Raw genomic sequence first — 288,358 nt, 5'->3', positions numbered from 1 at the left:
GACAACACAAATGTAAGGGGTTTGGCAAACAGTGAGGAGGATGGTAAAACACTTCAGGAAGATGTAGACAGATTAGCAGAAGGAGCAGACAGGTGAAACTTGCAATTTAATGTGGACAAGTGTGAGGTAATACACTCAGGAAGAAAAGCACAAGGGGGTCGATTTTGAGTGCCCTCGCCTGGCGGCAACAGAGAGGGGATGGCCTCAAACTGGAGTTAGTAGCCTTACTGCCCCCTTAACTCCAGCTATGCAGCTGGCACCATTTTAAAAGGTGGCCAAAGCGTCCACCTGATTCAGGCAATAGGCCCCTTTTAATATGGAAATCGGGATCCTATGACATAAATAGGACCCCGATTGCCATTTTAAGTAGGAACTGGTCAGAATCTGTGCTAGAGGAGAGGAGGCCCTTTAAAGGTAAGTGTTCAAATATTTTTGTCGGCCCTGGAGGAACAGGATTACACCTCCCCGGCCCACAAAAATAATGTGGCCCTGTGCGTCCCGGAATCCCCGCCCTCTGCAATCACGACCACCTTCCCACCACCACCACCCACCCTCCCCATTCGCAACTTACCTTGCAGGCGGCAGCTCCAGCCCGATTTTCCAGCTTCAATCTGGTGAGCTGTGTCGGGAGTTGGGATGCCTGCTTGGTGCCCTACCAAATTTAAATGAGGCCTGAGCCTCGAAAAGACAGGGAACCCCTTCGCCGCCGGAATGACCGGCCGACCAGCGCGCTCAGTGGAAAGATCTGTGCAGGGCAGTGCCCGCATGCCTCCAGACTCTCCGTCTCCAACTCCAACAACAAAATCTGGTCTGAAGATGCCCAGGGCCATTTGCTCGAATCTAGACAAACTTCTCACAATGTGTGCAAAGGTGCGCAGACTATTTTGACACAAACTGTCATCCTTATTTGTTCCCGGTCCTGTGGAACTGATGGACTCATTCACTCGCTCTCCCCCATCTCCATCTAAGCAGCTTTGACTTCTGCTTCCCTCGGAGGAGAGATACAGGGTACAGTAGTGTGGTGGTTATGTTACTTAACTAGTTATCCAGAGGTCTGGACTAATAATCCAGAGAACGTGAGTTCAAACCCTACCATGACAGTTTGAGAGTTTGAATTCAATTTAAAATAAAATCTGCAATAAAAATGACCATGAAGCAGTCGGATTGTCATAAAAACCCAACTGATCCATTAATGTCCAATGTCCTTTAGAGAAGGAAACCTGCTATCCTTATCTGGTCTGGCCTATAGGTGACTGCTTAACTGCTCTGTGAAGTGGCCTAGCAAGTCATTCAGTTGTAGCAAGAGGAAGGCCTACCACCACCTTCTCAGGGCAACTAGAGATGGGCAACAAATGCCGCCTTGACAGCAACACCTACCTCCCAAAAATGAATTTTTAAAAAGTTGGACAGCCTCCTTTGTTGGAATTCCTACCGTACGGCCTCCAGGGGATCCTCAGTAAGTAAACGGTTTTCCCCACATTCCTGCTCCCAAACATGTTTTTCTTTACACGCACTGCCAACTTTTTCTGCAACTGGTGACTGTTCTCTGAGAAGCAGAACTTTAGCCACAATAAAAACTACCTCTCCTTTAATGGTGAGCACACACCATCCAGACTTGGAAATATATCGCCATTCCTTCTTCGTCGCTGGGTCAAAATCCTGGATCTCCCTACCTAATAGCACTGTGGTAGAACCTTCCCCACACGGACTGCAGCGGTTCAAGAAGACGGCTCACCACCACCTTCTCAAGGGCAATTAGGGATGGGCATAAATGCTGGCCTTGCCAGCGACGCCCACATCCCATGAGTTAATATGAAAAAAAATTGAAAAGCTGCTGCCTTGTCTGACTTCCTGCCTATAGCTAGTCATGCTTCCAGCCAGGCTCCTTGCATCCATTTTTCATGCACAGGGATCTGATTAAAATGAGGAAGAGGGGCAGACTGGCAAAATTTGGTGAGGCCAGCAGTCCTTGCTACCGGTACAGACTCACCCATGGCACTGGTGGGCACAGACCTAGTTTTGCCAACTGTAAATTAGGTACGTGGGGAGTGTGTCTAATTGAAAACTCATTATAGGTATCTGCAGTACCTGCTACTCCTGAAGGTAACACTGTGATAGGGATTTTCAATGTTAAAGTGGTCAAGGTTGCCTGTCATGGTACCTAATTTTCCAGGATGCACTCGCACCCTTCATTAAGCTACACTGATGGAATATCCTACCTGTTGCTGCTCAAAAAATTTTCAAAATTATTTGAAGAAAAGCTGGGGGACAAAATTTTAAAATCTTCACTCAAATAAAATTAATGTTGAATTTTTTTTTAATCAGTGTATGTGTATGTGTGAGTGTGTGTGAGAGAGAGAGAGAGAGACAGAGATAAGACTACTCATTATACAACTGTTGTAGCTTTTGTTTTGTGTTCTTGCCATCGATACTACACCCTAATCCTTGTTCCTCTCACCCATTTTCTAGGTCCATCAGATGACCCAGACGCCAGTGCCAGACAGAGTGATGATGATACCCTGCCAAGCACCAGCACTGAAATCAGCATCCCAGTAACTTATATAATGAGTCTAAGGGGACTGGACTGATGAATTTGCTGAGCACATGTGAACAGGAACAAGTGGAGGTGACAAGGAATGCCAAGCGAAGAGCTAATGGGGGGTCGGAGGTTGGGGGGGGGCAGCCGTTGCAGCTCATGTCTTAGCTTTGCTGAAGAAAACAGAGATGCAGATTCAAGGGGCCAGCATTTAAAAATAAGGATGATTTCTGTACACCTGAAGGCATGGATTGTCTGGCAGGGAATTTACGCGATATGTCTGATGGGATAATAGACTCCACTTCCTATTTGTGTGAGGTTCTTACTCAAGGAATCCATACTCTGCTGTCATCCATTGTGGTCACTTCATTGGCCTCCCTGCTGCAGAAGTCTGTGACATCAGTAATTCCGTCTCTCTGGAATGCTTATATTGGAGATATACAGGCCCTGTGCTCAACGATCTCCTCTACCTTGGACAGGCTTGGAGATCAAATGGGTAACAGCCTCACTCGGCTCGGTGACTTCCTAGAGTCCACTCTCTCCCTTCGATCGATAGGAGTGCTGAGCTGCATTCCAGTAGCAGGGAATCTCATACTATGGGAATGGAATATGATGCCATCTCTCGTCATGACAACACCTCTGCACCCTAGCAACCCCCTTAACCAATGCCCACCTCAGCACCAGAAAGCCAGCAGGATCAAATGGGCCTGGCAGATGCTGAGTTGTTGCCGTCTGCAACTGGGCCCTCTTAAGCTCAAGATCCTAGGGTTTGCTGACCACAAGCATCTCATGAGCCCTTGAATGAGCTACAATAGCCCCTTTTCTCCTGTGTTACAGCCATTGGGGGAATACTTGATAGAAGCACATCAGGCACTAGAGGCTCACACAGTGCCCACAAATAGTGTGTAGGCCTTTCTGGAAGCCATTAAAACCACAATACTATTTGAAATATTCGTGTGCAAGGAGTGTTCCTGTAATAGTTGGTGATCTTACAATGTGAAGTGACATAATTTTGATATCTGGGCAGATGCTGTTGATTGTAGGGTGGAAGGACTGGGACAGATATTGGTCATGACGCACTGATTGTTCATCTGAAGTTCCCTTTAATTCGCAACCAGCAGTGCTGTGCTCGCTGTAGCAGTTGGCTGTGGCTCGTCTTGCAGGATGTGGCACAACGCTGTTACTGCCTCCCTGGAGAAATCAAGTGTGCTTATAAATTGTTCTTTAGAGAACTGCAGACATATTCTCCTGAGCCCATAAACTCTATTGGTAAGGTAAGGATTTCTCTGAGCATGCATCCTTCTGTTTGCTCTCCCTTCAGCTGCAGCTCTGTTTATTCCTTCTTTCTCCTCCTTTTTCTTCCAGAGTGGGATGATGTAGAAGTAGGAGGGATTTGCAGGGCTATGGGGAAAAAGCAGGGGAGTGGGAGTAAAGAGCTGGCACAGATAAGAGGGGCCGAATGGCCTCCATCTATGTTTCATGATTCTATGATTCTATGTCCCCTATTAAGATACAACTGCAATGTTAAAAGCCCCTTCACAGTCCAGAGTCTACAATAGTAATTTTTTTTTAAATTACTTTAAGGACAAATTACCCACAAGCTAGTGCAAGAAAAATATATCCAAAAGCTCCACCTAGCTTTACCTGAGAGCAGCTGAGGATCCCTTTAAATAGCATTTGAAATGGCCAACTTCTACCACCAATGGTTTGTGAGCAGGAGCAGGAAGTGGTGTTAGTCGGGTTGGGAAATCACATTGACGTCTCAATGAGGTCATGTGACTGATTTGTTCCTGCCTGTTACAGGTGGGACCTCTGATTGCCAGGAATTCTCCCCCACCACCGTTCAAAATCAGGTAAATTCTCCAACGGTGCAAACTGGGCAAAACAAACTGACAGACCGTTTTCTGCCCACTATCACCTCATTTTCAAGCACAAACACAGCAGTAAGGAGATCAAGATCACTTCCATTGTTGTTATGCAGGCAAACAAGACAGCCAAATTGCATACAGCTTGGTCCCACAAACAGCAAATGAGACAAATGACCAATTTGTTTTGATGATGTTGGCTGAAGGATGAATGTTGGCCAGGACACTGGGAGAACTCCCCTGCTCTTCTTCAAATAGTGACATGGGATCTTTTACATTCACCTGAACAGGCAGACGGAGCCTTAGTGGAAAGATGGCACCTCCAACAGTGCAGATCTCAGTACTGCAATAAAGTGTCAGCCTGGGTTACATGCATGAGTCATGGAGCTGAGCTTGAATCCACAACCTTCTGACTCAGAGGTACAAGTGCTACCACTGCGTCAATGCTAACATTTTTTACAGAAAAATGAACTAGGGTGGACGTATTCCTGGAGGTTTGATCATGTGACACTCAATCGCATGACACTCGACCACATGATGCTCAATTGCCGCAGTTTGCAAGTGTTATCACACCTGCCTTATAACGGTCAGGTCCCCTGTAGTTGTCCCACGGGTGCTGCATGGCACCATAACTTTGAGTTACATCGAGATGACCGGCCACGAGGAAATTCTAGCATGGAATGAATAGCTGATTTGCTGAAAGCAAAGATGGGCAGCGCTTTGAGGACTGGGAGACAACCAGGGTGGTGTGGGACAGGAATTGAGAGTCCGGGCGCAAAGGCACAAACCACACACACAAAAGTACTTTTCTCCCGGGCCGCCATTAATTCCTTTAACACATGTTTTTAAACAAATTGATATTGCTCCCCAAGTTAAAGATAGTCAGAGCAAAAATGTAAAAGCCAGAGGACAGGTAGATATTTACCCTCTGGACTGGTTACATGCAGCTACACGGAGACGATGAGTGATTAATAATATAATTCTGGCACTACCAACTTTTTGGTCAACTGGGTCTGTTTATTTTGTGGGGTGAGATCCTACTGGCAATGCCCATGAAAGCAAATAGAAATAAATAGTATTTAGAAATACAAATGTCATCATTGTGACACCAGATAGATAGTCCTTAAAACATACAGGAAGCATCCTCCTTCACACCCTCTTGGGAGAAGTCGTAGAAGCTGTCACAGCCGTTGATACAGCTTGGGGATGGGTACGTAGTCTACCAGTGTCAAATACGGACATAGGGCTCGATTTTACCAGCGGGTTCCGGGTGCGTTCCTGGCGGGGGGGCGTCGAAAATCACGATATCCAGGTGCGTCATCGGATCGCGCCTCGATCCCGGCCACTTCCGGGTTCCACGCTAACGTGCGGGGCTGCGTGCGCAGGCCCCGCTGGTGGGAATCCCGCAGGCAATTAAAGCCAGCGGGATGCCACTTGAGTGCATTTACCTTGCTTGTTGAGGTCATTAAATGACCTGATTCAGCTGTCGTAATAGGAAGTGTGGGATTTCACCTTCAACCGAGACTGTTTCACACACTGGGGGAAGCAGTCTCACTCCAACCGGACGTGTTGCAGCCAGCAGCCTGTGGCAGCTGCCAAGGTGCACTCCACGGGGGGGGGGGGAGACCCCCCACCCACGCAGGAGGCCACTCCGTCACATAGGGCAACGCCTGCCCTCCACCACCCCCCTCCAAGCCAGAGGGAACCCCGACGTGGAACCGCAGCCCCAGTGCGAGGAAACACCGACCTACCGTGCACAACCCCTCAGACCAACACCTGCCAGATGGGGGCCGCTTCGACATCCTCGGAGGACGAACAGCATCACCAGCCCCAGCAGCCTCGCAGTCCACGCCGTCCGCCTCGTCGACGTGGAGCCCCCCAACACGTTGCTGCGGCACACCCACCTGCACAGCAGGAGGGAGGGCAACTGCAGAGAGAGCTGCGTCGCAGGAGGCACTACCCTCCGCAGAGGGTCTACAGACCGAGGCTCAGCTTCATGGACCTCTCTGAGCAGCAGTGCACACGGAGGCTCAGAGTCACTCGCCAGGTAGTCGCCGACATCCGCAGCCTCCTTAATGACGAGCTGCTCCCGGATGGACCAAGCAGCATCTTCTTACCCGTTGCCGTCAAAGTCACCACTGCCCTCAACTTCTTCGCCTCCGGATCCTTCCAGGGTGCCACAGGGGACATCACCGGGGTCTCTCACTCGTCTGCACACAAGTGCATAAGGCAGGTCACCGATGGGCTGTTCCGCAGGGCCTCGACCTACATCAACTTCGCCATGGATGAGCGCAGCCAGATGGAGAGGGCGGTGGGATTCCATGATGTGGCTGGCTTCCCACGGGTGCAGGGTGTAATCGATTGCACCCACTTAGCAATACGGGCACCTCCACATGAGCCAGGGCTGTTCATCAACAGGAAAGGGTATCACTCCATGAACGCCCAGCGCATTTGTGACCACCGCCAGAGATTCCTACACATGTGCGCCAGATACCCTGGCAGCTGCCACGATGCCTTCGTCCTCAGGGAGTACACCGTCTCGCCCCTCTTCCACGCACCCAACACCGGCAACGGCTGGCTCCTCGGCGACAAGGGATATCCCCTGCACACGTGGCTTATGACACCTCTGAGGAACCCCATTACCGAGCCGCATCGTCGATATAATGACAGCCACATTGCTACCAGGTCTACAATTGAGCAGGCCATAGGGCTGCTCAAGATCCGCTTCAGGTGCTTGATCGTTCCGGGGGAGCGCACCAATACACGCCACTCCGAGTGGGACGAATTATAGTTGTCTGCTGTGCCCTGCACAACATGGCACTACAGAGAGGGATGCCACTGGAGGAGGCCCCATGCACACCCGCCACCCACATTGAGGACGAGAATGAGGAGGAGGAGGAGGGGGAGGAGGAAGAGGAGGAGTACGAGCGAGAGGAGGTGAACGACCCATGGCCCGAACACCGGCTCACCTGCGTGCTCGTCAGGCCAGGGAGGCACTCATATGCCAACGGTTCTCCTAACATCACACTGTGTGAGGCGTTCACATGTCATAACGTGCGCAGACGAGGGTCCATACAGGCTCCCTCCACAGAAGAGTGGTGCCTGTACACCTTCACCCACTGTATTATGCCCAATGGGTGGGACGGGGTGGTCGTCGTGATGATGAGGCGCACGGAAGGGACATATTGCACAAGCCGCAGAATTATGGACAAGAGGTGGCAGCATTGGTGAGAAAAAGTGACTTTATTTCGTGTTGCCATTCAAAGACTGGAAATAAAAAGATAACAAATAGACAAACACCCTGGTGCAATCCCTGTGTGCTCACGGAACTTTGGGTTCTCGTTTCCTGGTAGCCCTACGTGGTGCTACCCCTGTGGCTCCAGCAGAGGTGGTGGCAGGTTGCTCCTGTTCATGCCCTGACCTGGTAGATGCTTTGGGCCGACGCCCCCTGTGTTTCGGTGCCCATGAGGGCACCTCCACAGCCTTCCAGGCTGCAACCGGGGACATCCCCGGTGTCTCTCAGTCGTCTGCGCAGATGAGCCCTGCAAATACATCTACACCCACTCTGCAGTGACACACTGGGTGGCATCAGTGGTGGGTCCTCATAGGGATACCCAGGAGTGGGCATTATTGCACAAACCGGACAGGATTCGCGAAGACATGGCACTAGTGGAGCCAATATAATGTGTGATGTGAGTTGTTATTTAATTCAATAGAAGTACGAACCATGACAGACCCTCAAACACCCTTGTGCATCCCCTTCATGCTCACGGCACGTTTGCCTTACGCTGCCTACTGCACATCTGTGATGCATGCCCTGTGGCTGCAGCACAGGTGGTGGCAGGTTGAGTGAGGCTGACCGTGAGAGAGATGCACGAGAGGATGAGTATGGGATAGAGCCATGAGATTGTATGAGGATTGGGTTGCGTGGTAGTGGCGGGGTGAGTACTCGCGAGGTGAGTAGGTGCAGGTAAGATGAGGATGATGTTTGAGTGGGTATGAAGGGTGATGTGACAGAGTAGTGTTGGCAGTGCCGAAGGAGATGTGGGGTGGGGGCAGTGATGTGGCAGGCGGAGTGTAGGGGAAAGACTACGTGTTCTCACTGTGGCTGACCTACTGAGGTCATTGGTGCGCCACCTGCACTGTATGCAGGTGGACGATATGTTGGTTGTGCAGGTGACCCCCTCTGCCACCTCGAGCCAGGCCTTCTTGGTGGCAGAGGCAGGCCGCTTCCTCCTGGCCGCTGGGGGGAAGATCTCTGTCCTCCCCCTCCTCCGCACCCCATCTAATGATACCTGGGGTGAGGCATCATTAAACTGGGAGCAGCCTTCCCCCTGGGCTGCTCCATGCTGTAATTTTTACTTTTTGTGGCAGCATCTGTCAGTGGAGGACTGCCCCTTTAAATGGAGCGCCTCCAGCTGACAGATCTTACTGCGCATGCGCAGCCCGCCCGACGCGCAGATCAGCAGCGCGGAACCCGGAGGAGCAGGTAACTGGATCCAATTAGTGGATTGCCTGCTGCGATCGCGCGGGCAACCCATTGATTTCACCGGGCGCGTTTGGTACGTGCCCGCAGGCCTACCCGCCGGGAACCCGCACCCCTGGTAAAATCGGGCCCATAATCTTCAGTAAAGCAGATAGGTACACACTCCATCATCTAAGTCATAGATGCATGAACCTTATCTTAAAGCAGCTGTTCTAGACTCTGAATATTTAGATTCAACTTCTTTTGTTTTCCAAGTTTTTGTACACAATGTATCGCCACATGTGACTTTTTGCACTGAGTATGTATCTGCATTTATTTATTTACTTCAATCTTCACCAACTTTCTCCACTCCTCTCTTGAAGATGCTAACTGATGGTGGGGCGTGGTTCCATAGATTTTGTCAGCCTTCTGGTATCTCATCCAAGAAGCCATATGCCATGTTAAGGACTGTCGGAGGGCCATTCTACCATGCGCTCCTATTCTCACCCTGAGTCGATACACATGGCCTTCCTACAGGGTTCACTGGATAACATTCAGGAGCGGCTGATTTCTCCCCTCTTTAAAGTCTACCTCAGCTGAGATCAAGTCTATAAAATAATGAGGTAGATAGTCAAAATCTTTTCCCAAAGGTAGGGGAGTCTATAACGAGGGGGCATATATTTAAGGTGAGAGGGGAGAGATACAAAAGGGTCCAGAGGGGCAATTTTTTCACTCAAAGGGTGGTGAGTGTCTGGAACAAGCTGCCAGAGGCAGTAGTAGAGGCGGGTACAATTTTGTCTTTTAAAAAGCATTTGGACAGTTACATGGGTAAGATGGGTATAGAGGGATATGGGCCAAGTGCAGGCAATTGGGACTAGCTTAGTGGTATAAACTGGGCGACATGGACATGTTGGGCCGAAGGGCCTGTTTCCATGTTGTAAACTTCTATGATTCTATGATTCTAACCGATTTGATATTGAGCTTGTGATCTCCTGGTTTGCATGGCATAATGCTACACTAGGTTGTGCTTATACCCACTGGGCCATCACGGGTGGCTGGTCAAGTGTGGAATGTGGTTTCTATGGAGAGATGCAATATCTAGTGTTAGACCCTGGATTTGATCACTTTCCGCCTGAAATAAGAAGCCATTTTTCCAGCCATGTTAGAACACCCGTTTGAACGATCTTAACCCATCCCACGAAATGTTGTTGGCAAAGCTAATATAGGCCTAGAAGATTCAACAGGGAATGTTTATTATCATTTATCTTGTTCTATTAAATGTAGTCGACAATGTATTAAGTAAGTTACTTATGAAAAGAGTGGAGCTTTCCACGTGAAACTTGTGTTATAGGTGTCAGCTTTGGCTCAGTGGTAGCACTCTCACCTCTGAGTCATAAAGCCACGGATTCACATTCCACTCCAGAGATTGGAGCACATAATCTAGGTTGACCCTCCAGTGCAGTACTGAAGGAGTACCATCTTTAAGGTGAGAGGTTAAACCGAGGTCCTGTGTGCCCTCTCAGATGGACATGAAAGATCCCATGGCACCATTCGAAGAAGAGCAGGAGAGTTCTCCCCGGTGTCCTGGCCAACATTTATCCCTCAAGCCACATTGCTAAAACAGTTTAATTGGTCATTTATCTTTTTGCTGTTTGTGGGATCTTGCCTTGTGCGAATTGGCTGCCTCATTTCCCTTCATTACACCAGTGACTACACTTCAAAAGTACTTTGTTAGCTGTGAAGCCCTTTGGGACATCCTGAGGTTGTGAAAGGCATTATATAAATGCAAGTTTTTTCTTTTATTGTTCTGATAAATTATATTTTAACATCAGTCAGATGGTGGTAATGAAGCATGTACAGCTTTTGGTTTTTATACTGTGTTATGGGAGACAATCATCACCTTTTTATGCTACTCATTTCAGGTCTATCTCTTTTTCCATATGTTTCTCTTTTCATATGTTTCTGTTTAAATTTTCAATAAAACCAAAATGTTTGAGATTACACACAAGTGGAAAATATTATTTCGATAAAAGTGGCTACACAGGCCTATATATGTGTCTGTTTTATTTTTTCCAGTTCCTAATATTTGTGCTGGGCACAACAAGCTTAATTATGTTTGACTTGTCTTGCAAAGATGAGCGAGATGGAGTCAGTCTTATTGCATGAGAATTTACCCTGCAATCTGTCAAGAATCTAGGAACAGAATGTTTTAATGCTGATTCTTCAAGAGAAACACTTTGTAAACAGTCCTCTGAAACACAATTGAAATATTCCACTCCCCAGTTGCAAAAGGGTAACACACTGATGAGTGTAAATGTTCAGCTCCTGTGTTAAATCCAAACTCCTGAGAATTGAACTAACATCCATTAAGTAAAACTAATTCATTAGGAAGGTCCCCTCCCTGTAGAAGACAAGGGTACGGTAGCGTAGTGGTTATGTTACTGGGCTAGTAATCCAGAGGCCTGGACTAAAATCCAGAGTAACAAGTTCAAATCCCGCCACGGCGGCTGGCGAATTTAAATTCAATTAATTAAATAAAAATCTGGAATTAAAATCCGGTAGTTTCATGGCTATCATTACTGATAGCCATGAAACTACCGGATTGTCATAAAAACCCATCTGGTTCACTAATGTCCTTTAGGGAAGGAAACCTGCTGTCCTTACCCGGTCTGGCCTATATGTGACTCCAGACCCACAGCAATGTGGTTGATTCTTAATTGCCCTCTTAGGGATGGGCAATAAATGCCAGCCTTGCCAGCGACACCCACATCCCGTGAACGAATAAAAAAAAAGAGCTTAACCATGATTCTTGTAGAACAAACACAACTTTGGGCCAAAAACTGTATATAACTGCATGATATCAGCTGAAGCAAGTTCAAAGGGTCCCTCTATATCAATGGCAATGTTGTACCATGCTCCTTAGAGCAGAGGAATAGGCTGAAGTGACACAGTCTGCAAGTAATTCAGGGATAAATTTTCAAGCCAGTGCCCCCGGCAGAAATGGGCCGATAGTGCCCCAAAAATGATGGGCAATGACCTACCGCCCCGTTGCTGCCGTCGCCAATGAGGCCCAGCACTCAAAATGTACCGGGAAATTGGGCATTCTACTGGCCAGCTGCCTGAAGTCCAAACGGAAGAGGGGGCTTAATCCACCCAACATTCTTCAATGGTAGCTTCTACATGAGAATCATTTCTGGGCCACTCAACATCAGACTTGTAATATTTATCTTGCCCTTACAATATCCTCAAATGAGCGAGAACTATAATCTTCTGAAGAGATGCAGGCACTATTGACCAGTAAGTGCCAAGCCAATGGAATCACCCTGTCCTCCAAGCTCATCATAAACATAGCAATAATGATTCCAAATCCACTTGATTGTGACACTCAGGCCTCTTGTACAGCATCTGTGAATGTAACTCTGTGAGCACTGGACACAAACCACTAGCAGCTTGAATTCTTCCTCGGAATGGCATCAAAGCCACTAGTAATCATTCACATGTCTATGTGTCACCCTGTTGTGTATTCTATTATATATATTGTCCATCTTTCTGATGAGATGTTAAATCGAGGCCCCGTCTGCCCTCTCAGGTGGGCGTAAAAGATCCCATAGCACTATTTCGAAGAAGCGCAGGGGAGTTCTCCCTGTTGTCCTGGCCAATATTTATCCCTCAACCAATGTCTAAAAACAGATTATCTGGCCAATATCCGATTGCCGTTTGTGGGTCCTTGCTGTGCCAAATTGGCTGCCGCGTTTCCTACATTACAACAGTGCCCACACTTCAAAAGTACTTCATTGGCTGTAAAGCGCTTTGGGACATCCTGAGATCATGAAAGGTGCTATATAAATGCTAGTCTTTCGTTCTATTATTTTTGAAAGGAAGAGCCAATCTAGATAAATAATCACTTCTAGTTACATCCTTGATCTTGTTCAACATTGAACATTACAGTTGAATTCCAGTAAGTGACCAGTTCATCATGTGCTGCCCAATCATTTAGTAAGATACATTTTCTAACCTACAACAAAGTGCCCCACTTTTCTGCAGCCCACACACATACAAGAGTTTATTTTTCCATAAAGGAGTATTTCCTTCCTACATCAGTTAGCGTACAGGAACCAAATGCAACTGCATGCTCAGATCCAACTTCATGAATCTGAGTACTGTACAATATCGGGTCCACGGAGTGAGGATTTTTTTTAAATTCAGAAATCCCAGTTATGACCAAGGCCCACAGTGCAGGATGACACCAAGTTTGAAAAGATTAAGAAGACAGAAGTAGTGATTAAGTGCTGCCAAGCTCGACTTTTAAAAGCCTACAATTGTAAGAGGAAGAAAAGACTGAGGGAGGTAAGAAATTTCACAGATGGCCTGGGAAAGAATAAGTAATAATAGGACACAGTATGAATATTTTTGATTTCAACACAGTGAAGATGCAGGGGTACAATGGATCATTTCTTAGAAGGAATATGAGAGAAAGTTCAAAGGACCAATGGCTACAGTAGTATCAATAAAATAGAGAAGCAATGGGTAGTGCCGTGAACACAAAAGTGTGAAGCAGTTGATCAAAAAGAGTTAATCGGGACTCACTGGAATCATTTTCTTGACCATCAACATCCAGTCAAATGCTTTGTTTCTATAAGAGTTTCCAAAAGTTCAACAACAGAAGTGTATTTTGCTACAAGGTTATTATATCATGCAGCAAATCAGGGGAAAAGCTTAGTTTGGTGATATTTCTAGGCAGCGCTACATCAGCAACTTCTGCAATAATATGAGATGGATCAGGTTATAATCCCTCTGGCGAAACCAGAAAACCAAGGAAGCATAGCTTACTCACTCTAAACTGACATTTGCTAATATTGAGTCTAAGCCCAACATCGGTAATATGAAGCAATGTAACAAACAAGTTTTCCTCATCTTCAGATGATGATTGTCCATAGACAATTATGTTGTCCAGGTAACAGTGTGCGCCTTGTGAACCATATAATATTATTGTCATTTTTTTTATTTGAAAGGCTGCAGGTGCAGAACTAAGACCATAGTATGCACAATAGAATTGAAACAATCCTTCATGACTAATGAAAGCAATTAGCTCTCCATTCTCCTCATGGAGTACAACTTGATGCTACGCAATTTTCAAATTGTGTTGAGTACATTATAAAACCCCTTAAATTAGAAAGAATATCTTCAATAAGAGATAGTGGATGACTATCAACCACAATAGCCTTCGTGAAGGTCAACACATGCACGGATACCACCTGTTCTATTCTGCATCACAACTATAGGGGAAGCCCATTCGATGCCTCAATTCTCTCAATTATGCCATTATTTTCCAGAACCTTTGGCTCCTTGGAAACTGCATCCTTGACTGACAAAGGCAAGCTCTTCCGCCTCTATTTCATTGATTTTACGTCACTATGCATTTTAACTTTATGCATGAATGCCTAGGCTCAACCAAATTCAGTTTTATTGACCGTCTCATGCTGTTTTCTGTCTGAATGCATAATCAGAGGACAAAAACATCATGCAAGTTGGTGATGTAGGTGGAACCAACTTGTCTTCAAAAATTGAAAGAAAGAACTTGCCTTTATTTTGCACTTTTCATATCCTCAGGAAGTCCCAAAGCACTTCACAGCCAGTGAATTATTTTTCAAGTGTAGTTGCTGTTATTATGGAGGCAAATGCAGCGACCAATTTGCACACAGCAAGGTCTCACAAACAGCAAATGAAATGAATGACTAATCAATCTGTTCTGGTTGAGAGAGAAATATTGGCCAGCACACCAGTAGAACTCCCTACACCTCTTCAAATAGTACCATGGGATCTTTTACATCTACCTAACAGGTAGACAGGGCTTCAATTTTACATCTCATCTAAAAGCCAGCATCTCTCACAATACAGTCCTCCCTTGGTACTGCACAGAAGTGTCAGCCTAGATCATATAGTTAGATCTTGGAGCAGGGCTTGAAACCACAACCATCTGTTTCAGAGGGAATGAGTGCTACCAACTGAGCCAAGCTTACACTCAAAAAGCAAATGTAAGGTGATTCCTAAATTACATGTATCACAGTTCACAGTGCAAAAGTTAACTGGAACAGTTTTGTTGATTTAGATCACAGTAAGATAATCTAAGTGAATATGTAATAAGTTGACCTGAGACACATTTGAAATGAAATTCTTAAAATGACGTAAATAAAAATCCTCAGACAGGATAGATATGGCAGAAGCTGTGTCTACCAGTAAATCTATGAAACCTTTCCTTTGGCAACACCGAAATTGCATGATTGCAAAACAACAATTTTTCATTGGTTGCACATTTGTGAAGACTTTTGTGACTGTAAGTTTGGGTACAATCACTTCATTCACTGGGATGAAAATGAACAGCAGATTTTAGTAAAATGTTTCAATTTCTCACATAACTGGCATTTATCATTCTTAGCAGAACACAATGCCAGATGGTTTGTAGATCGACAATGGAAAAACTGACAGCTTGTCACTTCTTTTGTGTTAATGTTATAATTAGTACTGTTTCACAAATCTTTTACATAGTAAAAGTACACTACAAGTTTTTAGATGAATTACATCAGTCTGATTTGCATCTTCCTCAAAATTAGTTTTGGCCTCAGTAAAGATTTCTTTGATCTCTTGGGCAGTCATTAATGCGTGCTCACGGGGCAAGTTGACACTGAACGATTGTATAGACAAAGGGGATGCAGTAGATGCTGCGTATATGGATTTTCAGAAGGTAATCGATAAGATGTCTCACAGGAACCTTGTTACAAGAATTCAGGTACATGGTATGAGGGGAAATATAGCAACATGGATAGAAAGTCGATTGACAGACTATGGGGAGAGAGGAGGCCAATGGGAATGGTTCTGAATTGCTCTAACAAAGAGCCGGCACAGACACAATGCATCAAATCGCAAGATCCACAAGGGTCCCTGAAATTCTAATGCTCGCCATCTGCCACTAGAAATGCAGCGATGAAGGACATAAGTTTTCCCTTATGCGCGGACGCTGACCCTCTCAGAAATCCTGGGGTCAGCTGATCAGCATAATGTGACGTAGTCATGAATCCTGCCAGCAATAGGCCCTGAAAAGCCTTAATAGGCTCAGAAAACACATGGGGGGAGGAGAGGGCGGAGGAAGGTGAAGTATGTCGTCATTTAAAGGCAGCCTGCAATTAAAGGTCACTTTTTTTTTATGCGTTCATGGGATGTGGGTGTCGCTGGCAAGGCCAGCATTTATTGCCCAACCCTAATTGCCCTTGAGAAGGTGGTGGTGAGCCGCCTTCTTGAACCGCTGCAGTCCGTGTGGTGAAGGTTCTCCCACAGTGCTGTTAGGTAGGGAGTTCCAGGATTTTGACCCAGCGACGATGAAGGAATGGTGATATATTTCCAAATTGGGATGGTGTGTGACTATCAATAGGCGGCAAGTGGAAATGGCAGCTGCAAGCAGGAGGAAATTTAGAGCAGCCAATCTTAGTGATAGTGAGTTGGTGCATCTCTTAAGTGAGATAAGACAGAGGAGCGATGCACTTTTTGGGGTTAGAGACAAAAAGCCTGCCAAACTGTGCTGCAAGAACTATTTGGAAGGAAGTGACATTAGCAGTGAATGGAACATTTCTAACCAGCAGGGGACCCTGCAATGTCACAAAAAGATCAGTGATCTCACCAGGACAACAAAGGTATGTGTTATAGAAGCTATGTGTCAAAAGTAATCAATACCATAGAACTACTGAGACAAGTGTCCACTGCATCCCATAAGTAGGGTGTCACAGTGATCCAGGAATTAACAGCTGCAGTTTCTCTATCACTTGGATGCTTCCAAATTAGGTTAGGGTTAGGATCAGATCAGCCATGATCTTATTAAATGGCGGAGCAGGCTCGAAGGGCCGATTGGCCTACTCCTGCTCCTATTTCTTATGTTCTTATGTTCTTAAATTACTTCCCTCGCATGTTTCCATGCATGCCAAAGTTTTCATACAGCAGCCAATGTTCCATCTCATGAGGTAAAAGATGACCAAAATTGAAAAGGAAATGGTAGGAGAACATTAAACACTAATAAAACTATTCCCTCATGCAGAAGAAAATTGCCTATAGTGCATGGGAAGATCAAGGGACAGACGGAGGACCAGCGAATATCCGTGCACTGACCCATCATGAGGAAGAGGCAATGGAGATACTGGACACAAACTTCTCTGAAGCAGTAAGGGACAGAGAAGATGGAGACTTCTCAGCTGCTGTGGATTTGTTCAGATGAATGTGTTGCAAGTGAAACAAACTTCATGTGTATCATGTCCGTTGCTATTATTATGTGGAGACCACAAAAGGAGTGGAAAAGGAAATGGATGCAATAACCTTAATGTGATTCTTTTTATCTCCACAGAAGAGGTCAAACACAACAAGAAAGGATAGAGGATGAGCTACCTGGACCCTCAACATCAGGCACCATCACTCTGTCAGTCACCCCATTACCAGTGCACACCAGCCCAGAAAGAGACACTGGGGGTGCATCAGGTAGTCTAGATAAGGAATTGCCACTGGGTAAGTCACAGAACACAAGGAAGCCAGAAGATAAGGCAGTGGAAGAAGAACCTAAAGTTCTTGAGTAGAGGCACAGGAAGTCAACCAATGGCTCTGGAGCCAGACTATGATCTCAAGGGTCCTGCAATGAAGAGAAGGATACTAGTAGACTATCACATGCAAATAAAGGTGCAGCGTTCTATCTCACATGATGTGCAACACGTGGCTGTGGTTGTGACCAAGCCCAATTCCATCTTTTGTGGCACCATCAGTGAGGGATACTTATCAATGCAGTGGCAGCTGCATAAACATCTGTATCTGTGCCCCACTACAGGGTGGCCTTCAAGCCAACATGGAAGCATTTAAAGGGTTTGCAGGCCTTGGGAGACCAAATGAAGAAATCAATGAATGCCAGATTCCAATTCTCCAGAGCAGCATCGCAGAGGGCTTGAGGGATATCAGATACAGTCTCTCTCAGAGATTTAAGGATCTTTGTGATTCCAGTAGCTGTGTTTTCCCACAGATCAGTGGTCATTTTTATCCTGATCCCACTTCTGGTGGGATATCAGGAGAGCACTCCGAGGAGCATGATCTCCTTCATGACAGTAGCACAAGAGAGGTCTCTGGACTGTACCCTCCAATCCCTTCACAAGTTGGAATAATTATGCAGACAAAGACTGCTGAGGCACTTTGCCAAGTGACACAGCCTGCCACAGGTCCATCTCTGGACTCAGTGGCCCTGAAAGGAGGGCCGCCTCTGTCCAAAGAGCCTCATTGTAAATGTAGGCAACCATCCACATCACAGACCCCAGTCTCTGGTATTTAGAAGAAGTATGAGAATAAGGCAAAGGAGAGACTGTAACTCACAAGGCGTAAGCATGGGGATGATTCTTAATTTGTGTTTCACCAAGTTGTTCCAGAACCATAATGATGTGTTGCAACCTACTACTTCATCTGTATTTCAACATTGCAATGTAAACAGGAGCTGCAAGTGCTAATAATGTTTGTTTCATTCGATTCTTTCACACTGTCATAGATGGAAATAGGTCCTGAGGTTTGGAGAATGGCGTCCTTGATGCATGAGGTGCAAAAGCAAGAGATGACTCACACATGAATAAAGGTATCTTGAATAAGTCGGCTTTGCAGCTTTTGACTCACGCAGACTCTGATGCTCTGGCATCTTCTTCGTGTCCTGCCCCTTCTGTCTTGATGATTTCTGCCTCTCCTTCCTCCTCAGGGGTGTCTATCTGCAAACCTTTTTGCAGTGCAAATTTGTGGTGCACACAGCAGAATATTCTGGATGCTGTGTTAGTATACTGCAAAGAGCACCCTGACTTCTCAAGGCATCTCCTTTCAACATATCAACACCTCTTTCTATTCTGATTCTAGTTCAGATGTAAGATTCACGTAATGCTCCTTTGCTGCATTGGTGGTCCAACTCAGCGGGGTCATGAGCCAACACAGTACTAGTTAACACTTGTCACCAAGTAGCCATCCAGGAACTTGCTCATTGATCATGAATGAAAGCAAAGGTGTTAGACTGCCTCAGAATAAAGGAGTCATTGCTGCTCTCTAAAAGCTTGGCATTAACATGAAGGAAATTGTGTTGGTTGTCACACACCAGTTGCATATTCAAGAAATTAAATCTCTTACAGTAAATGTTGAGGGTTACACTGCGGCTCATACTGCCGTGTGCATGTATTTCAGTCCCCAACAACTTTGGGAAAATGCAATTCGATAAAAATTAAAAGCCCATTCACTCATCTGCCCAGTTCCAATGTTAAATGAGATGAGCTGAACTGCCCTAGCACACAAGGCATTTGTAACCTCCCTAATGCAGCAATGCAGTGCATATTGGCTAACTTGTTAGAACTCACTAGTAGCTCAATGAAATGACCCAGAGGCAAAAAAATTAAATGCAGTTGCCACTTTTTCCTCTACTGTGAGCGCCCGCCTTGTTCTTAATGTGCTTTGTAGCCCATCCTGAAGGAAAGTGCAAAGCTTTTCCGGGGCTTCAGAAATGAAACAAAGCCTCCAGAGACATAATTGTAATTATATATTGGAAAATAAGCATTGTGGTCTGTAGACTCTGTCCGCAGAATATTTCTGCGGGAGTCTGGCTCTTCTATGGTGCTGCCTGATTCTCTTAGCTTCCATGACAGTCTTTTGTTCATCTTCCACTTCTGCCTCCAATATTTAGAGCATCTACACATGAATGATCATTGAAAATTTCATTCTTGGATGATGTTCCCCCAAATTTCCTCAGTGGAAATGGAGTCTCCCAAAATGCTCCAATATAAAGCCTGAAGCTCTCAAGGCGCAGCCTCAAAAAAAATAATTCTGAGACACCAAGGTAAAGAGAAATTACAGTTACCAAGGGCTCGATTTTAGGGTCGGGTTACCTGCGGGTTTCCAGCGGGGGGGCCCCGAAAATCCCGATCTCCGATCACGTGACCGGATTCGGACGAAATCCCGGCCACTTCCGGGTACCGCGCTGACGTGCGGGGCTGCGCGCGCAAGCCCCGCTGGTGGGAATCCCGCAGGCAATTAAAGCCAGCGGGGTTCCACTTGAGAGCACTTAACTTGCTCGTTGTGGTCAGTTAATGAGCTGAAGCAGCTGTCAAAAGAGGAAGTGTGGGATTTTACGTTCAAAGCAGTCAGTTTCCCACACTGGGGGAAACAGGACCCTTCAAACCAGGCGTGTTTCAGCCAGCAGCCTGTGGCAGGTGCCAAGGTGCGCTCCACGGGGGAGAGCCCTCACCCACGCAGGAGGCCACCGCGTCACATAGGGCAACCCCTGCCCCCCACCACCCCCCGGCCAAGCCAGAGGACAGACCGACACGAAACCGCAGCCCCAGTCCGAGGACCCACACACCTACCCTGCACAACCCCTCAGACCAACACCTGCCAGTTGGGTGGTGTGTGGACACCCTCGGAGGACGAAGAGCATGACCACCACCAGCAGCCTCGCAGTCCACGCCGTCCGCCGCAGAGACGTGGATCCCCCCAACACGGTGTGGTTGCACGCCCACCTGCACAGCAGGAGGGAGGGCTACCGCAGAGAGAGACGCATCGCAGAGGGCACTACCCTCGCCACAGGGTCCACAGACCGAGGCGCAGCTCCCCGGACCTCTCCAAGCAGCAGTGCACAGGGAGGCGCAGATTCGCTCGACATGTAGTCGTGGAGATCTGCAGCCTCTTTCATGCTGAGCTGCTCCTGGCTGGCCCCAGCACCAACTGCTTACCTGTCGCTGGCAAAGTCACCACTGTCCTCCACACCTTCTCCTCCGCATCCTTCCAGGGTGCAGCCGGCAACACCGCCGATGTCTCTCAGTTGTCTGCGCGGACGAGCCCTGCAAATACACCTGCACCTACTCTGCAGTAACACGATGGGTGGCATCAGTGGTGGGTCCTCATAGTGATACCCAGGAGCGGGCATTATTGGACACAATGGACAGGATTCGCGGAGACATGGCAGTGGTGGTGTCAATATAATGTGTGCTGTTTGTGGCTCTGAAATTCAATATGGGTAACACCCATGACAAACCCTCAGACACCCTTGTGCACCCCCTTCATGCTGACGAGACGTTTGCCTTACCCTGCCTACTGCACATATGTGATGCATGCCCTGTGGCTGCAGCACAGGTGGTGGCAGGTTGAGTGAGGCTGGCCGTGAGGGAGATGCACGAGAGGGTGAGTATGGGATGGAGCCATGAGATTGTATGAGGATTGGGTCGCGTGTTAGTGGCAGGATGAGTACTGGCGAGGTGAGTAGGTGGAGGTAAGATGAGGATGGGGTGTGAGTGGGCATGAAGGGTGATGTGACAGAATAGTGTTGGCGGTGCCGAAGGAGATTTGGGGTGGGGGCAGTGTTGTGGCAGACGGAGTGTAGGGGAAAGACTTCGTGTTCTCACTGTGGCTGACCTACTGCGGTCATTGCAGCACCTCCTGCACTGTATGCAGGTGGGCGATATGTTGGTGGCGCAGGTGACCCCCTCTGCCACCTCGAGCCAGGCCTTCTTGGTGGCAGAGGCAGGCCGCTTCCTCCCGCCCGCCGGGGGGAAGATCTGTGTCCTCCCCCTCCTCCTCACCCCATCTGATGATACCTGGGGTGAGGCATCATTAAACTGGGAGCAGCCTTCCCCCTGGGCTGCTCCATGCTGCAATTTGTCCCATTGGTTGCAGCATCTGTCAGTGGAGGACTGCCCCTTTAACTAGAGAGCCTCCAGCTGACAGATCGTACTGCGCATGCGCAGCCCGCCCGACGCGCAGGCCAGCGCCGTGGACCCCGGAGGAGCAGGTAATTGGATCCTATTAGTGGATTGCCTGCTACGATCGCGTGGGCAACCCACTAATTTCGCCGTTCGCGTTTTCGACGCTCCCGGAGGACCACCCGCTGGGAACCCGCAGGCCTGCTAAATTCGAGCCCCAAATGTTTTGGATGACTTTAGTCTTTGTAGTTCACCTTTAAGAAACTGCTTCCAGAAGAGTTTCATCAGATCTTGGCAGAAATGTTTGCTTAATACTGGCATACATGGGTGGAGTCTAAGGCGAAATTGATAGGATTTAGGATGGGCGATGTTATCCTGTCCCAAACCTGTCATGTGCATGGCTGCACGCAGTAGAGGGCAGGTGTATTTGAATCCTGCCCCCGTTTCCATTGAAAAACTTAACAGACTGCAAGATGAGCAGATCCCCGGCCAATCTGGAGTCTTCCAACCAATCAATCCATCCTAAAACCCCCCTTTGCAGCATCTAATTGTTTATTAAAATAATTTCATGTTTTTTGTCTCCACTAAACCTGGGAGTTCATTCCGTGTATTGATCTTGTGTGAAGAAAACTTTCTGATATCATTCCTAAATGTGCCATTAACTAGTTTGAACCTGTGGCAATTGTTTTTCTCTCACGTTTTAATTTAAAGTAATATTCTAGATTTACTTTTCTCATATGGTTTATAATGATTGTCAAGGCCTCACAAATCTCCTCCCTCCCTAGTCTTTCTCAGCGCTGTCGGACAAATATCATCTATGCCTGGGGATTTATTGCTTTTGAGCCCATTTAACCTGTCTAGATTTCCAACTCATTTATATCCAAGGCATTAATTTTGCCTGGGAATAATGCTGTTTGAGAAAGGCATGTTTCTTATTTCTTCCTTGGTGAATACTTGGAGGAAGTAATTATTCAGAATGTTACTACCTTGTGCTCATTTTCTGCTTCAAACCCATTCATTTCTTTTATGATTCTCACCTCTTCTCTGACTGCCCTCATATGGATGAAATCCTAAACAAACTTTTTTCTAGGTCTTTCTTAACCCTTCAGATCATCCTGTTAACATGTAGCTTGTTTCTGAGGTGTAAACTTTTATGGTCTATGGGCTTTAAAAACCTAAATACTACTTCTTGATTTATCTTCCCTTCCCGCCTACTCTGTTTAATGTTGGCCGTGCCTTCCCTTATGGTCTTTGCCCTTTGACTAGGTTTTTTAAGTAAAAAGAGAACTTGAGATCTACCTTGGCAGAGCTCTCTATCTTTTCATGGCTGTGCATATTCCCCAGCTCAGTAAGTGCTGGACAGCAACTGCTACATATCCCAGCTCAGAGCTCCTCCCACATTGGTGGGAATTGTGAAGCCAGTATCACATGCAGACGTTTCAACTCCACCTAAAGAAAGAAAGAACTTGCATTTCTATAGCACTTTTCATGACCTCAGGACATTCCAATGTTCTTTACAGCCAATGAAATATTTTGAAGCATAGTTGCTGTTGTAATGTTGGGAAATGCAGCATCCAATTTGCACACAGCAAGGTCCCTCAAACAACAATGAGATAAATGACCAGATAATGATGTTGGTTGAGGGATAAATATTGGCCAGAACACTGCTCTTCTTCGAGTAGTGACATGGGATATTTTATGTCAACCTGAAAGAGCAGACGGGGCTTCAATTTAACATCTCCGACAGCGCAGCACTCCCACACTACTGCACTGAAATGATAGCCTAGGTTATGTGGTCAAGTCTCTCATCATGTCCCTCAGTCCTTTCTCTCTCCAGAAACACATCCCATTGCCTCTGAACCTATCGACACTGTTAACCTCAATGACTAGTAACCCTTTGATGAAACATTCTGCCGGCTTCCTACTTATTTCTAACTTTCTAATTTTTTTACTTGCTTTCTTTCATATTCGAACCCATCACCTGCGTGAACAATTTGACTAGATCAGTTTTGCCAATTCCTTTCCTAATCTTGAAAATGTCAGTTAGATCATGTTGAAGGCTTCCCCTTTCAGAAGAAATAAGCTCAACTTCCTTAATCTTTCCTCATAAATTAAATTCCTGATACCAAGAATCATCTTTTGTCCTCATCTTTATGCTGCCTAAAGGGCAATGATATCCTTCCCAATGGTTAGGTGACCAGAACATGGTCACCTAAGGGAGGCACCAATTGGAGTTTGAATGCTTTTCCACAAAGGGTAGGGAATATCAAAAGTAAAATAATCACCAGCCCAATCTTAAGCATCTCAATATGGTATTCACAAGGAACTGAGAACAGTCAGAGCAAGTCACCCATACCCTCTCAGCTAGATCTCTTACATCTTGTGACAGGAAATCAGTTTGACGGAAAGTGATCTGATAGTGAGCATCCTTCATAAAGTACTTTAGTGCTGTAGTTTTGCTAATTAAAGCTAAGTATACAGCCAGTCGAAATTACATCAAGTTACATTGAGTTACATCGAGTCTACAGCACAGAAACAGTCCATTCGGCCTAACTGGTCTATGCCGGCGTTAATGCTCCACTCTCCACTCTCCTTTTTCCTTCGTGTACTTATCTATCTTCCTTTTAAATGCATCTATGCTATTTGCCTTAACTACTCATTCCACACTCTTACCACTCTTTGGGTAAAGAAGTTTCTCCTGAATTCCCTCTTGGATTTATTAGTGACTATCTTATATTAATGACTATCTTATATTAGTGACTATCTTATATTTGTGACCTCTAGTTTTGGACTCCTTCGCAAGTGGAAACATTTTCTGTACGTCTACCCTATCAAACCCTTTCATTATCTTAAAAACCTCTACCAACTCACCCCTCAGCCTTCTCTTTTCTCGAGAAAAGAGCCCCAGCCTGTTCAGTCTTTCCTGATAAGTATATCCTTTCAGTTCTGATATCATCCTTGTGAATCTTTTTTGCACCTTCTCCAATACCCCTATATCTTTTTTATAATATGGGCACCACACCTCTTCATTCAGAGGGTAGTAAACCTGTGGAATTCTCTACCACAGAAGGCTGTGGAGGCCAAGTCACTGAATATATTTAAGAAGGAGATAGATAGATTCCTAGACACAGAAGGCATCAAGGGCTATGGGGAGAGAGCGGGAATATGGTATTGCGATAGATGATCAGCCATAATCATATTGAATGGCGGAGCAGGCTCAAAGGGCTGAATGGCCTACTCCTGCTTCTATTTTCTATGTTTCTAGAACTGTTCACAGTATTCCAAGTGTGGTCTAACCAAGGTTCTATACAAGTTTAACATAACTTCTTTGCTTTTCAATTCTATCCCTCGAGAAATGAACCCCATTGCTTTGTTTGCCTTTTTTATGGCCTTATTAAACTGCGTCCCTACTTTTAGTGATTTGTGTATCTGTATCCCCAGATTCCTTTAATCATCTACTCCATTTAAACTCTTATTGTTCAAGCAGTATGTGGCCTCATTATTCTCCCTACCAAAATGCACCATCTCACACTTATCTATATTGAAATTAATTTGCCAATTACACGCCCATTCTGCAGGTTTATTAATGTCTTCTTACATTTTGACGCATTCTTCCTTTGTATTAACTATACCCCCCAATTTGGTGTCGTCCACAAATTTTGAAATTATATTTCCCATTCTCAAGCCCAAATCGTTAATGTAAATTGTGAACAACAGTGGTCCCAACACCAATCCCTGTGGAACACCACTTCTCACCTGTTGCCAGTCTGAGTAGCTACCCTTAACCCCTACTCCCTGTTTTTTGTTTTGTAGCCAGCTTGCTATCCATTCTGCTACCTGCCCCTGACTCCACATGCTCTGACCTTTCGTCATGAGTCTACACTGCGGACCTTATTGAAGGCCTTTTGAAAATCCAAATATATTACATAAGAACATAGGCCCCTCAAGCCTGCTCCGCCATTCAATAAGATCATGGCTGATCTTTGACCTCAACTCCACTTTCCCCATATCACTTGATTCCCTTAGAATCCAAAAATCTATCTATCTCAGCCTTGAATATACTCAACAACTGAGCATCCACAGCCCTCTGGGGTGGAGAATTCTAAAAATTCACACCCTCTGAGTGAAGAAATTTCTCCTCATCTCTGTCCTAAGTGGCTGACCCCTTATCCTGAGAGTATGCCCCCTAGTTCAAGACTCTCCTGCCAGGGGAAACAGTCTCTCAGCATCTACCCTGTCAAGCCCTCTCAGAATCTTATATGTTTCAATGAGATCACCTCTCAGTCTTCTAAACTCCAGAGAGTATAGGCCCATTCTACTCAATCTCTCCTCATAGGACAACCCTCTCATCCCAGGAATCAATCTAGTGAACCTTTGTGGCACTGCCTCTATGGCACGTATATTTTCCCTTAGGTAAGGCAACCAAAACTGTACACAGTGCTCCAGGTGTGGTCTCACCAAAGCCCTGTACAATTGCAGCAAGAATTACTTACTCTTGTACTCCAAACCCCTTGTAATAAAGGCCAGCATATCATTTGCCTTCCTTATTGCTTGCTGTACCTGCATGTTAACTTCCTGTATTTCATGTACAAGGACACACAAATCCCTCTGAACACCAACATTTAATAGTTTCTCACTATTTAAAAAATATTCTGTTATTCTATTCTTCCTACCAAATTGAATAACTTCACATTTCCCCACATTATACTCCATCTGCCACTTTCTTTCCCACTCACTTAATCTGTCTATATCCCTTTGCAGATTCTTAGTGTCCTCCTCACAGCTTACTTTCCCACCTAGTTTTGCATCATCAGCAAACTTGGATACATTACACTCGGTCCTTTCATCTAAGTTATTAATGTAGATTGTAAATAGCTGAGGCCCAAGCACTGATCCTTGCGGCACCCCACTAGTTACAGCCTGCCAACCTGAAAGTGACCCTTTTATTCCTACTCTCTGTTTTCTGTCCGTTAACCAATCCTTTATCCATGCTAATACATTACCCCCAACCTCATGAGCCCTTATCTTGTGTAACAGCCTTTCGTGTGGCACCTTATCGAATGCCTTTTGAAAATCCAAATTTACTACATTCACTGGTTCCCCTTTATCTACCCTGCTAGTTACATCCTCAAAAAGCTCTAATAGATTTGTCAAACACAATTTTCCTTTCATAAAACCGTGTTGACTCTGTCTAATCATATTATGATTTTCTAAGTACCCTGTTACCACGTCCTTAATAATGGATTCCAGCATTTTCCCGATGACCGATGTCAGGCTAACTGGCCTGTAGCTCCCTGTTTTCTCTCTCCCTCCTTTCTTGAATAGCAGTGTTATATTTGCTCCCATCCAATCCACTGGGACTGTTCTAGAATCTAGGGAATTCTGGAAGATCCAATATCTCTGCAGCCACCTCATTAGAACCCTAGGATGTAGGCCATCAGGCCCAAGAATAGTTACCCTGGAATATTTAGTTCCAAACCTTGGTCACCTTGCGACCACGACTCAGTAATGGCTACTAGATCAAACCCATTTATCTCTATTTGTGCTATTAACTCATCTATCTTGTTACGAGTGCTTTGTACATTCAGATAAAGTGCCTTTAATTTTAACTTTTTACTATTTTTCCCTGATTTGACCTTATTCACTGATACACTATTACCGTTAAACTCTCTGTCCCTTCCTGTCACACTCTGCTTATCTTTACCCAAATCGCTACACTGCTCTATGGCCTTGACTTTTCTCTTTAGATTTATAAATTTCCCCTCACCTGAACCCTCTCCTCCACTTTTTAGTTTAAAGCCCTATCTACAGCCGTAGCTATTCGATTCGCCAGGACACTGGTCCCAGCCCGCTTTATGTGGAGCCCGTCTAATGGAACAGCTCCCTCTTTCTCCAGTACTGGTGCCAGTGTCCCATGAATCGAAACCCCTGTCTCCCACGCCAGTCTTTGAGCCACGCATTTAACTCTCTGATCTGTTTGACTCTATACCAATTTGCACGTGGCTCAGGTAGTAATCCAAAGATTATTATCTTTGTGGTTCTGCTTATTAATTTGGACTCTAGCTCCTCAAGCTCCCTCAGCAGAACCTCATTCCTAGTTCTACCTATGTCATTCATTCGTACGTGGACCACGACAACTGGATCCTCCCCCTCACGCTCAAAGTTCTTTTCTAGCCGCGAGGAGATATCCTTAACCCTGGCACCAGGCAGGCAACACAGCCTTCAGGACTCCCAGTCGCAGCTGCAAAGAACAGTATCTATCCCCCTGACTATACAAAACCCCTTACTACTACCACATTCCTTTTTACTCCCCCCACTTGAACGGCCTCCTGCACCACGGTGCCGTGGTCAATTTGCCCATCTTCCCTGCAGTCTTTGTTCTCATCCATACAGGTAGCAAGTACCTTGTACCTGTTGGACAAAGTCAAATGCTGAGGTTCCTCCATCACTTCATCTGGGTCCCCATACCTGCCTGACTCGCAGTCACATCCTCCTGTCCCTGACCAATGACCAAATCTAAACTGCTACCTAACCTAAGGGATGTGACTGCCTCCTGGATCAAAGTGTCCAAATAACTCTCCCCCTCTCTGATACATCTACTGCATTATCCTTGTCTATTCTTTCTGTTACTTCTTTAAAGAATTCAATAAGGTTGGTCATGACTTTCCCTTCTGAAATCCGTGCTGACTATTCTTTATTATATTTTCATTTTCTAGATGTTTTTCTATTACATCTTTGAGTAAGGATTCCATTATCTTTCCTACCCCCGACGTTAAGCTAACTGATCCATAGTTCCCTGGACTTGTTCTATGTCCCTTTTTAAATATAGGAATAACATTTGCTGTCCACTGGTCCTCTGGCACTATTCCCTTTTCTAATAAATTTTTATATATATGTAGTAGTGCCTCTGCTATCTCCTCCCTAACTTCTTTTAATATGTGCGGATGCAATCCATCCAGACCAAGGGTTTTATCCTCTCTAAGTTTGATTAGTTTATCAATTATCTCCCCCCTTTTTATTTTAAATTCTGAATCAATCAGTTATAAAATAAAGCCTATATTTTACAATAGTGTGAATATCATGCTAAGTTGTCAAAGCTCAATTCTTTGAATCTCTTAATTACTGAAACTCAGTGGGAGTTAAATTCGATAACCCCTGCATCGCGGTCCGCGATTAACCTGCGCCTGGTGCTACCGATGCAGGCAGCATGTGAGATTCATGCTGCCTGGTCATTAACATGATTTGTACGGCAGCCAGCGTTACCCATGCTGTTGAGGGGCTGCACGCACAAGCAGGAAGCCCCAAAATAGGGCGTGGCCAGCTCTAGTTAAAGGCAATCTGCACCTCTTAAAGGGGAGGTGCACTGTCAATGAGAGCAATGCAGGATAGCAAGCAGGATTGCTGGACCAGCAAGAGAGCGCGCACCAAGGTTCTCGGACGTCGCACTGGAGGCTCTGATGGAGGGAGTGGATGAAAGGAGGGACATCCCTGTACCCATAGGGTGATAGGAGACCCTCCAGACACCAGCTGCGCAGGCAGTGGGAGGGAGTAGCCCAGGAGGTGAATGCCAGGAGCACTGCACCACACACATGGGTGCAGTGCCGAAAAAAGTTCAATGATTTAACACGAGTGGTCAAGGTGAGTGAATGTAAGTGTCAAGTGGCACATCCAACCAACTGCACCAGTGCTCCATGCACAACACCCCCCGTCACCCACCCAGCAACAAACGCTGCCCATCCGTATGCAATGCTGCACTTCGCATGCTGCATCTCACTCTCACATAGTACCACACTTGCAGGCCACACAACTACCTCTCACAGGGCACACACACCAGCAGCAATTCAACCAAGACAGGCACATCACCCAGACACCTTACAGGATACCCACTGACACTCTTCCCTCTGCCTTGCAGGAGAAGGTGGCGCATAACAGCCAGCAGCAAGAGAGACCCAGGGGAGGACAGGCATGCCTACACGTCCTCACCCCACTGGCGGAGACCATGCTGCGGATCATTGGGCGGGCCGTCGCTGTGGCCATGGCCACTGGCGGCACTGGAGCCCGACGAAAGGTGTCTCTGCATACCTAATCCTTCTTCTCATTTCCCACATCTCCCTCATCCCACAATCTTTTCAGACTTACGTGCTGCAGATGGTGTGAGAACACTCGTCTTACTTGCTCCTCTCCCCGCTCCACAACTCAACCTGTTTCCCTTTGTCATTGCAGATACCCAAGAGCTGGAGCCGGCACCGTCTGAGGTGGAAGAGGAGGAAGACAGTGATAATGAAGCTGCACCATCACTTGACCTGACACTCGCATCCACCAGCTCAGATACTGACACAGCGCACCCTTTAGAGGCTAGTTTAGAGGAGTGATCTGCACGTGGTGAGACACCAGGCACAAGTGCACAGGAATCGTGGTGGGGGGAATGGATACCACAGGTGCCAGCTCGCCGGAAGGCGAGGTCGCACAATGGTTCTGCTGCCTAGGGGTCAGATGATGACTTCAATGGACCAGGCTACAGAAGACGGCTGATGGGCATACATCACCAAATGCTTGGTGCACTGGAAAGCCTGCGCACAATGCCAAGGGGCATGGAGGAGTCCACTTCGAACTTGACACAGGGCTTTGCACGGAGCTTGGAGCCCAACCTTTCTCACATGGAACAGGTGGTCACCTCCATCAGCACACCTGAGGAACCCACTGTGTTACAGCGTCTGATAATCGATGTCGCGGCTTCCATTGCAGCACAAACAGCTGCCATTGCAGCACAAACCGATATCATCAAAGGTCTGCAAGCTTCAGTTGAAGCTCAGACTGCCGCAATGGAAGCACAGAATGCTGCCATCATGGTTCTGGGTACCCTGTGGAACGGGGCTCCCAAGACTTCACATCACTCCAGCAATCCGTTCTCCAGCTGATCACCACGATTGCTGAGGCGCTGCCCCATGCGAGTGGCAGTGGCGCCATGGCAGGCGAACCTGCTGTCCTCTCTCAAGATGACAGCATTCCTGCTCCCACCCCTGCCACTCCTCCAGTGCCCTTGCTGTTGCTTAACAGCCAGCCAGGCCAGACTGCTGCAGCCCATGCCGAGATGATGCAGTCTGAAGCCAGGCCCTCCCAGCCCAGAGCTGCTCGAGGTCATTCTCCGAGGCCATCTGCATGCTCCTCCATTGAAGGTCAGCAGCCTTCCACCACCCATGCTCCAGCCAATGGAGATGCAACTCGTAGGAGCTCTAGGATAGGTAAAGGCACACGAACAACAGGCAGCGGAATGCACAAGGGTGAACAGTTTCATATTGTTTGCATCATTTCATGTGTTAATTTATAAATGTGACTTTGAATTTGCATTTGGCGGTGGTTTTTATTTCTGCGATGAGCTGAGGGAAGAACCAGTGTGTAATCATATGGAGGGCGATTTGATGGTCATGAGGGAGAGAACAGGTGGGGAGTGTAGGACTGTCGGTGACTTGGGAGATGTCGTTCATGTTATTGTTATCGCTCACTGATCAGGTGAGCATGCAGAGCCCTCGTAGACAGGGCCAGTGTTTCTTGTTGCCCCCTTGCTTCTTCCTCCACTTCTCCCTCCTTCTCCTCTCCCTCATCCTCAGCCGCTTCCTCCTCTTCTTCCTCAGCCCCTTCCTCCTCTTCCTCTGGCTCAGGGTCTTGCCAGATAATCAGAGGCAAGGGCTGTTCCCTTGCCACTGAGGTTGTGCAGCATGTAGCATACCATGATGATTCTTGACACCTCAGCTCAGCTGAGTACTGCAGGGCTCCAATAGAACGACCCAGACAGCGGAAGCGATGCTTTTGGACGCCTATGGTGTGCTCAATTGTGTGTGGCAGCATGGTTCTCGTTGTAGGCCCGCTCTGCACGTGTGCGTGCATTTCTGACCGGGGTCATGAGCCACCTCATGAGGGGATAGCCCTTGCCACCCAGTAACCAGCCTTTCACTTGCCGAGCTGGTTCAAAGATAGCTGGCACGTTGGACTGCTGCATAGTGAAGGCGTCATGACTGCTCCCAGGGTAGCGGGCATTTACCTCCATGATGCGCTGCGTGTGGTCGCACACCAGCTGAACATTCAGGGAATGGAACCCCTTTCGGTTCATGAAGGTGGCCAAGTTGACATGTGGAGCACGCATGGCAACATGTGTGCAGCCAATGGCACCCTGCACCATAGGGAAGCCTGCAATGCGAGCAAACCCTCGTGCTAACTCGTTCTACTTCTCTCAGTCAAGAGAGATGAACCTGTTGTGCATCTCGTATCATGCCCCCATGACCTCCCTTATGCAGCAGCGCACTGCACACTGTGAGATGTTGCACAGCTCGCCAGCAGAGCCATAGAATTTCAGCACCACAGTCACCTTCATAGCCACAGGCAATAATGTCCTTGCCCTGCCTTGAGGCTGTAGTTGTGGCTGCAGTAGGTGACAGATCTCCGTCATGACCTCTTTGGTGAACCTCAGCCATCGGATGCACTGATCCTCGCTCATGGTGAGGTCAGAGTATTGTTCCATGTAGGCCCTCATGAGATATGGCCTCCTGCTCATTGCCCTGCGCCTCGTCCTTCTCCTCCTCCCTCTCTTCACAGCTTGACCTACTCTGCGTGGCCTCTCTGCATGATCCCAGTCGTGTTCTATGCCCAGCGGGAGCCTTAGCAGACCACCCATGGTTGCCAGGAATCTTGTTCAAACATTGTTGTAAATTACACCAACCGTCAGGCAGTAAATGCCAAACCTTCTCAAATATATTATAGCAGCTCTCTGTAAGTATAGGAAGCTTCAACAAACACGTCCTGTTCTACCAGCAGCCAGAAGCAATAATCCAGCAACTAACCTGCAATACCTGCATGATAACTTTAGTGCTGGTGGAGAGTCCTCCAGGCACCCTGAGACATGTTCAGGTGTTCGTGGTTAAGAAAATGCATTGAGTGGAGCGTTGAGTGCCAAAATGGTATCCGTCCCTTTAAATCAGCATTGCACACTGATCTAATGCATATTCTCCCTACTTTACATGCTGCCGGCGTTCGTTATCTGCGTCTGCGCGAAACCCTTTACCAAGATGGCATCCAGCGCACATAATGCTAGAAGAGTGCGTGCGCATTCTGGAGCCATTTTGGAACTTTCGGAGGCCGCGTAGTGCTGAAACAACGGGCGCTACACAGCCCAATTCCTAGCCCAGTGTGTTTCATCTGGAAGGTCACTGCAGAAATGTTGAAAGACATTTTCTAGCTGTTTTGTTATACATACAATAAATGTACCAACAATTTAAGTATGTTTCTTTTATATATCAAGGGCATTTGTTGTTGAAGCTATTACATTACTGCCATTGTTACACCTTCAGTGTTTATTCTCAGATATTTTGTGGGCCTATGCAGCTCTAGAGATAGTCCTGGTAGAGAACTTTCATTTCAGTCAACAACAAAAAGAATACTAAATCCCGGAATGAATAGTGGCACTTAACACTAGAGGGCACTTCAGCTCGATCTCAAGGCTGTCCGAGAATAATAATACAACCAAACAGAATGCACAAAACTGGAACAAGATAAATTTGTTCATCTTACCTGAAGTCTTTCCAGTAATAGAATGACCTTATGCTCAATATATTTCGCATTTGATGAAGGGTCCATTACTATTTTTCAGAATTGTCTGCAAACTATAATGCAAAATTCCGAACCTACTCTTTATTAGAACGTTAAAACAAAGCTATGTTCTGGCCCTTGGCTTCCTGACTCAGAGGCAGGAATGCATCAAAATATTGCAGGTAAATTAAACTTGCAAAGGAAGAAAAGACATTTTAGCCACCCTTGTCTCAACTGCTGCAACAACAACTGGTATCTAAAAGTTTAATTATTTACATCTAGGGACAGAAATACTCAGTAACCTGATAAATAATGTTGCAGTCCACTTGTTCAAGGCTACCAGAAACTGTAGTGCAACTGTATGTTTCTTGTAAGGTGTCTCGTCCTTCTCCTCCTCCCTCTCTTCACAGCTTGACCTACTCTGGTGTTTTGGAAAATAATACATATTTAACATCCATGTTGTTGAGCCCTAAGACACTGCACTGCAGCAAATCGTCAAGGCTTCTTCAGCAGCACCTCCCAGACCCACGATCTCCACCCCCAGTGGGACAAGAGCAGCAAGTGCACGGGAATACCGTCACCTCCAAGTTCTCCTCCAATCCTGACTTGGGCATATATCACTATCCTTAATTCTGAGGGTCAAAATCCTGGAATTCCCCACGTAAGAGCACTGTGGGAGCACTTTCACCACAGGAACTTCAGCAGTTCAAGAAGAAGGCCCGCCACCACCTTCTCGAGGGCAGCTAGGGAATGGCAATAAATGTTGGAATTACCAGTGATGCCCATATACCGAGAATGATGTTTTTTAAATCAGCCTCAAAACTTCAGGACTGGGCCAACATTCTTAATCTTCCTCCTGGATAATGATAAGTTTGGAATAACTATTCATTTTTTCCTTCACCTCTTTCTATTTTTAATTAAACGACTCATGAATCTTTTCCAAGTTATGTTTGAGAGATTGACTCTGCAGGTTATTCCTGCCACCTCCCCTGCTCGACAAGATCCATTTACATCCTTTCATGCTTCTTGCTCCTCTGAATGCCTTTTAGAATGCTTTTCCTTCCATGATTACCTATTTTCAAGCTTTCCTGACTGTTTCTGGCAAATGCTCCTCCAGCCCCCACAAAGATAAGTTTAAAACTTACCTTTAGGGCACCCTGATATTTTCCGGACTAATCTTGAAATTAGAGCCAGGCCTTTCAGGGAGTGAAATCAGGAAACACTTTTTCACACAAAGGGTAGTGGAAATCTGGAAGGCTCTCTCCCAAAAGGCTACGGATGCTGGGGGTCAATTGAAGCTTTCAAGACTGAGATCGATAGATTTTTGTTCGGCAAGGGCAAAGAGGGATATGGAGCAAAGGCGGGTAAATGGAGTTAAGATACAGATCAGCCATGATCTAATTGAATGACAAAACAAGCTCGAGGGGCTGAATGGCCTACTCCTGTTCCTATGTTCCTATAAAGGCGGGTAAATGGAGTTGAGGTACAGATCAGCCATGATCTAATTGAACGGTGGAACAGGCTCGAGGGCCTAAATGGCCTACTCCTGTTCTTATTTTACTGAGCGGGACGCTGACCATTAAAATGGCAGTGGGGTCCTATGTACACCTTAGGCCTCGGACTAGCATATGTTCATGAGCCAGGCGGGCACCTCAGCCATCGGCAAAAACACCAGAGTTAAACCTACTGCAGGGGAGGGATGAAGCCACAAATAGAGTTCCTCCCTGCACAGCTCTGTGACACCCTGACATCGATGTTTTTGCTTCTCCACCAAATGCTGCAGTTTCCTTCCAACTTGTTCTTTACAGGTTGCCTGAGTCAAGGAGAGCTTCCCAGTCTGTACCTAATGACTCACCTCCACAACAAGAATAAGCTGCACCCCTAGAATGTTAAATCTGCCATCATGAAAACAACATCACTGGAATGTGCTGGCTCAGAAGATCAAGTGTTGTGAGCCCTGTAAATTACAACAGTGACTACACTTCAAAAGTACTTCATTGGCTTTGAAGCACTTTGGGACGTCCTGAGGTCATGAAAGGTGCTATATAAATGCAAGTTCTTTCTTACTTTCACTATCGGTTTACCCAACTACCAGTTACTGGAAAAAAATAAACTCAAACATAGATTATAATTATGGCAGGACAATGTTAACAAAATCAAATATAATCAAACAATAATACTATTCTGCATGGCCGTGCTCCAATGTGCCATCAACCATTAATGTTTCTGTGGATATACCCCAAGAACATGCTGCTATAGCAGTGTATAAACTCAGATAACTCATGGTTAGTAAATTCCTATTCATTTTGCTGGGGCTCTACCCACCAGCTCTCCCTCCACTGCTGGGATATGACGTTAAGCATTTCCTCCCACTCTTAGATTCATTATAGCTCAGACTGGAAGTTGTGCTGTGCTCTCTAAGACAGTGTGAACTGGCTCTCCAGAACAGCAGTGAACTGGAGGACAATTCACTCTCAGGTCACTTGTGTGTAATGTAACTGCATCCCAATGTTAAATTATTAAAATAACACTGTTTTTGGAGCATTAACTGAAGCACTTCTGGAGACTGAATGGAGCATAGGAAATGAGTCCCAGTCCTCACGGCTGAATAAATTATGGAAATGAGAGACGGCTGAACAACAAAAAAATTATTCATCAGTCTGTCCCCTCATACAAATGGTATAAATAGTGTTCTGTTTCTTTCATTCATGAGCTGTGTTGTTTAGTGTCCTGTCTTCTGCTACCGCTGCTGAGATTGTATTACCCTGGCCTATCTTCCGATATTACTGCCAGTGTTTGTGAGACAAATTTATGCCTTTTGTTTTTATCGCCAAGTTTGAGTTTATTTTTTTCCCTCTTCTGGCGTTTTTGTGCAGATATCTCCGGTGCGACATTCCTGTTTCTATGAAAACGTCAATTTGTGTAAAACAGTGGTAGAAAATGGCAATCATATTTGTGCTTTGACCATTTCTACCCCCCAAAAGAAGTATTAGAAAAATAAGTTAAAAAGGTCAATTGAACTCATTAAGACCTTGTTACAGGTCATGAATGAGCAACTACTGCAGGATTACGCAGCTGGAGAAGCACATTTAAAGGTCAATGTTTTACAGAAGCTCAGATTTGTCATAAGTAAGGCCTATGGAGTTGTGAGTATTACAACTACATAGAATTTACAGCACAGAAACAGCCCAACAGGTCGATGTCGGTGTTTATGCTCCACAAGATCCTCCTCCCACCCTACTTCATCTAACCTTATCAACATATCCTCCTATTCCTTTATCCCTCATATACTTATCTAGCTTCCTTTTAAATGCATCTATGCTATTCGCCTCAACTACTCCATGTGGTAGCAAGTTCCACATTCTAACCACTCTAATAGCAGGAAAACAGAGACTACATCCGAGTCTTGTGACCATGAGCCTGTGTGAGGCAGGAAATGTTGGGCATGGCATTTTCAGAGGAGGAAGAACATGCACACAGAGGGCATGGAAGGCTCACAAGTGGCAAGAGGTACTACTCCAGACATTGGGTCCGCCTCATGAGAACAGGCACGGGTGGAGGAACAGTGCCAGAGGAAGTTGTGAATGAGCTATGCCACTTGGTCTGTGAAGGCCTGCAGGGACAATCAACTATCTGTCTGGCATGGCCAGTGGCATTGAAGGTCACCACTGTCCTTAAATTTTATGCCACAGGGATCTTCCAGGGACACACAGAAGACATCTCTGGAGTCAGCCAGGTAACTGAAGGTCAGGATCACCATATAGACCACTCTGTACACCTCAGCATGAACCAGCAGCAGGCTAGGTACTGTGGGCAGGAAGACCAATGTGTTTCATTGCCCAGTTCATCCAGTGAGATGTCCAATTGGATACTATTTTCTTTGGCATGTGTTTGTAATCATGGTACTACTATCTATTTTTTTCTCTTTGTACAGCATATATTTTGTTTGTTTGGCTTTTTTATGTTTGGATAAGTGTGCTTATGTATTCATAGTATACCATCTACTCTTGGCACAGGTCTCTAAGCTCAGTGGTATCACTGTTGCTTTTGATTCAAAAGGTTATAGATTCAAACCCCATCTTAGACACTTCAGTACTAATCTAAGCTGGTGTTTCAATGCACTTCTGATGGATTGCTGGAGGTACCATCTTTGGTAACCCTAACCCTAACCCTAACCATGGATTGCTGGAAGTACCAAGCCCCCATCTGCCCCCACAGGTGAACATAAAAGTTCCTGTGGCACTTTTTGAAAAAGAGCAGGGAAGTTTCTCCCAGTGTCCTGGCCAATATTTCATCCCTCAACCAACACCACCAAAACCAGATTACATAGTAATTTATCTCATTGTTATTTGTGGGACCTCGCTGTGTGCAAGTTAGCTGCCATATTTCCATACATTACAACGATGACTACACTTCAAAAGTACTTCATTGGCTGTGAAGCACTTTGGGATGTCCTGAGCTCAAGAAATTTGCTATATAAATGAAATTTCTTTCTTTCTTTTGGACATTTTCTGAATGATAAACTTAGGAACATAAGAAGATAGGAACAGGAGTAGGCCATATAGCCCCTCCATCATGTTCCACCATTCAATGAGATCATGGCTGATCTGTGACCTAACTCCATATACCTGCCTTAGTCCCATATCCCTTAATACCTTTGGTTAACAAAAATTGAAATAAACTGAAAGACTAGTAACAGAAAATTAATTTTATTAGGTTGCGTAGATCTGTGGTGTAGGCATTTAATATCTTTTGCTGCAGCATTTGCTTCTTTCATGTCTTGAATTTCTCCGTACTGGCTGTGATGTGTCCCCTGTACAAAGCGATCCCCTAGCTGATGGACAAGCGCTGTTGGATGTCTGCGTAAGCAACTATGTGGATGGTTACAGGCCTGCATCCTATATCAGCAACTAACCATGAATGACCTGCATCACTGCCAGGGCTATCTGGTGTTGTAATTGCAGTGGGCTCAGTGCTTTCTGAGGTAGCAAGGCTATATGGTGGCACAGAACTGCCACAGACACCACTGCATTTGTGCTACCCCAGTGCTCGAGTACATCATCTCGCAATACCCTTTAATCTGTGGCGTTAATCTGTTAATCCATGAGATTTTCGAATCACTCTGTCATGGTTGCCCATAACCATTCTTCAAGTCAGCTGAAGTGAACCATAACAACACCCCAAAGCCTCCATTGCAGCAGTGGGAGAACTCATAATAGATTCTGCTACCGCATCTATGGACCGTGTAACTACAGTCTCCATGGTATTGCTACATGCTCAATGCAGTCCTTGTTTCATGGCATCACTCACGTAGGAGAGGGCAGTGCATACCAGAGTGCTGGCTTCTACAAACTATCCAAACAGCCTTCCAATACCATGTGCAGTGAGGCAGATGTCTCTTCAATATGATACTAATGTAACAGCCTTCATTTGAAAGCAGGTCCACTAAGGTCTGTATTTTACAATTCAGTCGGGGCACAGCAGTATAATGACAAAGAGTTTGCTGGAAAAATAAAAGCGAGTTCATGGCGCCCACTATTAATAGTGCATGAAAAGCCCAGCAATATGTTGCGAGGAAGAGATACACTGTGAGTTGCAAATCACCACAAATTTCTGGATTATTTGCTCCGCTCCACCGTTAGCCTCACAAAAACAGAAGCTTGCCATCAAACTCCCCATAAGCATCAAGAAATTGCCGGATTTGCGCCGTATATTAAAAGAAAAAGGTTAATCAAGGGTAATGTGGGCCCTTTAAAAACAGATGCAGGTAATATTGCAAATGAAAATAAGGAAACAGCAGACTTGTTGAATAATTACTTTATGTCAGTCTTCACAGTAGAGGAAGAGGATAATATACCTGACACTCCAGGAAAACTAATAATGGATCAAGGACTGGAACTCACTAACGTTAAAGTAAGCAAGAACACAGTATTAGAAAGAATAGTGACACTAAAGACTGACAAATCCCCAGGACCCAATGGTTTCCACCCCAGGGTTTTAAAGGAAGTAGGTGAAGAAATTGCAGATGCTTTAGCCATAATCTTCCAAAGCTCTCTCGATTCAGAAATTGACCTTTTAGATTGGAAAATTGCAAATGTAACTCGATTATTTAAGAAAGGTGAGAGAAAGAAACTAGGAAATTATAGACCCTGCTTGTCTAACATCTGATATGGGGAAGTTATTGGAATCTATAATTAAGGACAAAGTGATGGAGCACTTAGAGAAGTTTCAGCTGAATAGAGAGAGCCAACATGGATTTGTAAAGGGTAGGTCATGTATAACGAACCTAATCGAATTTTCTGAGGAAATAATTAAAGTAGTAGACAGGGTAATGTCTATGGATGTAGTTTATATGGACTTCCAGAAGGCATTTGACAAGGTTCCACATAAGAGACCGTTAGCTAAAACTAAAGCTCATGAAATTGAAGACAAATTATTGGCCTAGTTAAGAGATTGATTAGGCAGTAGAAGACAGAGAGAAGAGATAATGGGTATGTACTCGACTTGGAAGGAAGTGGCTAGTGGTATCTCACAAGGATCTGTGCTGGGGCCTCAACTATTTACTATATTTATTTATGACTTAGATAACACAATAGAGTGCCATATATCCAAGATTGCCAATGACACAAAGGTTGGTGGCATAGTAAGTAGTGTAGATGGGAGCATAAAATTACAAAGAGACATTGATAGATTAAGTGAGTGGGCAAAACTGTGGCAGATAAAGGATAGATCTGAGTATTTTTTAAATGGTGAAAAGCTAGGAACAGTGGAGGTCCAAAGAGATTTAGAGGTCCATGTAAACAGATCACTAAAATGTAGTAGTCAGAGACAAAAAATAATCATAAAGGCTAATAGAATGTTAGCCTTTATATTTAGAGGGCTACAATATAAAAGGGAGGAAGATTTGCTACAGCTATACAAAGCCCTGGCTAGACCAAGTCTGGAGTAATGTGTACAGTTCTGGGCACCGCACCCTGGAAAGGACATATTGGCCTTGGAAGGAGTGCAGCGCAGATTCACCAGAATGTTACCATGTCTCCATGGGTTAGATTGAGAGGAGAGATTACACAAACTAGGTTTGTATTCCCTGGAATATGAAAGGTTACGGGGTGATTTGATTGAGGTTTTTAGGATTTTGAAAGGAGTTGATAGAATAGATAGAGAGAAACTTTTTCCGCTGGTGGGAGAGTCTAGGACAAGGGGACATAACCTTAAAATCAGAGCCAGGCCATTCAGGAGAGAAGTTAGGAAACACTTCTTCAGGCAAAGGGTGGTAGAAGTGTGGATTCTCTCCCACAAAAAGCAGTAGATGCTACCTCAATTAATAATTTTAAATCTGAGATCGATAGATTTTTGTTAGCCAAGGATATGAAGGGAAATGCAGCCAAAGCGGGTGGATGGAGTTAGGATACAGGTCAGTTATGATTTCATTGAATGGCAGAACAGGCTTGAAGGGCTGAATGGCCTACTCCAGTTCCTATGATCCTATGTTCCTATGTAAATACAAATGCATCTTGCCACAGATATTTAGGGCTGGTATTTCATGTCGTAAGGATCCTGTTAATGACGGGATTTATGGTCCTGACATGAAACTCAACCTTGGAGGCCCAGAAAGGGAACAATTGAAACTGTGGAGTCTCACTCCCGCACGTAGTAAATTGCTCCTAGAGGTATTTTAAATTTTAAATTTTACATTTTTTCATTACTTTTCCTTTCTGTCTCTTTTTTCTCTCTTTCTTAATCCAATCTTTCTTTCCCCGTCTTTATTTCTCTTTCTGTATCTAATTCGACTCTAAATCACCCTATTTCCTTCTCCATCATTCCCTCTGTTTCTTTCTCTATCCTTAAATTTCATTGTTAAGGAGATAGACCATTGGACCCGACGTTTAGGAGGTCCCAAATGCCCCATTGACCTCGCTGCACCGTTATCAATTGGCATTTCCAGCAATTTGCAGCACAAATATAATACCGCCTGAAGGGTGAGGTTAAAAAATCCAATTCATGGCATTCGCTATGCGATGCCCCACTCCAGCTGCACGTTGAGTGAGTGGACACCCTTCCTGTTAGCCAATATTCCAAATTCTTCATATGGAGCACGCGAGTCTATATCAGTTCAATCAATGATGCTCTGCCTCCAGAGGGAGATTGATGAATTTAAAAACAGGTGGCATAGCCACTGTCACAGCCTCCCTGGTGAAGCAGAGCCACCGGGCACACTGCCCCCCAGTTAAGTGCAAGTAAGATGTTCTGTTCCTGTAGGCATGCATGGTGTAAGACCTCCTGTGCCCTCCCCTCCTTTGCCCTCTTCTTCCAGCAGTTGCAGGTCTTTGCACTCTAACTTAGGAACATAGGAACAGGAGTAGGCCATTCAGCTCCTTGAACCTTTTCTGTAATTCAATTCAATCATGATTGATCTGTATCTTAACTCCATCTTCCTGCCTTTGCTCCATATCCCTTGATACCCTTACCTAACAAAATTCTATCGATCTCAGTCTTGAAAGTTTCAATTGGCCCAGCATCCGCAGTCTTCTGGGGGAGAGAGACTTGCTCTTCTTCCTGCTCCTCATCCTCCAGCCCCAATGACAGACTGAGTAGCACACCCATAGTGACAGAGTATAAGAGTTTGCAGAATCCATTGCACAGATTGTCCTGCAGCTATAAAAATTCACTGTCCAAAACTTTTAAACTCAGAGTAGCCAATGCAACCAAAGAAAGGCCAAAAGTTGACTAGTAGTCTAGAAAGACTAATCAAAGACTTACCCGAATGCAGCTGAGGTTCCCTTTAAATAGCCCACTGCAGCCTCCTCTCCGGCCATTGATGCCAAGGATTAGTGAATGGGTTTAAGAATTAACGTATCCAGCACTTCAACTTGGCAAAAGGGTCCTTAACCAGGCACAGGATCCTAATTTTAATATATTCATGAGGCGCCTGCTGCTTTGCTGTCATTTACTCCTGGACCATACTGCGTCCAGCAGTGACCATGGCAACCAAAAGAGTTATTTCTTGTCTGTACCCAATAACATTCATTAAAATACTTTTAACTACTTTCCAGCATTGTTATATACATTGTTAAAGTCCAATTTACTACTTATAACTCATACTCTCATACCCCACAATTAACTTTGTTGTAAGTCATAAGAGTTGATGTTATCAGAATTCATGTTAGCAGCAATATCGCCATGCACTTCATCCATTTGAAAAGAAATAATAGTTAATGACTGTATGCATACATTAATGGTACGCTCATGGGCAAAGTAGAGGCAAGGGCCGCATGCGACTGTAATAGAAGCTCTCAGTGAACTAAAACTGTGAATAAGAGAGTATTATTATAATCACAGCCTCCTCCAGAGACATTTGATGGAGGAGAAACTGCAGGCAAAAGAGTCAGAGAGGCATCATTGTCTATGTGATTCAACAGCAACTACTGCAATTACACAGAGAAGGACACCAGCAGATTATGCGAGGTTGAAGGTGACAAGTAATAGCTACCCGCTAAACCTACACTTACTACAAGTATATCCCCCCTCCCCACCTCATAAAGTGACCATTATGTTGCTATTCCTCTCCTTCTCCTCACTCAATACACATGTTACAGCCAGTTCTGTTGCTTTGATCTGTTGATGATATTTCGAGGGAATTGAACAGGGTACAGTTCAACACACATATCATCTGACTGCAGAAAGGCCAGGCACAAAGTGAAATATCTCAGGACCATCATTGCCTGAGCCTGTAGCTGAGGTTTCCAAGGTAGCAATAATCGAAGCAAATTCGCACTCCCCCACTCCCCACCACCCCATACAAAAAATATCAACAACTTCTGAAATAGCAAAAATAAAATTCTTCTCAATTTCTCATGGACTCAGTCGTGCAGGATATGTGAACGTGGATTTTGCTGGAGTTTACTGCAATGTATTGTCACGAGAATAATTTGTTGTATTTATTGTAAGATTACTTCCAAATCATATTCATGACTTACTGTTTCAGATCACGAATCTTCTCCAGCATTGGCAGAGGGTCTATACAGGCCAGTATTGCAAAAACCACATTGGATAGCTGTACGGACAGACTGAGAGCCTGAAGTCAAGGCAGCCTCAGAGGGTGCACTTTAATATAATTGCAGAATAACTAAGTTCCATACACAAGTCTAGCTGATAGGATAACCTCATCCATCTGCCTATATATTTGTACAATTGACAGTAATAAAAATGATCCATTCTTAGTTTCAACAGCGAAATCTGTCAAGAGCACAAGAATGAAGTCAGGTTCGATTTTCAGGGGGAAAGTACAATGATAGAAATCTTATTGCTCATTTCTCCTTGGACTTCCTAACAACCATCACAATTACTCTACAGACAATGAATGTATAGTCTACAAATGCTGCAATGTGGTAGAGATGCTCCGCCCACTTGATTAAGCTCCATGTCCACAGCAGGGTAACTGTTAGGGCCACAATGACACCATACAGGCCTCATTATCAGCCTCCGCTAACACCAGCTCAGTTTGATTATTTTCATCATCCATATGCAGTAATCTGAGATGTCACACATAAAGAAGCTATTGCTGTATCAAATGTTTTATTAATTTGTACTGTGCAACAATGTTTCGTCACATTAGCACATCATTAAAGGAACAACTTTTAATGTCATCCTGATAAAATTATAAGACAAAACAATAATTCTTCTGACTGTGTTCATGAGGCAACTGAAGTAATATTAAGTGGAGGTAAAAAGATACAAAACAGGACTATACACATAAGGTAATATGGATATTAATCACAATGGGAATGTTTAACCAGTTTCAGACCATATTGTGTTGTTTATGTTACTTCCCTCTAACAGTGAATGAAGTAAAAGTCATTAGGTGGAATGAGAGTCACTTGGCACAATAACACGGCTATTATGAATCACATAGAGCAGTAGTATCAGTTTAAAATAAGTCACTGGTGCCTGCCTTCCAGGATTTTAATGCTCAATTCCACCACTCATTTTCTTAAAATGCTCTAACTTTTAATATGGATATTAAATGAAATAATAATGTATGGATGTAGTTCAGGTAACAGGGCAATCCTGTCTATGTTTTATCCTATATCTATTACCTGTTTCCTAACAGTCTTCATGAGCAGACAAGTGCCAGGAATGTATTGAGTCAACCAGACAACATTCTGTTTCCATGGCAAATCAACTTTGATTATGGACCAGGCGATTTGTTAAAACAAAATTTATTGCAGCACTCAAAGATACTTACCTCAACACTGAAAGTGATTTCTCTTGACTTTCCCCTCCGTGCCAGAGCTGCATGGTTATTGCTTGGTACTTCCAGAGCACAATAGGAAGCCTTGAGAAAGTAGTTTCTATGTACAGCATAAGTGCCTTTGAGTGTCAAAAGAAAATTATAGAATATATGTAGAGAAAGATACGTGATGTTTTGCTGGAAGGGAAAAAAAGTCACTTGTGAAAAAATGAGTCTGGTTTATGTGTAAAGCAAGGTGATAAACCAGTCTAATGATAGTTGAAAGTGAGACACAGTGCTAAACTAATGATGATATAATTCCTTGGTGGTAGGTCAATTATGTCACACAGCCTCCTAATTTGTATTTACTTTGATTGACACCTTTTTACTATCATATGGCATTTTTGTATTTTGCTGTTTTCAAAATAAAAAAGTCTAAAATTTAAGCATCAACTTTTATTTGGTTCAGTTTAAAATGAAGTCACTTCATTTAATCTATGCAGGCCAAATGTTATAACTACTTTCAGTATTGGTTTTATTCGTGGAGAGATATTGGGGTTAATTCTATCGCCTGGCGTGAACGGGACGGTGATGGCCTCAAAGTGGAGTCGGTAGTCTTAGCGCCCTGAAAACACCGACAAAGATGCCATTGAAGGGGCTTACCGCTGGGAGCCTGAAGTGCCTGCCCGCCTCAGTTGGCAGATCCCTTTTAATATGCAAAACAGGGTCCTAGGACCCCGATTGCCATTTTAGGTCGGAACTGGTCAGAGTGTGTGCCGTACACACTCCATCCAGTTCCACGGGCGATGACGCCGAAGAGCCCCAGCCTAGGCAAATTTGGAATTATTTTTGTGGAGCCTTTACCCTGCTGACAGTCGGGGTGGCCCGATATTGGGAGGCCTTAATCCAGCGAGCTGCATTGGCATGCCCGTTTGGTGCTCTGCAGCTCGCCGGCCTGATGTTAATGAAGCCAGCACCTCAAAATGACTGCAGCCTCTTCGCTGCAAGTATGGCCAATCACCAGCGTGCTCCGCTGATCGCTCGCTCAAAAGTCATAGACAGAGTATGGTCCTTCTGGTATCCAAGCAACAAGACTTTTTTTAAAATAAGAAAGACTTGCATTTATATAACGCCTTTCACAGCCTCAGGAAGTCCGAATGTACTTTACAGCCAATGAAATACTTTTGAAGTGTAGTCTCTCTTGTAATGTGAGAAACATGGCAGCCAATTTGCACACAGCAAGGTCCCACAAACAGTAATGAGATAATGACCAGATAATCTGTTTTAGTGATGTCGCTTGAGGGACAAATATTGGCCAGGACACCAGTAGAACTCCCCTGCTCTTCTTCAAATAGTGCCATTAGATCTTTTACGTCCACCTAAGAGGGCTTGGGCTTAATGTCTCATCCGAAAGACAGCATTTCTGGCAGTGCAGCACTCCCTCAGTACTGCACTGGAGTGTCAGTCTGGTTTATGTGCTGGAGTCTCTGGAGTGGGGCTTGAACCCACAACCTTCTGACTCAGAGGCGAGCATGCTACCAACTGAGTCACAACATGAAGATTGAGTGGGTAAGTTTAGAGTATCATCCGTTATGGGATTTACTCAGAAAGAATTTACATTTATAAAGTGTCTTATGGCATCCTTAGGATGCCCCAAAGCGCTTTTCAGCCAACGGATTATTTTTGACGGCCTATTAATTTGGCAAATGCAAAAGCCAATTATGCACTCAGTAAGGTCCCACAAACAGCAAACGAATGACCACATAATCTGTTTTTTGCTGGTGTTGGTTTAGGGAGTAATCTTGATCAGGACAGCTCGCTGCTCTTCTTTGAATAGTTTACCTGAGCAGGCAGAACAGGTATCACTTTAGCATCTCACCTGAAAGGTGGCATATCCAGCATTTCAGCTCTCTTTCACTGAAGTGTCAGTTGAGATTATGTGCTCACGCCTGTTGTGGAGCTTGAACCCATAACCTCAGACTCAGAATTGAGACTGTCACCAACTGAGCCATTTATGTGAGTTTGTATGAGTTTCCCAGATTACAAACAAGCAGAAACACAGTAGTTGCCTGTTGGAAGTGTGCACTTGACATTCAGAAACTTAAGCCACCCAACCAGAGCTCAGACACATAATCATAACTTAGTATCTTAACAAGCAGGAAATGAGCCTATTGACACCGACAAGAAGCAAGTTGTTCTTTTTAACCAGATGTGCTGATCAAAAGCTTCAGAGTTATGACTCACAAAACCAAACAAAAGGCCTGTTTCATGAGCATTAAAGTGTCCTTCATTGTGTGGGAGGTACGGGCCAGGGCAGTGGTGAATCTCTCCCAGATCACATGCTAGGAAGGAAGACTCAAAGGACATATCTAGCTGAATGCGTGCCATTCCCAACACTTCAGGGTTGTGTCCAGAGTTTTAAGAACACACCTACAAACTCCACTTCACAATACCATGCTGAGAAAACAAACTTCCAAAGATGCATAACAGAAAGAGATCTTTTTATTGTGCAAATCAATTGCTGACAATAAATGTAATTGAAAAATACACTGTCAATTGAAAACAGCTCTAAATGCAAGCTTGTTCAAATACTATAAATTGTAAACTCTATCAAAGACAAATACCTTTCCATATCCATCTGGTGTACCAACTTATTTTTAGTAGGCAACGCCACAATTGCTGATAATCACTTGTGGGTCATAGTTGAACACAAATATGTTTAACGAGCTTCACCTTACTGAAACTTCTCACTAATAGAAAGGGGTAGAATCAAAACAAACTGCGATTCTATCACAATATTTGGAAATACTTGCCTCTGGGGCCATTGACATAAGTGCTACAGAATTTGAACCTTTGAGAATTTTTTTTAAACTTTCGCTTAAATTAAATTTCAGTTGTTGGACAGAACATAGTATTCATTTAAGGAGTTTGTTAATAGATGATGGAATTCAGAGAGACTGGTGGACCCCATAACAGTGTAATTGCACCCATATTCTACATTGTGCTAACAATGCATCTCAGTTTCAGCACCAGACAAAGATAGTCTTCTACCGTAAGAAGATTTTTTTAATCTCCTACCCTATACACCATTGTAGACTTACTGAACAAGATGGTCACATCAGGACAATTTGATACTGTTGAGAGAGGTTTGCCCTTATCCACTGAAAATGCAGTGCTTGTGATCTTTCAGAGCTGCCAGCTGGAGTATACCTTTACCCTATCTGTGCCAGAGTGCTATTATAGTACTATAATTATTGCACGATTTTGAAAGATTTAGCAAGGATTGGATCAATGCCAAATTCAATCGGAATACAAGCTTCTAATTTGCTACTCACCCCATGACCTAAAATCAGCCTTGTTGCAGAAAATCAGACTAATCTTATCAAAATCCAAGACCACAAAATGTCAAAAATGTTCTTACAATTGGTGCATTTTAATCTGTTAGCTTTGACCTTATTAAAAACCTAATTTCCAGAAAGTTCAGAACTGAGGTGATATGCAGTACACGGTGAGTGAATCTCATTGAACTCTCTAAATGGAAATACTAGTGAAAGGTCAGTTATCCAGAACAGCATAATACAAGAGTGGATCATTCTAACCGCGCAGCAAAACGGCAACTGAGGAATTTTGTGTTTTATCAAGGAATTGGATGTTAATGATGGGGAAACAGACCTTTTGCTTCTGATATCAATACCAAGTGCTTCTGGGTCAGGTACAATAGGGGTTAGGTGAAAAGTAAGAATGGCAGTATACTCCCTAACAATGTGAAGAACATGACCTATGAATACCCCGCTCTGAGAAGTGCGCCTTGTATAATTACATGTGATATTTCTAATTTCTATAACAGACATCCTTGTAATGTTAAAAAAAATGCCATCCACCTTCTGAAACCAGTACTCACAAGATAAAGTGGCACTAAAAGTGGTGGAATATTGTAAAAGTTCTCGGGCGTTGATTCTGAGGATGGAACTTGCACGGTTCCAATCTTTATATGAAATCAGAATGGAGGACCTGTATGGCAGAAAAGAATAAGACAGTAGGCAACAAAATTATTTTTTAAAAGCTGTCTATTCAAATAATCAAATATGGTGTACAGCTAAAGAAATAATGGGCCAGATTTTGCTGTATCAGGGGATCTAATGGCGTCTGCTGTTGGTTAGATTTGCCCTTGCGCGTTTTTAAGTTTTTTCATTTTTTGCTTGCCAAATTGCTGAAAGTGTGAGCTGATAACGTCGCAGCAAGGGAAACAGGACATCTGGGACCTGAGTGAATAGAGCAAGCGACCGTGTATCTCCTTATCAGATCAGATTGAAAGATTGAGAACTAAACAGTGCAAGGACTGAGAAGGAAGTGTAAATTAGAGTGGGTGAATTCAATGTCAAATCAGGCACAGAAAGAGAAATAAAGAGAGGGGAAGAAAGAATGGATTAAGAGAGAAAAAAAGAGACAGAAAGGAAAAGTTAAAAAAAAATAATTTTAAATTTGACATTTTTAAAATCTTCAACAGCCTGTAGGAATGAGACTCCACACTTGTAATAGTCAATTTTCAGTGCCAGAGAGGTTGATGGGAGCAATTAACACTTATCACCTCGTTAAAGGGTAATTACACTTGAAATGACAAAACACAACTTTCTGAGGCGAGTTTGGTTCCTATCTACTGCACAAATACAGCAACTTCACGCCATTCAATGCATGTCACTGGTGAGGCAGACAGCGAGATGCCGTTTTCATGAAGCTAACGGCGGAGTGGCGCAACTCGGACTGCAACTTTTGGGTGTTGGCATTTCACCGGGCATCCCGCCCCTCGCCTGAAGTTGCTGTACCGTTTGCACATAAATACTGGAGAGTGCCATTAGCCTCACTGTTATTTTGACAGCCAATTCTGGCCCAATATATATGTTCCTTTCATACAAACACGGTGTGCAATTACCATCAAATGATATTATGTAGGTAATTTCCCACAAATATTTAATTCTTTTTGAATGCAAAGCTTTTAAATTAATTGCATTGAAGATATTATTAACGTGACAAAACTGGAAAAACTTTACCAATGATCTTTAAAAGGAGCGTCATTGTACTGGCGGGAAAGAACCATGCATTGTTTTGTCACAATGGTGCTTTTTTGATGATAATTACATCATATTATCATGCAACAGAAGACAGTGATGCCCCTTTAATATTTTTATATAAACAATGTCATTGACTGAAAAACAAGACATGGAAGCTTTTGATTAACTTGCAATTAGAAACATAGGAATGTTTAAGAACAGGAAATGGCCAATTGGCCTAAGAAGCCTCCCCCTTTTGGTTGATCTCAACCACCATATTTTCACTGCCTGATCATATCGTATTTTATCCAGGAAAATAACTAGTTGTCTCATAAACCCCTTTATACTATTTGCTTCAGTGATAATTTAATCCAAATCTATATTACCCATTGTGTAAAATAAGTCTGCATTAATTCCCTTTTCCTTCTAATTTCCTTTTATTTAAATTAAGCCCCTATGCTTTGAATTTGTGTTGGCAACTTTACCAATACCCTTCATAATTTTCATAATTTCTTTATGTCACCTAGAAGTCTCCTCTTTTCCAATGTAAACAAGTCAAACTTTGTTAACCTTTCTTCATATCCTAAATTAGACACCTGGTATAAATTACCACACCTGGTATCATCTTCCACACTGCACCCCCTGGCATGCAGTATTGCAAACAGGGCCTCTTCAGTTCCTTAAACAGTAAAGAACTGACTTCTTCAGATTTGCTTCAGCTAATGCTACTCATTACTTTTTTGCCTTTTTCACAACAGCTGATGTTTCTTTACAATTTTTCCGCAATAACGATCAAATCCCTTTCCTGCTCAAAATGCTTCATGGCTGTTCTGTTCAACACTGACTTCCTGCTTTGGTCCTTTGCCCCCATATTTGTTATTTCATGTCTGCTTGCATTGACTGAGATTGCTGACTACGGTCCCAGTTTCCTAAAGGGTTCAAACAGTTTTAATCTATTGTTATATATTGTTTGTCATTATTTACTCTGAATCTAGTTGTACTCTCATCTGTAAACTTTGAGATTTAGCTTTCGGTACTTTCATCCAAGTATTTGTTATTGTTGTTACATTTATTAAACAGGGACTCCAAGATTTATTCCTGGGTTACCCTTCCAACTTGTAAGTTTCCTTTTCTGGTTAGTTCCCCTCTATTTCACGCATTTGAACACATTAGCTACCTTATGCCCTGTTACATGACTCTTTCCCAATTTTCTCCCTTGATTGAAGGTGCTGACTCAGGCTGGTGTACAGTTCCTCGGGTAGCAGCAGACCTACAGTGCTTTGTCTGAGAGTCCATTCTTCCATTGTGAGCCTAGCCGGTAAATGTCCATAGTCTACTTTACCATGGGCGGCATCGCAGCCAAACTCAATCCTATCCTTTCCCAACATCCACAAATACACACGTTCCAACAGGAGTCACTGCATAGTGATCAGGAGCAGGAACTCTGGCTGAATTTCCCGCTCTATAAGCCGAGAGGCAGTAGTGCCTCCACTGTCACCCTAGCTGAGATCAATTAGCTTAAACGCAGTCCAGGGATTGAACCAGTACCTTCCTTTCCCTACAAAACAACAATGACTGCACTTCAAAATAATTCACATAAAGTGCTTTGAGATGTTTCTGAGAGATGTGATGACCTCCTCCAAATTAATATTTACAACAGAGATCACTCACAGGGATAAATATATTCCCTAATATTTCATGGTTTCTGGCTCCCAGTAGAAGAATTTACTGCTGCGCAATAAGGCATTAGTACAGTGTTTATTAAGGAGTGTCTCTGGTCAGCCCAGTGGTACTGCAGTGTGCTGCACCATAGAGTAGTTGGACAAGGTCATTTGCTATGATTCATCACACAGTGGGGGTCACCTTAACTTTCAGCAATGGTGTAAAACAGGCAATATCGGATGGGCCGCCTGTCATATATTCTGCCTGATTCTCCTTTCCATTGACTTCAGTGAAAAGGAGGATCAGGTGGGGTGTACAACTGATGGCCCATCCAATATTGCCTGTTTTACGCCATTGCCCAAAAGTGAGTCCCTAAACTCACTCCCCATCTCTGTAACCTCCTCCAACCCTACAACCCTCCGAGATCTCTGCACTCCTCCAACTCTGGCCTTTTGTGCATCCCCGATTTTCTTTACTCCACCATTGGCGGCCTTGCCTTCAGCTGCCTAGGCCCTAAGCTCTGGAATTCCCTCCAGAAACCTCTCTCCCCTCCTTTAAGACACTCCTTAAAACCTACCTCTTTGACCAAGCATTTAGTCACCTGTCCTAATATCTCCTTATGTGGCTCAGTGTCAAATTTTGTTTGATAATGCTCCTGTGAAGTGCATTGGGATGTTTTACTGCGTTAAAGGTGCTATATAAATGCAAGTTGTTGTTGTTGGCCTGCCTCCTGGACTGTGGAATGTTGCACAAGGCCTATAGTACCAGATGTCAATAAGTTGTTGTTGTTGTTGAGACCATCTCCAGGCAGTCCTGGTTGAAGGTAAAAAGGGACATTCCAAAGGCGATGCAATCTGCACTGCTCTCCTGTACCTCCTAGTAGTCGGTTGAAGAACGAAAAAGGCAGAGGGCTGGAAACAACCTGCTGGACTCAGTCATTGTGGAAAAGGTGACTGCTGAAGAGTGCAAAAATATCCTACAAAAAAGCGAAAAAAAATTAACAACATTTAATCAGGGCCTCTTATTTAAATTAGTTTATGTCATGCCCCCAACAAACCAACAAACATTTTAGGGTTTAGTGCAACTATTCTAATTTGAGTTCTCCACCAGAATATAATTGACATACAGGCAAAGCAATGGCCAGATAATCTAGCTAGCTAACCAGGTAATCTACACCAAGAATTCATTTAATACCTGTACAGGACTAGGAGAAAGAAAGTGGTGATAATGGACATCTTATCTTGTGCTTCTGCTTAGTAAAAGTAAGATAGATCCCAATCAGTTGATTGCAATGGATGGTTTGTGAATAAACTCTATTCCAGTGAAAATTAATCCCCAAACTTCAGTCAGTTTAAAGCAATTATTCCTACTCGACTTCATATAACACCTCTCTATCGATTGAGATAACTAAGGAAGAGGCCTTTCCGTCTCCTGCCACTTTTATGACATAGATAATTCTACAGAGGTTGCCAGCCTTGTATCAATATTTAGCAATCTCTGCCTGTAATCTAGGTCTATCATTATTATCAATGCATCTTCCAACTCCAATGCTAGGAATTTTGGGACAATATTAGTACTCAGACTAAAAAGGGTATAATGGGTCTACAGCCTCTCACTTCCAGGGATTCTGGTGAGATTTGGGAAGAATCAAAATGGTGGCTGGGTTTAGAGACAGCACTATATATCTCTGTTCAAAAATGAAATCTCTACAGGATTGCTGATGACACAAATAATTAATATTTGTTTAATTACAGCATTTTGGTTTCTGATTTCAAACCAAACAAGGTTAATTACTATTGTTCTTTGTAATGAATTCAACCACTACAAATGATCAAAAAATACTTGTAAATTGCTGAAATACTAAAACGGAAATCCTGAATTGTACTTACAAAAGAAATCCATAATGTGCTTATTGCAATAGGTCAGTGGCGTGAACCTGGAAGGGCAGAATTAAATAATTAAATTAATAATTAATAAATAAATGCATTAAATAAACCTGAATTGCGTTATTTGTCAATAAAGGCGCCCCTCGAATGTGCTCTTTCGAAGTTATATATGTACAGGAGCACATTTATAGGCAGACTTGCTCCGTTTTAATTACTAATGTGAAAAGCTCGTGATTATTATGGGTAAGAAAACAAAACGCAGTTGAAAAGCTGCAACGTAAACATGGCCGAAATACAAGAGAGCAATGCAGGTATGATTTGATTTAATAAATACATTGGCAGGTAATGGGGCGATGCACTGAACGTTGAACAATACGGAACAGAAGGTGCGGATATTACGAGTAAAGGAAGTACTTCATGGTTAGTTAAAGGTGCCTGACATTGTGTATTTCCCAATAAAAGGACTACTTTATTACTGGTTTACGAGACCCGGCGTTTATTCCCGAGCTTTCACCGATCGGTCCGATGGCAGTTATGGAAACTAATACTCGACAAGTGAAATATTATGGTATTGATGAAATGCTCTCTATAAAACGATAAAGCCCCAAGTGTTGATAAAGAGCGAGGAGGAGGGAGGAGTTGAGGGGGGGAGAAGCTCAGAGCAGTAAACCTTTTATGGATCCAACAGTTACTGTGTAGCTTGCGAGCGGAATTTTACAATGACAATCAAGACTTTTAAAGTTAACTATAAAAACAATAGAGGATACTGGCGGTTGAAGAGCTGTTTATTTATCTGGAGAAAGCACACACAGCGGGACAGAGGGAGCAGGTGGCTTATCATCGCACCTATCGGCCTACCTGTCTTCTCACAGATACAACTTTGGTCAATCATAAACTAGACTCCGAGTGACTGGGTGAAGGCAGTTGAAACTTTTGCTCAGAGTGAACCGAATCTGGATGGGGATGTTCGCCCCAGACCAACTCCAATCGAAAGTGCCGGATCCCTCTCCCCCGCTCCCCCCACCCCTCCCTCCTTTAACTGATGACCATGTCGCTGCCTCTATTTCCAGTTGGCACCCATTATAATGGTTCCTCTGTTTAACCACATGCACAGATTTTTACGTTTCGAGTGCACTGAATGTGCGCGATTATTATCCAAGCCAAGTCTGGAGCGAAGTGAAGCCATTTTTACAAGCACATTTCCATTCAGCGAGACAAGGATGTAAACGCGCAGTACCCTCGCCCTTACATTCACCAAAGGACTTGTAATACTGTCACTTTCCAACTTTCATGCGTTTTGTTATTTTTAGTTTTATTTACTAAAGACAAAGTGTTACCCTTCTCTCTCTCATCGTGATATTCATTTAGACAGAACGGGGTCGCACGCATTTGCGTACGAAAGAGCTTGTTTTGTGTTGTGCTCCATGGCAGGCTGCTTCCTAACATCACTCAGAGGCGTTAAAGTATATCGTTGCCTGCGGCGCAATAAATCAGTTTTTGGCTGCGGTCGTGTTAGGTCTTAAGACTGTTAGGGAGGTAAGGTAGAATAGAGAATATTGAAAACCAGTTCTTCCAGCTGGCTGAGAATCAGTCTGTACTGTAACTAATTATTAGCCATAACCAAGAAATCATCGCTGACAATTTAGGGACGGGTTATATTGCTCATGTGTGATCCGTACCTCTTTATCAAACTACACGCGATGAGATCCAATACAAAAATAGATGTAATAAATAATGGCCCAAATAATGCTGGGAATATATATAACATAACGCCCTCCCCCGCTCATCCCCCCACCCCCTCCCAACACACACACAATATAAAGAGTGCACTTTAAAGTAAAAACAAAGCAATCGGCATCACAAAGGCATCTTTAATCTCTCCAGGTCGCCGGTATCAGCGTATCTTGTGTACACGGGAGGGGTTTATACATAAATAACATACCACATATGGCCAGTTGGGTTTCTTAGCTTCTTAGATACCGAGCGATTTATTTGATTCGGGGGTTGTCAGAACTCGGATCCACAAGCAGTGATGGAAATTTAAGAAAACTCCTGAGCTTGATAGCGAAAGCGAAGTTTCCGCCTGTTCATTTGTTTTTATTTTGAAAAGTTAGACGTTGTCGATAAGACAGAGAAAGTGAGAGAGAAAAGAGACACCGAGAGGGAGTATCGATTCGAGACCTCGATTATTAACCAAAAAGAGGCAACTTCTGTTCCCAACAGCCTGTCCGGGAGATGAACCTAGCGTGTTCAATGTAAGTCAGTTGGCTTCGCGGGGGCGGGGGACTAAAAGCGCCATCAAGGAGTAAAGTGTGTTTGCATTTATAGCCAATTTATTGCCAATGAACATATGGTCTGTATTTTGTCTAACGTCATAATCGAGAAGAGCAAACAGCGAGCAATCTGAGAGTGTTGAGGGGCACGGCTACTAGCCGAGCTGTGCAAACGCACTTGGACAATATTAAGAGTGGATCATTTTTTTTGTGTGTGTCCCTGGGTATATAAAGCGCATCAGTCTTATCTTTGCACGCACTCCTGACTTTCCATTTGGAGATACTTCATTAAACCAACGACATCCGAGCTTTTTTTAAAAAAAAACTGGCTGCATCACTCAATCCTCTCCAGCTTTCGCCAGGTGAGCACTTTCAGTCAGCACTTTTATTTTCTAATGGATTTGCATTTCCTCGCACTCGCGGCACTCGGCGAATGGGAGCTGCTCTTGTTTGAATCAGTAAATATAAATGTTGACGGATGAGCTTTAAAGAATGAAAATGAACGTGGCACGGGTTCAAATAGAAAATATTGTGGTTCAAATGAATGTCCCAGGGTACTGTATTTGCAACTGGAATAAGCACACGTAGTGATTCGATTTAATTCAGCTGTTTTAAGGGGTATTTGTAAGGCCGTCTCTTTTTCTGCTCCCCTTCGATGTGTTTAGAATGGAAAAATATATACACTTGTATGACAATTGTTTCAGTCTATTTCAATCATAATCAAACATTGCGGCTGTCAGTCGCACTTTAACTGTTAACTTGCACTGCGCAGTTTTATAGCCTGGATATCCTAACTACACGCAACAGTGGTTAACGTTTTACCAGGTCGATCAAAGGTAAAGCTCTCGACCACGTCACCCCGTCACCCTGCTGGAAACTACAATAACACATTCCCAACTTCAGCCCTTCCAGTCGGTACAGTTTTAACCCTTTCAAAGTTACACCCCCTCCCCCCCTACTTCCGTCGCCTCTCTCCCCTCTCCTCCATTAACCCAGGCCCCAGTATCCACTGCATTTAATTGAAGTTCGGGCTACCGTGCTTGCATGTGTGAAGAAACAGATGGATGATTGAGTCATCCAGAGCAGCCATTAAATACAAAGCAAATAGAAGTCACCTATATAAGGTGTGTCGGCTAGTAATGCCCACACAAGAGTCGGGGTTGAAAATAGATCCATTTAAGATACAATTCCGCAGTGGGATTAACAGTGTGAGATTTTCAGACTCTTGAGTTGTGTCCATGTGTGAGCGAAAGAGCTCAAACGATACGTACAGTGTAATGGGTGTTCCTGTACACACACACACACACAAACTAATCATCCTTTGCACCTATAGACTGAGGAATGTAAAATATCTAAATACGCCAACGGTGTTCTACGTTCATGTCATATCCAGATTCGGGTTTTGTTTTGAAGGTGATGGGTGTCGCATTTTAAACAATATCTAAAGAAATTATACAATTAGAGCCAAGAGTCTTATTAAACATGCTTCACGGTCACTGGTTGAAATCTGAGAATATTTATAAATACATTCTTTATATAGGTGTGGCGACGCGCACTTCTTCACTTGCAGTATTAAACTCACTGAGGATATAATTTCATATTTTATGGGACACAGGGCTCTTTGATAGTGAACAGAGATCTGTTCCTATAAAGCAAACCTATACAGGAAGTCACGATCAGCCCCGTTACTAAATATCACTGTCTCCCTCTTGTCCTACTATAAAACCCCCTTTATTAAGGGTGATTCTAAACCGCTGTTGTGACAGTTCTCGTTTATGTCAGTAGAGTTCGCCAGTGCATCAGGAGTGAGCACAACTCCTGCCTCGGTAGTCGCCTGGTTTAACGGGCTGCAGTCAGCAGTCTATGATTGCTGATCGGATTCACGTATATACCCGCATTCTAACTGTAAACTTTGCAGTGTGTTTTTGTTCAGTCTGAATTTGCTGAAGGAAATAGGGTCATGATTCAGAACTTTCCCTAAGAAGAAGTAGGTTAAAGGCCAGTGTTTTTTTCTGGAGGGGGGGGGGGCACATAACTATCGAGACCCTACTACTTTGATGTTTCACTTGCCCAAGAGTCTTCACACGCCTCCCAGTATTCAAACACTGCAACGTTACCTGCAGAAAACACAGATTTTAAAAAATTTCATCGCAATTTTCTTCTTATAGCTTCGTATTGTTTAATAAAAGGGGACGTGCAGACCTTGTGTTGTGTTGTGTCATGCTGTGCACTTATTTATTTAAGCAGCATATGATGCAAATATTCCACAGCGCGTTTTATTTTGACACCTTTTCAACCAACCATTGGTACTTACTTGTCCCTAAGGAAAGGCCTTGGAAATAGTCAGTAAATCGCCCACATCGTCTCCAGCAACAAGATTTTTTTAAAGAATTAATTAAATATCGTCAAGCATGGATTTAATTTCTCGGTTTTCTTTTTCAGAAAAAAAATTGCAAATTAATCGTTTTAAGGTAAAACGTTACTGCTTTGATTTAACAAAATAAAAGTGGGAAATCTCCCCGTGGGGGAGAGGCAAATCCTGATATGACATGTTTAATCATTAGAGAAAGTGAAAGAGTAAAGCCAATAGCTTTTGCCTCTGAGGGAAAAAGGGTTTATTTTCAAATGAAACATTAGCAAATGAGCAAGTAAAATAAGACCGGAGGCGTTGCTTCAATCGGATTTTAGAATGGAGCTTTGTGAGTGCTGTAGGTGAAATCGAAATGGACTTCCCACAAAAACTCTGTCCCCAATAAAAGATAGCAGCGCGTTCCTCCTGAATAACCGAACGCTTGATTGTACCCTTTTTATTCATAAAGTGCAGTGATTTATTTCCCATCTTTTTCTAGCTGTTTACCTCAGGAAAAATTAACCATGCTACTTATTATTGGAGTCTTGGGTTCCAGCGTGCAAAAAGCCTTCAGGAATAACATGCAAATCCCAATTTCAGCAGCACAAATACCACCTTAGGACATATTTCATTGCATTATCACATTGGAAGCCCTTTGATAATGGGTTTCCAATCCTATTCTGCAGAACAAGCAATTAACTGTTTCTGAAGCATAGAACAATAAAACACAAATACTGATTATCACCCTTTAACACATTAGGATGGATGGTTATTACCTTTGCTATCATTGTTCTTTTGAAACACTCCTTAATTTTATTTACCTATATCAAAACGCAGATTAGCGGGCGATACAACAATCTGAGATTTGAATGTATTTTTTTACACGGTGCGCACAAACTAATATTTAGAAGTGAGAACGAGCATTTTGTCAGCAAAGGCAATTCTAGTTTTAGATTGTTTTTAAATTAGGGGGTGTATCTCATTTAAACAGAAATTAAATTAAGGAACTGTGTGCGAGTCATATTGTTGTTTATGAAGGTGCACATTATGTCGAGTTAAGAACCGAGTCGAAGCTGGAATCCACTATCAGTTGTATACACTTTCTGTGTACGAATAGATCCTCACAAGGTCGAGCAATATTATAAACTTTCCTTGCGAAAACTGAACACAAAAATATTCATTCGCGAAGTCGATGTTCTTGTATAATTGACTGAGAATCGTATCTATTCAATACTATTTTTTTAAAATCCATTACATTTTATAGTGTTACAGATGTCTATTAATGGCAACGGTATTTTAGTTTTAACTTTCTGCTATTAACCGCGCCAGTGAAGACAAAGGAAATTGGAACGGATAACTGATTGTTTTAACTGTGTCATTTAATAGTATGTCTTATCGTTTCAATTTTGTTCGGGAATCGGTTGTCGTCCTCAACGTCTGTGAAAACATTCGGTTCATATCCCTGTCCGGCACTTATTTTATGCACGGGACCTTAATTTCTTGCCATTCTAATATTAATTAATTTCAAAATATTGGTGTGATATGAAATGATGAGGAGGAATATTTAGGGTCACAAGAGTTTGCTTTTCCCGTCACTGAACCTCACTCACCTTTAAACGACAGTGCATGGACAAGAATCCATATATCACTGTTAATTACCTACAGTAATTGCCAATTGGAACTGACAGGTTAATATGAATCGGCGTTATTCGCACCCTCCAGTGGTTAACGCTGTGATCGCTGTCCCTTACCACGTTATTGCAATTGAGACGGTTTAAAAACCCACCTCTAGTTCATAATGCTGGTGTGTAAAAAAAAGATCTTGAGTTGATCCTATTATGCCGAAGCCAAATACCCCAAATTTAGTTGATAAAATATAGCCACTTGCCACAATGACCTGGACCATCTCTTGAAGACTATTATTTCTGTTGCTGTACTAAAGCCTAATCAAATGCGTAAAGGTACATTCCTTTGTTTGGCTCTCGTTGGAAGAAAACAATTGCTCGCCTCGTCTCTCCACACATCAACTCACCCACTTCAAAAGTTATTTGTGCCGCGCACTCGCCGAGACTGCAGCGGAGCCCCCGTTTGGTCCAGTGAAAAGGCAAATGATGGTGAGTAGGGTTTTTAAGCTACCTGTGAAAGTAAACAGGTAAACACAACTAGAGGGCACTTGAGCTGAAGTACAACCACTTATCCTGTGCACATTTACCTCTCCTTTTCAGACTCTTGTTAGATTGTTCAAATAACCCCTCGATCCTATCAGTCTCTTCAGCAGGGGATTAAGATTTTGTGTAAAGGTCACTTATCTCTTCTTGTTTCAGAACCCGCCCTAGAAAGAAAGACACAGCTCAAGTCCAACACACAATGTGAAGATTCCTATTTCTCCACTGCTCTTTCCTCCATCTCCGCATCCTCTGCCCGTGTTCTTTTCTCCACACCTCATCTTATCCTTCGTTCATTATTAACTGCGTCCTCACTATTTCTCACCGTGGAATTGCAAAATTTATTTGTGCTATTGCCGCCCTCGATATGATTTGCAAAATTTATCATATCAAGGGCGGCAATAGCACAAATTAAAAGAAATGCATAACCTGCCAGTTATCTCTGTTAAAAAAGGCAGAAGCCAATTCAAAAAATGACATCAATCACCAGCAATATGCAGCAGTTAAAGCTAATGCTTTTTTTTAAAAAAAATGCTTATGTTAAATATTGACCCTAAACTTTTCAGTAATCACCACGGAAAGTTTAGAGAAGCGGGTAAGCATTGGGCCCTGAGAAAGTATGTTGCATTCATAGAAAGGAATTGCAAAATTCAAGTAATCACGCCATAGAGGAGCAGAACCTGATCGATTGGACGCGGTGTTTAGGGAAGTGTGAGAAGTAGTTGAGTTATCAGCATTTCACACTGTAACAGAGCAGACCTAATCAGAGGCCAAATGTGTTCACTACGTGTGCTTTTGAATGGACTTTTTGTCATCTTGCGATGCACTCAGCCATGGTTAATCATTCAGGAACCACCAACTTCCCCCCCCTCCCAGGACATATTTACTTATCAGGTGGTCTAAGTTAGGCGCTGGAACAGGTTCAGCCACAGAATTGGTAGGGTTCTCTATGGATTTAACAGAGCAAATAAAACACAATTGTGGCTGTGTTTGACTTTACGATAACAGAAAGCACATGGTAATGGGGCTGCCGCAGCCTCTGCTTGTTGGGGACACTTAGACTTCTTCAACATTCAATAGCAAAAGATTCTCTCTGGTTTGTTTCTTTTTTGTTTAAAAAAAAACCTTGTTGCAATTCAAGATAAAGGGCTTTATTTGCCTTTTGTGTGGGTCGGCAAACAATTGGAGATCAGGCGGTGAAATATTGGAATCTTCACCAATTTGCAGTTGTTGTTGAACTGAGTGTTGCTACTTTAGACGCACTGGTATAAACGCAGGGGAGAAATATTTACTAATTATTGCAGCAACCTTTTGCTCAATGAATGAAATGCGTTTAAAAGGAAGGTGAAGGCAAACTTATGCCATACATTGACGTCTCAATGTTTTACTCAGCGTCTTAAATAAGTTGAATTGTCGCAATGACGAAAACGGGCATCATTCAATATCTCACTGTCAATATCTTCCGCGAGCTGGGCTGGAAGACTGAGACTCAACTTCCATTTTTGAAGTTTCAGTTACAAGTTGCTCTTAATGGTTTATCTGCAAATAGCACGACCTTATAGTGTGACAGTTCTGTAATATGATGTTGGTAACTCCAATCCTTACAATGGCAGCGAAAGAAAAAAAAACTCACTGCACATGAAACTTGCTATATTCAACTTTATAGCCTCCGGCCCCTCAGCACCTAGTTATTTGAATGGGTGACTATGAACCTGATCATTTCTGAACGGTGTTAATAATCCTGAACTGTAGCTTTCCCTTTTTTATTATTCTAAGCACTTAACATCGACATAAATTTTCATATTTTAGAGGGGTTGAGGCGTTGGAATGCCCCCTATTGTCACAGACAAAGGATAATGTGCCATCACAAATATCCCATCAAAATTGCTGTTAAACAGACAGCACCGGGTTCGAACTTGCACAGAACTCTCCACGTCGTTCTCAATGTTTTAAAGCTACACATACCCATCGTCTGTGATCGAAGATGTTCTGAATCGATTCCGGGCACAGAGGGAGGGAGAGAGAGAGCGTTAACATGAAGGAGTTGCCTTAATATTGTGGAAAGGTTCAGAAATGAATGAAGAGATAGTCCATTGAAAGCAGTTGAATGCCATGACAACTAGGAACAACCTCAGATTTATTCCAAACAGTTAGAACACATTGTACCAGGGCGTCAATCATCTATTATGTCGCGACTGAAATAAATGCAAAAACTGGCCTCGGACAAAGGGTTCCAACAGGAGCCGGACATTTGTCTACATTTCCCCCATTGTCCGCAGCTTAGCAATCGGTTTGTATTTGTGTTTGCCCGGGTCCGACCACCCAAGATGCGGTGAGGAGTTGGTAAAACCTGCGGTATTGTTACCCAAATCACATACTAGATGGGCGGCAGAGAGAGAGAGAGAGAGAAATCAACTGATCAACAATAATAAATTGCTCTGCTTGTATCACCGCAGCTCTGCACAGCTATTGAATCGGGATTTCTGAGGGAGAGAGGTTCTTTAAAGAAAAAGCCAAGCTCCCCCAGTCCACCTGAATAAAAAGTGTCTGAGAAAGTTGTAAGAAATTAAGACCTACTCAAATTCCCCACACAGGACTGTGTTAGTTTTTAAAACAGGATTCACATGTGGAGGGAAAAATAGAGTGGAACTCCATCTTTTTTAATGACCATTATATGCCATTAAACAAGTTCAACGGTAATCTAATCGAGACTTTGACAGAAACAAACGATTTTGTAGCGTGAATACCTCTGACATTAAAAGCGCGTATTAGTCCAATGGAAAATGATGAACTGCCAACAGAAAGTTCTCCTATCTTTGAATTCGAGCTGTGACCTATCGCTATTCTCAAATTCGCCCTCCCCCCCATTATCCAGATCACAATGCTGAGGCACTTTCAGAATATACCTACAATTTAAATCAAATTGCTGCGACCGGAGCCCAGAGAGCTGGAGTTCCCTGGCGCAAAGAAGAGAGCTATTTTCCGGTTTACTGCTTGCATTTTTTTTTTGCCGCGTGGAAAAGCGAGGGATAAATGCAAAACGCTTTCCAGAGCAATTTGTTAAATAGCATTTTCAAGTACGCGGAATATCAGGCTACTTGGAGGTCCTTTGTATGTAAATCGAGTCTAAAAAAAGGAGCCCTCCCCATCTTTGTAATTAATTGACACGTTACACCACTCATCGTCGGCTGAAGCACCAATAGTGGAGAGTCGAATATCTCTCCCACATTCCCCCCCCCCCCGCCAAAATACCCCACAATTTCGCATCGGCAAACATAGTCTTCATCCACTTGACTCCCAGGACCCGCCCACATGTGTTCAACCTTTGGCACTTTTTTTTAAATGCTTTTTCTCTCGCTCTCTCTCTCTCTCTCTGCAGGTTCATGTGTTGTGACCAACCTTATAGGTCTTGATCAGTATTAGAAATGGCTCATTCGTTCGACATCGCGTTGTGCAGCAACTAAGATTTGAACTAAGCAAAGCTTTGACAATTTTGCTGGACTTACAGAATTATTGTATCTTTTTTTTTGGGGGGGGGGGGAGAAGAGGGAGGTCACACGTTAGATATTTACACTAAATGGTGCGATTCAACAGGAACTTAGACCTACCAGCACTTAACCGATCCGCCTTCTCTACGCTTTTTTTGTGTGTGTGTGAGTGTGTCTCTTTTTCTCAACAGCGGATTGAAAGGGGGGGGGAAAACTGGTGCTGCAACTTTTCCTGCATAAATTTGGCCAGAATATGTCGATGACCAACACAAAGACGGGCTTTTCAGTGAAGGACATCTTAGACCTTCCTGACACCAACGATGAGGACGGCTCGGCGGCGGAGGCGACGGAGGAAGATGGGGAGGCTTCGGAGGCGGCCAAAACTTCAGGGTTTGCGAGGACAAGTCCACTGGAAACTGTGCAGAGGCTTCCTCTGAAGAACCCCTTTTACGACAGCACCGATAACCCGTACACCCGGTGGCTGGCTACAACAGAGAGCATCCAGTATTCGTGTAAGTGTTGGGAATTCTTCAAATGGAACGATTCAGTTTCTCGTATAATAATTCACTTTGCATGCTTAGCTTACACAGAAAATAATTTAAAATCATTAAAAATATATATATATATACAAATAAATCTTCAAATATAAACATTGTGTTTCCTATTGCTGAGTATATGACCGTGCACATGTGTCTGATTTTCTATATGTTATGCATGGGATATTACAAATAAATTTGCAAATATAAACGTAATGTTTCCTATTGCTGAGTATACGACCGTGTGATTTTCTATGTTAGGCACGGGGAATGGCAATAGATTTTTATACAGATTTCAATCAGTCTGAAAGTTCGAATATAACAAGAACTAATCTGAAATTAGAGGTTAGAGTATTGTGTGAAAGGTTTGGAGATCAAGAGGTTTTTTTGGATTGATTTCAAACACAGAACTCCAGCCGTTTGGAGAAATGCGATCGAAATCTCGCATTACTGTTTTTTTTAAAAAAAATGATAGTTAAAAAAAAAGTGTGAGTTTTACGAATTATTTCCTCTTGGTTTTTTTCTCTCTCTCTAGTGCACGGAATTTCAACCAGCAGCTCCCAACAACAGAACCCGTCCAGTAAATCTTCGGAGCCTTCAGCCGACGAATCGCAGGACAACGCCACCGAGACCTCGAGCAACGGCAGCGAGTCGGGAAAAAAGAGGAAACGGAGAGTTCTCTTCTCCAAAGCTCAGACTTACGAACTGGAGAGACGCTTCAGGCAGCAGAGGTACCTGTCGGCGCCCGAAAGGGAGCATCTCGCCAGCCTCATCAGGCTGACGCCCACCCAGGTCAAGATCTGGTTCCAGAACCACAGGTACAAGATGAAGAGGGCCAGGGCCGAGAAAGGTATGGACGTGAACCCCCTCCCCTCGCCGAGAAGGGTGGCCGTGCCCGTGCTGGTAAGGGACGGCAAACCCTGTCACGCCAGCATGGTGACGAACGCTCTCAAATCCCAGGACTTGGCTGCGGCCACTTTCCAGACTAGCATCGCTTTCCCAGCCTACTCCACACAGTCTCTCCAACACATGCAGTATAACTCCCATTTTAGCTCTGCCAGCAATCCCCAGTATCACACACACCCGCTGGTGCAGAGTCAGCAATGGACTTGGTGAATCGATGTATAAGGACTGCTTGAGAACTGGGGAATATAAATATATATATATATATATATGTATGTGTGTGCATGTGTGTGTATATATATAATACATATACACACGCACGAACATACATTTGGAACTGTGATTCAGCTGAGTTTTTTTGTTGCTGTCTGTTTACAAAATATATATTGGCTACGAAACCGGTCCTCTGCGTATTTAGAACCGAGAATTCAACGCTCTTGTGACTTGTAAAGTATGTCTGTGTATTGTAGGAATGTTTTCTCGTCACTTATATTCGTGTATAAAAGGCAAGTGAGTTACAAAAAAAATACACTTTTAAAATCGTGGAGAAAATTTTATTTCAGCATCCCATTTTTATATGAAACTTGAAATATTTATGGGCCTTTGTAATTAATACTCGCGACGTTTAGATGGGATTCTTGAGGGGAGGGGGGTTGGAGAGGGTGTGGGTGGGGTGGGTATTTCGGCCGTTTACTGTTTGCCAGAATTAGCCTTCAGGGCGTTTGTTCGATGCAAACATTTTCCGATGTAATGTAGACCATGTCAAAGGCTGGAGGAGTCGATGCTTCCGAGAATAATGGTGTGAATAACGACAAAAAAAAAGCGCCTTGATGAGAGATTTTCCGAGTTTTTTTACATTAAGAATTTTAATAAAATGTTGTGTCTCAAAAATGGTATGTTTCCCTTGATCGTGTTAAGAGTTATTTGGGGGAGACAAATGCTTTTGACATTTGCCAAGATTTGGGGTTTGAAGCTGATCCTGCGTGTTCTGTTATTATTAATAATTATTATTAATTATTATTGCACCGTCTACACTAAACGCCACCTCCTTTGCGTTATTGCATTTTGCAATGCAGTATATTTATTTTCCCTAAATAATGCCTAGCCGAGCTGAATGGAAATATATACCGCAATAATCTAAATTAGAAAAACGTTTACTCAAACCTAGGAGCGAACACAGAGAGAGAGGCGTTCAGTCCTTGCCGGCTTTAAAATTGTGAAATAGCTATTTTTAGAAAGCGAATTCCAACCGGTCGGATGGAAATGGTACCTTGATGACACAATCCGGCGGCTTTCTGCTTCTCAAGGGCCGTGCAGGGTAAATCACTGTTGAAATAAAATAAACGCACTCACTTAAAGTTAGAGTGCTTCTTCAGCTGAGGGGCCTTTGATGCCAACACAATCTCAATGGGCTGACTTTGATGTCGATGATTTGCACGGCCTAGTCCAAGAACTTACCCAGTAACTTCTTAAATATGGGTTTTAGTGGCAGGTAAATAGGCAACTGACTTTCAAAGCCTCTCGCTTGTTTGTTTCTTTTTTTGTAATTAGAAAGATCAATCCCAGCACACGCGTTCTAAAAACAATCCCTAACGAACGGGTTTCCCAGCTGTCGATAGGTTTTGAAAATGTGTCGGCGGATATTTTAATATCCATCCTTTAAATCATTTAGAAACAGAGCCGGCAAATCAGTAATGGACATGCGATTTGGTTGCATTAGGTTCTCTATTATATCTCGCTTTATTTTCCATTTTGTTATATTATCGGTGTTAAACGCCAGCCCATAGTATTGTAGATCTGGCGGTCTGCAAACGAATGTGAGAATGTTGTAGCGAATAAATATTACAGATCCAGTTGTATTAAAAGTTCGCTCTTCCTTCGAATTTGAAGCAAGCCACAGAATTGATAGACCGTAAACCTTGGGTCAATAAGAATGATGAGAAACTGCAACAATTTAATGCAAGTTTGCGAAGGGCTTTTGGGGGAACCCTTGGGGATGCAGTGGATCAAAGCACGTAAAACAAACTTGACAGTCCCAAATGAATTTCTTGCAAACCTATTGGCGATTATCAGATTTAATTCAATATCTACAGCAAACACGATTATCTGGGCGGAATCTCGGGCGCATCGCATTCGGCACAGCTAACAAATCCCCTTGAAACAGCCGGATCTCCCATTCACGCTATCTCCTTCTCACTGCCAAGTATTCCTGTGGAAAGAAACACAAACTATTACTTAACCGGTGTTGTAAACAATTTACTGGATCTGTTATCTCCTCCTCTGCTTCAGTCTCAACGTGTAATACAAATCCGCCATTACCTTTCCAACTTCTTTCATTTCAGTATAGGGAGAACGTGAGTTGGAGGTTTAAAATCAAACTTTGGCCTGCCGATTTGAAATAGTCGTTTTCCCCCCGTTGCAACTGGAATTACATTTGAAGGAAAGCGTTCGCTAAAATGTTCAGTTGGCTTCAATAATAATTTGGAACAAATAATGAACTCGGTCTTGCGATTTAATTATTTATGTCCTTAGAATAGTCGTTTGCGGAAGAAAACTACAAAATAGAACTGGTAGTCTCCAGGAGTTACATGGTACTGACTTTCAGAAGCAAGTTTACTATTAAAGAATTGTCCCTTTTATAAAACAAACTTGGATTAAAGGGGATTAAAAGCAGGAGAATGTTAAGTGCGTTTAGTACGGCAAGCTATTGTAAGAGTAAATAATGTGATTACTCGCACTTTTGCAACTCAAAGCCGGACAGGGAGTAGTGAGATCTCTTTTGGGAACCCATCAAGTTAATAAAATGCATTGGATCCTGTGAGGCCCCCAAGTCCCCAGGCCTTATATTTCACACATTGACATGGCAGGTTTGTGTAGTCTATCTTTGCACAATATACAGTAGGAAGACAAAACATCACAAAGGGTGCGAGCTGGTAGTTAAGGATGTTAGAGGCGTGCATATTAACGAGGCAGAAACTCGGTTTCGGTGCTATTCAGCTACTATCACAAACCAGTGCATCCCGAGATTGAGGGAGAGGGATGGAGACGTTTTGTTGTGGCTGTCAGTTGATGCCATTGTGACTCTTGTTGTACATGCTGTATTCCATATGTGCAGCTGGGCCCAGGGAGGGGAGAAAGGAAACCTCACAAAACCCAAATTGTGTCGAGCTTTCAAAAACCAGCATTGTTGTCTCTGAAAGGAAGACAAATTAAAAATTCGTGCTATATCTATTCTGGAACTCCTCTTTCACAGATAACAGCGATCCTTTTTTCTATATATCGACCAGAGTGTGTCGCATTAATTCAAGAGGAGAGAGCTGTCCAAACATGTTTAATTGTTTCTATCTATAAGTAATTCCAGAATGCCCCCATAACAGTTTCTTTATACTTTGCAAACAATTTTAACCCAATCATTCCCTTATCTAAATACCAGCGATTTTAATCAAATAAAGAGGCAAAACCGATGAAGTATTCTCGCTTTTAAAAACGGTCATATTTGTGTGAGTTTTTACTTGATGACAATTGAATCGATCGCTTCCCATTGGTTAGGCTATACTGGGATTTATAACTCTAGTGCACACACCGGCCAGAAATGTTACTTCAAGTACGTAATTCTAGAGTTTAAGAGGGGGAAACAAATATGTTGTTTGATGTCACAACGAATGTCGCCAATTGTGAAAGGCACGCTAGAATTCAGGGGGTCTGGGGCAAAGTATGTGCGCGGGAACGCCTGTTGTAATTTGTATGTGCATTTACAAATATTGTTGTTTAATTTGACGTTTGAAAATAGACAATTATAGCGTTATTTGGTTAATCTGAGACACACGTTACCTAGCTTGTGTAAAGATAAAGCTACTTTCAGAACAGGATGTAATTTTTTTAAAAGTTAAGCTTAGAAAACATTTTCCTAATTTATTTGAAACTAATTCCATTTAAAACGTTACCGGCAATTATTATATAGCAGTCACATCAGTGGGAATTCATTTTATGTTAAATATTAAATGCCCCTCTGACATAATCTTTCACAGATTCTTTAATCATTTCGTTGTGTTCGGTAACAGTGTTAATGTTTTATACATTGAACACCGAATCAAAAGAAAATACTGAGGATGCTGGAAATCTGAAATAAAAACAGAAAATGCTGGAAATACTCAGCAGGTCAGGCAGCATCTATGGAGAAAGAAACAGAGTTAACATTTCAGGTCGATGACCTTTCGGCAGAACTAACCTTGAACAGTCTGATTTCATATTATACTGAAGAATATTGCGATATTGCCAGGGCTGTGTTCTTTAGATGGGTACACATTTAAATAATAACAATTTCGAACTATTATTCTATAAAGGCAGAATAGAAGTGCAGACACATTTGCTGTATGTAATTTAGAGTATATGTTAGCGATAGATAGACAATTATATAAAATACACGCACACTGCGTATAAAGTTGAGGTCTTTCCTTCAGGAAAGTACATAGAATTTTATACACTGGTGCTAATTGTTACATGAAACATTTCATATAATTATATTCAACAATAGAGAGAGGAAGAGAAAGAGAAAGATTTTTTTTAAAAGCAAGGAGACAGAGGGTGCAGTATGTAACTTGGTTTTTCAAAGATGTTTCCAGTTTCACACTTTTCCAGAATTGGCTAGATAACGGGAATGGCCTGTTTAAACTCTTGCATTTAGAGATTAAACCTACTATAAATGAAACTGAGTAAAGGTTTTTGACAAGGAAATAAAAAGACGTGTGCCTTTGTATTTAATTACCAGGCGTGCTTACCGACATCATATTTGTCTCACTTGCAAGAGTCTGATTATTGAAAAACAAATAGAATATTTGCAGTGCATAATAACTGGAGCCTGCAGTTTATTTTGTTGTTCTATTTATTAAGCCGAATTATCACATAATTGCCTAAGTACCGAAGACAAACAAAAGAATGATTGCATTTGATTCATTTTACACAGGCAATCAATGCAAAGGCCAACATTTTAGAAGAAATCTTGCCCACTGAGAGTTTAAGAGTGGTCGCGATTGAATTATCAAAGCTTCCCACTGGAATAGCCTTATTCGACGTTGTACAGTAGGATATCACAGGAAGTGCAATGCTTGTCGATATGTGGGGCCGGTGTTAAGGTAACCTTGATGTCGGTGTAAATCTATTCATTCCTTGCATTCAATAGTATTTTGTGTAGTTAGAAGCTGGAGTCGTGAATAGAGCTCTCATATAACAAAGATCAATTTAAGGGGGGGGGGGAGCAATCTTCTTTTATTACCTGTCATAAGCTCCCAATTAGGTTCTGCTTTCGTTTTTCATTGGTGATTCTATTAATAAGTATGTTAAGCTTCATCATTGTTGTGCATTGAAGAACCTTTTAAATTTGTTTTAACAAGGGCAATACTGAAACTTTACCACGAGAGGCCGCTGACACCTTTCATTTACTCTAGTGGTTTGGTGATAAGTGGCATTACGAGTTGAAAACTGTCTACTTCAGGGTAGTTAATATTATTAATAATTCAAAAATAATATTTCGCTTTTAATGCTTTAAAGCAACCTCTGCGGAACAGATACAAAACATTGGAAAAAGTGAGGTTATTTTAGGTTTATTCTTTTGGCCGGGGACTACAGCTCTCGTCACCAGCTTTATTTTTACAGTATGTTCGAAAGTTCACTTTATTTATGTTCATTATTTACATATTTGGAACCATCGTTTTATTGAGTATTATTGTAGAAATGTTAAGATCCCAGATGTGAAAGCGAAGGTTCGGAGTCTGAAAAGTGTGGATTAAACCGTACTTAAAGAGTTAATGTTATAATTGGGAAAGTTGCGACCTGTTTGCACTTCCAAATATTCCCATTTTTTTCAGCAGGCTGCGTGAAATGCCGTTTTGTTGTTAGATTTTGGCAGGTCTGGGCTGGTTAAGCAGATGTCTGCTAAAACACAATCCCGTTTACTCAGCTGTTGAATGAAGCTATTCCACTACCATTACCTAATTATACACAATTATACAAATTAATATACAAAGTGCGCCTCTTATCAGTTATTTAGGCCTTTATCTAATAGTGTGCACGATAGTGTACCTCACCACTATTAATTAAAATTTTAGCATAGGAAAGATTGATACATACAATATATATTAAAGATAAATGGACAGATATAACAAAGATAGACAGGTGAATAGAAGGATAGATAGACAGATAGGCAGATACATGGATAGATAGATAAATACAGCCAGACAGACATCCGGATAGATAGATAGACAGACAAACATCCGGATAGCTAGATAGACAGACAGACAGTCAAACGAAGAGATAGATATTGTGCATTTTAATTCTACATTCTATAACTTCAAAATACGACGGAAACGGGTGCTCTATATAATATGTGCTCGAAGTTATAAGTTGTGTTTAAACGTGAAGGTTAATAGTCTGATCCGTTGTCCGTGCCGCTGCTAAAGTACCGCGCCGTATGTAATCGTTAAGGACTGACAATCTATGGTCCTTATTGCAAAACGGATAAATTGTCCAGTTGAATTCACGCAGCACATTTGAGATCCTGCGGTACGGGGTCTTAATGCCCAATATTGCAGTTAATTTGTTGTAATGCTTGAATTTGTTTTTAGCTCCAAGGCTTTCTGCAGATTTTACAGACACCCGTCAGTTTGCAGTTATAAATTTTTGGCCGAACTAATATGATTTCAGCGGCTGCAGCAGGTTCTTTAATGTCTCACTTGAATCAGGATTTAACATCAGCAGTCTTTACTCTCGAGTACTTCTCTAATTAGCCGCAGGGTGGCGCCCGTGTATCGCTTTACAGAGAGAGGTAACTGGCACATTTGTTGCCAACATCCATGGGTTTCACAGCCTTGAATGATTAGATTGAAATTAACCAATATATGACCATTAAAACCATTGAAATATCTGCCTCTCGACACTTTCAAGTATGTGTGAATTGCGGCTTTTCACAAGATCGCTGCTTTGCATTGCAGTATTTATAAAGAGTGCAAGTGAAAAGCGACCTGGTTTAAATACACTAATACTAATGTCGCATTGAGACCATTCTGCACATGCTTCTACTTCTAATTTCCATTATTATCATGAACCCATTTCAGCTGCTCAACATGGCTTAATGAAATCGTAGTAGCAATTTGAAGATTAGTGAAGATTAATTATGGTTTTAGTCAAATGAAATAATTTTTCTGCATTTTCTAACTGTGAACATGTAGACAGCCCATTATACACCTCTGATTAAATATCTAAAAACTGATGTGGCTTGTTCACAGTATATGGAATAAAAATGTATAGGATTTAACGGTTCTGGAATTAAAAACAGTGGCGGTTCATTCCAACCATAGGGGTCGCTCCTTCAATGCATTCCGGGGCAGTCAGTTCAAGGATTCCTTCCCCCAGACACACGTGGCTCTATCAGTTTCTATAAGGTGTCGAAACAGGTTAGTTTCAGACAGTCGTCGTTCTGAAACAGGAAACCCATACACTAATCGTCCGCGGCAAAATGTAACAGGCAAGTTACACTTTGCGAAGCTCATATCCGCTTTTACACCCCCTCCCGCCCCACCCAAGGCACGATATAAAATGTGACTAAAGTGTATCGCGGAAGACCATTTGGTTTTTAAATGCGCTGGAATATTCTGCGGAATGAAATAGACCACGACAGGTCCTTGAGTTAGTAATGGATTGGGTGAATTCGCCGCTCCCGTGGATCTGGTTGGCGGCGTGGTGTGGAGCGCCTTGGGGTGGTTGGAATATTTGCTTGTACTTATTTCGCGCTCCAATCGCTGTCACAAGCGAAATCCACACATGGGCAAGGCTAATGTCAGCACAATGTTCACGTACCAGAGTTTGAACCGAGTTGCAGTGGGTTGCTGAACTGGTGTTGCTGGAACACTGGGTAAAAAATCCCCTGGCCCCTTCGCTGGACATCTTAAATGAATTGGTTCGGTACTTCTAGTGAAAACCTGAATAATTGTTGAGAACATGTCACCATAAATATCAAACAGAGGGAATCTTCACATGTTGCTGGCTATACCCGCCAGAGGAAACCTTACCCCATTTTTTGTTTCAATCTCTTGTCTAAAATAATACTGCACCGATTTAGACATTTTTCATCAAGCGGTAAAATTGTCTCAATCTTACCTGCAAGTATATTCTTTAATGGTACCTATTTCGCAATATGGTAGGTACAGTATTATTGTATTGCATATTAGTTTATTTTTAAAAAGATTAAACTCATATTCCTTATGTTGGTATCCTGGCCAACATTTATCCTTCAACGAACACCACCTAAATGGGACTGACTGGTCATTTATCACATTGCTGTTTGTGGGGCCTTGCTGTGGGCAAATCGGCTGCTGCGATTCCCTAAATTACAACAGTGAGTACAGTTCAAAAGTAATCAATTGGCTGTAAAGCATATTGGGACCTCCTGTGGACATGAAAAGTGCTATATTACTGTAAATTCATTCCTCTTTATATGAAAATGTGAATAAAACCCCCTTAAAATTATTCTGGATATTTTTGTGTCTTTAAATAATAAATGAAAAAACAAATCTGTCAAATATAATATATTACTTAGTGAATAATCATACAAATTGTGCCCATTAAGCAGGATGCTTTCTTGATGCACTGAAAATGAAAAAGAGTTTCAAAATTATCCTTTTTACTTCAAGTTAACAAGGAATATGCCATTTCATTGTTACCAACATATTCACAGATCTTCTACAAATAAAGCTGTTAAGCTGCAATTAATGTTCTAACCTTGAAATTTAATCAGTGTGATGTACCTCCTGGATTTGCAGTCTCATAGATGAAAACCATAGTGTTCTCTTTTACCAGCCAGTTAAATAAACCCCAATATCATGACCAGCCTAATCAGATGGTACGATATCATTCTGCACACAAGTGCAACCTGGACATCTATCGCCTCGCATCATGTCAACTCTGACAACAAAAAAAATCCTACAAGGCCTCAGAGAGGGTGCAGAGGAGATTTACCAGAATGGTACCAGGTTATGAGGGACTTCAGTTATGTGGACAGACTGGAAAAGTTGAGAGCGTTCTCCTTAGAGCAAAGAAGCTTAAGGGGAGATTTAATAGAGGGGTTCAAAATTATGACAGGTTTATGATAGAGTAGATAGGGAGAAACTGGTTGCACTGGCAGGAGGGTCGGTAACCAGAGGACGCAGATATAAGATAATTGACAAAATTACCAGGGGGGAGATGCAAATTTTTTTATGCAACGAGCATATTCAAGACTGAGATCGATGGTTATTTGGACACTATGGGAATCAAGGGATGTAGGGATAGGGCGGGAAATTGGAACTGTTATGATCTGGAATGCACTACTTGAAAAAGTGGCAGATGCAGGTTCAATGGTAACTTTAAAAAGGGAATTGGATATATACATGAAAAGGAAAAATTTGCAGGGATATGGGGAAAGAGCAGGGGAGTGGGACTAATTGGATAGTTCTTTCAAAGAGCCGGCACAGGCACAATGGCCTGAATGGCCTCCTTCTGTGCTGTGTGATGCTATGATACTGAAACATGAAGCAAGATAATCAAGCACTGTGATAATTCACTATTTGAAAAGGACAGGAAAAGTAACAGTTTTTAAATCATATTTTACAAGCTGCTAATGAAATCAGGGAATATGGAGTATCAAAATGTGCAATTCCAGAAAATACAATCCTGTTAGCATAAAGGAGGAAGTGACAACCAGCCCTGAAGTGCCTATAATACCAATCCATTGAAGCTTCTCAAGCATCTAATGAGCCATCCAGCTAGTATTATTGCCAAACAGTTCATTAATCCAGCTGTGCACTGTACAATTTTTATGCAAAATGACTCAATGTCATGTTTTCAGCATCAAGTTTGAAAAGCCTGTTAAAGATCTATTCTGGAGAAAAATTAGTCTATTTGGATGGGAGGGGATGACCCACAAATATGCACAGGAGTCATCAAGGGTGGAAATGACATACCATCTCTATGGAGCTCACTGTCTCGGAAGACGCAGCAAGAGATGCAGAAGGAATTGAACAAGTTAAGACTACTAAGGTAGGGCAAGAATATTATTGTAAAGTAACTACACTGGACACATTTGGACATGAAGGAAAGATAGTAGTTGTTAAAGATATAAAACCTCGTAATGGCGCAGAATCATGTTAGCAAGGATGTGGGGTTATGCAAACTATTATGCATACAAGACGAGAACAAAATAACCCATAAGAAGGAATTTCCACTGGTCAAATTAGCATATATTAATCCCCACTGTTCTTATTGTTAGAGATGGGGTTCTTATTTATAATTTACTCCTCAAATCAATAAGATTTTTAAACAGTGAATATCAGGTATCACTGATTTATTAAGCATACAATACATGTAATAGTACACTTAAAAAAACACTTAAACATACACTTAAAAGACAGTACTTACAACTGAAGCTTGCTGGTTTAGTTGAGGGATTCAAACATGTTACAGTTCTGAGCCCAGTATCTTAGACTTTTACGAATCCATATACTCATTACAAATGGTCAGTTTTATATATTTCTCTCACTCCCTCAACGTGACAATCCACGTAATTCTGCATTACATGATTATATAATTGCTAAAATACAACTCCATATAAAGAGAATTTAATTGACTTATCCCTTATCAATAACTTTAGTTTTCCTTACTTAACAAGCTCTTTTCTCAGGAGTCCAGTACAACTCCTTTTCTTAGTTTCATTCTTGTTACATATAATTGCTATTTCACTAAGTGAAATTTTAATTATAAGTCTGTTTTTAATTCGGTTCCATTCCATACAGTTAATGTCCTGCTTCTACAGAAACCCCAATTTAAAAGGATGATATATACCCAGATGCTTTCCTCTGCAGAACTAACTGTTTTTCCACACTTTATCAATTGATTCAATGGCACGTCTTTAATTAAGCCTCTTATTACTTCATCCTGAAACTGACCATTGCTGCAGGGTTGACTCCAGTTCAATAGCCCATTGGTACTTTAAATTGACTTAAACTTCCCTGCTTAACAGGCATGGGCTAAAGGTTACTATTACTGCAATATAAAGATAAATTAATACTAGTATAACATTAGGATAGTCTGATTAACCATTTCCTTACATTATGTTTAAATGCAAAACTGGCATATAACAAAAGAACACAGTGTAAAATTTGTCAATTATGGCCCTGAAGGTGTTGGGATTGGAGAGATTAAAGGGGTGTGCAGAATTACTGACATGTGCTATATTAATCCTATATTCTATCACTTGCATCAGTGTGTCCATCTGCATTGATTATGCACAAATTCATAATAGTACAAGTAACGGCAATACAGTGCACAAGTGGCTAAGTATGCTTATGTCCTCCTGATGTCCCATCTGTTTTCTTTACAGAGCAAACACATCCCAGTGGTCTACAAGGAGCACCATCTTCACTTGATGTGCGCACCCAAACAGATATATGCACTATGGATGAAGATCCATGTTGAAGAGGAAGAACGGGGTGAGTCGACAAACACTGGTGAGGAAGGAGTAGCACTGGTTTGGGTAAATGAAGGGCCAACTGACACAGAGCAGAGGTCCAGTATGCTGAGGATCTGTCCTAAAATCCATTCATACCGTAGAGTGCCTGCTTTACCATAGAGATTGTTGGAACACAGATGCAAGTTCAATTGTCACAGCATTGAAAGGTGATATGGTAGGACGGACCAATGGTTGTGTGTGCTGCGGTCCATTATTGAGCATATAGTAACACCAGTGGTAATTGCAGTGGAGACCTCAATTTCACAGGCGATAAACACAGGAGGAGCAATTCTCATGAATTATCAAGTTCTGCAATGGAAGCATTGGGGTCAAAACTCCAAGGTGCAATTATAGCTGGCTTCAAATAGCTTGGTGAAAGGTAAAAGAAAGAAAGACTTGCATTTATATCGCACCTTTCATGACCTCAGGACATTCCAAAGCGCTTTACAGCCAATGAAATACTTTTGAAGGTTAGTCACTGTTGTAATGTAGGAAACACGGCAGCCAGTTTGCACACAGCAAGGTCCCACAAACAAAAATGAAATAAATGACCAGATCATCTGTTTTAGGTGTTGGTTGAGAGATAAATATATGACATTGGGAGAACACCCCTACTCTTCTTTGAAAAGTGCCATGGGATTTTTTTTAGTCCATCTGAGAGGGCAGATGGGACCTCGGTTTAACATTTCATCTGAAAGACGGCCCCTCGGACATTGCAGTGTTCCCTTAGCACTGCACTGACTTGTCAGGTCAAGTCTCTGGAGTGGGACTTGAATCCACAACCTTCTGACTCAGAGCCAGGATGCTACCACTGAGCCAAGGCTGACGCCAAGGTAACAGGTAATCATAAGGGAGAAATTCTGAGAACTCATAGATGCCCACTGCTGTATACTCACGCTGGGGTGTCTTGGTCACTCATCAAATATGCTGCAGCCCATAAGTCTCAGCAAGCTCAGTTGTATGCAAAATTCATTTAGCTTAGAAGACAGTGGCCTGGGGTACCACAGGAGCATCACAGTAAAGAAGGAAGGAAGTGAGAAAGAAAGATATAGCGCTTTATCACATCTTCAGGATGTCCCAAAGCATGTTACAACCAGTTGCATTACTTTTGAAGTGCAGTCACTACTGTTATCTAGGCCATTGTTCATGTATGGACTTAAGACAGTGAGTGTCAACAGACTGTTTGGCTGTGGGGGAAGGGGCATCCGAGCCAAACCTGATCTCTCCCTCACCTGAAATCTACATGTGTGTGCTTTCTAATTCGGAGCCAGCAGTCAGAAGTGGGATAGGTGGTTAATTCTTCAGCACTGAAGGCAAATGCGACACTCTTTCTGCCACCCAGTTAACTCATGACAGACTGAAGATCAAACCTGGGATGCTGCATATCTGTATGGCTCAGTTCCACATTGCACAAGGACTTTACCAGCTGAGCCATTAGAGAGTTTTGCAAGGTTTTATAAAAGCAACTCACCAACAATTTCTATAGAGATTAGGGGGGTAATTTTCAACCTCACTGCCTGGGTGATACCCTGGCAGAACGGATAGTCCGACCTTTGTAGAACCCATCCAATTTTCATCCTATTGAATTATTGTATTTGTCTCACAAGTGCAAAAGTTGTCCAAGTATGTGAGTCATTTGTTGTTTTAAAGTATGAATACAAAAATAGTATAACAATTATTAGATCAATTTAGGGTAAGATTGTACTCAGCATTGGTTAGTCCAGTATAGCTGGCACTCATCTAAGGAAATAATAGAAAATCAAATATGGTTTCTTCAACTTCACTCATTCATTGGATGCATAATGGCCCATAAATTGCTTTGAGTGATGAACTAACAGTGCTGGCCACTCGTTAGGTTTAAATTCACACACTAAGTTACCACATTCTTTTTGGCAGCAACTTTCTTGAAATGGGACTTGAAAAAAACAGCAGCGTTCATTCCCAAGCTGTGTGGCTGGGGAAAGGATCTCTATGTCCCCTCAATCAATCAGCTTGAAGCAAGCCACACTGTGAGAACCAGGAAGTGAAACTCATTGATCAACCCTGCAGACTAAAAACCAGGAAGTGCCCAATAAGGTTAGTAAATGTACTATAATGAGAGTTAGAGAAAGTGAAATAAAGATTATAAGACTGAGATTAAAAAATTTTAATTTTCAATTTTTTTAAAATGTCCATAAACTATTAAAATTAGGAGTAATGAGACTCCACATTTTTTAAAGTTAATTTTCAGTGCCAGACAGTTATTAATATTTACCATGCCATTAAAAGTTACTTTAGACCTAAAAAAATTCAGTGTACCTGCTTTGTGGCGAGATTGGTTAGTTTCCAGCTGAGCAGGAGAGCAAGTTGGTGCTGGACCATTGATTGCAGCCGGCGTGGTCCCTTTAACACAAAACTTTCATATCACCAGTGATTCAGGAAGAGCAAGTTCCAGATTTCTGCATTTCATTGCACAGGTGCACTCTCTGGAACTTGCTCTTCTATTTTCGTTGAAATAACAGTGAGCCCTGTTAGCTTCATCGTTATTTGAAGGGCGGTTTCCAGGATTGAAATGAAATGAGTCACATTTCAAAATTTAAATGGAGTGCTTCATTAAATCTGAAGTTCTTGAATTATTGGAATGCATTAAATTTCTCCTCCATTTCTAAATTAATATTTCTTAATCTGCTTATAGCCCCCACCTATAAACTCAGAGTGCGAAAGATGTGAGATGTCGCAAAATTTGTGGGAGATTCGAGGAGGGGAGGAGGGAGTGATGGGGAGAGTGTGGGAAATGGAGGAGAAGGAGTTGGGGAAGAGGGAGGAGATGGGGAGAATAGAAGGGAGAGGGAGATAAGGGGAGTGGGGAGGAACGGGATAGGGGAAGAAGGGGCTAAGGGGAGAGACGTGGAGGGGAGGAGTGAGGAGAGAGAAGGGGAATGGGGAGGGGGAAGAGGAGGAGGGACAAGAGGGAGGAGGAGTGGATGGGTTTAGGGGGTGGGAAGGGGTGGAGGGGGTGGAGTAGAGCGGGGGTGGAGGAGGGAGAAGGGGAGGAGGGAGAAGGTGGAGGGAGGAGGAGAGGGGAGGAGGTAGGGGGTAGAAGGAGGGGGAGAAGAGGGAGGAGGGAGAAGAGCAGGAGGAGGAAGAGGGAGAAGAAGGAGGGGAGGAGGGAGAAGAGGGAGGAGGTAAAAAGGGAGAGAGGGGAGGAGGGAGATTGGGAGGAGTAGGGAGAAGGGGGAGATTCACCTTGCCATCTTTCCTCTGAGTCCACTGCTGCCCTGTCCTCCCTTAACCTCTCCCTCTTTATAAACCCTCTTTATAAAGTCTCTTATTCATGGCCACCCTCTCGACCTCGCCATCTCAAGTAGCCTCTATTCCCGTCATCTCAATCACAGACAAAGCTCTCTTTGATCACATCATTATATCCCTCACCTCTCATATCCCCTTCCCCCTCCCAACCCCATTTCCTTCTGTGTTCACAGCTGGAAAAAACACTCCCCCAAGTCACTTACAACGGCACTTTCAAATTCCCAACTGTCTCGCTTTTAGCCCTCTATTCGCCAAGACATTTCTGCAGCTATCAATCTGCTCAATCACACCCTCGCCTCCACCTTTCATGGCCTTCTCCCCAGTAAAACACACTCTCTCCCACCCTGGTCATTCCCCTTGGAACGGCCCTTATCTTCGCTCCCTTAAGTCCAAGGGTTGCAAATTTGAACATTTATGGCACACAACTGGTTTAGCCATTCATCGCCAGATCTGGCTGGACCACATCAAGCACTATCGGGCCTCGCTCTCCTCTGCCAAAACTGTTCACTATTCCTGGATGATCCTGGAAAGCAAAGATAATTCCCAGTTTCTTTTCTCCACTATTAGCCATCTCCTTACATCCTTCCACACTGCCCACTCCACCCTCACCTCCAACAGCAAGTGCGAGGAGCTCATGGACTTCTTTATCACTAAGATTGAGACCATCTGTTCTGCTGCCTCTGCCACATCCCTCCCTTGCCCTTGCCCACCAAGCCAAAAGTCCCCCAAGGTCCCCCACTGCCCTATCACTGAACTCGCTCTTTTCTCCAATTTCTCTCCTATCTCACCTCATGCCCCCTCCGAGCTCATGTTCTCCATGAGAACTATCTCCTGTCCTCGTGACCCTATTCCCACTAAACTGCTGACCACCCAACTTCCCTTCCTGATCCCCATGCTGCCTGATATCGTAATCGGTTCCCTCTCCTCAGGTACTGCTTCCACCCTTTCAAATACGGCATCATCGCCCACCTCGTCAAAAAGCCCACCCTTGGACCCCCTCTGTCATTGCAAACTACCACCCCATCTCCAACCTCCCTTTCCTCTCCGAAGTCCTTGAACATTGCCTCCCAAATCCGTGCCCATCTTTACCGCAACTCCATGTTTGAACCTCTCTAATGAGGTTTCTGCCCCGCCACAGCAATGAAACAGCCCCAGTCATAGAATCATAGAATGGTTACAGCACAGAAGGAGGCCATTCGGCCCATCGAGCCCATGCCAGCTCTTTGTAAGAGCAATCCAGTTAGTCCCATTCCCCTGCTCTTTCCCTGTAGCCCTGCAAATTTTTTCCTTTCAAGTGTTTATCCTATTCCTTTTTGAAAGCCATGATTGAATCTGCTTCCACCACCCTTTCAGGCAGCGCATACCAGATCATAACTACTCACTGCGTAAAAAAGTTTTTCCTCATAATGCCTTTGTTTCTTTTGCCAATCATTTTAAATCTGTGTCCTTTGGTTCTTGACCCTTCTGCCAATGGGAACAGTTTCTCTTTATTTATTTTATCTTAACCCTTCATGATTTTGAATACTTCTATCAAATCTCCTCTTAACCTTCTCTGCTTTAAGGAGAACAATCCCAGCTTCTCCAGTCTATCTACGTAACTGAAGTCCGTAATCCCTGGGACCATTCTAGTAAATCTTTTCTGCACCTTCTCTAAGGCCTTCACATCCTTCCTAAAGTGCACACAATACTCCAGTTGTAGCCGAACCAGTGTTTTATAAAGGTTCAACATAACTTCCTTGCCTCTATGCCTCTATTTATAAAGCCCAGGATCCTGTATGCTTTTTTAACCGCTTTCTCAACCTGTCCTGCCACCTTTAAAGATTTGTACACATATACCCCCAGGTCCCTCTGTTCCTATACCCCCTTTAAAATTGTTCCATTTAGTTTATATTGCCTCTCCTCATTCTTCCTGCCAAAATGTATCACTTCGCTCATCTTGGCATTAAATTTCATCTGCCATGTGTTCGCCCATTCCACCAGCCTGACTAGATCCTCTTGAAGTCTATCACTATCCTTCTCACTGTTTACTACCATTCCAAGTTTTGTGTCCTCTGCAATTTTGAAATTATGCCCTGTACACCCAAGTCCAAGTCATTAATATATATCAAAAAAGCAGTGGTCCTAGTACCGGCCCCTGGGGACCACCACTGTACATCTCCCTCCAGTCCGAAAAACAACCGTTCACCACTACTCTCTGTTTCCTGTCACTTAGTCAATTTCGTATCCATGCTGCCACTGCTCCTTTTATTCCAAGCCTAATATGTGGCACTTTATCAAATGCCTTTTGAAAGTCCATATACACCACATCAACTGCATTGCCCTCATCAACCCTCCCTGTTACCTCATCGAAAAAGTCATAAATAACATCCAATGTGACTGTGACCGTGATGCATGGTCTCTCCACATCCTTCTCGACCTGTCTGCAGCTTTTGATACAGTTGACCACACCATCCTCCTCCAACGCCTCTCCTCCGTTCTCCAGCTGAGTGGGACTGCCCTCGCCTGGTTCCACTTTTACCTATCCAGTTGTAGCCAGAGAATCTCCTGTAATGGCTTCTCTTCCCGTCCCCATACCGTTACCTCTGGAGCGTCCCAAGGATCTATTCTTGGCCCCCTCCTATTTCTCATCCACAAGCTGCCCCTAAGCGACATCATCTGAAAACACAATGTCAGATTGCTTGTCTGACATCTAGTCCAGGAGGAGCTGAAATTTTGCCCAATTAAACATTGGGAAGACTGAAGCCATTGTCTTCGATCCTCACCACACACCCCAATCCCAGCCAAAGATTCCACGCCCTCCTTGGCCACAGTCTCAGGCTGACCCAGACTGTTCGCAGCCTCAGCATCCCATTTGACCCTGAACTGAGTTTCCGACCCCGTATCCGCTCTATCACAAAGACTGCCTACTTCAACCTCCGTAATATTGCGAGCCTCCACCTCTGCCTCAGCCAATCTGCTGCTGAAACCCGCACCCATGGTCTTGTTTCCTCCAGATTCAACTATTCTAATACTCTTCTGGCCGGCCTCCCACCTTCCACCCTCTATAAACTTAAGTTCATCCGAAACTCTGCTGCCTGTGTCCTAACTCGCACCAAGTCCCATTCACCCATCACCCTTATGCTTGCTGACCTACATTGGCTCCTGGTCTGGGAACGCCTCGATTTTAACATTTTCATCCTCATGTTAAAATCCTTCCATAGCATCGCCCCTCCCTATCTCTGTGACCTCTTCCACCCCTATAATCCTCCAAGAACTGTGCGTTCCTCCAACCCTGGCCTCTTGTGCATCACCAACTTCCTGCGCCCACCATTGGTGGCCGTGCCTTCACCTATCTAGGACCTAAGTTCTGGAATTCCTTCTCCACCTCTCCACTTCTCTCTCTTCCTTTAAGATGCTCCCTAAAACCTACCTCTTTGACCAAGCTTTTGGTCTGTTGACTGGAGGTCACCGGTTACGGTTACTAGCTTAGTACAAAGAGGAGAAGAGTCAATTCTCTCTTAACTCTCAATTCACTTTATTCATGCCGTTAGATCATATACATATAGCTTATATGTCTGGTTAGATATAGACATGCAGTTTGCACCAGGTTATACAATTTTATACCCAAACTAGGATCTAAACGCACACCCACTAGGTTTCTCTGACACTCCCTGAGTGGTCACAGAATATAAAGGATAATACCCGAAAAGGAGAGCTGACACTGGCCAGGCGTTCCGTTCTCTCTCTCTCTCGACGTCGTCTCTACGCCCTTACGTAGGTTCTTCCACTTCCGCGATGGTTGGTCTCCGGAGTCATCGCTCTCTCTCTTTCGAGGTTTCTCTGACACTCCCTGAGTGGTCACAGAATATATGTCGTCTCTACGTCCCTGACGCAGGTTCTTCCACTTCCGCGATGGTTGGTCTCCGGAGTCTTCACTTCCGGCCAACAGGTCACCTGTCTTAATGTCTCCTTCCTTGGCTCGGCATAAATTTTCATCTGATTGCACCCCTGTGAAGTGCCTTGGGACGTTTTACTATGTTAAAGGCGCTATATAAATGCAAGTAGTTGTTGTTGTTATTGTGGGAGGAGAGGGAGGGGGAGGGGAGAAGGGAGATGAGGAGGAGGGAGGAGGAGGAAGAGGAGGGAGAAAGGGAAGAAGATGCAATGGAGGAGGGGAGGAGGTAGAAGGGAGCCAGGAGGAGGAGAAGAGAGGGGGACAAGTGACTAGGAGAGGTGAGGGAAAGAGGGACGAGGGATGGTGAGGGGTGGGGAAGAGGAGAGGAGAGGGGAGGGGTGGGGGAGAGGGGAGGGGTGGGGGAGAGGGGCGGTAAACATTTTCAGCCGGGTTGGGAGAAGCTGTCAGGGCCAGTCAATGCCCTGCCGTTGGGGTTGGTTGGCAGTCGGGAACGAGTCTGCAGTCAATGACAGAGATCAAGGTTCTGCATCACTGTCCATCGGGAACCGGCAGCTTGTCGGAAATAACTGCAATGGGAGGGGGGAATGCAGCCTTGCAATCTCATTGATAGGCAGCGCCATTAAGATTGTCCAAACTGCCTTTCTAATGCTGGGAATCTGCACCCTGCTCTAGTGGAAGAGGAAGGTCCATTTACATTAGGGCTACCTAGAGTTTGAGAGCGGGCTGGATGGGGCATAGGGTTGATGCCGAAGGCCAGATTTCCACTACAGTCAAGAAGTGTTTTGGTCACAATCATCTCTTTAAAACTGGTTGGTTGGAAAAAAAATTGCAAGTGCAAAAAACTTACAAAAGTGACTCACATTCACAGATTCTGTTTAAACAAACCTATGGCTTCTTAGAATCATAGAATCTTACAGCACTGAAGAAGGCTTTTCGGCCCATCATGCCTGTGCTGCCTCTTTCCCATCGCCCTATTCTTTCCCCATAGCCCTGCAAATTTTTCCTTTTCAAGTAATTATCCAATTCCCTTATGAAAGTCACAATGGAATCTGCTTCCACTACACTTTCAGGCAGTGCATTCCAGGTACATCTCGCTGCATAAATTTCTCCTCATCTCCCCTCTGGCTCTCTTGTCAATTATCTTAAATCTGTGTTCTCTGGTTACAAACCCACCTCCCATTGGAAACAGTTTATTTTTTACTCTATCAAAACCCCTCATAATTTTGAACGCCTCTTTTAAATCTCCCCTTAACCTTCTCTGCTCTATGGAGAACAATCCCAGCTTCTCTAATCTCTCCACATAGTATCATAGTCGTAGTAGTATCATAGTGTGTTACAGCACAGAAGGAGGCCATTCGGCCCATCATGTCCATGCCGGCTCTTTGAAAGAGTTATCCAATTAGTCCCACTCCTCTGCTCTTTCCCCATAGCAATGTAATTATTTTCCTTCAAGTATTTAACTATTAAATGTTGGTGTCCAGACGGACTTGGCTGTCCTGGTACAAGAAACACAAAAAGTTAGTATGCAGGAACAACAGGCAATTAGGAAAGCAAATGGCATGTTGGCCTTTATTGCAAGGGGGTTGGAGTAAAAGAGTAATCGTACTACAAGCTTTGGTGAAACCTCACCTGGAGTACTGCGTACAGTTTTGATCTCCTTATCTAAGGAAGGATATACTTGCCTTAGTGGCAGTGCAATGAAGGTTCACTAGATTGATTCCTGGGATGAGAGGGTTGCCCTATGAGGAGAGGTTGAGTAGAATGGGCCTCTACTCTCTGGAGTTTAGAAGAATGAGAGGTGATCTCATTGAAATATATAAGACTCTGAGAGGGCTTGACAGGGTTGATGCTGAGAGGTGTTTCCCCTGGTTGGAGAGTCTAGAACTAGAGGGCATAAGCACAGGATAAAGGGTCGGCCATTTAAGACTGAGATGAGGAGAAATTTCTTCACTCAGGGTTGTGAATCTTTAGAATTTTCTACCCCAGAGGGCTGTGGCTGCAGAGTCGTTGAGAATATTCAAGGCTGAGATGGATAGATTTTTGGACTCTCGGGGAATCAAGGGATATGGGGATCGGGCAGGAAAGTGGAGTTGAGGTTGAAGATCAGCCATGATCTGATTGAATGGCGGAGCAGGCTCAAGGGACCATATGGCCTACTCCTGCTCCTATTTCTTATGTTCTTATTTATCCAATTCCCTTTTGAAAGTTATTGAATCTCTTTCACCACCCTTTCAGGCTGTACATTCCAGATCATAACAATTCGCTGCTTAAAAAAATGTTTCTTCACGTTGCCTCTGATTCTTCAGAAGAGAAAATGGGAGCTATAATTAAGGCCTGAAGTTATTAATATCAATATTAAAGCCTAATAAAAAGGTCAAGTGGTCAGGATCAGAGGTGCTCAGCAAAGCGATCCTCCATTCTGCATTTGGCCACCCCAATGTAGAGGAGACTGCGCCGTGAGCTGCAAATACAGTATAGTAGGTTGGAAAAAGTACATATTAATTACTGTCTCACCCAGGAGGAGCATTTGTGGCCCTGAGCATTGGTGTGGGATGAGGTGACGGTGCCAGGAGAACAAGAACAGATGATAGGGGTGGTGGCAGAGTGAACTGGGGTTCCTACAGAAAGTTGGACAGGGAGGGGGAGATGCGTTTGGTGGTGGGATCAGATGGAGGTGGTGGAAATGGTATTAGATGACCTGTGGAATAATTTATTTTTAAGCCACGTTACAACACCATCTACAGACATAACAAGTATTGCAAGTAATGGGGACACTTTTAAAATGGAAAAATGCCATAGGGGAGACTGACATAGGGGTATTCTATTTCTTTTGAAATGGAATGTTGCAACCCCCTCTGCAAAGTATACAATAAATGTATTTTTAGAGCTTTGCTCTAAAAGTAGATATTGTTGCCAAATTGCACTTGAGGTTTGAATGAAGCTTTGAAGTCCTGTTTTACTTCCATATATTATCCACCGTGATGAGTGTCAGCGCATTGTAGGTCACCAACTGCCCTCACTGCCCCTTCGCTAAAAGCACGGACCGGAGGGCAAGCACCAAAAATGTAGCCAATGCAGGTAGTCATAAGAGGGGAGACCAGGATACAGAGCCTGGGGAAAGGGGAGAAGCAGCGTGGGAAGCAGAGAAAGGTGGGAGCAGGGGGACAACAGAAGCAAGGAAGAAGGGAGCAGCAGAAGCAAGGTGGAGAGCAGAAGCAGCAGGGGAAGGAGGGAGCCCGGAGGGAGCAGAGCAGAGGCGGGGAGGCGAGAGATTGTGATCCAGGTCTAAGGTGGGGGGGGGGATAAGAGAGGGAGAACGTGGTCCAGATGGGGAGATGGATCACGCTGTCCACCTCCCCCCCGTTAAACCTGGATCGCGTTCCCCTCAAGCCCCGTTAGACCTGGATCGAGCTCTTCACCTCCCCCCATTAGACCTGGATCACGTTCTCCTCCTCCCCCCATTAGACCTGGATCGCGCTCTCCACCTCCCCCCATTAGACCTGGATCGCGCTCTCCACCTCCCCCCATTAGACCTGGATTGCGCTCTCCGTCTCCCTCCATTAGACCTGGATTGCGCTATCCACCTCCCCCCTTTAGACCTGGATCACACTCTTCACCTCCCCCCATTAGATCTGGATCGTGCTCTCCTCCTCCCCCCATTAGACCTGGATCGTGCTCTCCACCTCCCCCCATTAGACCTGGATCGTGCTCTCCACCTCCCCCTGTTAGACCTGGTTCATGCTCTCCACCTCCCCCCATTAGACCTGGATCGTGCTCTCCACCTCCCCCCATTAGACCTGGATCGTGCTCTCCACCTCCCCCTGTTAGACCTGGTTCATGCTCTCCACCTCCCCCCATTAGACCTGGATTGTGCTCTTGAGCATGGACGACAGTGAGTTGCTGTCTCGGAAAGCCCGGCACATGTGCGGCAAGTGATGTCATCGGACGCAGTGTCACTATTCACTTTGTAATGTTATAGGTGACCCGCCACTACTTTCTACCCAATAAACCTGAAAACAATCCATGGCCCACGCACTGCCCCATCAGTCACCGCAGCTCTCTCTCATAGTGTTTGGTTTGACGGGAGTGGTTAGTGACAGTGTGAGTATTTCTGGTGTTCGACTGACGTATGCACATGCGCCCAGGCCACCCGATGAGGTCACTCTCAGTGCATGCTAAAAAGCTATGGCTCCGCTAGTGACATCACTTCCAATGATGTCACCCTCACCTGTTCTCATTGAATGAAATGCGCCCTCACTAAACCAACCTTGCAGCTCAAATTATGTAAAATAGTCAATGCTGTGGATTTGTCAAATTCAGCCTCACGGAGAAATGGCTACAGCCCCCCTGCATGATCTTGCAGTGCCCGTTCTCGGGGCCATATGCTTGAAGGGGCCCACAAGGCAATTGCTGAGTTGGCCTGGCGTGGAGTGTTTTCAGAGTCAAAGTGAGTTGGGAGGCTGCTCAATGTGAAGGCCTCACTCCTTCAGAGGACAGGGGAGCTTGGTGGGAGTTTTTACAGATCATGCTGATAGCACTCGACAAGGTTCCACATAAGAGAATGTGAACAAAAATGAGAGCAAATGGAATTGGAGGCAATCTATTGGCTCGCCCGCCACACCTGTCTCTGAACCTGGACATCAGTTTGTCAATGCCCCAAGCTGACTCCACCCCATCAATGTCAACCTTATCCCACCACTGGACCTCTGACTTTAACTTTGGACTCCCTCCTATTGTCTCCTCTCTATTCCCTGTTCATTACCAGGACATATCTATCCCAATCTTGCTATGTGACCACGCCTATGTGGTTGAGTTTCCCTGTGTCGACTCGCGAGCACTTTTTGGCTGTCACTCCGGACCCGAGCCCACCACTTCTATTTCCTCTTTTTTCTTCTTTTCTCTTTGCCCCTCCTAGGCCCCTCTCTCCTGACGTTGTGCCTCCTTTCATTTTTCCCTTCTCAAGTCCTCTGCCACCCCAAATCCCTACCCCAACCCTTCAGCACTGCTTCACCTTCTCCTGCTGCCACCCCACGCTTGGCTGCCTCTTAGATAAGCCCACAGCTTCCCTCTGTGCCTCTCTTGGCATCCTCCAAAGGGCCCATGGAGGCACTCGTCGCGGCTTCCTTACGAGCAGCAACCCCAACTGCCCCATCCTACTCTCTCACCGACTTTCCCGCCCAGCACTCCCGATGGGGGACAGATCTTGCCAATCTTCTTCCCATCCCACTCCACCCCTCTCAGCACTGATCCTGTGGAAACTGCCAGCAGATCAGCTATCAAAGGCCTTCTCCGCATCTCCCTCCAGGAATGTCCGTTCACTTGTGAACAAGGCCATTGGCATCCATGAGCTTTTGTGAATGATTGCATCAACATTATAGCCTTGACAGAAACCCTGGCTGACAGGTGATGATACCTTAATGAAGCCTTCCCGCCTGGCTATATCTTCCACCACTTGCCCAGCCCAGACCGCCGCGGTGGCAGTGTGACCCTTATCACCAAATCATACCTTAGGGTCTGTCCCCCTACTCCTCTGGCACCTTCTCCTCCTTTGAGCAAATCATAGAATCATAGAATGGCTACAGCACAGAAGGAGGCCATTCGGCCCATTGAGACCGTGCCAGCTCTTTGTAAGAGCAATCCAATTAGTCCCATTCCTCCACTCTTTCCCCATAACTCTGCAATTTTTTTTCTTTTAAGTGTTTATCCTATTCATTTTTGAAAGCCATGATTGAATCTGCTTCCACCACCCTTTCAGGCAGCGCATTCCAGATCATAACTACTCGCTGCGTAAAAAAGTTTTTCCTCATGTCGTCTTTGGTTCTTTTGCCAATCACCTTAAATCTGTGTCCTCTGGTTCTCCCTTCCACCAATGGGAACAGTCTCTCTCTATTTACTTTATCTAAACCCTTCTTGATTTTGAACACTTCTATCAAATCTCCTCTCAACATTCTCTGCTCTAAGGAGAACAATCCCAGCTTCTCCAGTCTATCTACATAACTGAAGTCCCTCAACCCTGGATCCATTCTAGTAAATCTTTTCTGAACCCTCTCTAAGGCCTTCACATCCTTCCTAAAGTGCGGTGCCCAGAATCGGACACAATACTCCAGTTGTAGCCAAACCAGTGTCTTATAAAGGTTCAACATAACTTCCTTGCCTCTATGCCTCTATTTATAAAGCCCAGAATCCCGTATGCTTTTTAACTGCTTTCTCAACCCGTCCTGCCACCTTCAAAGATTTGCACACATATACCCCCAGACCTCTCTGTTCCTCCATCCCCTTTAGAATTGTACCATTTAGTTTATATTGCCTCTCCTCATTCTTCCTGCCAAAATGTATCACTTCACTCTTCTCTGCGTTAAATTTCATCTGCCATGTGTCCGCCCCTTCCACAGCCTGTCTATGTCCTCTTGAAGTCTATTACTATCCTTCTCACTGTTTACTACACTTCCAAGTTTTGTGTCATCTACAAATTTTGAAATTGTGCCCTGCACACTCAAGTCCAAGTCATTAATATATATCAAAAAAGCAGTGGTCCTAGTACCAACCCCTAGGGAACAGCACTGTACACCTTCCTCCAGTCCGAAAAACAACCATTCACCACCATTCTCTGTTTCCTGTTACTTGGCCAATTTCCTATCCATGCTGCCACTGCCCCATTATTCCATGGGCTTTAATTTTGCTGACAAGCCTGTTATGTGGCACTTTATCAAATGCCTTTTAAAAGTCCATATGCACAACATCAACCACATTGCCCTCATCAAAAAACTCAATCAAGTTATTTAAACACGATTTGCCTTTAACAAATCCATGCTGGCTTTCCTTTATTAATCCACACTTGTCCAAGTGACTATTAATATTGTCCTGGATTATCATTTCTAAAAGCTTCCCCACCACTGAGGTTAAACTGACTGGCCTGTAGTTGCTGGGTTTATCCTTACACCCTTTTTTCAACAAGGGTGTAACATTTGCAATTCTCCAATCCTCCGGCACCACCCCCATATCTAAGGAGGATTGGAAGGTTATGGCCAGCTCCTCTGCAATTTCCACCCTTACTTCCCTGAACAACCGAGGATGCATCCCATCCAGACCAGGTGACTTATCTACTTTAAGCACAGCCAGCCTTTCTAGTACCTCCTCTTTATCAATTTTTAGCCCATCTAGTATCTTAACTACCTCCTCTTTTACTGTGACTTTGGCAGCAAATTCTTCCTTGGTAAAGACAGATGCAAAGTATTAATTTAATACCTCAGTCTTGCCCTCAGCCTCCTCGCATAGATCTCCTCTTTGGTCCCTAATCAGCCCTACCCATCCTCTTATTACCCCTTTACTATTTATATGCTGAAAGAAGACTTTGGGATTCCCTTTTATGTTATCCACCAGTCTATTCTCATACTATCTCTTTGCCCCTCTTATTTCCTTTTTCACTTCTCCTCTGTACTTTCTATATCCAGCCTGGTTCTCACTTGTATTATCAACCTGACATCTGTCATACGTCCCCTTTTTCTGTTTCATCTTACTCTCTATCTCTTTCGTCATCCAGGGAGCTCTGGCTTTGGTTGCCCTACCTTTCTGCCTCATGGGAATGGACCTAGACTGTACCCAAACCATCTCATCTTTAAAGGCTGCCGATTGTTCGATTACAGTTTTGCCTGCCAATCTTTGATTCCAATTTACCCGGGCCGGATCTGTTGTCAACCCACTGAAATTGGCCATCCTCCAATTAAGTATTTTTACTCTACAATTCTCCTTGTCCTTTTCCATAACTAATTTAAACCTTATGATATTATGATCGCTGTTCCCTAAATGTTCCCCCACTGACACTTGCTCCACTTGACCCACTTCATTCCCCAGAACCAGATCCACCAATGCTTCCTTCCTTGTTGGGCTGGAAACATACTGATCAAGAAAGTTCTCCTGAACACACTTCAGAAATTCCTCCCTCTCTTTGCCCTTTACACTATTACTATCCTAGTCTATATTAGGATTGTTGAAGTCCCCCATTATCACTACTCTATGGCTTTTGCATCTCTCTGTTATTTCCCTGCAAATTTGCTCCTCTATCTCCTTCCCACTAGTTGGTGGCCTATAGAATACACCCAGTAGTGTAATGGAACCTCTATTGTTTCTTAACTCTAACCAAATAGATTCTGTCCTTGACCCCTCCAGGACATCCTCTCTCTCCAGCACTGCAATATTCTCCTTAATCAATACTACTGCCACCCACCCCCCACTCCGTTTTTTACTTCCCTATCTTTCCTGAACACCTTGGGCATAATTTTAGCCCAGAGGCGGGAAGGGAGCAGGGGGATTTCCCTGATGTCCTTATGATTTTGACGTAAGGACATCTTTTATATTTTTTTGTTGGTTTCTCATCCGACAGGCTGGCCTGATTGACAGGCTGGTCTCAGTCGGACGGGAGAAGAGCAAGGAAGAGGTAAGTGAACAGGTAAGTCTTAGATTGTATGGATGGGTTGGGGGGCATGGGTGGGCATGTGGGCATCTGTGGGCATGGGGGACATGTGGGCATCAGCGGGCATGGGGGTCACCGGGGGGGAGTTGGTCATCGGGGAGGGGTCAGTCATTGGTGGGTATGGGGTCAGTCATCGGGGGTCAGTCACTGACTGGGGGTGTCGGGATCAGGGTCATGATTGTTGGGGGGGGTCGCGATCATTGGTGGGGGGCGCAATAATTGGGGGGCTCGTGATCATGGGGGGGGGGCGTTGGCGTTCGTAGCTGGGGGGTGGGGGGGGTCGCTGCAGGTTGGCTTGTTGGGCCTAGGGGAAGCACTCCTGCTCCTCCGGGCCTACAACTGTGCTATAAATGCACTTCGGGCAGTTTCGGGCCTTCTCGCCTCCTCTCACGGCGTGAAGGAGAAGGCTCGGGAATCCCGGCCCCCAGGGTTTGAAATCGCAAAACCTTTCAAAATGAAGGCTCACAGCCTCCTTGAAAGGTTTTAGTGACGAACCCGCCCCCTGAGAGCGGATTGGTCGTCCGCCCCTCATCCCGCTCCGGTGAAAACCGGAAATGGGTGGGTTGGAGGCGGGTCTGAAATTGTTGCAATTTTCCATGCCCACCACCCCCCCGCCCCACCCACCCATTTTTCCCATTTAAAATCCTGCCCCTTGTATCCAGGAATATTTAGTACCCAATCCCGCCCTTTTTTGAGCCAGGTCTCCGTTATCACCATTATATCATATTCCCATGTGGCTATTTGCGCCTGCAGCTCACCAATCTTATTTACCATGCTTCGTGCAATCTAAACCAATCTGAGTTAGATCTTCTCATATTCTCCCTTAGCCTGATCCCACCTAATACTGTACTATTTCTTACCCTAGTGCTATCTGTCTCTCCCAATTCTTTGTACCTTGTTTCTTCTTTCCAGTGCTACATCCTGGTGCCCACCCCCCTGCCAAATTAGTTTAAACAGCACCCCCCCACAGCACTAGTGAACCTTCCCGCGAGGACTTTGGTCCCAGCTCTGTTGAGGTGCAACCTTTCCATCTTGAACAGGTCCCCCCTGCCCCAGAACTGGCCCCAATGCCCCAAGAATCTGAAGACGTCCCTCTTGCACCGTGTCCCTAGCCATGCATTAACCTGCCTTATCTTCCTATTTCTATACTCACTAGCATGTGGCACTGGGAGTAATCCAGAGATTATTACCTTTGAGGCCCTGCTTTTTAACTTCCTTCCTAGCTCCTGAAACTCTGACCGCAGGACCTCATCCCTTTTCTTTCCTATATTGTTGGTACCCACATGGACCACTACTTCTGGCTGTTCCCCTTCCCCCCACAGAATGTTCTGCACCCTCTCCGTGCTGTCTTTACCCTGACACCAGGGAGGCAACACAACACACGGGACTCACCTCGGCAGTAACAGAAACACTTGTCTGTCCATTGACGATCGAATCCCCTATGACTACTGCATTTCTACACTTCATTGTATCCCCTGTGCAGTCCTTTGCCCCATGGTGCCAAGCTCAGGACTGCATTCCTTTGAGGTGTCGTCACCCTCACTGGTATTCAGTGCTGAATACTGGTTTGAGAGTGCCCCACACCCAGAAGATTCCTGCACTACCTGTCTCTTCCTACCCTTTTGGATAGCCACCCACTTGCTATCCTGAACTCTCTGTGGCTGTAGGGTGACCACCTCCTGGAACGTATGATCCAGGAAACCTTCAGCGTCCCTCATGCTCTGCAGTGACTCCAGCTGCCCCTCAAGCTCAGAAACCCTCAGCTTGAGCTCAAGCAGCCGGAGGCATTTCCTGCACATGTGGCCCTTCAGGACACATGTCACGACCTGAAGTTCCCACATGGCGCAGGAAATGCAGGCAATGGGTCTCAGCTGCCCGTACATTATATCACCTTAGTGATCATTTCACCTTGGTTCACCCCTCTCACCTCTCCTTTAAAATCCTTGTTCTCTACCGCCTACCCAAGTACCAAGCCCAAGTTTCTCACCGAAATGTCTTCACTCCTTTCCTCCCTCAGCCTCTGCACCAAGCGACTTCTCATCCTCAGTGACTTGAACCTCCATCTCACCTCACCATGCCCTCTCTCTTCTGAGTTCATAGCCCTCCTATCCTCCCTTAATCTCTCCCTCCATATAAACTCCCCTACCCATATTCACGGCCACCCCCTCGACATTGCCCTCTCATGTGGCCTCTCTCCTCCCATCGTGTCAATTGCGAATAAGGCCATCTCTGATCACTTCCTGGTATCCTTCTCCACCCACATCCCCCTTTCCCTTCCCCTCTCCACCCCACTTCCTTCTGTGTCCACCCCTGGAAAAAAACTCTCCCCCAAGTCACTTACAACGGCACTTTCAAATTTCCAACTGTCTAGCCTTTGGCCCTCCATTCACCACGACATTTCTGCAGCTACTGATCTGCTCAGTCACCTCCATCTTTGATGCCCTTGTCCCCATTAAAACCATTACTCTTTCTCACCCTGGTCGTTCCCCCTGGTACGGCCCTCATCTCCGCTCCCTTAAGTCCAAGGGACGCAGACTGGAAAGTTTATGGCGGACAACTGGTTTAGCCATTCATCGCCAGATCTGGCTGAACCACATAAAGCACCATTGGGTCCTGCTCTCCTCTGCCAAAACTGCTCACCATTCCAGGATCATCCTGGAAAGGGGCAGAAAACACTGGTGGGGGTAGTTTATAGGCCCTCTAATAGTAGTTATAGTGTTGGACAGAGTATTAATCAAGAAATAAGAGGAGCTTGTATCAAAGTTAGTCCAATAATCGTGGGGGACTTTAATCTTCATATAGACTGGGCAAACCAAATTGGCAAAAGTAGTTTGGAGGACGAGTTCATGGAATGCATTCAAGACAGTTTCCTAGAACAATACGTTATGGAACCAACCAGGGAACAGGCTATTTTAGATCTTGTTTTGGATAATGAGACAGGGTTAATTAGTAATCTCATAGTAAGGGATTCTCTGGGGAAAAGTGATCATAATATGATAGAATTTTATACTGAGTTCGAGACTGACATACTTAGGTCCAAAACTAGAGTCTTAAAGCCAATTACATAGGTATGAGGGGCGAGTGGACTAAGGTTGATTGGGAAATTAGGTTAAAAGATATGATGGTAGATAAGCAATGGCAAACATTTAAAGAAATATTTCATAATTCTCAAAAAAATATACATTCCATTGAGGAATAAAAACTCCACAGGAAAAGCGATCCATCCTTGGCTTCTACAGGTATGCAAAAAGGAAGAGGGTATTTTGAATCTGTCTTCACAGTAGAAGATACAAAGAACATACCAGAAATAGTGGGGAACCAAGGATCTAATGAGAATAAGGAACTTGAAGTAATTAATATTAGTAAAGAAAAAGTACTGGAGAAATTAATGGGACTAAAAGCTGATGGCCTACATCCTAGGTTTCTAAAAGAGGTGGCTGCAGAGATAGTGGATGCATTGGTTGTGACCTTCCAAAATTCCCTAGATTCTAGAACGGTCCCAGTGGATTGGAAGGTAGCAAATACAACACTGCTATTCAAGAAAGGAGGGAGAGAGAAAACGGGGAACTACAGGCCAGTTAGCCTGACATCAGTTGTCGAGAAAATGCATTATTAAGGATTGGTAACAGGGCACATAGAAAATCATAATATGATCAGGCAGAGTCAACATGGTTTTATGAAAGGGAAACCATGTTTGAAACTCTGTTAGAGTTTTTTTGAAGATGTAACTAGCAGGGTAGATAGAGGGGAACCAGTGGATGTAGTATATTTGGATTTTCAAAAGGCATTCGATAAGGTGCCACACGAAAGGTTGTTACACAAGGTAAGGGCTCATGGGGTTGGGGGTAATATATTAGCATGGATAGAGGATTGGTTAACGGACAGAAAACAGAGAGTGGGAATAAATGGGTCATTTTCAGGTTGGCAGGCTGTAGCTAGTGGGGTGCCGCAAGGATCAGTGCTGGGGCCTCAGCTATTTACAATCTATATTAATGACTTAGATGAAGGGACCAAGTGTAATGTATCTAAGTTTGCTGATGACACAAAGCTAGGTGGGAAAGTAAGCTGTGAGGAGGACACAGTGAGTCTGCAAAGGGATATAGACAGGTTAAGTGAATGGGCAAGTAGGTGGCAGATGGACTATAATGTGGGGAAATGTGAGGTTATTCACTTTGGAGGGAAGAATAGAAAAACAGTATATTTTTTAAATGGTGAGGAACTATTAAATGTTGGTGTTCAAAGGGATTTGGGTGTCTTTACATACAAAACACAGAAAGTTAACATGCAGGTACAGTAAGCAATAAGGAGGGTAAATAGTATGTTGGCCTTTATTGCAAGGGGTTTGGAGTACAAAAGTAAGGAAATCTTGCTGCAATTGTACAGAGCTTTAGTGAGACCACACCTGGAGTACTGTGTACAGTTTTGTCTCCTGATCTAAGGAAGGATATACTTGCCTTAGAGGCGGTGCAACGAAGGTTCACTAGATTAATTCCTGGGATGAGAGGGTTGTCCTATGAGGAGAGGTTGAGTAGAATGGGCCTATACCCTGGAGTTTAGAAGGAGAGGTGATCTCATTAAAACATATAAGATTCTGAGGGGGCTTGACAGGGTAGATGCTGAGAGGCTGTTTCCCCTAGCTGGAGAGTCTAGAACTAGGGGGGCATCGTCTCAGGATAAGGGATCGGCCATTTAGGATTGCGATGACGAGAAATTTCTTCACTCAGTTGTGAATCTTTGGAATTCGCTACCACAGAGGGCTGTGGATGCTCAGTCGTTGAGTTTATTCAAGGCTGAGATAGATAGATTTTTGGACTCTAAGGGAATCAAGGGATATGGGGATCGGGCGGGAAAATGAAGTTGAGGTCAAAGATCAGCCATGATCTTATTGAATGGCAAAGCAGGAACAAGGGGCCATATGGCCTACTCCTGTTCTTATTTCTTATGTTCTTATTATGTTCTTATGAATGCAAAGATAACCTCAGCTTGTCTTCTCCACTACAAACTGTCTTATTAAACCCCTCTCCCCTGCCTCCTCCATCCTCAGCTCCAACAACAAGTGCAAGGAGCTCATGGACTACTTTGTCACTAAGATTGAGACCATCTGTTCAGCTGCCTCTGCTGTTTCCCTCCCTTCCCCCAGCCCACCAAGCCAAACTTCCCCTACGGTTCCCCCTGCCCTAGCCCTGAACTTGCCACTTTCTCTAGTTTCTTTCCGATCTCCCCTCACGCCCTCTCCAAGCTCATCTTGACCATGAGACCCACCTCCTGCTCCCTTGACCATAACATGGTCGAATTCCTTTTTTTTTTTATTCGTTCATGGGATGTGGGCGTCGCTGGCGAGGCCAGCATTTATTGCCCATCCCTAATTGCCCTCGAGAAGGTGGTGGTGAGCCGCCTTCTTGAACCGCTGCAGTCCGTGTGGTGACGGTTCTCCCACAGTGCTGTTAGGAAGGGAGTTCCAGGATTTTGACCCAGCGACGATGAAGGAACGGCGATATATTTCCAAGTCGGGATGGTGTGTGACTTGGAGGGGAACGTGCAGGTGGTGTTGTTCCCATGTGCCTTCTGCTCTTGTCCTTCTAGGTGGTAGAGGTCGCGGGTTTGGGAGGTGCTGTCGAAGAAGCCTTGGCGAGTTGCTGCAGTGCATCCTGTGGATGGTACACACTGCAGCCACAGTGCGCCGGTGGTGAAGGGAGTGAATGTTTAGGGTGATGGATGGGGTGCCAATCAAGCGGGCTGCTTTATCTTGGATGGTGTCGAGCTTCTTGAGTGTTGTTGGAGCTGCACTCATCCAGGCAAGTGGAGAGTATTCCATCACACTCCTGACTTGTGCCTTGTAGATGGTGGAAAGGCTTTGGGGAGTCAGGAGGTGAGTCACTCGCCGCAGAACACCCAGCCTCTGACCTGCTCTCGTAGCCACAGTATTTATATGGCTGGTCCAGTTCAGTTTCTGGTCAATGGTGACCCCCAGGATGTTGATGGTGGGGGATTTGGCGATGGTAATGCCGTTGAATGTCAAGGGGAGGTGGTTAGACTTTCTCTTGTTGGAGATGGTCATTGCCTGGCACTTATCTGGCGCGAATGTTACTTGCCACTTATGAGCCCAAGCCTGGATGTTGTCCAGGTCTTGCTGCATGCGGGCTCGGACTGCTTCATTATCTGAGGGGTTGCGAATGGAACTGAACACTGTGCAGTCATCAGCGAACATCCCCATTTCTGACCTTATGATGGAGGGAAGGTCATTGATGAAGCAGCTGAAGATGGTTGGGCCTAGGACACTGCCCTGAGGAACTCCTGCAGCAATGCCCTGGGGCTGAGATGATTGGCCTCCAACAACCACTACCATCTTCCTTTGTGCTAGGTATGACTCCAGCCACTGCAGAGTTTTCCCCCTGATTCCCATGGACTTCAATTTTACCAGGGCTCCTTGGTGCCACACTCGGTCAAATGCTGCCTTGATGTCAAGGGCAGTCACTCTCACCTCACCTCTGGAATTCAGCTCTTTTGTCCATGTTTGGACCAAGGCTGTAATGAGGTCTGGAGCCGAGTGGTCCTGGCGGAACCCAAACTGAGCATCGGTGAGCAGGTTATTGGTGAGTAAGTACCGCTTGATAGCACTGTCGACGACACCTTCCATCACTTTGCTGATGATTGAGAGTAGACTGATGGGGCGGTAATTGGCCGGATTGGATTTGTCCTGCTTTTTGTGGACAGGACATACCTGGGCAATTTTCCACATTGTCGGGTAGATGCCAGTGTTGTAGCTGTACTGGAACAGCTTGACTAGAGGCACAGCTAGTTCTGGAGCACAAGTCTTCAGCACTACAGCTGGGATGTTGTCGGGGCCCATAGCCTTTGCTGTATCCAGTGCACTCAGCCGTTTCTTGATATCACGTGGAGTGAATCGAATTGGCCGAAGACTGGCTTCAGTGATGGTGGGGATATCGGGAGGAGGCTGAGATGGATCATCCACTCGGCACTTCTGGCTGAAGATGGTTGCAAACGCTTCAGCCTTGTCTTTTGCACTCACGTGCTGGACTCCACCATCATTGAGAATGGGGATGTTTGCAGAGCCTCCTCCTCCCGTTAGTTGTTTAATTGTCCACCACCATTCACGACTGGATGTGGCAGGACTGCAGAGCTTTGATCAGATCCGTTGGTTGTGGAATCGCTTAGCTCTGTCTATAGCATGTTGCTTCCGCTGTTTAGCATGCATGTAGTCCTGAGTTGTAGCTTCACCAGGTTGGTACCTCATTTTTAGGTACGCCTGGTGCTGCTCCTGGCATGCTCTTCTACACTCCTCATTGAACCAGGGTTGATCCCCTGGCTTGTTGGTAATGGTAGAGTGAGGAATATGCCGGGCCATGAGGTTACAGATTGTGGTGGAATACAATTCTGCTGCTGCTGATGGCCCACAGCGCCTCATGGATGCCCAATTTTGAGCTGCTAGATCCGTTCTGAATCTATCCCATTTAGCACGGTCGTAGTGCCACACAACACGTTGGATGGTGTCCTCAGTGCGAAGACAGGACTTCATCTCCACGAGGACTGTGCGGTGGTCACTCCTACCAATACTGTCATGGACAGATGCATTTGCGACAGGGAGATTGGTGAGGACAAGGTCAAGTAAGTTTTTCCCTCGTGTTGGTTCGCTCACCACCTGCCGCAGGCCCAGTCTGGCAGCTATGTCCTTCAGGACTCGGCCAGTTCGGTCAGTAGTGGTGCTGCCGAGCCACTCTTGGTGATGGACATTGAAGTCCCCCACCCAGAGTACATTTTGTGCCCTTGCTACCCTCAGTGCTTCCTCCAAGTGGTGCTCAACATGGAGGAGGACTGATTCATCAGCTGAGGGAGGATGGTAGGTGGTAATCAGCAGGAGGTTTCCTTGCCCATGTTTGACCTGATTCCATGAGATTTCATGGGGTCCAGAGTCAATGTTGAGGACTCCCAGGGCCACTCCCTCCTGACTGTATATCACTGTACCGCCACCTCTGGTGGGTCTGTCCTGCCGGTGGGACAGGACATACCCAGGGATGGTGATGGAAGAGTCTGGGACGTTGGCTGAAAGATATGATTCTGTGAGTATGGCTATGTCAGGCTGTTGCTTGACTAGTCTGTGGGACAGCTCTCCCAATTTTGGCACAAGTCCCCAGATGTTAGTAAGGAGGACCTTGCAGGGTCGACTGGGCTTGGTGTTTTGCCGTTGTCGTGTCCGGTGCCTCGTGGTCCGATGCCGGGTGGCCCGTCCGGTTTTATTCTTATTATGACTTTTCGTAGCGAGATTTTAGAACTGAGTGGCTTGCTAGGCCATTTCAGAGGGCAATTAAGAATCAACCACATTGCTGTGGGTCTGGAGTCACATATAGGCCAGACCGGGTAAGGACGGCAGGTTTCCTTCCCTAAAGGACATTAGTGAACCAGATGGGTTTTTACGACAATCCGGTAGTTTCATGGCCATCATCACTGATACTGGTATTTTAATTCCAGATTTTTATTTTTAATTCATTGAATTTAATTCATTAATTGAATTTTTAAATTCGCCAGCTGCCGTGGCAAGATTTGAACTCATGACTCTGGATTTTAGTCCAGGCCTCTGGATTACTAGCCCAGTAACATAATCACTATGCTACCGTACCCTCATTAAGATGGAGAGTGAAGTAGTTGAATCCGAAACTAGGGTCCTGAATAAAGGAAATTACGAAAGTATGAGGTGCGAGTTGGCTATGATAGATTGGGGAACTTTACTAAAAGGGATGACGGTGGATAGGCAATGACTAATATTTAAAGAACGTGTGCTGGAATTACAACAATTATTCATTCCTGTCTGGCGCAAAAATAAAACTGGAAAGGTGACTCAACCGTGGCTTACAAAAGAAATTAGGGATAGTATTAGATCCAAAGAGGAGACATATAAAATTGCCAGAAAAAGCAGCAAGCCTGAGGATTGGGAACAGTTCAGAATTCAGCAAAGGAAGACAAAGAGATTGATTAAGAGGGGAAAAATAGAGTTTGAGAGTAAACTAGCAGGGAACATAAAAACTGACTGTAAAAGCTTCTATAAGTATGTCAAGAGAAAAAGATTAGTGAAGACAAATGTAGGTCCCTTACAGTCAGAAATGGGGGAAATTATAATGGGGAAAAAGAAATGGCAGAACAATTAAACACATACTTTGGTTCTGTCTTCACAAAGGAGGACACAAATAACCTGCCAGAAATGTTAGGGAACCAAGGGTCTAGTGAGAGGGAGAGACTGAAGGAAACCAGTATTAGTAAAAAAAAAATAGTGCTAGGAAAATTAATGGGGCTAAAGGCTGACATCCCAGAGTATGAAAGGAAGTGGCCCTGGAAATAGTGGATGCATTGGTGATCATCTTCCAAAATTCTATGGACTCTGGAACAGTTCCTACAGATTGGAGGGTGGCAAATGTAACACCACTATTTAAAAAAGGAGGGAGAGAAAAAACAGGGAACTACAGACCAGTTAGCCTGACATCAGTAGTGGGGAAAATGCTAGAGTCTATTATAAAAGATGTGATAACAGAACACTTGGAGGGCATTAACGGGATTGGGCAAAGTCAGCATGGGTTTATGAAAGGGAAATCATGCTTAACAAATCTACTGGAGGTTTTTGAGGAGGTAACTAGTAGAATAGACAGGGGAGAACCAGTGGATGTGGTGTATTTGGATTTTCAGAAGGCTTTTGATAAGGTCCCACATAAGAGATTAATGTGCAAAATTAAAGCACATGGGATTGGGGGGAATATACTGGCATGGATTGAGAATTGGTTGACAGACAGGAAACAGAGAGTAGGAATACCCGGTCTTTTTCCGGGTGGCAGGCAGTGACTAGTGGGGTACCGCAGGAATCAGTGCTTGGGCCCCAGCTAGTCACAATATATAACAATGATTTGGATGAGCGAGCTAAATGTAACATTTCCAAGTTTGCAAACGACCCAAAGCTGGGGTGGAATGTGAGGAGAATGCAAAGAGGCTCCAATGTGATTTAGAGAAGTTGGGTGAGTGGGCAAGAACATGGCAGATGCAGTATAACTTGGATAAATGTGAGGTTATCCACTTTGGTTGTAAAAACAGAAAGGCAGATTATTATCTGATTGGTGATAGATTGGGAAAAGGGGAGGTACAACGAGACCTGGGTGTCCTTGTACACCAGTCGCTGAAAGCGAGCATTCAGGTGCAGTTAGCAGTTAGGAAGGCGAATGGTATGTTGGCGTTCATTGCAAGAGGATTTGAGTACAGGAGCAGGGAAGTCTTACTGCAGTTATACAGGGCCTTGGTGAGACCACATCTGGAGTATTGTGTGCGGTTTTGGTCTCCTTATCTGAGGAAGGATATCCTTGCCATGGAGGGCATGCAACGAAGGTTTACCAGACTGTTTCCTGGGATGGCAGGACTGACGTATGAGGAGAGATTGGGTCGACTGGGCCTATATTCACTAGAGTTTAGAAGAATGAGAGGTGATCTCATTGAAACATATAAAATTCTAACAGGACTAGACGGACTAGATGCAGGGAGGATGTTCCCGATGGCTGGGGAGTCCAGAACGAGGGGTCACAGTCTCAGGATACGGAGTATGCCATTTAGAACTGAGATGAGGAGAAATTTCTTCACTCAGAGGGTGGTGAACCTGTGGAATTCTCTACCACAGAAGGCAGTGGAGGCCAAGTCATTAGATGTATTCAAGAAGGAGATAGATATATTTCTTAAAGCTAAAGGGATCAAGGGATATGGGGAAAAAGCGGGAACAGGGTACTGAGTTAGACGATCAGCCATGATCATTTTGAATGGTGGAACAGGCCCGAAGGGCTGAATGGCCTACTCCTGCTCCTATTTTCTATGTAACACAAGCAGGACTATTATTTTTAGGCTCTTATGCTGCAGGATATAGATGAGGAGCCTGCATACCCATACATAGTCCAGGATTCATCCCAAATTATATATGAATCCAACATACTTTCTATGAATTAAACCAGAGAGCAGAGTTTCCCATTGAATCTTCCTGAACCTGAGTTGCAACAATCAATCACAGGAAAGCAAAGTTAGGGGTAATTGTATGAAATCACACTCCTGCGGAGCCTCGACCACTAGGAGCACCAATTGGGAATTCAGGAGTCCAAGGATGACAAATTGTGAGCAGCGTGCTTTCAAATTCCCAATTGGCGCTCCTGGTGAATTAAGTACAATTTTGTAAAATGTTCCAGAATGTCAACAGTAACCAACAGATGGCACCACTATCCTCTTATCTACATTTACTTGTTGATCCTGGTACTTCCTCTCGCTATTCCTTTTCGCTTCTGTGAAACAATGTCACACCATGCGTAATTTCATACACATATATATATATATATATATATGAAAGGAAACAAAACATTACAAGCATCAACAAGTCTGATGCAACAACAGAAAATGTTGAAAATACATAGCAGGTCCATCGGACAAAAGACAGATAAAACATCTCAGGTGCAGGCCCTTCATCAGAACAGGATTAGCATCTCAGTGATACAGTAGATTGTAAAAGTGTGTGAACAAAGAAATATCCTGTAGAGCTAACACCTGGAAAATAACAGTAAAAAGCAAATTACCAATGCTAGAAATCTGAAATTTAAAAAATGGAAATGCACAGCAGGTTGAGCAGCATCTGAAAGAGAGACTAGGGTTAGTGTTTCATCAGAAAGGTTACACCTGAAATATTAGCCTGTCAGTGATGATGCAGGGTTACGTCTGAAATAGTAACTATCTTTTCCTTTCATGTTTCCTTTCCTGTGTGGTCCGTTATTGCACAATGCACTCCTCACACGAGGGAAAATATCTAGGGGTGAATGTTCAGATAAGGGAGCTAAAATGGTGGAGCAGCAAGCTTACTACTCACTTTATTGCAGCGGACTAACGTCGCCAAATTACCTGACATCAGCCCTAATTACTTATTCATGGCAAGCTCCCAGCCCATATTGGACCCAGTGCTAGGAGTTCACCAGGGAAGGTGGGATTGTGCACCTTAGCACCTCTTGAAACTCTGCAGTCAAAATGTAAAGGGATACCATCACTTAAAAATAAGTGGCTGCATATGAGTGACAATTGTGTTAGCCTTTCCAAAGGCTGCAAACATTTTTAATGTTTTTTTTCAAACTTTCCAAAAGTTGTATGGGGCAAAAGAACTGATTGGCAAAACACAAGGGAAGGCAGAATAACTGGAGGCAGGAGACAGAGTCTGTGGCCAAGTGGTCAAGTAGTGGATCACATGAACCCCTTGTTTGATCCCTGGCTACTGCGTGAGGTGGGTACAAGGAAGGTCACACTGTTTGACACTCCAGGGCACCCTCTCTAGAAGATAATAACGCAGCATACCTGAAAGGAAGAAGTGGCCAGGATCAACACTGAGTACAGTACCCACATGACCTGGGAACAGGTGTGGAAGAAGATGACACATTTTAAGGAAGCTGCCAAGGTAAGACTACCAAACATTGACATCTACCAGGTAGATGGCCCAACTCTGCATGCCATAAAATGTCACCTGTCAACCTATTGCACGTTTACTGTGGCCTTACACAACCTTACGGCGCTTTATTTATTTTGCATAGCTATTTTCCAACAAGGTACACATTCAAGCTGTAACTTACAACTGGCACCCTTGGCACACTTAGATATTCAAAGGGCATCACACATAAAATCATCATAAGACAACTTACCTGCACGATGTATGGTCCGTTATTGACACACAGTGCAGGCTGACGGATGGTCATACGCCTTATTGACCTTATTGACTCCTCTCCTTTGGAAAATGCAGCAGTGGGATAACATTGTGCGGCCACATAGTGATGCAATTGCTATTCAGTGGGAACAGAGATGAAAGCGCTGGCTATGCTGACCTATGCATCAGTCACCTGTTTGATACACCTGTGGGTAACACGTTGGTTGATACATAGGAACATGGAAAGATAGGAACAGGAGTAGGCCATTTAACCCCTCAAGCCTGTTCCGCCATTCAATGAGATCATAGCTGATCTGTGACCTAACTCCATATACGCGTCTTAGCCCCATATCCCTTAATATCTTTGGTTAACAAAAATCTATCCATCTCAGATTTAAAATTAACAATTGAGCTAGCATCAACTGCCGTTTGCGAAAGAGAGTTCCAAACTTCTACCATCCTTTGCGTGTAGAAGTGTTTCCTAACTTCACTCCTGAAAGTCCTGGCTCCAATTTTTAGGCTATGTCCCCTAGTCCTAGACTCCCCAACCAGCGGAAATAGTTTCTCTCTATCTATTCTATCAGTTCCCCTTAATGTCTTGAAAACTACAATCAAATCACCCCTTAATCTTCTAAATTCCAGGGAATACAACCCTAGTTTGTGTAATCTCACCTCGTAATTTAACCCTTGGTGTCCAGGTATCATTCTAGTAAATCTACGCTACACTCTCTCCAAGGCCAATATATCCTTCCTAAGGTGCGGTGCCCAGAACTGAACACAGTACCCCAGGTGTGGTCTAACCAGGGCTTTGTATAACTGTAGCAAAACTTCTACCCAATTGTATTCTAGTCCTCTAGACATAAAGGCCAGCATTCCATTAGCCTCTTTGATTATTTTCTGCACCTGTCTATGACATTTTAATGATCTATGTACATGGACCCCTAAGTCTCTTTGGACCTCCACTTTTTCGAGCTTTTCACCATTTCGAAAGTACTCTGATCTATCCCTTTTAGGTCCAAAATGGATGACCTCACACTTGCCTACATTGAAATCCATTTGCCACAGATTTGCCCATTCACTTAATCTATTAATATCTCTCTGTAATTTTATGCTTCCATCTACACTGCTTACAATGCTGCCAATCTTTGTGTCATCGGCAAACTTGGATATGTGGCTCTCTAACCTGTCATCTAAGTCGTTAACAAATACAGAGAATAGTTGAGGCCCCATATTGCAGATGATCTCTATCCCAGCCTGGATGGAAGTGGAAGCAAAAAAAAGTTGAGGGAGGAGAACCCTATGGTGCAGGTTGACTGCCGATGTCCTTGTAGCTAATGGCACAAATCTTCAACTGGCTCTGTGCTGACCTGGAGTCTGTGGAGCCAGTTCCCCATGGTCATTGCCAAATAGGTGTATCAGAGCCCACAGGTAGATTTGATGGCATGATGGTGGGTGCAAAGAACCTGGATCTGATGCCTGCTGATCTCCCTGGCATGCCTTCTTTCATCTTGTACCACTTCAATCATGACATTTATATTTGGGATGTTTGAACACCAACCCCCAACATTAATTTTAATTTGACTTGCTAACTGCTATACAACTCTTCAGTGAGATACCATGGCCCCGATACTTACTCGAGGCATGGTGAGAGCGGAGAGAGGATTTCCGGACGGGAAACCCGGAAGTATGAGTTTCCCGTATGTCCTTACAATTTTGACGTAAGGATGCCTTTAAAATTCTTCCTGCAGGTTTCCCGCACGACAGCCAGCCAGATTGACAGACTGGTGATCTGTTGGCCAGGAGAGCAGCTGGGGAGCGGATGCCAGCGGGTAAGTCTGACATCAGGGGCTTGGGGCCAGTCATCGGGGGAGGGGTGGTTGGTCATCGAGGTGGAGGGGTCGGACTTCAGGGGGGGTCAGACTTCAGGGGGGTCGGAGGCATCTTGAGGGGTTCAGACATCGGGGGCTCGGTTATTGGGGGTCGGTCATCGAGAAGGGGGTCAGGACATCGGGAGGGTCGAGCATCAGGGGAATCGATCATCAGAAGGTCGGTCATCGGGGGATCAGTCATTGGTGGTCGGTCATCAGGGGGGTGGGTCATCGGGGGGGTTGGTCATTGGGGATCAGTCATCGGGGGGGTCAGTCATCAGGTGGGTTGGACATTGCGGGGGTCGGTCATCGGCTGGGTCAGAGATCGGGGGGTTGGAGATCATGGGGGGGTCGGAAATCATGGCGGGGTCAGAGATCTTGGGGTGGGTCGGGGATCATGGGAGGGTCGGAGATTGTGGGGGTGTGGTGTCGGCCAAATGCATGTGTGGGATCGTGGCAGATAGGCTTGTTGGGCCTGGAGGAAACACTCCTGCTCCTCTTGGCTCACAACCAGTGTAATAAAGGCATTTACCTGCTGTTTCGGGCCTTCTCTCCTCCTCTTACATGACGTGAAGCAGAAGGCCTGGGAATCCTGGCCCCCAGGAGTTAAAAATAAAAAACCTATTAAAATGGAGGCACACCGCCTCCTTAAAAGATTTTACTGACCGATCCGCCTCCTGAGAGTGGGTTGGTCACCCGCCCCTTGACTGGCCTCCATTAAAACTGTAAGTGGGCGGATTGGAGGCGAGTTGGGGTCGGGTTTTACATCGTTACAATTTTTACCTTCCCACCCACCCCCAACCCACCCGTCCTTGAGGGTTATAATTACCCCCCCATGTTTCTCCTTGAAAGTTTGTATTGTAAGATCACTTTCTTCACATCCCCCAATTTTCAGCTTTTCTGGAACTACTTCAGTTACAGTTGGCTTACCAGTGACAAATTTTTGGTATATATTAATGATTTGAACTTGGGTGTACAGGGCACAATTTCAAAATTTGCAAATGACGCCAAACTTGAAAGTGTAGTAAACAGTGAGGAGGATAGTAATAGACTTCAAGAGGACATAGACAGGCTGGTGGAATGGGCGGACATGTGGCAGATGAAATTTAATGCAGAGAAGTGCAAAATGATATATTTTGGCAGGAAGAACGAGGAGAGGCAATATAAACTAAGTGGTACAATACTAAAGGGAGTGCAGGAACAGAGAGACCTGGGGGTATATGTGCACAAATATTTGAAGATGGCAGGACAGGTTGAGAAAGCGGTTAAAAAAGCATACAGGATCCTGGGCTTTATAAATAGAGGCATAGAGTACAAAAGCAAGGAAGTTATGTTGAACCTTTAATAAAACACTGGTTCGGTCACAACTGGAGTATTGTGTCCAATTCTGCGCGCCGAACTTTAGGAAAGATGTGAAGGCCTTAGAGAGGGTTGATGTCAAGAAGCACTTCTTCACACAAAGGGTAGTGTAAATTTGGAACTCTCTCTTCTAAAAAGCTGTCGAAAATTTCAAAACTGAGATTGATAGATTTTTGTTATGCAAGGGTGTTAAGGGTTAGGGAGCCAAGGCGAGTAAATGGTGTTGATCTACAGATCAGCCTTGATCTAAATGAATGACAGAACAGGCTCGAAGGGCTGAATGCTCCACTCCTGTTCCTATGTTCTTATGTTCCTAAATCATTGGGTGCCTCACTTTGAAAAGAATGTCAAGCCAATGGAGAGGGTACAGAAGGGATAACCAGAATGATACCAAGGATCCGGAGAGACTAGAGAAATTGGGCTCTTTTTACTAGAACAGAAAAAACTACGGCATTCAAAATTATGAGGGGTTTCGATAACTTAAATAGAGAAAAACTTTTTTCAGTGAGTTGGTAACTAGAGGGCATAAATTTAAAATCATTACCAAAAGAATGAAGGGTGAGGTTAGGAGAATTTTGTTTATGCAAAAGGTCTTTAGCATATGGAATGTCCTACCAGAAACAGTGATGGAGGCAGAATCCATAGTAACTTTTAAAATGGAAGTGGATAAATGTTTGAAAAAGAAAAATTTTAAAAGGTACAGGAAAAGAGCACAGGTATGAGATTAAATGGCTTCCTTCTGTGCTATAAAATCCAATGACTCTATGATTCACAGAGGTACAATCTCAAATTGGATGTTACTGATGACCACTGAAAATATGTCTAACCAGACAATATGGAAAGATACCATTGACTGTGAAGGAAGGTCATTTATGTGATCAAGTGTCTGTACATGTGTGGGCAGAACTGTTAACACAATTGTATAAAAATGGATATTAAGAGCAGTATAACATTTTGTGCGGAGGCAGGGTTTGAGAACAGATGACGTGGTGGCCTTTGAGTATGTAGTATTTTAATATAATCATGTTCCATCTTTTGTTGTATGCTATTTCTGAAAAGCAAGGCAACTAAAGCGATGAATATGCACAGCCCAGTTCAATAATTGATGCGGATTTCTCACTGCCACAGACTTCACTGACATCAGGGTTTCCCTTTATCCTCTCTCCTCTCACAATATTCATCAAAACTGGGCCTCTCTCATTCCTCTCATCTCCCACGGTTTTAAATGGTAACTATGCACCCAACAGCTCCCTAGTTCAATCTCTGCTGTATACTGAATTAATTTCAGCCAAAGAAGATAAAGAAAATTTAGGCATTTGATTTTTCATATTAGGAAAATTCCCTTAATATCTAATATTGGGAATGGGCACTTTTACTGTCGTGGCCAGGGGGTCTGGTTAGGGAATGAAACCTTTTAGGTAAAAACTGAGATAGGTTCAATAGCGGAGGTGGGGAGATGGATGAATACTCTGGATTTTGTGTGATAATTTCTGAGGTGCAGTGTGTGTGCAGAACTTTCCCTCGAAAATTAAATGGCTGGGGTCAAATCCGTAATAGGGTCTGTTATAGATGTTCTCTGGAAGGAACTGGCTTGATAGACCATGTCGGAATACTATATGCATTCTGGGTTACCCTCAACAACGGCAACAACAACAACTTGCCTTTATATAGCGCCTTTAATGTAGTAAAACATTCTAAGTCGCTTCATAGGAGCATAATCAAACAAAATTTGACACTAAGCCACATTAGGAGATATTAGGACAGATATTGGTCAAAGAGGTAGGTTTTAAGGAGCGTCTTAAAGGAGGAGAGAGAGGTGGAGAGGCGGAGGGGTTTAGGAAGGGAATTCCAAAGCTTTGGGCATAGGCAGTTGAAGGCACGGCCGCCAATGATGGAGCGATTAAAATCAGTTAAAAAAGGATTAAACTTTGCATGCTGAGGGACCCCATAACACAGGCAAAGACCTCACACATTCTGGTGTAGCCGGGTGCTTCTTATTAGCACACTGTGCCAACCTGAGCTGGGCCTGCTATAGTTGCAACACAACAAAGTGAGTAGTCTGCTATGGTCCTTGAGATGGATAGCCGAGCACACCTTGAAAATTACTGATATTAGAGAGAATGGGGGAAAATCGGGCAGGGTGCAGAACAGGCAACCAATCTATAACAGCAAGTTTTCCTTCGACGCCAAAAGTGAAAATTACTCTCGGTATCCCCTTATCATGAGTTAGGCTCTGGGAAAGGGAAAAGAGTGAAACATCTAATTGGAAATTTGTTCTTTACCAAAGTCACCAAAATCTGAATTTTATGGGGCAGTCATTGCTTGTGAAATAACGGTGAGCTCAACAGCGCTCTCCGTTGTTAGTGGTGAAATAGAGGAGCAAGTTCCGGCATTCACACACGTGCAGTGAAATGCAGAAATCTAGAACTTGCTCCGCCTGGTTCACCGGCGATATGACAGCTTCGAATTAAAGGGATATCGCCAGCTGCAATCAGTAAAATCATTGAAAAAGTGCAAACTTGCTTACCTGCCCAGCTGGAAAGTAACTAATATCGCCACAAAACAGGTATGCTTAAAAATGCCAGGTCTAAACTAAGTTTTAACAACATGGTAAATCTTAATAACTGCCAAACAACTAAAAATTAACTTTTAAAAATGTGAAGTCTCATTATTCGTTATTTTAATAGTTTTTGGTCATTAAAAATATTTTTTTAAATTAAAAAATTAAAACATTTTCATTTTACTTTTCCCTTCTGTCTCTTTTATTTAATTCAATTATTTCTTACCCTCTTTTTTTCGCTGTCTATAACTATTTTTACAAAGATTTTAATATTGTCCCTTTTACTTCCTGGTTTTAAGCCTGCAGAACTTTGCAGCTTATCAAAAATTCTGCGACCTGATTGATCGAGGGGAGAGTGTGCTCCTCTCGTTTCTCCCAGGGTCCTAGCTTCGCTTGAACTAACGCTGGGCTCTTGTCCGCTTCCAATTTGAGGATGTGCCCGAAGAAAAGTAAGATAGTGGGTTAGTATAAATCTATGGAGCGGTGAGCACTGTTGGTTCACCACTCCGAGCAATCTCTGCCCTATAGTTTCTGACCCGTGTATTTTTAGTTGAATGACATCTTTGAAAGCGATGTAAGTGGTTGAATTACTCATCTTGATTGGTCACAATTGGTCATTTCCCCAAAGTGAGATTTTTGTTGTTGTATTTTTAGGTTTGATTAGTTACCAATAGGACTGATGTTTCCATCCCTTACCCCTGGGACTGCTCCGACCTCTGGGCACAAAAGTTATGATAAAGTGATGAAGACTCTGTTCACTAGTTCATCTAATACCTTTCAACGAATATTACATAGAATTGTAATATGTAACATATTGAACTTTTCAACATAATATTATTTACAAATTCCACTGACCTGTCAATGTCACCCTGAAGTCACCTCGCTGTTTTGTTCTTGATATATTTGATTTGGACTTGGGCACAGGGAGCATAATATACAAATTTACTGATGACACAAAAATAAGGGTCTGTCAGACGGAGAGGTGACTTCAGGATGACATGGACAGGTTAGCAATTTAATGCAGAGAAGTAAAAGATAATGCACTTAGTGGGGAAACAAGGAATGTAAGTAAAATTCAATAGAAAGATGATGAAGGAGATTGAGAGACAGAAAGACCCATGGTATAAATATATAATTCCTTGAAAGAGTGAGTGCCATTAGACAAAGCCATAAAAAAGTCAATAGCATTTTGGGTTTTATAGAAAGAGGCATAGAATACAAGACCAAAGAGGTTAGGATAAATTTGTGCAAGGCTGGGATTAGGCCACAGTTAGAGTACTGTGTGCAGCTTATGGCGGTCTAGTGTAGAAAAGACATTAAAACCATAGAAAGCATAGAGCATAGATTCATCACAATGAGACTAGGGTTGAGGAGCTCTAGATCTAAGAATGATGTGGAGATGCCGGTGATGGACTGGGGTTGACAATTGTAAACAATTTTACAACACCAAGTTATAGTCCAGCAATTTTATTTTAAAATAAAATTGCTGGACTATAACTTGGTGTTGTAAAATTGTTTACAATAGATCTAAGAAGACATTTGTGATACTGGGATTATTTCTATTGAAGGAATGAAAGCTAAAAGGAGATTTTTTTTGTAAATTATGAAAGAACATAAGAACATAAGAAATAGGAGCAGGAGTACGCCATACCGCCCCTCGAGCCTGCTCCACCATTCAATCAGATCATGGCTGATCTTCGACCTCAACTCTACTTTCCCGCCCGATCCCCATATCCCTTGATTCCCAAAGGTTTTGGTATGGTGAATAGTGAAAGTAATTTTCTGCTGATTGGGCAGTCAGTGGCAACCCTGCTGCACTGGAACGCACAGTCCCTAAGTTGTGCAGGAGAGGCTGTGGGACCTATATGATGATCATGCCCACTTTCGGCTTTCTGAGATATACAGGTACTGGACCATAATCCACAGGAAATCAAATCTCTCCGGAATCAGACGACTTCTCACTCCACACACACACTTATTGATGTAGTGAAAGCATTAAAAACAAACATGGAAAAAGTGGAGGAAGCAAAGATTGAGCCCACTACTTTCAACAGACTGAATAAAATTAATACAATCACAGATCCGAGCCAACTTCTTCAATCTTCTGAGGGGATGAATAGCCACACACAAAACTCACAAAAAGATAAAGCTTTTGTAAAATTTCTCGCTGACTGATGAAAGTAATCTAGTGAAGCCCCATGATATCAATCTAATATTACATGGCTCAGTGACAGCACCCCTGCCTCTGAGTTAGAAGGTTGTGGGTTCAAGTCCCACTCTGGAGTCTTGAGCACAAACTCTAAACTGACACTCCAGTGCAGTACTGAGGGAGTGTCAGAGGTGCCATTTTTCAGATGAGATGTTAAATCAAGGCCCCGTCTACCCTCTCAAGTGGACGTAAACGATCCCAAGGCACTATTCGAAGAAAAGCAGGGGAGTTCTCCATGGTGTCCCTCAACCAACATCACTAAAACAGATTATCTGGTCATTATCACATTGCTGTTTGTGGGACCTTGCTGTGTGCAAAATGGCTGCCACTTTTCCTACATTACAACAGTGACCACACTTCAAAAGTGTTTCATTGGCTGTAAAGTGCTTAGGGACGTCCTGAGGTCATGAAAGGCATTACATAATTGCAAGTCTTTTTTTCTTTTACAACTTTCATTGATCAACCTTTGCCAGTTACATTCCAGAGGTGAGGGGGTAGATTTTCAACTTGTCGCCCAGGCATCAAACGGGCATTGCAATCAGCTGCCCCTTATAAAGATCACCCATCTTTCATTTCCATCGAAATGGAAATCGAGTGATTTCTATAAGGGATGGCTGATCGCAATGCCCGATTGTCACTCGGATGACAAGTTGAAAATCTACCCTGAGATTTCCAGGGTTTCAACAGGACACAAACCACTGAGCTGGATGCAGCATTTGATCATTTATAACTCTGCTTATACTTTAAATTTCAATGCCATTCTTAGCCAATGCCTATCACTTTGTAAAAATAACTAGCCAACACAGAATTAACAGTTTTGGATAGAAGTCCATTTCATTGTGTGCACAAAAAATGTATTCACTAGCCCTGCTTGAGCTTTATTATTTTTTTTTTTTTATTCGTTCACGGGATGTGGGCGTCGCTGGCAAGGCCGGCATTTATTGCCCATCCCTAATTGCCTTCTCAAGGGCAATTAGGGATGGGCAATAAATGCCGGCCTTGCCAGCGACGCCCACATCCCGTGAACGAATTTTTAAAAAATTCATGTCCTCAAATATTACAATCACGGTTTAAATTCGATACCTAAAAATGCACCAAGCTAAATGCAACAAATGCAAAGCTACAAAACCTGAATACCTCGCACTCAGCTGAACAGAGCTTTAAAAGAAACATCAGGAAATGAGTTACCATATGTGTCAATGCAGAATGGGCCTTCAACAACGATGTTATATTTCAGGAGAAAACCGTGGAAAATTCTGGTGAGGGAAGCCTTGCCTCAACTGCATGCTTCTCAAACCCTTGATGAGGCCCACATACAGCAGTAGCACGAACCTCTTGAGCACCCAGCACAACCCAGTTAGAAAATACCAGGTAATGTGCTCCTGGTATACTTTTGGGTAGTGACCCTCTCCTGAATTTTTCCACCCTATGACAGGCACATGCATTCATCATTGATGCATAGTAACAGAACTTCTTCCCTATTGCATAAACAATATGTGATGCTTGGTGAAAATAACCTATTTTGATAATCAAATGTACCCTTGAGATGCTTTTCAGTACTTGATTAACCTTGTTATCATCAGTTTCACATTGTCTAAACGTCTTCTGTGGCTCTTCAATAATCAAACCCAATTCATCTTTGATAATGGCCGCCCATTCATCGCATTGGTGGTTCGTGTACTATTGAGCAATATTTCACATTTATCCACCTTAAAATCTACATTCCATTCCTAACACACCCACTTAATTTGTCCAGATCCCTTGGAATATTTTTAAACTCCTTGATGCTAGTCACCTAGCCATAGAGCTTGCTCTTATCAGCAAATGTTATATTTTTACCAATAACTTATCTATATTATCAATGGTTTTCATCATACACTGACTTGGATAAAGACGGAGATTTCTTTCCCCTCTGGTTTTCCTCCTATTTTTCTCCCTTTACCTCTCTTAAAGGTGATGGTCATGTAAAGATCTATAGTCAGTGCCAGTCTTCATTTATCTCATTCAAGTGGCCATTCTTCACTTGGGCATTGAGTGTTATTTAGTCGTGATCACAACTGAGCACAATCCTGTCCTTCTTGCATCCAAGTGCATACATTTCCAGCAAAAGTAACTGGATAGCGATCAGAAGGGAGATCTCTGGCTCAATCCCCCCTCCCTCTAAAGGCCAAAATATTGGAGCCGCCCTTCCTCTGCTGAAATTAGTCAACTCAGTACACGCCAGGGATCAAACCTGGAACTTTTTGGTCTCTACGCCTCCATATAACACCAAGTGATGTGTTTGCCCATTCAGCCAGCAGGAGTGTCCTGGGCTAAAATTTAATTTGCAGGGGAAAAAGTCAATTAAAAAATTATGGGGTCGATTTTCAGATGGCCGAGCGGGTGCGTTCGTGGCGGGGGGGCTGCTAAAATTCGGGATTCCCGGGGTGGGTCCGGAGCCCGGCTCCAACACCCACTTCCGGGTTCACCAATGACGCGCTTAGATGCGCGCGCAGCCCCCGCATGCGGGACTCCCACCTGCAATTAAAGCCGGCGGGATCCCACTTAAACCAATTAATTAGATAGTTCAGGTCGTTTGCAGACCTGATTGGGAAGATAGTTTAGAAGGGGTCGGATTTTCATATCAACTGAGCGTGTTTCCCGTAGTAGGGGAAACACTCCCAGTTGAAACAGATGTGTTGCAGCCACCAGAGAGAGATGTGTCGCAGAAGGCACTACCCTCGCCACAGGGTCTACAGACTGAGGCTCAGCTTCCTGGACGTTTCTGAGGAGCAGTGCACACAGAGGCTCAGAGTCACTCAACTTGTAGTCGTGGACATCTGCAGCCTCCTTGATGCCGAGCTGCTCCCGGCTAGCCCGAGCACCATCTTCTTACCTGTCGCTGTCAAAGTCACCACTGCCCTCAACAACTTCTCCTCCGGATCCTTCCAAGGTGCCACCTGGATATCGCCGGTGTGTCTCAGTCATCTGCACAAAAGAGCCCTGCAAATACACCTACACCCACTCTGCAGTGACACAATGGGTGGCATCAGGTGTGGGTCTTCATGGTGATCCTCAGGAAAGGGAATTATTGCACAAACCAGACAAGATTTGCAAAGACGTGGCAGTAGTGGTGATAACAAATTTTAATGTGCTTGGCAAAACAAACAAAACTAAATGAAAAACATGACCTTCTGTCATACACCCTTGTGCAGCCCCTTTGTGCTCACAAAACCTTAGCCTTATGTTTACGGGAACCCCTACATGGTGCTACCCCTGTGGCTTCAGCAGAGGTAGTGGCAGGTTGCTCTTGTCCATGCCCTGACCGATGAGATGCTTTGCACGGGTGCCCTCTGTGTTTCAGTGCCCGTGAGGGCCCCTCCAAAGACTGCTCCACCTGCACCTGTGCAGGGGCAGACTCGACCACCTGGAGAGGAGGCAGCAATGCGGGTATTGGTTGAGAGGGGGGCAACGGGTGAGATGTGGAAGCGCTTTGAGTGGCGTCCCCACTTCCATGTCCCCTTTCACCATCATCCCTCTCCTTGGCCAGGCCCACATCACTCCTTCCACCCTCCTGGACAACAATTTGGAGGACTTGTGTGAAGCCTTGGAAGGCCAGTTGTAATCTATCAGTCAGCCTGTTTAAGGCGGCAGAATGTTGCTCACCCTGAATCCAATCGGCTGTTGTCAGGGCCTGAATGGACTCATTGTTGATCCGTGCTTGAAGCTCGATGGAGGCTATCCTTCCCTCCGTCGCACACATTCCCGCACCTACCCACGACTCTATCTCAGAGATGCCTTCACATCCCTGTGACAGTATTCCACTCATGCAGGAGTTGGACTCCTCCATCCTCTGCGCGAGTGTGGAGAGTGCACGTGGCAACTGTTCCAGTATCTCGGCAATGTGCTGCTGGCCCTCGATGACCCTTTTTTTCATGGCTGGCCCCCAGGGTTCAGCATCTGGGTCCAGCTGAGAAGAGCCTGGAGAAGAGTGCTCCCACCGATGCGGACTCTCCATGGCTGCCCCTGCCACCAGGGTCTGCTCATGCTCACGTGCATGGTGACTCACCATGTGCAACCCCAACGAACTGAGGACGGGGACCCACCGAGGTGTGTGTATCTGCGCGGGTGGGTGGCTGGCTCAGATGTGACGATGCCCCCTCAGAGGCCGGCAGGTCCTCTGAGGAATCGCCCTCTGCAGTCACGGCGGTCACAGATGGCCCTGCAAGAGAACAGAAAGCAATATTAAGCGTGTGGACAAATGTTGAGATGCTACAGATACCAAGCGATGTTACGATCATTCGCTAGCATGAGCGCTGAGTGTTAGATTTCTGTCACCAGCCGCTTGTGCGCTCCCAGTCTCGACGTCCGCCACGGACAGGAACTCCAGCCTCGGCTTATTTCCATTGCATGCTGCTCCGCGTCCGTTAGGACCACCTGGTGTGGCGGGCCCCCTCCGGTCCTTGCCCTCTCCCGGGCATTCTGGCATCTCTTCTCCTAACAAGGCAAAACACAGAGAGGAGTGATTGAGTGATGGCTGCATAGTGACCCGCTGCATGCATTGGTGCGGGTGGGGGTGAGCGTGAGGGAGATGCATGGGAGGGTGCATGTGAGACATAGCCATGAGATTGTATGAGGATTGGGTTGCGTGGTAGTGCTCGAATGGGAACTGGGGCGGTGAGTAATTGCAGGCAAGGTGAGGATGATGGTTAAGTGGATGTGAGGAGTGATGCGAGAGCGTTGTGGTGGCAGTGCAGAACCAGTTGTGTGGTGGTGGAGATGATGTGGAAGACGGAGTGTGGGAGAATGCGCAAGTATACTCACTTTGGCTGACCTGGTTAGGTCATTAAAGCGCTTCCTGCACTGGACCCAGGTTTGGCCGACATTGCTGCTGCTGATGACCTCCTCTGCCACCTCGAGCCAGACCTTCTTGGTGGCAGAGGGAGGCCACCTCCTCCCATCAGATGGGAAAAACATTTCCCTCCTCCTCCTGACCCCATCGAGCAGCACCTGGAGTGAGGAGTCAGAAAACCTTGGAGCAGCCTTGCCTCTGGCTTGCTCCATTCTATTATTTTGGTTCTTTGCTGCCGGAGGAGCATTGGAGGACTGCCCCTTTAAATAGGGCTCCTCCTGCTGACAGCCTGTGATGCGGGTGCGCAGTGCCCCCGCTGCGCAGGTCTGGAACGGGAAACCCGGAAGCACGCGTAAGTACATTCAATTAGGCTGCCATCGGGTGCAGAGTACCCCAATTTCACTGGCCGCGTTACCCATGCGCCCAGTCGACCCCCCGCTGCCAACCCGCCTCCCTCCTAATATCGGGCCCTTTGATCCACTCAAATGCAATAATTACCAAAATCACACCTGTAAATAGTTATTGGTCATTTATATTAAAATATTCTGCAACACAGATAGTACTCTATTTCTTGATCTTCTTTCAACCAAAAGATTTTTTTGTGGATCTTGAAAGTTTATATTTTGATCATTTTCTTTTTTGTAAACTAATAAACACAGACCAAGACAATTGTCATGTTTTGGGACTTTTGATCATTCATTTTTCTTCACATGAAAAGATTCGGGGATTGAATTATGTTTAAGTGTTATATTTTAAAACGCAAGTGTAAAAAGAAAAAGCCACAGGTGGCAAACATTGAAGACATATATTAAATCCAGACGGGCCAGTTTGTGAGATGTCACAGCTCACAAGATACAATGGGGGTCAATTGTCTCATCCCAAGCGCACTAGCCAAGATGTCCCTAAATTCATTTTGAGAAGAACAGAAACCCTCACCCCAAGGGGAGAAGAAATGTAGTTGTTTTTTATTGACAACCCTATTGATAAAACAATAATGAGAACAAAGCCAACGTCACAGCCTTCTCCTGGCTGGAAACACAGAGAAAAGGACAAAAGGAACCAAGTTTTAAATGAGGTCTGAAGCCAGAAGCTAAAATGTAGGCAGGCAGTGTTTGCAATTAGAAGTTATGTAGAAAGAAAGGTGACACTAAAACACAAGTAAGTCAACCCACAAAAGGGATATCGCACGTGGTTTATTATTTTTTTCCCATTTTTCGGGGGGAAGAGAGATAAGACTGAGTTAAATAAGTGGAATTTACTTTTGACTGTTGCTCTATCTGTTCAGTTGCTACCTGTGAAATAAAGCAGCTTAATAATTCATATCTGGCCCCATCTCACCAAGTGTTCCAGCCTGCCTTTGAAAAGATTGGATTAGTGCACATGAAAGCACATTCAAGAGATACAGAGGCAGAAATTCATTTAGGCCCGTTTTCGGGCCCGAAACAGGTGCTGCACACAGAGCCTGCGCTCCAACCAGGAGGTCCAAGGCCGGCCTGGAACTGGGGCTCGGGCCACATGGATATTATATCGGTGAGCTGCCGGCGCTTGTCATGCCTCAACGCGCAGCTCTATCATTTTAAGAAAATGAATATCGGGCCACTTGCCTGGGTGGGGGGGGGGGCGGGAGTGGAGCGCCAATATTGGGGGGGTAGGGGAGGAGATGATCAGGAGTACTGTGGAGTCGGGGGAGCACTCCTGCTCCTCCAGCAATGATTTTTAAATTTTTTTTAAAACTTACCCACCGCCAAAGGTTCCTAAGTAGAATGCAGGCCCAGGCACAGGACCTGCTCTGTTCGTCCCAATCCAATTTCGCAAAGGGGCCTAAAAGATATATATGTATGGGGTTGCCAGGGACGCCTGCAAAATGACCCAATGCAATATCGGGTCTGATATCTTTCAGGCGTATTTGGGCATTGGCCCTTGAAATTGTCCCTTGTTACACCCATTTCTACCCCACGATATCCAATTCAGATCATAAAGGGGTCCTATTGTTAGACCCCTGGGTTATGCTATCAGAAAATAAGATAGTGGGCAGTACAGGCACACTCCTGAATGTAAGACGTTCACACCACTCATGGGGATGGCCAGCATAACTACACCCAAGAAAATATTTAAGGCATAACCAAACCTCAGAAGAACTAACTACTGATTGTTGTGGACATCTTTTATATACAGCAATGTAACATTTCCATTCTTATAACTGTCCTTTCCATCCAGACTTGTCCACACACACACTTTCCAACAAGTTCATTTATAACTATATCATGTGGCACTCAATGTAAGGTACACAGTACAAGCACAATATTGCTACATGGCACAAACCATATCAAAGTGAAGCAAACTGCTTCCACTCTAGAATGTGACACAGACATATTCAGTTAAAAATGCAAGTTGTACTACAGTAGAGATAAATCCTCTCCAGCGTATCAAATGGTTTTCTTTAATGCTGGTCTTCAGCCTCATTAGATGCCTTTTCACTTGGGTCTTTTAAGATGCAGCTGATCTGAATGTTGAAGACTTGCTTTTCAGTGCTCTCGAACATACCACAATATAAAATGCTTATAAGGCACTTTGTTAATGCAAATCACATTTCACAAAATGGTATCATTTTCTAAAGCAACTCATCACTGCTGTCTTTATAATATTTAAATCATTGGATAAAGCTCACTGTTTAAACACTAATGCTGTGAGAATAGGGGAATAGCAGTCCAGTAACTTAATGGGCCAGAAATCACGCAGAGCGGTGAGGCAACATTCACCGCAGCTCCTGCAAATTTAATTCACGAAAATACTTACTGCGGGCGCTGTGGCACAAAATGTGCGCTATCAACCCAGCTTCTGAGCAGTGTGAGTTGCCGCGCGGCTGGAACAGTCTGTGAGGAGAAGACATGCCCACAAAATCCGTCAGGAAGAGAAGACCCGCCCACAGATTTAGGCTGCATTGCTCAAGCAGGCAAGCAGGCTTCATTCATTTATTGTTAGTATTCGGTATGTCATTGTAAATAAAAATTTTAAACTTCTTTTAGAAAAAGCCAAAGAAATAATTGAATTAAAGAGACAGAAGGGAAAAGTTAAAAAAAAATAATAATTTTTAAATTTTTTTTTAACGACTAAGGACGATTAAAATAAGGAGTAATATGAGACGCCACGTTTTTAAAAGTTAATTTTTAGTTGTTTGGCAGTCATTAAGTCTACCCACGCTGTTAAAACTTAGTTTAGACCTGTATTTTTAAGCGTACCTGTTTGGTGGCGTAGTTAGTTACTTTCCAGCTGGCCAGTTAAGCAAGTTGGCACTTTTTCAATGATTTCTCCGATTGCAGCGTGCGATGGCCCTTTAATTTGAAGCTGTCATATCGCCGGCGAACCACTAGGAGCAAGTTCCGGATTTCTGCGTTTCATTACACATGTGCAAACGCGGGAACTTGCTCCTTCAGTCCACCACTAAAAACTGAGAGCACTGTTGAGCTCCTCCGTTATTATGGGAGCGATTTCTGACCCAATATTTTTAAAATTATGAATAACATGCAGTTTTTTATGGAAAGAAAAATAGTCTTAAAAACTATCAAGTCTCATCTATTGATGAATAATAAGAGAGTACAGTCATGGTGCATTTAGTTTTCAGACTAGAATAGATGTATTGGAAGAAATATAACTTACCAGCATTAGAAAAACAAAATTACCACGGCAAGTAATTAATGATAAGTTTTAACTTACCACTTCAGTGCATAAAGCAATTCAGTTTATCAGGACATAGCTACAGTTGGGATGTCAAATTTAAAAAGCTAAATGGAAGAAAAGCTGTTTAGAAATAATTTTGATCCAATATTTTGTACTGTTTAGAGAGCACATCAAACACTACAAAGTACAACAATAATTTCGAAAGATTTAACTTCAATTTACAAGCCCTTTTTTATAGTGTGGCACACTACATAATTTTAAGTGCTATTCCGACTCCTGCAATCATGGCCCTGCATTATTTGTAAAATAATGGATTATTTTTGATTTTCAAAGTTTGTAAAAAGTTAAAGCGACCTCACTACTTTTAATTGTTTAAATATTTTCATAGTACTCCAAGAGGTTGAATTTCTCACAAGATGAACACAATAATACGCAACCTGTCCTAAATTAAACTCAGCTGGCAACCTTTAGTTAAAATGAAAAGAACATTTCAATTTTTGTTCAGGAATGATTTTTTAAAAAACTACCCTTGATCCTGGCACCAATAAAATAAATAAATCCTCGATTCTTTCTTAGAAAATTCAATATTGAGGACTGGGTGATGCACTGAGTTGGCACTCAGGATTTGAATCCACCCCAGACTGATGGGATGGAATCTTTCTTGCCTATAAGGATCCTATGTGAAATTAACTTGGGCAGTCTTAACCCAGTCCCTAGTGGGTGTGAAGCCCCAGCACAAAACTGCCCCCTACTTTGTGACTAATTGACAATTTCACTCAGAAAAAGGATGACTGGTTTGGGTAGTGGGAAGTGTCACAGCAATCCAGCAGGTTGGATTTTTCTAACGGTGCATCTGAAACAGATTTCTGGAACAGAACAAGCTTTACTCTGTATCTAGCCTTGTTATATTTGCCTTGGGCGCCCAAGATGGTAAGTGCTCCTTACACCAGCACTATTGCCCTTGGTGAGCACTAACATAAGAACTAGGAGCAGGAGTAGGCCATACGGCCGCTTGAGCCTGCTCCACCATTCAATAAGGTCATGGCTGATCTTCTACCTCAACTCCACTTTCCCACCCTATCCCTATATCCCTTGATTTCCTTAGTTTTCAAAAATCTATCAATCTCAGTCTTGAATATACTCAACAACTAAGCATCCACAGCACTCTGGGGTAGAGAATTCCAAAGATTCACATCCCTCAGAGTGAAGAAATTTTTCCTCATGTTGGTCCTAAATGGCCGACCCCTTATCTTGAGACTATGATCTCTACTTCAAGACTCTCCTGCCTCTAAGGGACCCACGTTTACTTTCGCTAATCTCTTCTTTTTTACATACTTGTAGAAGCTCTTACAATCTGTTTTTATATTTCTTGCTAGTTTACTCTCATATTCAAATTTCTCCCTCTTTATCAATTTCTTGGCAATCCTTTGCTGATTTCTAAAACCCTCCCAATCCTCAGGCATACTACTCATTCTGTAAGCCTCTTCTTTTAATCTAATACTATCCTTAACTTCTCTAGTTAGCCATGGTTGGATCATTTCTTCTGAGGGATTTTTATTCCTCAAGGGAATGTATATTCGTTGAGAATTATGAATTATTTCTTTAAATGTTTGCCATTGCTTATCTAGTCATATTTTTAAATCTAATTTCCCAATCTATCTTAGCCAATTTGCCACTCATATCTATGTAATTGGCTTTGTTTAAATTTAAGACCCTAGTTTCGGACTTAATATCACTCTCAAACTCAATATGAAATTCTATCATATTATGATCACTCTGCCCCAGAGCATCCTTAGCTATAAGTTTATGAATTAACCCAGTCTCATTACATAATACTAGATCTAAAATAGTCTGTTCCCTAGTTGGCTCTTCAACATATTGTTCTAGAAAACTCGAATGCATTCCATGAACTCGTCCTCCAAACTACTTTTGCCAATTTGGTTTGCCCAGTCTATATGAAGATTAAAGTCCCCCATGATTATTGCATTACCCTTGTTACATGCTCCTCTAATTTCCTGATTTATACTCTGTCCAACACCATAATTATTGTTAGGGGACCTATAAACTACTCCCACCAGTGTTTTCTGCCGCTTGTTACTTCTTAGCTCCACCCATACTGATTCTACAGTAAGATCCTTTCTCACTACTGTCTTTATCTCATACTTTATTATCAGGGCTCCCCCACCCCCACCCCCCAACTCCCTGCCATCCTTTTCCATTTTGCCTATCTTTGCTAAAAGTCGAGTACGCTGGAATATTTAGTTCCCAACCTTGGTCACCCTACAACCACGTCTAGATCAAACCCATTCATCTCTATTTGTGCCATTAATTCATCTATCTTATTGCAAATACTTCATGCATTCAGATATTGCGCCTTTAATTTTAACTTTTTACTATTTTTTCCTGATGTGACCTTAGTCACTAATACCCCATAACCTTTGTTGAACTCTCTGTCCCTTCCTGACACACTCTGCTTGTCAACACTAAAATTCACAAAAATGTTTTTAAAAAATGGTTGCTTAAAAAAAGAATTATTACCATAAAATAACATCTGTAATTGTAATTGTAACCATTTAGGCATAATACAACAGGAAATTTGCCATTTTATTGTTATTTTCTGGCTCTCATTTATTTCAGTGGAACAAATAGCAACTGATTTTATAAAACTGAAAGCACAAATATTTAAGAATTTGAACTTGCATCTTGATTTCTTTTTCAAAATTCAAAACTAAACAGCAAGTCTCAGCTGAAACACAATTCTCAAAAGCCCAAGGACAAGTAGAAAACTTCATTGTGATATCTTGTGAAGGAGACAAGGATCTTTAAGTACTGAACAACAAGGACATCCTCTGCCATAGCTAGTGCCAAATCAAATAAGCTTTCAAGATGTAAAGCCACAATGGAGCTGAATCCAGCCCTCCTCTTTACTTAAGGTGGCTTAGAGCTGAAGATGCAGTAAATTCAATGAGATATCCTGTCTGAAACAGTTGAGACAAAACATCTCATTCACTCAAGGGATTGACAATTGTGGCATAATTATACACGTATAAAATGCAGAATGAACAAGTCATAGGAATGTTAGGACAGCTGAAAATATTTTTTTGAACAAATACAAAATGTATTGAACAGCATTTAATAAATACTATACAGACAATACAAGATTTGTACACGTTCTCTGTCCGTGATTAGCACACATCCCAAGAGTGCTATCCCACACTCCACTCCGAATCCTAAAACATTATCCTGAATGAAGTAAGCTGGCTTCACGTAGTTGGCAGACTTCAAACATCACTAATACTTCCAGACCCACAAGTACATGGTTACATGATGAACAATATCTTTAATTACTAATAGCATTAATATTTGTGTGCACCCAAGGGGTGTTAAAGTGTTATTTTGTTTAGCAATGTACCCCAGTAAGCAGTGCATTCATTGAATATTTAAACCTACTTTGAGGTTTGCTTTCCATTGTTGTTGTCAAATCTGGGGTGTGTTTAATGAGGAAGAGCCAGCAAAAGCACAATTCTGCAGACTGGAAAACATTTCGAAATTCTAAGAGATAATTCACAAACGCTTTTGATATTACTTATCTTATCCAGGACAAGAATCCTTTACTTGGTTTCCCTTTTTGTTGTCCAAACCGCCTTTTGATGGTACCAATGTTACCGTGCCAAGTAAATGTTGCGGTGGTGATGTTAGTGCTCACCATCGCCAGATAAGCTGTAAAATCGTCTCTTTCACTTCCCTGCTCCTGGACTTGAAAACTGCAGCAGTACTTCAAAAAATGAAAATAAGGTAAAAATAATTTTGTCTAATGATACAATGTCAATTTTTTGTCTGATTACTCTCCTACTCACCTGATGAAGGAGGTAAGCTCCGAAAGCTTGTGATTTAAAATAAAACTGTTGGACTATAACCTGGTGTTGTGCAAGTCCTTACATTTGTCCACCTCAGTCCATCACCGGCATCTCCACATCATGTCTCCTATGAAGCACCTTGGGATATTTTACTACTTAAAAGCACCATGTAAATGTAAGTTGTTGTTATATTGTAGAGCAAGCAAACAGTTCAATGCTGCAGACCTCATCGATATATCTGAAATAATTGGTTTCATTACCCCTGAGGATCCATTATTGGTCTTTCTGAGGGTTGCGCAGAGATTACTGACCTACCCAAATATGAGTAAGTTTGGCTCTTAGCAACTATAGACTTGGACTGCTCTCAGTCACTGGAGGAATATCACTTGCATCTATCCCCAGGAATGACTGATTTTTTTGTCTGACCTTGCTCCCTAAAAAAGAATGACTTCTAAGATACTAAGGGGGAACTGGATTTTTTTTTGGTAAATCCTGACTTCCCTTTTTATGATTTCATTAACAATTTATATATTTCAACTTGAGAAATTATGTCAAGGGACATTAGTCTTCAAAAAATAGCACATTTGTCTGAAATGACTCTCGCTGCCATTTTACTGGAAGTTTTACCCTGTTTCCAATAAATGGACGATCATCTCAGCCAAAATTGCGAGACAGCAATTTCAGCCCAGCGCACTAATTGGCCATGTGCTGGTACCCCAAGGCATAAATTCAAGGCCAATGTGTTTCCACAGCACGCTCAATGTTTGAGCCATCTTTAAATGATCCCACAGTTGATAACTGAGAATTGCAATTTCCTAGACCATTTCTAGGATGTTATTTTACAGAATCTAGGATGTTTGCTGATGATCAATAATTGTATAAGGGAAACTGCTTTTTAAACCTGCATAACTAAGAAGTACACAAACTCCTGACTGGATACAAAGCCCCCGTGAATTAAATGTTGAATTTTTAACGTGACTCTTTGATGACTTCATTCAGCAATAAGTTTAAAAAGGTATGATATCAAATACATTTTAGCCACTTTGGAATGACTAACTCATCGATGAACACCCTTCCTGTCATTGCAGAGCTAAATACAATATCCATCTGTACCTACTTTTGTACTCTTCAAAACTAAAAATGTGACACTAATGGGAGAACACCATTGATGAACCGTTCTGACAGAGAAATACCTAAAGGGCGCTGTTGGATATAATACCTCCATGGAGTGCAACCAAATGAAGTTAACGCCTCACCAAAATGATGAGTAGTGTAGTGATTCAGTATCCATTAGCTTAGGCAACTTCAGCCTAAAACACTTTAAAACTATTTTCACACTGCCAGCTATTTATGGCCCAAGTAAATTGTGTACAGTTAGTTTAATATCTGATGCAGCATTTACATGGGTCCTATATCGGCATTCAAAATATTTAAAGAGTTGGCATTTATTCAGTAATCACAGTTGAAAGAAACCCAGCAACAGCATACAAACGACCAGTCATTTTTTTGAGGAATAGATGTAGATATGTGCATAAGAGACATGCAGGGCATATATTTTTATATATATATATACATATACATATACACACATATATTCATTTCAATTTTTCTTTCAACATTAAACTTAAGCTATGGGCTATTGCTGAAAGAAAAGTAGAAATGTACAAACGTCCCCTATTTAAATGTTTGATCTGTTGGTGCCCCTGAATGAAACATCAATCGCTGGCGAAGAAGGTGTACCCTGCTCACAGGCTTCCCCAGTTCCACTTTTAGACTGGCTGTTAGGAGGTGCACATGAACAACACAAGATGACTGGTGTTGTTTTCTGCGCATTCCCTAACAGCCCAGCTAAGATTGGAAAATGGCCACGTTGAGAGTCAGAACAGATACTCTTAGCAGTTTTTCTTTTATTCGTTCATGGGATGTGGGCGTCGCTGACGAGGCCAGCATTTATTGCCCATCCCTAATTGCCCTTGAGAAAGTGGTGGTGAGCCACCTTCTTGAACCGCTGTTGTGGTGAAGGTTCTCTCACAGTGCTGTTAGGTAGGGAGTTCCAGGATTTTGACCCAGCGACGATGAAGGAACGGCGATATATTTCCAAGTCGGGATGGTGTGTGACTTGGAGGAGAATGTGCAGGTGGTGTTGTTCCCATGTGCCTGCTGTCCTTGTCCTTCTAGGTGGTAGAGGTCACGGGTTTAGGAGGTGCTGTCGAAGAAGCCTTGGCAAGTTGCTGCAGTGCATCCTGTAGATGGTACACACTGCAGCCATGGTGTGCCAGTGGTGAAGGAAGTGAATGTTTGGGGTGGTGGATGGGGTGTCAATAAAGCAGGCTGCTTTGTCCTGGATGATGTCGAGATTCTTGAGTGTTGTTGGAGCTGCACTCATCCAGGCAAGTGGAGAGTGTTCCATCACACTCCTGACTTATGCCTTGTAGATGGTAGAAAGGCTTTGGGGAGACAGGAGGTGAGTCACTCACTGCAAAATACCCAGCCTCTGACCTGATCTTATAGCTACAGTATTTATGTGGCTGGTCCAGTTAAGTTTCTGGTCAATGGTGACCCCCAGGATGTTGATGGTGCGGGAGTCGGCGATAGTAATGCTGTTGAATGTCAAGGGGAGGTGGTTAAACTCTCTCTTGTTGGAGATGGTCATTGCCTGGCACTTGTCTGGTGCGAATGTTACTTGCCGCTTATCAGCCCAAGCCTGGATGTTGTCCAGTCTTGCTGCATGCAGGCACGGACTGCTTCATTATCTGAGGGGTTGCGAATGGAACTGAACACTGTGCAATCATCAGCAAACATCTCCATTTCTGACCTTATGATGGAGGGAAGGTCATTGATGAAGCAGCTGAAGATGGTTGGGCCTAGAACACTGCCCTGAGGAACTCCTGCAGAAATGTCCTGGGGCTGAGATGATTGGCCTGCAACAACCACTACCATCTTCCTTTGTGCTAGGTATGACCCCAGCCACTGGAGAGTTTTCCCCCTGATTCCCATTGACTTCAATTTTACTAGGGCTCCTTGGTGCCACACTCGGTCAAATGCTGCCTTGATGTCAAGGGCAGTCACTCTCACCTCACCTCTGGAATTCAGCTCTTTTATCCATGTTTGGACCAAGGCTGTAATGAGGTCTGGAGCCGAGTGGTACTGGTGGAACTCAAGCTGAGCATTGGTGAGCAGGTTATTGGTGAGTAAGTGCCGCTTGATAGGACTGTCGACAACACCGTCCATCACTTTGCTGATGATTGACTGTAAACTGATGGGGCGGTAATTGGCCAGATTGGATTTGTCCTGCTCTTTGTGGACAGGACATACCTGGGCAATTTTCCACATTGTCAGGTAGATGCCAGTGTTGTAGCTGTACTGGAACAGTTTGGCTAGAGGCGCGGCTAGTTCTGGAGCACAAGTCTTCAGCACTACAGCCGGGATGTTGTCGGGGCCATAATTTATACCATAGTACAAAGAGCAATGATGTGCTCCACCATGCACATTTAAAAATATTTATTTTTAAAACAGTTTCATGACTCAACTATAAAAAAAAATCAACGCCATCACTAGGAAGCAAATAGAATCATTCTGAGATGGGGAGATCCATTGGCAAATAGATATTTTAAAAGCAGAGCTTCCCCAATATCAATAAAGTATTTGCTTTCAGGAGTTAATCGACAAACAGATGAATCCACCATTAAATCACCGGTTCTGATGAAAGGTCATCAACCTGAAACATTAACTCCATTTCTCTCTCCACAGATACTGCCTGACCTGCTGAGTGTTTTCCAGCATTTTCCGTTTATATTTCAGAATTCCAGCATCCACAATATTTTGCTTTTGATTAAATCATTATTATTTGAATAAATTCCTCCATCTGATTACATATCTGGAAAATATAGTATATGTTATGTGTATGTATATTATGTAGAGCAAGACACTCTATTCCTGTTGGAAAAAAATGGTTATACTATAGTACTTACCTCATGACTAGCTAATTGTCAATTTGCCAGAGAATGGGAACAGTTTGCTAAATATAAGGGTTGATTCCAGGAAATAGCTGGATGTAACTTATTGGGCTCGATATTAGGAGGGAGGCGGGTTGGCAGCGGGGGGTCGACTGGGCGCGTGGGTAACGCGCCCATTGAATTCGGGGTGCTCCGCACACGATCGCAGCCTAATTGAAGGCACTTACCTTGGCTTCCGGGTTTCGCGCTGGAAAGCTGGGCAGCAGGCAGACTGTGCACCCGCATCATAGGCTGTCAGCTGGAGGAGCCCTATTTAAAGGGACAGTCCTCCACTGACTGATGCTGCAGAAAGGAGCCAAAATTACAGCATGGAGCAGCCCAGGGGGAAGGCTGCTCCAAGCTTTAATGATGCCTCACTCTAGGTCCTACTGGATGGGGTGTGGAGAAGGGGGAGGACAGAGATCTTCTCCCTGGCGGATGGGAGGAAGTGGCCTGCCTCTGCCACCACGAAGGCCTGGCTTGATGTGGCAAAGGAGGTCACCAGAACCACCAATATATCGCGCACCTGCATACAGTCAGGAGGCGCTTCAATGACCTAAGCAGGTCAGCCGAAGTGAGCACACTTACTCATTCCCCTACACTCCGTCTGCCACATCACTGCCCCCACCCCACATCTCCTTCTGCACTGCCAACAATACTCTACCACACCACTCCTCACACCCACTCAAAGCTCATCCTCATCGTACCTGCACTTACTCACCTCGCCAGTACTCATCCCGCCACTACCACTCAACCCAATCCTCATACAATCTCATGGCTCTATCTCATACTCATCCTCTCATGCATCTCTTTCACGGTCAGCCTCACCCAGCCTGCCACTACCTGTGCAGCAGCCACAGGGCATGCATCACATATGTGTAGTAGGAAGCGTAAGGCAAACGTGTCGTAAGCATGAAGGGGATGCACAAGAGTGTTTGAGGGTTTGTCATGGTTTTTACTTATATTTGATTTCTGATCAACTCACATTACATATTATATTATCACCACTTTTGCCACGTCTTTGCAAATCTTGTCTGGTTTGTGCAATGTTGCCCATTCCTGAGGATCACTATGAAGACCCACAACTGATGCCACCCATTGTGTCACTGCAGAGTGGGTGTAGGTGTATTTGCAGGGCTCTTTTGTGCAGACGACTGAGAGACGTCGGCGATGTCCCCGGTGGCACCCTGGAAGGATGCGGAGGAGAAGTTGTTGAGGGCAGTGGTGACTTTGACAGCGACAGGTAAGAAGATGGTGCTCGGGCCAGCCGGGAGCAGCTCGGCATGAAGGAGGCTGCAGATGTCCACGACTACATGTCGAGTGACTCTGAGCCTTTGTGTGCACTGCTGCTCAGGGAGGTGCAGTAAGCTGAGTCTCGGTCTGTCGACCCTGTGACGAGGGTAGTGCCTTCTGCGACATATCTCTCTCTGCCGTTGCCCTCCCTCCTGCTGTGCAGGTGGATGTGTCACAGCACTGTATTGTGGAGCTCCACGTGTCAGAGGTGGACGGCGTGGCCAGCGAGGCTGGTGATGCTGTTTGCCCTCCGAGGAGGTCATGACTGCAGCTACAGCGGCCCCCATCCGGAAGATGTACATTTGAGGGGGTCCGCAAAGTAGGTAAATGTGTCTGCACACCGGGGTTGAGGTTGCAAGTTTGTGAATTTTATTGTTAGGAGAAGGGTGGTGGAGGCCAAACTTTGTCCAAAGTGACAGAGTGGCCTCCTGCAATGAGTGAGGGTCTCCCCCCCCCACCTGTCAAATAGACCTTTGCAGCAGCCACAGGCTGGTGGCTGCAACACGTCCATTTCAACTGGGACTGTTTCCCCCAGTACGGGAAACACTCTCAGTTCAGATGAAAATCCCACCCCTCCTAAAATAATCCTACAAATGAGGTTTGCTAACAACCTGAACTATCAAATTAATTGCCTTAAGTGGGAGCCCGCCGGCTTTAATTGCCGGTGGGAGTCCTGTATGCGGGGCCTGCGCGCGCATCAAACGCGTCACTGGGAAACCCGAAAGTGGGCGGGTTGGAGCCGGGCTCCGGAACTGCCCCAGAAATCCCCAATTTTCGGAGCCCCCCCGTCACAAACCCACCTGCTTGGACATCCAAAAATCGAGCCCATTGTATCCGTTTGGTCAGATTTTATAGTATTTTGTAGTTTTGGTCTTTGCAAAACTGCCTCTGAAACTCATATTTTAAAAGAATTGTGTACAAATGTCTTCTAACTAAGCCCAGTTTTGTTTTACGACACAGTAATCGATCTGCGGCACTGAATTAAATGTCAGGACTCTGGTGATGATCACCAATGTTTGTTTTATTCTCATGGTTACTGACACCATCAGAATGTCTCCAATAAATTATAGAGGCCTTGAAATTATATTGTACGAATATCAGTGAACCTTTAGTGCATTTATATGAAATTCCGTTGCCCATTATTTTAATGGAGAATTAATTTGTTTATTTTAAATGTTTTAAATAGATTAATGCCTCCTCTAATATAGAGGGCAAAGGAATTTCATATGAACATGTTAAACATTCATTTGTTCATTCCTTTTATATAAACACTTTTGTAAAACTTAAAATAGTCACATAACTCAGATATTTATGGATGACATTTTATTATATAATTTCCAATTTCTGAAACCAAATCACCATTATTTGTTAACACAATGGTAAAGCATATTTCTATTTGTGTACAACACAATTTTTAAAATCTGTTTTGTTACAGATGAGCTGGTGTTTGAGTTAAAAGCATTTTCTACTTTAGGAAATATTTACGAAATGTACATATTATTTGACCAAAGTCCGAATCATTTGTTGAAGAATTGTGCTGTCGTATGCAATGAAGATAGTCTTTCTTGCAAATACAATTCTTAGAACAGTAGATATAAAAATAAATCAAACAGCATCCCCATTGTCTCTTAACAGGACTGAATGAAATCTATGGACAATATCATCCACATCTAGTGCGATCAACCTGGTCTCCCAGGCAAATTTGCTAAACCTTTAGAGGAACTTGTCACATTAACTTTGCTGGGTGGATTATCAACTGACACTGCCGAAAAAGTTTTTTTTAAATCCCTCACTATTACAAAAAGAAACCTTAAAACTTTTCAGATCCTTTTCCCAATTGCCCTTAAACTCATTCCTATAAATTAGCACCAAATCATTTCTCCAACCACTTCTGCCACTGCCAGCTGAATATTGGCTGCTTAAGAAGTGCTGTGTCTCTCTACTATTCTTCAATCGATACTTCAAAGAACTGATATTTGGGATTAATGTGTCAAATCCTATGTTCCTTTCCCCATTACTGACTCACACAGAGCTGTCAGATCAGGATGGACTGTCCAGAGACCATCTCCAAAAGAATAGATAATATAAAGTAAAATCAATTATGAATCAGATCTGCATAACAACAAATTCTAATACCCATTTATTTTATTATTTAACCAATAATACAGAGGGGTCAGTTGCTACCTCACAATATAATAATAATTACTCTATTGAACAAACTCTGATCAATAATAGGATAAATGATATTATTGGCTCTACATCATTCTTAGTTTGATTGACAGCATAGCACTGCATGTGGATTATTAAAGAAGTACACAGATATTGACCAATATTCAAATGCCAAGACCATTCCTCTTGCACAAAACACACCTTCTGCCACGTGATTATGGAGCAGTAGCATCAGTGACCATGGAGAAATGCATGGACAGGAGCATCCCACCCTCCTGGCTAAAGAAACTGTTAGATAGCGGTGACAACCTGAAAAACAGAGAATATTTAATTTAAATGAAAGAAGTGCCATGATCTCTTTTTAATTAACTTCCACCAATTTCTAGTGTGTTTTTTCTTTGTCTGGCGAGGAAGCACTGAATCAATCTGGATCATTCTAGGCTTATATGCAACTATTGGACTGTGGCCAAATTCAGACAACCTTAGATTTTGAGGTATTCCTTGGACATTTTTGTGTCCCATTTTTCTAGTCCCGTGCAGTGGGGAGAAAAATGCCCTTCTTCAAATGTGCATCACCATAAGTCATTATAGCTGCCAAAAATGACTTAATTCCTGGTAGTCTAATGACGGGGAGCATCTGATTCGGGCAGTTTTACAGGGAGTATGTATCCATTCATCAGTGTTCCAAGTGGGAATGGTTGTTCCTATATTTGCTGGTGATAAGTTTGTCTCTGATCCAGGGCAGACACCCGAGGGGAGAGGGTCTTGTATTCCCTAATGGTCAGTACATATCCAAGTTTTTGTTTTTTTAATAATTTTCTCAACTGCTTTCCTGAAGGAGCTGACTCTTGACGAGTTCCACAGCCTCTACTATCTTACACCTTTCTTCATGTCCGAGCCCAGATGGTAGCTGATTTGACCATATAGCCAACCCTGATCTAGTTCTCACATGATGTCCTGTATACACACTTTCCAGCAGAGGTCACTGGATAACAATTGGAAGTTGGAAGCTTGGCTGATTTTTCTCCTCCCTAACCCATGGATGTTAAGGTTAATTGTAACACCCCAACTGAGATCAATTAATTCAAATGACAGACCAGGAATCAAATCTGTTTGTCTTAGGCATAGAGTGGGTGATGCCTTTACCATCAGGCCATTGCGCCATTGGAAAAGCTCAGTATGCAACATCTGAAGGCCAGTTAGGGAGGTGCAGTGCTGAAATTATGCTGGCATCTTCTAGAGCTCACACTTAGTGATGACATGAAGAGCCCCCTTCACCATTGGACATCCAAGGCCTAGTACACAAGGCCCATAACACTGCATTGTGTACCAATGTGCATAATATACTCAAAACTACAAATTCACTTAGAACCTTAGGCATGATTTCATCGGAGGTGTGGCGGCGGGAGGGGCATAGATATTCCTGTCGAGAAACCCGGAAGTACGGGTTTTCCGGACATCCTTACAATTTTGACATAAGAACATCTTTTTTTTTTGACGGTTTCCCACCCGAGAGGCCGGCCTCATTGACAGGCTGGCCTCAGTCGGGCAGCGGAAGAGGAAGGAAGAGGAAGTGAACAGGTAAGTGTTAGATTGGGAGTGGAGTCATTGACGGGAGTGTCAGGGGTCACCGGGGGAGGGTCAGTCATCGGGGGTCGAGGTCGGGGGTCATCGCGGGGCTCAGAGATCGTGGGAGGGTCGGAGATTGTGGAGGGGATCGGAGATCTTGGGGGTTGGGGTTGGGGGTCATCGCGGGGGTTGGAGATCATGTGGGGGCCAGAGTTCATGGGGTGGTCGCTGCAGGTAGGCTTGTTGGGCTTGGGGGAAGCACTCCTGCTCCTTCAGGCCCACAAGCATTGCGATAAAGGCACTTACCTGCAGTTTCGGGCCTTCTCACCTCCTCTCACGTGGCGTGAATCAGAAGACCCGGGAATCCCGGCCCCCAGGGGTTAAAAACAAAAAATCTGTCAAAATGGAGGCTCGCCGCCTCCTTGAAAGCTTTTAATGACTGACCCGCCTCCTGAGAGCAGGTTGGTCGCCCACCCCTCGTCCTGCCTCCGTGAAAACTGGAAGTGGGCGTGGGCGGGTTGGGGGCAGGTTGGGGCCAGGTTTTAGATTTTAAACATTTTTACTGCAACCCCCCACCGCCCTCAACCCACCCGTTTTTCCCATTTAAAATCATACCCCTTGAGTCCAATTTTTTGAAGTTCAACATTACATTCAATGAATTAAAGTGGAGAAAATGTGGCTGCCCTGGCTCCAGAAGTCTTCAGTATACTTTGAAAATCCAGAATAATATTTGCTAAATATACTAGGGATATCTATTGGTATAATATCAATTCCCATCACCCTTTGTTTCTATTATACTGATGGGCTGTCTGATTTAATGTTTTTGATAACTGGAATGTACCTATTGTATAACTAGAATGTCACTGACGATTAGAGAATTGAACTCAGGACTAACATGCAATTATACATTGATGTGAAAGTATATAAATAGCCAGGGAGTCAGGGCCTGATCTGACTTGTGAGTTCACTAAAGCCAAACAGTGTGAGAACCACTGCAGGACAATGGCATTGCTCTTGAGCTGAAGGCAGGGAAATTCAGTCAGCACTGGACCTCCTGGGAACTTTTAAATCTCCGCCTGAAATCTTTTTAATGTTATGAAAAAGTGGACACCATTGTCTGTGTTCTCCTAACACTGAAAATTAGCCATCCAGGCAACAGAGCACTGCACCTGCATCCAAGCAGGTCGACACAGAACTTCATTGTGATTAATCTCACTGTGCCCTGCAGGAGGTGCAGTGGGCAATTTAAATCTGGCCAGCCAACTGAGCATCACAATCCGTTCTGAGAATGGTAGCTGCTGTATAATTGCAGCCTAAATCTAGAACTGGTCAAAACCAACAAAGGGCACTTGACTTTGATTGTTTAAGATAGCACAATAAAAGCATTAGTTAGAAATAAGATTCTCGGTCAGTGGGGGTCTATAAAGGCACAAGAAAATATGTTTTAAAATTGCATTAAAAAGATTCAAAAAGAGACCAAAGGTGGTCTGATGAGTGAATACAGTTACCCATGTAGTCTGATAAGATAATATTTTAGACCCTTGGTCTGTGTTGAGTCAGTTGATCAAATGAAATTTAAAAGAACGGTAAAGTATTCTACAAATATATCAGTAAAAAGAGAATTGTTAAATGTGAGGTGGGACCTCAGTGAGCAGAGGATAGTGAGTTAGTAGAGATTAAATGATTATTAGTCAGATACTTTACAAGTATTTTGCTTTGATTTTAACTAAAAGAAGAATATTCAGGAAGAGGTAAGTCCTGAATTGGATTAAAGCAAGATATGAGATATTATAATCAATAAATGTATTAGAGAAGTTCCAGCATAGATTTGTAAATGATAAGTCATGTCTAACTAACCTAGTTGAATTTTTTGGGAGGTCATAGATAAGGTAGATAAAGGAGTGTTGATTGATGTTGTTTATATGGACTTCCAGAAAGCATACAATAAGGTTCTACATATGACACTGTTAGCAATAATGGAAGCATATGGAATGGGAGGCATCCTATTGACATGGGTAGGGAACTGGTTAGGAGTTAGGAGACAGACAGTGGGGATAATGGGTATGTACTCCAATTGGCAGGATGTGACTTTTTTTTATTTGTTCATGGGATGTGGGCATCGCTGGCAAGGCCAGCATTTATTGCCCATCCCTAATTGCCCTTGAGAAGGTGGTGGTGAGCTGCCTTCTTGAACTGCTGCAGTCCGTGTGGTGAAGGTTCTCCCACAGTGCGGTTAGATAGCGAGTTCCAGGATTTTGACCCAGCGACAATGAAGGAACGGTGATATATTTCCAAGTCGGGATGGTGTGTGACTTGGAGGGGAATGTGCAGGTGGTGTTGTTCCCATGTGTCTGATGCCCTTGTCCTTCTAGGTGGTAGAGGTCACGAGTTTGGGAGGTGCTGTCGAAGAAGTCTTGGCAAGTTGCTGCAGTGCATCCTGTAAATGGTACACACTGTAGCCACTGTGCGCTGGTGGTGGAGGGAGTGAATGTTTAGGGTGGTGGATGGGGTGCCAATCAAGCAGGCTGCTTTGTCCTGGATGGTTACGAGCTTCTTGAGTGTTGTTGGAGCTGCACTCATCCAGGCAAGTGGAGAGTATTCCATCACACTCCTGACATGTGCCTTGTAGATGGTGGAAAGGCTTTGGGGAGTCAGGAGGTGAGTCACTCGCTGCAGAATACCCAGCCTCTGACCTGCTCTTGTAGCCACAGTAATTATGTGGCTGGTCCAGTTAAGTTTCTGGTCAATGGTGACCCCCTAATGGTGTCTCCCAGGGATCTGTACTGGAACCTCAACTTTTCACTATATTTATAAAAGATTTAGATGAAGGATGAGAGAGCCGTATATCGAAGTTTGTTGATAACACTAAATCAGGTAGTGTGGTAAGTAATCTAGACAGCAAAAAGTTGCAAATAGACACTGATAGATTAAGTGAGTGGGCAAAACTGTGGCAGATGGAGTTCAATGTGGGGAAGTGTGAGGTCATTTAAATGTTCAATTGACCTAACCTCAACAGCTTTTTGGAGGAGAGAGTTCCAGATTTCCATTACCCTTTGTGTGAATAAGTGCTTCCTGGCATCCCCCCTGAGCTGCCTGGCTCTAATTTTAAGGTTATGCACCCTTGTTCTGGATGCCCCCACTAGCGGCAATAGTTTCTTTCTATCAAATCCTTTAATCATCTTAAACAGCTCAATTAGATCACCCCTTAATCTTCTATACTCAAGAGAATACAAGCCTAGTCTATGCAACCTGTCCTCATAGTTTAACCCTTTTAACCCCAGTATCATTCTGGTGAATCTGCACTGCACCTCCTCCAAGGCCAATATATCCTTCATGAGGTGCGGTGCCCAGAACTGAACACAGTACTCTAAATGGGGTCTAACCAGAGCTTTATATAACTATAACGTAACTTGTACCCCTTTGTATTCCAGCTCCCTTGAGATAAAGGCCAACATTCCATTAGCTTTTTAAATTATTTTTTGTACATGTCCACTAGCTTTTAGTGATTTCTGTATTTGGGCCCCTAAATTTCTTTGCTCATCCACAGTTCCTAACTTCTCATAATTTAGAAAATACTCTGATCTATCTTTCTTAGGTCCAAAGTGTATAATCTCACACTCCCCCCCCCCCCCCACCCCATTAAACTCCATATGCCATAGTTGTGGCCACTCACTTAATCTAGCAATGTCCCTTTGCAACTTTCTGCTCCCATCTACACTATTTACTGCACCACCTAACTTAGTGTCATCAGCACACTTGGATATATGGCTCTCTATTCCTTCATCTAAGTCATTTATAAATATAGTGAAAAGCTGACACCCCAGTACAGATCCCCGGAGGGCATCACTAAGTCACATCCTGCGAATTGGAGTACATACCCATTATCCCTACTCTCCGTCTCCTACCTCCTAATCAATTTCCTACCCATGTCAATAGGTTGCCTCCAATTCTATGTGCTTCCATTTTTGCTAACAGTCTCTTATGTGGAACCTTATCGAATGCCTTCTGGAAGTCCATATAAACAACACCCATAGATATTCCTTTATCTGCAACTTTAGTTACCTCCTCAAAAAATTCAACTAGATTCATTAGATATGACTTACCCTTTACAAATCCATTCTGGCTCTTTCTGATCAGTTCATGTTTGTCCATGTGCTCAGTCATTGTCCCTAATATTGGATTCTAGTAACTTCTCCACAACAGGCATTAGACTAATAGGCCTATAATTTCCTAGTTTGTCTCTTTCTTAAATGATGGAGTGATGTTGGCAATTTTCTATTCCAAGGGGACAATTCCTGAATCAAGAGAGTTTTGGAAGATCATGACTAGAGCATTTACAATTTCCTCATCTATTTATTTTAATACACTGGGATGAAAACCATCAACTCCTGGAGATTTATCTATGTTTAGTCTCAGTACTCCTTCTATAGGAAGGATGTTGAGGCAATAGAGAGGGTACAGCACAGATTCACTAGGATGCTGCCTGGTATGCAAATGTATAAATATGAAAGAGTTGAAAAATTGGGCTGTTTTCATTGGAACAGGGTGATTTGATTTTTAAAAATGTAATTATGAAGGGATTTTACATTGGATTACATGGAAATTACAACATGGAAATGGGTCATTTGGCTCAACCAGTCTGTGTTGGGGTTTATCCTTCACATAAGCATTCGTCCTAATCCCATGTGCCAGCTCACTTCATATATCCCTTTAATCTTCTTTCCTTCAACCACCTATCTAACCTACTCTTAAATGTTGACATGGGACAGAGTAAGGACTGTTTCCAGTGTTTGATGGGTCTAGAATGAGGGGACATAGATAAAAGATTAAATGTAAGAGATTTAGGATAGACAGCAGAAGAAACCTTTTTACACAGAGGGTTGTGAGTCTATGGAATGCATTATCAGAGTTTGTGATTGAAGCAGAGACCATATCAACATTTAAGGAGAGATTGGATAAACGGTCGAAGGAAATGGGAATAAAAGGATGTGGGAACAGAGGGGAGACATGGGATTAGGACAACTGCTCAAGTGGAAGATAAACACCAGCACCGAGTGATTGGGCGTCTTTTTTCCATGATGTCATTTCTAAGTAATTCTATGCAATCTCAGTTGATGAGGTGCGAGGACAACAATAATTGGCCTCAGTGTCCCTGAGCTAGAGAGAGAGAGAGAAAATCAGTCAGAGTTCCCATTCTAAATCACCATCCAGTGAAAAAGATCAGGCTCAAATTTGGTGCTATTGACGGTTGAACTATTATTTGATTAATCTTTTGTGATATTCCTTTTTAAATAGACAAAACCGACTTTTCTGAAAAGTTGTCAGTATCATTCTATAGAGCCTTATGAATTTCACTTAAGGTTTAATTGGGGCTCAGAAGCATTATTGCACTTCAAAGGCTTGTAAGTTACAGATACGTATTAAAGTTTAAAACGGTTTTTCCTTTCTCGCAGGTTTGCAACCTCGTGGTTTAAGTTGCCTTCACCCAAACCGAGCATGTTAAAAATAGCCAGAATGCAACGGTTTACGTCTTTGGAAATTGCAGTCAGATTTCTGTGCCAAAATCAACACAAAAGCCAGATTACAATATCCGGACTTTTCCAAGAACACCAAATATTGAAATTGTGCCGGGGTTATCTTTGAATTTGCCTTCCCCGGATTTCAGATGGAAATAATATGAGACAATATTACAGAGTTTGTAACTATGGTTAGTCCATGATCATTCCATTCATTACGCGTGAATATTGAAATGCCCCGTGCTCTAAAACATATCTTGGTGATGGAATATGAATGTGCACGGTATTTAAAGTCAAAAAATGTTAACATTTACAATTATGCTGTCAACATAAATAGGTACCTGTGCATTATATGCTGCCTGTCTCTATACATACTACTACTGAATTTTGTTGCGAGCGGATCTGGCAGCATGAGCTGCGGTTCAAATTTCTTGATGTACACTGACTAAAATATGTTAATGACAGATCAGTAATAAACTGTGTGGTTTGAAAGCGAGCTTCTACACGTTCCGCAGATTTAAGCAGTGTTAGTGCCAGTCAAAAAATTGAGGGGATTAGAAACAATCACCTAACGCTGTACTTTAAAAAAAAACTTGTTTATATTTAAAACACCCATTGAATCAAATAAATGACGGTATTTTAAATGAAATAACAAAATAACGCGATTAGTGTTCTTCCTCGCAACTTTACGCCATATTATCCTTTGGCAACAGAAGACATTTTCCTGTACAGTCATTTCAATCCCTGTGTACATGTTCTTAATAGGTTTTTTTCCGCATCCTTACTAGAGCATTACTTCAATGTTGATATAGTCAATTCATAACACTTTTTTTTACAGTTCAGACTTACACTAGATTTAGTCAGTCAAAAGCAAATCTAAAATGAATGCAGTAATGAGAAAGTGTTTAAAGAGCATTATCATAACCTTGTGCTGTATCAGTGTAAGCGAAACCTAATCGTTGAACACTCGGTTAACTTTCAGCGGGCTTTCTATTGTCACTGACTGGGGTTCATTCATGTCAGTTCATTATCTTCATATGGCCGCAGAATCCTTTTGAACAGTTAATATTTTCTCTAGATTGCATAGTTTACTACATCTATCGCTCAGATTGTGTGCACTGTCTAGTCTTACATAATGCACCATCTATTCGTGTTAAAGCAGGTAATTCAGCCTCTATGCAATCAGGTTAAAAATTAAATGGCCATATTTCAATTGCGACGGAAAACATGTTATACTCCAAAAGTTTGAAGTGAATTATTTTTTTACATCAATTAATGTTCTTCACAGAGCAGCAAAGTCTCGCGACTGGACTTTTTATTACGGAACAGGAATTAACTGTTAGAGAAGCTTACCGTTTAAAAGAAAATGTGTCTTTTTATCTATATGTCTTTTAAATAGGTATTTACACCATACATTGTTCGTGCACTTGTACACACCGAGCTGAAGCAGACTACTTCAGGGGAATTTGTCATATTGTTTATTTATTTCCAATTTATGTCATGCTTTTTCTGCATTTTTCGTCGACTTAAAATTGTAATGGTGATTGCTGTTTTTGAGATGAAACACCAATTTATAATTCCAACCCTGATTGTTTACCTGAAATACAACTGTCAAACTGTAAAACGTTTATGTTTACGAAATACAAAATCTTGTTATTTGGCCCACATCCACAACTATTAATAGTAAGAGCAGGGGTACTGTTCCATAAACTTGTGTAATAGTGGACATTTCTATTACTTTTAGACTGTGCCATCCCAAATTAGTATCATACATTTTGAAATATACCCTCTCCTAAACTGTTGTGCTGTTTATTTTCGGGGTTTGACGGTCCTTTCTTACAAAATTTCTTACAAAATTCAACTTTTGAAGTGATACCTCGTAAAGAGACTTTCGATTATCGCTGTTTTCTCTATCTTCGGGGTTTGTGGCTTTATTATACGAGATTAACAACGAGACTTTTGTGGGCATATAGATACCGTTTGTGTAGTAATAACATCAATATTAATTCACAATGCGGCACTGCTACAGGCCTTTGCACAGCGGATCATTAACAAAGCAAACCGTTTTCTATTTGTAAGAACACACACCTGTTAGAAGCAAACCAGGGGATGTGGTGAGGACGGAAATGTCTGATAATGACCAGAACTTACCCATGGACACTAATCCTGACAATATATCGCCTAGACCGTAGGCGTCCTGTTTGCAAACACGATTTCAAACCATCCAGTTGGGATTATCATTTAGCTGTGCGGTTCTTTTCCCAAACTCTCGTTCACCGTAGAAACATGATATGGTTACTACCCTGCAAGTTCCAATTACTAATTGTGAGGCCTGTTAAGTTAGTAATTCTCAGCTCCTCTCTTAGACGGGCAAAGCTGGCGCTGTTTGAGAACAGTCCCATGTCAACTCGCCTGGTCGGCACCGCTTGTATTAAACTCGAGGTGCATAATTCCAGGATTAGTGGCAACTTTTATTGACAATGTCTCCCTTTTCCTAACATCTCGAGTGGCAGCAAGTCATTGAGTCTGACTGGTCTCCTCGTCTAAAACCATAGTCTTCAGGAATCCAGCATCAAATAGTATCTAGGCAAATATAAGTACTTAATTCTGCAACACGACTAATAAAGCAATAAGCTTCACTTCCCAGAGATGTGTGGAATTATTAAACACTAATTCAGGAAAGGATAGTAATAATGACGCTTTGCCACGGCGGTGATTATTTTGCCTGAAATACTTTCTAAGACCCCATGGATAAAAGTAAGAAAGCGACTGGTCTTCTTTGCAGCGCTGTAAATGCCTGAACTTCTAACCATCTTTTATAACGAAAACATGTTGCATTAGATGCCCGGTGGTGATATTTGTGTTTAGTTATACCTTTCTAATGAAAATAAATCAAAAAATGTACAAGCAAATTTCAGGCTAAGCAGGGAATTAAGAGATGGCTGTGTTGATCCCCAATTAACAAATGCTGCCAGTGATCGGGTTAGAATTTAGCACAACGAGAATGGCTATTAAAATTAGGAACCTTTTTCAAAATGCCCAGTTTAGTTTTATTCCATTTTTTAAAAATGCAATATATTACAAAGCTTTACAAACGCGCGTCTATAAATCCGCGGTGGGCAAACTGACTTCGGTAGCAGAATGTTATGGTTTATAAATGAGCATTGGAAATACAAGTGCATTTTAAAAGCCAACTAAAATAAATGTTTTTTTAATATCTCTGCAGTTTAAATTAGGTGTAGCAGATTGATAAAGCCTTTGTTTAGAGGTATCAATCCAACACTCGGCTTACTATTTATATCATTTTAATACTGAATTACTAAAGCCCCTATCCCTTTTATGGCCAATATAATGTATCCCAAACATTAACACTGAATTCAGCTGTTGTCTAGGTTCACCTTTCTAAGTTATCTGGATTTACCTTTCTTACAGATTTCCCGGGATAGCTTTGAACACATAAGTGAATAGAAATAAAATAAAATATAATAAAATGTATATTAAATAACATCTTAGCGGAATCATTGCTTTCAAAAATTGCATTGTTTAAAAAAACAGGAAGGCATTGTGCAGCATTTATTTTAGTGAGAATTTGCTAAAACGTTGATCAAACATTACAGCTGACTGATTTACATTATTGTCAGTGTTTGTATACTATGTTTTAACTCTCCTTATTTCAATCAAATCAAGATATGGAGTTGCGGTCGATCATCTTAGGATGATTTTATTTTCGATTTAGTCAGCTCGTGATTCGTAAGGATTAGTGCTCGCTCTTTCTCTCTTCACAGTCAAATCTCATTTTGGTTCTTCCCCAATAGTTCTGAAGCACACGGTTACATTTTGACAGTGATACAATATGCTCACAGGTGTAAAATAAAACAAGGATAAAAGGATGGCATTAGCTGTAATTATTTCAAATATGTCAGAGGGGGAAAGTACAAATAAAGCAGGCACAAAATACTTACAACTTCAGGGTCTGAATATCCCCCATTCTTTCGACGCATCGGATTTACGTACTTTGGGCTTATTTGTAAGTACCCCTCAGCTGCAACAAAATGATGCTTAAGATGCATAAATTAGGTAGTTATACAAAAGAGAGGAACGTTCATTCTACCTCTTTGACTATGCGCCCTGGCGCTTATTCTTGGAGCGAAGAACCCTTTTAGCTAATATGTAGCATTGTATTCAGAGTCTGAGAGCAGGGCAGAAGACCAACTAATAGAAGCCAACAAACTCCCAGTTTTCAAGAAAATTGGATACACGTTAATGAGAAAACCTCAATTACTGTATGTGAAAGTTCGCCATTTCATGTTGCTCAATGGAACATCATGATGTGTGTTAATCAGATTTATATCAAAGGTGTTACATTAGAGCCCAGAAGCGCTCAAAAAGTATTTAATCAAGTTTCTCCTGGCATCACGTTTATCTTAATATGGACCTACCTACATTTACCTCAATTATCTTGGTAAAGATGTCAAGCACTATTGTTTGCTCGTTTAGACCGATGCTCCTCCCCCAGGGCTCTGTCGTAAACCTGGCGCCTGGCTAAAATAAACCAAAGATAAGAGGAATCGGGGCTCGCCTCCTCCAAGCCGATCAATCGGATCTCAGGCGGACTCCAAAACACCCTCTTACGTCGACATCCACAAGAGGAGCGAGAGAGGGAGAGCGAACACAACACACGGGTTGATCCTCTCAACAATTTTACCTGCTCCGTCGCTGAACCATGTCGTTGAGCCCAAAGCACACAACGCCTTTTTCAGTGACAGACATACTGAGCCCGATCGAGGAGACCTACAAGAAGTTTGGTGGTATGGACGGCGCTGGCAATCTCGGACCTCCTCTGGGAGGTTACCGCCAACCTCAGGTCTCCCAGGCCGGCATGCAGCAGCACACCATGGGTCACAACGCCACCGTGGCGACCACCTACCACATGCCACACGGTGTGTCCCAATTTTCTCACAGTGCCATGGGAGGCTACTGTAACGGGAGTATTGGCAACATGGGGGATCTCCCTTCTTACCAAGACACCATGAGGAATAGCGCCGCAGCGACTGGCTGGTACGGGACTAATCCAGATCCCAGATACTCAACAAGTAAGACTCGTTCAAAGATAAGTTTTTGTGAATGTAGCAATGATTTTATCCTCTCAGTGGCAGAGATTTCAAAATAGATAAAACTGTATAATGAGCTTGACTGAAATAGACGCACAATGGAGATACTTCAATGCAATTCATTCAGTATCCGTTGCCAATAAACGTACAATTGTTTCACTGTAATAATAAAAAAACTGAGCAAATGTACGGGTATATTTACAAAACAACAATCAAACTGTTAACTTGAGAACTGTCAAGAAACGCACTGTGGCCATGGGCTAATACTGAGCAGGTCAGGGCCTATGGAGAATAATTTTATAATTGGACAAAAGAGTAGCTTTTTTGCCCTTTGTCCTATGATAAGAATTATACAATGTTCGTTAATACTGATCTGTAGATGCTACTTAGAACTTGAACGTTCTTTGTCATTCGAGCCATTAACTTTTATTTAATATGAATAATTATATTTGTTGCCCTGCGTTTTCTTATAAAGTTATATATGAAAAATAAACCTTTTGGAAATCGTCGCGTATTAATCTTGTGTAAAGTACAATAGTTTCCTCGCGGTTTTGAAATACTGCCATATAGCAAATGATTACTCGTTTTCTGAGTAAAATTTCTACCTTCCGGCATTTTTAATCAGAACATTTTCATTAAAACGTTTGTTTAGTTTCCCGCTTCATGGGAACGTCGTCAGGAATGAATATGACAGGGATGGGGACTTTAACTGGAATGGCAGACGCCGCCAAACCCATGGCACCTTTACATGCTACACCTAGGAGAAAAAGACGGGTACTGTTCTCCCAGGCCCAAGTATACGAGTTGGAACGACGCTTCAAACAACAGAAATACCTGTCTGCTCCCGAAAGGGAACATCTAGCCAGCATGATCCACCTCACGCCAACACAAGTAAAGATCTGGTTTCAAAACCATCGCTACAAGATGAAACGCCAGGCCAAGGACAAGGCTACCCAGCAGATGCAGCAGGAGAATAGCCTGTGCCAACAGCAACAGTCTCCCAGGAGGGTGGCCGTGCCAGTTCTTGTGAAAGACGGTAAACCCTGTCAGAATGGTTCGAGCACCCCTACGCCCAGTCAACAAGCACAACAGCAACAAAGTGCAAACGGGACCCTTCCCGTCGCCAGCACTACCATCTCCCAACAGCAGAATCAACAAGTGAATTCATTAGCTCAAGCTCAAGATCTAGGCCAAGTGTCGCCAAATCCTTCGTCTCTCCACAATTCGGTCACTAACCTGTCTCAAATGGACACAGCTACTGCAGACTACACGGGGAGTATGGTAAATCCTAGCCTGCTATACGGCAGGACCTGGTAGAACCTCTTTACCATATATTTAAAAAAAACTGGAGATATGTGAGACATTGCTTAAAATGTTTGAACTGGCAAACTTTGCAACACATACCCAGAACATTACTTCTCGGATGTATGGACGTGCTTCTGGACTCAAATCTGAGGACAGATTGGCATACAACAAAGTGTCAACTGGACCCTCTTACCCGTTGGAGACTGACTTGGAACACGCTGTAAAAAATACCGGTTAAATAAAAAGATATCTGTGACCTTTTGGATTGCTTAGACAGTTGTGTAATTGTAGTTACAAGTTGTTGAAATGGATTGTGAATGCTGTGCCCTGACTTCGCAGAGTCAGCTGGACTGCAGGTATAACAACACTAAGGACTACATACACTTACTTGGCAGTGTCCCAACAGTATTCCACTAGAAACAATAATACATTTGAGAATTTGTAACGAATTCGCTGTACATTCTTGTAAATTAACCTCTGGATTGTGCAGTCAGTTCAATGTAGTAGTTTCATGATTCAAGACTGAATATAGACCCATCTGTATTTTGACGCCGGTAACATTTCGAATTTCTTCTGAGTTTGGTTAATTTTAAAGAAAAAGGGACAGGCGTCTGATGTAAAACTGTCTTTTAAAATATTCAACGTTAACGCCGAGAAATCGCTTAAATACATGCCCCAAATTTAATGAATGTGCTTGAGAGCGATTTCATTACGGTTTTATTGAAAGCAAATTGAACTGTAATTTAAGGTAGGTGTGATATAGTAACAATAACCGACAATAATGTTAGTGTGTAATCTGGAAAAAAAACAAGCAATAAATAGCATGAAAGGAAAAGAATGTTTTGCAATAATTTGCCTCCATTGTCGCCATTACTGTTAGAATCAGTAAAAAAAAAGCTGCAAGCGGTTATCACTCTTGAACTTGGCGTGTTATTTTATCTGTGAGCAGAATGGATGTGCACGCTTGATAATACGTTCGCGTTTACCATCCAGTCTTCTAAACAGATTTCAGATTTCTAAACTTATGTGAGTGACCATTGGCTTTTATTGTAACACTAGGCGACCCGGACCTGGCTGATATCAGTGACAAGCCAAATAGGCCTTATGAGCAAAATACATAACAGACGCACTGACCTGCCTTTATTGTCAACGAGTTCTAATGTGATTTTGAAGCGTCTTGTATTGGATGTTTTAAAACATACGCCTGGCGTTGGAATGTCAGTATATCGCAGGTTTATCGTGAAGCTGTTTACAATTGAGCAAAAGAACACATTCTAGAGAGTTGATATTGCTTATTTGTTTAAGTTAAAAGTGGGAAATGGACGCCCAAGAAAATAAGTTTGATGGCGTCGTTTGATTGTTTTGTTATTTATAATTCAGCAAAGCTTTTTAAATGACTGATGTAAAATCTACACTTTATAAACATTGTTCTCATCGTGTTGTTGGTTGGCTGTTGTAGTTGATATCTATTTCAATGAGGAATTTCAAATAATTTTAAGCCTTGTTATTATTTATTACAATAGATTATTTTCTTTCCATTTAAGATATCAAACGTATTATTGGTCAAATGCATACCCTCGTACAATTGCTATTATAATACAAAAAGCAAATCCTTTTATTCATGATGACGCTACTATATCAGTTGTAAAATAAACTAGATTAAGATCGCTAAATGCACATATATAATGATCTCACGTCGAAAATGTGTTGTAATATCTACCTGAATATCATTGTAAACAAAATTTTTGGAATTTTGCTCCCACTTTTCTCCGTTAATGAGATACTTTGCTATTTCAAAGCGAAAACTGCAACGATTCGATGCGCCGGAATCATCATAATTCCTGGGGACTGAGTTGATTAAAGTATGAATTTGAAAAAAAACAGCAGCGTTTTCACCGCGCTATTGAATTGAGAGAATGCCGGCGTTCCTTACTGATGTGCATGCATTCATTGGGTATTGTAGTCTATCACTCGTTTCTTCATCTCGCAGTCGGGAGTGTACATTCCAGTTTCCACAAGGGACTAGATATGACTACAGAAGTGAGTGCTGTCTCTTTAGATTCAACAAGGGGCTCAATAATAACATCTCTGGTTGTTGACCTGTTTGTTCTTTAAACCTTCTGCTGCCTCTTTCATTGGGCTCAGCCTATAGCTCAAAAGCTGAGCTAGTTCGGGCTCGTTCACTCATAACAGAAAGCTGAAAGAAGATAGGTGTTAAAGGGGGAATTTTTACCGCTGGAAAAACATTAATGGGTTTGGAACAGAAATTGAAGTGAATCGAGTTAATTTTAATACATGCTTTGCTCCAAATTATTCGCGCAATATTTTTTTCTGCCTAATAAATCCTAAGTTTTTCCCCCTCGGATCTTACACAAAAATGCTCATTCTGTCAGGTATAGGGTAATTTTTTTCTGACCAAAAAGTACCTACTAATGCACTATTTCCCTAAGCAAGTGTCATCATCGTTTATGTCAAACAGTATTTTTTATCTCGGTTCGAGATAATTTCATTACAACGTGAGCCGCCGTTAATTGTTCACTTATTATTGTATTAAATTATTTGTAGACGAGTTCGAGAGAAAAGGCACTTGCAACATTTTAGGGACCGCTCAATTCCTGGGTCCAGGGAGCGATACGCGGTGTAACACATAACAACTCAATCCATTAGTGATCAACAGATCTATTAATGCTGTTCAACTCCAAATGTTCACGTGAGGAAATGTCATTATAATCCAGGTAATTTTATACTGGCTAATCCTTTTACTAGGATTAGATTTTGGAATCAATTCGGTGTTCTTTGAATAGTTCTGTGCAATACTTAAGACTTTGGTTTACTGTAACATTTAAATAAGATTATTTTCCTGAATGCACGACCTGTTAAAAGTTAATTGTTTCTACGAGTATTTTTTTTTATTTCGAGCATTGCGTGTGTCGTGCCTGGCTGCGTCTGATTCTTAAAAGACACGGTTTCTCAAATCCCGAATGTATTTGCTAATTGTAGTTTGATTTTTAAAAAACGCCCGCTATAAATACACCTCGTAGCTTTGGAAGAGCGACCCTTACTTAAGGGGAACGGGGATTCGGGTTTCCAACTCGACCTAATATACATTCAAATTAGATTTCCAAATGCTTTTGTGTCTGAAGACAAAATGGAAAGCGCCGCTCCTTAACCTTTACATCGGCGCATAGGTGTCAAGGGAGGAAACCGCCACCACGTTCAGCTTCCGATAGATCATTGTTTTTATATATATATATATATGTATGTATATGTTCCTTCTATATTTGTTTTGTCAAATGTACGTTTTTCTGTGCAGTTATTTGGACCTGGTATTTCTGTTTTGCTGCGGCTCCTGCCGCGTCTCTTGGTTCACCAAAGGCTATGGCGTAAAATGCGTTTCAAATGTATTGAAAGCGCTGCACTCGACCATTTCTAAAGGAGATGTCGAATCACCATAAATGGACTCTGCAGGGGGCCAGGTTTCGTAGTGCAGGGGGTGCAGGTTTTAGGTAATGGATAGGGGAAGCTAATAGAGTTAACGATCGAGTCCCACCGCTGTGCCTCTTCTTAAATAAATTACAAATGATTTTAGTTTGGCGAGCCAGAATTTGTAAAATGACCAAATGTAAAGTCATGTTTTGCTTCTCTCATTTTGTTTGATTTACGGAAACAAAGTTTTGATCGTATTCAATCAGCAGGGGCACGTCTATGCTTGATTTTGATTTCCTAATTTGAAAAATAATATCAGTTCAATAGTCTTGCATTAAATCTTGCGGAGAAAGAACCTGGCATGTGTAATTGTATTTATTTGATGGTAAATGATGTAGTTGAATTCCATTTCAAAATATATTGCTTCATATTTTAAGACCTACACATAATTATTCCTGAGGGGAAAAGAAATACGTCCAATACCCTATGAAAGGCATTAAGGAAGATCTTTTCCCGACTACCGACCAGAACTGATTACAAACGCACAGTAAGATGTTGGAACACGAATTGCTGGCCACCGGCATTCTAATGCAACAGGCTGTACACATCTATTGGAAATAAAATGTGGAAATATGTATGTAACAGATCAAAAGTAGCAACCAGCAAGCGGGAGGTAAACCTGATTCGAATTGGTCCAGAAAAAAAAAACAATCGTCTTGCGCCAGGCTGGACTCTTAATACAGTGCAGCGGAATTATTTAAAACCAAATAAATGACCTCAGAAGCAGAGTGGCGAGTCATGTTTGATTTCTGTGTTTGGAAATGGCTGGAGCTCTCGGTACAGCAAATGGAACCATGTTAGTATAGAGGACATGTGTGCTCTGAAGCTGAATAACTGGAGAAATGCTTCAGTAAACGTGACCCGGGCTTTCAGGTATTAACCCTTTCTATCTCATCCGAAATTTAAAATTCAGGAACACGATTCGAAACACACTTTATGCCAATGTAATAGGAAAGGTGTTGATCATAGAAAGGCTTTGCCCATGCACTCCCCAACCCGTCTTACGTGTCACGATTTAAAAATATTGCACAGAAATATGCATAACCAAAATCCGAGGAAATCCACATTTGTCTCGCAGTCCTCTCACGATTCTGCATGATTTGAAAATGTTATCTATCTATCTATCTGATCTCTTTGTCCATAGCTATAAAGCACACATTTGCGGAATAGTCTGATTAAAAGGGCTCAGAGAAGCTAAATTGCAAGTGTCACTTCTTAATGACAATTCCATATCAGCAATACACCAATAATACACAGGACGAAACTAATACACCAGCTCCACAGTTAACAGCCAACGGCACATTCTCCACGAATTCGGTAGAATGCTTGAGAGAAACTTATTTTGCAGTGTGGCAGTGGCGTTCAGGGTAAGCAACCAACTGGTGAGGATAACCAGGTGGTTCGTCAGTCATTTTAACCAGGGTGAAAATTCTAGGCCCTTTAGGACAACATTAACACCAAACTTTGCCAAGTTTAGGTTTTTCCCCCATTTCATTTTCTTCCAAATTTGCAATATCCAATGAACTACAATGGCATGAGATTTGGAATAAATAGACATATATATTGAAATAAAACTGTTGGATTTATTAGAAAAAGGTTTTGAAATAATCTTTTACATAGTTATTTTTTTTTTAAAAGACAGCATGAAGTCCAGTGCATCGGATTAGTACTTTTCCTTCTTGCCACTGTCTGTTGATGATGCAGAATGTAAAACATCAATGATATAAACGGAACATCTCTTGTTTATAAAGTGGGTTGCTGATACACATGTAAGTAAATGACATATGGGTTTGAAGGGTTTAAGAAAACGATTGATATTATTATGTATTACTTTAAAAAAATCTCTGGAAACTTGTAGGAAACTGGACCAAAGTTAGTGATTGTAAAGAAGAGGTGTTATCAAGAAGCTATTAATAATGTGGCAAGTAAGGAGTTGACTGGTCTGACCCGCAGTGGCGCATATCCAATATAGGGGGGACCGCAGCCGCATTCTCCTGTTTTGGACCTTCCTATGTCGGAACTACATTGCAGTTCTCAACTGTGCAAAGTAACTTGACTTTCCTTCTGGTCAATAGCTAACAATTGGAACTTTATTTTCCTAACCAAAAATATAGGACTTTTTTTTACCAAATCTTTTTCACAATAATAAGAAAAAATCAGAGTTTCCATTAAAATTGGTGTAACACCACTCGGAGTTCTTTTATTGTGAACCTAACATCAATTTCAAATGCCGTGTTTAGACAAGATACTTGAAATTTCCCATTATGATACCTTACAGATTCTCCTCGGATGTGAACCATCTCTAATTTCGTTATTTCCTGTGGGAAAGTAAAACCTCGGCCCATGTGAAAAAGCTAACAGTTTGAAGAAAAAAAGCTAACCAGTTTTCTTCCTCATTTCCTAAGGTGTGATGGGTTTTTCAGTAACGAGTACCACTCAGACAATCTCATTTCAAGAAATTTAATAACTTGTATAATGTGAACTCCTTCTGAAGGATAAAATTGCTCTATACTACCGCTGGTCTTTGCTCTTTACAACAGAAAAAGGGGGAGGGGGATCACCTAATTGTTACTCTGATGTGAATGATGTGGAGATGCCGGTGATGGACTGGGGTTGACAATTGTGAATGGGCATTCATCCTCTCATTCCCAGAAATCGTATCTCCGTTGTAACCATGTTGTCTACATCCAGTCCAATTTAACAGCTATCGACATCTTTCACTTTCAGTAAGAAGCTAAACATGAAATGGCATGCTTACCTCAGCAATGGGTACAGCTAATGGAGGAGGGATGGTGTTACATCTATGCAGCTTTTCTGGGCTGAGTTTCGTTTTATTTGCCGGTGTTCTCAAGTATTCAACACACAAATGTACTAGCTCTCCAGTGTTATTAAATAATAATCCAGATGAAGGAAAATACACCGTTCCTTGATGCCTCCAAGCAATTCTTACATAACTCAGTTCTGGGACTAGAGGGATATTTACTGACTTTGTACTTTTATAAAAGGGTCATTAACATCAATTTTACAGGTTTATGGAAATATCTAACTCTTAGCTCACAACGTTCAGTGACTACACCGTTCAATTCTTTCAAATCAAAATAATTGGTTGTTTCACATTTTTTTCCCTTAAAGCAATCAAGAAGAGACATGTTTATCCTAATGGTATCTAAACGCGTGTTCTTCTGAGTATAAAGTGGAAGTATAAAACTACGGGGACCAGTTTCAAAAAATAATTTTAGCAGAACGGTATAAGCTATAAAGGCGCCGAGTGAGAACATGAACTCAGAAATTGATATTGGGTAATCGAATGCTTTAACAGCAACTGGCAAGGCTTTAAACTCAAATACATTTCACAGCTACTCGACGTATTGCTTTAATATTTGCACTCTCCTAAATACTGCAAGAGCATTTCATCGTAACATTTTTATGAATAGGACCAAAAAAAAATAATTGATCCAGAATACCCACTTTCTATGGAGAGACGAACAGCTCTGAATGGTTTCCACCCCAACTCCTTGCTAATGAAGATTAAAGTGTGTTAGGGTTAATTGTATTCCAACCCAAACAATCAGCAATTATTTTATTCTCTGCTATTACCCACATTGTTAAACGCGTTGCACTTGTTACTGCAAAGGTACCAGTACAGCCCAAACGTGACAGGTCTATTTTGTTGTCCAGCAGTGAAGTGCCATATGACCCCGCCTCACGTCCATTTAGAATTGCGATAATAGTTAAACGGCTCCTATTTTTCCTTTAATAAACTGTATTTACAGATTCACATTATTTCTGAAAGCTGGCAAAAAAGAAAGAAAATTATCAAAATTGTACATTTGGAAACAGATACTGCAGCTATTTAACCCCAGACCTCAGTATGGATTGACCATCTTTATAATAGTTCTCGAAACATTCTCTGATTACAAGTGCTGTGTCCACTCTTCCTCCGGATTTCTGGAATCAGTTGTACTGTAATGCATAGGCCGAAGTTTATTATGTCTCTCACCTCAATAAAAGCGTCGTCTTTCTTGGGCAGCCAATCAGAATTAAATTATCAATGCAGTACCTGAGACACGCTTTCTGATTGCTTATTCACCTGTCAGGTAACAAAACGAACCAATCGAGAGAGGAGATTCGAGAGCCGCAACAATCTTCAACCAGTTAGAGTAAAGAAAGGGCGGGACCTCAAATTTTCTTTGCTTCGGACAAGTTACCCAAAACCAATGGGCATAGGTATTTGGAAAATATACACAGTGAAATGCATTCAAAAGCAGATTCATTCAATGGTTCAGACTTTTTCAAAGTGAGAACAGTTTGGATGTTACAAGAACCATAGGACAGCCACGTGTCGCGATAATCACTATTTCCAATGAAAATATAAATTCCAGATTGCTCAAAGCTTTCTATACAATTCCCTATATTATAAGCTGGTAATTTAAATGACTGTTAATAAAGATGGAATGTACTCACTGCCCATTCAATGTTAATAAGGTAAATACTGCCTTAGCTCACACTGGGGACAACAGATATTTTTAATGTAAAGGAAATAACTGAAATCTTCTGAATTATAATCGAATTATGCATTTCTAATAAAGGCTGCAGGTAGCTATTATGACCTACCACCATTGATATTTGACTTTTATAATCAGTGTTTATGATTGCATTGTTTTTCTCTCCAAACTTTATAAGATATTTTGTTAAAGCAGTTGAGAGGAAGAGTTATAAAACATAAGGATGGAGCAAAGCCTTTTTTTTTAATCAGGTGTCTAACATAAATTGGAAACTCATTATCATGTTTAAAAGTCTCCAAACAAAGCTAAGGAGAAATCCACAGAGGTCATTTCTGTTTTCCTGATAAAGAGTCCACACTGTCTCCCTGCAGAGAGTCCAGAGAGCTTGGACAGTGAGCCAGTAATTGGTTAATCATCAACAGTGCCTTGGAGTATTCCGTCCTGTCTAGTTCACATATTGAACTACCAAATCTGCCACAAAGTGTTGACTTAGTTCCAAACTTCCATCAGCAGACATATCATCATGGTGCCACAACAAATACAGAACACAGTATACAAAAACACACCCAGGCATAGTCATTGTAATTGCAAATGTTACCCCCAGTGACAATTATAACTAGTTCATGATCATTGATGTATTCAACAAAAAATCTACATACATAAAAAAAATTAAGGCTGGCTTATTGTACTTGGTTAAAGATTTCCTTATTCCTGGTTTATTCCTATGTACAGTGGGTAAGACCAGGAAGGGAATTCTCTCAGGGAACCAGCTCCTTTTCTGCCAGAATCGTGTGACCTCTCTCCACTTGCCTGTGGCCTGGACATGGTTCCATCAAGTAGCAATTTCTTTTAAGCAAGACATGGCAAGATGACAAGAATAAATGGAGAAACCAGTAATCAATAGCAATAATGTAGAATGAAATAGTGATATTTAGCAATGATCTTTAAACAATATTGAACAAGGTTGAATTGATTAACTTTTTGTAGTTATCATCCAAGGACAAATTAAAACAGAGGTACAACATAATTAACTACACAGGTATGGTAAAATGCAAAAACTCAAACTGCAGAAGCTAGATAATTTAAAACCAAGACTCAGACTAGGTAATTTGTATGTAATCAGCAATTGATTCTGACACATAAAGATAAATGATCCAACCTACTTCATTTGTTATGCATCTCACATTATACAAAACTCTCACAGAGCCTTTGAAGGATGTTATGTTTCCACAGATACCATTTTGGGACTGGTAACTGCTTAGAGCATTATGGGGCCAGCAGACTCAAATTATACTGCTAGCTTTGCTTGAGATGGAGCTTTGTCTGCTGGTATCCAAATGCTGGTTACATTTTAATGTTGGTCAAGAGATAGGGTATAGGATTCAGAGAAGAGTGAGCAGGGTGATTCCAGGCCTCATGCGATTAAAATTATGAAGAAAGGCTCAAGTGACTAAACTTATTTTTGCTGGAGAAAAGGAGGCTGAAGGGAGACATGATGCAATATTCAAAGTAATGAAAGGAATAGATGAGGCTGAAGTAAACAAGTTGTTTAACTTGGGCTATAAGCATAGAACTGGAGGAGACAAGAATCCTGAGCAAGGTTAGAGATCAGTTAGGATAACAGATATGTGGGCAGACTCCCAGAGAAGGTGATTGATTTAGGATCAATTGGCCCCTTTAAAAAGGAATTGAATCAATCTTTGTTAAGAAGGGATAACATAACATTTCTAAATTTTTTGTCCATCTCCAGGCAAATTCAAACCACGTTTGGTTAAAGGGTGAGAGTTTGTTTATGTGGCTGCTTTGTACAGATCATTTAATCTAACATTGCTTTTGAACTTATATATTTGAAGTGATTGTTAATTAAGCCAAAATAAATCTATCTCTACCAGCTGGTAATCATGTAAAATACATTCTATAAACCAATCAGCTGCCTCATGGTGACATTGTTATGCATCTTCTGCCATTTGACACAAACAGATTTTTCTGACAGTTTTTGTTTTGTTTTAATAGAACTAGAGAGCTATTATGTCTGCAGCCTAATCATATCTGCAGTCTTAAGATTCAAGTTCCATGTTGATGTTATAGATTTATTGAATCTTTCAAAAGTTACAAATTAGAATATCAAGGAATATATGCAGTGTTCCCCAGTCAAGAATGTGGGAAATTAAATAGATCATTGTTGCATTCTCATGGAACTGGGCTTTTAGTTCATAATTTTCTTACCAATCTTGACCTTCTGAATAGTCAATTTTCTTGAAATGCAAACATCTGCAATTTTAGTACCTAGTGGGTAGCCTTATGAAAAATTATGGTGGCCATCCTACAGCTAGTAAGGAAACACCGGGTAAATATCATAAATCAGTAGGTGAGGACTTTGCAAATTACTCTATCACTCCCTTCACATTACTTACCTCATCTCAAAGTTCATGGGCACTGCTTCATTGCTTAATATCTGCATGTTGTGAGGTTCCCCATAATGTAACTATTATCAGGAGATGAGGCCAGGACAAGAGATTTTTGCTGCTGTTATTTCATACTTTGCCAAGAAAAAGAACTGTGAGTTTCAGCCCTTCCATGAATCTCAGAAACCTGAACAGATTAGGAAAAAGTTTAAGATAGTTGCACTAGCTATAATCATCTGGGAAATTTACCCAAGAAAGTGTCCAGGAGGCATAGACCAAGAGCTGTCTATTTCTACAAACCATTCTTTCAATTTCAGGTGATAGGTTACTGATTTTTCTTCAGCTCCCATGTATCTTCCAGCAGGGAGTTGTTGACATGGTCCATTTGTACGGCTGTCTCATATTGCTACTGAGCAAGTCTGACAAGTATTCTCAGCTTCTCCTAAGTACTGTGCTGCTAGGAACACTTTGTACATTCTGCACCTGTGCGCAATCTCTACAACTTCTTTCGAGAGGGCAAGGGACCTTGGTCCCACCTGTTTGTTTGTGTATTTGACTACAGTAGGAAGACTGGTGCTGCTTGGAGGACAACTCCTTTGGGTCCTTCATATTGATAAGGGCAGATATGCAGTAATTTTAGTGCAGGCAAGCAGGTTACTGATGATGAGCATTTGTTAAACATTCTAGGAGTTGACATTTTCACGAAGTTTTGTGTGTTTTTGCAGAGCAAATTACAATTACCAGCCAACCATGGGGATGGGGGAGATAATTTTTTTTTTTTTTTTTATTCGTTCACAGGATGTGGGCGTCGCTGGCAAGGCCGGCATTTATTGCCCATCCCTAATTGCCCTCGAGAAGGTGGTGGTGAGCCGCCTTCTTGAACCGCCGCAGTCCGTGTGGTGACGGTTCTCCCACAGTGCTGTTAGGAAGGGAGTTCCAGGATTTTGACCCAGCGACAATGAAGGAACGGCGATATATTTCCAAGTCGGGATGGTGTGTGACTTGGAGGGGAACGTGCAGGTGGTGTTGTTCCCATGCGCCTGCTGCCCTTGTCCTTCTAGGTGGTAGAGGTCGCGGGTTTGGGAGGTGCTGTCGAAGAAGCCTTGGCGAGTTGCTGCAGTGCATCCTGTGGATGGTGCACACTGCAGCCACAGTGCGCCGGTGGTGAAGGGAGTGAATGTTTAGGGTGGTGGATGGGGTGCCAATCAAGCAGGCTGCTTTATCTTGGATGGTGTCGAGCTTCTTGAGTGTTGTTGGAGCTGCACTCATCCAGGCAAGTGGAGAGTATTCCATCACACTCCTGACTTGTGCCTTGTAGATGGTGGAAAGGCTTTGGGGAGTCAGGAGGTGAGTCACTCGCCGCAGAATACCCAGCCTCTGACCTGCTCTCGTAGCCACGGTATTTATATGGCTGGTCCAGTTAAGTTTCTGGTCAATGGTGACCCCCAGGATGTTGATGGTGGGGGATTCGGCGATGGTAATGCCGTTGAATGTCAAGGGGAGGTGGTTAGACTCTCTCTTGTTGGAGATGGTCATTGCCTGGCACTTATCTGGCGCGAATGTTACTTGCCACTTATGAGCCCAAGCCTGGATGTTGTCCAGGTCTTGCTGCATGCAGGCTCGGACTGCTTCATTATCTGAGGGGTTGCGAATGGAACTGAACACTGTGCAGTCATCAGCAAACATCCCCATTTCTGACCTTATGATGGAGGGAAGGTCATTGATGAAGCAGCTGAAGATGGTTGGGCCCAGGACACTGCCCTGAGGAACTCCTGCAGCAATGCCCTGGGGCTGAGATGCTTGGCCTCCAACAACCACTACCATCTTCCTTTGTGCTAGGTATGACTCCAGCCACTGGAGAGTTTTCCCCCTGATTCCCATTGACTTCAATTTTACTAGGGCTCCTTGGTGCCACACTCGGTCAAATGCTGCCTTGATGTCAAGGGCAGTCACTCTCACCTCACCTCTGGAATTCAGCTCTTTTGTCCATGTTTGGACCAAGGCTGTAATGAGGTCTGGAGCCGAGTGGTCCTGGCGGAACCCAAACTGAGCATCGGTGAGCAGGTTATTGGTGAGTAAGTGCCGCTTGATAGCACTGTCGACGACACCTTCCATCACTTTGCTGATGATTGAGAGTAGACTGATGGGGCGGTAATTGGCCAGATTGGATTTGTCCTGCTTTTTGTGGACAGGACATACCTGGGCAATTTTCCACATTGTCGGGTGGATGCCAGTGTTGTAGCTGTACTGGAACAGCTTGGCTAGAGGCGCAGCTAGTTCTGGAGCACAAGTCTTCAGCACTACAGCTGGGATGTTGTCGGGGCCCATAGCCTTTGCTGTATCCAGTGCACTCAGCCGTTTCTTGATATCACGTGGAGTGAATTGAATTGGCCGAAGACTGGCTTCCGTGATGGTGGGGATATCGGGAGGAGGCTGAGATGGATTATCCACTCGGTACTTCTGGCTGAAGATGGTTGCAAACGCTTCAGCCTTGTCTTTTGCACTCACGTGCTGGACTCCGCCATCATTGAGAATGGGGATGTTTGCAGAGCCTCCTCCTCCCGTTAGTTGTTTAATTGTCCACCACCATTCACGACTGGATGTGGCAGGACTGCAGAGCTTTGATCTGATCCGTTGGTTGTGGAATCGCTTAGCTCTGTCTATAGCATGTTGCTTCCGCTGTTTAGCATGCATGTAGTCCTGATTTGTAGCTTCACCAGGTTGGCACCTCATTTTTATGTACGCCTGGTGCTGCTCCTGGCATGCTCTTCTACACTCCTCATTGAACCAGGGTTGATCCCCTGGCTTGTTGGTAATGGTAGAGTGAGGAATATGCCGGGCCATGAGGTTACAGATTGTGCTGGAATACAATTCTGCTGCTGCTGATGGCCCACAGCGCCTCATGGATGCCCAGTTTTGAGCTGCTAGATCTGTTCTGAATCTATCCCATTTAGCACGGTGGTAGTGCCACACAACACGTTGGATGGTGTCCTCAGTGCGAAGACGGGATTTCATCTCCACAAGGACTGTGCGGTGGTCACTCCTACCAATACTGTCATGGACAGATGCATTTGCGATAGGTAGATTGGTGAGGACGAGGTCAAGTAAGTTTTTCCCTCGTGTTGGTTCGCTCACCACCTGCCGCAGGCCCAGTCTAGCAGCTATGTCCTTCAGGACTCGGCCAGCTCGGTCAGTAGTGGTGCTACCGAGCTATTCTTGGTGATGGACATTGAAGTCCCCCACCCAGAGTTATTTTGTGCCCTTGCTACCCTCAGTGCTTCCTCCAAGTGGTGTTCAACATGGAGGAGGACTGATTCATCAGCTGAGGGAGGACGGTAGGTGGTAATCAGCAGGAGGTTTCCTTGCCCATGTTTGACCTGATGCCATGAGATTTCATGGGGTCCAGAAACAATAGTTCTTGTCCCTGCGTATTTAAACTACTGGGATGATAATCTGATGTCTTCTCCAATCAACATAATAAGAGGACATTTATTTAGCATCCAGATTTTTCCCACTGATAGCCACACACATTGCGAGATACATAGGGGGAAACCGTGTGCGTGTGTGTGTGGGAACTTTTTTTTAAGTTGCAAGGGATTCCATACAATCATTTACTACCCAGATGCCATAATGGACCAAATTTCACATTAGATCTGAGATAGGTCTGGATCAGTCATGAGCTTAGCAGGATCAGCATTTAAGGTGGGTGTTAAATTTGGATAACTTAATATATAAAATCAGATATCCATTTGAAATATTAAATTCTGTACTTTTATAGATGCAGGAAGGGAATGTCAAACAGGCTCTAGTTGAAAGAAGTAAAGAAGTTACATAATCCCTCTCATTTCTCCAGTTGCATGTCACTTGTCTAGGTCATGGAGCATAATCAAAGATATTTGATGGGACTTTACAGTCCAATGGAAAGCATTACTCATAACTCATCTTGTAGCCAATGCAATTTTGAAGCTATGGCATGACACGGTTAAGCTTTTAAAAATTCCTTCTCAGAATAGGGACATCGCTGTCAAGGCCAACATTTATTGCCCATCCCTAATCGCCCTTGAGAAGGTGGTGGTGATCCACCTCCTTGAACCGCTGCAGTCCATGTGGTGAATGTACTCTCACAGTGCTGTTAGGTAGGGAGTTCCAGGATTTTGACCCAGCAACGGTGAATGAACGGTGATATATTTCCACGTCTGGATGGTGTGTGACTTGGAGGTGATGGTGTTCCCATGCACCTGCTGCCCTTGTCCTTCTAGTTGATGGATCGCAGGTTTGGGAGTTGCTGCAATACGTAGTCAAACTCAAACAGTAAAAGTAATTAGAAAAATAACTCAAGCAGATACCAGAAAAAGGCACAGTACTGTTCCTCAAAGTTTCAGAAGATTAGTAAGGCAGATGAGCATTTGGAGAAGTGAGGGGTGGGGGTGTTGAAGGGAATAGCAGCCACAATGTTGATGTATCGGCTCAGAAAGGGAATCAAGAATTCCAGCTGCAATAGCATTAAAGAACAGGGGTTCCTACCATTTATATTCAGACTTCCAAAACACTTATTCAAACTGAAAGTAGTAGGAAATCAAGATAAAATCTGGATTTGGAGAAGAAACTATCTGAAGGAAAGAAAGCAATGTGTTTTTGTTTGGGGAATGATGTGGTGGTGGTTGAGCGGGGTGGAACGGGGAAGACTTCTGTAGGGAATTCCTTATTTTGTGAGATTCTTGGGCAATGGATGAATAGTCAAGCAAAGAAAGTCACCCTCATAGCAGTTTCGTTAATCAAAAGTAATTATTTAATGATGTTATCATTCATACGGGCATTCATGAAGCAAAATGAAACCACACATATGACTTTCCTCTATAAAATCCCATTATACACTTAATAATTTGCAACTTTATTATGTAATGACTTAACAATTCATACAACCTTTAAACCAAGGATTTTTCATCATTGGGCCTGAAGGTTGATCAGCTCTTCAGAACTCGAGGTCCTCTTCTTCTTGCGTGTTCAACTGCAGTGTGCATTCCTTGTGATTGCCGGGTGGTGAAGAAGAGACTGTTCTTCTCCAAGTCTTTTTATATTGTTTTCTTACCAAAAGGATGTAGGATTGGGGAGGGTTATTCTTTTTGTCCAATCGCTCCCTATTGCTATGCCTCAATCATTAACATACTTCAGTGAAGCAGCCAGATTTACAAAAGGAGTTAGATTAAATCTGTAAACGGGCAAAACAGTGGCAGGTGAAATTCAACACCAATAATCGCAAGGTACTGCACATTGGTAGCAAAAGTGAGTGTCATATGTATATTATGAATGGCATGGAAATAGCAAATGAAGCTAAAAGGCATCTAGGAATCATAGTATATTCAACTACCAAGGTGTCAAATCACTGTGGGCAGCAATAAACAAAGTGACTAGAATACTAATAAGTACAGGATAAATCAGAGGATGTTATGCTAATATTGTGCAGTACACTGGTCAAACTGCACCTCAAGTAGAGTGTTCAGTTTTGGTCACAAAGACTACACTGATGTTACTATCAATAACTTACATTTATATAGTGCTTTTAATGTATCAAAATGTCCCAAAGCACTATACAGGACAGAACCAAGCAAAATTAGGAAGAAAATTAGGGCTGGTAGCCAAAAGGGTAGGTTTTAAGGGGGCTTTTGAAGGAGGGGAGAGATATAGCAAGGTAGGGGGTTAGGGAGAACATTCCAGAATGTGGGGAAAGATGCTGAAGGCTATGTCATTAATTGGATAGTAGAGGGAAGGAGGAACGTGCAGTAGACCAGAGTTGGAAGACCGGAAGGTGTGAGGAGGTTGCAGAGATAGAGATGAGGAAGGTTTATGGAGAGATTTGCAGATGAGGTCAAAGATTTTGAAATCAATAAACTGAGGGATGGAGAAAAATGGAGGTCAACAGTGCCGAAGTTATTCCCCAGAATCATGTGGCACCACCTTATAAAATGGAGAAAAATACTCCCTTCTCATCCAGCATAAGATCAAACGTTTTAGTGAACACATTCAAATGCAACACAGGTATTGTGCCACCACTGGGGTATTCAAAGGTGCCAGCAATCAGGACTTTCTAATCCTGTCTCTTGAACCCAGGGTGATGCCCAGTCTTGTAACAAAATACATACTGCCTTCTTCTGAACGGAGTGACTGACAAAATGAGGCCTATCTGCTGTAGTAGCCGTGATATGAATTGTATTTGGGCTCTTAATTATTTTCTCTGAAACTCTTCAGCATCACTACTTGTCCCCTACAACACCACAGGGAAAACCAATTCTAAAAATCAGGTATGCCTGGCGAGCAAGCTACCTTGAGATCCAATTCTTACTCAGCAGCAGGAATAATCAGGTCTTTTGGTCTGGATAAGCAAAATCCCTGCTTCATCTATATACAAATGGTCATGGGAATGGTGCACAATTTGTAAAGACAGGCACAGGTGTTGCTTTTCCAAACCATCCCCATGGTATCCCAAATACACCAGCAGCAGTGGTTACGGTGCTGGAAAAATCTCACCATAGCAAGTTGAGGAACTGAATGCAATAAATCTGGTAATTTATGAGCTAGCACCAGAAAAATCATGAAAGCTTCCAGATTGTATCAAAAACCCAACTGGTTCACTAATGTCCTTCAAGTCTGGGTCTACATGTGACTCCAGTCCCACACTATGTGGTTAACTCTTAATATCTTTAGGGCAACTAGGAATGGGCAATAAATATTGCCATTACCAGTGTTGCCACATCCCAAGAATTTTTTTAAAAGCCATGGGATATTAAAAACATGGAAAAGACAGCAGTGAGGACCACCAGCTCCAGTATATGGAGTCCAAACTGGAGCCAGAATTTGCAAGGACCGAAAAACTCAACTTCATGGTCATAAAGACATTCTAATCAAAATGTAGCAAGACTCTGCTCAAGGAATTGGGAGATAATACATGGCTGAATCCCCCATATCTACCTGCTTCCAGCAACATCTTCCAAAAGCAGCTAGAGCAGTGATGGACAAAAACCAGCAACTTGTGCCATAGGGATGTTCTGGCTAAAATGGGTGAGTGTTAGTCAATAACCTGTACCTACAAATCTCGAGACAGGATGCGCTGTTCCCATCCTGCTATGTGCATGCAAAGGCTCCTAGCCACTATAATAAAGTCAAATTGCTGTTTAAGGAGGACTTCATAAACTGAAGAATGCATGTTAACTGAGGCTTGGGAAGTATGTGGGATTCCAACTATTTACACTACTGGAGTCAAAGCTTTGATCATTTTCATACAGGATGCCAAGGCTTCCAGTGATGCCAAGCCTGATGTAGCAAGTGTATGGCCCATGGCTAGGGTTTAGAGAAAATGAATATTGATTCTCTGATTGCTGCAGAGAAAACTTTTTGCTCCAGCACTGGTAAAGTTTTGGGGTTGGAGGAGGCTACGTGAAAACACATGCCAAGTTCTGCTCACTAATCTCTGACTGTTGGTAAAACCATCCCATTAGCCCTTTTCCAACAGTAAAAAGCTTTAAAGTAGTTCAGCACTCAGCCTGTAGCATTTAAAAATTAATCTTCACACTTCCTCCAGTTGGTCTCCAATGCCCAGAGAAAGTGCATCAGGGTACGGTGTTGGTTCAGTGAGAAAATTCTAGCACACTAAAACAAATGCACAGTATAACTGCCCCATAGATGCAACACCAGAATGAGGCTTTATCCACAGAAGAGGAACCATATTCTTGTGCAACTACTACAACGCACCAAATGTAAAGAGATTACATTTCATTGTATTGCCTAATTAGGATAACAAATTATTCACTGGTGTGTGGGGTCTGACCAAGGAATAAATCCATTGAAAAGTGTATAAAATATTTAGTTCAGGTAAAATTAGTATTTTCTAATGGATGTAGAAAATCACAACATTGGGAGTAATTTTGACTGACTTCAACGGAAATAAAAATCAGGAGATATGTAAAATGGGCTGCCGATTCATTACAACCTGTTTTACCCTATTATCTTTAAACAGGCAGTTTTAATATCGATCCAAAGACTACATCTAAAAAGAAGCCACTTATCAAAATTCCAATTAAAAACAGCATTTGTGCAAGAGACAAATGGCTAAAATGACAGATATTTCCCCTCCCTCATTAGGCTCATCTCCTACATAAGAGAGCTGGACAAAATGGCCTGCTCCCACCCAGCCACCAGTAAGTACACAAAAATTGCCTGATGAAAACTTTCCCTATTTTTGAGGGAAGGCACCTTGCTTCCACATGGCAGTTCTTATCCGGGAATTCATTCTATTGGCCCTAATGCTGGTGTCCTAATATTATTTCACCTCCCACACTGGCAATGTTCCTGAAAGCCAAGATCTCAGCACACTAATAGCAAAAAGATTATTCATCAAAATCATTAAACGTGATCAAGCTTTTTAACGCAACAATTAGTTGTTTTCTGTATGTCAAGATTGCCTCATTCATGTTTTCAGACAAATATCTAGACACTGATCAAGCTAAGTTGAGTCTGATGACTTTATACGACTTGCGAGAAAATACTGGGGTAGATTTTAACTTTCACCGCGGTGGTAGTTGCAGATTGTCCCCCCATTATACACCCCGACAGATTTTCATGTGCATTGACTTTATATATAACGGGCAGCCGATCCACTAGTGGCAGTTTTCTGCTGGTGATGAAACTTAAAATCTACCCCATCATCTGAAAATTACTTGAAGTCAAGGCACATTGTTCAATGCTCATTTATCTACTTCAACCCACCCTGAGAATGAATGTACGGTTGTACTCAAAAAGAGAAATTTAAAAAAAATGTTAAATCGCACAATTATAGCAACTGAACAAAAACAAACAAGTTGATGGTATTTCTGCAGTAAAAACAGATGTAGCACATCAATAGCTTCCCAATGTTCTCAGTAATCAAATATTTACAAGTATGAAGCTCATGAAATACGTTCCTGGAACTGTATGAGGTGTGACAGCTTTTAAGAATGGACAATAATGACCAAAGTATGTTTCAAAAATTGAAAAATCCCCCTCATTTGAAACATACCATTTAAAAAGTTTTTCTTTAAAGAAAGGAAATGTATAAATGTGATTACATTTGGATCTTAGCTGATGAGTTCGCTTCAAGAAAATTATGGAAAGAAAAAAAAACGAAACAGAGAGGAATAGAAAACCAAAAATGGTAAAGCATTTACTAAAGATCACATCTGATGTACAGTGTACAGGAATAAAAACTCAATTTGTTTTATCAACTTTGAGACATTCTAATCCATTATGATGTTAACAATTAAACTTGGCTGTATACATTCTGCAATATATTTACCACACCCTGTCTTGACAGTTTAAAAAAATGGAAACTGCAGAATCCATTTTACAGCAAATGAAACATGAAGCACAAAAATACATACAAACAAGTATTATAATTTCACATTAAAAACTAGGTCAGCACTCTTTACAGGTATAACGGTTAAAATTCAGCTTGGATGTATGCTGATCAATTAACTGGACCCTGTAAGGCACAGCTTGTGTTGCAGAGCCAGGTAGAGCTTTTAATTCCAGCTGTGTCTTCCAGAATCTGGTGGCAATGGGTACTGTCTCCCAGGATACCCCTGAAAAATAAAACATTGCCAGACATTTTAAACAATTGTACAATCAAAGCCAACAACTAAAATAAGTACATAAAAACACAATGATGTCATTAATATTGATAAATACAAGTCTAAACATACAAGATTGTACACTGCTATCATGTTTTGGGATTTTTTGACCATTTTTCCACAGAAAGTATTTGGAAATGAGTTACATTTAAGTGGTGTGTTTTGAATTAAAGCAGGTTCAGAATTCTCCTCAAGACATATGCTGCTGCGCTGAGACAAAGAGGGAATTGACGTGTTAATGAGTCAATTATCCTTTCTGTTTTCCAGAATGATTGGAGACAGTAAGTAATTCCTTATCTCGATTCAGACTACCAGCAGACCAACCACTCAAGACGGTATTCTTGGGTACCCAACAACGGGGTGAATGCTGAGAATTTAAGCTTGGGAGGGAGGTAGTCAGTTTGGTTGACAGGCTGACTAGCGAATCCCTGAATGGAGAAGAATTGCAGGGAGGGGAGAGAAGACAACCTTCCTGTGAACACAGAGAAAAAGGACAAGGGGGCACATGAGGTCCAGCAGTCCAATTAGGTCTGGGCCAGTGAGAGAAAACCTGCTCATCTTAAGCCCAGGGCCAGTTAGAACCAGAAGGCTGCTCAGGAAAAGTTAAGTTAGTGCAAGAACGTGGGAAAGTGTAGTTTTAAAAAAAATTCACAGGGCAGGGTTTGAATATGATTGTTTCTCTGTAAATTCACATGCTGCTTAGAAAATAAAGCAGCTTAAATGATTCATATCTGGTCTCATCTCACCATGCTCGTTTCAGTCTACCTACTGAAAGATTAGAAAAGTGCATGTGTGAAAGACATGATATCCAGTTCAAATCACAAGGGGGCACTAGTGTTATAATTCTCTCACCCCCCGGTTACACTACTGTATGATTAGATATTGGGTACAATGGGCAGTCATGTAGGTAAGGTATGTGGGCTGCGTATAGGAATAACCAGCACCATTGAACCTTAAGAGAATATCTATGGCAGACCCAAAATTTGTAACAACTGCATGTAAAACTATTTTAATCACTCCACCATTGGTGGTCATGTCTTCAGCTGCTTAGGCCCTAAGCTCTGGAATTCCCTCCCTAAACCTCTCCACTGCTCTACCTCTCTCCTCTCCTTTAAGACGATCCTTAAAACTTATCTCTTTGACCAAGCTTTTGGTCACCGGTCCTAATATCTCCTTACGTGGCTCGGTGTCAAATTTTGTTTGATAACGCTCCTGTGAAGCGCCTTGGGACGTTTTACTACTTTAAAGACGCCATATAAATGCAAGTTGTTGTTGTTGATAAATCCATGATCTCTACTTTGCTGAGTCAGTTGCATATTGGTGTTCCAACACCATGTCAGGAGTGCAGGACATGTGGGTGTTCTGAACATGGGGACCTCGTACTCCTCCTAGATGTGTTATCTCAGGGAGGAAATGGACACTGCTGAGAGGAGCAAAAAAAACAGGTAAAACAACCCAACCCAATCTATTGCAATGTAAACCTATTGATAGTCAAGCCAGACTCTTTCCTAGCATAATCTAATTTGCCGGCAATCAAAGACATAACACAACTATCCACACAAGTATGCATGCTAATCAGAAGCACTGCTTCAACAGGTGTTCTACTGTCACATCAGCAGATTAAAGCAAATGCTCTCTTCGCCCATCCTGTCGTCCAGGTAGCATGCTGTACAAAGGAGATTGTCTCGTTATCATATCTGTCACTGTAGTGGGCAGAGGTGGTCAGATTAGTTGAGGAAGCACTTTTCTATCTTTTGAAAACAGATTTAAAAATCATCTGTAAGAATGAAGGCAATTTAGAAAATTTATCAAGGTCCTTCAGGTCAGCTATGGCATAGATCAGATTTAATGTAAAGTTTAATTACTCTGTTAATCTCATCACTACTAGAGGTGGGCTGCTCAAGGTGTTGCAAGTTCAGCATGAAGTATAGCAATAACTTTATTATCGTGATGAGTACAAATGCCTTAACCTTTCATGTTCCTACATTCTGCTTTTTTCCCCGAATGAATTAGTGCCAAAATTGAGGGCAGTTTTCTTCTTTTAACTTCTGCCCAAAACGGGATTGAGGAAGAGGGAAGTGAAATAACTTGGATAACTTTTGTGCACTGTAAATCACACACAGAAGAGAAGGGAGGCAGTCATTTTTTTTAAAGTATGCAGGACTTGGAAGCTGGATCTTGGACAACTTTCAATTCAGGTACTTTAAGTTATTTAGTTATCCAAAAGGATCAAACATTATTTTGAAATACGAATGCAGCATCAATTAAACACTGTAGTTAATTAAAAGAAAGCGATTTGTTAACATTATTGTCCACTTTGTTACCTGTCGCCCTCTACGATCATCTTGCCTCTGTTGGTAATGGCTTGGCATTCCTGATCCAAGCCTGTGCTGATTCTGCAGGAACATACCACCCTGAGACTGCATGATACGATTCCAGGCCAACTGCTGCTCAGCCCCCTGATTTCTATGAAGTAAAAAAGTGAATTTGCTGTTAATACTTCCTTTACAATGGACTACATTTAATTGTTAAGTTCCAAATTTTATATCCCACCAAAAAAAGAGCGAGGGGAAAAATACAACACATTTTGTGGATGACATGGGGGCCGATTGAGAATTCAGAAGGGAGAGTTACACAAAGATAATGCCTGGCATCTTCTAGCAGTTAGCTACAGGTACACTGATAACAGACTGGGAACAAATATGCCTTCTTGGCCACAGAGATGCAAGAATTTTGTAAAAAAGAGGGGAAATGCCCAGATATCCATTATAAAAGGCAGACGAAGAAAGTAGCCCATCACCACAACTCACTGGAGGGACCTGTTCCCAGACCTCTGCCAATACCGCTCTAGCTAGCTGCTTGAAGATTCATAAGCAGAGTCAAGGGAAATTTGTCAAACCTATGTTCTCTCCCTTCAAGGAAGGGCCAGGACTCGGAGTGGCTCCGCAAGGGGGCAGCAGACATCAATAACTTAACACAGGGAAAAAAATAAATCACATGTAGCTGAATCCAATTTCTCCCTAAAAGTCATATTCTTGTGCTACCTGCTTAACTTTTCAAGTCTATAATACTAGCATGCAATACAGAGAAATGTATACATTAGTCTCTCTCATATTCCAATTTGTTATTGGAATGCTTTTCTGAATGATTTAAATATACTGTGTAATACCATGCAGCAAAACTCTTCACCAAGTTACAACAACTTGCATTTATATAGCACCTTTAAGGTAGTAAAACGTCCCAAGCACTTCATTGGAGCGTTATCAAACAAAATTTGATGCCGAGCCACATAAGGAGCTATTAGGACAGATGACCAAAAGCTTGGTGAAAGAGGTAGGTTTTAAGGAGCGTCTTAAATGAAGGAGAGAGAGGAAGAGAGGTGGAGAGGTTTAGGGAGGGAATTCCAGAGCTTAGGGCATGGGCAGGTGAAGGCATAGCCACCAATGGTGCAGTGATTAAAATCAGGGATGCGCAAGTGGCAAGAATTGTGGAAGTGCAGAGATCTCAGAGGCTTGTAGGCCTGAAGCGAGGCCATGGAGGGATTTGAAAACAAAGATGAGAATTTTAAAATCGAGGCAGTCCCTGACCAGGAGCCAATGTAGGTAAGTGAGCATAGGGGTGATGGGTGAATGGGACTTGGTGCAAGTTAGGATACGGGCAGCAGTTTTGGATGAGTTCAAGTTTATGGAGGATGGCAGGCCGGCCAGGAGAGCATTGGAATAGTCAAGTCTAGAGGTAACAAAAGGCATGGATGAGGGTGTCAGCAACAGATGAGCTGAGGCAAGGGCGGAGACGGGAGATGTTATGGAGGTGGAAGTAGGCGGTCTTGGTGATGGAGTGGATATGTGGTCGGAAGCTCATCTCAAGGTCAAATAGAACGCCACGGTTGCGAGCAGTCTGGTTCAGCCTCAGACAGTGGCCAGGAGAGGGATGGTGTCGGTGGCTAGGGAATGGAGTTTGTGGTGGGGACCAAAGACAATGGCTTCAGTCTTCCCAATATTTAGTTGGAGCAAATTTTTGCTCGAGGTCTGACAAGCAGTGTGGCAAATCAAAGACAGTGGCGGGATCGAGGGAGGTGGTGATGAGGTAGAGCTGGGCGTCATCAGCGTACATGCGGAACCTGGCTTTGTGTTTTCAGATGATGTCGCTGAGGGGCAGCATGTAGATGAGAAATAGGAATAGAAATTTAGTAGATTTCAAGTAGATGCTATAATATGTTTCAGATTTTATACTTTTCCAGTTCTCAAGTTACTGACCTGGAAGCTATGATGCATCGCATTATGAACACCCTAGTTAAACAATGCTTTTGAAATTCATCTTAAACAGCTGTTTTCTGACACCCAAGATCAACTATGATTCATTTATACAACAACTGTGATTCATGAATATTCATATGCTGGTTTTCCAAATGTGCATATACCACATCTGAAAGCTTACAAGCCCACAAAATACTTTAAACTTTAACCACTTAACTAGTCTAAACCATTACATTCACACAAAATTTAAATTGATGGGTTAAATTCTGGCTTTGAGATTTAGCCTTCATAATAGTTTGATGAGAGCAGTGACTTATTCTTAAAGATAAGAAGTTTTGCTCATGGTAGAACTTTATTTTGTCCAGTAGTTTTGCATAAAACCCTTGGATCAACATGCCGACAACATGCATTATTTATAACTATTGAACCCAAGCCCTTTTTTGATGGCTCCAAGAAGGGAAAAACCTGTTTTGGCTGAATCCAAAAAAGACGACAATCTACACGAGTAGTAAACAAATCCATCCGTAGAACAGGGCTTTATTTTCCAAATAGCCAGACACTTTCATGAAGCCTATTCTTTCCAGTTAATTGCAGGTTGTAAATGAATTCCTACTGCTGAGTATTTTGAATCTAGGGTAGGGCCGTGGCTGTATTTTCCCATCCATTATGCTACTCAATATGTCAGAAGGTCTGATCGGGAAGAAACCTTTTCAAGTCCTATTGATGCAGTTTCAATTGACCGTGGTGACCTGGCAACACAAGCACTAATTGGCACAGACTGACTGACATTTGGTGTACAGTTTATATGGGAACAAGAATCCACATCAATTATAGCCCAGTTGTCAGCCTAGATTCCCAACAGGAAGAAATATTTAATTATCACTATCACCCTTAAGATGGATATGAAGGAACAGGTATGAAAGCATGGGAAAACTACCAAATCCTGAATAGCTAAGTTGCACCAATCTACAACATTAAATCAAGCACTCAATTTTGTCTGCAATAATTGTACTGAAAGTTCAAGATCCTCAAACCTATTGTTTTTAAATACAAGCAATTTGTTAAAGCAGAGTATTCATGTCCAAGTATTTTCAGGTTATTTTAGTTTCCTCCGCTTAGTTATGAATATATAAATACACAAGCATGATCACCATGTATAAGTTTAACGTATCTTAAGGGGTCAGAGTTGCACCCTCCTTGACAAAGATTCCCTCGTTCAGAATAAACAGTTTCCCAGATTTCAAAAAGGTGGTGCATGTAGTCTACCCTCCCCCTCCACTTTATGGAATTCATGCCAAGGAACCTCCCTTGTTCTCACTTCACGTACAATGATTAATAGACAAGTACTTCCTTTGAGAGAACTTAAAAGCACGGATAAAAACTACTTTTGATCAAAGGGTTTTCGGAAAAACTACAATTCGCACCACTATATTGTATTGCAACAGTAAAACTGTCCACTTTGAAAGGTAGGATACAAAAAGGTACGGTATTCATCTTGGTTCAGTAAATTCAAATTGGCTGTTTACAAAATTTTTGCAATTTGTCAGTTATTGTGGTAACTGCTACTTAAGTAGCTCCACAGAGCATTACAAGATGCAGCCAATACTTACACGTGGTTTGTGCATTACTCAAAAAAACTGCGTACAATACACGTGCAACACTAATGGCCTTGGATTAGTAGAGCTAGAGTTAGAGATATATATTCTAATCACTTTTCTTGACGTAGGGCAGGCAGTCTCTTCTTAGGCTGCAGAAAAAAAATTAACAAAACGCACAAGAGTTGCTGGATCTACCTCTTCATAGAATCAGCAATACAGCGCAAGTTGTTTTTATTTTTCAAATTAGTGGCAAAAGAGGAAGAAATGCATGCCATCTTCAACTGAAGGTGGCTAATCTGTGTGAAATATAATACTGCTGAAATAGCTTGAAGCCAATAAGCATAGAAAATATTTATATGGGTCCTCTGAAGTAGAATTATTAACATTCAGAAACTGAAGCCACTAAAGATGCAACACCCTGGAAATATTTTCAGTTAAACTTACAAAGTTAAAACAATTTCTTGTACAAAAATTTCACATTCACGCAACATCCCTTACAAAATCCCTTATTACAAAACCATGTCACATTCATTCTACTGCATAGTACTATTGAACTTTACAAATTCAGTAATCCTCCTCCAAGTTTCTTCTGTATATAATTCAGTTCAATCTTAAGTAGTTAAAGAAACTGTTTTCGGTTGCCACTAATAACTACTGACCTACAGTGACACAGCTCCACAATAGGCTTGTCAGGCCTGAAAAGTTGTACCAAAGAAGCTGATTAGTACTTGAAGAGGTTTGTAGCAAGAATCAATGGTTGGTCTGTACTAATACTGTGTTTCCAGCACAAAATGATAATAGTGGAACACATTAGTTATGCCTCATTAAGCTCCACGATCCTCAAAAGAAATTTGTTTAGCCTACCCAAAAATCTAATGCAGATTTAAGCTTTCAATGCTGAATTTTATAATTATACACACAACATGCAATAAAGTCATAGCCAACAGACCTTAAAAGGGAATAGCTTCCAAAATAAGAGAAGTGATTTTTGCTAAGTTTCAGAAATGTACAAATTTTAAATCATAATTGATGCATTGTTTATGTATTTTAATGAAATAAACTAAAAGGCAATATTTTTCTGGTTAGTCAGGACACTGAGTATATGGGGAAGGTCAAAGCAAATTCAATTTTAAATATGGCAAAGGAATTGGTCAAAAACAAAAGACATTATTCTGAATATGAAGGTTAGACAGAGGTGGTTAGTTGTTAAAAATACCTAAGTAAAACTACATCATCAGCGTTATCAGAAAACAAAAAAGTCTAAAAGGCACTTAGAAAGATAAGCAGCACTTGAGATAAAAAGTTTTTTTTTCTTATTTTAACAGTCGGTCACAACTTTGTGTACTTTTTGCATTTAAACTCATTTATTCAATGACAGTTTTGTATAACTGAATCCACTACAGTCAAGTTCATTAAACCAAAACTAAATGGGATGCAAGAGTGAAAATGTTCAAGCAAAGTAGGCTGTGTATTTTGTTGAGCTCATTTTTTTCACTTCGATCTGTATGTAGTTTGCAAAATGCTGACAAAATCATCAAGATGAAAGAGAGAACAAGTCATTGTTATTCAGAGGGTCAAATTAAAATGTTAAATGATTACCTAATGTAGATCTGATCCATCTTACTCTTTAAACCACAGCCTTATTTATGACAGAATTGAGATCCAAGGCATAACAAGAAAAATTAAGTACCCTGAAGCAGAATTACTTGACTTTAGTACAGAGAAGCTCACAGTTATTTTGTCCAAAATAGTCTAAGTATTAGTAGAACCGGAGATTTCCTAATCGGGGGAAAAATTATTTTTTATATATATATATATATATATATATATATATAATGCCATAAGTCAGTTGGTATGAGCAGCGACTGAATCTTATGGAGGTCCTGAAGAATGGAAGGAAATAGCCTCCATAATCCAGCCACCCGATGAGGTACATAACCACTCACCTGCTAGCCAGGGAAGGCAGTCATGGCAACTCACTGTTGGAGCATAGAGGCAGCAGTACCATCACATGTTTTCTTTGAGCCCTCACCTATCCTCTAGCAGGATCCCAAAATCTGGACATGAAGCCTACTCTGGCACAAAAGCAGCATGTCTAGCTGCACGTAAAGCTCAATGGGATTTATTTGGGCTTTGCTGGTGAGGTTTTTGTTTTAAAAAAGGAAAAAGACGGTTTACAGCACTGACTACTTGGTCACTAAAGAGAATGTTTCCTTTCATGTAAGTGGGAAACTGGATATCTTGAGTAAGGTACGCCTATTAGGCAGTATCTCTTCAGCCGCAGATCTAAACTCTATATTCAAAGGAGTCAAATGTAGACTGATGCTAGAGATTAGCAATCTGATTACCCATATTAGCTTGGAGAGTGTCTTTGAGGGAGGCAGAAGCTTGACTTACAGTATTACCGTCCCTGTTTGGGAACCCAGTGGACCCAAAAGGATGCCAACCTATTTGGAGGTTGCCTTGAGCAAATAACCTTTTGATCTAGTCTCTTAGTTTCTTTTTCTGGTTTACAGGGACTCAAAAGTCCTGTGCCTCTGCAGCCTTCTGTGATTTTGTTAATCCCACCACATACAAAGCAAGGCATCCAAGGAGTAGAGTTGCGAATCAAAGCTTTTTAAAAGCTATGGAGAGCTGCAGATTATCCCTATGTGAATACTGATTCCAGCAACAGCAAACTATTCAGTCTAGGCTTCCACCTAAAAAGTGTTTAGGAATGTGAGGGGAGACTAGAGTCAATGTAGTTCACCAAGAGTTGCTGTGGAATAGGTCAGTCCTTCCAGTTTAGGAATTGGGAGCAGAAATAAATAATTCCAGGTAATATAACAGTATGTTACCTCCAATCCACTATCAGCATCAGTTGCAAGATCCTTATAGTACAATGTACAACTGTTCCTTCAAATATCTGCAGATGCACAGGATGATGTAAACACATCATGGGGAGGAAAGGAAAGAAACAAAACAAAGGACCCTAGAAAATCCTTTCCTAGACTCACTGAAGAATGCACTTGTGAACTCCATCTAGCTTTCCAAGCACACAAGTACATGACGGTGCTATAGAGAACTTCCTCAGCTAAAATAAGCTTGGGCTTCAAGGCACAGACATTCAGATTTCTGATAATAAATGGAACTGCACTGTGGAAATGTGTGCATATGTTGGCCTAACCTATCAAAACAAAAGTTTACCCAATACAAGATATTATGCAGGATATTTGGTAGGCACTGCAGTCACTGATCCAGAGGCCTGTAAGATCCTGCATGCATGGAGACCCAAAGCATACTTGGGAAGGAAGGCCCAGCTGAATAAAACAAGAGGAAAATTCAATGGACTGATTTCCAGGACAAGAGGATTTTTTTTTTGTGAATTACTTATCTGTTGATACTATAAATTTTATTTTTAACATGTATATACATAACCACCTGTCAAAACAACTTTGAACAACCAAGAAAAATGAATAAATTAAGCAATGTGATTGGTTTATATTGGAAAGTTTCTGGTTCTAGATTGATGGCTTTGAAAAAAAAGTGAAAAATGATGATACCTTAATATTAGTAGCTTTTCTTACCTATCTTCACAGTAATTGGCTATTTGAGCAAATCATTATGGTTAATTGAACAGTTTGCAGTCTTTTAAGCCAATTATTATAGTATGACTGGCTGTTCAAAGGAATTGAAAAAAAATTGTTTAGTGGTAGTTTCTGGTTCTAGATTAATAGCTTTGATCAAAAATTGAACGGTTTGATTGGTTGGTTTTGTGCAGGTTGCTAGTTCTTTGGTAGTAGTAACATTCCCTACCTGTTTTAGTGATACAGAAATTTGAGCAAATCAGCATGGTTAACTGAACAGATGGCAGTCATTAATGCCAAATCTTAAAGTGTGAAATGATTTATGATGCTAGACACCCTCAATGTGATGTACACATTTAAGATATGATGTGTTAGATACAATACTTTTTACATAGAAATATGTTAAATAAGCGATGAAACAGGTTAAATGAACTTTCCTGTTTGCAGAATGATCAATAAGTAATGCAGACAGTGGGAGAAAAAGAACTCAAGTCTCCTCAGAATTAGGTCCGAATACATAGGATGGGTATGAATGACTGACCAGGATAGTTCTGTATGGTGCCACTCATAAAAGAGAAATTGATGAGAGCTTTCATTTGTGTCTGGAGGTTGAATAAAGTGGAGATTTTTAAAAAAAACAAACAATCTCAACTTTATATTGTATTTCATATCTAATAGCTAGGCTTAAACTTACATAAAAGAAGTTGTGAAACACATTTTCATAATTTATAATGTGGATTGACAAAAAGCTCCCAGTGTTTCATGATATTTGTGTCACTTCTGTGCAGATTTCATTTGCTAACTCATATCAAAAGAATAAAGTGGGAATCAGAAGGTTCTATGTATGGCCTCACTTTTCCCACCTACTCTTACTGGTCATTTTTTTTTGCCATAAACATGAAATCACATGCAGATTGATCTCTTCAGGTTATCAATATTTGATTAATAAAAATAGGGAAGCAGTATTATGTTGCTGAATGTATAGAGCCAACCACTGGACAATTGGAGGTTACAAACAGCAGTGGGAATGTAGGAACTAAAATCCGAAATCAGCAATGAGATTGTGCTACCTTAGTTTGACTGGCAAAGCTAATAAAGTTTAGTTCAAATTTCTGGTTACCTCACTTATCGGCTTGTGTAACAAGAGCACAATGGAGAGAGTATTAATATTCATGTATATTTTTTTCAATTACAGGATCTTTTATGGCATGCTTTCAGGAGTAGCAAAAGCCTAATTCTTGCTAACAGGATTAAAGACAGCCCCCAAATGGATAGATACCCTGTTAACAGGAATATTTTAATCAAGCATCAAGTCACAGGAGGACAATTTTCCTCACCTTGGGTTTGTATTTATTAGCAGGCTTCCACTGTTTATACACACACATCTGTGGTTTATAGCCTTGAAACCTGAAGACTGAAACTATTGTGTGTTATATTGAGAAGAGATCAATGAAGGAGCATTGGCATGCATAAAAGATCACTTTTGTTCTGCTCGCTGGACAGTTTGCTCATGCTATTTTGGATCCAGTTAAACATCTATCCAAAGTCCCTGACCATGCACTTACCTGGCCGGTGAACCAAGGTTGTACACATCACCAGGTACTTTCAATGAACAACTTCAAGTGATATTGTAGTTGAAAATTATTTAATGCAAATTGGTATGAGATTTAACTGGCTAATATAAAGTCGTGTCCCTTGTCCCAAGAGTTGCCTAGATAAGTACCGCATTTTTTCTTTACCCATTTTTATTCCTTCCTTACAGTAGTACGAGCACCCACTGCTCTCCAGCGCCTCAGCCAAGTGGTCATTACTCATGCATGAGCCTCAAAAGGATATCTGACCATAGGGGGCATCATGGCCAACATCCACACAATCACTAGATAGTTATCAGAAGCAGGAGTCCTCACAGTTTTTCTCATTCCTTAACCAGAAATGCTGAGGCCAACAGTAGCACTCCTATGGCTGAGATCAGCCAATTCAAAATGCTGAGTCATCGGGTGTGCACAAGAGCCCCACTTTAAAGTAAAGGATTTGGTAAGACCAAAAAGGAAATACAGAGGCAGACCTTAGTGTTATAATTCATAACCGCAAGCTATACATCAGAGCTCCTCTAGTTATACTGTAGTTTGGGAACCCAAGATCTCAGGATACCCTTAATGGGATCTGATTTTTCAGACAAGCATCTGACAAACTCACCTGCCAAATACACCAGGAAAATATATATGTATATAAATATATTTTTTACACGTATGCTCATTTAATCGAGATACCACTTTAAAGACAGCCTTGCATTAACAAGTATGGCACAATTTACATACCCCGACAGTTGAAGATTGCAAAAAATCTAGTCCTTTTCCATAAAAGCACAATAATTTTTTCACTAAATAGGATGACTTTTATAGACAGTGCTGAACAGAATCATTTCAACTGTGGCAGGTAACACAAGAACAATTCTTAAAAACTAGAAATCAACTACCCTAATGTAGTAGTCACAGATCTCCGTACGCCCCATCTAGATACAAGATCAAAATTAAATAAAGATAATGTAAGATACTAGAAAAAACAAACTAACAGAACGAAGGCAACAACGGAAGGAAAGAAGGAAGAAAATAAACAAACTTGCATTTATATAATGCCGTTCACATCTTCTGCACTTTACAGCCAATAAAGAACCTTTGAAATGTTGTAATGTAGGCAAACACAGTAGCCAATTGTGAACAGCAAGGTCCCATATACAACAATGAGATAAATAAGCAATTAATCTGTCATTGGTGGTGTTGGTTGAGGGATGTTGGCCAGGACAATAAAGTAAATAAATGAAAGCACATTATACTGCATTATATTGGTTTTCTAGATAGGTTTAAAAAAATACAGCCTTAAAATTACATTATTAATCTTACCTCTGAGGTATAAGCTGCTGAAAAAGAGGTTGTGGACCTCGCCACGAATCTTGGGGTCTCAAACCTGCAGATAATACAACTATATTAATATAATTACACAATTCTAGAAATTATTCCACATTTTGCGCATTAGAAAACTGCAACATTGAGACTTTTTAAAAAAAAAACATAAATCTATTCTGTTTTTACATGCAACATTACAACCAAGCTTCACTTTTTACAAAAGATCAGATATCCAACGGTCAACTAAATTGTCATGAAATCCCACATACCAAATGGCACTTTTACTACCTGCAATTACCTTTTCTGTTGACTACAAAAACTTGTTTAAAGTGGTGTTGTTTTTAATAATGCTTAAAAAATATATTTTAAAGCTTTAAATTCACACACTAGATGTGCAATGGGTTAGACACTGGCATTTCACCTCTAGTGCTTATGTTCAAACTGAGCTCAAATTTTGCTATGTGTAAGGGTCCCATATAAAATGTGTTTGAGTAATCTCAGTCCATTTCCCAGTGCCTAATTCAGCACCAACTGACAGTGAGTGAGATGCTAGTTATTAGCAATGTTACTCCAAAGCCATTAGGTGTCTGGTGTGGGAGATAGAAAAATGTCACACTAATATAAGAGTGGATGCTCTTGAGGTTGGGGCTGAATCACATTGTTGAAGCTCTCTCCGTTCTGCACCTAGCTATGCTAGGCTACACTACACTATGATGACTGGGAATTGCTTGATGCTGGCACTAACTCCTCAAACTGACAATTATTTAACTTCCACCACGATCATCCCTTACCTTGATGAGCACAAAATTCACAGACAATAGGTTTGAATTTGCTTTGACTTAGTTTATTGTACCATCCTTGTTAGACATATTCAACCCATCATTCAATTTTGTTCGACCTTGCTTACAAAGAAAAGCAGTGAATAGCAGGTATAACTGAATGGGCACAACATTCAGTGTTAATTGTCTGAAGTTTGTTCAGTGGCTAAATGTTAAGCATTTACAAGAAGAAATGAGGTTACAGGGCATACCTATATTCATGCAAGAACAGATTGCAGAATGTAAAAATATAAATAGTTTGAAGACCCAAGGCATTCATCAGATTCTGGTCGATACCTAGCAATATGTGAGATGCAGCAGAGTCAGGTGCACAATTGGATACATGTATGCTAAAATACTTTCTTTCCCTACACCCATTCACTCCTGTTATGTGCTCAGACATCTAACCTGGCATACATATTAGCCGCTAGGAGGGATACCATAGTGCCTACTAACAACTCTTCCTATCCACAGAGATATGTAGCCTCCAATTAGTACTTCCTCACAGCAATATTGCAGAAAGAACTTAGCAAAAGGGTGCAGGGAGTAAACACCATCCACTCTCTGTCACTGCACATTGGTACACCAATGTATCACCTCATAACAAACATCCTTTTATGTAAAAGAAAATTAATGCAATTAAAGGCATTTAGAAGTAATGATTGATGGTTCAAAGCATTAATGATGTCAGCCCTGGAAAATACAGAGTAGGTCATCTTCAATGACAGTAGCTGGACTGCCAGAAGAAACAAATTTGAACATCTTCATGTTACTAAAAGTACAATTATGTCACTGATATCACTTTCTGTTTCCAGCACACTTTTGTTTAAATTATGGAATGTTCAGAGCAAAAATCTTGCAGGTAATCATTTTTCAAGAGAGCGAGCCTTTGCCTTAGTGGTAGCATTCCCACCTCGGAGTCAGAAGTTGCAAGGTTAAAACCCCGCTTTAGACGGTCCCGACGAGTGGAGACCAGAGCTCTGGCTCTGAATCCCAGGTTGACGTGCATAAAGATACGCCTGTCTGGATGGCCCCTCTTGTTGTGTGAGCCCATAAAACCCAACTGCTGCAGAAGACTACCCACCCTATCGGCTGGTATAAAGATGGTTACGGTCATGGAATGAGCTGTCACGTCACGGCCTGTCAGACTGTTAAGCAGCCTGCAAAAGCATGAAAATATCATGGCCCAGAAATTATTTGGAGCAGCAAACCAACGGTGCCTGCCACTCCTTAGATTTGAATTCACCCATTAAGTTAGCGCAGTCTTTTTGGCGGCAACTTACATCAAATGCAAGTTCAAAAAACTGCAGCGTTTTTTCCCCGAGCTGTGTGCGCGGAAACAGGATCTCTGTTCACTAATCAGCTTGAAGCAAGCCACGTTGTGAGAACCAGAAAGTGAAGCTCATTCACAAACCGCGCAGAGTAAGAACCAGGAAGCGCAAGAAAAGATTAGTAAATGTACTATAAAATCAGATGGAGAAAGTGAAAGAGAGGGTCAAAGTAAAAAAAATTAAAATTTTAAATTTTATTAAAAAGCATATTTTTTTAAATGTCCAAAAACTATTAAAATGAGATTTTTAAAAAGTTAATTTTCCGTGCCAGAGAGGTTGTTTGGCAGTCATTAGTACTTACCACACCATTAAAAGTTAGTTTAGACCTGATATAATTCAGCATACCTTTTTTCTGGCGAGATTAATAAGTTTCCAGCTGGGCAGGAGAGCAATTTCGCGCTGGTCCATTGATTCCTGCCTGTGATATTCCTTTAACGCGAAACTGTTAGATCTGCAGGGAATCAGGAAGAGCAAGTTCCGGAATTCCGTGTTTGATTGCACCTACGTGGTCGCCAGAACTTGCTCTTCGAATTGTCCATTAATAACGGTGAGCACTGTTAGGCTCACTGCTATTTTACTGCCAATAGGAAGGGGGGACTGTACTAATTAGAGACAACATAATGGCAAAAGAAAAAAGGGGCACAAGTAATATTGGTTGAGACATAGGATAAGAAGGAATTGGTCACGTTAATGGGCATTTTCTACAGACCACCTAATAGTGGAAGGGAAGTGGAAGAAGAAATATGTAGGCAAATGTATGAAACAAGTAAAAAAAAATTGAATAATAATCATGGGAGATTTCAACAACCCCCAAATAAACTGGCAAGAGGTAGAAAAAGGGGAATGGAGTTTTAAACATGTGTACATGACTCGTTTCTTACCCAGTATATGAGAAGCCCAAGAGAGGAATCACTGCTGGATCTAGTAATGGGAAATGAACCAGAGCAGATAAGAGAAGTAAGCTTAGGGGAACATCTAGGCAATAGCAATCATAACATAATGAGGTTTAAAATAATGATCGAGAAAGACATAAGCAGAACAAAGTCCAAAGTAATAGATTGAAAAAAAGCTAATTGAGGGGATGAAAATGGAACTAGGGAAGGTAAACTGGAAATTTTTTTTGACGGACAAAGGGATAGAACAGCAGTGGGAAATATTTAAAACGGTGACCGAGAGTGTTCAGGAGAAATATTCCCCTAAAAAACAAGAACACACTAGCCAATAATGAAACACCATGGATGAATAAAGAGATACGGGTAAAACTGAAACAAAATAAAATGGCATACTCTAAATACACAGACAATAAAGGAGAGGATGACAAAGGGAATACAAAGAGGAAGAATGTCAACAAAACAATTAAGAAAGCAAAGGGGAACTACAAAATTAAATCATCAAGGAATATAAAAAGAAATAGTATTCTACAGACACAAATAACAAAAGAAAAATCAGGATAGGGTTAGGGCCACTAAGGGATGTACAAGATAAACTCATGTAATGACAGCAAAATGGCAGAAATATTGAATAGTTACTATGCCTCAGTATTTACCAGGTGGACTAACAAGGTGGGCATGACATTATACTTTTTATGATGACCTCTTCTAAAGACATTTAAGATAGAAAGGTGGGAGATAATTGATAAATTAATCAAACTTAGAGAGGATAAAACCCCTGGTCCAGATGGATTGCATCTGTGCATATTAAAGGAAGTTAGGGAGGAAATAGCAGAGGCGCTATTACATATATATAAAAAATCATTAGAAAAAGAGTAGTGCCAGAGGATTGGTGGTAGCTAATATTATATTTAAAAAGGGAGGCAGAACATATCCAGGGAACTATTGACCAGTTAGCTTAACGATCAGTGATAGGAAAGATAATGGAATCTTTACTCAAAGATGGAATAGAAAAACATTTAGAAAACAAAAATATAATAAAGAGTAGTCAGCACGGATTTCAGAAGGGAAAGACATGCATGGCTAACCTTATTGAATTCTTTGAAGAAGTAGCAGAAAGAGTAGGCAAGGGTAATGCAGTATATGTAATATATTTGGATTTTCAAAAGGCCTTTGGTAAAGTGTTACATTGTAGACTCATGACTAAGGTCAGAGCATGTGGAGTCAGGGGTCAGGTAGCAGAATACACAGCCTAGCTGGCTACAAAACAGAAAGCAGGGGTTAAGGGTAACTATTCAGACTGGCAAAAGGTGGGAAGTGGTGTTCCGCAGGGATCGGTGCTGGGACTACTGTTGTTCACAATTTACATCAACGATTTGGGCTCTGGAGTCGGGAGTACAATTTCAAAATTTGCAAACACCACGAAATTGGGGGAGGGGGAAGAGTTAATACAAAGGAAGACATTAAAATGCAAGACATTAATAAACTTGCAGAATGGACATATAATTGGCAAATGAATTTCAATATAGGTAAGTGTGAGGTGGTGCATTTTGGTAGGAAGAATAAGGAGGCCACATATTGCTTGGATAATAAGAGTCTAAATTGGATAGAGGAGCAAAGAAATCTCGGGGTACAGATACAAAAATCACTAAAAGTAGTGACGCAGGTTAATAAGGCCGTAATAAAAAGGCAAACCATGCAAAGGGGTGCATTTCTAGAGAGACAGAATTGAAAAGCAGAGAAGTTATGTTAAACTTGCATAGAACCTTGGTTAGACCACACAGAGTACTGTACACATTTCTGGTCTCCATATTATAAAAAGGATATAGAGACATTGGAGACGGTGCAAAAAAGATTCACAAGGATGATACCAGAACTAAGAAGATATCCTTATCAGGAAAGGCTAAACCAGCTGGGGCTCTTTTCTCTAGAAGAGAAGGCTGAGGGATGACCGAATAGAAGTCTTTTGATAATGAAAAGGTTTGATCGGGTAGACAGAGAAAATATTTCCACTTGTGGGGAGTTCAAAACTAGAGGTCATCAATGTAAGATAGTCACTAATAAATCCAATAGGGAATTCAGGAGAAACCTCTTTACCCAGAGAGTGGTAAGAATGTGGAACATGCTTCCACAAGTGAGTAGTTGAGGCAAATAGCTTAGATGTATTTAAGGGGAAGCTAGATAAGCATGAGGGAGAATGGAATAGAAGGATATGCTGATAGGGGTAGAAGTAGTAGGGAGGGAGGAGGCTCGTGTGGCGCATAAACGCCAGTACAGACCAGTTGGGCCCAACGGCCTATTTCTGTGCTGTAGACTCAATGTAAATGTAACTCAATTTCTAGCCCCATAATGTTTCAAAGAACAAAATTGAAATCTCTCTCTCTCTCTCCCTTCCTAATGAATTTCCTCAGGCAAAGTTAAATCTCTCCCTAAATTCTCACAGCAGAAGGGTGTTAAGTGGGGGGACTTAAGTTATCTGCTTTCTTCTACCCCATATTCTGGTGCAAGCACAGTACGCCACAAGCAGAGCATAATCTGAAGCTTCAGTCTTCTGAATCAATTGAACAGACACTGAAAAGGTCTCTATTCAATAGTTCTCTGGTCATTTCACAATACTGAACAAATTGCAAATCAATCAAAATCCTTAGTTTCTTTGATCTCGTATTTATCAGAACTAATTAAAATAGCTGGCAACACTTACTGTCTTGATAGGGCAGAATAAAAGAAAACATTGATGCTTTCCCTTTGGGTGGGTGTACCTCTATGAAAGCAAAAGTTAACTCTGTTCTTTTAATACTACCCACTAAAATTGCTATACTTCAAAAGTACAAGCTCATCCTCGTGCAATTACTGGAGCTGCAACTATTGGCAACTAACCTAATATAACTGGTTAGCCCATTACTGCTATCTCCCTTTTAGGCCCTTCTCTCCTTCCTTTTCTGTCACCCAGCCATGCTATCTTTCATTTCTCCCTGTTCGTACTTTGTTTTCCGAATACCAACTCATCACTACTCCGCTGCCATCGTACTCTCATGCCACCGTCCCAGGCTTGAATCCCCGAAGAACGAGCCCACGGCTATCCTCCGAGCCTCTTGGCATTCTCCAAAGGGCCCATTGAGGCACCGGTCGCTGTCGCCCTATGAGCAGCAACCCATCCTCCTCTCTCGCTGACCTTCCAGCCCAGCAAACCCACCGAGGACTAAACCCCACCAAATGGCCCTCCATCCACCATTGCCCCTCGTACTCTGCCAGCAGAACAACAAACTACCACTCTCTGAATTTCCATCCAGGTCTGTTCAATCACGAACAAGGTTCTCGTCATCCACAACCGTATTGCGGATGAACATATTGACCTCGTGACTTTGACTGAAACTTGGCTCAAGGGTGGTGACATTCTGCCCTTTACAGAAGTCTTTTGTCTGGCTATACTTTCCTCCAACTGACCTGCCTGAACTGCCGCAGTGGCAATGTCACCCATAGTGCCAAATCACACAGTGGCCTCCCCCTGCCTCCTTCTCATTCGAGCATGTGACGTCGTTATACCTCTCTCGCGTATGCTTTAAAATCCTCACTGTCTACAACCCTCCCATATCTTCTCTCTTCCAGCCTCTGCACTGAGTGCCTCATTTTTAATTTCTGCTCTCCTTACCCTCACTACTCTGAGTTCACTGCCTTCCGGTTATCCCTAAACCTCTCCCTCTATAAAAACTCTTCTACTCATATTCATGGTCACCTCCTTAACCACACCATCTCCTGTGGCCTCTCTCCATCCACAGTCTTCATCACTGACAAGGCCATCTCCAACCAATTTCTTGTATCCCTCATCACCCCATCCCTTCCAACTTCATTTACTTCTGTGTCCGCCAGTAGAAAAGCTCTGCCTCCAAGTTACTTACAACTGCTCTTTCAAATTTCTAATTGCCTTGCCTTTAGCCTTTTATTTGCCAGGATAACTGCATCCATTGATTTGCTCAACCACTCTCTTTTCTCCACCTTTAATGCCCATGACCCCAAAAAAATGTTCATCGTCTCCCATCCGTCATTCCCTCTGGCATGGCCCCCCGCTTCAATCCCTAAGGTTCAAGGGGTGCAGATTTGAGCATATTTTGGTTTAGCCATCCATCACCAAATCAGACGGGACCACATCAAGCTCTACTGGACCTCACCCGTCTCTGCTAAAACTACTCACGACAGTAGGATCATCCTAGATAACCCTATCTTCTTTTCTCTAATACCAACTATCTTCTTAAATCCCTCGACCCACACCTCTAACAACAAGTACGAAGAAAGCAGGAACTTCTTTGTCACCAAGATAGAGACCATTCGTTCAGCTGCCTGTTCTGCTTCTCCCCTTTCCATTGTTCACCAAGCCTCTGTCCCAGTCCTGAACCATCTGTCCAGTTTCTCCCACATTTACCCCATGCCCTCTCAGCTCATCTCATCAATGAGACCCACCTCCTGCTCCCTTGATCCCAGTAAGTTAAAGTGGTCAAGCAGGAAGACAATAGCTGACAACCTGAGATGAATTGGACTTATCTGCTTAAATTACCTTGAACTTAAAAAAAATTGTATTTCAGAATAACGTGATTAAATTTATTCAGAGTTGTCTTGAAGGCCACACAGCCTCTCCCAAAAGTCAAGGCTTGGGCATAACATTTTATGGTTCTGAGCTGAAATTGTATTGCGCAGTGTGTCTGATTTCCCAGGACGCATCAGTACTGTTGAGTTGCATGTAGTAAAAGAACATTCTAGCAGTTTCTGCTCAAAAGGTTTTCAAAATTATTTGAAGAAAAGCTAGAGGACAAATTTTAAAATCTTTATTTATATTGAGTCTTTTTGTTACCAGTGTGTGGGTAACAGAGTAAAAAGACAGACTACTGCTTACACACTTTTATTTTGTATTCTTTAAACTTGAGAAAGTGTTTTAAGCTTAATAAGAGAGTCTTCTTCCTCATTACAATGGAGTTCATTTTTTTCAAAAAAGTTGAATTTTAAAGCAAACAGCTTCTAATTATCTCACTTGATCATCACTTGTTGGCAGTTCAAAAATGTAAATATTCTAATTATTAGCAGCTGTCAAGGCAGACGAACAGTGCATTTTCTCATTTCATTTGTCTCTTCAAATGAAATGCAAATTAGTTATATTTTGAACGCACAAATTACCACCTGTGCTTTGTTAATAGTTGGTAACTAGAATGTTTATATTGTATTATATTCTCTTGATTCAGGAACCGCTCCGTTAGATTGGAAAATTGCACACGTCACTCTGTTATTTAAGAAAGGTGAGGGGGGAAACCAGGAAATTATGGACCAAGTTAGCTGAACATCTGTCGTCAGGAAATTACTAGAGTCTATAATTAAGGATATAACACCGTGAAGATTTTCAGCTAACCAGAGAGAGCCAGCATGGATTTGTAACAGGTAGGTCATGCCTGACGAACCTGGTTGAATTTTTTGAAGAGGTGACTGAAGTATTGGAGAGGGGAAGGTCTATGGATGTTGTTTATATGGACTTGCAGAAGGAATATGATAAAGTCCCTTATAAGAGACTGTTAGCTAAAGTTGAAGCTCATGGAATTGAAGGCAAATTATTGACCTGGTTAGGAAATTGGCTGAGCGGAAGGAGACAGAGAGTAGGGATACTGGGCAGGTACTCAAATTGGCAGGATGTGTCTAGTGGTGTCCCACAGGGATCTGTGTTGGGGCCTCAACTATTCACTGTATTTATTAACAACTTAGATGATGGGATTATAGAGCCACATATCCAAGTTTGCTGATGACACAAAGATAGGCAGCATTGTAAGCAGTGTAGATGGAAGCATAAAATTACAAAGCTATTAATAGATTAAGTGAATGGGCAAAACTGTGGCAAATGGATTTCAATGTAGGCAAGTGTGAAGTCATCCACTTTAGACCTAAAATGGATAGATCAGAGTACTTTCTAAATGGTGAAAAGCTCGAAAGAGTAGAGGTCTAAAGAGACTTAGGGATCCATGTACATAGATCATTATAATGTCTGGGATAGGTACAGAAAATGATCAAAAAGGCTAATGGAATGCTGGCCTTTATATCTAGAGAACTAGAATACAAGGGGATAGAAGTTATGCTACACCTGTACAAAGCGCTTGTTAGACCACACCTGGAGTACTGTGTTCAGTTCTGGGTATTGCACTTTCGGAAGAATATATTGGCCTTGGAGGGAGTGCAGTGTAGATTTAATAGAATGATACCTGGACTCCAAGGGTTAAATTACGAGGTGAGATTACACAAACTAAGGTTGTATTCCCTGGAATTTAGAAGGTTAACAGGTGATTTGATCGAAGTTTTCAAGATATTAAGGGGAACTGATAGGGTAGATAGAGAGAAACTACTTCTATTGGTTGCAGAGTCTAGGACTGGGAGACATAGCCTAAAAATTAGAGCCAGGACTTTCAGAAGTGAAGTTGAGAAACACTTCTACACAGAAAGGGTGGTAGAAGTTTGGAACTCTCTTCCGCAAACGGCAAATGATGCTAGCTCAATTGTTAATTTTAAATCTGAGATTGACAGATTTTTGTTAACCAAAGATATTAAGGGATATGCAGTTAGGTCACAGATCAGTCATGATCTCAATAAATGGCGGAACAGGCTCAAGGGGCTGAATGGCCTACTCCCGTTCCTATATATAGCTTTGAGAGATGGAAGAGAGGGGCAACATAGAGAGAGATGGGTGAGAGAGAGTAAAGGAAAAAGAAGAGGAGGAAGAGGGAGACTGGTTGCAGGCAAGAGGAGGGAGGGTCTCTAGCCTCTTGTGACCCACCCTTGGGTGGAGTGAGTGGGAGTAGATAGAGGTTAAGGATGAGGTGAATGATAGCGGAAAGGGGAAAAAGGATAGTGATTGAACAGATAGTTTAAAGGTTGAGGTAGTGACCGGAGTGAGGGGGTGGTAGGAAGAGGGCTGGGTAGTAGGATGATGAAGGAATAGGGTCCACAATGGGAGCAAGAGGTGGGAGAAGAGTGATTGATTGAACAAGGGATGGAATTTTCCCCACAACTCCACCCCAAATGCAGTCTACAGCTTTTGGTAACTCCTGCCCCTGCTACACCATTTCACACCTGAAAGGAAAGAAGAAAAAGACAGAAGATGGAGAAAGCGAGAACAAAACAAGCTAAGGGGAGAGAAGCTGAAGTGTAGAGAAAGAAAAAAAGAAAAAGTGACGTGAAGACAGGAGAGAATAAGCGATGACCATATTCTCCAACTTACCATGTGCAACGCCACGGGAGATCAACTAGTGTGCAAATAAATTTGTCACACTTGCACCTCTGAGTTTTTATATTCACTGAACTGTATTGAATCATAACTAAACAGGAATTGTATCAATGAACAGGTGGCAAGTAGGAAAGAAAACCATTTCTAAAAGTTCAAAAAAATTACAAATTAAAAATGGGCAGTTAACAATAAAATAAAAAGTTGTGAACCAATCAAAAATCCTTTCTGCTGCCACCTTGGCACCGTACTAAGCTCAGCACATACTCTTGGGAAAAAGATTTGCAACACAGATGTAAAAAAGTACAACTTTTACAAAAGTGAGATTAAACTCAACTATATACATTAACATTTTTGCGTCAGAAATGCCTGGAACAATGTTTTCCTTAGCAAGCCTGTGCCCATGTGAGATGCCTGAGCCTTGGGTTCATACAAGTTCCCAGAGCCATCACTGTTAGCTGAGGAGACCAACCATGACAGCAGCCTACAGCTCCCAGCATGCATCTGTTACTACAACTTTTAGAATTTGATTGACAAGAGTGGGCATTAATGAAGCATGCTGGAACTTGGTGTTTCTAAACCCTTGTAAACAATTTTACAACACCAAGTTATAGTCCAGCAATTTTATTTTAAATTCACAAGCTTTCGGAGGCTTCCTCCTTCCTCAGGTAAATGAGGAAGGAGGAAGCCTCCGAAAGCTTGTGAATTTAAAATAAAATTGCTGGACTATAACTTGGTGTTGTAAAATTGTTTACAATTGTCAACCCCAGTCCATCACCGGCATCTCCACATCATTTCTAAACCCTGCTCATCCAATGGAAAATTGCTGAAAATAGAAACTCCCACAGAAAAAATTTTGATAATGAAAGTAACTGGAATCTCTTTTTTTGCATAAAGGTAGTATGAACTTTAAACTTTTTCTGAGGTAATTTTGGAGAACAATTTACATTACTATATTCAAAGGGTTATTTACAGCATGTTACGTGTGAGAAATGAAACTTTAAAACCATGTCAAATTTCAAAGTGGAATCCTCACTTTGAAATTTGTCCTAACCGTTTATAGCAGTGTGTTCATGCGAACACGATTTGCCCGCTATACACAGTGGAAGATAAAACCATTTGAACAAAACTGCCCAAAGGCTCCACCTTCTGACCGCCTCTCATAGTTGTTAACAGTGCATAGAGCTAATTGAAGCTGCCTGAAACCTCCATCAGCTGTTCGCACTGTTAACTGTTAATTATGGGAGCCAGTTGTTAATAGTGCACACAGTTGATTGAACCTGCTTGAAGACTTGACTTTGCCTGAAATCAGCGGAGCTTTTACAATTGACGCCTATGGTGATGACAAATGGTTATCACCATTTGCTTGATATAGGCGACTGTCTGTGATAAGCACGGATCATGTACGTGGTGGGGACTGTATTCCAAACAGTTACAGCAGCTGCCATTTATTTGTACTGAGAACGTGAAAACAATTTTGTGCAACCAATGACTCGCTGTGAGCAAAGTTACAGGCAATCTGCATATATCTCTAGAAGATCTTTAATTTATGTTCACTACAAAGTTACACTACACAGGAATGAGCCTGCCTCATGCTCACAAGGACCATGTAAATCTAACTCTGGGAAAGGTCATACGTTGGAATCTTGTAGTACGGTGTTACAGCTCTTGACATCTTGAAAGGGTTTCCCAGTAGCTTTACTGACATTGCACTATACTGTACTGTGACGAACAAAGAAACCCTTTGAACTGATATTGGTTCAAATGTATAAAAATAACTTTTCTGGAATGGTAATATCAAGGCAACTGCATGTTTAACAATTAAGTACAATATTTAAATCATTCAATATAGATATGCATTTTGAATATATTTGTATAATTGTAATACAATTGATTATACAAATCAAAATTGCCAAATTGAATAAAGCAGATAATACTACAATAAACTAAATTTCTAACAGAAACATCTATTTGCAGAAACTATCTGCATGATGTTGATCATTCTGCTCATGTGTAAGCTTCAGACATGTTCAAATGGGGATTTGAACTCAAGTTTTTCATAATTTATAATGAAGGCTGATTAGGTTTTGGGCTTGTTAAAATCACTTTACAAGATTCTTGGAACAATTATCTGCATTTTTTTGGGGAGTGAAGAGAGAAATCAAGATATCAATCTGTAAAATTAATATGCTGACTTAACTTGAGCAGTACAAGATACATTACAAGAAAATGCATTGGCTTATCTAGAAGCAGTGTTTTGTTCAAAAAAGAAAGCTTTCTTTTATACAATTGAGCACTAAATTGCAGAGAGACAAGCTCATCACTTTTCAACTCTATTAGGCCATATTTTTAGATGCTTGTTAACATTTCCACCGTGAACTGAAGTGAGAACTCTTCTAATCAGTGTGACAATCAGGAAAAGCCTTGGTGTTTACTGATTGCACTAATCAAAACCAATTTTCAAATGCAGTTAATTGGCGAGCTTACAATGAAATGAAAGCATGTCATAAATCAGATTCAATTTTGGATTGCAAAAACCAAATATGCTATTCACATTGAGTGCTTGCAGACTGCACTTGACTCCCACAAGTTATCAGCACTCAGACAATTCATCAGCAGCATGTAGACTGAAATATCCTAGTCAAATCAAAGACTGCTGATGGAAACACCCACAACATATATTTTAGGGTGCTGGTGCTGGTAGGGGGGGGGGGAATAATATTCTGATTGACTGTACTGGCCTTCCACTATCTATAACCAATTCTGAGCACCACGAACCACTGGCACGATTTTCCACAGGCACTAAGTGGACTATGCAGGGGTGGGGACGACTGTAGAAGAATTACAATTTATTGCATTAACAATTCAAAATTAAATGTTTTGCAGCACCAAAATGGGAATTAACTGGTTGTAGAAGATTTCTGAAGCCAGGACTCAAAAAAAAAAATTGGAGTATATACTGGAAACTGGGACTGAAAAAAAGCACATCAATTCTCATAACTACACAACAGAAACAGATATACCACAGGAGACGGACTCATGCCAGTCAGAACTGTGCAGATGTGACTGACACATGTTCGAAAGAGTGAAGAGATGCATAGGGAAAACAATGGCAAGATTGTATGACCAGACATTTTAAAAAGCATCAAACTTTTAAAAGTAATCCCTCAATGGCAACAATATAAACAGCAGGATGCTGATTCATACTTGTGCTATTCAACATCCTGCAAGTACCTAAATCAGTAAAATCATTCCGGGCAGATGCAAAACATCCCCAGAGGTGGAAGAAAAGCATCTGAATGCCACTTTGCCTAACTCACAATGTACTGTAGTCGCATGTTATATGCTGGATTTATATACAGCACATGTGTAGGTTTGCAAGTGCAGCTTATAATGCGCTTGAAACTGGACAGGGTCTGCTGGTTTCAAAATTCCATATCACTTTCTTCAAATCAAAATCGACCCGCCTACTTTAAATTGAGACGTAGGGGTTTCATTACAAAGATCGCAAAAAACTCAAATTACTATCCTGTCATCTTTGAAATGATGACAGAGACGGAAACTGGGACCACAGTTTTATAGGTTCAATTTGAAATACAACGTCAATAGCCACCAGGAAATGCCATATTAAATAAACTTCACGAAGAGCATGCATTAACTGGATCCTGGGTTGCAGCAGTTTCAAATAACTATCTGCTGAGAAACATTCAATGAAAAGGTAATTTTGACACAACTTTGAGGAACACAGTATGAAGTCTAGAACCTAACAACATTTTCTGTATTAAAGACACTAAGCTGTTAAGTATATTAATGTAAGGCACCAATGAGTTCTATTAAGGAACAATTGAACTACCATCTCCATTAACCAAATAACTCGTTGAGTAGCATGCTTACTGTTTTGAGTTCTTATCATGTCAAAAGCAGCCTGATCACTGGACTCCGGATCCTCATATGAATGAAAACCAGGTCAAAAGCCAGTTTTTCAGCCATCGGTGGTGGTATTAGTAGTGGTGAGAATGTGGAACTCGCTACCACATGGAGTGGTTGAGACAAATAGCATAGATGCATTTAAGGCAAAACTAGATAAGTGCATGAGGGCAAAAGGAATAGAAGGATATGTTGATAGGGTGAGATGAAGTAAGGTGGAAGGAGGCTCGTATGGAGCATAACCACCAGCATAGGCTTGTTGGGGCAAATGGCCTGTTTCTGTGCTGTAAAATTCTATGTAATTCTATGTAGTATTTTGATGTGGGTCCCAACACAACCCAGCAGACAAAAGAACTAATAGTTAAAATAAAAACAGAAAATGCCAGAAATATATAGAAGATGCATCGGCATCTGAAAACAGAAAAGGCAGGTGAGCATTTTGGGTAGACATCCTTCAGATTTCCAACATTTCCAATTAGAGTTTAAACAAAGGTTTGGTTACAAAATAGAACTTGTGGTTAGAAATTAGCACGTAAAAAGAGAAAAAAAGGATTTAAAAAAAGCAGAGTACATAAAATCTTATTTTGTATTATATTACAGCTCTGGTGTGCCAGGCTGCATCCCACGTCTCAGAGTACTCACAGGATGCTGCTACAAGGGAACAAGGGCAGGAACGACAGCACCTGCACAGCAACAATGATAAGGCCTAACGGAGAGGCCGGGGGCTGGTTGAATAATTCAAGAGAGCTTCTGCCACCTCACGCTTACCAAAATACAAATAACTCTTTTTAAAAAAAAGTTATCTCTTTCTCTTTCTCTCTTTTCCCCTCTGGGTTTTCTCTTTCCCTTCCTTCCTCCTTCTGCTTCTAATTTTTACCCTTTTTATGTTGTTCTTTAGGCTGTCTACAATTACTTCTTCCTTGTATTTCTGTGTAGCAATTGAAAGTGGAGAAGGAACTTGGGTCGGGGGTGGTGGTGGTGGTGGTGGTTGTGAAGGAAGAATTCATTTTGGGCGGTAACTAATCCGCAGTCCATTTGCGCACACCCAATTTTGAAAATCAGACCCAATGTAAGACAGGCTGCCAATTTTCTACAGAATGTTTTGCATCACCGTCCAAGGCAAATTTCATCCCATGGTGTCAAAAATGCCGGAACAGCAAGCGACAGGGATAGAATGCTGCTTTGTCTGCCAAGAGGAGACAGCAGCATTTCTTTTAAATATGAGACAACCAAGTGAAAGTCTCCAGATCGCCTGGATGGCAAACAATCATACATGCACACTCGCCCTAGGGGCAAAAAAGCAGCAGGTTCAGGCACTGGGCATTCAGTACATGCCAGTGTGGAGGCATGGAAAACATCACAACCAAAGGGCCTGTTTTTGCATTACAGCTCCAGGAATGGAACAACTGGCAAGCTCAGGCCCTTGAAAAAGGAGAGGCCCATGTGAAGGATAGTTGAAGTATTGGAAGGTAGGATTGGCTGCGTTGTAAACCTCAAAAACTCCCCAAACTAGCCTTTCCATTTTGTCTGCCCTTTCCAGTGTCCAGTGTTAACTGTATTCTTTTTCTCCTTTAATGTTAGGTGCTCAGACATCTATCTACACACTACATAAATGCAAATTGCTGTTTTTTTTGGAAGTGAAGGTGATATTTGAGTCAATCAGTATATTTGCAACAATTCCTACCGCTCTTCCAGTGGACTACCTAGATGGAAAGAGCTCAACAGGCTTATGTACACAGACAACACAATTTGATTTTGGCAGGAAGTGCATTCTCAGTGCTCTAAAGGAGAACAGAAAATGCAAATCTCAATTACAACTTACATTTACATAACACCTTTAACATAGAAAAGCACCCAAAGGTGCTTCACAGAGATGTAAGAAGATAAAAAATGGATGCCAAGCCAAAGAAAGATATTAGGAGGTGTGACCAAAGCTTGGTGAAAGAGGTAGGATTTAAGGAGGATCATAAAAGGAGAGAAAGGTGGAGACACAGAGGGATTTAGGGAATTCCAGAGCTTGGGGCCAAGGCGGCTGAAGGCATGGCTGCAATGATGGGATGAAGGCCAGAACCAGAGGAACGGAGAGTTCTGGCGGGGTGGGTAGCACTGGAGGAGGTTGGGGAGATAAGGGCAAGGCCAAGAAGCTATTTGAACACGAGGGTGGGAAGGTGGGATTTGGTGCGGTAGGATACAGGCAGCAGAGTTTTGGATGAGCTGAAGTTTACAGACCGTGGAGGATGAGATGCCGGCCAGGAGAGCAATGGAATTGTCATATCTAGAAGTGACATCGGCAAGGATAAGAGTTTCAGCAGTCGATGGGCTGAGGTGGAAGACGGTGGTCATCTTGATAGAAAAGATACGGGGTTGGAACTCAGCTTATGATCACACAGGATGCGGAGGTTGCGAACAGTGTGGTTCAACCCAAGATAGTGGCCAGGGAGGGGGATGGAGTCAGTGGAAAAGATATGAAGTTTGTGGTGGGGGCCGAACACAATGGCTTTGTTCTTCTCCCTGCTTAACTGCAGTTAATTGCGGTTCATCCAAGATTTGGATGCGGTCTGAAGCACAGCGGCAGTGAAGGGGCCGAGAGAGTTGGCAGAGAGGTAGAGTTGGATGTCATTAATATACAAATGGAAGCTGACCCTATGCTTTCAGACGATGTTGCCTAGGGGTAGCATGTAGATGCGGAGTAGGAGATGGCCAAGGATAGGATCTTGGGGGATTCCATAGGTAATGATATCGGGGTGGGAAGATAAACCATTGCTCTGATGCCCTGCTACGATTTGACAGACAAGAGTGGAACAGAGAGAGGGCTGTCCCACTGAGCTGGATAACGGAGGAGATAGACTGGAGGAGGATGTTATGGTTGACTGCGTCAAAGGCTGCAGAGGGGTTGAGAAGAATGAGGAGGGATAGTGCACCATGGTCACGGTCACAGAGGATATAATTTGTGTCTTTGGTTAAGCTTGTTTCAGTGCTGTTGAAGGGGTGAAAACCTAGTTGGGGAGATTCAAACATCGAGTTGCGGGAAAGACGGGCATGGATTTGGGGGCCGCCAGCATGTTCAAGGACTTGGAAAGAAAGAAAGAGTGGGTGTTAGTTTGCAAGGACAGAGGGATCAAGTGTGGGCTTGTTGAGGGGGGGAACCATTTACAATGTCAGCTAGCATGGAGGTCAGGAAGGGAAGTTTAAAAGGGATTTTTCAGTTTTTTGCAACTAATTTTCAAAATGGCCACTGATTAAACATATCAATCAGGCCACAAGTTTAAAATAGCTACCTAGAGTATTCAACTATTCACACAAGTTTTATTTTTCATCTATAAAACAGTGAACTAAATCTGAAAATCTTAGGCCTTAGTTTATGAAACGTTTACTATTTAATCTGTAAATCACGAGTTCATTAAGTAACTTACTTGGCAATGGGACAGCAAGAGATGGTGGTGCTCTCATCAGAGGTGGCCGAGAATTTTTCCCTTGTTGATAACTAGGCGGAGGGGTGTAACTGTAAACACCACTTCCTCCTTGAGCGCGGTCTTTTGACATCACATGGCTAAAACAAAATTAAAGAGACAATATGTACACTTGTGCACAATACCTTCCTAACAGCACTGTGGGAGAACCGTCACCACACGGACTGCAGCGGTTCAAGAAGGCGGCTCACCACCACCTTCTCGAGGGCAATTAGGGATGGGCAATAAATGCTGGCCTCGCCAGCGACGCCCACATCCCGTGAACGAATAAAAAAAAAATACAAACCAGGTTATTTTTATTTTAAAACAAAAGTACTATTTAATGTTAAAATGTGGTTTGCTCCAGGTGATGGGAACTGAAGCCAATAGTTTTTTCACTGAACCATATCTTGTAGCTTTGCACAATGTGAAACATATCTCCCAAAACCAAACTTTAACATCAGAGCCCAAGTTCAACATCCAAAACACAACACCATTAACAGTTTTCAAAGAAATATTTCACAATGAAAGCCATAGCCAAATTTTTACTGATGTATGATAGACAATTTTTCAGTCTTGCCGTCCCCATGAGGGTACTTGCACATAGATTGTACATCACAGAATTTTTGAAGTTGCACTGGAGCATACAAGTTGCACTGATTTATGAATGCAAAAAATAAATGACATACCAATCAACTTCAGGAGCTGGTGTGCTGCTTCAGGCTGTACTAAAAGCTGTATCAATACATCACCTGGATGACAATAAGGAATGTGTGTGTTTTGGTCCCTTGTCCAATACTGACATGGACCAAACGTCGGGCTGATTTATGACCAATGCTGGAGAAGATTATGTGGGAATAAGCTCACCCCACCAAGTCTTGTACAAAATCAATTTTGCAAATGGTCCCGACTCACATTTAAATCTCTGTCTGACCTCATGTTAGAGGAATGCTTCAGAGAACCAAATCTCAAGATCCCCATGCACCAGTACAAAATCCAAAATTAAACTCAAACATACTGAAGGCATTTTTTGCCTCCAACAATGAAGTTGATCACATCAAGCCCTTGAATGGAGTCTGGAACAGGCTTCACTGCGGGAAAAGCTGTGTGATGATGGAAAGCAAAAAGCATATGTCACAGGTTTCTGTTGGTAAGTACCACCGTTGCCAGTTAATACAAATTATGAAACCAGGATTAGCACTGGCCAGCGGCTGCAGTAATAGGATCTGATTTATCGATGGTGATTGGAGTAATAGGCGGTGATCTGAGTAGGCTGCAGATCACTTGACCCTCCAAGGAATAAATTTTCTTAAAGGGGCAGTGTCCTTGTGGAATAACACCAATTCTTAACTGTATGTGAAGGCTTAACAAATGAGGGGGGGGGGGGGGGGAAAGAGGTTGGGTGGGAGAAAAGGGGAGTCATTAATACATACTGAGCCGGAATTAAGACAAGTGATTTCAGTTTATACCTGCTCTTAGTCTCTATCTTGAGTAAATTAGAAGGTAAACTCGAAGCTGGAGAGATAGTCTTGCAGGTGCTGAAATGATCTTGCTAATCATAACCTATTTCACTGAACATTTACATTTGATGGCTTGGAATGTCACTTACCCCAGTGTTCTAAATGCTGACTGGTCCAAGTGTACCTGGTGTCGATTTGGGTTAAAGCCAAGTCTAGGCCTCCAAGGCTGCTTTGAGTTAGACTGCTCCCAGTCACCTGGTTTCAATGTTTTAGGAGGCTTTCTGAAAGAGACAGGCAAAACCAAACAATTCAATGATAATTTACATTAACAGAGAAAGTGGTTCTTAAATAAAAGGATGTAAAATCTTAAGCATACATCCTATAGATGTATCCTACATACTTACCACCACCACCACTCCCTCCCCTCTTCATTTTCCTTTTATGAACTTGGCAGTTAATGCTGGAATATTGCTACAAAGGCTGGAGTATCTTTCCCAACCCAGCCTGGGCAGTACTGCCTGGTTATTTGATAGTGGGAGCTGGGGCAATCACAGGTGTCCCTCACTGACCCAATATCGAAACAAGTATGCTTCTAGCCGGCATCAATGGACAATGATCAAGAGCAAGAAGCCTATTTTCTCCTACCTAGCCAAGGCACCAGGAGATCCACTTCCACCCTAACTCAAATTGGCTATCTTCATATAGACCAGAGAAAGAACCCTTTGTTGTCTGAATGGTTATGTGGTTTCTCACAAGCAAATGTGTGCTGACATGTTAACAGTTTTCTAAATCCTTTTTCAGAAGATCTGGGAAGAATCTTGCCACCAAAAATTATTTCTTTTCATGATTCAAAGTTGCTACCTTAAATGTTAACTTTCTCAAATCCCAGGAAGAATTAATTGCTTTGAGAAATGCTACTTACACTGCTCCAGCTAAGAAACAAGCTTTGAATATGTATTGGTCTTCAAACTGAGGATCCTTGAATAGTATACTGCAAGGATAGAGGGGAAAATTTGCATTAAGCAGATTCCTTTTATTATGCACATCAACGAAACAGACTAAATCTGTGACCGGAAACCTTAGTAAGTACAGCTAATAAATTTTCACTCACCTGCATGCATTATTCTGAACAATGTCTTGCAATGCTGGTATAGGAGAAACTACAGTCCTAAAAATAAATACATAAAGAAATTCATGCAGCTAAATATCAAAGATATGCCTTCCTTAGCTGGTTTGTCTTTTTAAGATGTGGAGATGCTGGTGATGGACTGGGGTTGACAATTGTAAACAATTTTACAACACCAAGTTATAGTCCAGCAATTTTATTTGAAATTCACAAGCTTTCGGAGGCTTCCTCCTTCCTCAGGTGAACGTTGTGGAAATGAAATCCTCGAACCCTTCGCATTTATAAATCACAGAACAATATTTGATGATTACAAAGTCTTTTCAACTGCGCGTTGCCAAGGCAATCAGTGTGCAGACAGACAGGTGTTACCTACAAGGTCTCCGAATATACAAACCACCAAAAACGCTACACGTTACCCCACCAGCAAACAAATGTTATCTGTTTTTAATATAACGGGTCATTTGCTGTCTTTTCTATGTTTCTGCCTCTCTATCTCTGTGGGTTTTTTTTGGTGGTTTGTATATTCGGAGACCTTGTAGGTAACACCTGTCTGTCTGCACACTGATTGCCTTGGCAACGGGCAGTTGAAAAGACTGTTTGTAATCACCAAGTATTGTTCTGTGATTTATAAATGCGAAGGGTTCGAGGATTTCATTTCCACAACATTCACCTGAGGAAGGAGGAAGCCTCCGAAAGCTTGTGAATTTCAAATAAAATTGCTGGACTATAACTTGGTGTTGTAAAATTGTTTACAATTGTCTTTTTAAAATATACTTCTTCCCCCTGCATTCACACTCAGTCAAAATTAGAGCACCTGAGTCAGTGACCTTTTCAATTCACCAGCAGAATGTGTGTGGACATAGAAAATTAGATACAAATTATAATTCTTTCTCCTTACCATTCCACCCCACCACCCTAAAGAAATAGCGTTTCCTTCCAAGTAGGGATCCAGGCGAGTGTACAGCCAAGAACAGATTCAAGTCTGTTCAAGCAACTGGCAATTCTGGGTCTCAATATTCTAATCCAGAATCAAGCACTTAAGCATTTTCATTTTTTGAATCAAATTCATCTTTCAACAACTCCCTCTGCCTAATAGTAAATTAGCATTTTACTTTGAGTCTATGAAATGAGTCTTAACTTTATTAACTGAACTTTAAAAAAATTTGAAAAGGCACAAACTTTTCTTTTCCACCAGCCAAAATTCACAATTACAATCAAATTACACGTCACAATAATTTCCATATTATACAGTTAGACCTTGCAGATACACTTTATATTACAAAGGTCACTGACTCAGGTGCTCTAATTTTGACTGAGTGTGAATGCAGGGGGAAGAAGTATATTTTAAAAAGACAATTGTAAAAAAAAACTATGAACACCAACAAAAATTCTGGTAGAAAACAGGTTCACCACTGAACAATAAAAACTTACTTTCCCGGTTCTATGACACCATTCTCTAATGTTAGAAGACCTTTTATACCATGGCAGAGTTCAGGAGGCATCTCTATACCCTAGAATGACAAGTTTCATTTAGTATGGATACTTATTTTGAAAAGCAGTGAGCAGCAGTACAAGTACACTACTGCACACCTACCTGAGCATCACCATTTTGCAACTCGACAATGAAGTCAAACAGCTTGTGGTGTTTTCCAACAAACAGCACATCGCTTCCAAGACTATTTCGTCGAACTGCAATTAAGATATTCAAAAGTTTAGTTTTACTCAAATAAAATTTTTTCCAGCATCTTTTGTTCAGGATTCAATCATGCTATGTTACATTTACTTACTGAATATAGTAACTGGAGAAGAGATTCTAAAATTAAGAGGCTTAAAACCAATACCAAACTATTTTCATAATCACTAAGGCAATTTTAAAAAAAAGATACTGTTCCAACTCACGTGAAGTATCATTCATTAAATCAAGCATGGATACAGTGGTTATAGTGAATCAATAACACCCATCCATTCTTATTGGCTTTTTAAGGTTTGGTAATGCATGCAAGACAAGCACAGTAAATACTGAAAACCTTAATGATTGCCCAGTCAACCTGTGCAGTATCATAATGCTTACTTTCATCAGGATTGAGATCAGGGTAAACCTCTTCCAGAGCTGCTCTCAGCCGTCGCTCATCAACAAACGGCAGAAGTGCAACACCTAAAGTCAAATAAGCAATCAATTAGCGGTAGAAATAAAGAGGCCACAGACACTGATTGGGCTTGCATAAGCAGTTGAATTACTTGTTAATCATCCTATTTTCTAAACAAAGTGGCAATACAAGCTGGATACAAAATGTCTACAGGACAAATTTCTGCAAAAGGCTTTTCTTTAAAAACATGAGTGTTAATCCTATTTCAAATTAACCATTCAGGCATATAAATTCTGAATCAGTCAGGTGGTGATTTTGCACCATTTTATATGTCCAGGGAGAAGGAGTCAGGGTCCCATTGGGCTTTACCCAGCCTCCCCAACATTAATCCCAAGCTTGTAAGTGAATCCCAAGTGAACCTCTTGTTTTTTTTTGCAGGTTAATTTGATCAAGTGACCATGGCACAAAAGTCTTTTAGCACTTGGGCAGTTTAAATATGTCTTCAGCACAGCCCAACAAAGTCATCTTCAGCTCAACATTAGTTTTGATCATGCTGCATCTTTCTTGGGACCAATGCTAGCCTAAGCGAGATTCCCTATCTGATCTTGATGAATGCTCCTTCAACAGAACCAAGATAAAGATCTTTCATACCTGGAGGATTAGTTAAATTCCCTGTAGCCAGGATAGCCATCAACAAATAGGACAGATGGTCAAGCCCTTTTGTTGTGGTTCAAACAGACATTACGGTTGTTAATATTGTACAACACTGGAAGGTAGCATAAGACACACAGATACTGTGTCTTGGAGCTAGTGGCAAGAAGTCTTATCAGACAAAATTTAACTGATAGACAGGCTCATCAAGATGAGGATGAGCTGACTATAAACCAGAAAAATCCAACTGTGGTGTGCTACTCACTGGGGGGGGGGGGGGGCGTTGACAGCTATTGGTATGGCTGCAAGAAATAACTTATGTGGGGTCGATGGGGAAATGGAAATCCACAACTGATACTTCTGACTTCTTTGAGAAGCCCTGTAAAGGATGCCCATTACATGTAGACTGTTGGATCATTATAAAACTTTCTTCACAGTAGTGGAGAACACCTCAAGCGCCAGAGGCTGCAGAATAAAGAAGAAATCATAAATAACTGAAATGCTATGGCGATAGTGATGCATTTAAGCAGACTGAAAAGTTAAAATCTTTTAACATCCAAAGCTGCTCATATTCGACTTGACGGTGTATGATGGGTGGTAGGATGAGTTTCCAAATCAGAATTTGCCGCTCCACAATATAAAACGCTCCTGAAGGCTTGGCTGCAGGAAGGTGATAGTGTTGTTCCTCCCAATAGTCACTGAGGGAAAGGGGAAGTTGGACAAAAAGTGGAATAGGTTCGACGGGCTGAATGGCCTAATCCTGTTCCTAAAGCAAAATCTGGAGGTTATAGAAATAAACAGGAAAATGAGGCTGCTGTACTGCTGACCTATACTACAGTTGCAATTTCTTATCAAACATACACTTTGCTGTACAGAAAACAGAGATAAGGAGTTAAGGGTAGGTACTCAGACTGGCAAAAGGTGGGAAGTGGTGTTTCACAGGGATTGATGCTGGGACAAATGTTATTCATAATTTACATTAACGATTTGGATTTGGGAATGTACAATTTCAAAATTTGCGAACGACACCAAATGGCGGGAGTATAGTTAATACAAAAGGAGGAATGTGTCAAAATGCAAGAGGACATTAATAAACTTGCAGAATGGGTATCTAATTAGCAAATGAATTTCAATATTGGATAAGTGTGAGGTGGTGCATTTTGGTAGGAAGAATAAGGAGGCCACATACTGCTTGAATAAGAGTCTGAATGGGGTAGAGGAGCAAAGGGATCTAGGCATAGATACACAAATGACTAAAAGCAGCGGCGCAGGTTAATAAAGCCATAAAAAAGGCAAATCAAGCACTTCTAGAAGGATAGAAATAAAAAGCACAAAAGTTATGTTAAACTTGTACAGAGCCTTGGTTAGACCACACTTGGAGTACTGTGCTCAGTTCTGGTCTCCATACTATAGAAAGGATAGAGAGGCATTGGAGGGGGTGCAAAAAAGATTCACAAGGATGATACCAGAACTGAGAGGATATATTTATCAGGAAAGGCTGAACGGGCTGGGGCTCTTTTCTCTAGAAAAGAGAAAGCTGAGGGGTGACATGATAGAGATCTTTAAGATAATGAAAGGGTTTGACAGGGTAGACATAGAGAAAATGTTTCCACCTGTGGGGGAGTCCCAGACTAGAGATCATAAATATAAAATAGTCGTTAATAAATTAAATAGGGGATTCAGGAAAAACTTCTTTACCCAACGATTGGTAAGAATGTGGAACGTGCTACCACAAGGAGTAGTTAAGGCAAATAGCTTGGATTTAGGGGAAGATAGATAAGCACATGAGAGAGAAAGGAATAAAAGGGAATGCTGATAGGGTTAGATGAATAGGGAGGGAGGAGATTCGTGTGCAGCATAAATGCTGGCATAGACCAGATGGGCTGAAAAGCCTGTTTCTGTGCTGTAGTTTCAATGTAACTCGATGTACATAACCTTGACTGCAGTTTGTTCTGAACCAGTCCAAGACCCTATTACCCAGTGCTGTATGTGGGTCTTCACATGTCAAACACTGAAGTTCTCAATTGGATCTGATATCACCAGTCCACTCGGGCTCACTTCCAATTTGTAGGAGTCAAAGTATTGTGAACATGTCCAGTTTAGAAACCACAAATTCCTCTTAAATGACCAGTCGGAAGCTCAAATGAACAGTAACATAACATAACATGATGAGCTGGCTGGATGTAAAACTGTCCCTAATTATCAATAAGAGTATGACCTCATGAGTATCAGACTAGTGATACAATGTAATGAGCACCAACAGGCATTGGTGAGGCAGGAAGAGGACAGCAAATAAAGAGAATTGGTTTACTTTTTAGACCTCTGTTTTGACAGCCAAACATTTAGGCACAGATCCTGGTCAGGAAGTTGTGAGCAAAATCCTAACTGCTTGTAAGGTCACATTTAAGTTTTGTTATTGAAATTCCTAAAGTGTAGCAATAACTAAATTAAACTTACTTGGCATGTCCTAGTTTTTATGATGAAATCTGTGCAACTGAGTAGGACAAGCATGTCAAGTATCCTTTGGCATGAGATTAGAGCAGCATCGAAACACACAGCCATGTCAGAAAAAGTTTAAAAAGAACAAAAACTGAGAGCGGGCTATCATTATCCCCTCAGACAGAGAGACAAGTTTGTCCATTAACTATCATAACAGCAGCTCATTCCAACCAACCACTCTACAAGAAATAACAGTGCCGTCCAAATTGGCTGTGGTTTACAATAGGAAAGGAAGTAACTACAGAAGACTGGATTTTGAGAAACCATTTGAATTTTTCAAGCTTGTTGTTGTGCACATTTCTTTCGATTCGTATAAAATGAATGCTTTTAATACAAAATTCCACCAAGTCTGAAATATTAAAAATTCTAGCTCTGAATTTTGCACCTAGGAATTCAATATTTATTTCTGAACTAGTGGCTGAATATCTAGATTAAGAGAATAGAAAACTATTTGAAAATCTAATTATAAAATAACACTGCCAAGTAAGAAATAACAGAAAAATAATTAATCCATTTCATTCTTATTCATCTGTCAATAACGACAGCCAAAATTACCCTCTCATTGTTGATCCTTGTTCAGCTCCTGAATCATAATACAGTTAAATTACTTCCAGTAGAAGACAGCCTCTCTCAAACCTACTTCTGCTTTTAATTTAAATACTGGGTCGTGAATATTTTACTGCTTTTCCCATATAAACTTCTGCAAAACGCAGCTGTCTTCAATCCACATTTAAAACTATAATATTCAGAGAAGTACATTAGGATGAGAGAATATGCATTGAAATCTACAACCCTACCTTGCCAAGCATATTTCTTTCCATTTAAATCAAGAGCAAAATCATCAGGATAGAAGTCAATGATTGAAGAGTCCTGTTTAAAAAAAACACATCTTTCATCTGCAGCCTGTCCAAACTCAATTTAATACAAATACATTACCCAAATAAATTTTTTCTCAAAGAAAGTAAGTCTCAATCTGGATCAGTATTACATGTAGCTCCTTAGTACCAAATTCAGAGTATATACACGTTAAATTTTTGAGCAGAATCATACAATATATTCTTGTCAATTCAGCTCATTTGTCAAGCAATTAACAAGAATATGCATTTAAAATGACTATTTATACTGAACTGTGTTCTCATTAAGGAGCATTAGCATTTGCTCCAGAAGATCTATCATTTTCCTATGAAAATCAAATGACCGAGAATTGCAAATTACAGCTAAAACTGTGTTTCACATTTAACAAGGTCTCAGCAGTTCAATCTAACATTAACTAGGATGGGAAAAATCTTTAGACGTTCTAGATACATAACAGATTATAGTTGCAGAAGTTAGCTTGAGACTTTTTGAACAAGACTCAATATCAATTGTCCCACAGTTAGCTAGGTTTAAGACTAGAGATGGCTTGAATAAAGAAGCATAGCTGGTAAACAAAAATGATGCACAGGTTTTATTCAGTGCATGGTTCGGGTTTTCTTACGGCTGGGTTCTTTACTACATATTTTAAATCTTACTTTGAGTAAGTTGAAATCAACAGCATTTTATTTTTAGTTAACTGCAAGTTTATCAAAACCAGGTTTTGTAATCCATCTTACAGCAGAGGTACATTAAATCTCTTGTACTATCTAAACCTCTTGCTTTACAATACACTGCAGACTGTTATCCAATAGCTACTTGGCATGATCACCTCCACAATTGATTGTGTGCATTGTATGCTTAACCTTAATGCAGAAGATAGAGAATGAAAATCTTAATTTGGATGGAAAGGGTTAAGTGATGAAAATGGGTATGTTATAAAGTGGTTGCTATAAGACAAACAAGTACCATATTCTGCATCACCAATTAATCAATTTTTAAATCCAATTGAAAATTTAAAATATCAATTTCCATCAACATCCACTATATGTATTTGCGTTAATTTACATAGATAGGTCATGTGGAATATCCATTTTGAATAACAGCCATGCAAATACATGACATGTTTCATAAAAAACCCACCAGATCCTCCATCAGTTTGCGCCAAGTCTTAGGGAGGAAGTTACCACTTGCTGCAGGAAACACTCCCATCAACTGTTCTAGTGGTTTGAACTGCAAACAAAAGGGTCAAATAGGTTTATATGTAAATATTCAGAACAACAAATTTTGCAGCTAAATGACAATTCATTCTAATGAAAATGCTCTGCTTAACTAAGAAATTAATTCTTTTGCAAAGGGAAGAGCAAGAGGGCTGGGCAAGAGAAAGGGAAAGGGAAAGGAGGAGAAAGGAAGCAAAGGGAGAAGGGGAACAAAGGCTGGAAATCTGGCTTAATGAGGGGGTGAGGGGCCGGGGGGAGGTTAAGAAAAAAACTGAAAGAATTGGGATTACGAAGATTGTTCGCTGCGGACTGTCTGTCTACCGAAACCAGACATCCAAAGAGACAAGCCTACGTGGCTGATTGTTTGCTGAATAGGCAACGCAGCGCTATGTGTAAACAAACGAGCCGTTAGAAAATTTGCATTGCCAGAGGAACAATCCAGTTGACTTTCAATTTAGTTAAACGTTATCTGTCTTACAGTCTTCATTATGTTGAGGGATCAGATTAACAAGGACAATACCACAGCATGATGTGGAGATGCCGGTGATGGACTGGGGTTGACAAATGTAAGCAATCTTACAACACCAAGTTATAGTCCAACAATTTTATTTGAAAATCACAAGCTTTCGGAGGCTTCCTCCTTCGTCAGGTGAATGTCAGGAAATCCTTGAACCTTTCGCATTTATATTCAGAGAACAATACCTGATGATTACAGATAATCATTCCAACTGCCCGTTGTCAAGGCAATCAAAGTGTTCAGACAGAGAGGTGTTACCTACAGGACCACTGAATATACAAACGGCCAGAACACAAAACAGAGAGAGGGAGAAACATCCGAAAAGAAGAGAAAGACTGAAAATGACCCGTTGAATTAAAAACAGATAACTTTTATTCGCTGGTGGGGTTACGTGTAGCGTGACATGAACCCAAGATCCCGGTTGAGGCCGTCCTCATGGGTGCGGAACTTGGCTATCAATTTCTGCTCGACGATTTTGCGTTGTCGTGTGTCGCGAAGGCTGCCTTGGAGTACGCTTACCCGAAGATCGGTGGCTGAATGTCCTTGACTGCTGAAGCGTTCCCCGACTGGGAGGGAACCCTCCTGTCTGGCGATTGTTGCGCGGTGTCCGTTCATCCGTTGTCGCAGTGTCTGCGTGGTCTCGCCAATGTACCATGCTCCGGGGCATCCTTTCCTGCAACGTATGAGGTAGACAGCTTTGGCCAAGTCACAGGAGTATGAACCATGCACCTGGTGGGTGGTGTCCTCTCGTGTGATGGTGGTATCTGTGTCGATGATCTGGCATGTCTTGCAGAGGTTGCCGTGGCAGGGTTGTGTGGTGTCGTGGACGCTGTTCTCCTGAAAGCTGGGTAATTTGCTGCGAACGATGGTCTGTTTGAGGTTGGGTGGCTGTTTAAAGGCGAGTAGTGGAGGTGTGGGGATGGCCTTAGCGAGGTGTTCGTCGTCATCGATGACATGTTGAAGGCTGTGGAGAACATGGCGTAGTTTCTCCGCTCCGGGGAAGTACTGGACGACGAAGGGTACTCTGTTGGTTGCGTCCCGTGTTAGTCTCCTGAGGAGGTCTATGCGATTTTTCGCTGTGGCCCGTCGGAACTGTCGATCGACGAGTCGAGCATCACATCCCGTTCTTACGAGGGCGTCTTTCAGCGTCTGTAGGTGTCCATCGCATTCCTCCTCGTCTGAGCAGATCCTGTGTATTCGCAGGGCCTGTCCATAGGGGATGGCCTTTTTGACGTGGTTAGGGTGGAAGCTGGAAAAGTGGAGCATCGTGAGGTTGTCCGTGGGCTTGCGGTAGAGTGAGGTGCTGAGGTGCCCGTCTTTGATGGAGATTCGTGTGTCCAAGAAAGAAACCGATTCTGAGGAGTAGTCCATGGTGAGCTTGATGGTGGGATGGAACTCGTTGATGTTATCGTGTAGTCTCTTTAGTGATTCTTCGCCGTGGGTCCATAGAAAGAAAATGTCGTCGATGTATCTGGTGTATAGCGTTGGTTGGAGGTCCTGTGCAGTGAAGAAGTCTTGCTCGAACATATGCATGAAAATGTTGGCGTATTGGGGTGCGAATTTGGTCCCCATGGCTGTTCCGTGTGTTTGGGTAAAGAACTGGTTATCGAAGGTGAAGACATTGTGATCCAGGATGAAGCAGATGAGTTGTAGGATGGCGTCTGGAGATTGGCTGTTGTTGGTGTTGAGTATTGACCACAGCACTTCTTCCTTGCATCAGGGTGCTCAAGGCCAATTCAGCCTACTGAGGGTTCCAGATGTGAAGGAGGCACTGGGGGCTGGGATGGGAGGAGGCCCAGGCACTGCCGCAGGCACAGAGAGTTAATTTTATAAAAGAGTGCTAAGTCAGTGCAAGAAATGCATACTTGTAGGATCCTAAGCAATTTCACAGGTGCCACCTGGAAGGGGGACTATGACTGGAAGCAAAAGGAAAGGGAGATAACAAGGAAAGACAACAGCCAGAGGTGAAAGGAAAATGCAATCTAATTTTGTAAGGGGGGGGGGGGGGGGGGGGGAGGGGGAGGTGGGGAAAGAGACAGAGAGACAGGAAGGTTCAAGACTCTACAAAAGCAGATAAATTAATAACATTTAAATTGACAGTGCAAAAAAACTAAGGAAAAAGATTAAACTTACATGAAGGGAAAGCAAGATGGCTGACAGGCTCTGAAATTTTTCAGAAAGGGAGACTCTAAAGATGTACAGACTAGGGACAAAGTTACTCAGTGGTGAGATTGTGCAATTATAGCATGACAAAGTTATACAGGGGAAATCCATTGGCCCAGAATTTCCTGGAGTGCCCCATGAGTTAAACATTTTCCATCACACTTCAGCTCGTAATGTTTTTACGCTGCAAGAGCGAGCTGATAATGAGCCATCTGGGACCTTGGTGAACGATGGGACCAACAGTCTATCACCTTAACCAATGTGATTTAAGGATTGAGGAACAACTGAGAAGGAAATAGGGTGAATTAGAGTCAAATCAGGAACAGAAAGAGAAATAAAGAGAGGGATAAGAAAGATTGGATGGAGAAAGAGTCAGAAAGGAAAAGTAATAAAAAAAAATTTAAAATCTCTAACAATTTACTACTTGTAGGAATGAGACTTATTTCAATTGTTCCCTTTCTGGATTGGAGAGGTTGAGTGGTATTGCAGGAACATAAATCTAGTCATTAAAAAGGTACTTATGCTGTTAAATTCCAGCCCCAACTTTCTGTGGCGAGTTTAATTGGCAATTGATGTGCAAATGCAGCAATTTCTTGAAACTCATGGGGTCACGGGGAGGTTGAGGGCGAGCTGCCACTTTTGTGAGGCGAATGGTGGAGTAACTTGTGGTGATTCACAATTCATGGAGTATCGCTTCCTTGCCACAAGTTGCTGGATGATTTACAATTAATAACAGCAGGTGCATTAACTCGCCATTATTTTGGCAGCAAATTCTGACCCATTACAAATGTGGGTATAGGAACTTATAATGGGAAAAATTAACATGACAACAGGAAGTCAAGTGGTGCAGACAGGAAGTGTGTACAGATCTAAAATATAGTTACAAATGTATAATATACATCTATGTACGTGCGCACACATGAGCTCCCGTCTGATAAGTGCATTCCTGTTAAATTAATATCTTAATTCACTATTTAACCTGGGAAATGAACATATGCATCTCTGTACATCAACACAATAGCCTACAAGTGCTGAACATAAAATACTGGAGACACCACAAGCACTTGAAATCCCCATTCCAGTTTACATCATGTGACTTAAAACTGCCCTGAATTTTACATACCAAAACTAAAAATTCCTTCAAATCACAGATGGGAACCAATAGGTTACTCATGGTGATTATAGAGTTCACTAACTCCTTCTCAAGGCTATAAGCTTTTCAAGGAAGCATTTTACCATTGCAGGTTCTCGAAAATACATTATGCACTTATTCCTCAGGGCTGAATACACTCTGCAAAATCTTACCGGTTTTGTTCCCTTTTCAAATGTTGAAGGCATATCTTTAATGTCTGTGAAGTCTGAAGCAAATGGTGCATAGTGGAATGGGTAGAACCACTTCCAGGAAGCACACCCCTGTGAATAGAATTTAGCTTTAAAATATATTTTTTAAAAATCAATCGTTTAATAGACAATCTTGCTTAAAGTGGAGGGAAATTACATCTGGTACATAGTACTTCCTTTTTGAAATCAAATAACTGCCCTTCAATTTTATAGCTACTGCAAAGACCCTCAAATAGGATATACTTCTCCAGCCTGGGCCGCTCTAGCGACACAAATTACAAAGTGCCCTGGAAAGCTCCACTGCCAGCAGCAGTGGCTTCAAACTGTCCCAAGAGCCAACCAACCCACATGGAACTGCATTAAAACTGGGAATGCAGATTTCCTAGTTTGAATTCCCACAGCTGGGTAGCTCCGAAGTAGCTCTCAGGATGCTGTGAAGTCTCTTCTTTCCCCCCTCCTATTGTTTGCAATGGAGTGCTCTGGGACACTCCATGTAACTTGCATCACCAGAGGAGCGTAGGAGAGAGCGACACTGCCCTAGAATCATAGAAAATTTACGACACAGGAGGCCATTTGGCCCATCGTGTCCGTGCCGGCCGAAAATGAGCCACCCAGCCTAATCCCACTTTCCAGCACTTGGTCCGTAGCCTTGTAAGTCACAACACTTCAGGTGCACATCCAGGCACTTTTTCAATGAGTTGAGGGTTTCTGCCTCTACCAACCTTTCAGGCGGTGAGTTCCAGAACTGTACCATCCTCTGGGTGAAAAAAAACTTTCCTCAGCTCCCCTCTAATCCTTCTACCAATCACTTTAAATCTATGCCCCCTGGTTATTGACCTCTCTGCTAAGGGAAATAGGTCCTTCCTATCCACTCTATCTAGGCCCCTCATAATTTTGTACACCTCAATTAAATCACCCCTCAACCTCATCTGTTCCAAAGAGAACAACCCCAGTCTATCCAATCTTTCCTCATAGCTAAAATTCTCCAGTCCTGGCAACATCCTCATAAATCTCCTCCGTACCCTCTCTAGTGCAATTACATCCTTCCTGTAATGTGGTGCCAGAACTGTACGCAGTACTCAAGCTGTGGCCTAACCAGTGTTTTATACAGTTCTAGCATAACCTCTCTGCTCTTATATTCTATGCCTCGGCTAACAAAGGAAAGTATTCTACATGCCTTCTTAAGCACCTTATCTACCTGTCATGCTACCTTCAGGGATCTGTGGACATGTACTCCAGGGTCCCTCACTTCCTCTACACCTTTTGTATCCTCCCATTTATTGTGTATTCCCTTGCCTTGTTTGCCCTCCCCAAATGCATTACCTCACACTTCTCCTGATTGAATTCTATTTGCCACTTTTCTGCCCACCTGACCAGTCCATTGATATCTTCCTGCAGGCTACAGCTTTCCTCCTCACTATCAACCACACGGCCAATTTTTGTGTCACCTGCAAACTTCTTAATCATGCCCCCTATAATTAAGTCCAAATCATTAATACATATCTCAAAAAGCAAGGGACCTAGTACTGAGCCCCGCAGAACCCCGCTGGAAACAGCCTTCCAGTCACAAGAACATCTGTGAACCATACCCTTTGCTTCCTCCACTGAGCCAATTTTGGATCCAACTTGCCACTCTCCCTTGGATCCCATGGGCTTATACTTTTTTTGATCAGTCTGCCATGTGGGTACTTGAGGGTCTCTGCAGCAGCAACAAAACTGGCATTTTTTTTTTTTTAAAAGGCAGCGGCATTTCTGATAAGACAGCTATTTTCTTCTGCAAAAAGGGGAACACTCAAACAAATGTACCGCTCCCATCACTATTCCTTCCCCTTTAATGTTCATTAAGAACACTCAATTTGGAATCCACCATTCACTGCAATCCTACTTCAATAAAAAGGGTCAAAAACAAAAAGTATACATTAAATGTGTAAATAACAAATGTACTAAGATGACAAAAGACAACTGTTCAGACATTTAGACACTTACGTACCTGGTAATAGTATTGAAGAACCCAACATAGACCTTCAACATACGATTCCACAACCTTTCTGCGAAATTTTTCATCAGAAGCATCAACATCAAACTTTTTTTTATAGTAACGTTGTTTCCAACCCTCTTCCCAAAGTCTGCATCATAAAAACAAAATTTTACAATATAAAATAAAGAGCACACCAACCTTGCAGCAATACAACTTACTTAAGTCAAATAACCTACAAAAAACCTATCTAGTTTTGATCCAGTTTACCGTGTTCTTTGAATGCAGTTTATTCTCTGCATACCTTAAGGCAGATGTGTCCAACCTGCAACCCCTGGCAATTCGGCCGCTGAAGCCAAGGCAACTCAGTCTTGTTTGCACTTACATTTCTGATTTGCTGGTGTGTCGAGTGAATTGCTGGACTTGGAGTTTCTAAAAAGGGGCATTTAGTAGAGTCACCTCATTGGTGAATAAGCCATAATCAGAACAACAAGATCAGTTAGCAGCAGCAACTTGAGATACATGAAAAATAATGAGAACATTCATTTAAATCACTCTCCTCTCCCCAACCCCCACCCCACAGGCTCCATGGTGCATACCAATAGGGCTCAGATATGGAAAAAACTAGGACATTCTGCTTTAAAGACATATTCATAATTCATTCAGTCAAGTTGGCGGTGGGGGGGTGGACACGGATGCAAAAAAGGAAGTTGTTTCTAAATCAAGAATTTTTCACCGCAAAATGTTTTTGTGCTCATTAATGTGAATCCACCATCCACATCAAGTGCTCCCAAGTCAGGTATAGCAGAGCAACATTCTGCCATGTCCCAATTAATCTCAGAAGAGCACACTCTATTGCAACTGTGTGATATTTCCATTTTCCACCATAGGGGTGAGATTTTAATACCAATTGGTTTTAATGCCAATTGGGCCCACCAGGAACTGGTTCAAGACTGCCCAACTCATTTGCCTTAGAAACCTTACGGCCAGTAGAAAAAAATAAGATTTAAGTTCTCTCCATAAGGACTGGATTTTAACCCAAATTCCAGAGGCTATCTCCAAAATGTAACAGCATCACAATGTGCACATGCAGACACATGTTCTACATATCACGTAATACACAGAAGTTCTCTCAATTTTGGAGGCAGCCAGAGGGTAAAACACTCAATGTTTTAAAGGGTGAAATTCATAAATTTGGCATCAAGCCCAAATTCTGCACTCTGCTGGCATGTTGAACTATTAGAAGCTGCCTAATGGCAGCAAACTATGCCCAGAGCTGTCTGGAATGCAGCATCTAAGAGGGGTCGATCCTTGACTGGCTCTGGTTGGAATTTCCATCAATTGATGAGAAACCCCAACCCAGAAACTCTGCTCTTTCATGGGATGGAATCTGAGCAATGTGGTAGCAGAGGTACCAGAAATTAGGGTGGAACCTGCATCCGTCAGGTTCCCAGCTCTAGATCATTGCCACATTAAGTTCCAATGCTGGGGGCAGGGGAGGCAGAAGCAAGCCTCCCTCTGTCCTGTTAGCAGTTGTGGCATTCTTGCAGCCAGCAGTACATACACCTACAAGAAGGCAACCTTCCCATGTGGACCCCATTAAGAAGATTTCTAACTGCATTTGATGTCAGAGTGATCGATTGCCATGAGAAAATATGGGCCCGCAACTAAAAGAGAAAGCATCCAAACGAAGAACAGGGCATCTAAGGTCTTCAGCCACATTGGCCTGCTGCACTCCTGACAAAGCAGCAAGGAACAACTCAAATTCTGGCCATTCCACCAGGTAGATGCTCCTGCAGTGCTGCTACTAAAGTAGGTGCCCACCCCATATATTTAATTGCCCCCGTCCCCAGGATTTGGGACGAGGTTATGGCCTGGACAAGGTGGCCGCAAGTTCCACCCTGTTGCACTTCTGGCGGCGCAACGGCTCTCCAAGGATGACAATGCAGCAATCCTCAGAAAATGCCTTGAGGAGCCAATCATCTAACTAAACACTGGCATGAAAGGAAGCCAGTCACTAGGAACGGCACTTTATATACACTCCAGACACTTACTTCAGGTCAAACTGGTGACCTTTGTGTTGACAATTCACTCAGTGCATTGATTCTGTTTTTGATGTGCCTTTTTTTTCCATCCTGAAAATACACATACTCGAGGTCTGCAACTGCTACTGTGACAGAGTGCTAGTAGTTTGAACATTTCCTTCAGAAAAATAGGCAGAGATTAAAAAAGAGAAGTGACAGCGCAAAAAAGTGAAAGAGAGAGAAAAGAGATAGTGAGAAAGTGAGAAAAAGAAAGTATGAGAGAGGGACAGGTGGACAGGCCCTGGTGTAATGTCTCATCGAAAGAGGGCACTTCAGACAGTGCAGTACTCCTTCACTACTGCATTGAACTGTCAGCCTAGATTATGCGCTCAAGTCTCGAATGGGGCCGGAACCCACAACCTTCTGACTCAAAGGTGAGCTTGCTACTACTGAAATAATCTGACAAAAGAATGAAGTAGTTTTAAGGCTTTAAGCTTCACCATGGCCTCCTTTCCTTTTGGACCAACGAGGCAGCCATTTTCTTGGCCTAAATGATTTTCCTTCTATGCCCTATTTCTGTACTTCTAGAGCCAAAACATTCCTCAGCATGTTTTTTGGCTCTGTAAGAAAAGGACAGAAACAATTGATAAAAATCATTATTTTTGACCTGGACAATCTCCTTTGCCCAGCCATCTGTGCATGTACCCTCCCCAAAATAAATTTGTTAAGACAAAGGGAATAGAGACCATTTAGTAGCAAGCAAATCTTCCTAAAATTCACAAAGTGACAGAATTGCTCTCCTCCTGCCCCCCTCCCCCCCAATTTCCCATCCACAAAACAGAAGTCTCAAAGGATCCTCAACATTTTTTAAAGGTCATTCTCAGGATGTGGCAATGCCGGCATTTATTGCCCAGCCTTAGATGCCCTATGGTGGTGGGTCTTCTTCCTGAACTGTTGGTAGCCAGTTTGATACAATGGAGTGGCTTGCTCGGCCACTTCAGAGGGCTGTTAAGAGTCAACCATGTTGGTGTGGGACTGGAGTCACATGTAGGTCAGACCGGGTAAGGATGCAGGTTTCCTAGTCATTTTTACAACAATCTGACATGGTCACTTTTACTGAGCTTTTTATTTTCCAGATTTAAAAAAAAAATTGAATTCAAATTCTCAAGCTGCCTTGGTCGGATTTGAACTTGTGTTCTTTGGATTATTAATCCAGGTCTCAGGATCACTAGTCCACCACACTACCGTTCCCCAATATCCAGCTGTACTGACATTTACAGTACTATCCATTGCTAAATGTGAATCAAGTGGTGTACATATCCTACGACAATAGGTTGCTTTGACTGGAGGCAGTGGAAGAACTAATTTACAGATGTTGGGGATTGGATAGGTTTTCAGTTCTGACATATGAAAAAGCAAGATTTTGAATGACCGGTTAATGAAATGAATCCCTTAGCACCAAGTCTCTCAGATGCTTTCAAAATTGAAGTAGATTTGATTAGACACCAGATTGAATTCTGTGTCCACCAAAGTCAGTAAGTGGGAGAATAGAAAGACCCAAGGTTCAAAACAGGAGTCAAAACTTCAGCCAGTATTACCCAAATCAGCAGATTTTGGACATAGGCCAATACAGCGACACCCTTACCCCTACAACCTTCTGCACCTCTTGCTAAGATTTTATGGTTCAAGCAGGAAAAGGATTGTTAAGGAAGAAACAAATGTTTTCTCCTTGGTAACACAAACAAACAATGTTTAGGGGACATTAATAAACTTGCAGAATGGGCATGTAATTAGCAAATGAATTTCAATATAGTTAAGTGAGGTTGTGTATTTTGATAGGAAGAATAAGGAGGCCACATTAATATTTGGATAATAAGAGTCTAAATGGGATAGAGGAGCAAAGGGATCTGGGGTAAAGATACACAAATCACAAAGTAGCAATGCAGGTTATTGAGGCCACAAAAAAGGCAAATCAAGCACTAGGGTTCATTTCCAGAGGCATAGGATTGAAAAGCAGAGACGTACTGATTTCCCGGATGTCCTTACGATTTTGACGTAAGGACGTCTTTTATATATATTTTTGTCGGTTTCCTGTCCGACAGGCTGGTCTCAGTTGGGTGGGAGAAGAGTAAGGAAGAGGTAAATGAAGAAGTAAGTCTTAGATTGTATGGATGTGGGGAGGGTGGGTCAGTCATTGGGGGTGGCGATCGTTTGGGGGCCGGGGGGAGGGAGGAGAGACTGTGGGTCCCGATTGCTGGGGAGGGGCGGGGGTTGCTGCAGGTAGGCTTGTTGGGCATGGGGGAAGCACTCCCGCTCCCCCGAGCATGAGAAGTGCTATAAGGCACTTACCTGCAGTTTCGGGCCTTTTCGCCTCCTCTCACGCAGCGTGAAGGCGGCCAGGGAATCCCAGCCCCCAGGTTTTGCGATTTCAACATCTTTCAAAATGGAGGCCCCCTGCCTCCTTGAAAGGTTATAGTGACCAATCCGCCTCCTGACAACGGGTTGGTTACCCACCCCTTGTCCTGCTCTGGCGAAAAACGGAAATGGGCGGGTTGGAGGCGGGTCTAAAATTGTTGCAATTTTCAATGCTCCCCCACCTCCAACCCACCCGTTTTTCCCATTTAAAATCCTGCCCCATATTATTGAAAGGATATAGGTGCATTGGAGGGGGTGCAAAAAAGATTCACAAAGATGATACCAGAACAGAGAGGATATACTTGTCAGAAAAAGCTGGGGCTCTTCTCTCTAGAAAAGAGAGGCTGAGAGGTGACCTGACACAGGTTTTTAAGGTAATGAAAGGGTTTGATAGGGTAGGCATAGAGAAAATGTTTCCACTTGTGGAGGAGTCCAAAACTAGAGGTCATTAGTATAAAATAGTCACTATTAAATCCAATAAGGATTTAGGAGGGATTTAGGAGAAACTTCTTAATCTAAAGGGTGGCAAGAATGTGGAACGTGCAACCACAAGGAATAGCTGAGGCAAATAGCATAGATGCATTTAAGGGGAAACTAGATAAGCACATGAGGGAAAAGGAATAGAAGGGTATGCTGATAGGGTTAGATAAAGTAGGACGGGAGGAGGCTTGTGTGGAGCATAAACGCCAGCATAGATTAATTGGACTGAATGGCCTGTTTCTTTGCTGTAGTTTCAATGTAATTCTATGTAAATGAACATGGAGCCTCCTTCAAAACAGATTGTTCCCTAACCAAGTAGGATGCGCTAGGCAAACCCCCATTACCTGGAGTGCCTGTGATTTAAGATTTAGGCTATAGTTCAAATATCAATTTTTAAGCAAACAGTATGAAGCGAAGTCACCCGGTCTTTTAAAGAAAAGTCCATGGATGTATAAAGTTTGAATCCAGACCTCAAAACACTCAACAAAAATTATTTCTAGAATTATCTTCAACCAGAACTCATTCAATACGTTACAAAGAAGTTAAAAACTTTGTGCAGTACAAAATCCTTGTCACACGAGTTGGCAGGGCACCAGTGCCTATGCTGCTCTGAACCAACCATTGGGAGATCTGCAAGTACAGAAGTTTCTCACACTCAAGTATAAATTGGTTGGAATCTGCAATGAGGTGGCAAGTTATTTAGGGGCATACACAGGTTGTTTCGAACTCACACAATACTGAAAACCAAATCAGAGACAAAATTCTTTTAAGTGCATGAAAATCAAAAGCAAATGTAAAAAGTGACTAAGTCAATGCTTCATGGACTGTCTCTTCACTCCTGCGCAACCCCCCTCCCCCCTGACCCCACCTCCTCCACCAAAAAAAAATTGTAAAATACCTGTCTCAGTTTTCAGAGAAGAAATATAGAAAAATGAAACTCCATCACTTAACCTAGGATGTAAATGATACAGTGGCATGTTCTGGAGAGCTGAGGGCGAAGAACATTTGGACACATTCATTCAAAAGCAGAGTGCCATTTATTTTTTAAGAGATTATCAGGATCATCTGAAGCTACTAGTAGTTTGGAATTGTCAGCTCAAGAGTCTGTACATGTCACTGGATTACAACCACAGTGCTGATGCTAAAATTGCAAAGTACAAAATAAGCCGTCGGTATAAACTGACATCACTTTTTTCACCAACTACTGCTGTCAGACAACTATTTTAATCTAAAACCTGCACTGCTTCCAAAGGGTCAATTTCAGTTCACAATATTTGGTCTTAAAGTATTCTTTCTCCTCCAGCATGCAGTTTGTAGTCCCCAGTGATACAACACAATGGAAATGAATAGAACTGGATAGTGCCTGTAGATGCACACAGATTGCATATTGACATGTGTATAAAAGGAGAAATGTCTATCTAAATTTACAGTTTGATCTCAGAGGGAGAAGGAACTTTTAATAGGACAACCTACTTGCATACTAATTTCACTACTCACAATCAACAGCTCCAACATCTCAAAGTGCTTTGCTCAGCAGTCCTGTCCCTTCCTCATTAATTACTACTCGATAAATGGAAAAGCAGTTACGGGAGAGGTAATGAAATTTGCTCCTTCAAATTAAATGGTATTAATTACAGTGTGCCTATTTTAGGAATTTGCTGAACAGCTAAACAAGGCAACCTGCCGACAACTGTACCTGATGTTATCTGGTGGTTCATCATCTTCATCATTATCCCCATTCTTCCTCTTCATTCCTAGTGGAACTGGGCTCCCATCTGTGTTTGAACTATTGTTGTGAGATGGTGTCTAGAAAATTAAAAAAGGAAAATAAAAAACAAATTTTTAAAAATTGCTTCATAAAACTGCAAAAGGCAATGAGTGACATGACTGGCTCAAACAAGTCACAACTTAAAATGGAACTTTGCCTGCAATGATGCTGGAGTTCTATGTACATCTCATTAAAGCTACAATGGGTAGCAAGTCACATAAATTCATGTTAACATGAAGTATCACTGGTACTTGCAGATCAAAAGAAAAGCTACACTGAAACTGGCCTACAAGCTCACAATCGAAATGTTGCCTATAGATACAGAAGTCACATGAAACAAAACACTTCAGTCAGTAGGGCATACTGCTGCCTTCTTGCAATAATGAGCAGTACTTCGATTTTACTGAAAGACCCATAAATTATCATACATCAATTCTGGAACATTTCCTTTAATGACAGTGCAGTATTCTGTAATGTGAATCATCACATTAAGTATGGCAGAAGAGCTTTAATTTGCATCAATTTTATGCATCTATGCTGAAATGTGTTTTTTTTAAATATAAAAGGTGAATTTCTGATCTTGTGGGATGTCAGTGGAAGGGAAAAAAGCTTATTCCTACCCAAAGTCAGCATTGCACATTTGCAGTTCATGTATTGCAAAAGTTAGATTCAAGATAAAGCTCCCTCTACACTGCTCCAGCAATTGCTTCAAGTACATCCCCTATTACTCAAGTGTGACAATTCCATTTTTCTCACAAGTCAAATGTAGTCCAAGAGTGCCAACTCAGTGAAGAACTTAGCAACAATCATATTTTTGTGAGCTGACAATTTAAATTGCTTCCTGCAGTTGCTACATAATAATGGCTTAGCAATATTGCCCATTTCCAGGATTGATATGTTTGAAACGCAATCTTACTGGCCAGTTGGTTAAGGCAGTGAACAGCTGAGCCAATGAGAACAGGAGGGTCTCAGGTTCAATCCTTGAGCTGTACTGAACTTAGCTGATCTCATGCAGGGCAGTATGAGTGTACTACAATTGGCTTTGGCACCCATGTGTGGAGGGGAAGAGGAACAGGAGCACAAACATACACACAGCCTGGGATCCTGTTACAGGTTACTATCCAATAATGTGTGCTGGAAATGCATCTGTGTGGACATCAGGTGAACCCTCTGTTGTGATGGCCCCCCATGATTTATAGCCTGTCAACATCCACTGTCTGGGCGCATGTGAAGAATGACCACTTGAAAAAAGTGCCAGAGGACACTCATCGCCTGTGGAATTGTACCCCAGCAAGGAACAACACTTTCAGGAGAAAAAGTGACGAGATGGTAAAAACTGGCAGAAGGAACAAAAAAGTTTGAAACTGAAAATATACAATTTATGGAAGATGATGCTCAATGTCTCCCCAAGAAATACTTCACTCAGGAGCTGTCCACTGAGCCTCACTTATATGAAAATAATCTTATTTTACACCACTGAGGTGAAAATTATGTTATGCAATATTACAACACAAACACATTCATAAGAAATTCCTTTTCAACTACCTTAAAGAAAGCATTAGTGTATTTTAAATGGGCTAATGCCCCCATTAAAATAGCAAATGTAAGGAATCTTACAACACCAGGTTATAGTCCAACAAATTTATTTTAAAATCACAAGCTTTCGGAGATTATCTCCTTCGTCAGATGATTGAATGAAAAGGTTCTCAAATCGCATATCTTATACGATGTTGGGACAGCATCACACCAATCAAAAGGTGTCGTTGTTATTCAAACAGGCCAGTCACGGAGAACAGAACGTCCCAGTACACTCGATATACATTGTGTCTTTTACACAGGCAAGCAGAAAGAAACTTAAAAGAAGTTGATAGCCAAGTTCCGCACCCATGAGGACGGCCTCAACCGGGATCTTGGGTTCATGTCACGCTACACGTAACCCCACCAGCAAAAAGGGGGAAAAAATTTATATGTTTTTTAAAATTCTCTCTCTCTCTCTGCCATTTTAAGTTTCTTTCTGCTTGCCTGTGTAAAAGACACAATGTATATCGAGTGTACTGGGACGTTCTGTTCTCCGTGACTGGCCTGTTTGAATAACAACGACACCTTTTGATTGGTGTGATGCTGTCCCAACATCGTATAAGATATGCGATTTGAGAACCTTTTCATTCAATCATCTGACGAAGGAGATAATCTCCGAAAGCTTGTGATTTTAAAATAAATTTGTTGGACTATAACCTGGTGTTGTAAGATTCCTTACATTTGTCCACCCCAGTCCATCACCGGCATCTCCACATCATTAAAATAGCAGCCAGGAGTTTCCTACAGATGAATCAGTGCATGCTTATGCTTATACAGCATAACATTATTTTGTTCAACATGTGTCTCTTATACCAGATCTAGATTTTATTCGTCATGCAATTTCAGGCATATTTGTTAAATGCAAAATATAGGACTGTAATATTTAAGCATTTAACAAATATGCTTAAAATACTATCCCAGTTTTAATCTTTCCTCTCTTTATACTTCTTCCCCCTCCCCATGCCCCTGCTAGACAGTGAGCCTGTGACTATACACCAAGCACCTGTAACTGCTCCATAAACTTTGAGTCATAAAAGCAGTCCTGGAGTGACTTAGCCAGCTTTCCAATGGGGCTAGTGGATATGAACTGCATCTGCCATCTATAGCACAACATAGCTTCTGATACTTAAATCACAACAAAAACTTATTGTAAAAGAGCAATTTTCTACTCCAATTCGATACAACAACCAAATTTTTTGGAACATTTTCCCTCCATTTAAATAAGTCAGAGCTAAACCACCATTACAGCTTCAGGATAGAAATGAAACACATTTTGCTGTATTCTGAGCTCAATTAGCTATGCAAATTTAATTCATCCCACAGGAATGGTTACGGTGGCAACAAAAAAAAATCTGCATTTTACAAACTGGGGGTAGTACTGTTTCTACTGAGAAAACATTTGAAACTAAATGGGTAGTTTATTAATTTGAGGACAAAGCAGTATGTTATTCAATCAAAATAATTTAATAGCCAAGGAATTTAATGGGCGATTTTCCAAAAAGATGCAGCAGTGGCACTAAAAGCTCAGTACAAAATGATGGATTAAATCATCCCTGTCATTAAAGAGTGCAAATTACTCTTAGCCTCCTTCTTTCTCTTAATATATTTGTAAAAATCTGTAGTATTGTCCTTGATATTCCTCGCAAGCTTGATCTCATATTCCCTTTTTGAAGTTCTAACCACTTTGTATCCCTTTCCTCATCTTTATATCCCTCCCAGTCTGCGGGATCTCTACTGTTCTTTGCTTTCATATAAGCCCTTTCTTTTAGTTTTATACTATCTCATATGAACATACGAATTAAGAGCAGTAGGCCATTCGACCCTTCGAACCTGCTCTGCCATTTGATAAGATCATGGCTGATCTGATTGTGACCTCAACCCTACTAGCCCCCTCAGGATCTTAAATGTTTTAACCTCTCATTCTTCTAAACTGCAGTGTATACAGGCCCGACTTGTCCAACCTTTCCTCAAAAGATAACCCCCTCATCCCAGGAATCAGTCGAGTGAACCTTCTCTGAACCGCCTCCAAAGCAATTATGTCCTTTCTTAAATGAGACCAAAACTGCACGCAGTATTCTAGATGTGGTCTCACCAATGCCCTGTACAACTGTAGTAAAACATCTCTACTTTTATTTTCCATTCCCCTTGCAATAATTGACAACATTCCATTTGTCTTCCTCACCACTTGCTGTACCTGCATAGCGACTTTTCGTGATTCAGTTACTGGGACACCCTCTGTACCTCAGAGTTCTGCAATCTCTCTCCATTCAAATAATATACTGCTTTTCTATTCCTCCTGCCAAAGTGGACAAGTTCACATTTTCCCACATTATACTCCATCTGACAAATTTTTGCCCACTCACTTAACCCATCTATATCCTTTTGTAGACTTCTTATGTCCTCTTCACAACTTACTTTCCTTGGTATCATCAGCAAATTTAGCAACCATACATTCAGTCCCTTCATCCAAGTCATTGATATAGATTGTAAATAGTTGAGGCCCAAGCACTGATCCCTGTGGCACTCCACTTGTTACAACCTGCCAACCTGAAAATGACCCATTTATGCCACTCTGTTTCCTGTTAGCTAACCATTCCTTTATCCATGCTAATATGTTACCCCCTACACCATGAGCTCTTATTTTGTGTGGTAGCCTTTGATGTGGCACCTTGTCAAAAGCCTTCTGGAAATCCAAGCACCACATCCACAGGATCCTCTTTACCCACGTTGCTTGTTACTTCCTCAAAGAACTCTAATAAATTTGTCAAACACGATTTCCCTTTCACAAATCCGTGGTGACTCTGCCTGATTGCACTGAGATTCGAAGTGCCCTGCTATAACCGCCTTAATAATAGATTCTAACATTTTCCTTATGACAGATGTCTCACTTCCCTTGTTGATCAAGGGTGTTTAATCACACAGTTAGAGCTCTTGCCCTTCACGTTTTGTATTCTACCAAATACTTCTTTTGAACACCTCCCACTGTTCATCCATAGTTTTATCCATTGATAGTTCTGCCCAGTCCATAGTGTTCGATTCTTGCCTCATCTCTTCAAAGTCAGCCGTACCAAATTTAAAACCTTGGTTCCTGACTCACCCTTCTCCCTTTTAAAACTAGTATTAAATTCTATCATATTATGGTCACTGTTAGCTAGAATTTACCTTACCATTCGATTATTGACTAATTCAGGCTCATTACTCATCACTAAACCTAATACGGCCTCTTCTCTTGTTGCTTCAAGAACATATTGTTCCAGGAAACTGTCCCGAATACACAAGAAAGTGGCAGCCTTTGGGACTCCAGCTGTTCTGCTTCCCCTAGTCTGTGAAAATTAACATCTCCCATTAGAACTACATTGTTTTTGCAACAAGCTTCTGTGATCTCCCGTTTATGTATCCCGCTGCTTTATCACTGCTATCTGGAGATCTATAAACAACTCCTACCAAAGTCTTGCATCCTTTTCCATTCCTCAATTCTACCCATAGCATTCTACAGCCTGCTCACCCTTACGGATATCCCCTTTCTAATGTTGTAATAGTATCCCTTGTCAATATTGCTGCTACTCCTCCTTTTCCAAATTCCCTTTCCTTTCTAAAGAACTTATAACCTGGAATATTTATCTCCCGTCATGCCCAACTTATAGCCAGGTCTCAGTATGGCCACTAAGGCATACCCTTTAAGCTGAATTTGCACATCTAATTCACTTGTTTTATTTCTTGTGCTACATGCTATATAACTTTTAATTGGGCAATAGACCCTATTCTGCCTTTATGCCCTGATGTTTTTAACACACCTTCCAACTTATCACTTCTGTTGTATTTTTATCAGTTATTTTGTTATTATTTCCTATATATTTTTCTGAACCTGAAGAATTTATATTACCGTTAACACTATTGATGACCTGGACTTTGCTCTCATCCCTTTTTTTAAATCTTTAGGTTATTTTTATTTTTGTCTGAGCCCAATATTGTTTAATAGATGAATAATATTGATAAAATTAAAGAAATGTTGATAGATTAAGTGAGTGGGCAAAACTGTGCCAGATGGATTTCAATGCAGGTAAGCATGGTCATCCATTTTGGGCCAAAAAAAGGATAGATCAGAGTACTTTTTTAAATCTTGAAAAGCTAGGAACAGTGGAGGTCCTAAGAGATTTAGGGGTCCATGTATACAGATCACTAAAATGTATCAGTCAGGTTCAAAAAAAATCAAAAAGGCTAATGGAATATTAGTCTTTATATGCAGAGGGCTAGAATATAAAGGGGAGGAAGTTTTGCTACAGCTATATAAGGCCCTGGTTAGACCACGTCTGGAGTACTGTGTTCAGTTCTGGGCACCGAACTTTAAAAGGATATGTTGGCCTTGGAAGGAGTTTAGCGCAGATTCACCAGAATGTTACCAGGGATCCAAGGGTTAGATTATGAGGAGGGAGTACATAAACTAGGTTTGTATTCCTTGGAATATAGGAAGTTAAGGAGTGATTTGATTGAGCTTTTTAGGATTTTGAAAGGAATTGATAGGGTAAAGAGAAACTTTTTGCGCTGGTGGGGGAGTCTCAAACATGGGGACATAACCTTAAAATCAGAGCCAGACCATTCAGGAGAGAAGTCAGCAAACATTTCACGCAAAAGGTGGTAGAAGTGTGGAATTCTCTCCCACAAAAATCAGTAGATGCTAGGTCAATTAGTAATTTAAATCTGAGATCAATAGATTTTTGCAAGCCAAGGGCATGAAGGGATATGGAGCCAAGACAGGTGGATGGAGTTAGGATACAGATTAGCCATGATCTCACTGAATGACCGAACAGGCTCGAGGAATTGAATGGCCTACTCCTGTTCCTATGCCCATAATGGTGTTGTCGAGCGGTTTTGAGAGGATATCGACTGATTTTACAGAAAATTTACAGGGCTATAGGGAAAGAGTAGGGGTGTGCGACTAATTGGATAGCTCTTTCAAAGAGCCAGCACCGGCACGATGGGCCAATTGGCCTCCTTCTGTGCTGTAACATACTATGAATATAACATATAACCTAAGCAAAATATTTTTTTCTTTGAAACACTTCCACCGAAATGATACCATGACAACACTGGCCTGGTGTCAATCTTGTAAACTCTATTCTCCCACAACCTTACAGCAGTAGTCATCCCTTTCATATACTTTCTACAGTAGTCGCTTGTTCACGTGATTCACAAATTCAACTTAAATTAAAATGCAGAAAAAAAAATGTTCCATACAACAGATAATATTTGCTTGGATCATGCTCTTTTATATTTGTGTTGAAAAGACTCACTGTTCAAGGCATCGTCTGAAACCTTGGATTAATTTAAAGTTCTAATGGTGTAAAACCCCACATTTGCTATTTCCCATACAATATCGTCATAACTGCTTCATTCAATTTTGTTCTGCATTAAAAAAAAATCAAACTACAACAACAACTTGCATTTATATAAGCATAGTAACATAACATAGTAAAATATCCCAATGCGCTTCACAGGAACGATTAACAATATTTGACACCGAGCCACATAAGGAATATTAGGCTAGGTGACCAAAAGCTTGGTCGAAGAGGTAGGTTTTAAGGAGTGCCTTAAAAGGAGGAGAGAGAGGTAGACAGAGAGGTTTAGGGAGGGAATTCCAGAGCTTAGGACCTCGGCAGCTGAAGGTAATGACAAACTGCCGCTAATGGTGGAACGATTAAAAATCGGGGATTCGCAAGAGGAAATAGAATTGGAGGAGCACAGAGATCTCAGAGGGTTGTAGGGCTCGAGGAGGTTACAGAAATAGGGAGGGGCGAGGCCATGGAGGGATTTGAAAACAAGGATGAGAATTTTAAAATCAAGGCATTCCCAGGAGCCAATCTAGGTCAGTGAGCACGGGGGTGATGGGTGAACGGGACTTGGTGCAAGTTAGGATATGGGCAACAGAGTTTTAGATGAGTTCAAGTTTATGGAGGATGAAAGATGGGAGGCCGGCCAGGAGAGCATTGGAATAGTCCAGTCTGGAGGCAACAAAGGCATGGATGAGGGTTTCAGCAGCAGATGAGCTGAGGCAGGGGCAGAGACAGCGATGTTACAGAGGTGGAAGTAGGCGGACTTGGTGCTGGAGTGGATAGGTGGTCAGAAGCTCACCTCAGGGTCAAATAGGTCGCCAAGGTTGCGAACGGTCTCGTTCAGCTTAGACAGTGGCCACGGAGAGGGATGGAGTCGGTAGCTAGGGAACGGAGCTTGTGGCGGGGACCGAAGACAATGGCTTTGGTCTTCCCAATATTTAGTTTGAGGAAATTTTTGCTCATCCAGTCGGACAAGCAGTGTAACAAATCAGAGACAGTGGAGGGGTCGAGGCAGGTGGTGGTGAGGTAGAGTTGGGTGTCGTTAGCCTACATGTGGAACATGACATTATATTTTCGGATGATTTCACAGAGAGGCAGCATGTAGATGAGAAATAGGAGGGAGCCAAGGACAGATCCTTGGGAGCTCCAGAGGTAACGATGTGGGAACGGGAAGAGAAGCCATTGCAGGTGATTCTGGCTTCGACCGGATAGATAAGAACAGTACCGGGCAGTCCCACTCAGCTGGACAACGGAGGAGAGGCGTTGGAGGAGAATGGTGTGGTCAACCATGTAAAAGGCTGCAGACAGGTCGAGAAGGATGAGGAGGGATAGTTTTCCACTGTCACAGTCACATAGGATGTCATTTGTGACCTTGATAAGGACCATTTCAGTACTGTGGCAGGGGTGGAAACGTGATTGGAGGGAATCAAACATGGAAGTTGCGGGAATGATGGGCACGGATATGGGAGGCGAGAACACGTTCAAGGACTTTGGAGAGGAAAGGGAGGTTGGAGAAGGGGCAGTAGTTTGCAAGGGTGATGACAGCAGATTTGAAGGGGGGGGCGGCAGTACCTGAAGGGGAATCATTAACAATATCAGTTAATATGGGGGCCAGGAAGGGAACTAATGAGATAATATTTCATGATCAACATTGTTTATCGAAATCAACTGGTAACTTCATAAAATTGCATAAAAGCAAAAATATAACATCTTGACAGAAAATTCATGTGTTCCATGGCTATCCATGTCAACAGGATTGTTGAAATAACTTTATTCTTTTAGATAGCTACAGATTACCCCATATGAATCTCCATCATCAGAGTGGCAGGTATCCTTGCTGGAATGCAGGGGAACTTCCACTGACTGAAACTGTGGGGATTTTACTGCTGAGGAATTGTGCTCTTCTCATTTCAGGCACCCAGTGTCTGCATTAAGCACTCAGGGGTCAGGTATTGCACAGTCAGGTGCAGAGCAAAGCACCCTCTACTCAGCTAATTTCTCGCTAATGTGATTGCTAAATTAGTGTTAAACTATGAACAATTTTTGCTGCAAGCCTGCCCACTAGAGGCTGGATTGAGACTGCCCAAAGTCACAGGGCTCCTTGCAGTAAGCAGACATAAAAAGACTTTAATCCCATCAGTCTGGATTTGAACCCAGGTCCCAGAAGTGAAAGGCTAATGATGAACCCACTGCGCCAAGCCCCCCACTTTAGACAACTGAGCAGTACGTCAGCAACTCAAGAGTTGTTGAATAAGGCACTATCTGGTCACCATGCATTCAACACCAGTCCTCTTCATTTTATAGACAGCTTAGAAGCACATTAGGAGCTCCTAAACAAAAAGCCATCAGTAGCTGCATTATTCAAAACAATGAATACGCCCAGCCAGGTCAGCCCAACAGGTGAAATGTGCTTTCATATTAAGCAGACAAAACAATGGGGATCTCACACTTGGCATTCTTTTTATTTTGGTTTTGAGATGTACAGACTCACCAGGAAACTAACAGCTGCACAGACTAGCACCGAAAAAAAACTGATATAAATTCCCAGACATGTGGCCTAATGGAGCATTGATTAAAGACGTCTGATTGTACAGAAATGTCTTTATTAATCTCTATTTTCTAACTGCATCCTTAACAGAGATTAAGAATATGCAATTATTCTTTTTTGTACCCCTTATTTCAGGCATCTCTTATATGATGTCCTACCACAAATGTCATGTACAGAATCAGCTGTGGCTCAGTTGGTAGCACTCTCGCCTCTGAGTCAGGTCGTGGGTTCAAGTCCCACTCCAGGGACTTGAGCACAAAATCTAGGTTGGCACTTCAGTGCAGTACAGAGGGAGTGCTGCGCTGTCGGAGGAGCTGTCTTTCAGATGAGATGTTAAACAGAGGCTTTGTCTGTCCTCTCAGGTGGATGTAAAAGATCCCATGGCATTACTTCGAAAAAGAGCCGGGAAGTTCTCCTCAGTGTCCTGGCTAATATTTATCCCTCAGCCAACGCCTCACAAAAAGATTATCTGGTCATTATCACATTGTTGTTTGTGGGACCTTGCTGTATGCAAATTGTATGCCGCGTTTCCTACAACAGTGACTACACTTCAAAAGTACTTCATTGGCTGTGAAGCGCTTTGGGATGTCCAGAGGACGTGAAAGGTGCTATATAAATGCAAGTCTATCTTTCTTTCATACACCAGTTATTCTCCAGCAAGGGCCTCACCTGTGCAATCAACGCCCCCCCCCCTCCCCCACCACCAGAATTCTAGACACATTTCAGGAAAGGAAGCAATAAAATTAAAGAAATACAGTCAATAGGGTGGGAACTAGAAAAGGTTATGTAGTCCACTAAGCTTACTCTATCCATGGTCATTATATGAACCGTCCTATTTTCATTTCTCCCCTACTTTGGCACAATGTCCACACCTATTTATTCCATATAAAACCAAAAATCATATCTTTTTGTCTTATTTTTCAATGATTCAATTGTCATTATATAAGCTAGAGGTACATTCAGGAAGAAAAATGGAACATCCTAAAATGAACCTCAAAAATTACAATTACAAGCTTCTGACACAGACCTAAAAATTATGAAATACAAGATTATTACCTTTTTCCTCTTCCAAGCTCGAGCCCATGTCTCCTGGTTCTAGAATTTGTGCCAATCTCAAACATGTTAGCAAGGTTCAATTTATCTATTTCCATCTCTTCACTCTTCACCACAGTACACAATCCCAGGTTCTTTAATCTTGCCTCATAGCTAAGAAGCTATCATCCACATATCAGTTTGGTTACTCTTTTATGCACTGCCTCCAACGCTTGGATATCCTTACTATAGTACAGCAACTGGAATTGTGCGGTTATCCAGCTGTGGCCGTACAAATGATCACTTCATCCTGCCAGTTGATCAGCCTGTACAGACTCGCTGACTAGGCTCACACAAGAATAATGGCCTCTTGGGGAAGCTATCATGAATATTTGCCACCCATGCAATAATACCTCAGCAAGCAACCAGTACTCTTCACAAGAGTGAGCGAAAAAGTACTGTCAAGAAAAGTAAATCCCATCACTATGGCTCAACACAGCATGTTAGCCGGCCTTCAGGCTAAATTAGTAATCTTTTAAAATGCCAGAAGTAACATGAAACAGGAATCTAACTTATTACATCATTACTCTTTTGAGGCACCTTATCAAATGCTTTCTGAAAGCCTAGAAATCCAATTACTCCTCATCTACTAACTACTATATTCAGAAGGAATTCCAACATAAATTGCAATGCAATATTTATCTTCCACAAAGTCAAATGCTAGCTTACTTCCTTTTTCCAGATGCCCTGAAATTTCTTCTCTTAACTCTCAACTTAACTCACAAAAAACGCCAAGCTAACATGCCTATAAAATTCTTCACCAACCTTTTGAAAATGTCAACGTTCTGATGCGTTCAATATACTTGATAAAATTTCCACTCTCACCTCCACCCTAATTTCTTTTAGTCTCCTTGAATTCTTTTTATATGGTTCTGTTGCTTTATGCATCTTAAAGTATTCCACTTTTCCATTGTCATTTCACCACCGATCAATATTTTCTTCATAAATTCAGATATATCCAGCACCATTTCGGTTGTCCACTTGGGAATCTACAGTTGAAGAGGGTACTAAACCATCTGACCTTGATGCTGTGGGAACTGCCCATTTATTTTGCAAGGCTGTTTTCACAGCAGATCACACAGCTGTTTTAATTTTCAGTTTGCAAGTTTTATTTCTGGGTGCCGTGTCTTCCCAGGTGGCTGAGAAAAATACATGCCGGCCAGGCCAGCAAGCCCAAAACTGCTTCTAATGGCCTGGTCAGTTGGGCTGAATCTCTCAACCTTTCAGCACCAGAAAATATGGCTGGCTTTGCAGCAGATGAGGAATCCATCTACTTTAGTTAATCTCGATCCCATTAAAGGTAACAATACTACCCATGCTGGAAGGGCAGTTGTCACAACATCATAGTATAATGTTTCCAGACATGAAATCAGTTTGTACATAAGCAATTTAGTCCAAAGTCAGTGAGAACACTGGCCAGTTTTCTCTGAATTTGTAATTCTAGACAAGGCACTTGAATCCACAGACCAGACAAAAGAATAAAACCAGAGACCAATGGTGCCCGTAAAGGAGCCAGTATGCTCCTTTGATCCAATGCACAAAATCTCACCTGTTGTTTTCTTCTTTGCAAACTTGTGGAAAGGGGGAGGGGGAGGATGGCACAAATGTGTGCATACAGGGATCTTGCATTTTTCATTTCCCAACCCCCCACCCCCCATACTCTCTCTAATTTTCTAAATTTATGTACTGGGTAATTTTTATGCTCATTAAAACAAGGCATTGTGACTGCTGGGGAATGAAAAACATATCTGCTTTTTGCTCCTAGTGTCAAGCACTCTTACGCTCTAATATTCCAACAAGTCACTTTAACCCCAACCTCAGAGTTGCTCTTTCTGCAACCTGTATGCATTTTTCCAATTCTGATACTACTGATCCTTATGACCTCTCAGAGGAAAGCCTGACAATTTGCATAAAATTGTGGCTAGAGTACTTTCAAAACTCATTTCACCAGGAGCACTACAGCCAAAAGGGCTTCACTCAAATCCAAAACCTGCAGAAGCCGAAAAAAAATCAGTAACACACTAACTACCTATTCCTTAACTTTTCCAACCTTTCAGCGTATCAGTTTCAGCATCACTGCTTTCCTCTATTTTCCAATTTTCCCGTTGAAATAACATTTAACTTTCCTTTTGCTGCAAGTTTTAAAATTATCCACCTCCACTCAATTTCACTCTCTTGTACAAAAGGAATGCTGCAATTACTCCCTAGCCATTTTTCCCACCACGAAGGGAGCACTTCTCAAAACCAACCTGGAATCACAAATCTCCACGAGGCTACATGATATTAATTAAATCAAGTTATCTCGCAACAGGTGGCCTATTTTTTTAAAATGAGATAGGCGGTTAGGAAGAAAGGAATACTTCGTACAGAATTACTCCTTATAGTTTAGTCTTTCCAATTCCTTGTGTTATAATACATTCATCGACAGTAGTTCATTATTTTTTTGAAAAATCACTCAGATCAGATACTCTTGTGAAGTAATAGTCTTTTTTGATTGCAATCCAACTTTAGGAGAAAAGATTTTCAGTGTGAACATTTAAAAACATGCACAATACTTTCTCCCAAAAGTAATGATTTAAATGCTCAGGCAGCAGTGAGGTGAAAATCCCCACTCAACATTTAAATTATCATATAGGTTTAAAAAGCATCCAAGGAGTCCAACATACCCCCTTCAGCACTTTGTAAATTATGTTTGACAGCATATGAAGTGTCAAACCCAAGCTGCACGAGGCGACCTCTTCCAGCCCCAACTCTGGATTTATATTAATTAGAGTCGGTACAAAGCAGGAATCACTTTGCATAGCAATAAACCTGGAGTATAAATACATTGTCAGTTTGTGGATAAAACAATAAGCATATTTACTGCCAGGAATTAGACATCGGAGTAATGTTTATTATAAGCAACACAAAGTTGTTTGCACACAGAGTAATCTTTAACTAGAATATGGGTGGGCTTGGAATTACAGTGTACACAAGTTCAGATCAGACACTTAACTATTTAAAATGTAAACCACAGAACACCAACACCATCAAATTAACAGCAACCGAGGTTTTTAAGCGATATTTGCAAGACATGCTCTACTTCAAAGATATACCAAAGAAAAATAATCAGAACTTCTCATAATAAGGTATTTTCCTAAGGTTGGGGTTGAATAGGGAAAGGAAGGAGAGTTGCTGAAAAAACTACAACTCTAAACCATCAAAACTATTAAAATATGGCTCACCTTTGAAACAAATAAAATGGTAAAAACCATCATAAACCAAGAGCTCCTACTCTGTTCAGATTTCTCTCCCCAACTTTAGAATAATGTTTCCTGACAGATTTCCTTCAATGCAGCTCTATAAACATTTATCTAGTTCAGTAGCTTGAGAGAAGAATATGCAGAGATAAAGTGCAGCAGGGAAAATTGCCTTCAATGAGAATGCTCTATTAAGTGCAAGCTAATATGCAATAGAGATTAATAATGTGAGAAAAAAAACACACGCACTTACCTATAATTGGAATCTGAGACCATTAAATAACACTGCCCTATTCTGTGGGTTATTCAAAATTATGTTTCCAGGGGACTGCAAAGGAACCCCATGACTAAAATTTAAATGTTAGTGATGAGGTACCTTATCCTATTAAAAAAACGTTACTACATTGAGTCAATTTTCTGGAAATAAAACCCAAATGTGTCCTATATTCTATGAACAAACAAGACAATGCTTTCACTAAACTATATCCCTAACAATGTAATTTAACCTTGAAGCAGCTCAAGAGAACTGTACAAGAACTACAGCATCTTAGAACATGGTTAGAATCATTACCTCTGATGTAACTGTTGTTACCTCATTAGGTAATAAACCACATATAAACATCCGATCACCATAACAATTTTTGCTTTGGCTCCTAAAGCCTATCATCATCTCACCCTATTTTGTTGATCTCTACCCTGTACTCTCATTTCATAGGCCGTCTGTCTTGGATTCTGTATGGCCTGTGGTCTACCTCCGCCGCTCCGCTGGCCCAGAGCTTGCGGAGCAAGCTGTCCACCTGGAATATAGGATGGTGCATCGGTCTGATGAAAGAAAAAAGTTACAGGTATAGCAATGGTTAAAAAAGTGAAAAGGCTGCAATTTAGGCAACAAACTAGCATTCAAGAACACAGTTTCAAGATAGATGAACAGGATACAGCAGAAGCACAAAGCACACCAATTTTCCATAAGGTCCTAAGGAGGCAGATCGACGAGTCGCACAGTTTCACAAAAAAAAAATTGCAAGTCGGCATTCACAGGTGGACAGACAGACAGGACCAATGTAGTTCAGCAAACTTTTAGGAGGCAAAAAATTCAATCCAAATAAAACTGAAATCTACACTGAAAAGTTCCAGATATTCTAGATGAACACAGCAATTTTATACAGATACTAAAATATTTTACTGCAATAAAAATGAGTACAAATTTTAAAATTACTATGAATTTCTTTAAATTGCTTGTTTTTCTTTCCAAATCTAATTCTTTGATATTTTCTAACACTATTTAATTTTACCTTTCCTATAACACTTTCACAAACAATTTCAGTTTCAAACAAACATCGTATAGATAAAGTTTGTTTGGGGATCCTGATCCTGTTTGGAAAAGCAGTTCAGTTTGAACTAAAAAAATGCCAGCTCGTCTGCTGACAGGTTTCTCAATGATAGTTTCCACATCATTCTGAATAGAACACCCAGTGAGAGTGCAAATTGTTATTATTCCAACTTTGTGTGATTAAAATGAGTGATAACTGGGGAGGGATATTACCTACCTTAGTTGAATCTTAATTTATTTTCTATGGGAAAGTAGTCCAAATAAATTAATAAGAGAAATCTCTAGAGAAATGCCCTTTCAAGACATTTGGGATAGAATATTTCTGAAACTGTGCCAATGGTGGGGCCTCGCACACGGTAAATTGCAGGGTCTCGTAAAATTCCACTCCCAAAGTCATGATTTGAAATGACCATCCCCTTTCCATGTTGCACACAAGCTCCAACTTTTCTCTGTACTTTCACCCAAGTACCTGATTTTTTAAAAATTGGAGCAGCTGAAGTATCAAAACTTCTACACAAATAAAAGTAGGAACAAACACACAGACCAAGCAACAGATCAGAACTACAGATACGCATTTAGCGATGACTTTCCGATTTGTAAATTTTCTTTTGCAGACTGATTTAAACACCAAAATTTGATAAAAATGTGAAACTGTTCTGGATGCCAGCCTTCCAAAAGCCAGAAATGAGAAATTGCTGGACACTAGGAAGTGCAAGTACGGCTATGTTAAGTGCCACTCACGCTTTCCCTCCTCTATGAAATGAAACACCCCACTACAATTCCACACAGATGAATCAATCAAAACCAAGCATTTGCTATGTAAGGAATTACAGGTGTGAAGCCATCTTGTGGCACACCACATTTAGCAACTCTACAATAGCGAATGACCCTAACTCGACAAAGAGGCTCTCCTTATTAGTTTTTATTCATGTAGAAGGCACTTCACTAGCAACGTGGATTCCAATAGAAGAAATGATGTAACCTTCTTTACTCTAACAAAGGCGTTCAGCAACAGACAACGAAACCCATGTTCCATCTCAAGTACATGGAACTGAATTAAGCAAGATATCGTAACATTTTTGTGGCAAACGAAGCTAGTTTTTGGGAGAAATTTCAGTCATGATACAACAATGTCCTTCCGTCATGCCGAATGAAGTAAAATTAGAATATGTAAACAACCACAGAAAGTAATTCATTAACCGTAGAGGACTCAAGGGGAAAAATGTCTTCTACATTAGGAATTTTGTTGATTCAAAAAACAAAAAGGTTGTATAAATCAAATTAATGGTCCAAGAAAGTTCAATTTGTACAGGGAAGAACAGCTGCAATATGAATCATCATAGAGAGCTGCAGTGCTATATGCAAGCACTCAAGATCCTTTTTCAAAATGTAAAGATGTAAAGCATGTAATGTAAAGCTTCAGTTTATGGCTTGCTGCATGGCATTATGAGATCTACTACTGATGGCTGTAGTTCACCTTTAATAATCAAGCTGCCAAATTGGCTCATCCAAAATGGCAGATCCAACTAAGGTGGAAGTCCAGAAGCACCATACTTAGGTTCAAACAGAGAACCACCACTCCAATGCCAATAAGGAATTATTAAAATTATCGTCAAACCAGATGGATTTCTATGACCCAGGAAACAGGTATAAAAAGACAAAACAACGGTATGTACATTTGCTTATATCCCAGTGTTGGTCCCATAAAAGTTTCCACATGGATGCCACTACAATAGCAATCCAGCAAGTCCTGTCTATCTTTCAAGTAAGAAATTTACAATCCCAACTTGAAGAGCATCCCCAGTTGTCCAACACTACCAACATGTTAAATTTCTAAGTAGTGTGATCTTAAACTGTCTTACTGCAGTTTCTTTTGAGTTGTGTCTGCTGTAAGACTGCTGAAAAGTCAGAGAAACAAAATGGAAGCATGTCCATATATGGGTTAAATGGGCAACAGTGTCACTGATTGGCTGAGGGTGGATGTCATGGTCATGTGGATACCGCATGGAGTTGAGGGTATATAAACAATTGCCTTAAGAGCGAAGGGTAGAACAGGAGCAAAGAACAAAGGACATACCTGTTCTCCAAAGGACTGGGGTAATATCCATCTTTTGTACTTACTGCCTTGTTACTTACTGTGTGTAACTAATTGTACTTGGATCATTAAAATTATTGATGCCACCGTATTGGTTATCTTATCAAACTGATCTACAGTAGCACTGCCAAAGTGGGAACTTAGGAGGATCATACTGTCTTTTTTCCCAGCTTAGAAATGTACTACCAATAATCACTCCAACTGCAAACTGGGCAAGATGTGATCCCAGAAACAGCAGCTAACTTGGTGGGAAGGGGCATCCAAGCAAAGGGAAGCAAGATTTCCTGCTCTTTTTTGAATTTCAAGGTACTGAAGTCTGCATAGTCAAACATGGTTATTAATGAATCATTTTCTGAAATAACTAACGTGTAATTCCATCCTGTTCCCAGGTTATCTTATAAAGGAATCAATAGCCGCATTTTATTTGCCTTGGAGGCACGCACATTACAACAATTTGCATTTATATAGCAGTTTTAACATCGTAAAACATCCCAAAGCGTTTCACAGGTGCATAATCAGGCAAAGATTGACACCAAAGGAGACATTAGGTCCAGTGACCAAATGTTTGATCAAAGCGGTAGGTGTTACACAACCTCTTAAAGGAGAGGGGAAGAGGGTTGGGCAAGGGATTTCCAGAGCTTAAAGCCGATGGCCAAAAGACACAGCCGCCAATTGTGGGATGGAGGAAGTGGGGATGGACAAGAGGTCAGAGCAGGAGGAACACAGAGTACTCTGAGGGTTGTAGGTCTGGTGAAGGTTACAGAGTTAGGGAAGGGTGAGTCAAGAAGGGATTTCAACACTAAAATAAGAATTTTAAAATTGAGGTGTTGTTGGACCAGAAGCCAGGAAATGCCATCTTGGATGAGCCAATTTGGCAGCTTGATTATTAAAGGCGAACTACAGCCATCAGTAGGTCGGCGAGCACAGGGATGATGGATGTGAGCTAGGATAGGGGCAGCATAGTTTTAAATCAGCGCAAATTTATGGAGGGTGAAAGTTAGGAGGCCAGCCGGGATAGCATTATAATATTGTCAAGTCCGGAGGTAACAAAAGCATGGATGAAAGTTTCAGCAGCAAATGAACTGAGGCAGGATCTGAGACAGGTGATATTACAGAGGTAGAAGTAGGCAGTCCTTGTGATGGAGAGGATACAGAGTCGGAAGCTCAGCTCCGGCTCAAATAGGATGCTGAGGTTAGAAATATAGAAACATAGAAGATAGGGGCAGGAGTAGGCCATACGGCCCTTTGAGCCTGCTCCGCCATTCAATATGATCGTGGCTGATCCTCTCTCAATACCGTATTCCCACTCTCTCCCCATACTCCTTGATGCCTTTTGTGTCGAGAAATCTATCTAGTTCCTTCTTAAATATATTCAGTGACTTAGCCTCCACAGCCTTCTGTGGTAGAGAATTCCACAGGTTCACCACCCTCTGAGTGAAGAAATTTCTCCTCATCTCAGTTCTAAAATGTCCTACCCCGTATCCTGAGACTGTGACCCCTCGTTCTGGACCCCCCCAGCCAGGGGAAACATTCTCCTGCATCCAGGCAGTCAAGCCCTGTCAGAATTTTATATTTTCAATGAGATTCCCTCCCATTCTTCTAAACTCGAGTGAATACCGGCCGAGTCGACACAATCTTTCCTCATGCGACAGTCCTGCCATCCCAGGAATCAGTCTGGTGAACCTTCGCTGCATTCCCTCTATGGCAAGTATATCCTTTCTTAGGTAAGGAGACCAAAACTGCACACAATACTCCAGGTGTGGTCTCACCAAGGCCCTGTATAACTGCAGTAAGACATCCTTGCTCTTGTACTCAAATCCTCTTGCAATGAAGGCCAACATACCATTTGCCTTCCTAACTGCTTGCTGCACCTGCATGTTTGCTTTCAGTGATTGGTGTACAAGGACACCTAGGTCCCTTTGTACATCAACATTTCCCAATCTATCACCATTTAAATAATACTCTGCCTTTCTGTTTTTCCTTCCGAAGTGGATAACTTCACATTTATCCACATTATACTGCATCTGCCATGTATTTGCACTCACTCAACTTGTCTAAATAGCCTTGAAGCCTCTTCGCATCCTCCTCACAACTCACGATCCCACCTAGTTTTGTGTAGTCAGCAAACTTGGAAATATTACATTTGATTCCCTCATCCAAATCAGTGACATATATTGTGACTAGCTGGGGCCCAAGCACTGATCCCTGCGGTATCCCCACTAGTCATTGCCTGCCACCCCGAAAAAGACCCATTTATTCCTACTCTCCGTTTCCTGTCTGTTAACCAATTTTCAATCCAAGCCAGTATATTACCACCAATCCCATGTGCCTTAATTTAGCACACTAACCTCTTATGTGGGACTTTATCAAAGGTCTTCTGAAAATCCAAATAAACCACATCCACTGGTTCTCCCTTATCTATTCTACCAGTTACATCCTCAAAAAACTCCAGTAGGTTTGACAAACATGATTTCCCTTTTATAAATCTATGCTGACTTTGTATAATCCCGTTGATATTTTCTAAGTGTCCTGTTATCACATCCTTTATAATAGACTCTTGCACTTTCTCTACTACTGATGTTAGACTAACCAGTCTGTAGTTCCCGGTTTTCTCTCTCCCTCCTTTTTTAAATAGTGGGGTTACATTTGCCACCCTCCAATCTGCAGGAACTGTTCCATAGTCTATAAAATGTTGGAAGATGACAACTAATGCATCCACTGTATTCTGGGATGCAGATTATCAGGCCCTGGGGATTTATTGGCTTTCAGTCCCATTAATTTCCCTAGTATTAGTAAACAAAAGTGCTGATTTCCTTTAATTCCTCCTTCTCACTAACCCCTTGGTTCCCTAACATTTCTGGGAAGTTAATTGTATCCTCTTCCGTGAAAACAGAACCAAAGTGTTTGTTTAATTGCTCTGCCATTTGCTTGTTCCCCATTATAAATTCTCCCATTTCTGACTGTAAGGGACCTACATTTGTCTTCACTAACCTTTTTCTTTTTACACACTTATAGAAGCTTTTACAGTTCCTTGCAAGTTTACTCACATACTCTATTTTTCCCCTCTTAATCAATCTCTTGGTCCTTTTTTGCTGAATTCTAAACTGCTCCCAATCCTCAGGCTTGCTACTTTTTCTGGCAACTTTAGATGATTCCTCTTTGGATCTAATACTATCCTTAATTTCTTTTGTTAGCCACGGTTGGGCTGCTTTTCCTTTTGCGCCAGAAAGGAATGTATAATTGTTGCAATTCATGCATTCGTTCCTTAAATGTTCGCCATTGCCTAGCCACCATCATGCCTTTCAATGAAGTTTCCCAATCTATCATAGCCAACTCACTCCTCATACCTTCGTAGTTTCCTTTGTTTAGATTTAGGTTTGCAAACGAACAGTCTGGTACAACCTGAGACAGTGGCCAGGGACAGCGATGGAATCAGTGGCTAGGGAACGGAGATCTTGGCAGGGGCCAAAGACAACGGCTTTGGTCTTCCCAATGTTTAACTGGAGGAAATTTATGCCCATCCAAGACTGGATGTCAGACAAGTAGCCTGACAACACCAGGGCCATGGACGGGCTGAGAGAAGTGGTGGCGAGGTGAAGCTGGGTATAGTCAGCGTACGTATGGAATGTGATGTTGCGTCTTTGGATGATGTCGCCGAGGGGCAGCACGTAGATGAGCAATGGGGAGAGGGCGTCGAGAATAGATCCTTGGGGGACTCCAGAGGTAACAGTGCGGGGGCGGGAAGAGAAGCCATTGCAGGAGATTCCCTGGCTACGACTAGATAGGTAAGGTTGGAACCAGGGGAGGGCAGAAAAGCTTTAATAACGAAGTACATGATGGAGATGGAAACAGTAACTTCTATCCTACCAGTACAATTCTAATGCAAAGTGTGATCAACTCCCATCTTCTAGATCACGTGCAAACAACTAGAACTAATAAAAAAAAAATGCATTTATAAAGCACCTTTCACGTTGAAACAATTCCTTACTTGTAGTATAGAGGAACTGCCAGTACATAGTTCAATCTCTACCTATCCGAATGCAGCCACTGGATCGGCTGCAGTGGATCTCGTCCGCTCCCCCCTCCGCCCCACAAACAACTGTCCAGAATCCGCGAGGATTCTATCCTTGGCTCTCTTCTCTTCCTTTACTAAATATTACGCCTTAGCGATATCCACAGGCACTGGCTCAGCTTTCACATGGATGCTAATCATAACCTGCTCTACCTTGCCATCACCTCACTTGGCCCATGTTGCCATGCTGCTGGTCCAACATGTCTTGAATGAGTAACAATTTCCTCCAGTTCAACACTGGGAAGACTGATACCAGAGTCTTCAACCTTCAGCACAAATTCTGCTCGCTTGCCATTTAATCTGTCTTCACAAAGGAGGATACAAATAACCTCCCAGAAATGTTAAGGAACCAAGGGTCCAGTGAGAGGGAGGAACTGAAGGAAACCAGTATTAGTAAGAAAATAGTGCTAGGGGCTAAAGGCTGATAAATCCCCAGGGCCTGATAATCCACATCCCAGAGTACGAAAGGAAGTGGCCCTGGAAATAGTAGATGCATTGGTGATCATCTTCCAAAATTCTGGAACAGTTCCTACAGATTGGAGGGTGGCAAATGTAACACCACTATTTGAAGAAGGGAGAGAAAAAAAAGAGGGAATTACAGACCAGTTAGCCTAACATCAGTAATGGGGAAAATGCTAGAGTCGATTATAAAAGATGTGATAACAGAACACTTGGAGGGCATTAATGGGATTGGACAAAGTCAGTATGGGTTTATGAAAGGGAAATCATGCTTAACAAATCTACTGGAGGTTTTTGAGGATGTAAGTAGTAGAATAGATAGGGGAGAACCAGTGGATGTGGTATATTTGGATTTTCAGAAGGCTTTTGATAAGGTCCCACACAGGTCAGTGTGCAAAATTAAAGCACATGGGATTGGGGGGAATATACTGGCATGGATTGAGAATTGGTTGACAGACAGGAAACAAAGTGGTAATAAACGGGTCTTTTTCCGGGTGGCAGGCAGTGACGAGTGGGGTACCTCAGGGATCAGTGCTTGGGCCCCAGCTAGTCACAATATATATCAATGATTTGGATGAGGGAACTAAATGTAACGTTTCCAAGTTTGCAGACGACTCAAAGCTGGGGTGGAATGTGAGCTGTGAGGAGGATGCAAAGAGGCTCCAATGTGATTTAGACAAGTTGGGTGAGTGGGTAAGAACATGGCAGATGCAGTATAACGTGGATAAATGTGAGGTTATCCACTTTGGTTGTAAAAACAGAAAAGCAGATTATCTGAATGGTGATAGATTAGGAAAAGGGGAGGTGCAATGAGACCTGGGTGTCCTTGTACACTAGTCGCTGAAAGTGAGCATTCAGGTGCAGCAAGCAGTTAGGAAGGCGAATGGTACATTGGCCTTCATTGCAAGAGGATTTGAGTACAGGAGCAGGGATGTCTTACTGCAGTTATACAGGTCCTTGGTGAGACCACATCTGGAGTATTGTGTGCAGTTTTGGTCTCCTTATCTGAGGAAGGATGTCCTTGCCATGGAGGGAGTGCAACAAAGGTTTGCCAGACTGATTCCTGGGATGGCAGGACTGATGTATGAGGAGAGATTGGGTCGACTAGGCCTATTTTCACTTGAGTTTAGAAGACTGAGAGGTGATCTCATCGAAACATATAAAATTCTAACAGGACTAGACAGACTAGATGCAGGGAGGATGTTCCCGATGACTGGGGAGTCCAGAACCAGGGGTCACAGTCTCAGGATACGGGGTATGCCATTTATAACCAAGATGCGGAGAAATTTCTTCACTCAGAGGGTGGTGAACCTATGGAATTCTCTACCACAGAAGACAGTGGAGGCCAAGTCATTAGATGTATTCAAGAAGGAGATAGATATGTTTCTTAATGCTAAAGGGATCAAGGGATATAGGGGAAAAAGCAGTAACAGGGTACTGAGTTAGACGATCAGCCATGATCATGTTGAATGGCGGAGCAGGCCCGAAGGGCCGAATGGCCTACTCTTGCTCCTATTTTCTATGTTAATCCATCACCCTCTCCAGCTTCTCTTTGAACATTTACAATCTTGGCATCCGGTTCAACCCCACATTCTATCAAATCACCAAGACCACGCACTTCTATCTCTGCATTTTTGCCGCTAATATTCTTTTAGGTGTCTGTCAGCCTCAACTACTCTAATGTTTGCTTTGCTGGCCCCTTCACCTTCCATGATCTACAACTTGCACAAAATTCGGCCATATGTATTGTCCCATATCAAGGCTTAGTCACCCCTCTGCCTCCCTTCTATGGATCCCTCTCTCTTCACCCCATTAGTGACAGAGCTTTTAGCCACCTCAGTCCTATTCGGACAACTAACTCCCACCCTAAACCTCTTAACCTCTCTCTTCTCCTTTAAAGACCGCTCTTCCAACAAGCTTTTAGTCAGCTATGAGCTTGCCTCTCCCACTCCTCCCAGTTTGAATCCTTTCAGTCCAGTATCCACCCAGCCCACAGCAAAGATTGACCCAAAGTCACCAAGAACATCCTTTGCAACTGTGGTGCGCTACCCTCCTTGTTCTCAACCTATCTGCAACACTCAACACAGTTGACCACTATCTTTCTCCACGATCCACCTCTGCACAGAATGCCTTCATTCCCCTATCTGTCGCACCATAACCAGCACATCTTTAGCAATGGGTTTTCCCTCCCATCCTGTTTTCAATACTCCTTTTCTCATTTACATGACGCACTGCAGTGACATTACTATTAGGCATGAAGTCAGCTTTCACAAGCATGATGACGACATTGAGCTCTACCTCTCTGCCACCTCTCTTGATTCCACAATCACCACTGCGCTGTCAAGACTGCTTCAAGTGATGGATGAGCTAGAATTTTGTTCAATTTAACCGTAGCAATACTGCAACCATCCTGAAAAACAACTCCATATCTTGGCCCTGATTCCACCCCTCCATGCTGTTTATTCAGACTGGCCAGATAAGTGGAACCCCCAGTATCCTGTTTGACACTGACCTCCGCTTCAAACTTCATACCCTATTGATGGACCAAGACCCTTTAGTTCTACCTTCAGAACATCTACTTCCAACCTTAACTCATCCCCACTGTAGCTAAAACCCTGGTCAATGCTTTTGTTAACTCCAAGCTGGACTTCTGCAACATTCCCCCTCATCAGCTTCCCAAGCTTCAGCTAACGTGAATTCCAACTCTTAAAAATTATGTCCCTGTTCCTATTTCTTATGTTTCTTATCAAGGGGTATGAGGATAGGATAGGAAAGTGGAGTTGAGGTTGAAGATCAGTCATGATCTTATTGAATGACAGAGCAGGCTCGAGGGGCCATATGGCCTACTCCTGCTCCTATTTCTTAGGTTTCTGATGAAATCAATACCCTGCCCAATACCAAGTCGCACTTGGCCATCACCTGGCCCCATCCTAACCTGCACTCCCTCCCCATCTCCCAACACCTTGAGTTCAAAATTCTAGTCCTCATTTCCAAATCCCACAATGGCTTCACCCACCCTAACTTTGCAACCTCTGACAACCCTATCAATGTTGAGCTCAGGTGCATTCCCCTCATTCTACTCCAGCCTTCAGCTGTCTTAGCCCCACCTGCTGGAACTCCCTTTCTAAATCATTCCAATTTGCCAATTCTCTTCCCAACTTCAAAAGCTTCCTCACAACCTGCATCTACAACCATGATTGTTGATGTTGTATTATCAGCTGAGGAAGGAATATTGTCCAGGACTCGAGGAGAACTTAAATAGTGCCATGTCATCTTTAATGCTCATTTAAGTGAAACATCTTCGCACAAGAGTTGTGAAGCTGTCGAATTCACTTCCAGGGTTGGCGATTGAGGTAGAAACATCAGCATTCAAGATTAGATTGGACAGTTGGAAGGAGGAAAAGAGCTTGAAGGGATATGGGATCAGGGCATATGAATGTGATTACAACTATTTACCCACATGGAGGGTAAACGCCAACTTGGACTGGTTGGGACGAATGACCTGTTTCCATGTTGTAACATCTACATATTTCCAGCTATGTAAACAACCAAAACATACAACAGGATCGCAGGTTAATGCCCCAACCAAAAGACAGCACTTCTTTTAAAAAAAAGAGAACACTCACTACCAACTATCAAGACGCCACAAGAGGAATCAGACAATTGCCTTAATCAAAAGAATCCCTGATCTGGAAAGACAGGACGATGCCCATTTTATGAGTCTAATTTTAGGTAAATATGTAAGAACTTCAGCACAACTTAGTTACAATAGAGTTTAATGGTGTGCCCTACAATTGACATTCATTGATGTAAAATATCTGATAATTTGGTGGTTGAATCCGGATGGAGATGTGAAATATGCATCTTTAACCATGTAATGAGGTAATTACCAGTCTGAACTTCCTTATTCAAATACTACATGGTGGGTCTTCATTCCCTACCCCCTGTCCAAGCATAATGCAGACAAACAGAAGTTATGTCCCTACAGAACTTGAGAATACAGTGTCTAGTTCCATTAATAATAGATATGATACAAACTAACCCATCAAGTAATCCTTTTGAGAAGAAAACATCTACTGCCCCCCCAGGAAAGTCAGATTGTCTCCTATAACCCACTTTTATTTTTTGCAGCCAAAGTCTTTACCAAAATTAATTGCTCCTCAAGCAGTAACATTCTGGAGTCCAGATGTTCCTATGGCATTGTAAACAAAACAAGGAACCTGTAGGAAAGGCTTGAACCAGACAACACAATACAATGGCAGTTACATTCATCAGGAGCAGTCATTGTGTACTGCCCCCATAATACAATGGCCACATAACATTATTCAAACAGATTATATCTGGTCCTTTTCAATAAGATGCATCATGTTATACAGGTCCTATTCGTTAAATCTAGTATGTGGGCATTCACACTTGAAGGATTCCTGAATCATCTTCCTTTCTCAAGAACCTAAATAGTTAATTTCCTTTTCAGGATGGGGTGGAGAGTACCCAGTGTAGATGACTTCAAACATACCCTCTGTACTTGAAAAATAAGCAGCGAGTGCACGAAGTGAACTAGAGGACTCTTTGAACAGTTTGCTCACTGGGAATGGAAGTGGTAGGCAATTCCCATTACCATAACCCAGGCAGAGAAAAGACAATATTGCAGGGAGTTACAAAGTTAATAAGCTTAAAGAGACAGGTCTAGAAACAAAGTTGAAAACTAGGTCCCACCTCTTGGCAGAGGTCTACAAAATTGAAACAGCCAGAATAGAGGTCAACTGCCAAACTCAAAATTACATTGGACCTAGGTCCAAGCATGTAAAGTCAGTCTCTACCCTTGGTGATAATTCATTCTCCTTCTTCAACAGGCTTCAGTTTATGAATTGTGATTTCACAATCCAAATCAATTCTGATATGGCCTCAGCTGTCAGAGGGGATAATGCACATTCACAAAGCTGCTGTCTCAACCAAAGCAGGTTATATCACTGATACCATGTCCTTGAGGATGGAAAAACCCTTCATCATGGACAACTGAAGAGCTGTACTTCAATACACACAAATGAAGATTGATGCTTTGGTACAGTGAACACTTAGTAGGACTAAGAGAGCTTTGCCTCTCAGCGTGCTAATGCCTCCAAATATGCTTGAGTTCTCACTCAGATATCCTAGCCCCCCGGCAGAGATAATTCACCACCGTAGGGAGCACTCAAGAGTTTGGTGAAGACTGATGCCCACCATATAACTGATGAGGAAACACTTGGGACAACAGTTGCTGGAAGGCACTACCTGGATGCCAGGTATAAGAATACATGCTCATATATCCAGGACTCATCGCCTATCACTATTGGGTTGCAGAGGCGCAAGCAACTGCTGTTGAAGCTCCACGCCTCCAACCCCCAGAGCCACCATTCCATTGGGCACGATGTATGTCCATGCTGTGGTCAGCAGGATGGTAGTAATACAATCATAAAGTGAGTTGCGATAGCTAGTTGAGATATCCTTTCTGGGGGCGGGGGGGCGGAGAAGAGAAGTATGCAGGGTTAAGATGGCTCTAAGATTACAAACCAGGCAATAAAGATTTGGAACCATGGCAGGATCACGGAGATTCAGTAATGATACCTGCACTAGACAGGTCCACAGTACTGCAGGGCTCGGTTTATGATTGACAAGCCAATCTAGCTCACAAATGGAATCTGGAGGGGTAAAAGTGTCATTGGGAGCTGAGATTGTCCCCACTCAGCGACAGATAACCCTGCATGTCAGTGCATTAACAGGCAGTGTGGTCCTAGCTGGACAAGCAGGGGAAGCTTAATCTGCACTGATAAGCTGTGCAGTTTTAGCTGTTAAATTCCAATTCCACCCATGTGTACACATTTGGTAGGGGGGAGGCCTTAAATTTTGGCTCTGCCAACATGTACCTGAATTCAACATGTACCTGAATTCTCTGGATTAGCTAAGTAAAGCATGTTCCTATGAGGAAGCAGTGTCCCCTCAATAATCTGGCAAATAGAAATTATATAGACTCCTCAGTAGCTTGGCTCAGAGCCTAAACAAGGTGATGGATTTTTGCACGTGCCTAATCAAAAATAAAATCCAAGTAATTACCTCACCACTAATTATATAAGAGTAACTTCCAAACAATCAAATCTACTTTTTTAAAATTCTCACTTTCAAACTAACAGAATACTGGACACTCCTACTACTGTTAAGATTCACTTCTATAACAGAATCAGGGAATGACTTACTTTCATTCTTTTGTTTTTTTCCTTTTGTCTTCTTCTGAATGACACCTGTAAGAAGTAGATTTCAATTGTAATGTGTATGTTTAACAGACGTCATGTACGATTTAAAAGCAGCAACTTACTGTAGCTTCACGGAATACAATTCTATTAGGGCTCATTCACACTATAACTGCAGCATTAGTGTGGAGCAAAAGCAGAAAATGCTGGAAATACTTTCAAAAGGTCATCGACCTGAAGCTTTAACTCTGTTTCTTTCTCCACAGATGCTGTCTGACCTGCTGAGTATTTCCAGCATTTTCTGTTTTTAATTCAGGTTTCCAGCATCTGCAGTATTTTGCTTTTGAATAGCGTAGAGTAGTTATACTCGAACTTCAACTTCACTCCAATATTGCAGTTATAGCATAAATGCAAGCCTGAATCCAGAGTTGGGAGCAATGAGGAATAAGACATCCTGGAGGAAATAGTCTCAACCAACTTCGGAGTCAGTTCAAGCCTGGACACTTGATTTACATTCCACACATTTAGCATCTATGAATCCAAGTGGACAGCAAACTTGATTGACGAAAGCATCGTTAAAATAAATCCCCCATTAAACAATTTGATTGTTTCATGCAGCCTTTAACAAGCTTCAAGTATGCTTTTATTTTTGAATGTCAACTACTGAACAAAGTGTGCTTACTTTGCAATTTTATGTAAAAATGGCAATACCTGAATAATTTATCTGTAATAGATCAAATGTAGCTTTGTATTTTACAGTAAACAGACTATTAAGTAGCACATCTTTAACATATAACAAAGATTGCACAAACAGAGACTGCCTACATCATCGTCTCTTCTCTTCTTGAAGATGTTATCCTCAGCTTCTCCAACTGCAATCATAATCATTTGCACTCGTTCTAAGTTGACAAAACCATTCTCTGTAAGGTATCCCTAAAAAGAAACAAAATCTTTGCATTTTATCTGAATTTTGTTTTTGCAATGAAATGTATTGGTCGTCAATACATTTTGCTTTACTTACCGCGGTCTTGTGTACTACATTCTTGTAAATGCCAACCAGTCGATCAATTGCACCCTCCCTGGGAAATAAATACACAGTACTCCATTCAATTTCAAGAATGATGCTAAAAATCAAAATTTTAACTCCAGTTTTGAGCTCACATTAAACATTTTGTCAAACAATTTTGCAGAATTGCTTGCATTTCACAATATTGTTACATTTTTTGAGACAACCCAACCCACGAAAATACTGAACTGTACACAGCACGTGGAAACACAGTATATAACAAATGTGCACACCTTCCACAAAATTTTCTTTGTGCAAATATTAAAAATTCCACAGTATCTTGTGAATTATGCAATATCCACTAGCAGCAAATATCGCAATTAAAAATAAATTTGCATCATCTTGAATTTTTTTGGAATATTAACTGCCAATAGCACAGAAGCTCTCAAAGTTTTGAAAGTATTTTACATAAGAGTTTGTTTCTATATGGCTTCTGTCCCAACAAATCTAAATACAATCTATAGTTTAAAAGTTCAGTTTAATTCCAGAAACATTCTGTTCCAGAGATGAACGAAAGTTAAATTGATATTCCACAGTTATAAACACATTGCTGCAAACAATGTTTACAGTTTAGAATCTTGATCATTGAGCTATTATCTTATTTTAATGAAAGTAAAGTTAGGAGAATGCAGTGAAACCCATTAAGACCTAGTTATCACTCAGAAAAACAAGCTAGTGTGATTGTACTGCAAACCCAAGTCTCTGCTCCTTTAGGTTGTCCAGCTCCCAGCACAAACCCTCCCCCACAAAGTTTGCATGGAATAAGTCAGCACTGACAGTGCTATCTCCTTAGAGTAATAAGCACAACAATGGAAGACATTTGAAATTACAAGATTTCTTGATATTAGATATAAATTCAGCTCCACCAGTCTGCTCTGCAACTCCTCTAAGCCAACATTCCAGCGGTTATCAGAATTTCAAAAATATTTTTAAAATGAAAAATAGATGTTTGATTTTTCGGAAAGTGAATGGTGAAACTCAAAATTGTCTACAAATTTGAAGTGAAAACATTATGCAGAAGTCTACAAAAAAAATACTGCTAATCCTGAAATGATTGATTTCTTCAAGAAATCAATCTCAACAGCAAAAAAAGTCAAAAGATACTGCAATAACTAATTGAATTAGCATACCTAATTTCCAGCGACGGCAGATGAGGCAGGAAATCATTTCCCACAAAGAAACACATAAAAACCCAGTCATCAATGCTCCTCTCGAAATCGAATGTAAAGGGCAAGCTCGCCATAGTTAATTCTCTTTCCAAGTACTGGATAAAAACATTTTTAAAAACACATCTTTAGTTGCACTATATGGCAAATAATCAAACATTTTATCAAAGGTAAATATTTTGGAGATCAACCTACCTCACGCAAAACAGCTAATCGGATAAATATGAACTCCACATCTATGCCACTTGGAGCATTACCTGCAAATTGATCAAACTGAAGGGAAAATAAGGAAAGCATCAGTTTGATCCTGAAAATCCACTTTTCTTATCCAATCAACAATTTTCCAACTAAGACCAAGCTTATTCTGGCTACTATTAAACTTATCCACTTGATGAAATATCTCCATTGTGTAGCAGCAAGCCTTCCCTTAATTTGCACATACGGGTACAACTGCACGTAGAAATGTTTTTTACAACCCTTCGACATGCAAGATATAAAGTACAGATCTGTTCCAACTCTCAGATTACAGAGTTGCTTACATCTCAAATCTTCCCCTATTTGATCAATAAAAGAGGTCCCATATTTAAAGTATCTACACTGATAGCAACTTCCAGTTATTTTCACACTGATGATTTAGGACATGTAAAAAAAATAGCAACATTTCCGCTTCTGGTACTGTACCTCTCCTTGTTTTTCTCTTGGCAAACCCTGGCATTCTTTGATTTCATGACCAAGCTGACTGCAAAGAGCACATGGCCTAGGCTGGTTTGGCTTGAACTCTTCTCTGATGATAGTGAAGTTTGGTTCATGAGTTGCCAATCCCAACATGATAAGATCAGCTGTCAGAAGAAAACAGGTTTAGTACCATATCATTAGGCATTTATATTTTCAGGTTGCGATCATAATTGCAGTCAAGATTCTGAAAAACAAATATGATCCTTAACAGGATACATAATGATCAATGCTACTTTCCATTTGAGCTACACAATTTACAGCACAAAGACAATAAGAGCGCTACTCACCATCAGCTCCGCACAAACAATGATGAGTGTTTGGATCGTGGTTTGGCTGAGCTGTAAAGTAAAAACTAACAGTTATAATAAGACTGCTGCCAATCCTCCCCTCAGTCCCCCCAAAATGTAGCACGTGTACCTCGTTGTCGTCTTATGTAATCCATGATCTTGTGTTCACCCTCACCAGGAACACTTGCATCTGACAAAATCACCTGATGAATTTTTAAAAAGCAGTTCAATTATTATGTTGTGACAGAAACTAGATTTCCATATTGATGGCGTTATAAAGATTACCAATCCACATAAGGTTGTTCATTGAATAGATGGAAATTCTTTCTTTACCTGTAATTCTCTTACAGTATGATATCTAGCCTGCGACACAGTTTTTATTCTGAAACACTGCACAATTCAATCCCGTGGCAGCAGCTGAATCCTACAAATTAACGTGTATTAAACAAAACTTGGTGCCACCATTTAGTAGAAAACTAGCTGGATCACAAAACATGTAGTGCCAGCTCACTAAGTAATTCTAATTGTTTAAAAATTTAGTCAAGTCTAGGGACAGTACAAAAATATGTGAATAAGTGCTGGAATCATGGCAAGGAAGGACAACCAAAAAAGGCAAAGAAACTATTCTGATTCAAGGTCATATGTTTAGGTGGGATGTGGTAGTTGACAGCAAGTTCAATCTAATTGCAACAAAATTCCCTCTATAAAAGGTGAAACTGGCTTATTTAGAAGTAGCCACTTGCTTATGGAGGATCCGTTTGATGAGACTATATGATGTAATGGAAAATATATTATTGTGCTGGTATATGCAGGGGGGCACAAGAAATGCAGTTTTTATAGGGGATTCGATAGTCAGGGTGGTACACAGGCGTTTCTGCAACCGTCGACATGAGTCCCATATGATGCCAGGGTAAAGGACATCACAGAGGGTGCAGAATATTTTGAGGGGGGTGGGGGAGGAAGAGCATCAGCCAGAAATCGTGGTCCATGTGGGAACCAATGACATAGGAAGGAAAAGGGTTAAGGACCTGCAGTCAGAGTTTCAGGTGTGAGGGAGGAAATTAAAAATCAGGACCTCCAGTGCCACTCACTAGTGAGTATAGGAATAGTAGGATAAGACAGGTTAATGAGTGGCTGGAGAAATGGTGCAGGAGAGAGGGCTTCGGATTCCTAGGGCAGGAAGGATCTGTTCAAGATGGACAGGCTGCACCTCAACAAAACTGAGACCAATGTCCTCGCGGGGAGTTTTTTAAAAATTCGTTCATGGGATGTGGGCGTCGCTGGCAAAGCCAGCACTTATTGCCTATCCCTAACTGCCCTTGAGAAGGTGGTGGTGAGCCGCCTTCTTGAACCGCTGCAGTCGGTGTGGTGATGGTTCTCCCACAGTGCTGTTAGGTAGGGAGTTCTAGGATTTTGACCCAGCGACAATGAAAGAACGGCGATATATTTCCAAGTCGGGATGGTGTGTGACTTGGAGGGGAACGTGCAGGTGGTGTTGTTCCCATGTGCCTGCTGCCCTTGTCCTTCTAGGTGGTAGAGGTCGGGGGTTTGAGAGGTACTGTCGAAGAAGCCACGGCGAGTTACTGCAGTGCATCCTGTAGATGGTACACACTGCAGCCACGGTGCGCCGGTGGTGAATGTTTAGGGTGGTGGATGGGGTACTAATCAAGCGGGCTGCTTTGTCCTGGATGGTGTCGAGTTTCTTGAGTGTTGTTGGAGCTGCACTCATCCAGGCAAGTGGAGAGTATTCCATCACACTCCTGACTTGTGCCTTGTAGATGGTGGAAAGGCTTTGAGGAGTCAGGAGGTGAGTCACTCGCCGCAGAATACCCGGCCTCTGACCTGCTCTTGTAGCCACTGTATTTATGCGGCTGGTCCAGTTAAGTTTCTGGTCAATGGTGACCCCCAGGATGTTGATGGTGGGGGATGTGGCGATGATAATGCCATTGAATGTCAAGCGGAGGTGGTTAGACTCTCTCTTGTTGGAGATGGTCATTGCCTGGCACTTGTCTGGTGCGAATGTAACTCGTGCCGTGGGGGAGGGTTTAAACTAATTTGGCTGGGGGATGGAGAGCAGGATGAAACATTAGAGGAGAAACAAGGTGCACAAAGGACTGGAAGAGACCAATAGTGCTAGAGTAAAGAATAATTCAGAAATAGGAGGGATCAGGCAGGGGGGCAAATGCGAGGCAGTCTAAGGTGAGATTGGAGTGCATGTGCATAAATGCACATAGCGTGGTAAATAAGGTTGATGAGCTGCAAGCACAAGTTGCCACAAAGGGCTAAGATATAGTGGCAATAACAGAAACCTGGCTCAAAGAAGGGAAGGATTGGGTGCATATTATTGCTGGCTACAAGGTATTCAGGAAAGATAGGGAAGGAAAGAAAGAGATGAAATTCTGGCCATGTTACCCGATGCATCATTCACCTGTGAGATACATGTGTGTGCAGCATATTGGCTGAGACTGCAGTGCAAACCTAGAATGAGTCAGTGGCATAAAGGTTGAGGGCAATGCAGTTCCCATGTTTTACGTTGGTTCCAAATGTCCTTTCAGTAGATGGCACAGCTCAATAACTGTCTCCTTATTATTGCACAGCTTGTAGAGACAGCTGTTTCCTGTCATTGCTGGACAAGCGTGCCACGGCCTGCATATATGGTTGGCATAATGGTGGGTGCTGGCAGTCCAACTCCAGTGCCTATTGATTTCCAATACCTTGTTTCATCTGGTACCATTTTTACCATGAAATATTTTATTTAGGAAGCTTTAATAGCAACCCAATTCAGACTTTTTAATTTGAATTGCTGACTTGCGTGAGATCTTGCAGCTTATTGTTAGATGCCTTGATGCTCTGTGACCTGCATGTAAAGTCTGTATTGCAAGAGCCCCTTTCCATGACCTTTTTTAAAAAAAAACTTCCTGTTCTGCTGAACTCTTGTAAATATTTCTGATACAGCCCACTCTTTGGTGATTAAAAAAAAACAATTGTAAACAATTTTACAACACCAAGTTATAGTCCAGCAATTTTATTTTAAATTCACAAGCTTTCGGAGGCTTCCCCCTTCGTCAGGTGAACGAGGCTTCCCCCTTCACCTGACGAAGGGGGAAGCCTCCGAAAGCTTGTGAATTTAAAATAAAATTGCTGGACTATAACTTGGTGTTGTAAAATTGTTTACAATTGTCAACCCCAGTCCATCACCGGCATCTCCACATCATAAAAAAAAACAGGCAGCCAAGTTTATTGTCAGTGGAGAAAAAATATTAACAGGAAGCGGGGTATGATCTCTATTTTGAAAAGAATGGAGAAATTTAACGAGGAGTTTTGTGCAAAACAAGGATAGGAAGAATCAGAGAACGATTCAACTGAAGAAACCACAAGCTAAACGTAATGCTGAACATTAGTATGTTCACACTTAGTTGATTTACGGAACAGTCTAGCACCTAGTGGAGTAGATGCTTCAGCAGTTGAAGAATTCAAAAGAGAAATAGATTCATTCCTGATTCAGTAAAGAGTACAATAATGCAAAATGCAACAGGAATAAAACGAAAGATTGTCAGATAATATCCAGAAATCTAACCTGCATGACAAAACAAACAAAATGGGCTGAATGGTTTTCTCTCATTCGCATACTATTAGAAATACTCTTAAGATTTAAAATGAGCCAACACTTACCGTTAAGTTTTTCCATCCAGGATCACTGTTTAAGCGATCAGCAACATAGTACCTAAGGCACCGTGCTAGGTTGTCCATGAATTCTGTTCCCTTGAATAAATCAAAATGAACAATTCAATACTAAAATCTTAAAACTATAAACGAACACAACCTCAACTGGATTTTCGCATGTCCATTCTCAAATGTTTAATACTTACTGGAGTAATGCAGTTGCTGTCAAACCGTTCTTTAACTTCTTCTGCAGGTAGGTATCTACCTGCAAAAATGGGAATGCCAGTTTCACATTATTTAGAGTGGAGAATAAGCACGGAAACTGTTCAGAGATAACCTTAGTATTCACTCCTTTAAATGCCACTGAATTCACATATAATTTACAGTTACATTATTTGATATTCAGCCAAAAGTTTAGCATGTGTAACTTCCCAAAAGTACAGTTTGATCAACTGTTGCTTCCAGCAATAGGTTGGACAGGGAAAAGGGGAGAGAAATAAATGGCACCATCATAACACAAATATGTTGTACCTTTAGACAGCACTTCTTCCCTCACTTTCTTTTTCTCCTCGACCAGCTCCATTCCTTCTTTGGATGCACGAAAGCGTCTGGATCTCTGCTGGTTCATTTTGGCACGAGGAGCCTACAATAACCAGTATACTTGTTACTTGTATACTTAGGACTTAAACTAGATTTAATTCTACTATTCTGTATATAAAGCTCTGGGTATATTTTATAATATTCATACTGTTGCTGTGTGCTATCTTTATTTATGATTACTGGCCTGCATTTTTGGCTGTAATTATCCATTAATGATTGTTGCTTTGTTCTGTTTTAGAATACATTATTCCTCGGATACAGTTTTACTTGTATTTAGTATTGCTATGGATTGCCTTCATTATGAATTGCATAAGTTATTATTGCTATCCAAGTGGAGCAAAGTCCTTGATTTGGAAAATCTGCTTGTGCACAAGGGATGGGAAAGCCAGGAGGAGAACAAGGATAGAAGTCAGGAGACAATGAGATTCCAGCCAAAATAAACATAGTCAGGTGATCTGTGTACGTTATGCTTTTCCTTCTGGTGACAATTAACCTGAAACCACAGCAGTAATAAAAAAATATAGTTTATTCAGGGCAGTCACACATTTAGCTCCAAACAGTCTTCAGCAATTGTTAACCAGAATGTCCCATCCAAACCAGTCTGCTAAACATTGCCTACTAGTCCACTTTATTACTGCGCAGACCAAATTTATATATTTCAACTACTGAGATTTCAGAATTAAACAGCAATGCTTCACGCTAGAAAAAGAGCACATCCAAGAGAAATTTTGAGTCATAAAAAATGGCTTAATTATCAAAGGCTGCAAAACAGGTCAAGTGTGTGCGGCACCCATTAAATCTCACTGTAAGCACTGAAAACTTAATAGGCCTCCAAGCTCACAGACAGGGATAAATCTATCCAGGGATTAATCTATCCAGGGATTTCAAAGATAAATAGGTAGACTTACAACTTTTCTTTGCATATTACAAATTTAATTTTCAGACATTTAGAGCCAGCAGCTTGAACGGTTGCTGCCAAAAGAAGTAGGATCAAAAATCTGCTGAGTTTTGTACTAAAAACATGCAAGAACAGATCGGACAATTCTTTTGTTATCAAAAAAATACCAATGCCACAACAAGCAAGAATCCCTATCCTCACTATACATTACCATCTGTGTGCTAGGTTAAAGACCTGCATAATTAACATATAAAAACTCAAAATTAATACTTAAAGGATATTATGGAGTAAATTAATACAACTACATACTCAATTTTCTTGAATTTGTAGCATTGCTTCTGTGCCAGAGCAAAAATGTTTACAAGTGAACATGAAGTATGCGAGTTAGACTTCATTTAAAAACTGAATTAACTGATAAGCCCAATCAAGTTAATTTTTGCCGTCAATATACTTCCGTGGCGATATGTGGCCCACTAAAATATATACACTAAACGTCCACTTGTTTTGTGCTCTTAATTTGTTATACGCCGCAAAAATCTGTAAAATTCAGTTTGTCATTTTTCCTTAAAGTGTAGACCAATCTGTAATTAACAGAACCTGTGAATCTTCAATACTTTTGTCAGATTACCAAGTATACATTTTAGTTAATAATACAACTATGCTACTGTAGAACTGTATGCAATAAACATTTCACTGGAACAGGAATTGTGCGCTTGCAAAATCTAAAATTTTGGCTGAACCTCCACTTCCCAGCTCGCTTTATAACAGCAATAATTATATTTTTGTGGGCCATCTATCTCCATAAAAATATATTTGCTGCAAAAATAACCAATTCTATAGTATATTCTAAAATACCTCTTGCTACACAAAGATAGGTTCTTGGTAGCACTTATCAAAATGAATCCAAATCAACACATATTAGGAAAGATTTAATGTACTCCAGCATTCCTTTTCAACACCATAAGCAATCATTCGCCCAACAAGCTTTAATGTTTATATTAAAACACAGTCAAGCACCGTTACATAAGACATATACAAAATATCTGTTTCAGAACAGTCAACCTCATAATAACAAACAGCAATTTACCATGCTAAAAGTTCGTTATAAAATGCAAGCCTGACTGCATCTTGTTTCCGAATTGAAATGATGTCACTAGTTATACGCAGAATGGGTTACACATTGCAAAAAGACAAGGTACTAACACAAAACTTTTTGTTTTAAAGTTAACAATGCAGCATGAGGGACCTTTAAATCTGTACTTAATTGTCACAGGTTCATTGAAATAGAGTACTTATTAAGGCAAAGTTAACCGTAATAAACATGTGTAAGTTGAGAATGATCTGGTGTGAAAATTTAAAAAGCACATCAATATTACATCCCCACCAAATCCAAACAATTTGGACCTGAAATAAAACCAGCAATAGTGAATTGTTTTTACTGTTTTATTTCATAGAATTCAGAATGTTAAGCCCACTGACGATTGCAGCAATAAGTGCCATCTTCCAATTTGATCGTTTACACAATACAGAATTAATTAGAAATGGCTACTTTCTATTTAGAAGAAAGTGGAACATGTTCAGAAATATTTGTAATGAAAACCAACACAGAATATTGGCCAGCTTTCAGTCAGCAATCCAAAGGAATACATCAAAGTGATAGGAACACACAACAACAAAAAAAACCACCTGGCTGGTCCCAGCCCTCAGAGAAACGCATAGCAGAGGGAAAATACATGAAGGGAGCACATGCCAAATACATGTGATTTCAGACATTACTACATTACACTCAAAGCTCACGCAACCAGCATCTTGAACCAGGAAAAATGGGTACTTACAACTCCATCAATCGCCATATAAAGCAGGCGCCTTGGTCTAACAATGTTAAACAATCGATCAATATATTCAAATATGGCCACCATCATTTCATCCTCATTCTTGGGAGCTGCCCTACAAGGTACATTCAAAACAAGAATTAGAATTTTGTACAAATTGATAGAGACAGAAAAGTTATAATAAAAGAGAAATATTACTTGTTTTCAGGATGTGTGCACGGATGAATAATGCCGTTCATGTCCAAGTATAGATTATCAAACTCCACATCATTCGGATTAGGTTTGCTGCCATCCACAGGAGCTGTAACTCCATTGACTTCTTTAGCCTGCACAGGGTTAAATAGAGAAAAGTCACGAATACTGACAGAAGGTTTTGCAAATCAATTCCGTCATAGCTATCCCTTAAAATTTAGTGTAGGAAAGGAACTGCTAAAAGTTAAATTTCAACTTCACATCAACACAGACTATGTAGCATGGCTCCGGTGCAAATGCAACCAAAGTACACTTAGTCAACAGATGATAGACTACCTCTACCAAAAATTCGCACACCACTTGAGCTTTTCAGTTGGTGTGATACAACTGCAGTCGCTGTGAAGTTATGGTGAATCATAGAAAGGTTACAGCGCGGAAGGAGGCCATTCGGCCCATCGAGTCCGTGCCGGCTCTACGTAAGAGCAATCCAGCTAGTCCCACTCCCCCGCCTTATCCCCATAGCCCTGCAAATTTATTCCCTTCAAGTACTTATCCAGTTCCCTTTTGAAAGCCACGATTGAATCTGCCTCCACCATCCCGCCATCCCCCCCATCCTGGCAGTGCATTTCAGATCCTAACTACTCGATGTGTAAAAAAGTTTTTCCTCATGTCACCTTTGGTTCTTTTGCCAATCATCTTAAATCTATGTCCTCTGGTTCTTGACCCTTCCGCCAATGGGAACAGTTTCTCTATCTACTCTGTCTAGGCCCTACGCGATTTTAAATACCTCTATCAGATCTCCTCTCAATCTTCTCTGTTCCAAGAAGAACAACCCCAGCTTTTCCAGTCTATCCACATACCTGAAGTCCCTCATCCCTGGAATCATTCTAGTAAATCTCTTCTGCACCCTCTCTAAGGCCTTCACGTCTTCCCTTAAGTGCGGTGCCCAGAACTGGATACAATACTCCAGTTGTGGTCGAACCAGTGTTTTATAAAGGTTCATCATAACCTCCTTGCTTTTGTATTCTATGCCTCTATTTATAAAACCCAGGATCCCGTATGCTTTTTTAAGCTGCTTTCTCAACCTGCCCTGCCACCTTCAATGATTTGTGTACATATACCCCCAGATCTCTCTGCTCCTGTACCCCTTTTAGAATTGTGCCCTCTAGTTTATATTGCCTCGCCTCTTTCTTCCTACCGAAATGTATCACTTCGCATTTTTCTGCGTTAACTTTCATTTGCCACGTGTCCGCCCATTTCACCAGCCTGTATATATCCTCTTGAAGTCTATCACTATTGTCTTCACTGTTCACTACCCTTCCAAGTTTTGTCATCTGCAAATTTTGAAATTGTGCCCTGTATACCCAAGTCCAAGTCATTAATATGTATCAAGGAAAGCAGTGGTCCTAGGGGCACACCACTGTACACCTCCCTCCAGTCCAAAAAACAACTGTTCACCACTACTCTCTGCTTCCTGTTACTTAGCCAATTTTGGCATATGGAACTACAGCAGGTAGATGGAGTTAAGATACAGGTCAGCCACGATCTAACTGAATGGTGGAACAGACTCGAGGGATTGAGTGGCCTGTTCCTGTTCCTATGGAAGTGGCATAAATTTGCCCACAATTAAGTCCAACGGAAAGGTCAGTAAATCTCCCACACCGCTGTTCACAATAAATCAGAGGAAGTGTGGTTTTATAAGAATGGGGCAATATCATGTAAAATAAAATGTAGGTATATGTCCTTTTAAACTTAGATGGTGTAATTGCTCTGCATTCTTAAAATGAATAGTGGACTCAAAGAAAGAACTTGCATTTAAATAGAGTCTTTCACGACCTCAGGGCGTCTCAAAGCACCTATGAAGTACTTTAAGCGTAGTCACTCTTGCAACGTAGGACATGCGGTAGCCAAGGTCCAACAAACAGCAATGAGATACATGACCAGATAATCTGTTTTTGTGATGCTGGTTGAGGGACACCCAGGACACCAGGGAAAAATCCCCCTGCTCTTATTCGAAATAGTGCCAGGGGATCTTGTACGTCCTCCTGAGAGGGCAGACGGGGCTTGGGTTTAACATCTCATCTGAAAGACAGCACCTCCGACAGTGTAGTGCTCCCTCAGTGCCGCACTGGAATGCCAGCCTAGATTATATGCTCAAGTCTCTGGAATGGTTCTTGAACCCACAATCTTCTGACTCGGGCAAGCGTGCTACCAACTGAGCCATGGCTGACACCAACAACTCATGTGCAGACTCAATTATGTTGTTACAGACATTGTGGAACTTGTATGTTGTTGGAGAATGGGAGCGGAAACATAGCATTTTAAGATTGCTTTGCATTTGTAAGAAAGGCAGCCAAGCACAGCAGGGTAAAACAGCATAATCACTGTTTAAAAAGTTTAAACCCTCCTATATTGACACCTACATTGCAGCTGTTTTTTTTAAACTAGATCTCCATGGTGCCCAGGCCAATATTTTATCCCTCAACCAACATCACAAAAACAGATTATCTGGGCATGTATCTCAATGCTGTTTGTTGGAACTTGGCTGCCACGTTTCCTACATTACAACAGTGACTACACTTAGAGTACTTCATAAATTCATAACTCCATAATTCTATGTTCAATATTATTAATTCAAATGCTGTAAAGCATTAAGTATCAGTTATCCAAATTATTCATGTGAACAGGAATGTTCCACTTACAGTTTAAACAGCATTCTACTGCGTCTACAATGAACTCGTGCCAAACCATAGAATCACAGCGCAGAGCCTACCATGCAGTCCATCATGCCTGTGCCAGCATTAGCTCCAGTTACTATACCTCAATTTAGTGATTTTAAACTAAGAAATATGGGCTTTAAACTACTTTAAACAATTTGTTTTGGCAGCTCTAAGAATTCCGTGCCACTAGCACATAACCCAATTTGCTCAGGCCAATTTGGATTTTCCAGTATCAAAGAAATTTTGATATAACAGTTTGGCTTGGGCATTACAATGATCCAACCAGGTCAAACCACGACACAGCGACTTCTAATCGACCTTAAAACCAACTGATGGCTGATTTAAAACTTTATGTTAAGAACTTGTATTTATATATCACCTTTCATGACCTCAGGATGCCCCAAAGCACTTTGTAGCCAATGAAGCACATCTTGAAGAGTCGTCACTGTTGTAATGTGGGGAAGCGTGGCAACCAATTTGCACACATTAACATCACACAAACAGCAATGAGATAAATGACCAGATTATCTCTTTTGGTGGTGTTGACTATTGCTAGAAACAGCGCATGAGGAGCTAATAACCCATGGGCATACTGGGTATTTTTCCAAAGAAAAACATATTGGATTCAAAAACCAAGACAATTCATACGTGAAGATTACAAATTTAAATTGATAAGTCAAACTAGTGGGATAACAGGAAGTCTAAGGTATTAATTACTTAAATGGCCAGAGCCATCATATTCATTCATAGACTTATTTCCCATTGTCGAAGATTGGTTATCCATAGAATCATAGACATTTACAGCACAGGAGGCCATTGGGCCCATCGTGTCTGTGCTGGATCTTTGCGAGATCAATTCAACACTAATCCCATTACCCTCCTCTCTCCACATAGTCTTGTAAATATTTATCCAATTTTCCTTCAAAGGATACAATGGACTCTGCCTTAACCATTCCCTGCTCCAATAGTTTGTTCATAGAACGGTTACAGCACAAAAGGAGGCGATTCGGCACATTGAGTCTGTGCCAGCTCTATGCAAGAGCAATGCAGCTAGCCCCACTCCCCCACCCTATCCCCGTAGCCCTGCAAATTATTTTCCCTTCAAGTACTTATCCAGTTCCCTTTTCAAAGCCATGATTGATTTGCCTCAACCACCCCCTCTGGCAATGCATTCCTGATCCTAACCACTCGCTGAATAAAAAAAGCTTTTCCTCATGTCACCTTTGTTTCTTTTGCCAATCATCTTAAATCTATGTCCTCTGGTTCTTGACCCTTCCGCCAAGGGCAACAGTTTCTCTCTATCTATTATGTCTAGACCCTTCATGATTTTAAATACCTCTATCAAATCTTCTCTGTTCCAATGAGAACAACCCCAGCTTCTCCAGTTTATCTGCGTAACTAAAGTCCCTCATCCCTGGAATCATGCTAGTAAATCTTTTCTGCACCCTCTCTAAGGCCTTCACATCTTTCCTAAAGTGTGATGCCCAGAAATGGATACAATACTCCAGTTGTGGTTAAACCAGTGTTTTAGAAAGGTCCATCATGACTTCCTTGCTTTTGTATGCTATGTCTCTATTTATAAAGCCCAGGATCCCATATGCTTTCTTAACTGCTTTCTCAACCTGCCCTGCCACCTTCAATGATTTGTGGACATATACCTCCAGATCACTCTAGTTGAATTGTGCCCTCTAGTTTATATTGCTGCTCTTCATTCTTCCTACCGAAATGTATCGCTTTGCATTTTTCTGCATTAAATTTCATTTGCCATGTGTTCGCCCATTTCACCAACCTGTCTATATCCTCTTGAATTCTATCACTATCCTCTTCACTGTTCACTATACTTCCAAGTTTTGTGTCATCTGCAAATTTGGAAATTGTGTCCTGTACACCCAAGTCCAAGTCATTAAAATATATCAAGAAAAGCATTGGTCCTAGTACCGACCCCTGGGGAATGCCGCTGTACACCTCCCTCCAGTCCGAAAAATAACCGGTCACCACTATTCTCTGCTTCCTGTTACTTAGCCGATTTTGTACTAATGCCCCCTTTTTTCCATGGGCTTCAATCTTAATGACAAGTCTATTATGTGGCACTTTATCAAACGCCTTTTGAAAGTCCATATATACCACATCAACCGCATTGCCCTCATCGACCCTCTCCGTTACCTCATCAAAAAACTCTATCAAGTTAAACACGATTTGCCTTTAACAAATCCGAGTGGGCTTTCCCTAATCAATGCACACTTGTCCAAGTGACTGCTAATTCTGTCCTGGATTATCGTTTCTAAAAGTTTCCCCACCACCGAGGTTAAACTGACTGGCCTGTAGTTGCTGGGTTTATCCTTACACCCTTTTTTGAACAAGGGTGTAACATTTGCAATTCTCCAGTCCTCTGGGAGCACCCCCATATCTAAGGACGTTTGGAAGATTATGGCCAGTACCTCTGCAATTTCCATCCTTACTTCCATCAGCAACCTAGGATGCATCCCATCCGGACCGGGTGACTTATCTACTTTAAGTACAGCCAGCCTTTCTAGTACTTCTTCTATCAATTTTTAGCCCACTCAGTATCTTAACTACACCCTCCTTTACTGAGACTCTGGCAGCATCTTCTTCCTTGGTGAAGACAGATGCAAAGTACTCATTTAGCACCTCGGCCACATCCTCTGCCTCCATGAGTAGATCTCCTTTTTGGTCCCTTATCAGCCCCATTCCTCCTCTTACTATCCGTTTACTTTTTACATGCCTATAGAAAACTTCTGGATTCCCGTTTATGTTTGCCGCCAGTCTATTCTGATACCCTCCCTGTGCCCCTCTTATTTCCTTTTTCACTTCCCCTCTGAACTTTCTGTATTCAGCCTGGTTCTCACTTATGTTATCAACCTGACATCTGTCATACGCCTCTTTTTTCTGCTTCATCTTACTCTATCTCTTTTGTCATCCAGGAAGCTCTGGCTTTAGTTGCCCTACCTGTCTCCCTCGTGGTAACGTACCTAGACTGTACCTGAACTATCTCCTCCTTAAAGGCCTCCCATTGTTCAATTACAGTTTTGTCTGCCAATCTTTGATTCCAATTTATCCGAGCCAGATCTGTTCTCATCCCACTGAAATTGGCCCTCCTCCAATTGAGTATTTTTACTTTAGAGTGGTCCATGTCCTTTTCTATAGCTATTCTAAACCTTATGATACTATGATCACTGTTCCCTAAATGTTCCCCCACTGACACTTGCTCCACTTGGCCCGCCTCATTCCCCAGAACCAAGTCCAGCAATGCCTCCTTTCTCATTGGGCCGAAAATGTACTGTCAAGAAAGTTCTCCTGAACACACTTCAAAAATTCCTTCCCCTTTTCATCCCTCATATTATTACTATCCCAGTCTATATTAGGATAGTTGAAGTCCCCGTTATCACAACTCTATGGCCTTTGTTGTGTAAAGAAATATCTCTTAACATCTCTCCTCTCTTAGTAATCAAAGGCCATTAGCTGCAAAGTACTAAGTCCAGTCAACCCCACCCTGTTATAATGCAGACTGTGGATCACTGCCCACCAGTTGTGCAATCAGAGATGCTAAGTTAGTACAAAAACCTAAACTACATTAGAAAGATTGATGAACGGTATGAAATGGTTAACGTTTCAGTACAAGTCAGAATTCCGAACGAAGATTCAATAAAAACATTTTACTGAATTTAATATGCACAGAAGACCCAGTGCAACACATTCGCTTCCACTTTATCGCGTGACTCAAATGCTCTCTTAGAACATAAGAAATAGGAGGAGTAGGTCATATGGCCCTTTGAGCCTGCTCTGCTATTCAATAAGATTTTGGCTGATCTTTGACCTCATCTCCACTTTCCCGTCCAATCCCCATATCCCTTGATTCCACGAGAGTCCAAAAATCTATCCATCTTAGCCTTGAATATACTCAATGACTGAGCATCCACAGCCCTCTGGGGTAGAGAATTCCAAAGAGTCAAGAGTGAAGAAATGTCTCCTCATCTCAGTCCTAAATGGCCGACCCCTTATCCTGAGGCTATGACTCCTAGTTCTAGACTCTCCAGCCAGGGGGAACAGCTTCTCAGCATATACCCTATCAAGCCCCCTCAGAATCTTATATGTTTTAATGAGATCACCTCTCATTCTTCTAAACTCCAGTGAGTATAAGCCCATTCTACTCAATCTCTCCTCATAGGACAACCCTCTCATCCCAGGAATCAACCTAGTGAACCTTCGTTGCACCGCCTCTAAGGCAAGTATATCCTTCCTTAGGTAAGGAGACCAAAACTGTACACGGTACTCCAAGTATGGTCTCTCCAAAGACCTGTACAATTGCAGCAAGACTTCCTTATTCCTGTACTCCAACCTCCTTGCAATAAAGGCCAGCATACCATTTGCCTTCCTAATTGCTTGCCTTATTGCATGTTAACTTTCTGTGTTTTGTGTACAGGGACACTCAAATCGCTCTGAACACCAACATTTAATAGTTTTTCACCATTTAAAAAAAATTCTGTTTTTCTGTTCTTCCTATCAAAGTGAATAACCTCACATTATACTCCATCTGCCACCTTCTTGCCCAGTCACTTAACCTGTCTATATCCCTTTGCAGACTCACTGTGTCCTCCTCACAGCTTACTTTCCCAACTAGCTTTGTATCATCAGCAAACTTGGGTACATTGCACTCGGTCCCTTCATCTAAGTCATTAATATAGATTGTAAACAGCTGAGGCCTCAGCACTGATCCTTGCGGCACCCCACTAGTTACAGCCTGCCAACCTGAAAATGACCCATTTGTTCCTACTCTCTATTTTCTGTCCCTTAACCATCCTCTATCCATGCTAATATATTACCCTCAACCCCTAGTCTTGTGTAACAACCTTTCGTGTAGCACCTCATGAAATGCCTTTTGAAAATTCAAATATACTACATCCACTGGTTCCCCTTTATCTACCCTGCTAGTTACATCCTCAAAAAACTCTTAATAGATGTGTCAAACACAATTTCCCTTTCATAAAACTATGTTAACTCTTCCTAATCATATTATGATTTTCTAAGTGCCCTGTTACCGCATCCTTAATAATGGATTCCAGCATTTTCCTGATGACTGATGTCAGGCTAACTGGCCTGTAAATCTGTTTTCTCTCTCCCTCCTATCTTGAAAAGCAGTGTTACATTTGCTACCTTCCAATCCACTGGGACAGTTCTAGAATCTAGGGAATTTTGGAAGATCACAACCAATGCATCCATCCTAACCCCAGGCCATTAGGTCCAGGGGATTTGTCAGCTTTTAGTCACATTAATTCCAGTATTTTTTTTCTTTACCAGAATTTAATGCTTTAATTTTCTCAATCTCATTAAACCCTTGGTTCCTCACTATTTCTGGTATGTTTTTTGTGTCTTCAAGACAGATACAAAATATTTGTTAAACGTCACTGCCATTTCCTTATTCCCCATTATAATTTCTCCTGTCTCAGTCTCTAAGGGACCCACGCATATTTTTGCTACTCTCTTCCTTTATACATACTTGTAGAGGCTCTTACAATCTGTTTTTTTTTTACATTTCTTGCTAGTTTATATCTCTTGCTCTTTATTTTTTTTTAAAAAATTATCCAAACACAAACCCCTGAAGAGTGAAGATTTATCGTCTTTCGAGCTAGAAAACAAAACAATTCGCCCTAAAAGTCGCCAGCCCGGATCAGTACAAAGTGTAAATCAGCTGCTTCAGGCCTAGTCAAAGAAACAAGGCCTTGCAAACAGGACGCGCAACACGCACCTTCTCCTCCACGCAGTGCACTACGATGGACGGATACTTCCGACTCAACCAGCGGAAAAACGCCGGCACTCCCATCTTCGCCGATTTGTGATCACAGATGGAGGTGAGGGAAATGCGGGGCTGTTTTTTTTTTTTTGTTTTGTTGTTGTCAATGAGGCTGGGGAGGGCGGGGGGGGATACAGGGGAGGTGGGTGAGTGGTGGGGGGGGGGAAGGAGGAAGAGCTTTGACGAACCCGGGTCCTCACCGCCTCCTCTCACGCTGCTGAGCGGACAAGGAGCGCGCGGAACGCTGGGACAACACCCCACGAGGGTTCCTCCACCAATAGCAAAAGGCGAGTGTTGTTTGAGCCCGAGGCCTCCCGACAGCTGGTCGCATGAAGCGCATTCTGCTGCTGCGGGGGGAGGGGGCGGCACCGAGGACGGATCTCACGGTGAGCCACTGACTGAGTGCGCTGCAGCCTACGCAGCAATCAAGCTCTCAAAAAAAAACGAATAGGAGAAAATCAAGGGATTTTAATGCCAATTCTTCCAAATTTTTCTCCCCTCCCGGATAAATATTAAAGTATTCCACACACACACACACACACACACACTTTTAACATTGTTTTGTGCTCAAGGTGTTAGCCCTGGGGAATTGGACTTCTTCCCATTTCAAGCAATTTTAACCCCAAAGAACGGGCGGGCGGGCGGGCTGGAGGTTAAAGTGGCAGCTTTTTCGAGCGCGACCGCAACCCCGACTCCAACGCGCCCGCTTTCGGGTTTAAACGTGGGCGCAGAGCGCAGCCGGAACCTGGAATTTCTGGCGGGCCGATCGTCAAAGAGGCAATTTACCTACTTGAAATACTTGAGGTACGTAATTTTTTTTATTGATTCTGAACCTGAAACTAATTTTACTTCACCTGCACGGGTTTCCCATAGCTTCTGAATCTTACCATTGAAACGGAGGTGAGGTGCAGCCGAAGTTGATTTGGCCCTTTAAACCAGCGATTGACACCTATCAGTAACAGTTCAGGGATTGCAGTGGTCTTTCAGTTCTCTCAGGTGAACGTTTGGCTGAGAATTCTTTGTGTTGAGTCTCTATTCACTCTTGCAGTCATCACTCAATTAAATTAAATATTCAGAAAATAATCAATTGTTAACGTCCTGCATCAATCTTGAGTATTTGCACAAGCTTATATTTTTAAGAATGATGACAAAATCTGAAATATTGGAATATTCTGCAGTCAAGTTACTTGAAAGAATCATAAAAATTTTGTAACAACTTGGCTATTTTGCTAATATAAATTATAGCACTCTAAATATGTTTCCAATTCTCATCCAATCTTTACCTTTGTGTGGTTCATCTCTTCCCTTTTTCTGGCTTTCCATCTTTGGCAATAGAATCATAGAATGGTTACAGCACAGTAGGAAGTATTTATCCAATTCCCTTTTGAAAGCCACGATTAAATCTGTCTTCACCACCCCCTCAGGCAGTCCATTCCAGATCTTAACCACTCGGTGTGTAAAAATGTTTTTCCTCATGTCGCCTTTGGTTCTTTCGCCAATCACCTTAAATCTATGTCCTCTGGTTTTTGACCCTTCCATCAATGGGAACAGTTTCTCTCTATCTACTCTGTCTAGACCCTTCATGATTTTAAATACCTCTATCAAATCTCATCTCAACCTTCTCTATTCTAAGGAGAACAACTCCAGCTTCTCCAGTCTATCCACGTAACTGAAGTCCTTCATCCCTGGAAACATTCTAGTAAATATTCTCTGCAACCTCTCTAAGGCCTTCACATCCTACCAAAGTGCGGTGCCAAAACTGGACACAGTTGTGGCTGAACCAGTGCTTTATAAAGGTTCATCATAACTTTTATTTTATTCGTTCATGGGATGTGGACGTTGCTGGCGAGGCCAGCATTTATTGCCCATCCTTAATTGCCCTTGAGAAGGTGGTGGTGAGCCGCCTTCTTGAACCGCTGCAGTCCGTTTGGTGAGGGTTCTCCCACAGTGCTGTTCGGTAGGGAGTTCCAGGATTTTGACCCAGCGACGATGAAGGAACGGTGATATGCTTCCAAGTTGGGATGGTGTGTGACTTGGAGGGGAACGTGCAGGTGGTGTTGTTCCCATGTACCTGCTGCTCTTGTCCTTCTAGGTTGCTTCTCTCCTGCTTGCCCTGGTATATGTTCCTTATTCTTGGCCTGAATCTGGAGCCAGCTCTTCATGTCCTCTTCCCCGTGCAGCCTCAACACAAACCAGCTTGTACTGCAATGGGTGCGATATACTGGTGGCTTCCATTGACTCCTTGCTCAACTTCAGTACGTTGGCTGCAGGTCTTTTCTTGTTTAATGTTGGTATATGTTGTCTGCAGGCTTCTCCCCACCAATATACGGTCGGTAATGAAAAACCTAAAGTTGTTTGTAAACATAAGGAAGTGTAGAGTACCTTAAAATACAGCAAGATGTGTAACCTGCAAAGAGTAAACGTCCGTGGAAATCCAGGATGGTGGAGAAACACACAGAATCAACAGTAGAATCCTAAGAGCAATAGGTGACCACAAAGCATGAAACACAGAAGCCAACCAATAATGATTGATAAAGTTTGTTAGCAAATCTACTTGAATTACACTTGTGGCTGGCAACGGGAGTACTTGTCCTGCAAATAGCTCGGCAAACTTCCAACCTGCCGAGGAAACTATCAATCAGACTTGTTGCTGAGTTCTTGAGAAGCACCAAGACACCCCATCCAGAAATCGGATAAATCTCAAGTTCCTCCCACATTGTCCCTTCCCCCACTCGTCCCCCTCTCCCCCTCACCTGCTTCTCTCCTCCTTCACCTCACCTTCTCTCCCTCTCCCCTCCTCTTTCATTTTCCCTCGCTCCTCTCCCTTACCCACCCCTCCCCTGTCCTCACCCTCTATCCACCCTCTCTCCCCTCCCCATTCCCCCCCCTTCACAGTCTCTCCCTTCCCTACCCTTCCTCTCCCCCTCACTCAGTCTGCCTTCATTGTTCTCACCCTCCCTTTCTCTCACCCCTCCCCTTCTCTCACCCCTCCCCTCCCTGTCTTGGTTCAATTATATCCTTTGGTTTACCTGAAAAGTTTCAACGGTTTTGACACCCCATGTGCAATGCCATGGGAGGTCAATGAGCAAAAACTGCAGCGGATGAAAAGAAATCTCTCCTTTGCAGCACCACCATTGCATCACTTTCTACATCCCCTGGTAGAATAATAAACATGGCCCCCACTCATCTGAGCAAAAATTGGGAAGCAAGCCAATAAACATATATCCTAGAACAAGTCTTCAAAAAGTGACCATGAGCCCAAATGCATCCACACAGCATAGGACCGCAAACGCATCGCAGAAATTCCAAGTTAGGACAACAAACCTTCTCCTCCCACCACTGAGCAGAAATTCTGGCATAGGATCGCAAACTCACATTCAACCCCAACCACCTCCATCTCAGAAATTGCTGGTTATTATTTAAACCAACATTCAACCCGAGCCCCCCCCCCCACCGGACCGGTGGCCGAGATGCCCCCGCCCCGTGGTGTCTCGGAACCCCGCCCCCTCACCATTTCAGACTTACCTGGTATCCGCTCGCCAGCTGCTTTCCCTCCCGACATGCAGCCAACCTGTCAATCTGGGTGGTGGTCACGTGTGAAACCTGGAAGCAAAAGTAATTGCCTTCAATTGAGTTAGAATTGCAGATTCCAATGCGCTCACTTTACTTCTGGTTTTCCCACGCAAAAATATACCCACCCGCTGGGTTCCCAGCTCCAAGTAAAAATCATGCCCTTAGTGTCAGAATCAAATGCTCCAGGTGGGGTACAACACAACCAATGCATGATAAAGTTCCCTGTAGTCTGCTCCAACAATGTGCCTCACCCCAACCTCAGAAGAGCATCTCCAACTGCACCAGTATAACACTTTTTCCATACCATTTTTCTGATTGAATTACCAATTAGTCCTAAATCAAGGGCAGTTTTGTGCTGTAGAGCCATTAAGAACTAGGGGTAAATTTTAACCTGGAGCCGGGAAGAGGGTCCGGGGTTAAATCCTGATGGAAAACCCAGAAGTACGGGTTTTCCGGACATCCTTATGATTTCGACTTAAGGACGTCTTTTATTTTTCTTGCCGGTTTCCTACCTGTCAAGCCAGCCTGATTGACAGGCTAGCCGTCAGTCAGATGGGAGAAGGGCCAGGAACGGATGCGAGCAGGTAAGTCTTAGATGAGGGGGTGCCGGGGTCAGAGGTCAGTCATTGGGGTCGGGGGTCGCTGCAGGTGGGTTTGTTGGGCCCGGTGGAAGCACTCCTGCTCCTCCGTGCAGGTCCGTTGGGGGCAGGGAGGCTCGTAAAATGGGGGAATCCCGGAGCGGGTCCGGAGCCCGGCTCCAACCCGCCCACTTCCAGGTTCCCCAATGACGCGTTCGGGTGCGTGCGCAGCTCCCGCATGCAGGACTCCCACCAGCAATTAAAGCCGGCGGGATGACAATTCACATACTCATTTAGATAGCTGAGGTGCTTGACAGACCTCATTGACAGGAGATTTTGGCAGGGGTGCAATTTTCAAGTATCCTCAGCGTGTTTCCCGTGCTGTGGGAAACATTCCCTGTTGGAGCAGATGTGTTTCAGCCAGCAGCCAGTGGGAGATGCAAAGGATTCTTTGACAGTTGGGGGGAATATCTCATTTATTGCAGCAGGGCACTCTGTCACTTCAGACAAAGTTTTGGCTGCAACACCTTTGTCTTTCCACTCAAAAATTATTCATTTATACCCTAAAGTCTGCTGTGCAAACACATTTATCTACTTTGTGGACCCCCTCAAACTCACACCGTCAGGATGGGGGGGCGCCATAGCTGCATTCATCACTTCATCCAAGGACGAGCAACATCACCAGCCTCGCCAGGCACGCCGTCCACCTCCGCCACGTGGAGCTCCACAACACAGTGTTGCGCCACACGCACCTGCACAACAGCACGGAGGGCAACAACAGAGAGAGCGGCGTCACAGGAGGCACTACACTCGCCGCAGGGTCTACAGAATGAGGCTCAGCTTCCTGGACCTCTCTGAGGAGCAGTGCATACGGAGGCTCAGACTCAGTCACCAGGTAGTCACAGACATCTGCAGCCTCCTTCATGCCGAGCTGCTCCCGGCTGGCCTTGCAGCATCTTCTCACCTGTCGCTGTCAAAGTCACCACTGCCCTCAACCTCGTCGCCTCCAGATCCTTCCAGGGTGCCACCAGGGACATCGCCGGGGTCTCTCAGTCGTCTGCACACAAGTGCAGAAGGCAGGTCACCAACGGCTTGTTTTGCAGGGCCTTGCACGATATCACCTTCCTCATGGATAACCTCAGCCAGACGGAGAGGGCAGTCGAATTCCACGCTGTGGCTGGCTTCCCACGGGTGCAGGGTGTGATCGATTGCACCCATATAGCAATATGAGCACCTCCACACAAGCCAGGACTGTTCATCAACAGGAAGGGCTATCACTCCATCAACACTCAGCTCATTTGTGACCACTGCAAGAGAGTCCTTCACATGTGTGTCAGACACCCTGGCAGCTGCCATGATTCTTTCATTCTCCGGGAGTCCAACATCCCGCCCCTCTTCCACACACCCAACACCTGCAAGGGCTGGCTCCTCGGGGACAAGGGATACCCCCTGCACACGTGGTTCATGACACCTATGAGGAACCCCACCACCGAGCAACAGCGTCGATATAACGACAACCACATCGCTACCAGGTCTACAATTGAGCATGCTATAGGGCTGCTCAAGATGCGCTTCAGGTGCCTTGATCGTTCTGGGGGAGCGCTTCAATACGCGCCAGACAGAGTGGGACGTATTATAGTCATCTGTTGTGCCCTGCCCTCTATTGCTGGAATATGGGATTAGAGTAGACAGGGCTGATGGCCGGCGCGGACACGATGGGCCGAAGGGCCTCTATCCGTGCTGTATAACTCTATGACTCTATAACAGAGAGGGGTGCCGCTGGAGGAGGCCCCATCCACATCTGCCACTCATATTGAGGAGGAGGAGGAGGCCGAGGAGGAGGAGCAACCCATGGGCAGAACAGCGGCTCACCTGGCTGCTCGTGAGGCCAGGGAGTCACTGATACGTGAACGGTTCTCCTAACATCAGACAGTATGAAGAGTCCAGTCCTCACCACCTGGACAGAGGAGCGGCCACACCAGCCCCCTTCCCCCGCCCCCTGCACAAAATAGCAATGCAACTACACCTACACCCACTGTAGAGTGACCCAATGGGTGGCATCAAGTGTGGGTGTTCATGGTGAACCTCATGAAAGGGACTTATTGCACAAGCCATTCAAGAATGGGTAAGACGTGACAGTAGTGCTGATAATAAGATTTATTGTGAGTGAAAAAAAAATCAAATATAAATAAAAAACATGACAAAGCGTCAAACACCTTTGTGCATCCCCTTTGTGCTCACAAAACCTTTGCCTTACGCTTCCGGTTACTCCTACGTGGTGCTTCCCCTGTGGCTGCAGCAGAGGTAGTGGCAGGTTGCTCTTGTTCATGCCCTGACCGATTAGATGCTTTGGGCCAACGCCCTCTGGGTTTCGGTGCCCATGAGGGCCCCTCCAAAGACTGCTCCACCTGCACCTGTGCAGGGGCAGACTCGACCACCTGGGGAGGAGGCAGCATTGCGGGTACTGGTTGAGAGGGGGGCAAAGGGTGAGACGTGGAAGCGCTTTGAGTGGCATCCCCGCTTCCATGTCCCCTTTCGCCATCATCACTCTCCTGGGCCAGGCCCACATCACTCCTACCACTCTGCTGGTTGACAGTTTGGGGGACATGTGTGAAGCTTTGTAGGGCCAGTGCTAGTGTATCTGCCTGCCTGTTTAAGGCGGCAGAAAGTTGCTCACCCTGAGTCCGCATGGCCATTGTCAGGGCCTCACTGGCCTCATTGTTGAGCCGTGCTTGAAGCTCGATGGAGGCTAGCCTTCCCTCCATCGCAGACATTCCTGCACTTACTCGCGACACTATCTCAGAGATGCCCTCACGTCCCTGTGACAGTATTCCACTCGTGCAGGAGTTGGACTGCTCCATCCTCTTGTGGAGGAGTGCGTGTGGCACCAGTTCCAGCACCTCGCAAATGTGCTGCTGCCCCTCGATCATTCTCCTGTTAAAGGATGGCCCCCAGGGTTAGGAATATAGGAACAGGAGTAGGCCATTCAGCCCCTCGAGCCTGCTCCGCCATTTGATAAGATCATGGCTGATCTGTGATCTAACTCCATATACCTGCCTTTGGCCCATATCCTTTAATACTTTTGGTTGCCAAAAAGCTATCTATCTCAGATTTAAATTTAGCAATTGAGCTAGCATCAGTTGCCGTTTGCAGAAGAGAGTTCCAAACTTCTACCACCCTTTGTGTGTAGAAATGTTTTCTAATCTCACTCCTGAAAAGTCTGGCTCTAATTTTTAGACTGTGCCCCCTACTCCTAGAATCCCCAACCAGCAGAAATAGTTTCTCTCTATCCACTCTATCTGTTCCCCTTAATATCTTATAAACTTCGATCAGATCACCCCTTAACCTTCTGAACTCTAGAGAATACAACCCCAATTTGTGTAACCTCTCCTCATAACTTAACCCATGAAGTCTGGGTATCATTCTAGTAAACCTACGCCGCACTCCCTCCAAGGCCAATATGTCCTTCTGAAGGTGCGGTGCCCAGAACCACTCACAGTACTCTAGGTACGGTCTAACCAGGAGCAGCATAGCTGCAGCGTAACTTCTGCCCCCTTGTACTCTAGTCCTCTAGATACAAAGACCAGCATTCCATTAGCCTTATTAATTATTTTCTGCACCTGTTCATGACACTTCAATGATCCATGTACCTGAACCTCTAAGTCCCTTTGGACATCCACTGTTTTTAACTTTTTACCATTTAGAAAGTACCCTGTTCTATCCTTTTTTGATCCAAAGTGGATGACCTCACATTTGTCGACATTGAATTCCATTTGCCACAGTTTTGCCCATGCACCTAATCTATCAATATCACTTTGTAATTTTATGTTTTCATCTACACTGCTTACAATGCCACCAATCTTTGTGTCATTGGAAAACTTAGATATGAGACTTTCTATGCCTTCATCTAAGTCGTTAATAAATATTGTGAATAATTGAGGCCCCAAGACAGATCCCTGCGGGACTCCACTAGTCACATCCTGCCAATGTGAGTACCTACCCATTATCCCTACTCCCTGTCGCCTTTCGCTCAGCCAACTTCCTAACCAAGTCCGTACTTTTTCATCGATTCCATGGGCTTCTATCTTAGCTAACAGTCTCTTATGTGGGACTTTATCAAATGCCTTCTGGAAGTCCATATGTAAAACATCCATTGACATTCCCCAGTCCACTACTTTAGTCACCTCTTCAAAAAATTCAATCAGGTTTGTCAGGCACGACCTACCTTTCACAAATCCATGCTGGCTCTCTTGGATTAACTGAAAATTCTCGAAGTGTTCAGTCACCCTATCCTTAATTATAGACTCCAGCATTTTCCCCACAACAGATGTCAGGCTAACTGGTCTATAATTCCCTGGTTTCCCTCTCTCTCCTTTCTTAAAAAGCAGAGTGACATGTTCAATTTTCCAATCTAGAGGGACAGTTCCTGAATCTAGAGAACTTTGAAAGATTATGGTTAGGGCATCTGCAATGTGCTCTCCTACTTCCTTTAAAACCCTGGGATGGAAACCATCTGGTCCTGGGGATTTGTCACTCTTTAGTGCTATTATTTTCTTCATTACTGTTGTTTTACTTATGTTAATATCATTGAGTCCCTGTCTCCAATTCAATATTAGTTTTCTTGGGATTTCCAGCATGCTATCCTCTTTTTCTACTGTAAATACTGACACAAAGTAATTGTTCAACATGTCCGCCATTTCCCCATTGTCAACGACAATATCCCCACTTTTAGTTTTTAAGGGGCCAACACTGCACCTGACCACCCTCTTTTTCCTATTTTAACTATAAAAGTTCTTCGTATTGGTTTTGCTATCCCTTTCAAGTTTCTTGTCATATTCTCTTTTTTGTAGCTCTTACTATCTGTTTTGTGACCCTTTGTTGATCTTTGTACCTTTCCCGTTCGCCAGGATCTGTGCCATTTTTTGCCTTTTTGTATGCCCTTTCCTTATGTCTTATACTGTCCCTTACCTCTTTAGTTGTCCATGGCTGATTTTTTTGGCAAGTAGTTCTTGCCCTTCAGGGGTATAAACCAATTCTGTATCACGTTAAATGTTTCTTTAAACATTTCCCACTGATCATCAGTCATTTTACCCATTAACAGATTTGCTCAGTTTACTGTGGACAGTCTCTGTCTCATTCCATTGAAGTCGGCCTTACCCAAGTCTAGAATCTTAGCAGCTGATTCACTTTTTTCCCTTTCAAACACTATCTTGAGCTCGATCATGTCATGATCACGCACAGTTAAGCTGTTAACTAAATCTGGTTCATTCCTCATTACTAAATCTAGTGTGCCCCTTGTGGCCTCTAGGCATCTGTGTCCAGCTGAGCGGAGCCTGGAGAAGAATGCTCCCACCGACACGGACTCTCCACAGCTGCCCCTGCCACCAGTGTCTGCTCGTGCAACCCCAACTAAGTGAGGACGGGGACCCACCGAGGTGTGTGTATCTGCGCTGGTAGATGGCTCGCTCAGTTGTGACGGTGCCCCCTCAGAGGCCGCCAGGTCCTCTGAGGAATCACCGTCACGGCAGTCGCTGAAGGCCATGTAAGAGAACAGAAGGCAATATTAAGCATGGTGGCAGATGTTGCTGACCTCCTCTGCCACCTCGAGCCACGACTTCTTGGTGGCAGAGGCAGGCCACTTCCTCCCATCCACCGGGTAGAAATTTCTCTCCTCCTCGTCATCCCATCCATGAACACCTGGAGTGAGGCATCGGTTAACCTGGGAGCAGCCTTTCCCCTGGGCTGCTTCATGCTGCTCTTTTGGTTGTTTGCTGCAGGAGCAGCATTGGAGGACTGCCCCTTTAAATAGGGCTCCTCCAGCTGAGAGCCTGTGATGCGGGTGTGCAGTTCGCCCGCAGCGCAGCTTTCCAACGGGAAACCCGGAAGCCAAGGTAAGTGGCTTCAATTTACCCATGACCGTGTGGGGAATGCACCGATTTTACTGGTCGGGTTACCCACGTGCCCAGTCACCCCCCCGCTGCCAACCCACCTCCCTGGTAATATCGGGTCCCGTGTGTCTGTATACCAGACCATTCACAACCTTGGCCTCCTATTTGACCCTGAGATGAGCTACCAAACACATATTCACTCCATCACCAACACTGCCTACTTCCACCTCCGTAACATCGCCAGTCTCCGCCTCTTCCTCAGCTCATCTGCTACTGAAACCTTCATCCATGCCTTTCTTACCTCTACCCTTGACTATTCCAATGCTCTCCTGACCGGCCTGCCATCTTCCACCCTGCATAAACTTGAGCTCATCCAAAACTCTGCTGCCCATATCCTAACTTGCACCAAGTCCCCTTCATCCATCGCCCCTGTGCTTACTGACCTATATTGGCTCTGAGTCCGGAAATGCCTCGATTTTTAAAATTCTCAACCTTGTTTTCAAATCCCTCCATGGTTTTGCCCCCTCTCTATCTCTGTAACCTCGTCCAGCCCTACAACCCTCCGAGATCTCTGCGCTCCTCCAATTCTTGCTTCTTGTGCCTCTCCAATCTGAATTGCTCCACTGTTGGCGGCCGTGCATTCAGCTGCCTAGGTCCTAAGCTCTAGAATTCTCTCCCTAAACCTCTCTGCCTCTCTCTCATCCTTTTAAGATACTCCTTAAAACCTACCTCTTTGACCTGTCCTAATATCTCCTTATGTGGCTCGGTGTCAAATTTTGTTTGATAATCGCTCCTGTGAAGCGCCTTGGAACGTTTTACTATGTTAAAGGCGCAAGTTGTTGTTGTTGTCTGTCAATTTACTTCTTTCTCAAGAAACTTAGATAAATGTGAAATAGTATATTTTGAAAAAAGAACACAATGAAATATATCCCAAGTGATGTAATTCTCAATGGAGTGAAAGAACAGAGAGAGTGTGTAGGTCTTTAAAAATATGATTGAAGTTGAAAAAGCAATAAAAGGAGCAAGTGGGATTTTATATATTTGGATACAAAAAGCAAGAAAGTGATGATGAACTGTGTAAGGCAGCAGCTCAGCCTTAATTGGAGTATTTTCTGCAGTTTTGGACATCCGCTTATAGAAAGGATATGAGAACCATAGTAAAGGTACAGTTATTTATATAATGATTTATAATATTGCAATCAAAATCATTTATTGGTTATTTATATTATGATTTCATAATACTAGTGGATCTCTCATCGTGTTGCTTACAGTGAGTTGGAAGTAATACTGTTATCCCTTGCGATGTATAATGTATTATCAAGGCCATTCATTTACAGGGACCAAATATGTGGTTCTATTTTAGTTGCATGGCATTCTGCCATTTATAGCAGCGATTTGAGAAGCATAAATGAGTGGCTGATACATTTATGGCTCTTTTATAACCTTATTACCTTAGATTATTTTGGATCTCATATCTTAAATCACTCTCATGAGTGAACCCACACGACCCATATCTTCTTGAGTATCTATCCTTGCCTTAAGATCCAGGTACGCTTTTGGTAACATGCCTAAGAAATGTATAGCAAACCCTGCCTGGCAGTTGCTTTTAGCCACAGGACTTATCCTACACCTCCATAAGATCTCAATCCAGTCTTCAAAAAGTGTGGAGGATCACATCAGACCTTGCTTTAAGTTTAAAATATCAAACAAATGTATTTGACAAAAGATGAACAATTATTCTAACAATAGACATCTTCCCACCTAACTACTCGAGTGAACAACATAATAAAAGATTGCAACTCTTAGAAACTAAGCTTATCCTTTGTAAATAATTTTTTTAATACACTCTTTTTCCTGGCATTTCTTACCATTGTTAATCTAAGCTGTTTCTTGGAAATTCAAACTGATATTATTTTTCTCTTTCAGGAATTTCAAACAATTACTTTTTCTTACTGAGATTTTCGAACAGACTTCTTGATTTAGACAGAATTTCAGAAAAGAGTTACTTGGGGATGTATTTTATCCCTACTCAAGCGGGTTAGCAGTTATCATCCACCAGGCGATTTACCCACCGACTTTCCGCCTTTCCCGATTTTTACCGGCCCTTCTGGACAGGCAGCTAAGTTGCCCACCCAAAGCCAGCGGGGTCCTTCTTTAAATATGCAGATCAGGTCCCAATGATATCATTGGGCCCCAACTGCAATTTTAACTCCAGCCTGACTAGGGAAGTCGCTGCAACTATTGGGAGTTCTAGGGGGCTAGCTGCACCCTTGACCTGCACTTTGCAGCAATTGGTTCAGAAACTCAACCCTTGTAGCCTGGGTGTTGCAGCATTAAATTCAGAAACACGAAGGAAAGTGGTCAAATTCACAAATTATATCAAATGAGGAGGGGCACTGGATTCAGAGGGGGCAGCTCATAAATTATAGAATGAGTTGGATAAAATATATATATGGACAGAACAATGGCAGATGAAATTTAGTGCAAACAAGTGTAAGCTACTGCATTTATCGGGTACGGTAGCATAGTGGTTATGTTACTGGGCTAGTAATCCAGAGGCCTGGACTAAAATCCAGAGTCATGAGTTCAAATCCCGCCACGGCAGCTGGCGAATTTAAATTCAATTAATTAATTAAATTCAATTAATTAAATAAAAAATTTTTTAAAATCTGGAATTAAAATACTAGTATCAGTAATGATGGCCATGAAACTACCGGATTGTCGTAAAAACCCATCTGGTTCACTAATGTCCTTTAGGGAAGGAAGCCTGCCGCCCTTACCCGGTCTGGCCGATATGTGATTCCAGACCCACAGCAATGTGGTTGATTCTTAATTGCCCTCTGAAATGGCCGAGCAAGCCACTCAGTTGTAAAATCTCGCTACGAAAAGTCATAATAAGAATAAAACCGGACGGACCACCCGGCATCGGACCACTAGGCACCGGACACGACAACAGCAAAACACCAAGCCCAGTCGACCCTGCAAGGTCCTCCTTACTAACATCTGGGGACTTGTGCCAAAATTGGGAGAGCTGTCCCACAGACTAGTCAAGCAACAGCCTGACATAGCCATACTCACAGAATCATATCTTTCAGCCAACGTCCCAGACTCTTCCATCACCATCCCTGGGTATGTCCTGTCCCACCGGCAGGACAGACCCACCAGAGGTGGCGGTGCAGTGATATACAGTCAGGAGGGAGTGGCCCTGGGAGTCCTCAACATTGACTCTGGACCCCATGAAATCTCATGGCATCAGGTCAAACATGGGCAAGGAAACCTCCTGCTGATTACCACCTACCGCCCTCCCTCAGCTGATGAATCAGTCCTCCTCCATGTTGAACACCACTTGGAGGAAGCACTGAGGGTAGCAAGGGCACAAAATGTACTCTGGGTGGGGGACTTCAATGTCCATCACCAAGAGTGGCTCGGTAGCACCACTACTGACTGAGCTGGCCGAGTCCTGAAGGACATAGCTGCTAGACTGGGCCTGCGGCAGGTGGTGAGCGAACCAACACGAGGGAAAAACTTACTTGACCTCGTCCTCACCAATCTATCTGTCGCAAATGCATCTGTCCATGACAGTATTGGTAGGAGTGACCACCGCACAGTCCTCGTGGAGATGAAATCCCGTCTTCGCACTGAGGACACCATCCAACGTGTTGTGTGGCACTACCACCGTGCTAAATGGGATAGATTCAGAACAGATCTAGCAGCTCAAAACTGGGCATCCATGAGGCGCTGTGGGCCATCAGCAGCAGCAGAATTGTATTCCAGCACAATCTGTAACCTCATGGCCCGACATATTCCTCACTCTACCATTACCAACAAGCCAGGGGATCAACCCTGGTTCAATGAGGAGTGTAGAAGAGCATGCCAGGAGCAGCACCAGGCGTACCTAAAAATGAGGTGCCAACCTGGTGAAGCTACAACTCAGGACTACATGCATGCTAAACAGCGGAAGCAACATGCTATAGACAGAGCTAAGCGATTCCACAACCAACGGATCAGATCAAAGCTCTGCAGTCCTGCCACATCCAGTCATGAATGGTGGTGGACAATTAAACAACTAATGGGAGGAGGAGGCTCTGCAAACATCCCCATTCTCAATGATGGCGGAGTCCAGCACGTGAGTGCAAAAGACAAGGCTGAAGCGTTTGCAACCATCTTCAGCCAGAAGTGCCGAGTGGATAATCCATCTCAGCCTCCTCCCGATATCCCCACCATCACGGAAGCCAGTCTTCGGCCAATTCGATTCACTCCATGTGATATCAAGAAACGGCTGAGTGCACTGGATACAGCAAAGGCTATGGGCCCTGACAACATCCCAGCTGTAGTGCTGAAGGCTTGTGCTCCAGAACTAGCTGTGCCTCTAGCCAAGCTGTTCCAGTACAGCTACAACACTGGCATCCACCGGACAATGTGGAAAATTGCCCAGGTATGTCCTGTCCACAAAAAGCAGGACAAATCCAATCCGGCCAATTACCGCCCCATCAGTCTACTCTCAATCATCAGCAAAGTGATGGAAGGTGTCGTCGACAGTGCTATCAAGCGGCACTTACTCACCAATAACCTGCTCACCGATGCTCAGTTTGGGTTCCGCCAGGACCACTCGGCTCCAGACCTCATTACAGCCTTGGTCCAAACATGGACAAAAGAGCTGAATTCCAGAGGTGAGGTGAGAGTGACTGCCCTTGACATCAAGGCAGCATTTGACCGAGTGTGGCACCAAGGAGCCCTAGTAAAATTGAAGTCAATGGGAATCAGGGGGAAAACTCTCCAGTGGCTGGAGTCATACCTAGCACAAAGGAAGATGGTAGTGGTTGTTGGAGGCCAATCATCTCAGCCCCAGGGCATTGCTGCAGGAGTTCCTCAGGTCAGTGTCCTTGGCCCAACCATCTTCAGCTGCTTCATCAATGACCTTCCCTCCATCATAAGGTCAGAAATGGGGATGTTCGCTGATGACTGCACAGTGTTCAGTTCCATTCGCAACCCCTCAGATAATGAAGCAGTCCAAGCCTGCATGCAGCAAGACCTGGACAACATCCAGGCTTGGGCTCATAAGTGGCAAGTAACATTCGCGCCAGATAAGTGCCAGGCAATGACCATCTCCAACAAGAGAGAGTCTAACCACCTCCCCTTGACATTCAACGGCATTACCATCGCCGAATCCCCCACCATCAACATCCTGGGGGTCACCATTGACCAGAAACTTAACTGGACCAGCCGTATAAATACCGTGGCTACGAGAGCAGGTCAGAGGCTGGGTATTCTGCGGCGAGTGACTCACCTCCTGACTCCCCAAAGCCTTTCCACCATCTACAAGGCACAAGTCAGGAGTGTGATGGAATACTCTCCACTTGCCTGGATGAGTGCAGCTCCAACAACACTCAAGAAGCTCGACACCATCCAAGATAAAGCAGCCCGCTTGATTGGCACCCCATCCACCACCCTAAACATTCACTCCCTTCACCACCGGCGCACTGTGGCTGCAGTGTGCACCATCCACAGGATGCACTGCAGCAACTCGCCAAGGCTTCTTCGACAGCACCTCCCAAACCCGCGACCTCTACCACCTAGAAGGACAAGGGCAGCAGGCGCATGGGAACAACACCACCTGCACGTTCCCCTCCAAGTCACACACCATCCCGACTTGGAAATATATCGCCGTTCCTTCATTGTCGCTGGGTCAAAATCCTGGAACTCCCTTCCTAACAGCACTGTGGGAGAACCGTCACCACACGGACTGCAGCGGTTCAAGAAGGCGGCTCACCACCACCTTCTCGAGGGCAATTAGGGATGGGCAATAAATGCCGGCCTTGCCAGCGACGCCCACATCCCGTGAACGAATAAAAAAAAAAAAAAAAATTTAGGAAGAAAAAATAAGCAGCACATATACTCCATGAATGGTACTGAAATAGCCAAGGATGAAGCCGAAAGAGACCCTAGGGCCTAGAAATCGGATCGTGTCCGAAAACGGGCACGCGGGGGTGAGCTGCGGGCTACCCACGTCAGTTTACTACCAGTGAGGGCATTACATAATTTTGGTGCTGCCTGATGATTACAATGATTTGTGCGTGCAGCCAGCGCTACTCATTGGCTGCACACCTATTGGGGGTGTGGGGGGGTGCAATATTGGGAGTCCAGGACGCTACTTAGAGGCAGCTAACATCTCTTAGAGGGGAGGTGCATTGTGGCTGCAAAGACTGTGGCACAACTTGATTAAGAAATGGCTGAAGGAGGGAGCGAGCGGGCACCAAAGTTCTCTGAAGTTGCACTGGACGCCCTGGTACAAGCTGTGGAGAGGAGGAGGAGGAGGAGGAGGGACATCCTTTTTCCCCCACCCCCTTACCCAACCAGGAGGCAGAAAGCATCTCCAGGCATCTGCTCAGGAAAGAATGGGAAAAGATAGATGAGTATATCAATACTAGGAGCATTGCTCCAAGTACATGGCTGCGATGCAGGAAAAAATTCAATGATTTAACTAGAGTTGTTAAGGTAAGAAGGCTGCTTAAATACTTTCTCATTACAGCTGCACCATTCACAGCTTCATTAATTACAACACTCACAACACTGCCCTCCCCCACTATCCTGCAATCACTGCATCACACTTCACTAAGCATCCTTCTCCTCATGCTACACACTCACCACTATTACAACCCTCACTTACCCACAACTCGCATCTCACACACGCACTGGCTGCTATTCCACCATGACAGCCACATTCTCCAAACTCCTCACAAGACTCTCACTAACACACTTCGCTTTTCCCTGAAGGAGAAGGTTGCACCCAATACAAGGCAACAGGCTGTCACCGGAGGAGGAAGAGTCCATCTGCACACCCTCTCTCCCCTTGAAGAGAGCGTCCTGCTATAATGGGCAGTGCTCATCTGAATAATTAGCATTGTCTTCCAGTGCAGCTTTGGCCTTGTGTCGGCAGTTAGAATGATGGAGGATGTGGAAAATGTAGCCAACCGCTGAAAGGTAAATGGCTGCGTTTGGGGCAAATATTGTTACAAACTTTATAAAAAGTCAGAATTGATTTTAAATATTTGGTAGCCTTTTCTAAACCTGGGGGCGGAAGTGCAGCAAGGGGATGTTGGAACAGTGTCGCATAAATTGCCCGAAGAATGCCTTCGAAGTTCACGGGGAAAGTGATATAAAATGTGCCTAAAATGGAGTTTTAGCTTGAAAGCTGACCACACAAAATGGAGTACAGCTGTTGAACTGAACACTGGAAAAGGCTTTTAACTAACAGAAGCAAAGCTAACCATCACTTAGACTTTTGGCCATGGAGTTCCCAGATAATTTGGCCATCTTAAAATCTTCTAAACTGAGAACCATGAACTAATTAAAGCCATAAAATCTCTAGGTTAATTGCACCAGGAAGATCAGTGTTTGTACAACAGGCATTCCTAATAGTATGAGAAACCATTATTCCTAACTCAAACTAGTTGGGTAACACCTAATGGAACATAAAGATGTCACTTCTCCCCAGTTATGTGAAAAAAAACTCTCAGTAGGGGGATTGTAAAAATCGTAGACACCGAGAGGGTAAGTCTAACCCCTAAAAACGGGTGGAGCTGGGGGCTGGTGTGTAGTAAAAATTGCTGAATTCTTCTGTGGGACCGCATCCCGGCTCCCATGCGCTCACTTCCAGGTTTAACCCAAGTGCGTTAGAATTTGCGCACGCAACAGAAACCCGGAAGTCCCGTTGCCACTTAAAGCCAGTGGGCTGATGCTTAAAGGGGCAATGTACCTCATTGCGATAGTTGAAGCACTTAAATTTTTGTGTATTAGAAATTTAATCTTACCTGTTCGGGTTTCCCATTGCTTCTGATTCACATCAGGTGAAAGCAGATCCATGAGGTGAGTGCCTTTATTGCATTGCCTGTGGGCCCAGGGAGCTGGAGTGCTTCATCGTGGCCCAACAAGCTCACCTGGCACGACAGGCCGACCCCCAACCCCCCTCCCCTCAATGGAGGATCCCCACCCCTGATTTTTTTTCCATGGGCCACGATCTGTCTCTCCCTCTCTCCCTCCTCTCCGATTCGCAGCTTTTTTCCCTCCCGACAGCCAGCCAGTCTGTCAATCTGGCTGTCTGGTGCGTGGGAAACCCGGAAGCACAAATACTTACCTCCAATTGAGTTTCGATCGGAGAAGGTGACGCACTCACTTGACTTCCAGGTTCTCCGTGTGAATATTTACCCACCTGCTGGTTTCCCGGCTCCGTGCTAAAATAATGCCCAATGTCTGTCTTGGTGGGGGAAGAAACCATGCTAATGACTCAACGACAGCCACAGGACTTCACATTTATCAGGTTTGATTGGCAGAAGGGGATGGTGAGACCTTCTGGCACCAGCGCCATCCTGATTGGTTAAGCGGGTAAAATTGTGATATAAAAATCGAGGGCTCTGTAACCCTCAGGTTGATCAGTGTTTGACAATCATTAGTCGTCAGTAGTAGATAGTCTGTATTAATCTTTTTCTAGAGAGAGCCAGCTGTCTCTCTTTGTCTCTGTAAAAGTAGCAGTCTCTCTGTTAGTTCACTTAGGTTCTCTTTGTTCTGTAGGAACCTTTATCTAGCAGATGCCTTTACAGGCGTTGGGCAAGGAGTAAAACTCTTGAGTTAGGTATAACCCCAGATTATTCTTTAGAAAGGGGTTGAAGGAGGGAATTAAGGATTCGTCTGGCTCCTCGGCATATATTTGTTAGGATACTGAAACCCAGTTTTCTTACAGGAAGAAGTGCCAGACAAAAATGAAATGAAAGGAAACCTGTTGTGGAAATACGACACAGAATCTGTGAGCAAGTGATGGAGTAGTGCAATATCTGACCCCCTGTTTGATGGCTGTATGACGTGGGTGCAAGGAAGGTTGCCCTATTTGGCACCCCAGGGCATAATCCCCAGAGGACAGCAGTGCCTGTTAAGAAGTGGCAGCCAGGTTTACTGGTCTACACTCTTGGGAAAATTCTGTGCCCTTTTAAGCTGATGCCTCCTTTCCACATTGTAAGTGATGTCCATGTTGCCCCTTGCAAACCAAGGCCTCTGTCACTTCCTTGATGCATCCATGAACAACAAACGGACTGATTTGACATATGTATCTGTGGAAGTGGTGTAAAAGTTTGATGCAATAGCGACCTTCACTTCCATGGGAACAGCAGTCCTTATCACAAGATAATTATGAATTAGAAAGGCATCTAATGTTCTCAATATCTCAGTTCATCCATCCAGAAAGTCCCTATATCCCCCTTTCTGTAGCTTTCAATTGTTTTATAAATGATTCCATTCCCTATGTTCATCACTCTTTGTGGGAAGAAGAACTTCCTAAAATCAATCTTAAATTTACCTTTTACTAGTTTGAACCTTTGTCCCCTTGTCCTACTCTTGCAATTTAAAGTATTATTTCGGGTTGACCATTTCCATACGTGCAGATGTGCAGTTCACTCTCAGACACCTCCTTTCCTGGATGAAAAGCCCAAATCTCTCTGGTCTGTCCTCATAACTTAAACCTTTTACACCAGGAGTCATGCTACTGGCTCTTCTATTGCTTCAGAATGGACAGCGAACTGAAGGGGGTAATTTTGACTTTGGGTGATAGTGTAACACAGGTGCTATCGATTCAGCTGCATATTATACATCTTTCCTGATTAAATGTACAACAGGCGGCTGAATCGATAGCGCCTGTTTTACACTGTCACCCAAAGTCAAAATTACCTCCCCAGGCGTGTTTGACCACAGTACTGTACAGTTTGATCACAACTTCCTCCTTCTACTGTTTATAGTTGTGCAATTCAAGATAATATTGGCTTTGTTGACTGTTGCACAGCATTGGTTGGACATGTTGTGCATCAAGCCCACTAAAACACCAAGGAATCTTTCAACTTCACAACTTCACCCTTAACTATTACAACACCATTCATGGACTACATGTGACGCCCATTTTTCCTTCCTATGTGCACTACTTTACATTTGTCCATATTAAATTTCATCTGTCATTTTTCTGCCCGTAGACATATTAGGACCAAAAATCTTCCGTTCTGCTCCAGTGGTGTAAGCGGCGTAGTGCAGCCCAGGTGGCCTCTACATCTGACCCCGCTGAAGTACCCAGCATCAAGCCGGGATCAACTGATTTGAATATCTTAGGCAGATGCCCATGCCTGTATGGTGCCCGCTGGGTTGGTGGGAAATGCAATGCTGGCACTCCACTCATTGCCCAACCAGCACCACCAGCCAAGAATTTTTTTAAAAATCCACCCAATGGGCATGTAAATTGCAAATGAATTTCAATATAGATGAGTGTGAGAAATTGCAAATGAATTTCAATATAGATGAGTGTGAGGTGGTAGGAAGAATAAGGAGGCCACATGCTCCTTGAAAAATAACAGTCCAAATGGAGCAGAGGAGCAAAGGGATCTGGGGGTACAGATACACAAATCACTAAAAGTAGCGACATAGGTTAATAAGGCCATAAAAATGCAAAAAAAGCATTGGGGTTCATTTCGAGAGGAATAGATTTAAAAAGCAGGGAAATTGTATTAAACTTGTATAGAACCTTAGTTAGACCACATTTAGAGTACTGTGTACAGTTCTGGTCTCCATATTACATAGAGAATATAGAGGTACTGGAGAAGGTGCAAAAAAGATTACAAGGGTGATACCAGAGCTGAGAGGTTATAACTATCAAGAAAGACTGAAAAGGCTGGAGCTCCTTTCTCTAGAAAAGAGAAGGCTGAGGGGTGACGTGGTAGAGGTCTTTAAAATTATGATAGGGCAGACGTAGAGAAGATGCTTCCACTTGTGGGGGAGTCCAAAACTAGGGGTCATAAATATGAGATAGTCACTAACAAATACAATGAAGTATTCAGGAGAAATGTCTTTGCCTAGATAGTGGTAAGAATGTGGAATTTGCAGACCACTTTGAGTGGTTGAGGCAAATAGCATAGATGGGGGTGGCAGTATTGATCAAAGAAACTATTACAGCATTGGAAAGGGATGATGTAGTTGAGGGGTCAAAGACAGATTTATTTGGTTAGAATTAAGGAACAATAGAGGAGCTATTACGCTACTGGGTGTGTACTATAGGCCACCAAATAGTGGGAAGGAGATAGAGCAGAATATTTGTAAGCAAATTACAGAAAGACGCAAGAACTATAGAGTAGTGATAATGTGGGACTTCAATTATCCCCATATTGACTGGGACAGTAACAGTGTAAAGGGCCAAGAGGGGGAGGAATTCCTGAAAAGTGTTCAAGAGAACATTCTGGAACAATGCGTGTCCAAAATTCTATAGATTTTGGAATGGTTCCTGCAGACTGGAGGGTAGCAAATGTAACCCCACTATTTATGAAAGGAGGAAGAGAGAAAACAGGGAACTACAGACCTGTTAGCCTGACATCAGTAGTAGGGAAAATGCTAGAATCTATTATAAAGGATGTGATAACAGTACACTTAGAAAATAATAATAGGATTTGGCAGAGTCAACATGGATTTATGAAAGGGAAATCATGTTTGACAAACATTGGAGTTCTTTGAGGATGTAACTAGTAGAATAGATAAGGGGAACCAGTGGATGTAGTGTGTTTGGATTTTCAGAAGGCATTTGATAAGGACCCACACAGGAGGTTGGTGAACAAAGTTAGAGCACATGGAATTAGGGGTAATATTTAGGCATGGATTGAGAATTGGTTAACAGACAGAAAACAGAGAGTCTTTTTAAGGTTGGCAGACTGTGACTAGTGGGGTACCGCAGGGATCGTGCTTGGGCCCCAGCTTTTCACAATCTGTATCGATGATTTGGATGAGGGGACCAAATGTAATATTTCCAAGTTTGCTGATGACAAAACTAGGTGGGAATGTGAGTAGTGAGGAGGCTGCAAAGAGGCTTCAAGGGGATATAGACAGGCTAAATGAGTGGGTAAGAACATGGCAGATGGAATATAATGTGGAAAAATGTGAAGTTATCCACTTCGGTAGGAAAAACAGAAATGCAGAGTATTTTTTAAATGGTGAGAGATTGGGAAATGTTGATGTTCAAAGGGACCTGGGTGTCCTTGTACATGAGTCACTGAAAACTAACATGCAGGTGCAGCAAGCAATCAGGAAGGCAAATGGTATGTTGGCCTTTATTACAAGAGGATTTGAGTACAGGAGAGAAGATATCTTACTGCTATTAGATAGGGTCTTGGTGAGACCACACCTGGAGTATTGTGTACAATTTTGGTCTCCTTACCTAAGAAAAGATATACTTGCCACAGAGGGAGTGCAACGAAGGTTCACCAGACTGATTCCTGGGATAGCGGGATTATCGTATGAGGAGAGATTGAGTAGACTAGGCCTGTATTCTCTAGAGTTTATAAGAATGAGAGGTGATCTCAATGAAACATACAAAATTCTTACAGGGCTTGACAGGGTAGATGCAGGGAGGATGTTTCCCCTGGCTGGGGAGTCTAGAACAAGGGGTCACAGTCTCAAAATAAGGGGTAGGCCATTTAGGACTGAGATGAGGAGAAATTTCTTCACTCAGAGGGTGGTGAATCTTTGGAATTCTCTACCCTAGAAGGCTGAGGAGGCTCAGTCATTGAGTACATTCAAAAGAGAGATTGATAGATTTCTAGATATTAAAGGCATCAAGGGATATGGGGATGGTGCAGGAAAATGGTGTTGAGGTAGAAGATCAGCCATGATCTTGTTGAATGGGGGAGCAGGTGCGAGGGTTCGGATGACCTACTCCTGCTCCTATTTCTTATGTTCAGCCCAACCAGGAAGGAAACAGTGCTGGATCTAGTTCTGGGGAATGAAGTGGGGCAGGTGGAGCATGTTTCAGTGGGGGAG

General features: G+C 42.5%; 3 protein-coding genes across 7 annotated transcripts; 2 read left to right on the top strand and 1 right to left on the bottom strand.

The window, feature by feature from the left end:
- The first annotated feature begins 63,535 nt into the window (after positions 1 to 63,535).
- Positions 63,536 to 64,934, top strand: nkx2.2b (NK2 homeobox 2b). 2 transcript variants are annotated; one of them, XM_067988394.1, is made up of 2 exons: positions 63,536 to 63,794; positions 64,354 to 64,934. In XM_067988394.1, exons 1-2 carry the CDS (start codon positions 63,536 to 63,538, stop codon positions 64,932 to 64,934), a joined length of 840 nt encoding a protein of 279 aa, XP_067844495.1. The 2 variants fall into 2 exon arrangements, with proteins under 2 accessions (XP_067844495.1, XP_067844494.1); XM_067988393.1 differs by having other exon boundaries at positions 63,536 to 63,800.
- A 79,309-nt stretch (positions 64,935 to 144,243) lies between these two features.
- nkx2.4b (NK2 homeobox 4b) lies at positions 144,244 to 145,948 on the top strand. Of its 2 annotated transcripts, XM_067988392.1 has the most exons (3): positions 144,244 to 144,613; positions 145,284 to 145,730; positions 145,803 to 145,948. In XM_067988392.1, the coding sequence occupies exons 1-3, from the start codon at positions 144,244 to 144,246 to the stop codon at positions 145,946 to 145,948; spliced, it is 963 nt and encodes a 320-aa protein (XP_067844493.1). The 2 variants fall into 2 exon arrangements, with proteins under 2 accessions (XP_067844493.1, XP_067844492.1); XM_067988391.1 differs by having other exon boundaries at positions 145,284 to 145,948.
- Positions 145,949 to 165,500: 19,552 nt separating this feature from the next.
- Positions 165,501 to 265,705, bottom strand: xrn2 (5'-3' exoribonuclease 2). 3 transcript variants are annotated; one of them, XM_067989408.1, is made up of 30 exons: positions 265,444 to 265,704; positions 256,966 to 257,093; positions 256,771 to 256,882; positions 253,969 to 254,080; positions 253,644 to 253,702; positions 253,447 to 253,536; positions 249,905 to 249,977; positions 249,775 to 249,825; positions 249,434 to 249,591; positions 248,948 to 249,025; positions 248,717 to 248,850; positions 247,542 to 247,599; positions 247,346 to 247,453; positions 246,527 to 246,571; positions 233,016 to 233,162; positions 218,482 to 218,591; positions 211,882 to 212,017; positions 209,856 to 209,963; positions 205,794 to 205,883; positions 204,596 to 204,668; positions 200,633 to 200,716; positions 200,156 to 200,250; positions 199,993 to 200,072; positions 198,547 to 198,603; positions 198,358 to 198,426; positions 197,585 to 197,716; positions 195,940 to 196,076; positions 178,312 to 178,390; positions 168,316 to 168,457; positions 165,501 to 165,943 (listed from the first exon to the last, which is right to left on the bottom strand). In XM_067989408.1, exons 1-30 carry the CDS (start codon positions 265,516 to 265,518, stop codon positions 165,884 to 165,886), a joined length of 2,880 nt encoding a protein of 959 aa, XP_067845509.1. In that variant the 5' UTR covers positions 265,519 to 265,704; the 3' UTR covers positions 165,501 to 165,883. The 3 variants fall into 3 exon arrangements, with proteins under 3 accessions (XP_067845509.1, XP_067845510.1, XP_067845511.1); XM_067989409.1 differs by having other exon boundaries at positions 178,312 to 178,375; positions 265,444 to 265,702; XM_067989410.1 differs by lacking the exon at positions 233,016 to 233,162 and having other exon boundaries at positions 265,444 to 265,705.
- Between the last annotated feature and the right edge of the window lie 22,653 nt (positions 265,706 to 288,358).

The sequence above is a fragment of the Heptranchias perlo genome, chromosome 8 (assembly GCF_035084215.1).
Source record: "Heptranchias perlo isolate sHepPer1 chromosome 8, sHepPer1.hap1, whole genome shotgun sequence".
Lineage (NCBI taxonomy): Eukaryota > Metazoa > Chordata > Chondrichthyes > Hexanchiformes > Hexanchidae > Heptranchias > Heptranchias perlo.
This window is presented reverse-complemented; position numbering and strand designations above follow the sequence as displayed.

Coding starts and splice junctions, on each gene's coding strand:
- nkx2.4b (XM_067988391.1), top strand. CDS start 144,244: ATGTCGTTGAGCCCAAAGCACACAACGCCTTTTTCAGTGACAGACATA. Junction 144,614..145,283: donor AGATCCCAGATACTCAACAA/GTAAGACTCGTT, acceptor ACGTTTGTTTAG/TTTCCCGCTTCATGGGAACG.
- nkx2.2b (XM_067988393.1), top strand. CDS start 63,536: ATGTCGATGACCAACACAAAGACGGGCTTTTCAGTGAAGGACATCTTA. Junction 63,801..64,353: donor CATCCAGTATTCGTGTAAGT/GTTGGGAATTCT, acceptor CTCTCTCTCTAG/TGCACGGAATTTCAACCAGC.
- xrn2 (XM_067989408.1), bottom strand. CDS start 265,518: ATGGGAGTGCCGGCGTTTTTCCGCTGGTTGAGTCGGAAGTATCCGTCC. Junction 256,883..256,965: donor TGCACACATCCTGAAAACAA/GTAATATTTCTC, acceptor TGTACCTTGTAG/GGCAGCTCCCAAGAATGAGG. Junction 209,964..211,881: donor TTCTTCAATACTATTACCAG/GTACGTAAGTGT, acceptor TTCTATTCACAG/GGGTGTGCTTCCTGGAAGTG.